Source organism: Loxodonta africana, chromosome 26 (assembly GCF_030014295.1).
Source record: "Loxodonta africana isolate mLoxAfr1 chromosome 26, mLoxAfr1.hap2, whole genome shotgun sequence".
In the NCBI taxonomy this organism is placed as follows: Eukaryota; Metazoa; Chordata; class Mammalia; order Proboscidea; family Elephantidae; genus Loxodonta; species Loxodonta africana.
Window position 1 is genome coordinate 13,598,229 of NC_087367.1, and position 288,358 is coordinate 13,886,586.

Genomic DNA, 288,358 nt, shown 5'->3' on the forward strand with positions numbered 1-288,358 from the left:
GGCCCGCACGGAAGGCAGGGCGGAGACTTTGTGGGCTAGTGCGGGTTTCGGGGTGAGAAGGGGCTGAGGAAGGCGGGAAAATGAAAAGGCCGCGCCCGTCCCGGGATGGACCTATAGGAGTGCGGCGGGGGCGTGGCGCGGCCGCTGAGTGGTCGGCTGGCGCGGGGCGGGGCGGGGCGGGGCGAGGGCGGCCCCCCGGCGGGTCTGAGCAGCCTCCTGTCCTGGGCTGCAGCGACGGCCCTGGAGAGCTAAGAGGCGACCTTTGACCCCCGTAGCCCGAGCTCCTCCGGGTTCCCCAAATCCTTAACGCGTTTTATAAACTTTACCGCATTAGTATAAACTTAAAGTATTATTGCTGTCATTTGAGCGGGATTTTAGACCAAAATTGTACTCAGTGTGTTTGTGGTGGGAAAAAAATGGATCTTGGACTCATCTGACTAAACGTGATATGTTTTGAATATTCACCAGATGCTTAGGGCTGTGCTAAATCCTTTCACAGGTATACCCATAACCCCATTACCACCCAGTCGGTGATCCTACAGGACAATAGAACTTCCCCATAGCTTTTCCAAGGCTGTAATCTTTTACTGAAGGAAACTGCCACATCTTTTCTCCCGCAGAACGACTGGTGGATTCGAAGCACCGAACTCTCAGTTAGCAGCCAGCGTTAACTAGTGTGCCACCAACCATAATCGTCACATAGGATTGCCAGATAAAACACAGGATACCAGTTAAAACTAAATTTCAGATAAACATTGAATAACTTTTTAGTATTAAAAATGCCCCGTGTGGGATACTTTTCTTGTCATTTTTTTGTTTTTGTTAAAGCTGCCAACCATATCCTCACCCTTATGAATTCCCACCTTACAAATGATAAAACTGAGATGTAGAAAAATAACTTGTCAAATATACAGTAAGCAGCACAGCTAAGACACCAAAAAGACACCAATGTGCTATTATCATTATGACATGAATAATTAAATCTCTGAATTTCTGTGTCTGCAACCTCAAAAACAGAGCTGTTGTTAGGTGCCATCAGGTCGGTTCCAACGCATAGAGCGACCCTGCGTACAATGACACACCGTCCCAGCCCTACGACATTCTCAGTCATTGCTGTTTGAGCCCATTGTTGCAGCCACCGTATCAATCCATCTCCCTGAGGGTCTTCCTCTTTTCCGATGACCCTCTGCTTTACCAAGCATGATGTCTTTCTCCATTGACTGATCCTTCCTGATAACATGTCCAAAGTACGTGAGATGAAGTCTCACCGTCCTTGCTTCTAAGGAGCATTCTGGCTATACTTCTTCCAAGACGGATTTTTTCGTTTTCCTGGCAGTTCTTGGTATATTCAATATTCTTCACCAACACCACGGTTCAAATGCATCAATTCTTGGATCTTCCTTATTCATTGTCCAGCTTTCACATGCATAGGAGGCGATTGAAAATATTATGGCTTGGGTCAGGTGTACTTTAGTCCTCAAAGTGACATCTTTGCTTTTTAACACTTTAAAGAAGTCTTTACAGCAGATTTGCCCAATGTAGTACGTTGTTTGATTTCTTGACTGCTGCTTCCATGGGTGTTGATTGTGGATCCAAACAAAATGAAATCCTTGATGACTTCAATCTTTTCTGTTTATCGTGATGTTGCTTATTGGTCCAGTTGTGAGGATTTTTGTTTTCTTTATGTTGAGGTGTAATCTGTACTGAAGGCTGTAGTCTTTAATTTTCATCAGTAAGTGCTTCAAGTCCTCTTCACTTTCAGCAAGCAAGATTCTGTCATCTGTGTATCACAGGTTGTTAATGAGTCTTCATCCAGTCCTGATGCCGTGTTCGTCTTCATATAGTCCAGCTTCTTGGGTATTTACTCACCATACAGACTGAATAAGTAGATGAAAGTATACAACCCTGACGCATACCTTTCCTGACTTTAAACCATGCAGTATCTCCTTGTTCTGTTTGAACGACTGCCTCTTGGTCTGTGTACAGGTTCCTCATGAGCACAATTAAGTGTTCTGGAATTCCCATTCTTCACAATGTTATCCATAATTTGTTATGATCCACACAGTCGAATGCCTTTGCATAGTCAATAAAACATCCTTCCTCAAGCTCTGTAATGTACTAATTAAAAGATTAACAAACTAGACTTGTATTTTTGAGCTGATATTATGGTAAAGTCATCTAAAAGAGGGATGTCAGATGTTTGGACAGGGACACAATTTCAGTGCTTGCCATGTGAGCCATTCCTATAGATATGCCGCTGGCTGTACCAGGTAAATAGAAACTGCACAGTGACACTATGTGCCCAAGGCTGGTGCAGTACTTGCCATACCCGCCATTCCCCAGTTATGCCTCTGGTTTCACCACATCTGGTGAAACCCATGTGAAATTGTTCACTACAGATTAGTAAGTAAGCACAAGTAAACCCATGCTTACCTGGCTTACTGGGTCATCTGCCCCTATCAGGGATTGCAAATTTGAAAAGAGGCTTCGATTCTGTAGGAAGGAGCTGTGAGGTTGGGAGAGAGACAGATGCCAGCAATTCCTAGAAGCAGAATCTTTGATGTGGTGTAAAAAAAAAAAAAGTGAAATTATTTACTACGGATGATCTGGTAAGCAAGGCAAGCACCATGCTTACCTTGCCTATTGAGTCATCCACCCCTGCAAATGTGTCAGCAAATATATTTTTAAAATGCCTTCGTGTTTAGGCTGAAAAGTGATAGTCACTCAAGTTTATGTGTTTACATTTAAATGCATTTATCATTGCAAAATGTCACACATATTTACAAAAGACTTGGTAATCATGAATTGATGATTCTAAAAATAACTAGTATACCAAAAAGGAATCCAGACTTCAAACCCCCTGATGTTAAGGATTGTTTCGTTTCCATCTTAATATTTGTCAGTAAAGAAATAAGACCAATTCCAACTCATAGCGACCCTGCAGGACAGAGTAGAACTGCCCCATATGGTTTCTAAGGAGCCCTGATAGATTCAAACTGCCAACCTTTTGGTTAGCAGCCGTAGCTCTTAACAACTATGGCCGCCAGGGTTTCCAGTAAAGAAGTAACTTCCCTCAAATTACATGATATAGCATTTCCTCCTAATTTTTTTTTACTGGTCTACCACTGAGCTAAAAAGTTAGAATTATGAATCAAAGTCTAATTTTTTCCACTTAAAGACCTTTTTCAATGCTTTTCTTGAGAGTAGCTACCCAGACAACACACAATACAGGGGAGGTCAGCACAACTGGACTAAACCAAAAGCTAAGAAATTTCCTGAATAAACTGAACACTTCGAAGGCCAGCGTAGCAGGGGCGAGGGTTGGGGACCATAGTTTCAGGGGACATCTATAGTTGGCATAATAAAATCTTTTAAGAAAATATTCTGCATCCCACTCTGGAGAGTGGTGTCTGGGGTCTTAAACGGCAGCAAGCCACCATCTAAGATGCATCAATTGGTCTCAGCCCACCTGGAGCAAAGGAGAATGAAGAACATCAAAGACACAAGGTAATTATAAGCCCAAGAGACAGAAACCACATAAACCAGAGACTACATCAGCCTGAGGCCAGAAGAACTAGATGGTGCCCAGCTACAACCGATGATTGCCCTGACAGGGAACACAACAGACAGCCCCTGAGGGAGCAGGAGAGCAGTGGGATGCAGACCTCAAATTCTCATAAAAAGACCAAACTTAATGGTCTGACTGAGACTAGAAGGACCGCAGAGGTTATGGTCCTCAGACCTTCTGTTAGCCCAAGACAGGAACCATTCCTAAAGCCAACTCCTCAGACAGGGATTGGACTGGACTATGGGATAGAAAATGATACCGGTGAAGAGTGAGCTTCTTGGATCAAGTAGACACAGGAGACTATGTGGGCAGCTCCTGTCTGGAGAGGAGAGAAGAGGGTAGAGGGGGTCAGAAGCTGGCCAAATGGACACGAAAATAGAGAGTGGAGGGAAGAAGTGTGCCGTCTCATTAGGGGGAGAGCAGCTGGGAGTATATAAAAAAAAAAAAAAAGAGCAAGGTGTATATAAATTTTTGTACGGGAGACTGACTTGATTTGTAAACTTTGACTTAAGGCACAATGAAAAATAATTTTAAAAAAGTAGGTGCCTATATTTAATAATATCTACACTGTCATAGGAAACACTGGTGGTGTAGTGGTTAAGTGGTACGGCTGCTAACCAAGAGGTCGGCAGCTCAAATCCACCAGGTGCTCCTTGGAAACTCTATGGTGCAGATCTACTCTGTCCTATAGGGCTGCTTTGAGTCAGAATCGAATCGATGGCAGTGAGTTTGGTTTTTTGATTTTACACTCTTGTAAGCCCAGGTATTGGTGGTAATTTGGGCCAATCCTCCTGCTGAGTATACTAGAACAGCTCAACAAGATATAAAAAATATCAGCATGACAGAATCAGAGAGCTAACAAGATAGTGAGGGATTACTAGAACATATCTGAGAAATGACGGAGGCCCTGAGAGGTAAGTCTGCCATTTTCCTATCCCGTGGAGAGTTGCTAAGAGGATAAGCAAGTCCGGGGACCGAGGTCAAAGTTTAGGGCATAACAAGGGGAAGGAGAGAGAACCCTGTTGAAGTCACCTTGCTTTAGGCTGGGAAACCAAGTGGTTCTACCTAGGTAAAGGGGCTATTGCTATTTCAAATAATCTCAACCTTGAATTTGGATTAGGCTAATGCCCTGAAGGTCTTGACAGAAGCAAACTAAAATCCTTTCTTGAGCAAGATAATATTATCTTAGGCCTCAAGTCGTTTTTACAAACAATCTTGAAAGTAAATATCTAGTATACATTAAAAAATGTCACACTAGGAAATAAAAAAAACATAGCAGAAACAATAGAGAGCAAAAACAGACCCAAAGGAATTGAGGTAGTGGAATTACCACAGATTTTAAAACAATGCTCATTATGTTTAAAGACATAAGACACAAGGTTAATACTTTTTGAAGACAACTAAGAACTTGAAAAAGAACCAAATGGAAATTTTAGAACTAAAAATTCACTAACAGTAATTAAGAACCCAGTGAATGTGTACAACAGCGTATGGTTGCTGTTGTGTGCTGTAGAGTCAATTCCAACTCATACCGACCCTATATTGAAAGAGTAGAACTGTTCCATAGGGTTTCCTAGGCTGTAATCTTACAGAGCAGATCACCAGATCTTTTCTTTCCTCCCAGTGGCTACTGGGTTCAAACTACCAGCCTTCCTGAGTATTTAACAATTGTATCAACAGCCTATTAGCCATAGATGTTCTGCATGTTTCTAAAATGATCTGAAATCCCATAAGGTATAAGGCACTATTATGCTTTCAAAATACTTATGTATAAGTACTAAAAATCTGAATTTAGAAATAGAAACATGTTTATCTTTGTGAGACTCTCTAACATTAACTCCAAGTCATTTAAAAAAAAAACAAAAAAATTTTAGAAACCTGTAAATCCTAAGAAAGTTATTGAGAAAACTTGTGAACTTAGATGTAGAAACATAGAAGCATGTGAAGTATATAAAGAATGAATGTAAACAACCTTTAAGTTCACTTTGACCAGGCATGCTGTGACACAAGGAAACATAACAGATATCTAAACAACTTCCGTTGAAGATAAAATGTATCATTTGGCTACTCTGTAACCCTGGAGAAAAGACATAACATACTAGTCTTTGACGTCACACTGCCCCTTGTTGTGTGGACCCAAAGTGACAAATAAAAAACACCTGTTGCCATCAAGTTGCTTCCAACTCATAGTGACCCCAAAGGACAGAGTAGAACTGCCCCATAGGGTTTCCAAGCAGCAGCTGGTGGATTCAAACTGTGACCCTTTTGGATAGCAGCCATAGCTCTTTAACCACTGCGCCACCAAATATAAGCCCTAAATTTCGACTCACTCACTGAGAGAGGAAACCCTGGTAGCATAGTGGTTAAGTGCTACAGCTGCTAACCAAAAGGTCGGCAGTTCAGATCCGCCAGGTGCTCCTTGGAAACTCTATGGGGCAGTTCTACTCTGTCCTATAGGTTTGCTGTAAGTGGGAAACGACTCTGTCAGAATCAACTCGATGGCAGCGGGTTTGGTTTTTTGGGGTTTCACTGAGAGAAGGCAGAGACAGAGCTGAGATTCTGTCTGCTACTGCTGATGTTGGACCTTAGTTTGAGGAAACTGCCAAATTTGAGCTATGGTTAACTCTTCTTCCCAAGACTTTTCGTTAAAGGTAAAAGCCGAAACTCTAAAGATTTGGACTCTAACTGTTCAATTAACATTGTAATTGTGATTGTTCATTCTGATTCTCTGGTTTTAAATGAAGGTTGTAACATTTTGCTTGCATGCCTTGCCATGACTTCCTGGCAATAAAATAAACAAGTTTATATATGACAAACCTGAGTATCTCTCTATTAATTTTCTAATACAAAATCCTATGTGATGAGGTAGAATTCGTGAACTAGAAGATAAGTCAGAAGAAAATATTCAGAATGAAGCACAAAGAAGAAAAAGGATGGAAATACAGAATATAGTGAAGGCATGTAAAAGATATAGTGAGAAAGTTTGACATGCATATGATTGGAATTCCAGAAGGAAAGAGGAGAATAAAGCAGAAATAATATTTGCACCAGTGAATCCCAAGCAAGATAAAAAGAAATCCACACAATTGACATCAAGACATATGGTGAAAAATTGCTAAAATCCAAAGACAAAGAGAAAATTCTTAAAGGCAACCAGAGAAGATAAGATTATTACCTTCAAAGAAACAATTAGACCGATAGCTGATTTTTTGGCAAAAATGGCTGGAACCAGAAAATGATAACTCTAGTGATTGAAATACATCTTAAGAATGAAGGTGAAATAACGAAATTTTAAGGCAAACACAACAGAGAACTTGTCACCAACAGACCCGCAGGGGCATTCTTCAGGCAAAAGGAAGATGATCTCAGAAGGAAAGTTGGAGATATAGGAAAGAATAATAGTCAATAAAAATGATAAACGTGTGGATAAATCTAAATGAACATTGACTATATAAGACAATAATAGTAATGTCTGCTGTGTTTAAAACCACAACAACAATGGTTTATAAGTCAGGAGAGGGTACATGGAATCAAGTGTTCTAAAATCCATGCATTGTCTGTGAGGATGGAAAAAGTTACAATTAATAGTAGGCTCTGGTAGGTCGAGAATGAATCTGTAATCTTTAGAATAACCACTAAGAGAATAGTAAAAAAAGTCTGGAATTTCTAATCTAAGAAGGGGTAGGAGAAGCTGAGTAATAAATAACCTAAATGCAAGATACAAGGAAAATAAGAACATATTACAGGAGGAAAAACAGAAAGTACTTGAGATGATAGATTGAAATCCAAATCTATCACTAATTACGTGAAAACAGATCTTTATTTAATGATAAAGGTTGTTTTAGTTTGCCTATTTCTTTGTAACAAACTACTCCAAAATCTCGTGGCTTGAAACTATAACCATCCTACTAACTTTCATTATTTTGTGGGTTAGGAATTTGGATAAGACACAGCAGAGATAGCTCATCTCCGCTCTGGGCCTAAAAGATCCCAGATAGCTCCTTCACTCACCTGTCTGGCACGGCAGGTCAGCTAGGATGGCTCCGATGCCTGGAGGCTAGCTGAAACAACTTGACTAGGATCATATGTAACCCTTTCAAGACCCAATTATTTCCTGCTTTGAATTTTTTTTTTTTTTTTGATACCATGTGTTTTCAATAATTGAAGCATGCTGAATCGTTGAGTTTTGTTGCATTTTCGCTAGGTAGTATGGATTTTTTTTCTTGTCCCCTCCCACAAACGTACTCTTAGAGTCCAGAGGGACATACGTTGTTCCACTAATTCTACCCTCAGTATTCCCCAAAGCCCACTGGGACATATATGTCAAAAAATTTTTTTTTCAAAATTTCTATTTTTCCTACCAAAGATGCACACACCTCATACAACACCCCGTAGAAACAGTAATTTGTGACACACGCCTGTTTTTTTTTTTTGTTGTTGTTGTTGTTTCAAAGAATCAAAAAAGCCCCTGCCTTTCGGCGGCATGCACTATCAGTGGGAAAGCAACTTCCCAATGAACCTGAGAGGCGGAAAATTAACTCAATGGCAACAGGTTTGGTTTTTGAATTTGTTAAAATCTCCTGCTAAAATTGTATTATTATTTTTTTTTTTTTTAGTTTTTTTATTCCTCCTTGTAGTTCTATATGACTTTTGCTTTATATACTTTGAGGTTGTGTTATTTGGGGAATAAAAATTTAGAATTGTTTTTAACTTCATGGAAGATTAAATCTTGCTCCTTGGAAACCCTGTGGGACAGTTTTACGCTTTTTCCATAGCACTTCCCTAAAACCAAAAAACCAAACCCATTCGATTCCAACTCATAGCAACCTTAAAGGATAGAGTAAAACTGCCCCACAGGGTTTCCAAGGAGCACCTGGTGAATTCAAACTGGTGACCTTTTGTTTAGCAGCCGTAGCTCTTAGCCACTACGCCACCAGCGTTTCCTTAACAAACTCGGTTACTGATAAAACAACAGATGAAAAATTCTGTAGAAGGTATGAACAATGGTATTAGCAAGCTCGAGTGAAAGGATGGATAGAGTACGTTTCTATAGTTCTTTCCATGCGTTTCTACAGGAACAAATTCATCAGTTCATGTTATTTCTGTTTTGGTTCATTGAAGCTGGAAGGTTCCTCAGGGCTTCCCAAGCCTTTAGGCAAGTTACAGATTTATTTACCATTTGATACCTTTGCCTCAGTCATCAAATAAACATATTAAGTTCCTACTATGTGCCAGGCCCTGTACTTAGTACAGAGATGAATGCTATAGTTAAAACTACAGACAAGCAAATCAGGAAATAATATGTATTATAAGTACAGTGATAGAGCTTTGCATAAGAAACCATGGGAACCAAATCCTAACGCATCCTGGGGTGGGAGTTATGGATGGCTTCCCAGAATTGATGATGCTTGAGCAAAGGTTGAAGAAAGAAAAGAATATGGAGTCCAACGGGAATTGAGGGAGAGTGATTCTCAAGTAAAGCCTCGTAGTGTAAGAGCATGACTCTTCCGAGTCAGAAAACTGCCAATCATTTAGAATGTCTGCAGTATAGAAGGTTGTTTGAGTTAGGGGTTATCTGGTTGCAAGAAACAGAAACACATACCAGCTGGCTAAAGTAAGGGAGGAGTGAGTATAAAAACAGGCAGGAATCACGTGGGTCGCAACTGTGGGAATCACAGGCAACATTCACGATAACTCTCCTCTCTGTCTCATCACCTGGTCTCTAGAGTTTTCTTTGTGTGTCTGCTTCATTCTCTCTGCATACTGGCCTCTCCGTTCACTTGCACGTGGCCTCTTAGGACTACCCCAAATAGCATGCTTAGCTTTCCACCTCTACCCCCTACCCTGTTTTCCCAACTTTCCTGCTTAGCTCCCCACAGTTATTACCTAACTCAGCCTCAGGGTCTCATTTCCAAATTGCAAGGAGCTGTAATTTGACTATATGCTAGATGAGTTCAGAAAATTATGACCCAAAAAAACCCAAACCCCTTTGCTTTGAGTCAATTCCGACTCAAGGAGACCCCATGTGTTAAAGAGTAGAATTGAGCTTCATAGGGAGCTCTTGGCTGTAATCTTTACGGAAGTTGATCGCCAGGTCTTTCTTTCTGGGGGTGGCTCGGTGAATTTGAACCTCCAACCTTTGGGTTAGTAGTTGAGCATCAACCATTGCACCATCCAAACCTGAAACCAAACTCATTGCTGTTAACTTGATTCCAACTCATAGTGATCCTATAGAATGGAATAGAACTGCCCCATAGGGTTTCCATGCAGACCACCACATCTTTCTCAGGCAGAGTGTGGTATGTTTGACCTTTCGGTTAGCAGCCAAGTGCTTAACCACTGCACAACTATGGCCGGAGGAACCCAATCTGCCCTCGTAAATAAAGTTTTAATGGAGCACAGCCTCACCCATTATTTACATAATGGCTACTTGGGCATCACAAGGACAAAGTTGAGTAGTTGCAACAGAGACCCTAAGGACTGCAAAGCAGGAAATATTTGCTCTCTGGCCCATTACAGAAAAAATGTGCTGACATTCGAGTGTAGAGACATGGGGCTGTATACAAAGACTTAGGGGGAGTCAGCTCTGGTAATTCAAAGCTCCAAGAATGGATAAGCCCTCCTGCTCCCTACAAAAAGAGGATAAGGCGAAGGGAAAGGCAGCTGAAAAAGTATTACGAGAAAGCAACTGTTTGAAGGCTCTAACACAGGAAAGAAAAGAATCTTTCTCAAGTATGTGCTCAAGTTTTTACACAACGGTGGAAGAGTGCAAGACAGTTACTCCTTAATCTGGAGAAGTTCATTAAAATGCTAAATTTAGGAGAGAGTGTCACCGCAACTACCTTTAAATAACTCACTTGTGGCAAGTTTCCCGGACCTTCCGTAGTTGGCTCTTGCTGAGATGAAGTAGCTGGGGTAAAAAGTTCGCTGCGTGTACACACACTTTTAAATGCAAGTCCAGGTTACAGTATTACTTACCTTTCAAGAGCAAGAGAAAAAAGGACTTGAGAGAATGACAGAGATAGATGGAAAGGCTGAGACTTTGGGCGTGATTAAATCTAGAATCTACCATTTTGTTAAACTTAAAGGTCATTGTGGGAAACCTCTTTCACAAGCAAAGGGTGAACGGAAAAAAAATATTAGGGTTTTACAAACCTTAGAGATCTTTCTAGTCCCTTGGTACTCAAAGTTTGGTCTGAGAGTCAGCAGTCTTGGCATCACCAGGGAGTTTATTAGAAATGCAGAATCTCAGGCCCCACCCCAGACAAACTGAATAGAAATCTGCATTAAAAAAAAAAAACTCTCATGATTCATATGCACATTAAAGTATGAGAAACACTGAATTATAATGGTAGTTTTCAGACTTCTTAAAACAGTGGAACAGTTGTTTTGATAAACTTTTTACATGGAACCCAAATTTATAAAGCAGATCAAAGTAGACCCGTTCTAGTTGAAGATGGGAAAATGCTTAAAGGCAGAAAAGGGTCGCAAAAGTCTAGGTGTTTTCATCCAATGCCTGGGCTACCCAGAAACACAGCCGCTGAGTTGACAGAATGAACAGAAGTGATGTCAGAATCTTCTGGTCCAGGCTCTGTCAGAATCCCAGGCCTTCCTCCACTTTCTTCTACTACAACGAATCCCTGGCAGCGATGGGGTCAGACAGTAACAGAGGATTTCCCAATGGAGACAGAATTGTGGGCACACAATTCAAACCGTAACACTCTCCTTGGCCTCTGCCTACCTCACAGTCAAGTGAAAAGACAGTGTGTGTAATTTTCAAAAGATGTGGACTAAGAAAGACCTAGGGACGGGTTACCCAATAAACAAGGTACGCACGGGCTTACTTAGGCTTACTTACTAATCTGTAATGCACAATTTCACCTGTTTTTCATCACATCAGAGATGTGGTGAAATGCATGTGAAATTGTGCCCTACAGGTTAGTAAGTAAAACCCTGGTGGCGCAGTGGTTAAGAGCTCAGCTGCTAACCAGAAGGTCAGCAGTTTGAATTCACCAGCCACTCCTTGGAAACCCTATGGGGCAGTTTTACTCTGTCCTATAGGGTCGCTACGAGTTGGCATCCACTCAATGACAACGGGTTTTCATTAGTAAGCAACCACAATTTAGCCCATGGGTACCTTGCTGACTGTAAGCCTATGTGTACCTTGATTACTGGTTAATCCGCCCCTGAGTGTGTTCTGCCCCACCGGAGTCGAGATTTTTCAAAGCTTGGGAATCACTGATCTAGATCCTTTCTCTGAGCTTAAAGATGGGGAACTAGGGCTCCGAATGTGACCTCAATGAAACTTTGCTAGAACACAGCTAGATTTGAAATTATACCAATCACTAGTAAAAGAGGCAGACCTGAAGCTTCATTCTTAGGGGAAAAAAATGCTAAAATTTCCTATCCCCTCTGTCTTGGTGACCTAGTGTTTCCGTAACAGAAATATCATAAGTGGGTGGCTTTAAAGAACAGAATTTTATTTTCTCACAGTTCAGGAGGCTAGAAGTCCAAATTCAGGGCACTGGCTCTAGAGAAAGGCTCTTCCTTATCTATTTCAGCTTCTAGAAATGGAAAATATCTGTCTCCATTGACAGAGTCTGTCTTCCCCCTGTGTGTGTCTCCGTGTCTGTTCTGGTCTTTTTATAACTCAGAAGCAATTAGGTTTAGGACCCATATCATACACTGGTATGGCCCATCCATTACATAACAAAAGAAAAGCCTTATTTCCAAAAAGGATCACATTCACAGGTACCAAAAAACAAACAAACCCATTACCATTGAGTCAATTCTGACTCATACTGACCCTATACAACAGAGTAGAACTGCCCCGTAGGGTTTCCAAGGAGCGGCTGGTAGATTTGAACTGTTGACCTTTTGGTTAGCAGCCAAGATCTTAACCACTACACCACCAGGGCTCCTCAGGTACAGGGGCCAGGAATTCGACACATTATTTTGGGGCACGCAGTTCAAACCATAACACCCTTCTTGTCCCCTGCCTACCTAACAGTGAAGTAAAAGACAGTGCGTATAGTTTTTAAAAGATATGGACTTAGAAAGACCCTGGTTTGAATCCTGGCTCCATCACTTACTTGCTGTTGTTAGGTGCCACCAAGTCGATTCTGACTCATAGCGACCCTATGTGCAAAGGAATAAAACACTGCCCAGTCCTGCACCATCCTCATAGTCATTGCTCTGTTTGAGCCCATTGTTGTAGCCACCGCGTCAATCCATCTCACTGAGGGTCTTCCTCTTTTTCAATCACCTTCTACTTTACCAAGCATGTTGTCTTTCTCCAGCAATTGGCCCTTCCTGGTGACATATCCCAAAAGTGAGACAAAGTTTCGCCACCCTTGGTTCTAAGGAACATTTTGGCTGTACTTCCTCCAAGACAGATTTGTTCGTTCTTGCTTGTGCAAATTATTTAAATTTTTTCTAGGTAAAATGGAGATAATAATAATGTCAGCCTCAGAGGAGGTGTTGTCCGGCAAATCAATGTGAGACAGCGCACAGCCTCGTGAATAATAAGTATTCAAAAAATACTAGCTGCTATTAATATTGTCTTTAAATGAACAACTACAAAGTCAACCTACTTCAATTTTTGAAATCACCTTTGGAAGGACTGCACATGTGAAGCTGTGGAAGACTGTTTGTTACCTACTGCTAGAGGGGCAAAACAGATTAAGTGTGCAGCAATAGGCTAATTGTAAATACACTTTATTTAAAATTGAATATTGCAGTTGTGAAAATGCTTTTTGATAAATGAAGTAAATATTTAGAGAAAAGCAATGAGTATTAAAGAGATTTCAAATTACATTATAGCAAATGTAACTTTTTGCTCCATAGCGGTGTTGCATTTAGAGTCGAGCATTTTTAGTAACTGTTATGAATTGAGAGCCCTGATGGTGCAATGGTTAAGAGCTTGGCTGCTAACCAAAAGGTTGGCAATTTGAATCCACCAGCTGCTCCTTGGAAACCCTATAGGGCAGTTCTACTCTGTCATGTAGGGTCGCTATGAGTTGGAATCCACTCGATGGCAATGGGTTTGGGTTTGGTGGTTATGGATTGAATTGTGTCCCCTCCCCCCCCCAACAAAATATGTATTGAAGTTCTGGCCCCTCAACTTGTAGATGTGATCCTGTTTGGAAACAGTATCTTCTTTTGTTATGTTCATGAGGTTATACCAGTGTAGGGTGGGTCCCAAACCTAATTGCTTCTGAGTTATAAAACACAAAATCTGTTACAGTGCCACTGTAACAGAAATACCACACACACACACCCCCAGTGCCGTCGATTTCGTTTCCGAGTCAAAGCGACCCAACAGGACAGAGTAGAACTGCCCCATAGAGTTTCCAAGGAGTGCCTGGTGGATTCGAACTGTGGACCCTTTGATTAGCAGCTGCAGCACTTAACCACTACGCCACCAGGGTTTCCAGAAATACCAAGTAAACAAACAAACAAAAAACCCACGGCCATTGAGTGGATTCCAACTCATAGCAACCCTATAGAACAGAGTAGAACTGCCCCATAGGGTTTCCAAGGCTGTAAATTTTTATAGAAACAGACTACCACATCTTTCTCCTGCACAGCACCCGGTGTGTTTGAACCACCAACTCAACGGCATCGACTGGACAGCAGTGGGTTTGGTTTCGTGTTTTGTAACTTTTTTATAACTCAGAAGCGATTAGGTTTGGGACCCGCCCTACACTGGTATAACCTCATGAACATAACAAAAGAAAGCACCACTTCCGAACAGGATCACTAATTGTGGAATAGATGTAGAGACACACACAGGGAAAACACCATGGAATGCTGAGGAACACCAAGGAACTCACAGGGCTATGGATAGGGAAGTTTCTCACCCTAAAGCACCACCCTGAATTCAGACTTCTGGTCTCTTGAACTATGAGAAAAAAATTCTGTTCTTTAAACACAGTCAGGGTATAGGCACCCTGGTGGCGCAGTAGTTAGAGCACTTGGCTGCTAATTAAAAGGTTGGTGGTTCAAACCCACCGGCTGCTCTGTGGGAGAAAGATGTGACAGTCTGCTTCTGTAAAGATTTACAGCCTTGGAAACCCTATGGGGCAGTTCTACTCCATCCTATAGGGTCGCTATGAGTTGGACTTGACTCTATGGCAGTGAGTTTTTTTGTTATTGTTGTTTACTTGTGATATTTCTGTTACAGTGGCACTAGGTGACTAAGGTAGTAACTATGGTGAATTGCTTCACTCCATTCTTTTAATTTGTGCAAGCCTCAAACCTTGGAGTCATCCTTGGCTCCTGCCTGTCTCTAATTCCTTCAAACTCTACCTAGAATCTGAGTCCTTTTCCCCACCTCTGCTGCTACCACCCAGGCCCATGCCTACGTCATCACTCACCAAAAACCAAAACCAAACCCATTGTCCTCGAGTCATTTCCGACTCAGAGTGACCCTATCCCAGATGACTGTAATAGCCTGCTACCTCTCTGCTTCCACTCTTACTTCCAGACAGTATTTTCGCAACACAGCAGCCATAGTGATCCTCTTAAAATCTGTCAGTTGATGCACTCCTCGATGGCTCTCTATCTCGCTCAAAATAACGCTAAAGTTCTTAAAATAGGCCACAAGTTTTACATAATCTAACCACCTCCACCGCCATTAGCGTCCCTGCTTTTTCTTGACCATACCAGGCACACTCTACCCTTTGACCCTTGCTCTCTGCTGAGGATGCGCCTCCCCAGATATCTGCTTAGCTAACTCTCTCACTTCCTTTAAGTCTTTGCTCAAATTTTACCTTCTTGAAGAGATTTGCCTTGAATTCTTTATTTAATACTGCAAACTAACCCCAGCCACATCTCAGGAACCCCCTTCCTCTTCCCCTAAGGCACTTTATCTTTCCCGTAGCAATCATCTTCTAACACATTAAATATCTTATTTATTAGGTTTTGGTTGAGTCTGCTTCCGTCCGCTAGAATGCAAGCTTTACAAGGTAGCCATCTTTGTTTGTTTTTGTTCCCTGATGTATTCCAAGCATCTATAACAGTGTTTGGCTTATGATACACACTCAGCAAATATTTTTTAAATGCTTTAATTAGTTTTGTGGTTACTCATTCTGTGTGAGGAGCCCTGGTGGTGCAATGGTTAACCACTTGGCTGCTAACCGAAAGATCAGAGGTTCGAAACCACCAGGGACTCCATGGGAGAAAAGACCTGTCGATCTGCTCCTGTAAAGATTTCAGCCTAGCAAACCCTGTGGGCCAGTTCTACTGTCATATAGGGTCATTATGAGTCAGAATCGATGTGAGGGCACACAACAATAACGGTTTTGTGCATTTTTGTTGCAGTGTCTATTTGAACTGACTATACCAAATTGACAATCATTTAACAAAGCAAATAATTGTATTTCTCAAATAATTCCTACTTCTCTTTGTTTTCAATTTTGTCTTCATTCTACCAAATGTCCTGAATCCAACTCTGCTCTAAGAGAATGCGTACGTTTCCTTCCCTAAAAACCCATGGCCCACACATTGCTGTTATATACTTGGGCTTTCTCCCACTCCCTGGAGCCCTGGTGGCACAGTGGTTAAGAGCTAGATTGTTAACCAAGAGGTTGGCAGTTCAAATCCACCAGCTGCTCCTTGGGAACCCTATGGTGCAGTTCTACTCTGTCCTATAAGGTCACTATGAGTCAGAATTGGCTTGAGGGCAATGAGTATGGTTTTGATTTTTGTGTCCTAGTTCTCAGGCATGTCCAACCTATGCACATCACAGAGCTTTTATGTCCAAATATCCATTATTTTTAGGACTGCCTGGTCTAACATATTGACCCGTAAAGATGTCACCCACTGCCATCCAGTCCATTCCAACTCATAGTGACTCCATAGGGTTTCCAAGGCTGTAAATCTCTATGAAAGCACACTGCCACATCTTTCTTCCATTGAGCTGCTGGTGGTTTCAAACCACCAACCTTCTGGGTAGCAGTCAATTGTTTTAACCAGGGCTCCTACTCCGTAAAAGTTACAACCTTGGAAGCCCTTTGGAGCAGTTCTACTCTGTCCTATAGGGTTGCTATGAATTGGAATAGACTGGATGGCAATGGGTTTGGTTTTTGTTTGGTTTGGCAGAAAGGAGCAAGGCTCTCACCTAGCCCTGATCCAGCTACTACCTGAGTCCTGGCATGGAGGTTACCATCCTCTGGACTCACCTATCTGCCATGGTTGGGGCAGTCAGTTGTGGGGGAGGCTGACTTCTGTGCCCGACCGGGGTACAGAGGGTGAACTCGGCAACCAGGGCATGGACCACTCATACACACAGAGTTGTGAAGCGGGGCCTCCCAGCACCTGTGAGGGTCTACACTCACCCTGCAAGTATACCCAGGTAAGAAGGCGTAGCATTTAATAGCCAATAAAGCACACCATGACAGGTTGGCAGAGAGGCAGCGAGAGAAAGGAAAAAGTTCTATATTTTAGTACCTTTAAAGACATTTCCCCCTTGCTTTTTGAACAAGGTACCCACATTTTCATTTTTCAGTGGGCCCCCCAAATTACAAAGCTAGTACATTCTACTTTTCTCTTCTTTCTAAGTAACCGACTATGACATCAGAAGTGGTGCTATGTCTTCTGTTAGTGAAAATAAGCCACTTTTTACCATATGAAGTATTATTAATCTTCAATTACATTTGATGGGTTTAGCAAATGGGGAAGCAATTTTGTACTGTACCCATAATACTCACTGTATCGTTAAATTCGCTTTATTATATGATTTAAAATTAATAAGCAGGAAAGGAAATTTAGTGGTTGTCCATAAAATTCCATTTAAATTGCAGTAATTTTTTTTTTTTTTCTGGAAGCTCTTGATATCCAGCAATCATGATATAAAGTGCTGCTTCTGTAGAGATATCATATTACGTCAGAGAATTTATTTTCAGCCAAGTCTTCTAGGAATAAAATAAGAATGAAAAATAATTGAATCTTTGAAAAATACATTCACTAATATGACTGCTGTTTCTTCTCGTGTTAGGGAAGTAGTATGCGTAGCTTACAAGGAAGAACCCAGGATTCTTTTTGTTGTTGTTGTTGTTCTTGATTTTCTATTTATAAAATGACTTTCCACAAACTAGAAAATTTCTACGGTTTCTTCCCACCCTCGAGTTCAATGAAATTTGAATAGCATACTTTTAAAACACACGCAATTTATTTATTTGAGTAAATACCACTACTATTTAACAACCTTTCATAACTAGGGGCCTTGGACATGTTACATGAAAGCAAAAGAAACCTGCTGAATTAGTTCAAGTAAAAAATCTTTTTTGTCCATTTGTGAAATTGTGCTATATAGAACCTGTACCCATTGCCATCAAGTAGATTCTGATTCATAGCAACCCTATAGGACAGAGTAGAGTTGCCCCATAGGGATTCCAAGGAGCAGCTGGTGGATTTGAACAGCTGACCTTTTGGTTAGCAGCCAAGCTCTTAACCACTTCGCCACCAGGACTCCACCATATAGAATAGGAGTGCTTGAAACACATAAGCACAGCTATCAGAAAAAACTACAAAGTAACCACCCGCCAGGTTAAGACATACAGCACTGCTACCTCTTAGAAGCGACTTGTCTGCCAGTCTGATAACATCTCCTTCCCTCCCCTCCAGATGTAACCGGTTTATTGCTTTTTGAGATGGTCGTTCATTTGCTATTCTTTGTGAATTTTACCATCTATGTTGTTGTTTTTGTTGTGTGCTGTGGAGTTACTTCTGACTCGTAGAGACCCTATAGGACCGAGTAGAACTGCCCCATAGGGTTTCCCAGGCTGTAATCTTTAAGGAAGTAGATTACCAGGCTGGTAAGTTCTAATCACTGACCTTTAGGTTAGTAGCCGAGCACTTAGCCATTGTGCCACCAGGGATTTCAATGTCCTTAAAAAAAAAACCCTCGTTGCTGCCGTGTTGATTCTGACTCACGGCAACCGCATAAGTTAGTAGCCAAGTATAAACTGTTTTTGTCACCCAATGACCTTAAACAATATGTTATTTTAAAGAAGTTGCATTAGACCCAGGTTCATTGAAACACTAGTCACAATAGCAAAATGTGGAAACAACCTAAATGTCATCAACAGATGAATGGGTAAACAAAACGTACATACATAAAATGGAATATTAACCATAAAGAGAAATGAAATCCTGATACATGCCACAACACGGAACCTTAAAAACATTATGCTGATGAAATAAGTCAGCAAAAGGACAACTACTGTGTGATCTCATGTTTATGAAACGGAAAAATAGAAGGAACCAAATCTTATTAGTGGTGAGGGAGGGAAAGCGAGGGGAGAGTTACTGCATAGGGGACACTGAGTTTAGGTTAATGGTGGTACAATAACTCAGAAAAGGATAGTGATAATGGTTGCACAACGAGAAGAATGGAATCAATGTCGCTTAATAATACATGTAAAAACTCTTGAATTGGCAAGTGTTCTGTTATGTATATTTTTACCACTATTTTTTAAAAAAAGGAGTTGCATTATAAGAATATCTCATGGTTACAGGAAAACAGGAAACAACTAACCCTCAGGAAGGCCAGAAATCAATACGGTTCTGCACCCTTGGTATCAAGAGCTTAGGGACCTTTCCTAAGGCCTAGGGTTCCACCGGAAACCCTGGTGGCATAGTGGTTAAGTGCTACGGCTGCTAACCAAAGGATCGAAAATTCAGATCTGCCAGGTGCTCCTTGGAAACTCTATGGGGCAGTTCTACTCTGCCCTATAGCGCTGCTATGAGTCGGAATTGACTCAGCGGCACTGGGTTTGGCTGGTTGGTAGAATTCCACCATTAATATGACTCAGCTACCAAAGTATTGAGATAGAGAACCTGTTTGGCTGAAATGGCTTATTTCTCATTGGCTGGGGAGGGGGGGATCCATCTCTGATCTAATCAGTTGTGGCTGGGGAGAAAGCAGTGCGGTAGGGCAGCCAGGACAGTAAGTTCCAGGCGGGATTTACTCAAAGATTGTAGACTGTTCAGGAAATAGCCAGTTACAACATAAATTCAGCCAATGATGATGTCACGTTGAACAAGTCTGAACTAACACTGGCTTTATTTTCTCATCAGTATTTCACATTCATATATATATATGTATATATATAGTTGTCAGGTGCCATTGAGTCATATACACACGTAAACCCGTTGCCGTTGAGTCAATTCCAACTCACAGTGTCACGGATTGAATTGTGACCTCCCAAAAATGTGTGCATCAACTTGGTTAGGCCATGATTCCCAGTATTGTGTGGTTGTCCTCCATTTTGTGATTGTAATTTTATGTTGAGAGGATTAGGGTGGAATTGTAACACCACCCTCACTGAGTTCACCTCCCTGATCCAAGGTAAAGGGAGTTTTCCTGGGGCGTGGCCTGTACCACCTTTTATCTCTCAAGAGACAAAAGGAAAGGGAAGCAAGCAGAGCGTTGGGAACTTCATACCACCAAGAAAGCAGCACCAGGAGCACCCCATGTCCTTTGGACATGGGGTCTCTGGGCCTGAGAAGGTCCTGGACTAGGGGAAGATTGAGGACATGGACCTTCCTCCAGAGAAATCCTTGCCCTGGAGTGATACCCTGAATTTGGACTTGTAATCTAGTAGACTGTGAGAAAATAAATTTCTATTTGTTAAAGTCATCCACTTGTGGTATTTCTGTTACGGCAGCACTGGATGACTAAGACACACAGCAAGCCTATAGGACAGAGTAAAACTGCTCTATGGGGTTTCCAAGGACCTGCTAGTGGATTCAAACTGCTGACCAGGCATAGCTCTTAACCACTGCATGTATGTACATATGTACACACATATACACACACACATACATATTTATAAACTTCCTGCATTTCACATCCTTTTAAAAAATACCCTCGGATCTCTAAAATAAAAATGCTAACATTGATTCAGTTAATCTGGCAAATTAAGCAATTTATTCCTTTTATTTCCTGAGCCTTTCTTGGGTGTCTGTGTTGCCACTAATAGGGAAATGTGTTGACCAGCACCCGTTGCTGCCCCGGCCTGGACTTCTGCTTCCTGGCCAGGCCATGTCTTTGTACTTTCCTAAACCAATCTACCATGTCAAATGCCACGTGTGCAGTAACAAACATGTGATAGAGTAAAATGCCTTCTTGTCTATTTATTAGTCCATAATTTTAAACATAAATTGTTAGAGATGGAGATCACTGATTCCACCCATCCCCCATTCTAAAGTATGCCGAGCCTTGTCTCCATCACTGGGGAAGCTTCCATGGCCTGTTTGTCCTATGTGACCCCACACCACTCCTGGACTCAGGTAACTAAGCCATGGGTGGACACTTGGCTGATGCAAGAAAATGTACCCCATTGCTGACCTAAGCCAATCAGATAGTCCTTTTTGAACATTGAGACAGAAGACACAGAAACCTAAGGACTGGGTAGCTGAGTCACCTTCATAGGGGAGCCCCAGGGAGTGACTGCCTTACTCATTCCCTTATCTCTGTGAGATAAGCATTCCTATTGCACAGATCAAAGGTCTAATAGACACTTGAACTGTTTTGAGTAGGTTAGCTTTCCTGGAAATCAGCCTTGCCCTACAGTAAATAGAAAAAAACTTTTAAATCTTTTTTCCTTTTTTTTCCTTCCAAATGTAATTCTTCCCTAAAGCAGTAGAGGAGCCCTGGTGGCGCAATGGTTATGAACTCAGCTACTAACCGCAAAGTTGGCAGCCCAAATCCACCAGTGGCTTCTTGGAAACCCTATGGGACAGTTCTACTCTGTCCTACAGGGTTGCTATGAGTCGGAATCCACTGGACGGCACCTAACAACAACAACAAAACAGTGGTTGTCTAACGTGCATCAGAATCAGCTGGGGAACTTGTTAGACACTGATGCTGGGCCCTACCCCCAAAGTTTCTGATTCAGTAGATCTAGATTGGAGCTGGGGCTCGAGAATTCACTTTTCTAACATGATCCCAGGTGATGCTGCTGCTGGTAGTCCAGTGACCGCTGTTGAAAAACCAATGTCCTAGAAATAATCACCTAAGGCCCGTATCTAATATGACTATTTTTTATACCAAAGTTAAGATTTTTTTTTTTCCCCAGGAGAGTGTAGTGGTTAAGAGCTCATCCTCTGGAACCAGATGGAAAAAAAACCCTGTTGCACTGAGTCAATTCCATCTCATGGGGACCTCATGTGCTACCAAGTAGAATTGCTCCATTGGGTTTGCTTGGCTGTAATCTTTACAGAAGCAGATTGCCAGGCCTTTCCTCCATGGCACTGGTGGGCAGGTTAGACCCGCCAACCTTTAGGTTAGTAGTTGAGTGCAAACTGTTTGCACCATCCAGGGACGTGGGTGCAAATCCTGGCTCTTCCAAGCCGGGTGAGCTTGAGGAAGATACTTTTAAGCTTCCTGTGCCTCTTCATCTATAATGTGGAGAGGGTAATAGACAATACCACCAGGCAGCCTAGCAATACACAGTTCCAAGGAGCCCATTCACAAAGATTGCAATGTGAATGGCATCTTCTAGAACTCTGCAAAAGGGCCATCTTGTTACCAGTACCTCCACATAGAGTGTAACACAAAGTATAATGCATATGAAGAGTTTATAATAATAGTGCCTGACACATGGTAAGGGCTCATTAGTTAGCAAACTATTATAAAATGATACATGTTTCGAGTATGAAAAGAAAATCTTGAACAGAGGGTCATGGTAACTGTATCCTTAGTTAAGAGCTAAGGGAATGCAGTACCACTTTGCAGGTGTTGTTGTTAGTTGTCAGCAAGTTGATTCTGACTCATGATGACCTCATGGTTTTCAAGGCTGTGACCTTACTTCTGAGGCACATATGGGTGGATTTGAACTGTCAACCTTTCAGTTAGTAGTTTTCTAAGAGATGCATGCTTTGGAGAATAAGGAAGATTGTAATTCTCCCAGGGTACACAACTATCTCCACCTCATGCATACACATATTTAGCATAAAATTAAGCAAATCATCACTGCTGTCCCCAAATTATATTTTAATATCCTGATACATTAATTACCAGACTATCAAGAATTTTATAGGTTGCACTCTAGCGGTTTTTAAAATTAAGTCAATTTACTTCTCCTAACATATTATGTTCTGATTTAAGATATTACTGAGGATCATAGTGGTAGACTACACAGTTTTTATTTGACGAGATATGAAAATACTTTTAACAAGTAAACACTTAAAAATCCAAAGTTGATTGGGAACTATAGGATAGTGTAAGCCAAGTAATCTTGGTGTCACACAAAAAGTCCTTTGAGAGATGTATGTGAATATTCATAGTAATATTATTCATAAAAGTGAAAAACTGGAAACAATCCAAAGTCTGTCAACCGGGGAATAAATAAAATGTAGTGTATTAGTTATCTGTTGCCACGAACAAATTACCCCAAAACGTAGTGACTGGCAATAACAAACGTTAATTATCTCACAGCTTTTTGGGGCCTGGAATCGGACCCTGCTTCCTGGGTAACTCTGGCTCAAAGCCTCTCATGAGGTTTCAGCTAAGCTGCTGGCCAGGGCTCACCTGAAGACTGGACTGTGGAGGAGGGTATCTGCTTCTACGCTCACTCATGTGACTGTTGACAGGCTTCGGAAGACGTGCTCCTAAGCTTATCCACCTGGCTGACTGTTGGCCAGCGACATCAGTTCCTTGCCTTGTGGACCTTTTCATAGAATTGCTCACAACATGGCAGCTTAAAGCAAGAGATTCAAGAAAGAGAGAGAGAATGAGAATCCCTGAAATGGAAGCCACAGCATTTTTTTTTTTTAATCGCATAAGAGACATCCCATCATTTCTGCCATATTCTAATCATTAGAAGTGAGTTACTAGGTCCAGCCCATAGTCAATGAGAGGAAATCACACAAGGGCTTGACACGGGGAGGTGGGGATCCTTGGGGGCCATCTTAGAAGCTGCCCACCACATGTGTAAACCCATAAATTGGGATACTATTCAACGAAAAAAAGGAATGAACTACAGAAACATACTGCAACATGGATACACCTCAAAAACATTAGGCTAAGTAAAAGCAAAACAAAAAACAAAATCCGTTGTGCCAAGTCGATTCTGACCCATAGTGACTCGATAGGGCAGGGTAGAACTTCCCCATAGGGTTTCCAAGAAGCAACTCGTGGTTTTGAACTGCTGACCTTTTGGTTAGCAGCCAAGCTCTTAACTACTGCACCACCAGGGCTTCCTAAGTAAAAGCAGCCATACATAAAAAGCCACATAGCGTTTGACTCCATTTATTTGACATTCTGGAAAAGGCAAAACCATAGAGACAGAAAAGAGATTAGTGGTTGCCTGCAAATGGGCACAGGGAACTTTATTGGGTGATGTTCCAAACATCGTTGGTTCTAAAACTGAATTGTAGTGATGGTTGCACAACTCTATTAATTTACTAAAAATCATTGAATTGTACACTCACCAAAAAAAAAAAAAAAAAATAGCGTGGGATACAAAGCAACTGGCCTGTATTTTTCCAAAAAAGTCAATGTTATGAAGGACAAGAACTATTCCAGATTAAAAGAAACCAAAGAGGCATGGCAACCAATGACAAATGGATGATTCGGGTTGGATTCTGGATGGGAAGGGGGAGTAGGTGCAGGAAGATACCATAGGACACATTACTGGCTAAATCGGGGAAAATTGCACGTGGGCTGTAGATTAGATAATAGTATTGTGTCAGTGTTAAATTTCCCACATAATTGTCCTGTAGTTATGTAAGAGAATATCCTTTCTTTTAGTAACTACATGCTGAAGTATTTAGGGGCATGTTTTCTGCACCTACCTCTCAACTAGCTCAGGAAAAAATATATAGAGAGAGGAGGAGCAATACAGCAAATTACTAACAATTGGTGAGTCTGGGAGAAGGGTGTATGGGAATTTTTTGTACTGTTCTTGCAACTCTTCTGTAAGTTTAAACTTATTGCAAAATAAATAAATAAATAAACCTTTGAACAAAAGTCCCCTTCTCCCTTAGCTTCCAGCCAGGATTAAACACAACTACCAACACAAATATAATTCGAGAAGCTAGACTATATGAAGAAGAATGGGGCATCAGGATCGGAGGAAGACTCGTTAACAACCTGCGTTATGCAGATGACACAACCTTGCTTGCTGAAAGTGAAGAGGACTTGAAGCACTTACTAATGAAGATCAAAGACCACAGCCTTCTTCAGTATGGATTGCACCTCAACATAAAGAAAACAAAAATCCTCACAACTGGACCAATGAGCAACATCATGATAAATGGAGAAAAGATTGACGTTGTCAAGAATTTCATTTTACTTGGATCCACAATCAACACTCATGGAAGCAGCAGCCAAGACATCAAAAGATGCATTGCATTGGGCAAATCTGCTGCAAAGGACCTCTTTAAAGAGTTGAGCAAAGATGTCACCTGGAAGACCAAGGTGTGCCTGACCCAAGCCATGGTATTTTCAATCGCATCATATGCATGTGAAAGCTGGACAAGGAATAAGGAAGACCAAAGAAGGATTGATGCCTTTGAATTGTGGTGTTGGTGAAGAATATTGGATATACCATAGACCGCCAAAAGAATGAATAAATCTGTCTTGGAAGAAGTACAAGCAGAATGCTCCTTAGAAACAGGGATGCTTTGGACATTTTTCAGGAGGGATCAGTCCCTGGAGAAGGACATCATGCTTGGTAAAGTACAGGGTCAGCAGAAAAGAGGAAGACCCTCAATGAGATGGGTTGACACAGTGGCTGCAACAATGGGCTCAAGCATAACAACGATTGTAAGGATGGTGCAGGACCAGGCCGTGTTTCGTTCTGTGGTACATGGGGTCACTAGAGTCAGAACTGACTCGATGGCACCTAACAACAACAACAACCAACATGAATAGAAAAACCAGCTGGAGAAAGAAGGAAACGAATGAATTTTGAGCCCTTACCTAGTACTTGGAAACCCTGGTGGCATAGTGGTTAAGCATTTGTTAACCAAAAGATTGGCAGTTCGAATCCACCAGGTGCTCCTTTGGAAACCCTGTGGAGCAGTTCTACTCTGCCCTATAGGGTGTCTATGAGTTGGAATCGATTTGACGGCAAAGGGTTTGGTTTTGGTTTTTGACCAACTACTTGTCAGGTGCTTTCATGTTTCTTTATTTAATTCTCACACTGCCCCTTAGAGCAGTGGCTTGGACTTAAGCTGCACATTACAGTCACCTGGGAAGCCTTAAAACTCCTATATCTTGGTTACAGACTAATGAATTCAGAAGCTTTCGGGGTGGGCCCAGTCATCAGTATCTTTAAGCTCTGCAGGGATTCCGTTGCACAGCCAGGGTGAGAGCCACTGGCTTAGACCTATAGCTTTATTACTACCTCCGTTTTACAAATGTTAAAGACGAGGCCCAGGGAAATTCAGTGACTCGTCATGGTTATGCAGTTGGTGGAAGTGGCAGCAAGCGTGGAGGTGGACACTGGCACAAAGAAGGGAGGGATCCGCATGACCCTCATTCGCTGCTTCTCCTGCATCTCCTGGCTTTCTTCAGTCTTCACTGAGCTTTCCGGAACCCGGCCTGCAGACAAGGAACTGATTTGGATGATGGAAAAATACAATCAGACCTGCTCCAGATTATAAAAGACAACAATAACAAAAACTAGGTTCCTGTTGATTCAACTCCAGTTCATGGTGACCCCATGTGAGTCAGCGTAGAACTGTGCTCCATAAGGTTTTCAATGGCTGATTTTTCAGAAGATCACCAGGCCTTTCCTCCCAGGTGCCTCTGGGTGAAGTCAAACCTCCAACCTTTTGGTTAGCAGCCAGGCACGTTAGCCAGTTGCAGCATCCAGGGATTCGCCTGAATTTTAAGGAACTTATAAAATAACATGAAGATGTAAACTCTAGTGAATATGAGAAATTCCATAAAAGGATATAGCTGCTTTATGAGAGAAACCAGCAGGTGGGAATAGTTTCTGATCGAAGTAAAGGCTCTTTTGAGTAAGTGGCTAAGAAATAGAAGTTGATGTCTCTAAATATTAAACGTCTTTCTCATGAAAACATATCTCTTCTTGACCTTTTTCTTCTGTTTTCCTCTTGGGCTCCTCCTCAGATATCCTTCAACTAGACAAAACAAGATCTCGATTTTTAAAGTTGTAAAATAAGAAATTTGAACCAACTTCACTCCGAATTTAGAATAATTAAATTTGGTCTCCTTTGAGCCACGTTTCTTGATCACTTGTAAATCACTAGGAAGAACGATGTCTTATTTTCATTTCCTTCTATTCATCTTTCATATTGTTGAACAGATAATGTTCACATAATAAACCTTAATTGTCACAGTTCCTAGGTTTCCCAAACATTTAAAGTCCTTTTCAAGTGCTATTCACGCTGAAGAAGGGGAAATTTGACCCGCAGTTTATCACTTACTACATTAGCATACTAATACGGCTTCCATTTGCATTTGACTAGGGGGTTGTTCTTTCATCCCTATAATCTCGTTGGCAGAATCTCAGTTTTTGGTTGATTTTTTTTCAAACAAATTGTCTCCCCACACGGGGGAAATAAAGTGGTGTTAATACAAGATGCTTGGAAGTGAATTAATTGCTCTGAAACAATCCATGTTGGTTAGCCCAGCTCTCGCAAATGCTAATGATCGATTCACCTTGGCATTTAAATGAAGGCAACCTAAGACATTCCTCGTGCTTCCTAATGAGTCATTCCTTTTTCCTTAGGCTCAAATTATCTAGATCTGGTAGTGATCTAGGATAGCTCTTCTTAGAGAATTAAAAGTGTGACTGAGTCTTGCCAATTGCTTTTCAGGTAACTAGTTCAGAATGAAATCAGCTCTTTTCTGGCAGCTTTACCAGTCAACCTATTTACCTTGATGTGGGTACACAGAGCAAGGAAATTAATACTAAGCCCTATTGATGGTAATGCTACTGGTAACAGAGATTTTAATTATGAAAATGTAATTAACTATTTTAAGTGATAACATGCTATTCAGGTGGGAAAATATTCTGGGCCTGTGGTAAAAAGTGGATGCACTCAATATAACCAAATTCATTGCTATTAAGTTGATTCCAACTCATAAGCGAACTCATGGGACAGAGTAGAACTGCTCCATAGGGTTTCCAAGGCTGTAAATCTTTACTGAAGCAGACTGCCACACCTTTCTCCAGCGGAGTGGCTGGTGGATTCAAACCACTGACCTTTTGGTTCACAGCCCAGTGCTTAACTACTGCACCACCAGGGCTCCTTCACTCTGTAGAGAGGCAGGATATCTCTGGTGTAATGACGTCATAAATTGTGTATAAAGATATACGTAATTGTCCAAGAGAAACATTTCTCTCTCTTTACCCATTGCTGTCCAGTGGATTTCTACTCAGGGTGAGCCCGTGTGGTTCAGAGATGAACTGCTCCATAGGGTGTTCTTGGCAGTAATCTTTATGGAAATAGATCGCCAGGCCTTTCCTCCACCTGACATGTAGTGGAGGTTTAGTGACTTGCTTGCCATCACACAGTAAAGAGATGGAGCAGAAATCCAAGCACAGTTGTATTCCCTCCAAAGCCTGCTTTCTTTTCCCTATACCATGCTGTAATCAAAATGAAAGATGGGCCAGTAAAATCTGATAAAAAAAAAAATCAATCTGAGTATGTGATAGTTTATTGAGGGAGACACAAGGTTTGGGAGTAAAAAAAAAAAAAAAAAGGCCAAAAAGAGTATATTGCTCAGGACATGGCAGGAGAAAGCTAAAACCAGACCAAACCTGTTGCTGTCGAATCGATTGCGACTCATAGCGACCCTAGAGGACAGAGTAGAACTGCCTCACGCAGTTTCCAAGGAGCAGCTGGTGGATTTGAACTGCCAGTCTTTTGGTTAGCAGCTGAAACTCCTAACCACTAAGCCACCAGGGCTCCAGAAGACTTGATAGAAAACAGGAGAATCCAGACTTCGGGACCAAGGACAAAGCATGAAACGTACTTGGGTACCTGAGGAGGCTGGAGGCTCTTGAATCGACATCATGGCAGCGGGTTTTTTTTTTTTTTTGGAGAGCCTCTTGTTAATAGATTCCTTCTGTGTTGAACAAAGCTGAACTGTGAGCCTGTATTTGCTGACCTGTATGTAACAGTGGATTTCAAAGAATAATTCCATCACTTGTAGTGGCTCCAGAAAGGTTAGCTTAAGCGTGTGTTGCTGTTGTTGAGAATTTACTAAGAGGAAGCTTGTGAGAGAAAAGGAGGAGAGATTCCTCTGGAGTGTGGGAATTTCTCTAGGGTGTTTACAGAGGGATGAAATAGTTGGGGCAAAGGCTGGGTGGAGGTACATCTTAACGGACTGTCACCAAAGTGAAAGGATAGCTGCTCCTAGGAAGTTGATCGAAGAACATGACCTGAAGTCTTTGTGGCAGGGGAAAAAAACCTGCCTTTACTTCGTCAGCAATGTGCCAGCCTTATCAAGAACCTATTATGTGTGTGGCACTTGCTAGATTCTGGGAGATGTCAAAAAATTCCCAGGATGGCTCCTGCCCTCAAGGAGCTGATTATCTAATGTGGACCCACAGCATGGACCCCGGAAACACTCAACACACAAAAGAGAAAACAGCTTCCTTATGTGTAGCGAGTGTAAGTTAGGGCTGCCTTTGGGTGCCAGGGAAAGAAGAGGTGTACAGAATCTAGTGATAAAGAAGGCTCCCTGAGGAACTTGATAGGGGCCTTGAAGCTGAGAGGAATTGGGTCAGGGCCAAGAACAGAGACAAAGGAGATCAAGGCAGGAAGATCAGGCCTGAGTCTTCTGAGCTCTGATATATACATATGTCCACACCACATATATACACAGCTCATGTATGCCCACAAGTGTGGCCATGTATATATTTCTCTGTGTTCAGAGAGTATATTACCGGTAGGAGTGCATGTTAATACAACCACTTGGAAGAGCCATTTGGTGATACCCGGGTAATCGGCACTCTGTGCCAACAATTTTATTCCTAGGCATACAACCTAGAGAAATCCCTCTTGTGCTCAAGGAGATATGAATAAAAAGTCCCTTGCGATGCTTTTATAACAAGATATTGGTAACAAGTTATATGTCCATCCATAGAAGAATGAATAAATAAATTGTGGCAGATTCATCCGCTGAATACCTACAACGTAACAGTTAAAAGCAATGAAGTGGAGCTATGTACATCAACATGAATAAACCTCAAAACAGTGCTGAGGGGTAAAAGCAATTTGTAGAAGAATACGTTCAGAATGGTATCCATATAAAGTTTGTAAAACATACAACACATGCATACTACTCATATGTAGTAAAAATATACTGCACACTATGTATTATGTTGTTAAAAATATAAAAATTCAGGATAGCAGTGACCTCTGACAGCAAGGAAGGTGAATACAATTGGGTCTTCAACAGTTTGTGTCATGTCTTGTTTTTTAAACTGAGTGATGGGCATATGAAAACCAAACCAAAACCATTGCCGTGAACTTGATTTTGACTCATAGCAGCGCTATAGGGCAGAGTAGGACTGCCCCATAGGGTTTCCAAGGCTGTAGTCTTTAAGAAAGCAGACTGCCACATCTTCCAAGGAGCCGCTGGTGGGTTCAGTTGACTTACCCTTTGGCTAGCAGTCAAGTCCTTAACCTCTGCATCACCAGGGCTCCTCATGGGCATGTGGATGTTTGTTTATTGATCTCTAATATTTGTATCCCTGAAATATTTCACCAAAAACATTAGAAAAGTTAACAAGAAGACTGAAAAAGAAACACAGTGAAATATTTAACAGTATTTTTTTGAATCACATGTGCATCAAAATTTCTTCTTTATGTTCATCTGTATTTTTCAAAATAAATGTGTCATTTTTACTACATAAAATTTTAAAGAAAAAAACAGAGTACATTACAGAGCCACGCTATGGACCAAGGGCCTAGAACAGTAATTGGCACATATTAAAATCTCAGTAACTATTTATTAAATAGATGGATGGATGTACACATGGATGGATGGATGGACAGATGGACAGATGGATGGATGGATGGACAGATGGATGGATGGATGGATGGATGGATGGATGGATGGATGGATGGATGGATGGATGGATGGATGGATGGGTGGGTGAAGGGTGGATGGATAGAAGGATGGGCGGATAGATGGATAGATCGATGGACAGAGAGATGACATACAGATAGATGGATGGATGGATGATGGACAAATGGATGTATAAATGGGTGGTTGGATGAATGAGACCTTAGCCACACAGGCTGGCAGAGAGGAAGAAGCAGTTAGGAATGGTGGAGAGGGGCTCATTTCTGAGGTACACTGTATGGTGGCCAGTATTTCTTTTTCTAAGGAGAACCAATTCAGGTATCATCAGATCCATTCTGGCAGGTGGGCTTGGGCAAAGGCAGAAATGCTAATCTGATCGCTTTTCTCCATCCTCACTCAACCTATTCCCACCTTCCTTTTCTTTCTCCCCTACTTGCGTTCCTGAGATTCCCTCATTCCTAACACCTGAGCCTGCCCCCCATCGTCTGTAGACAAGCAGGAATGTCTGTATATACATGTCATTCATGGACTAAACAGCTAGCCTAAGTAACCTGTTTAGTGCCTAAAGATGGAATGAATCAAAGTTACTTAATTTGCACCAGTGTCAAAGTCCCCCAAATCATCCCAAATTAGCCAACATTTCAGAAAGCTAGAGCTGAGAAACCATAGGCAGGTTATATAGATTTAGCAATGCATCTGCTTGCTTTAGGCGAGTCCGCATTTCTATTTGTACCAAAGTTCCTCTACTTCTAAGCAGAATTATATATCACTTGGTAAGATTTTGCTTTATTAAACTGACTAACAAGGTAATTCTTTGGACCCAGGTGATTTGAGGAAGATACATCAAGAATTCACACAGAAAATAGCAGTAATTTTCTAAATACAGCCAAGTCAATTGTATCCATTGTGCGCTAACAGAAAGACTCCTGGGTTTTAGTAGACAGCCCAGTATGTAATCACCTTGGCTGAATAGCCTCAGATACTTTGTTTTGAAGCAAGTGCAGAAATCCTGCAGGTTTAATTGCCAATAAATCAGCATGACCTCCACTCCCTGGCAAGCCTTTTTACAATGATCTTTTCAACCAGAAAATGAAGAGATGGATTTTACAGTGTATGCATACTGCCTATGGTAAGATAACAGAATTATGCCCATCATTTCCTCCATTACAGGCTATGCTAGATAATAAAGGACTCTATTAATGACACGTTCTGTTTGCTTTTAGGTTATTTTCCTTTTGTATTATAGTTATTTGTTTTCATTATTAGGGAGCGCGATCTTCCTTTAAAAAAAAAATCCTCCTATCATTTGTTAGTTCAATATTTTACCATCACTTGAGATTTTGTTAGTTAATTCACAAGAATTTGCATGAAAATACCCTGGCTCACTCAAAAAGCTACTCATTCACAAACGGATTGAACTGGATTTTTTTTAGCTCAATCTCAGATTTGTTGGGTAGTTATTTTTAATTAATATTTTCAATTTATGATTGTAACTAAAACAGGGATCGTAGCACTCATCCATACCCAAATGTAACATAAACCTGGCGTCTGTACTTTTGAACTGTTTGTATGTCTAAGTTTATTTTCATTAGAATGAATAATATTTTGATACATATTTATACATTTAGTTTTTTAATTGTATGTACACTATAAGAAAACATCACATTTTCAAGCCACTAAGCAATTTTTTTTTTTTAAGCAATAGGCTCTACCTCCTACTTAATTTCAAGGACTCCTGCTGCCTATTCTAAATTTAGGATGATGACTTTCCTCCCTGACAGCAGGGAGCTGGACCAGATGATCTCTTAAGGCTCTGCCTAAAATCTGTGATACAACCTGCCGTGTCAGGAAGTGATCTTCTTTTGGGCTCTGTGCTGGACAGTACCGTTGTGTTTTTAAGTACATGTTTTAAGACGTTTTAGGACTGATACTATTCTAGGAAGATGGTGGCAACAGCATAGTTTTAGAATTTCTCCAAATTCTCATATAACAACAGATGGAACAACTAGATAGCAAAACCAAAAACATTTACAACACAATTATATGGCAAATTATCCCCAGAAAACCCAACATACAATTGAATGAGAACAAACTACCAATGTCTATAATACCTGTGTGTTATTGCCATCAGGAGAAAGCAGAGGAAAGCAACAAGGCCTTTGACTAACCTAAGGACAGAGTAGACAAAACAGCCAACACATGTTTTCTGGAAGTGCAACGGACTAATTCAAGAAGAGCAGCTGCAACTGGGAGGTGCTTCCCCCACTTCGATAGCAGATGAGAGCAAGAGGCCCACAGTGAGGACAGGAGAGGCTGGAACAAATGGACCCTATCAAACTCCTGAAACTTATGAGCCAGGGTGCTCTTCTGGGACAGGGCCAGACTTAGACCGCTGGGAGTGGAATCAAAATTGATCAAGATAAAGACAAGGGAGACAAAGGAAAGAAAGAATTCACAGGGCCAGGAAATTATATCAAGCTAATTTTTGTTTTAACACATAGTGAAAGCAACAGGAGCTCCATGAAGTTAGCAAGGCTACTTGAATCGTTCTTCCTTCTAAAAGTTCAGAAAAACTAATTTCTCATAAAAATGAGCTGCAAGTCAGTTACAATAAGAAAAAAAGAGAAGAAGGAGCAGAATGACATCACTTCAGGCGATGAAAACACATCAGAACATGTGTCCACAGAACACTGGCCAAACATAGGACAATTTGAGTTTCAAACTTGATCAATTGCAATAGGTCAAAACCCATCAAATATATTTAAATACGTGTGTTCATAACTATACACTTGCACGTATTTTTTAAATTTTCTTTGGAGGCAAACTATATGGCTTTAAAAAAACCCAGAAATTTATTGTCTCATAGTTCTTGAGGCTAGAAGTCTGAATTTAGGGTGTTAACAGGCCATGCTCTCTCTGAAGGCTTTCGGGGAAGATTTCTTTTTTGTGGCATTAGCTTCTGGTAACTCCAGCCATTTCCTTGGTTTGTGGCCAATCTCTGCCTCTGTATTGATATGGGGTGAGTCTCTGTGTCACTTCCCCTCTTTTTATATGGACACTATTACACTGGACTAGGGCCCACCCAACTTCAGTATGATCTTACATTAACTTAACTAATTACATCTGCAAAACAAAAAACTGGGTGCCGGCTGAGTCCATTCTGACTTATAACGACCCCACAGGACACAGTAGAACTGCCCTATCAGATTTCCAAGGATTGGAAGGCTGGTAGATTCAAACTGCTGAGCTCTTAACCACTGTACCGCCAGGGCTCCATTACAACTGCAAAGATCCTTATTTCCAAATAAGGTCAATTCGTAGGTACCAGGGGTTAGGACTGCAATATTTGATTCTAGGGGATATAATCAATCCATAACAACTGGTAACGCAAAAGAATCAAGCATTTATACTTTCTTTTCTATATCGGTACCATTGGCTTACTAAATAGTAGATGAAGGGAAGCATCTCTTTAGAAAAGTATTCCAACTAATAGAGCATCATCATTTTCAACCTCCAAAGAATTAATGGACATAGACACTGAGCATCAAAGCTGCTGACATAAAACAAATAAACAACAACAACTAAAACAACCAGACATGTGCCTCCTGGTGAAAGAAAACGCTATCACTTAACCTTCCCAAGGGGATCAAACTTGAGTCTGTTCATACCTCTGGATCCAGCTACCCATATTCTGGAAATACAGAGGACAGAAGAACTAGCTGAGCCTCACCCCGTACACTTAATCATCAACATTCAGACTGTGTCAAATGTCCTGGATTGTTCAACAGAGAAAGTGAAAAAAAAAAAAAAAAAAAAGGATTGGAGGAAGAGCCTGTCCTAGTTATCTAGAGCTGCTATAACGGAAATACCACAGTGGATGGCTTTAACAAACAAACTTATTTTCTCACAGTTTAGGAGGCTAGAAGTTCAGATTCGGGGTGCCAGCTCTAGGGGAAGGCTCTGTCAGAGACAGAGAGACTCTGTCAGCCTGGAGGAAGGTCTGAGGCTCTTTGAGCTTATGCTTATGGAAGATCTTCATATGGCTTGGCATCTCTTTCCCCCCATCTCTGCTTCTCTCCCTTCCTTGTTTTAATCTCTTTTATACCTCAGATTGACTCAGGACATGCCCTACTCTAATCCTGCCTCATTAACATATCAAAGACAACCCCATTACCAAATAGGATTATGTATAACCACAGGCACAGAGGTTAGTATTTACAGCACATATTTTGGGGGGACATAATTCAATCCATAACATCCACACTTTGACCCCCCAAAATTCATGTCCTTGCCACATGCAAAACACATTCATCCCATCACCAAAAACCAAACCAGTGCTGTTGAGTTGATTCTGACTCACAGTGACCCTATAGGACAGAGTAGAACTGCCCGGTAGAGTTTCCAAGGAGCACCTGGCAGATTTGAACTGCCAACACTTTGGTTCGCAGCTGTAGCACTTAACCACTACACCACCAGGGTTTCCCACCCCATCACATCATCCCAAAAGTCTTAAATCTACTCCAAGTCCAAAATCTCATCTTCTGAAACATCTGAATCAAATATGGGTGAGACTTTAGGTGTATTCCCTCCTGGAGCAAAATTCTTCTTCATCTTTGGACCTGTAATATCTAGGCTACAAGTTATCTGTTTTCAGAGTACAGTGGTGGAACAGGCACAAGGCAGACATTTCCACTATAAATGGGAGAAATTGGAGGGAAAGAAGAGATAACAGGCACCAAGCAAGTCCAACACCCAACAGAACAATTTACATTAGCTTTTTTTTTTTTTCTCGAGCCTTGAAAATAGTCCTCCCTTCTCTGAGATCATTTAAGCAATGGCCCCGCCCTCCAAACTCTGGATGTTGCCATGCCCTCTGGATTCTAGGTGGAGACCCCTCGGCCCTGGGCTTCAGTTCTGCCTCCCAGGCCTACTGGGATGGCACCTCTGCTCCCTCAGCTTTGGGCTGCCCCATTCTCCAAGTCCATCTGAGTGATAACTCCACCCTTTCTGCCCTGGCAGGCCCTGTTCTTCTGCCCTTTGGGCATGGTAGCCCTGCCCCCTCAGCTTTGGGCAGTGGCCCTATCCCCATGGCACACCTTACTGGCAACCCCACACTCCAGAACCGAGTTGTCAAAGATCCAACTCTTTGAAACCTAGGAGGCTGTGGTCCCACCCTCTGAGATCCAGAAGAATGTGGCTCTACCCTTTGAAACCAAGGCCCTGCTTCCTGTGCTCCTTCCAACAAAAGGCCCTGCTTCCTGTGCTCCTTCCAACAGCTCTGCTGATCTCCAAGCTGCTCCAGGGATGGTCCCTTTCTTTCCTTGGAGGACAACAGATGGAGCTCCTTTGGCCTGTTTCCTGCCTGTAGGATTCCAAGAGACAGACAGCTTTCTTTCCTTTGTTGTTTTTTTTTTTTTCTCTTCCCTTCAGCCTAAACTGATGGGTTTTCTGCTATAGTAGTTGGTTAGATCCATCAGCCACAGGCTTAATCTCTTTAACAAAAGATGTGTAGCCATGCCCTTGGTGTAAACTCTAGGACACATGTCCTTAGTTTGTACAACAAAATTTTCCAAATCTTTAAGTTTTGTTTTCATTTTGCATAGTTCATTTTTAAGTCCATCTCTTTCTTCTTGCATTTTACTATAAGCAGCAATGAGAAACCACGGGGCCCATTTAAGATCTTGCTTAGAAATCTCCTCAGCCAGATATTCAAATTCTACCTTCCACCAAACATTTGAACATAATTCGAATAAGTTCTTTGCCACTGCATAAAAAGCATTGCTCTTTTCCCATTCTCCAATCGCATGTCCATTATTTTCTTTTACAGCCTCACCAGAAGCACATTTAATGTCCACATTTCTAGCAACATGCTGTTGCCAGCGCCATATGTATCCTCTAAGATGACAGAGACTTTCTCTATAGCTCTCCTCACTTCCTCCTGAGCCCTCACTGGAATTGCCTTTGATACCTGTAATTCTACCAACAGTCTCTTCAAGATAATCTAGGCTTTTATTATTAGGCACCTTAGAGCTCTTTCAGCTTCCACCCATTACCTAATTCTAAAACCACTTCCACACTGTAGGTATTTGTTAGAGCTGTTGTTGTTGTTGTTAGGTGCCATTGAGTCAGTTCCAACTCATAGCGACCCCATGCACAACAGAAGGAAACACTGCCCGGTCCTGTGCCATCCTTACAATCATTGTTATGCTTGAACTTATTGTTGATGCCACTGTGTCAATCTACCTCGTTGAGGGTCTTCCTCTTTTCCACTGACCTTGTACTTTGCCAAGCATGATATCCTTCTCCAGGGACTGATCCCTCCTGATAACATGTCAAAGTATGTAAGACGCAGTCTCGCCACTCTTGCTTCTAAGGAGCATTCTGGTTGTACTTCTTCCAAGACAGATTTATTCATTCTTCTGGCAGTCCATGGTATATTCAATATTCTTCACCAACACCACAATTCAAAGGCATCAATTCTTCTCTGGTCTTCCTTATTCATTGCCCAGCTTTCACATGCATATAATGTGATTGAAGATACCCTGGCTTTGGTCAGGCGCACCTTAGTCTTCAAGGTGACATCTTTGTTCTTCAACACTTTAAAGAGGTCCTTTGCAGTAGATTTGCCCAATGCAACGCGTCTTTTGATTTCTTGACTGCTGCTTCCATGGCTGTAAAATGAAATCCTTGACAGCTTCAATCTTTTCTCCGTTTATCATGATGTTGCTTATTGGTCCATTTGTGAGGATTTTTGTTTTCTTTATGTTGAGGTACAATCCATACTGAAGGGTGTGGTCTTTGATCTTCATTAGTAAGTGCTTCAAGTCCTCTTCACTTTCAGGAAGCAAGGTTGTGTCATCTGCGTAACGCAGGTTGTTAATGACTCTTCCTCCAATCCTGATGCCCCGTTCTTCTTCATATAGTCCAGCTTCTCGGATTATTTGCTCAGCAAACAGATTGAATAGGTATGGTGAAAGAATACAATCCTGACGCACACCTTTCCTGACTTTAAACCAATCAGTATCCTCTTGTTCTGTCCGAACAACTGCCTCTTGATCTATGTAAGGGTTCCTCATGAGCACAATGAAGTGTCCTGGAATTCCCATTCTTTGCAGTGGTATCCATAATTTGTTAAGATCCACACAGTAGAATGCCTTTGCATAGTCAATAAAACACAGGTAAATATCCTTCTGTTATTCTCTGCTTTCAGCCAGGATCCATCTGACATCAGCAATGATATCCCTGGTTTCACATCCCCTTGTGAAACCGGCCTGAATTTCTGGCAGTTCCCTGCCGATATACTGCTGCAGCCATTTTTGAATGATCTTCAGCAAAATTTTGCTTGCATGTGATATTAATGATATTGTTCTATAATTTCCACATTCGGTTGGGTCACCTTTCTTGGGGATAGGCATAAATATGGATCTCTTCCAATCAGTTGGCCAGGAAGCTGTCTTCCATATTTCTTGGCATAGACGAGTGAGCACCTCCAGTGCTGCATCTGTTTGTTGAAACATCTCAATTGATATTCCATCAATTCCTGGAGCCTTATTTTTCGCCAATGCTTTCAGAGCAGCTTGGACTTCTTCTGTCAGTACCATCAGTTCCTGATCATATGCCACCTCTTGAAATGGTTGAACATCAACTAATTCTTTTTGGTATAATGACTCTGTGTATTCCTTCCATCTTCTTTTGATGCTTCCTGTGTCGTTTAGTATTTTCCCCATGGAATCCTTCACTATTGCAACTCGAGGCTTGAATTTTTTCTTCAGTTCTTTCAGCTTGAGAAACACCAAGCATGTTCTTCCCTTTTGATTTTCCATTTCCAGCTCTTTGCACATGTCATTATAATGCTTTACTTTGTCTTCTCGAGAGGTCTTTTGAAATCTTCTGTTCAGCTCTTTTACTTCATGAATTCTTCCTTTTGCTTTAGCTGATCAACATTCGAGAGCAAGTGTCAGAGTCTTCTCAGACATCCACCTTGGTCTTTTCTTTCTTTCCTGTCTTTTCAATGACCTTCTGCGTTCTTCATGTATGATGTCCTTGATGTCATTCCACAACTCCTCTGGTCTTCAGTCACTAGTGTTCAATTTGTTAGAGCAGCACCTCCATTTCTTGGTATCAAGTTCTGTCTTAGTAATCTAGTGCTGCTATAACAGAAATACCACAGTGGTTGGCTTTAACAAACAGTCCGAATTCAGGGTGGCAGCTCTAGGGAAAGGGATTCTCTCTCTGTCACCCCGAAGGAAGGTCCTTGTCTCCTTGAACTTCTGCTCCTGGAAGATCTTCATGTGGCTTGATATTTCCCTTCCCCCATCTCTGCTTCTCTCTCTTGCTTGTTTTAATCTCTTTTATATCTCAAAAGAGATTGACTCAAGACACACCCTACTCTAACCTGCTTCATTAACATGGCAAAGACAACCCATTACCAAATGGGATTACGTATAACCATAGGCACAGAGGTAAGGATTTACAACACATACTTTTTGGGGATACAATTCAATCCATAAGAGAGCCTAAGGATTGAAAGAGATTTAAAAGAAATACATATATATAGGACAAGACGAAACAGTAGTCTAGGGATGTACACTTGGATTGTTTTATTACACTTGAGCGATAATGCTGTGAAGAAAGCAAAGGTTTCTATAATAACATAGCAGTTACTTTTGGGGAGAGAGGAGGTCATAATTGGGATGGGGCTTAAGGAGGGGGTTCTTGATGAGGGGTAACAGAGTTCTATTTATTGGCTTGGATAGTAGTTACAAGGTTTTCCGTATAACGAATTACCCAGTACCACTAGTTGCTGTTGAATTGACTCTGACGTGTGGCTACCCCCTATGTGTCAGAGTAGAACTGTGCTCCATAGGGTTTTCAATGCCAAATTTTTCAGAAGTAGATTGCCAGGTCTTTCTCCTGAGGCAATGCCTCTGGGTGGACTCCAACCTCCAACCTTTTCATTAGCAGCCAGGTGCAACAGCCATTTCCTGTCTCCAAGGGCTCAGTAGCTCGTTGGTTTCCTGTATCTGTTTTGTTTTTCAATGAAAATCTTCCCCCCCCCATCCCAAGAGCAGTATACAAAACAAAGAGACTTGTATGTTGTTCACATTTCAGGACACTTCCCTGGTGTTACAGTGGTTAAAGCGCTCGGCTGCTAACTGAAAGGTTAGTGGTTCTAACCCACCAGCTGCTCCACGGGAGAAAGATGCGGCAGTCTGGTTCCATAAAGATTTATAGCCTTGGAAACCCTATCAGGCAGTTCTACTGTTGTATGGGGTTGCTATGAGTCAGAATTGACTTGACGGCAATGGGTTTGCCACGTCTCCCCAAAATCCTAGTATACCCCATTTCTCCATAAAACTCAGCGAATCCTGTTCTTGGGGTAGCAAATGCCCGTTTCTACCTGCAACCCTAGGGAAGCAAGTGAGACACCTGCAAAGTTGAAAGGAAAAATGTTTTGCCATTCAAGCAAAATTCTCCAAAAAACAGTAATAATAATATTATAAGAGTAAGCTGAATTCCTGGGAAAGCATAGGTATAGGTATGTTGTTGTTGTTGTTAGGTGCCGTCGAGTTGATTCTGACTGATAGCTACTCTACAGAACAGAGTAGAACTGCCCCATATGGTTTCCAAGGAGTGGCTGGTGGATTTGAACTTTTGGTTAGCAGCCGAGCTCTTAACCACCGCACACCAGGGCTCCGGGTATAGGTATGGCAACATCAATAGGTGGTATCATAAAAGCTCCCTGAGAAACTAGAGAACCCCTCACTGTCTGTTCAAGCTTACAACCTCCCTTCACTTAGTTCAGACAAGTGAAACCACCTTGATCTATTCAATCCATTGTTTGTTTGTTTTTTTTTTTAACTTTAAGATGCAAAAGGATGTCTGGAAATCAGTCTGCATCTCAAATCAGTCTTCATCAGCAAGGATCTTTCTGAAAGCTAACATTTCTGAGGGGAAATTAAAGCCATGAACCTGGAGTCCACAACGTGTCTTAGTAACACATTACCTGTGATGAGTGAGGAGACAATATCAATTGGACAATTTGCAAATATTGAGCACAATTTTTTCTGTCTTGTCTCAATTTCCAATAAGAAGTCCTCTTGTAAGACCAGAGTTGGAGTTCCAAATATATGGTCACCATACTTATATGACAAAACCATCCTTTGCCTTCTCTTCCGTTCCTAGAAAGAACAATGCTCCTCTTACAGGTGGAGCTAACAGATGGATTTAACACATTCTCAACTTTTTAAATGATGAGAACCAGTCCAAGAGGTTCTGAGGCGGTGCCTTGGAGGTCACTGGGGAGTCGAATTAACAAGCAGGCAGGGGTACTTAAATCCTATTAATTCTTTAAGGTCCAGCTCAACATCATCTCTCTGCTCTCAAAATGAACAAACAAACGAACCCAAGCTAGTTGCCATAAAGTTGATTCAGACTCATGGCGACCCCATGTGTGCACAGTAGAGTTGCTCCATCGGGTTTTCAAGGCTGTGACCTTTCAGAAGCTGATCATTGGGACTTTCTTCTAAGGTACCTCTGGAAAGTTCTGACCTCCAATCTTTTGTTTAGCAGGCAAACGCTCAACCATTTGCACCACCCGGGAACTCCTCTGCTCTCCAAGCCCCTCTAACAGCGCTGTAACTGAACCACTCATAACCCAGCTTTCATTGTTGCCACTATTACTACTGTATATTGTTCTCCAACTACTTTATTATTAACTTGGTGTCCCTATCCAGTTACAAAGCTTCCTGAAGCCAGCCAGCCTGCCTTATACTTTCCTGTATTCTCTGTGCATATAGAAGACACTTCATACTCATTGACCTCATTGATTGATCCTTTAATTCATTCATTTATTCAATCAACATGTATTTATTGAGTACCTGCTATGTACCACCCTTGATGCTGGCAATACAGCTGTGAGCGAGCTGGTGCTCTCATGAAACTTCCGTTTTAGTGGCTGGATTAAGGGTAGACCCAAGGTACCCTTATTTTCCTTTCCAAATTAAGGACCCTAAAATGACTGACATTTCTGCCGCAACAGGGACTAAACCACACTTTGTGAAAAAGAATTGTCAGTCCTTTCTGTGGTTTGAAAAAAAGAAAAACAAAACTCATTGCCGTCGAGTCAATTCCGACTCATAGAGACCCTACAGAACTGAGTAGAGCTGCTCCATAGGGTTTCCAAGGAGTGGCTGATGGATTCGAACTGCTCACCTTTTTTTTTTTAAATAATTTTTATTGTGCTTTAAGTGAAAGTTTACAAATCAAGTCAGTCTCTCACACAAAAACCTATATACACCTTGCTACACACTCCCAATTACTCTCCCCCTAATGAGACAGTCTGCTCTCTCCCTCCACTCTCTCTTTTTGTGTCCTTTTCACCAGCTTCTAACCCCCTCCACCCTCTCATCTCCCCTCCAGGCAGGAGATGCCAACATAGTCTCAAGTGTCCACCTGATCCAAGAAACTCACTCCTCACCAGCATCCCTCTCCAACCCATTGTCCAGTCCAGTCCTTGTCTGAAGAGTTGGCTTCAGGAATGGTTCCTGTCCTGGGGCAACAGAAGGTCTGGGGGCCATGACCATTGGGGTCCTTCCAGTCTCAGTCAGACCATTAAGTCTGGTCTTATGAGAATTTGGGGTCTGCATCCCACTGCTCTCCTTCTCCCTCAGGGGTTCTCTGTTGTGTTCCCTGTCAGGGCACTCATTGGTTGTAGCCGGGCACTATCGAGTTCTTCTGGAGAACTGCTCACCTTTTGGTTAGCAGCCGAGCTCTTAACCAGTTTGCCACCAAGTTTCCTTCTGCTGCTTAGTGATAGGCAATGCAAAGGAAAAAAAATAACAAAGCCAAGTGGAACCTCCTGAAATCCTGAGGTGAGGGGGGTTCACAAATAGTTTTCCTTTGATTTCTACACTTCTCACCATTACTTTCATTCAAATGTAGACTATTTTATGTACTATATATATATATATGTCTGTGTACATGCATGCACGTACATGCACACACGCACACACATCTATAGGGACATTTTTATTTAAAATTTTCTAGGGATACTTTTATTTTAAGCCAGCAGTCACCCTGGTACCCTTTGCCCTACTGAGAGATTTCCTATGGACAGGGCAGCACCAGAGCTGTAAACCTTTTACTTCTGTGATTCCTTTTTTGTTGTTGGAGCGTTCTCACTACCTGCTGTTTTTGTCCAAGCAATAATGGCAGGTGGATTCCTGGGAATCTGGTGACTTCTCGACCTCTTTTATTTCATCAATTGCACTAAAGTGGCAAATTTTATGGTACTGTTACCATTGATTCTGAAAGTATGTGTTTTCCCGATTATATTTGTTTTGATAAAATCATCTGTGACAGCAGGGAAAACTAAAAAAAGTGAAATTATTTGCTCCAGGTGACTTGTCCAAGCTTTATAGTATATGTGGTATAAGATTTTAACACTCTAGTCTCTTATAAAAAAGATCCCTGGTGACACAGTGGTTAAGCATTCAGCTGTTAACCAAAAGGTTGGTGGTTTGAACCCACCAGCCTTTCTGGAGGAGAAAGATGCTGCAGTCTGCTACTGTAAAGATTACAGCCTTGGAAACTCTACGTGGCAGTTCTGCTCTATCATATAGGGTCGTTATGAGTTGGAATTGACTCTAAGGCAAACGGTAGTCTTAAAAAAGTAATTATAGTGCAAATTTGTACAATGCTACAGACAATGTTAAAAGCAATTGATTAATAGAAAGATAGATAGGTACATAGCTACAGGTACCTTCTGGATGAAGAAAAAAGTAAAAAAAAAGTCACAGGGTCTTCCCAGAATGAATTTAAAATCACCCCAGCATCCCAGCGCTAGCACCATGCCAACAATAAATACTGTGGAATGAATGAATTTAATTCATTTCTTTTATTCACCACTCCCAACTCCCTAATACTTACCTAGGGGATTATCTATAAAGACAGGAAACATGTTATGAATGTAAATAGTAATAGGATTATAATATTACGTACCATTTCAAGCCAGCATCGGTATGGTCAAAACTTAGTGGTTTCAGCCACGGCTCTTGTAAATAGTTGGTCACCCACTCTTTGAGCCTCATCTGAGTAATCCGATTACACACAGATGGGAAGGTAAAAGTTCCCAAAGAAGAAATCAGGTGTATTTTCTGTGTTGTGCTGACATTCTCAGTACTTCCAAGGTTTGCTCTAGGTGACTGATTCTTGCTACCCTAAGAATGCTGTCAAAGGTGGTGCTGTCTTTGAAGGATTATAAATTAATGGGTTTTCATGTGAGGTGATTATTTTTATTTGTCCAAAAAGAAAGGGCATGTGGGAAGCAGATGGCTGTCCTTCAGCACAGATTGGCTCCAGATGACTGTACTTTTCCCAAGTTGAGATAGCAGGAAGTACGAATCAAGTTCGCTCATGGACAGTGAAACCCGTGGACAGCTGGAGTCTTTCCTGTGCAAACTCTGACCTGAACTTCACGCTGCCACATTTTCTTATGTAGAGAGATTTGTTTACTGCACAGGCCACATGAATCAGTTCAAAGTTCTACGGGTAGAGACTAAAGGATTCTAGTCAACCAAGTGCAGCTTGCCTCTCTTTTCCATTCTAGGAATGGCAGAGAAAATACTGAAATGGCTGAGATAGGGTCTTTATCCATATAAATGGGACAACAGTAATGCAGTGGCCCATAGAGTTGGTCTTATCAAAGCCATTTCCTTAAGGGTAGATCCTTTGGAGCCCATATGTTAGACAGTAGAATATTTCTACCTCTTAAAGATATGACAGCTTACAAAAACCTTGGAGGATGTGTAAGACAATTCCATGTTACTATGTTGTTCTTAACCTATGAATTCAAGTTATAACTTCTTTATATGACATGTTTAAAATAGCCAACTTGTTTCTCCCTTGTGTCTTCACACCCACAAAGCTTGAGCACTCGTTCTCATTTGTCTAACAAGTGAGCAGACCTCAAAGTCTTGGGATAGGAAGAATTCAAAACCCGACCAAGTCTCCAGGTGGCATACATAATGCCCATTGAGTACTGAGTTCTCTGGGGGATCGTTCCTAAAAAGCGGTGTGAATCAAAACTGTATACCTTAAGAAAAATAAATCTGTGTCTACTTAAACAACAGGTGTCTCTAAATTTGCCCCCATTTCTTGAGCTATGCCGTCCAGTATTCACTCATTCATTCATTCATTTAACAAATTATTTATCAAGTATGTGCTTGACTTGGGGAACTAGCTATGTGCCAGACTTTGATCTAGACAATGTTTTATCACAGCAGATCAAAATTGTGGATTTTACACTTTATTGTATTTAAGGACAGTGCTTCAGTGTTTGAGCCACAGAATTATGTAGTTCCAAGACTGCTCAGCTGACCTTCTTATCTTACTTCAGTCTGTGTCTGACCACTCTTGGCTCTCAGTTGTTCTCCAGTTTCCCTTCCTCTGGATCACTCTAGTTTGATACACTGATTGATAAACTTTAGATCGGATTCTTCACTTTGTTCTTTGTATTCCAAAAACTGTCCTTCCCTTCTGGTGTGGTATCCCTGAGAATGGATAACCCAGCAATGAGCCTCTGAGTGCAACCCCCAGAGCCTACCACATTTCCATGTAGTTAGTCCTTGGTGGTTCACATATTCAGAAACTGTATTGGAGAGGAGTACACAGCTCCTTGGAAACCCTATGGGGCAGTTCTACTCTGTCCTATCGGGCTGCTATGAGTCGGAATCAACTGGATGGCAATGTGTTTACACAGTTTGGGGCTCCCTGGTGGCGCAATGTGTTAAGAGCTGGCTGCTAACCAAATGGTTGGCAGTTTGAATCCACCAGCCACGCCTTGGAAACCTAGTGGGGCATTTCTACTCTGTCCTATAGGGTTGCTGAGTCAGAATCAATTCGACTGCAGCAGGTTTGGTTTTTTGGTTTGCATAGCTTGGAGAAAAGGCAGTGGGGCCAAAGCATCTTCAGGAATCCTGAGGGCAAGACAAAGGTGTAACTAAGGTATGGCAGGTAGGGCATGTGCTCTGGGTGCCACTTGAGGAGGGGGAGCTAATGAATAGTTCCAATTGGCCATTGCAGTTTCCATTGCCAGCTGTGAGAGATCATTCAGCAATTTAAAACTAATTGCCTTAGGCACTATTTTTTGTAGCTAGGTCCCTGGGGCAGGAGCTCTGGCCTGCCTCTGTAGGGATGCTGGAATGAAGTGGTTGCATCCAAGTCTGTTCTGGTGGAATTCCACTCAAGACTTTAATTCCGGGGAGAGTCTGATTGGCCTAACTTGGGTTATGAGCCACCCTTTAACTGGTAAGGGCAAGGCACTTTGAAAGTCTCCCAAAAATATGCATGCCACAGGACAGCAGTTTCCCAAAGGGAAAGAAAGGGGGGAATGCATGCTGAGCATGTCAGGGAAATTCCTCCCAGAAGTTGTTCTGCTCTTGCTTCTATTGTCTTTGAGCTTGTTGATGCAGTTGACCGAGATGCTCTGTGCCTTCGGTCTACCTGGCAAACACTTCTTCTTTGACTCCTCCAAGTATCAGCTCATCTGTGTCTTTTGCATTAAGCCTTCCTCGATTTGGCCATGGCAATCCAGGTACTCCTTCTTCCAAATCTGCCCAAATGGGAGCTTAGATTAGGGTAAGGAGGGAAAACCGATTCCATCGAGTTGATTTTAATCCTAAAGGACAGAGTAGATAGAGCTGCCCCATACAGTTTCCAGGCTGTAAATCTTTAGGAGACCAGATTGCTACATCTTTCTCCTGCTGAGCAGCTTGTAGGTTTGAACTGCTGAGCGCTCAACCACTGTAGCACCAGGGCTCCTTATTAAGGAGGGAAAGGTAATTTAAAAACCTGGAGCACTTGGTGGCAGGGAGGGATATGCTGCTCTAGGAGATGTTGGGGGAACTCTAAGGCTCTCTTCCCAGTTAGACTCCTGGTGTCCAGACCGCTTTTCTCCTTCCCACAGGTTTGCGAAATGTAGCCTGCTTTCTTCTTCTTCCTTTTTTCCCTCTTTCTTTCTTTTCTTCTTCTTCTTCTTTTTTTTTTGTTGTTATCAACTACCCTATCCCTTGGTTCTTCTTTTCCTTCCAGAGTGGACATGGAGAGGAGTACACTCCCCTCTTGCTCTGCACCAGAATAAACACAAGGCTGCTTATTTTCTCTGCCATTCCTGGTATGGAAAAGAGACCTGAGCTGTACTTGTTTGATTAGAATTCTATAGTCTGTACCTTTAGTTTTAAGGGCTTTGTAGAGGGCTAATTACCACGTAAAACAGAAGAACCAAACCAAACTCTTTGCTGTGGAGTCTATTCCAACTCACAGTGACCCTGTAGGACAGAGTAGAACCACGCCAAGGGTTTCCAAGGCTGTAATCTTTACGGAAGCAGACTGACTGCCACATCTTTCTCTTGCAGAGAGGCTGGTGGGCTTGAACCGCTGATCTTTTGGTTAGCATCCAAGCATTTAATCACTGAGCCATCAGGCTCCTTGCAAAACAAAAGGGGACAACAAAAATGACAACATGAGGAAGTTATGAAGTCTCCAAAAGCCTTACATGCTGTCTAACTTTTTATCTGGTACCCAGTAGTGTAAATGGTTCATTTTCTGCCCCTAACGGTGGAGCTCTTCTAAAGTCTCCTCCTTTCTGTACCTCTTCCCTCCTTTATCTTGTTTCCACACACCTCTTCCTCCTTTCCTGCAGGCCTCTCTTTCAAGATGTGTAAGTACAGTTTGGGTGTGTACATGTAGACGGTGGGAGGCTGCCAGACTCAAGAAACCATTTGCTGTCAGAGTCACTTCAGGACAGTTGCCTTAATCCCTCTCAATGTGTCTTTCATGCTATCTCAGGACAGCTTTTCACTAGCGCTAAGAGCATAAAAGTTGGGGTTGAGGAGAAGGGATGTGGGGAAAGGCAAAGGTGTAGGCTATGAGAAAGCACCGAAGAGAAACCATACCTACCCTGCCATTTTGCTAACAGCCCTTGCTAGTCAGTGTGTTCAGATGTCCCTGGAGACCAGCTCCAGGTGAAGCATTTAATAGGCCTCCCTGGGTGAATGGTCTGTGTCGATGTAGACCTGGACACTGCGGGCACAGAAGCATGTGACCCAGAGGAATCCAACCTGGCACCACCAGGAAGCCAGTGCCTTGTGGGCAGACCAGCGACTCACCATAACTTGATAATATTGCAGACAAGGACAAATCTTGGCAGCTTGGGTTTGATAAATGGAAATAAAAAACACTAGTCACTTCGTAAAGTAGAAGAGAAGTGCGCATCAAAATTCAACCTTTAAAAATGTCTCTAACTGGTGGTATACTTACTGAATTCAACAACAAGAGGGGAACTCTACGTTAGTGAAGACAGCTGATGATACTAAGTTGTTTGGGTAAGTGAAAAAGAAAAGGAAGCTACTCAAGGATTTCGAGAAACTCCAAGTGGATTTGAACATGTTGAGGGAGGCAGCGGACAGCAGATTAGATCTGACCTGAGTATTCACAGTTTTCAAAAAGGAGCTTGAAATTCTCAGATAAGCTAAATTTGTTGAAGGAAGGAAAGACTTCAAGAATTCATAATTCTCTGTCCAGGGATTGCAGGATTATTTACAAGTATGGAATAGCCCTAGGGGTGGAAGGGGGGCCCTGTCCAAGATCACTGGACCTTCTGCTCCTATCTGGCCACATGGTGCTGTTTATGGTTCTCTGAATACAGCATGTGGTGACCCCTCCCTCATATTCCTGCCCCACTCTTATCAACCCTGTTGGGTTACATCACACTGTATACTTTTCTTTCCATGGCAATTATCACAGCTAGCAATTAGATATTTATGTGTGTGATAATTTGATTGGCTGACTTCTTTAGCATATTGCAAACTCCAGGAACTATGCCTATTTTTTTCAGAATTGTACCCCAATCCCTACCTAGTACAAGGTATCTAGTAGTACTTAATAAGTATTTTTTGAAGAAGTGAATAAATAAGCTTTTGAGCTTATTTTTTCTCTGCCTAGAATGTCATCTCTCTTCCTATTTGGCTGGCAAACACATATTTTTATATCTTAAAACTCGGCTTGTATCACTACCCGAAAACACTGCTTCGGCAGAGGAAATTACCGCCTCCTTTTACTCTATGCTTTCTAAGCATCTCAATTGCTGCACTCACAACACTGTGTTGCAATTACTTGTTTATAGGGCACCAGGTAGCCTGGAAAGCAGAGGCAAGGGAGTGAAAGTGAGAACTATTAGAAACTGGAAAATAAGACGTTATCTTCAACATTCCCACTCACTCTGTAATGTAGGTGGCTACCTTTCCCCCACCTTCATAGGCCATGAGGGTGCGGTCTCTGGAAAAGCTGAACTAGAAAGTCTTGGGAAATTAGGTACATAGGAAAGCTGGCAGTGAGGTGGTAGAGTCTGAAAACAGAGGGACGTGAGGACCTCAGTCCCCTGCCCTGGCAGGCGCTAACCACTTCCCATTCCTTTAGGAGATTGGATGATCTTTTTCTGGAAAAGCTGAACACCACTGGAGAAGAGATCTATCTATAAGAAAATTCAGGGCTACTAAATGAAAAAGTTGGCTGACCGCTGCTTAAACAACAGTAAAGGCCACCAGAACGCAAACCCGCTTACATACAAATAGCTTCCAAATGGCTTTTAAGCATCTCATTTTAAAGTAAAAATGGATTGAGAAAAGCCACTAAAGATCTGAGGAAATCTTCAACGTGAAACTTAGAAACCAGAACAAAAATAACAAGTACAAAAACTCAAGGGTGGGGGGAATAAAGCTTTCAGAGAAGGAGAAAAATTATTCCAAGGATTGGGGAAAAGAATAACATGGGACTTCTCAACAGTAACATTGAGCACTAGAAGATAGTGGAGTAACGCCATTAAAACTCTGAGTAAAAATGGCTTTCAACCTAGAATTCTATAGCCACCCACCCAAACCACCAATTATGTGTGAGAATAGAGTAGAAACATTTTCGTGCATGCAAAATCTCGAAGAGGTGCTCCTCTCTTGTATCCTTTCTCAGGAAACTTCTGGATGATAGGCTGTACCAGATAAAGAAATTAACCCAGAAAGAACACAGTGGATCCAGGAAATGGCGGATGCAACACAAGAGTAGGGTGAAGGGAATCTCCAGGATGAAGGCAAAGTCTCAGAAAAACAGCAGATAGATGAGGCACTGTGGCACGCCTAGAAAGCAACCCAAGTGAATTAAGTGGTATGGAGGACTCCAGGAAGGATATTTCCAGGGGAAATAAAATGTAACGACTAGATTATCTAACAGGTTTGGTCATGTGGAAAACTTGATTGAGAAATATTTTACAGAGCTGTTGGTACAATTGGCTCAATGCCACCTAAGCAAATGAAAAAAAACGGTGACAGCTATCAACCTCAAGAGCAATGAAAAGACATACAGAAAAGGAAATGTAATCGTAATATGCTTCTTGATTTATCAGCAAGCAGTTCTTACAATCATATTAATTAACACCGAGTATGGATCGAACCCAAGCGCTATGATACAACTGTGTTGGGAGGATAGGGGGAGGGGCAGGGAAAAAGTAAGAGAGCTAATAGCCTCACCTACAATAAGAGGAAAAAATAGATAATATTTAATGTGATGAATAAAGAGAGAATCATATACCCAGAAACTTGGAGGCGAACAGAAACAACTAAAAAAAAAAAGCTGAAAGGAGTTGGCTGATAGGATGGTGGGGGAAGGCAGAGCTTTGTGAAAATACTGCCATTGAACCCACCAGCTGCTCTGAGGGAGAAAGATTTTCACAGTCTGCTTCAGTAATGATTTACAGCCTTGGAAACCCTATGGGGCAGTTCTACTCTGTCCTATAGGGTCGCTATGAGTCGGAATAGACTTGACTGCAAATGGGTTTGGTTTTTTTGCTTCGTTTTTGATGCACTGAAGGCTAACCACCACAAGACTAGAAGAATTGTGGGATGACATCAAGGACATCATACATGAAGAAAGCAAAAGGTCATTAAAAAGACCAAAATGGATGTCTTTTTATTTTTTGAGCAATTTTTTTTTATTCTTTTTTTTTTTTTAGATTTTAATATTTTGTATTTTAGGTGAAGGTTTACATAGCAAATTAGGTTCCTATTTAAAAATTTTTATACACCTTTTTCCACAACATTGGTTACATTTTTCACAATGTGTCAAGATTCTCATTATCTCTATTATTTTTGTTCTGTTCCATTAATCTAGCTTCCCAGCCCCTCCTTAGCTTCTCATCTTTGTTTTAGGGTAAATATTGACTGCTTGGTCTCATGTAGTTGATTATTTAAGAGAGCATAGTATTCACGGTTGATTAAGCCAATCTATTATTTGAATGAAAGGTGACCACAAGGTATGAATTCAGTTCCAAGTTTAAGGGGTATTTAAGGGCAGTAGTCTTTGGGGGGTTCCTCTAGTCTCTATCAGTTCAGTAAGTCTGACCTTTTTTAGAAATATAAGGGTTTTTTTCTACATTCTTTTCTCTTTGTATCAGGGACCTTCTATTGTGTTCCTGGTGAGAAAGGTCGGTAGTGGTAGCTGGGCACCTTCTAGTTCTTAAGGTATCAGGCAAGATAAGGCTGTGGTTCATGTGGGCTATTAGCCCTGTGCACTCGTTTCTTCTTTGAGACTTTGGTTTCCTTCGTTCTCTTTTGTTCCAGACGAGTAAAGACCAATAGTTGTATCTTAGACGAAAGCTCGCAAGCTGTTAAGACCCAGATGCTACTTGTCAATCTAGGATGTAAAACATTGTCTTTATGAACTATGTTATGCCGTTTGACTGAGTTGTCCCGTAAGACTTTGGTCCCAAGCCTCCAAATCCAGTAAACCAATCCCGTGAAGTATTTGGTTATGTCTAGGAAGTATCCATAACCACATAGGGGCCCCTGTACATGCACACCTGTACATGCACACCTGTATACTCACATGTGCCTTCCTGTATACATACACGTATACATGTCTACCTATGTAACCACACACATATTTTTTGGCTGTTATTGTTGTTGCAAAATTGTATGTTGTATCATTTGTTTTTGGTTCTTTGCAAAAAAAAGCTTATTTTGTTGTCATTGTTGAGAATACACAAAGCAAAACACATACCGATTCAACAGTTTGTGCATGTACAATTTAGCGATGTTAATTATATTCTTGGAGTTGTGCAACCTTTCTCACCCTCCGTTTGTGAGGTGTTCCTCCCCATTAACATACATTCACTGCCCTCTAAGTTTCCTATCTATTATTCAAGTTGCTGTTGTAAATTTCTACTCATAGTGATTCTGTAGGACAGAGAACTGCCCCATAGGGTTTCCAAGGCTGTAAATCTTTACTGAAGCAGACTGTCACATCTTTCTCCTGCAGAGCAGCTGGCGATTTCAAACCGCTGACCTTTTGGTTAACAGCCAAGTGCTTACCCATTGCATCACTGGGGCTTCTCCTATAACCATAGAAGTCACTATGAGTTGAAATTGACTCAACAGCTAGGTTGGTTGTCAGTTTGATCCCATACAGATAGCTCTCCAAAGAGCTTAATGCTCAAGGCAGGCCTTCTTTATTAGTTAAGCTAAACTATTGTTTGGCTTTAAGAAGACTTCAGGGAATATTTTTGGCTTAAGGTTTAAAAATTATCTCAGAGCAATAGTTTCAGGGGTTCATTCAACCTTCCCGGCTCTAAGAAGTCTGGAGTCCATTAGAATTTGAATTTCTGTTTTGTGTTTCCCCTCTTCTATAGGATTCTTCTATAGGATTCTTCTATAGGATCTTTGATCAAAATGTTCAGCAATAGTAGGTGGGCACTATCCAGTTCTTCTGGTCTCTTGGCAAAGGAGGGAGCTGTTCACGGAGGCAATTAGCCACACATTTCATATCCTCCTTCTATTCCTGATGGTCCTTCTTCTTCTGTTGCTCCAGCAAATAGAGACCAATTGTTCTGCCTTGGATGACCACTTGCAAGCTTTTAAGACCCCAGACACTATGCAACAAACTAGGTGGTAAAACAGAAGCCCTGAACATGTTATTAGGCCAATTAATGGAGCTGTCCCATGAAACTACGACCCTAAACCTCCAAAGCAAGAAACCAAATTCCATGAGGTTTTGGGGGGTTTGATTTTTATGGTAGTTCTATTTTCAACTTTTTGAGTAACTGCCCCTACTTGACCTTTTAAACTATATACATATATTGCTTGGATAAGGAAAAAAATTAGCTTAAAAAAACCTGTCATATTGACAAGGAACCAAATTATTAGTCTACTGAGTTGTCTACATGTCTCATTACAACTCTGCTTTTATGTGTGGAAGATTGAAGATGTGGTCGGAGGACAGGTTATGAAGTGCCTTCTGTGCCAAGCCAAAGACTGGATTTTATTGCAAAGAGAATAGGGAACCCTTAGGGGATCTTAAACACTGGTGATGGCCCAGGATTGGACAGTGTTTCGTTTTGTTGTACTTATGGTTGCTATGAGTTGGAACCAACTTGACAGCACCTAACAACAACGATAATCTACCCCCCATCCATCTATCAGTCCATCTGATATTTTTTACACATTTGCAGGCATGAGTATATTTCATCTCTAAACTTTTCTGTATACATGTCATTTATGACAGTTTGATTTTTTATACTTTAATTTTTTAGATAAAATTTGCATGCAATAGAATTCACAAATTTTTAGTGTATGATGGATTTTGACAAATGCATATACTTGTGTACCCCACCCCCTTATCAATACATAGAACATTATCATCACATAAAGAAAACAAAAATCCTCACAGCTGGACCAATAAGCAACATCATGATAAATGGTGAAAACATTAAAGTTGTCAAGGATTTTATTTTACTTGGACCCACTATCAATCCTCATGGAAGCAGCAGTCAGGAAATCAAACAAAGTATTGCACTGAGCAAATCTGCTGCAAAAGATCTCTTTAAAGTGTTAAAAAGCAAACATGTCACTTTAAGGACTAAGGTGCCGTGCACCCAAGCCGTGATATTTTCAGTCACCTCATATGCGTGTGAAATCTGGCCAGTTAATAAGGAAGACAGAAGAAGAATTGATGCCTTTGAATTATGGTGTTGGTGAAGAATAGTGAATATACCATAAACTGCCAGAGAATGAACAAGTCTATCTTGAAAGAAGTACAGCCAGAATTCTCCTTAGAAGCAAGGATGACGAGACTTCTCACATGCTTTGGACGTGTTACCAGGAGAGACCTTTCCCTGGAGAAGTACATCATACTTGATAAAGTAGAGGGTCAATGGAAAAGAGGAAGACCCTCAACAAGATGGATTGACACAGTGGCTGCAACAATGGGCTCAAGCATAAGCAACGATTGTGAAGATGGCACAGGACTGGGCAGTGTTTCGTTCTGTTGTACATAAGGTTGCTGTGATGTGGGAACTGACTCGATGGAACCTAACAACATAGTAACAACATCATCACCCCAGAATGTTCTCTCATTATTCTTCCACTTTTAGTTCCTTTGCAAATATGAAGTCCCAACAGGAGTAGTTGATGACCTTGAAGGGTCAAGACATTGCATGAATCAGGAAAAGAGTGGCAGCAGTGTGTGTGGGTTAGAGTTATCAACAGAGCTACTCTCCTTGATGGGGGATCCAGGAAAATTAGAGAAGTTGACGGAATATGAGATGTTCATCTTGGGTAATGTCTTGTTTAAAGATATAAAGTTAAGCTCTAAAATCTACTGGCTGGCAAAGCCTACACTAGATGACCTCTAAGCCATCCCTTCTCACTCTGATGCTACATCTTTGTTTTCGGGTTTGGAAAGCAGACTGTTTTCAGTGAATTTTCCAAGCGCTTACTAAGTGTACAACTGTAACAGGGTCCTGAAAGGCTCACACTTCGTAAGCTACTGCCAATGTCATCTGTTGGTGGGCAGAATTAACCTACTTTTGCTCTGTCTCCGGGCTTTGATTATAGCTATCGGATTTTATAAGGTGGAAGTTGGCAAGCCAAAGAGCTTCTGTAATATACTATATACATATGCATATACCATATATGCATACACCATATGGTGTTGGCGAAGAATATGGACTGCCAGAAGAATGAACAAATCTGTTTTGAAAGAAGTACAACCAGAATGCTCCTTAGAAGCAAGGGTGGTGAGAGTTCAAGTCACATACTTGGGACATATTATCAGGAAGGATCAGTCCCTGGAGGAGGACATCGTGCTTGGTAAAGTGATGGGTCAGTGAAAAAGAGGAAGACCCTCAATGAGATGGATTGACATAGCTGCATAGCAACACTTGTGAGGATGGCGCAGGACCAGGCAGTGTTTCCTTCTTCATACATACGGTTGCTATGAGTCAGAACTGACTCTACAACACCTAACAACAACGTACCATGTACCTGTGGTAATAGCAGTTCTGACCCACCTTCAGTAAAATTTATGCAGTGAATAACTGCCCTGTTGTGACCAATGGTGGGCATTTGTAAGGTGGCTGGCTAGAGTTAGCATTGCAAGAACAGAAATTTGTTCTACATGAAATTAAGTGATCTCAGGACCTATCGTATTACGTCCTTATTAACCAGACAAGACTTTAATAGATATTCAGTGAAAACTCTGCTATCTGGTAGAGTTTAATCAGAACTCTCTCTGGTATTTCTATAAAACTACAGATCATTTATTTTCAGAATGGTGAAGATCCAGACATGCCTTCTCAAGGATAAGAGAAAAGGCCAGATCACTTGGGCAATGTGTTTTGAGCACCTCACTCTATCCCTGGCTAGGCACCGTGGGGGATTTAGAATAACTGTGAAAATGACTCCATCCCTCAGAGAGAGCACAGAACTCACAGCAAACACATATACCTAAGTGCTCAGCTGCGTGCCCATGTCTGTCCTGGGGCCAGGACAGGACTCCCTGCTGCGGACCCTGCTCTTTGCTCTTGAATTTACTTCTTTCGTGTTGGCCTTCCAGCCAGACTGTGAGCAAAGACAGGAGTTGCCTGGTTCACTGCTGCATTTCTGGGACCTAGTCCAGTGCCTAGCACAGAGCAGGTCCCCAGTGAATGTTCAGTAAATGAATAGAAGTTATAAAAAATGCATTTGTATGGAAGTTATATATAAAAAAAGACATTTGTATTCAATAAAACAGTTTGAAAATGCAAGTTGTGTCCCTTTAGGTTTTTCAAGGTCTGTCCTTTACCGTACAGGAATAACATTCTCTGAAAGTCTTTCTGATCCCTGGCGGTGACCTCCTCCCCGTGGAGGCTGGCCCCACTTTTGTGCCTTGACCCCATTACATATTAAGCACGTGTTATAGTGTTTATCATTCTGTACTATGTATCTTTTTCTTTCCTTGCCTGTCCTCCTACTAGGCAGAATACTCCCTGAAGGCGGGAACCCTTCATCTATGCATCCCAGAGTTAAGACATAGTGGTGGAATAAATACGTTTCCTGTTTCCGAAGTTATTAAAGCTGCAGCCATTTGTTAAGCATTTTTGTAGATAGGGTTAACGAGAAGTATTTTTTTTATATAATTTGTTTTATTTTTGTTGTTGTTGTTGAGAATATACGCAGCAGAACATACACCAATTCAACAGTTCCTACACGCACCATTTAGTGGCATTGATTACATTCTTCAGGTTGTGTAACCCTCCTTTTCTGAGTTATTCCTCCCCCTTAAACGTGAACTCTCTGCCCTCTAAGTTTTCTATCTTTCGAGTTGCTCTTGTCAATTTGATCCCTTGTAGACAGATTTTAAAAGAGCACAATACTCAAGGCAAGTGTTCTTTACTAGTTAAGCTAAACTATTGTTTGGTTTTAAGAAGACTTCAGGGGATATTTTTGGTTTAAGGTTTAAAGTTTAATGATTATCTCAGGGCAATAGTTTTGGGGGCTTATTTAGCTTTCATGGCTCTAGAAAATCTGGATTCTAAGAGAATTTTAAATTCTGTTCTGTACTTTCCCCTTTCAAAGATTCTATGAAGAATCTTTGATCAAAACGTTCAGTAACGGTCTTCATTTCCCCCCTTTCGATCAGGATTCTTCTATAGAATCTTCAATCAAGTGTTCAGTAATGGTAGCCGGGCACCATCCAGTTCTTCTGGTCTCATGGCCAGAAGGCAGTTGTTCATGGAGGCAATTAACCACACATTCCATTTCCTCCTCCTATTCCTGACTCTCCTTCTTCCTGTGTTGCTCCAGGCAAATAGACACCAATTGTGCCTTGAATGGCCATTTGAAAGCACTATGCAATGAATTATGAGGTAAAACAGAACACTAAACATGTTATTAGGCCAATTAACTGGGGTGTCCTATGAAACCATGACCCTGAATCTCCTAACCAAGGAACCAAATCCCATGAAGTGTTTGGTTTTACATAAGCAGCCTCAGCAGCTACTTTTTTATATTTTTTAATTTTTTTGTCATTGTTGTAAATTATCTAACACACTTGCCAATTCAGCTTTTTACAGACGTACAACATATTGTCAGCAATTGTATTTACTGGCTGTGCAACCCTACCCTTAATCAATTCAATTTTTCTATCGCTGTAAATGAAACTCAATAATCCATAAGCACAGAAGTATTTTTTAATACATTTTATATTTTTAAAGAATTTAAGGTTTACAAAAAAATTGTACAGAAAGTCTCAGCTCTGGGACTCACTACTCAATGTCTTTGGAAAAGTCACTTTACGTTTCATAGACCTCCATTTTCTCTCAGTGGGAATGATTAAATATTTCCTGTGCATCATTATGTACCAGGCTCTAGCATAAATACTTTATGACATTACCTGATTTAACTCTCACATCCCATATATAATAATGATAAATAGTTCTATCTTACAAGTGGGAAACAGACTTAGAGAAATTAAACAACTTGCTCAAGGTCACCAAGATCAACTACCCAACAGCTTACTCACCATTTCCATCTTACTGTCCCAGGTTGTTGTTGTTAGTTGTTGTAGAGTCACCTCCAACTCATGGTGACCTTATGTGTAACAGAATGAAACATTGCCCAGTCCTGTGCCATCTTCACCATAAAGGTTCAGTAGGTAACTCCAAACATAATATGCTGAAAACTACTTTTTTATTCCCTCACTGTCATCCTTCTTCTCAGTCTTCCACATCTTAGTAGATGGTACCACCTTTTATCTAGTTACTCAGATCAAAACTTAGGAACTATCTTTAATTCCAATCTTTCTCATTACCACAACCAAGCTATCACCTTCCCTCACCGGGGATCCTGCAATAAACCTATGCTTCTGGTAGCACCACACCTCTTCCAGCCTTCTTCCCACCATCCACAGGTGAAAAGACACAGCCCCAGAGCCTGTATGCTCCTGGCAAGACCCTCATCCCTTCCTCCTCCACCGCGTCACAGCCTCACTACCACAGTCTAATCTATCTAGGTCACCATGAGACAGGACTGCATCCTCCAGATTTGCATGTAAAGAGACTCAAACTTTGGGGAATGTACTCTCTGTATATTTTTGAATATGACCCTGTCTCCTTCCCCTCCACAACACAAGAAAACTCTTCATTGTGCCCCTGGAACTCACAGTCCGTCACCAGAAAAATTCCATTCATCCCCCTCACTTCTTGCCCTGCTGTGGATTGAATTGTGTCCCCCAAAAGATATGTTGAAATTCTCACCCCTGCAACTGTGACTACGACCTTGGGGAAACAGTATTTTTCTTTGCTGATGTTAACAGGAGTAGGGTGGGCCTCTAATCCCATATGACTGGTGTCTTCTAAAAGAAGAAGGCAGGTACAGAAAGAGGGTCCTACACAGAAGAAAGACAGATGCCCTGTGATGAAGAAGCAGATGCATCTATAAGCAGCAAAGAACACCAAGACTACCAGCAGCCACCAGAAACTAGGAGATAGGCATGGAACAGTTCTTCTCTCAAAGCTTCCAGAAAGAATCAACATCACTGATCTCCTGATTCTGAATTCTAACCTCCAGAACTGTGAGAAAACAAATTGCTGTTGTTGTAAGCCACCTACTCTGCGGTATTTTGTTATGGCAGCTCTAGGAAGCTAAGAAATATCCTAACTGAAAACTAGCTGTCCCCGTAGCACTGCTTCCTTTGCACTTCTCTCAGGTGGTGGCTGCTTTTTCTCCCACATCACATGTTCCACTGGGCCAGGAGGTGAAGTAGGTAACCTGCATCCTCTTTATTGCTACTTTAAGACCAATGTCCTTGCCTCTTCCTAAATTCTCCAAAATGTGAATATCTTTACATCAGACTGAACACCTGCCAACTCTTCTCGTTGCAGCCATCTACAGACCTTGGGTCACTCTCCCTCATTCTTTAAAGACTTAGCTCCTGGCTCACTGTCATTTTCTCCAAAGGTAATGCTGTCTTAATTCTGGGCAATTTCAATGACATGCAGATAATCTTTCTTATACTCTGGCCTCTTCTGTTCTTGACCTTCACTTTTCTTCTTCTCCAATGACCTCATATTCCACCCTACCTCAGCCATCCAGTCTATGGTCTTCAGCTTTGTCATTACCAATAATGGCAACCCCTCTATCACCTTGATGTCAAGTAATCCACTCTCTGACTCCACCTCCTAACTTTCCCATGCCCTCTCTCTAGTACCCATCAGGATTCTACCACCTTTTCACCATCTCTCATCCCGTCTGAGCCTCACTTCCCTGCTTTTCCAGCTTAGGTTGCATGATCTTGCCCTGCAATCACACTTTGCATACCTACTCAGTCTCTTACTGCCTCTCCTTTTATTATATTTGCCTGACAAAACCCCAGCCCTGATACTGCCAACTTTCCACCTCCTCTGAACCGCCATCCATGCAGGTAAAGATGATTAGAAAACAGGGTTTCACTTTAAATTCATCACCACCAGTCTCAGTTAGGCCCTCGGTGCCGCTAGGTAATCCTACTACCCTTCCTTAAAATCTCCAGTTTCCTCATCTTTTAGATTACTACTTCACATTTCTCACCTCTCCTCAAACCTCCAACATCTGTTGCCCCTCCTCACTCTCATCAGGACTCCAACATGTATTTTGGGGGAACACAATTTGATTCGTATCACTCTCCTTTCTTTCCAAATCCCCATCCCTCGTCCTGCTCCAGCCACACTGGCCTCCAAACACACCTGGCTTGCTGTCACCTCAGGAGCTTGAACTTGCCATTTCCTTCACCTCTGCTTCTTCTCACAGGTCTTCCTTCCTTCTCTGCCTTCAGTTCTCTGCTCAAATGTCACTTTTTTTATCAAGGCCTTCACCAATCACCATATAAAAATTACTGATGTCCTCTTTCTCATTCCAAACCTACCTCTCCTTTTCCCCTGCTTTGTTGTTCTCCAGAGCACTTACCAACATCTGATATGCTATGTATTTACTTGTGTTGTATTTGACTGTCTCTCCTATTACAGTGCAAGCTTCATGAGAGAAGGGGTTCATCTTGTTTACCTCCATATTTCCAGCACCTAGAACAGACCTTGGCACCTCCTGTCTAATGAACATTAGCAGGGTAAATAAATAATATATGAATTTGTAGCTTTATTACTATAAAACTTGTTATTATCAGGACTTCGAACAGGTTCAAACTGGTTCAGTTGTGGCTGACAAAGCGACACCAGCACAGACCCAAATTTTTAAAATTTGGGTGAACCAGAACTGTAATCATAATAGGAAAAATTACAGGTCGAAGCCTTGGGAGACTTGGAAGAAGCATAGTGAGCCCTTTCAGGAGCCTGATGTGTGAGACTGGATTATTGCCAGGACTGAGGAAAGTGACAGACATTCAAAGCTGTACAGTCAGCCGCCATCTTTGAGTGGGGCACCGGCTATTTCTGACTCTGCGAAAAATCTGAAGGGCAAAGATTTGGTTGCTATGCAACATGAACGCTGCCCTTGTTTTCCAACAGGGAGATTAGGTTTCTAGCAGGGCATCAACCTGTAATTTTTCCCGTTCAGGTTAGGGCTCCTGGTCTGTTTTGATGTCACTTCCTTGGCCGTGGCTGAACTGGGAAGAACTGATTTGAAGCCCTGGTTATTACTGATGTTGTTGTTATAATTCAGATTTTCCTTCTTTAGCCAGCTAACTTCTATTCACCCTTCAAAACTTTGCTTTAAAAAATCCAGTTGCTGTCCAGTTGATTATGATTTATGGCAACCCCATGTGTGTCAGAGTGGAGCACTTAGATTGCCAGGCCTTTCTTCTGAGGCACCTCTGGGTGGACTCAAACCTCTGGCCTTTTAGTTAGCCACCAAACTCATTAACTGTTTGCATCACCCAGGGACTCCAAAGATTCCCATTAGGAATCCCAAATTCCAAGAAGATTTTCCTTTATCTCCAAGGTTGTGTTAGGTGCCCCTTCTCCAAGCTCCCATAGCAACCTGAACTCACCTCTCTCAGAGCTGTGGCCGCATGAAATGTGTGTTTACCTGAGGCACCTCCCTGCTGGACCCTGAGCAGAGCGTGATATCTCTAATCTCAGCAACCCCAGGATTTCACACAGTGTGTGGCACTGGAGATGATTCAAGAGAGGGAATAAGGAAGGAAAGAAGAAATAAAGGGAAGAATGCATGGAAGATAGGATGTGATTTCCACTTTACAAGGGATAATAACTTGATAATTAAAAAAAAAAAAAATCCTCCAACACGAATTCAATTAACACACACTTCAGGAGTACTGCAGACTTCCTTTTTAAATCTAAGTACATCTGCGGATAGATTAAGTGCCCTTTGGGGATCTTTAGCCTCAGAAGCAGCCGTGCTGAGTTAAGCCTCTGGGATTTGTTCACAGATTGTGTAGATGCTTCCTCTCTGCTGGCCCCCTCTGCTCGCTCATAGCAAAGCCCTGCAACCCATTATAGAGGAGATTTTTTTCTGTGGTGTAAATTCACGCGATTCCTGGAGCCCAGCAGCTGGACAACACTAAATATACACTGCAAACGTTTATCCTCCTCACCAATAGCTGAAGCATGTTCTCTCTTCTAGCCTGGGGGAGACTGTCCAGGGGCGTGGGGGGTCCTGCCCCTCTAAGATTTAACAGTTCACAAAATACAACCAATAGAGAATCCCCACAAGGCTTACTTGCAGGAAAGCATAGAGGTAATACGCAGTCTAAGCAAGTTTTAAGATACAAAGAAAGTGAGGACAGATTCTGAAAATGTGCTATAGAGAGAACTAATATTAGTGAGCACCTGGCAGACGACCCCCGCCCCCTTCCTCAGCCAACGTACCCCAGCATACAAGCCCATCACCTCCAAAGTCCACCTTGTTCTTAGGGACAAAATGGTCCCAGGGGCCTTAGTGTGGCCTTGGATCATTACTCCATATGACAGACACTCCTAAAAATTATCCAAAAAAATCTTTATATGCAGGCTAATGGAAGGGAAGCTATGATTTAAGCATTTTAATTTCAGAATTAACGGTTACTCTGGGCAAGTCAATAAACCCCATTGTGTGGTTTTCTCAGCTATAAAATGAAGCCATTGGACAAGACGTCTTTAAGGGCTCAGCCAGCTCTGAATACTTTTAAGTCCAAAATTTTGAATAATCCAGTACGTATTTCCCTTTAGTTTTAGAAATGTTTTATATTTTTTTTCTCTCAGACGCATTCACCCCATAAAATTTTACACAGTCAAATGTTTAAATCAGTTAAGGTTTCCTAAATATAACAAGCAGAATAGGTCACTTGGGATGTGCTGGCTGAATTTCAAGGAAACAGTAATCTGCCAAGTGGATAATTCACATATGGTCAAGAATTGCAAGGCTCCAGCCAGTCTTTAACCGTCCTGAGAGTCAAAGCAATTCTGTCTTATTCTGCCCTCAATGGCGACCTCATTAATATTGAACAAATTTCTGAAAGCTTAGAGTGGAATGTTTGCTGTTTGTTCTCTGCCAGAAAATTATAAAATTGTATGTGGCTTCTTTGTCATTCGTTCCTTATTCTCCAACAAACAAACAAACAAACCCTTTAACATCAAGTTGATTCTGACTCATAGCAACCCTATATCCTTATCCTCCACCACCCCCAAATGCTCCTCTTCTAAAAACACCAACAAATATGTCACTGGATCATACATGAAATATAAAACCCATTGCCTTCGAGTCGATTCTGACTCATAGCGATCCTATAGGACTGAGTAGAAAAATACAAAGCTGGCTTAAAGTCTGATGGAAACCCTGGTGACATAGTGGTTAAGGGCTACGGCTGCTTACCAAAAGGTCAGCAGTTCATATCCACCAGTTCAAAGTCTGCAAATATTCACCTTGAGAATGGCAATCAGACAAGGATGCCTTTTATCACCACTCTTATTCAGCATTGTGCTGGAGGTCCTAGTCAGAGCAATTAGGCTAGATAAAGAAATAAAGGGCATCCAAACTGGTAAGGAAGAAGTAAAATTATCTCTATTTGCAGATGACATGATTTTATACACAGAAAACACTGAAGAATCCTCATGAAAAGTAATAAACCTAATAGAAGAGTTCAGTAGAGTATCAGGATGCAAGATAAACATACAAAAACCAGTTGGATTCCTCCACACCAACAAAGAGAATGTTGAAGGGGAAATCACCAAATCAATACCATTTACAGTAGCCCCCAAGAAGATAAAATACTTAGGAATAAATCTAACCAGAGACTTAAAAGACCTATACAAAGAAAACTACAAGACACTACTGCAAGAAACCAAAAGAGACCTACATAAGTGGAAAAATATACCTTGGTCATGGATAGGAAGACTCAACATTGCAAAAATGTCTATTCTACCCAAAGCGATCTATAGACACAATGCAATCCTGGTCCAAATATCAATGACATTTTTTAATGAGATGGAGAAACAAATTCCTAATTTCATATAGAAGGGAAAGAGGCCCCCAATAAGTAAAGCATTACTGAAAAAGAGAACAAAGTGGAATGCCTCACTCTACCTGATTATAGAGCCTATTATACCACCATAGTAGTCACAACAGCCTGGTACTGGTACAACAACAGATACATAGACTAAAGGAACAGAATTGAGAATCTAGATGTAAATTCATTCACCTATGAGCAGCTGATATTTGACAAAGGCCCAAAGTCTGTTAAATAGGGAAAAGACAGTCTCTCTAACAAATGGTGCTGGCATAACTGGATATCCATCTGCAAAACACAAAGCAAGACCCATACCTCACACCATGCACAAAAGTGAACTCAAAATAGATCAAAGACTTAAATATAAAATCTAAAACAATAAAGATCATGGAAGAAAAAATAGGGACAATGCTAGGAGCCCTAATCCATGGCATAAACAGTATACAAAACATTACTAACAATGTACAAACACCAGAAGAGAAACCAGATAACTGGGAGCTCCTAAAAATCAAACACTTATGCTCGTCTAAAGACTTCACCAAAAGAGTAAAAAGTTTACCTACAGACTGGGAAAAAGCTTTTAGCTATGACATTTCCAATCAGCACCTGATCTCTAAAACCTACATGATACTGCAAAAACAACTACAAAAAGACAAAAAACCCAATTAAAAAATGGGCAAAGGGTATGAACAGGCACTTCACCAAAGAAGACATCCAGGCGGATAACAGATGCATGAGGAAATGCTCATGATCATTAGTCATTAGAGAAAGGCAAATCAAAGCTACAATGAGATACCATCTCACCACAACAAGGCTGGTGCTAATCCAAAAAACACAAAATAATAAATGTTGAGGGGTTGTGGAGAGACTGAAACACTTATACACTGCTGGTGGGAATGTAAAATGGTACAACCATTTTGGAAATTGATTTGGCTCTTCCTTAGAAAGCTAGAAATAAAAAAAAAAAAATAGAACTACCATATTATCCAGCAACCCCACTCCTTGGCATATATCCTAGAGAAATAAGCCTTCACACGAACAGATATATGCATACCCATGTTCATTGCTGCACTGTTTACAATAGCAAAAAATGGAAGTAACCAAGGTGCCCATTAACAAATGAATAGATAAGTAAATTATGGTATATTCACATAACAGAACACTACACAACAATTAAGAACAAGGATGAATCTGTGAAACATCTCGTAACATGGAGGAATCTGGAAGGAATTATGCTGAGTGAAATTAGTCAGTTGCAAAGGACAAATACTGCATGAGACCACTGTTATAAGAACTCAAGAAAAACTTTAAACACAGAAGAAAATATTCTTTGATGGTTACGAGGGCAGGGAGGGAGGGAGAGGGATAGTCACTAATTAGATAAAGACAAGAACTATTTTAGGTGAAGGGAAAGACAACACACGATACAGGAAAAGTCAGCACAACTGGACTAAACCAAAAGCAAAGAAGTTTCCTGAATACAACTGAATGCTTCGAAGGCCAGAGTAGCAGGGACTGGGGTCTGGGGACCATGGCTTCAGGGGACATCTAGCTCAATTGGCATAACAAAATGCATTAAGAAAATGTTCTGCATCCCACTTTGGTGAGTGGCATCTAAGGTCTTCAGCGCTAGTAAGTGGCCATCTAAGATGCATCCATTGGTCTCAACCCGCCTGGAGCAAAGGAGAATGAAGAACACCAAAGACACAAGGTAAATATGAGCCCAAGAGACAGAAAGGGCCACATATACCAGAGACGACAACAGCCTGAGACCCAAAGCAGTAGTTGGTGCCTGGCTACCACCGAAGACTGCCCAGACAGTGAACACAACGGAGAATCCCTGATGGATCAAGAGAACAGTGCAACGAAGATCTCAAATTCTTGTCAAAAGACCAGACTTAATGGTCTGACTGAGACTAGAGGGACCCCAGAAGTCACGGTCCCCTGACCCTCTGTTTGCCCAAGACTGGAACCGTTCCTGAAGCCAACTCTTCAGACAGGGATTGGACTGGACTACAAGACAGAAAAGGATACTGGTGAGAAGTGAGCTTCTTGGCTCTAGTAGACACATGAGATAATGTGGGCAACTACTGTTTGGAGGGGAGATGAGAAGGCAGAGGGGGACAGGCTGGTTGAAAGGACACAGGGAATACAGGGTGGAGAGGAGGACTATGCTGTCTCAGTAGGGGGAGAGCAGCTAGGAGTACATAGCAAGGTGTATATAAGTTTTTGTTTGAGAGACTGACTTGATTTGTAAACTTTCACTCAAAGCACAATAAAAAAAAAAAAAGTCCATTAAAAAAAAAACTTCCTAAAATCAATCATATCAAGTGAGTCTCGCTGGTACTCAAAGCCTGTCATTTCCTGTGTATTGCTTCCTTCTACTCCTTCAGTACCAGGTCCCCACTGCAAACAATGTAAAACGAGATAAAATTCAGGATTGTCATCACCTTCCACAGTGCCACTGTGATTGAAATATAATGAACCCAGTATTGCTATGGAAGACAGCTTCCTGGCCAACTGATGGGAAGAGATCCATATTTATACCTATTCCTAAGAAAGGTGATCCAATCGAATGTGGAAATTATAGAACAATGTCATTAATATCACGGCAAGCAAAACTTGCTGAAGATCATTCAGAAGTGGCTGCAGCAGTATATCAACAGGGAACTGCCAGAAATTCAGGCCGGTTTCGGAGGGGACATGGAACCAGGGATATCGTTGCTGATGTCAGATGGATTCTGGCTGAAAGCAGAGAATACCAGAAGGATGTTTACCTGTGTTTTATTGATTATGCAAAGGCGATTGACTGTGTGGATCACAACAAACTATGGACAACACTGCGAAGAATGGGAATTCCAGAACACTTAATTGTGCTCATGAGGAATCTTTACATGGATCAAGAGGCAGTTGTTCGGACAGAACAAGGGTATACTGATTGGTTTAAAGTCAGGAAAGGTGTGTGTCAGGGTTGTATTCTTTCACCATACCTATTTAATCTGTATGCTGAACAAATAACATGAGAAGCTGGACTACATGAAGAAGAACGGGGCATCAGGATTGGAGGAAGACTCATTAACAGCCTGAGTTCTGCAGATGACACAACCTTGCTTGCTGAAAGTGAAGAGGACTTGAAGCACTTACTAATGAAGATCAAAGACCACAGCCTTCAGTACAGATTACACCTCAACATAAAGAAAACAAAAATTCTCACAACTGGACCAATGAGCAACATCATGATAAATGGAGAAAAGATTGAAGTTGTCAAGGATTTCATTTGACTTGGATCCACAATCAACAGCCATGGAAGCAGCAGTCAAGAATCAAAAGACGCATTGCATTGGGCAAATCTGCTGCAAAGGACCTCTTCGAAGTGTTGAAGAGCAAAGATGTCACCCTGAAGACTAAGGTGCGCCTGACCCAAGCCATGGTATTTTCAATCGCATCATATCCATGTGAAAGCTGGACAATGAATAAAGAAGACCGAAGAAGAGTTGACTCCTTTGAACTGTGGTGTTGGTGAAGAATATTGAATATACCATGGACTGCCAAAAGAATGAACAAATCTGTCTTGGAACAAGTGCGGCCAGAATGCTCCTTAGAAGCAAGGGCGGCGAGACTGTGTCTTACATGCTTTGGACATGTTGTCAGGAGGGATCAGTCCCTGGAGAAGGACATCATGCTTGGCAGAGTACAGGGTCAGCGGAAAAGAGGAAGACACTCAATGAGGTGGATTGACACAGTGACTGCAACAATGAGCTCAAGCATAACGATTGTAAGGATGGCGCAGGACCGGGCAGTGTTTGTTTTCCGTTGTGCATAGGGTCGCTATGAGTCGGAACCGACTCGACGGCACCTAACAACAATGTTGCTATGGGCCAGGAGGTATTTTCATGGCCTTCCCGGGTGTTGTCAGCCATTTCAGAATGCTGAGTCAACAAGAACGAAGCCTGGAATCACCCAGTTGTCCCTGACATCACTTTTAGTTGATGTCACCAAGCATTCCTTAGAAGGTAAGCCACTACCCTCCCACTTGTCCTGTTCATTTTCACCCACTTTTTGGCAAAAACAAAATGAAGTATTTATTTTTGAAACTAATCTCTAATACCTACTAATTCTATGTTCTGAATGAACTTGAAACACAGAGTTAAACCTGCAGGCTCTGATTCGGTGCGCATTTTCTGCCCTGTGCCAACACTTACACACAGAAGAGAATCTCATAGATAATTCTCCGTTTTTCAATCTCGTGACATTCACTTTGGTAGCACAGAGTGCATAGGGTAGATATAAATAAAGGAAATCACTTTAATGATTCTAAAATAAATGTTTTGCAGGTCCTCTATTGTAAAATGATGTATTTTCAATTGTATCGAAGTTCAATTACAAGAAACAGAACCCACCCTGCCTATTTTAAGCAGATGAGGAGTTGACACAGGGAATCAGGTGCTTACAGAATTGTAGAAAGGCTAGAGGAGAGGCATAGGCTGGGTCCTTTCTAACAACTACCAGAACATTCTTGCCACGGGAGCCCCACAGTCAGGAAGGCAGGGAACCAGGAGCCCCCCTCTAGAACTCATGAGTTCAAGAACATGCCACTGACGCTGTGACTTAGGAATCAGGAAGCTACCATCGCGCCTGCCTCATACCATCTATGACACTAAATCTGGACATTTGGACACTGTTAAGTGCTTGGCTGCTAACTGAAGGGTCGATGGTTCAAATCCACTCAGACGGAGAAAGACCTGGTGGTCTGTTCTCATAAAGATTACAGCCTGGAAAACCATACGGGACAGTTCTACCCTGCTATGACTCCAGCACCATGCCTGCCAGCAGCAACAACGTCAAGACCACACGAAGGTGGCATCTGCAACTTCTGATTTCCAAATCTGGCTTAGTGCATAGAATTGGTCCAATCCATTTCTCAGCCAGAACCCCAGCTGCGTGAGAAGTGTAAGATCTTTCTTTAACACAAATAATCATTAATCATTGTTGTGATAAGTATCACATAGGCAAAGTACAGGATATAAACCGGTTGCCTTCAAGTAGATTCTGACTCATGGCGGCTCCGTGTGTGTCATAGCAGAACTGTGCTCCGTAGGATTTTCAGTGGCTGATATTTTAGAAATAGATCACCAGGATTTTCTTCTGAAGTCCCTCTGGGTAGACTCAAACCTCCAATCTTTCTGTTAGCATAACCATTTTCGTCACCAGCAATGCCCAAACCCATCATCATCGAGTCAATTCCAACTTATAGTGACCCTATAGTAACTCTATAGGACAGAGTAGGGCCACCCCATGGGGTTTCCAAGGTTGTAATTTTTACCGAAGCAGACTACCACATCTATGTCCTGTGGAGTGGCTGGTGGAATTGAACTGCCGACCTTCAGGTTCACATTTGAGCGCTTAACTGCTGCACCACCAGGCTCCTTTACCAGCAATGTAGAGTGTTCTAAATTCTCCACATCTTCTCACTTATTTTCCTTAAAAAAAAAAACAAAAAGCCATCCTAGTAGATGTGAAATGATATCTCATTGTCATTTTGATTTGCATTACCCCAAAGTGAGTCCTCCTACTCTGTTCCTTTTCAAGATTGTTTTGACTATTGGAGGACCCTTTCAATTCCCTATAATTTGAGGGCTGACCTTTCCATTTCTGCAAAAAAGCTGTAGGAATTTTTTTTCTTTTATTTGTTTTTTATTGTAGTTTAGATGAAGGTTTACAGAACAAACTAGTTTCTCATCAAACAGTTAGTACACACATTGTTGTATGACATTGGTTAACAACCCCACTACATGTCAACACTCTCCTTTCTCAGCCCTGGGTTCCCTATTGCCAACTTTCCTGTTCCTTCCTGCTTTCCAGTCTCTGCCCCAGGGCTGGTGCGCCCCTTTAGTCTTGTTTTGTCCCATGGGCCTGTTCACTCCTTGGCCGAAGGGTGAACCTTGGAAGTGACCGCATTACTGAGCTGAAAGGGTGTCCAGGGGGCCATTATCTCAGGGCTTCTCTAGTCTCTGTCAGGCCAGGAAGTCTGGTCTTTCTTTCTTAGTCAGAATTTTGTTCTACATATTTCTCTAGCTCTGTCCAAGACCCTCTATTGTGATCCTTGTCAGAACAGTCAATGGTGGTAGCCGGGTACCACCTTGTTGTGCTGGACTCAGTCTGGTAGAGGCTGTGGTAGATGTGGTCCATTAGTCCTTTGGACTAATCTTTCCCTTGTATCTTTAGTTTTCTTCATTTTTTCTTGCTCCTGAAGGGGTGAGACCAGTGGAGTGCCCTCGATGGGAGCTCATAGGGTTTTTCTTTTTTTTTTTAATAATTTTTATTGTGCTTTAAGTGAAAGTTTACAAATCAAGTCAGTCTCTCACACAAAAACCCATATACACCTTGCTACATACTCCCAATTACTCTCCCCCTAATGAGACAGCCTGCTCTCTCCCTCCACTCTCTCTTTTTGTGTCCTTTTCACCAGCTTCTAACCCCCCCCACCCTCTCATCTCCCCTCCAGGCAGGAGATGCCAACATAGTCTCAAGTGTCCACCTGATCCAAGAAGCTCACTCCTCACCAGCATCCCACTCAAACCCATTGTCCTGTCCAATCCATGTCTGAAGAGTTGGCTTTGGGAATGGTTCCTGTCCTGGGGCAATGGAAGGTCTGGGGGCCATGACCACTGGGGTCCTTCCAGTCTCAGTCAGACCATTAAGTCTGGTCTTATGAGAATTTGGGGTCTGCATCCCACTGCTCTCCTTCTCCCTCAGGGGTTCTCTGTTGTGTTCCCTGTCAGGGCAGTCATCAGTTGTAGCAGGGCACCATCTAGTTCTTCTGGTCTCAGGATGATGTAGTCGCTGGTTCATGTGGCTCTTTCTGTCTCTTGGGCTCGTAATCACCTTGTGAAGATCACCTTGGTGTTCTTCATTCACCTCATAGGGTTTTAAGACCCCAGATGCTAGTCACCAAAGTAGAATGTAGAACATATTCTTTATACACTATATCATACCAGTTGAGCTCAATATTCCCCAAGATCATGGTCCCCACAGCTCTCAGCCCAGCAATTTGGTCCCTCAGGGAGTTTGGTTGTGTCTATGGAGCTACCATGACCTTGCTTTGCACAAGTTGTGCTGGCTTCCCTAGTATTGTGTACTATCTTACCCTTCACCAAAGTTTCCACTTATCTATTGTCTATTAAGTGTTTTTCCATTCCCACCCCTCCCCTCCCTCTTAACCATCAAAGACCATTCCTTTTTGTATGTAAACCTTTTCATGAGTATTTACAGTAGTGGTCTCATACAATATTTGTCCTTTTGTGATTGACTTATTTCACTCAGCATAATGCCCTCCAGATTCATCTATGTCATGAGATGCTTCACAGATTCATTGTTGTTCTTTATCATTGCATAATACTTCACTGTATGTATATACCACAGTTTATCCATTCATCTGTTGATGGGCATCTAGGTTGTTTCCATCTTTTTGTTATTGCGACCAATGCTGCAATGAACATAGATGTACATATATCTATTTGTGTGTTGACTCTTATTTCTATAGGATATATTCCCAGGAGTGGGAATACTGGATCGTATGATATTTCTATTTCTAGCTTTCTGAGGAAGCGCCATATCATTTTCCAAAGTGGTTGTATCATTTTGCATTCCCACCAGAAGGCTGTTGGAATTTTGATAGGGATGATGCATTTTCATTTTCATATGATGTGTTTATCTGGCTTTGGTTTCAGGGTAGTGCTGGCCTCATGAAAGTGAGTTATAAAGTGTCCTCTTCTATTTTTTGGAAGAGTTTGGTACTAATTTTTCTTCAAATGTTTGGTAATATTCTGTAGCAAAGTCATGTGGTCCTGTACTTTTCTTTACTGGAAAGTTTTTGATTAGCGATTCAATCTCTTCACTTGTTCCAGGTCTATTGAGATTTTCTGTTTCTTCTTGAGTCAGTTTGGCTGCTGAGCTGGAACAGAGGCAGGGCATGAGCCACTAACAAAAAGCTACAAAGTTTTCCTATCATTTTGACAAGCTCTTGTTTAGTTACTGTGAACCCCTGATTATTTACCAGAGTTATGACAAGTTTAGTTCTGACAGTTTCTGCTTGTTTTTTGATGTTTCTGGGTGGGAACAGGAATGTGAAGCTTTTTACTCTACCACTTGGTCTATAGGATTACTTTTAAAAGCAGGATTACTTAGTCAGTGGGCAGGTTATAATTTTTTTTAAAGAAATATATTTCATTTTATTCATCAATTCATTTTTGAAGCTAGTACAAAGATAGATAGTGAAAAGTAGATATCCTTCATACTCCCATCTACAATTCACCCAGAGATATTCTATGTATATGTAAGCATATACCAAAAACCAAAAAACCAAACCCAATGCTGTTGAGTTGATTCCAACTCCTAGCTACCTTATAGGACAAAGTAGAACTGCCCCGTAAGGTTTCCAAGGAGTGGCTTGTGGATTTGAACTGCCAACCTTTGGTTAGCAGCTGAACACTTAACCATCGCACCACCAGGGCTCTATATAGATATTACATACACATACACAAATACACTTATATACCCAGTTACAACATATGTACATATAAATAAATAGGTAGGAGAAATTCTCTTCTTTGGGTAGATTTTTATTTTTTTCTATGTTATATTTGATGGGGATCAGGATACTTCTGCCAAGACATGGGTTAAAAAGAGACCCCAGGCTTTGGTGTATCATTTATGTCAGAAACATTCTTCTTTATTATGGTATCATTCCATCTCAGTCATGCGTGGGCTTTTTCTCTGCCTGCGTAGTGGCTCTGAGGAACAATGACTGTGAAAATGGGCATGTACAGTCCTTGGTCTTAAATTTTCTAACAATACCCTCTGTGCTTCATGTATAAGAGTCATCTTGGGATCCTCTTTCTCCATAATCAGACAGAGTCCCTTTGCCTCTCTCCTTTGTTGAATCTCCTGTTTCCTGTGACCCATATATTCCTCTTTCTTGGTATACTCTCTTCATTTCGTGGAATACATTGTCTACCAGTTTTCTGAGACAGCATATGTTGAAGGTAAATGTTTTGAGATCTTGGATGTCTAAAAATGCCTTTATTCTACCTTTCAGCTTGATTCATAATGTGGATCTAGAATTCTATGTTAGCAATATTTTTCCTTCAGAGTTTTGAAGACTTTGCTCCATTGACTCCTAGCTTCTAGTGTTGTTTTTGAAAAACCTGAGGCTATTCTGATTTCTGGTACGGGACCAGTTCTTTTGTAGGATCTTCTTGTTGTCAGTAATATTTCACAATGATACACTTCTGTGTGAGTCCAATTTTCTTCCATTCTGATGGGCATCCAGTAGACCCTTTTAGTCTGGGAACCCTGTGTAAATTCTCTTGAATTTTTCATGGATGCTTTCTTCCACTCTGTGATTTAGATGTTAGACCTCCTGACTCGTCCTTCCCTATTCTTATCATTTCTCTCCTATTTTCCTTCTTTACCTCCTGGAAAATTTCTTTACCTTCCAAAATTGTTTCCGCCCCCCCCCCCCATTGCTATTATCATGTTTTCAATTCCTAAGAGCTTTTTTTTTTTTAATTTCCATGGCATTCTATATGCAGAATCGTACCTCTCTAAGGACATTAATATTGTTTAAAAAAAATACATTTTTTTTTCTCCTGAAAAGATGATTTCCTCTAAGTTGCTTTTTTTCTGTTTGATTGCTTTGGTTTTTATCTTCCATATTCGAGTCTTTTCTCAGATGTCTGGTAATCTTTGGTTGTCTGTTCATGATTAAAGCCAGGGACTGATTTTCTGGGGTGTTGGAAAAGTTCTATATCCTGATAGAGGTGTGAGTTATATAGGTGTGTGCAGTTGTCAAAACTACTCAACTTAAGTGTAAAAACTGTATACTTACTTAATATCTGTGCATTTCATTATACATAAATTATACCTCCAAAAAAAGATCTATTTTAACAAAACTAAAAATGAATGAAGAATGAAAACACTCAATGCTCTGGGTAAGTGAGTAGGCTTACCAACCTAGAATTTTACATTTAGGACATGTAGGTGGACCATCTGTTGGTATAGGACCCAGCCCTGAGTCCTGCTGGCATTCACTAATCCCAATACTCTCTTTCACCTCCATAGAGAATAAACCTCCAGGCCCGGCTAGGATAGAGCAGGGACGTTACCCAGCAGTGTAGGGTGGAGAAAGGGCTCTAAGGGTCTAACTGCTTCTCAAACATCTTTCACTTAATCCTCCTAATTTCAGCACAATACTCTCTTCATCCCAGCTCCAGTGCTACCTAGTATAGCTAGTTCCTGAGCCTTTTGAAAATCCTGCAATGTAAGTTGCTCTGCTTCCCTCCCTGCACTGTCCAGCTTCCAAAATACTGTTGTTCTTGCTTCTTTTCCCAGCCTCAGATGTATCTCTTTCTCTCTTTTTAATAAATTCCTTTATTGTAATTTTTATAGGGTTTCAGGAGGAAGCAAAGTTAGGTGTGTGTAATCAATCCACTCTATTGAATCAGAAAATGTTGTTTTTAACTTTTCCGCTTCTGAATAGAGGAAGGACCACATCAAGAGTTTGGAATACATGCTGAAAGTGATTCCCCATAGCTATCACAGTCCACCCCTTTGGCCAATCAAAGTATATATATATACCCTTCTACATAGGGTCACTATGAGTCAGAATCGACTCAATGGCACTGGGTTTGGTTTTTTTTGACTGGCACTTTAATTTCTAAACAATGATAGCAATGAGAACATGCTTTCACCTAACATAATGCAACAATCCTTTGTACAAATGAAAATATGTTCAGAATCTCCCTCAAGGGAAAAATTAAAGTACTTCTCTGGGTAGTGTTCATTCATCTTCTTGTTTAGGCACAATCTCTTCTTGATATTCTATAACCAAAGAACTAAGTTATAAAATTAACCAACAACAATACACCTTATATGAAATAGTAAGGAAAGAGAGAGGGAAAACTGGCTATTTTAGATAATTATGTGTGCATTAGGAAGAAAATATGGCTAGCTGCTGTAGTCCTTGGTCTGCAACCAGTCATGAGGCCATAGTGGTATTTAAAACTTCCTTCCTTTTTACCAGCAACTCAGCTATTTCGGTTTCATTTATCTGTTAATTCAATTAGTGGCAGCTCTAGACATTTTGAACAGCCAAGGAAAAAATTCATAAAGAGCCTCCCTTATCGTTTGTTATTTTCAAAATACATATCCCCGCTCTTCTGGAGTTGCAGGGCTAGTTTTGATGTTATCAACTCCCATAAAAAGAGAAAAGCAAACAGAGGCCGTGTTTCGCACTTTACTGTGCAGATAAGAGAGTCTCAGTTGAAAGTTAACGTTTGACAGCTGAGCACTCTTAGAAAGTTAAGCAAAAGTGGGTGTTGTATAGAGTCTTAGATTTTCTGATACTTTTTAAGGAAGTCCCTGATTGGCTTAGGAGAATAAGTAGGAGGTCACAGCTACGGTGCTCCCTTTGAAGATGCTTCAGTCTTCTGTCCTTGTCTAATAGTCATACTCATGCATAAGTGAGAAACTTTGTAATATAAGTGAATATTTGAGTGTAAATTTGTATCTTACTTTTTCCAGAAATATTAAAGTGATGTACAATAATCTACCTATATATGATAAACTTATTAGAATTCAATTAGAAAACCAAAATCATAAAAGAGAGGAGAATAAAACTAATACAGTTCATGTTATTAAATGTTAGATTTGTTTTTATCACTTTGAAGGCAAGGACAGAAAGTAAAATCTGACAAGTCACATAATTATAATGATCAGGTAGAAGATATCATTCCAATTCCTCAAGAAAGGCAAATATTTTCTGGCGATAATATTCTAATAAACTGATTTGATATTACTGTATACAAGCAACTAAGAGACTACCTGGGTTTGGCTTCCAACCCCTTTACTTACCGTTTCACTTTAGAAGCAAAATAACCCTTCTAAACTAATGGGTTCTCATACATAAAGCAGGAATAAGACTAGGATCCATTCCATAAATTATGGTGAGAATTAAAAGAGAAGATACTTTACAGCACACGCATAGTATCTGGCACACAGTAAGAGCTCTGTAAATACGGTATTACCTAATTATACTTCTGTGATAGTTAAATTTATGCATCAACTTTGCTAGTCTATGGCTCCTAGTTATATAGCCAAACACTAGTCTAGTTGACATCTTAATTAGTTAGATGGCCTTGGGGAGAGCAGATTACCTTCTATAATGTAATCTAATGTACTAATTACTAAATTGAGATCATACCCGTGTGGACGGATCCTAAATCTAATCACTTTTTCTTATAAAAAGACCAGAACAGACATGGAAACTCACACGCACAGGGGAAGACAGATGCCATGTGAGGACAGTCTATAGGCACAGAAACATCAAGGATTGCCGCAGACACCAGAAACTAGAAGAGAGGCCCACGGAAAGAATCGACAGGGCCAAAACCCTGATTGGAACTTCTAGCCTTCATAACTGTGAGAAAATAAATTTCTGTTCTTTAAAGCCACCCACTGTGGTATTTCTGTTACTGCAGCACTAGGTAACTAAGACAGCCTCAGTCAGTAGTTTTAGAACAATGTAAAAATGACCTCTATATTGCTATTCGTATCAATCCTCAGGAAAGCTGAAGGCTTATCTTTAAATCTAATTCAGTGAAGGGGATTTTGCATGAAATCAAACTAAGTAATACTGATGAGTGGTTTTCTGTTGATCTGTACACCCTCTCCTCAATTATCAACATGGTTAGGTTCCAAAGACCAGGGTGTACGCTAAATCAGTGTTTTGCAAAAATGGAAGATGACCGCATCAGATCACAAAATGGAAGATGACTACATCATTATATAACTGCCAAATTACATCATTACATAACTGCCAAACCACTGAGACTCATGGCCCAGCCAAGTTGTTACATAACCTTAATCATCATAGCCAACGTTACTCCTGTCTCACACCTTGGTGTTCATTACTACCAGACATACGTCATTAATGTGCAAAACAGTCAGATAGTACATTTTTTACTATTGTCATAAATGTGAAATGTTGGATAATGAGGTAGTCAATAAGTAAAGGGAAGCTGTATAATTTTACGTTAAAACAGAATTTAGACCGCCATTTATTGGAATTTACTCCACAAAGTCCAATATCAGGATCATAGCAGGGAGTATAGGAGGTATACTTTTTGAAAATAAAACTGCAGACTGCTGAGCACTTCCACCCAACCTAGTGGAGCAGAACTTCTGGGGCTGGAGCCCAGGATTCTACCTTTTCAACTCTCACTCCAGACGATTTTTATGCACACAAAAGGAGAGTACCAGGGCTTTAAAAAAGCTTTTAGAAATCCCATTACTCTCTCAAACAAGCTAACTCTTCTCTCCCTGGTCCAGTAATAGGAGGTGGCTGGCAGCCTGGAGTGTGGCCTTCTCTGTTACTGGTGGAAGACACATGTGCCTTGGATCCAAAGCTAGCAAGTGGTAAGTTTGCCATGGGTCATCATCATCCAAGCTGGGAAGCCTGACCCTATGTTTAAGGACTCCACCCACCTCAATCCAGAATGGACAGCAGGGGTAATTGCAAAGACATTTAGGTAGTCCTCAAAAAGCCGTTCGGATAAAATTCATTTGGGTGCTCTCCTTCCTACCTCACCAGCCTCAGCTCTCCCCTTTCTCTCCAGCCTGCATTGCCTTTGTATGGGTCATTGCTCAAATATTAACTGCTCATAATATGTCAGCTGATAAAAGATTGGTACAATCCCTTCAAGCGATATTTGCATTTCAAGAGAGGATTCATCAAAATCAAAAAGGGTTCAAAATCAAAAGAGTAGAACTTCAATGATGGAATAACAGATGATGTAGCTGATTTACCCCACCTCCACCTTATTTTGAGCAGAAGTTTCCACTAGCCTATAAAACCATTCCACTGAATCGCTCCGTAACATAGATTGCAATTAGCGATGGGGCAGGGTTATATCCACATCTTCTGACATGCAGCCCACATTCAGATGCTATTGTTATAGAGCTCAAAGATGGCTTTATTAAGTTATAGTTCCTTATTCAAGCCCAGAATATGTGGGTAGTGGTTAGTGTGGATGTTTAGAACACAGAGCTTTAGTCTGTCAACACAGGTTACACCTCAGATAACACAGCCGTCTTCCAAATTCACACCCAGTGGCTAAGAGAACTGAACACGCATGGAACAATGGTCATCCTCCCACGTCTGTTTAATCTGGCAATTTAAAAATACTTCCTGGTGTCATTTTCACTTTTTAGAAAGGGTGACTTCAGAAACCCATGTATTTTCGTTATGAAGTAGCCAGCATTAACACTTGGGATTTTCCAGGAGAGAAAAGGACAAATATTAAGTACTGCCCTAGACTCCAGAATCCCTGGTGGCATAGTGGTTAAGAGTTATGGCTGCTAACCAAAATGTTGGCGGTTCAAATCCACTAGGTGCTTCTTGGGAAATCTATGGGGCAGTTCTACCCTGTCCTATAGGGTTGCAATTAACTTGACAGCAGTGGGTTTGGTTTGGTTTTTTGGGGGTCCTAGACTCCAGGGCTCAAAGAACGGAGCGGTAAACCTGAAGAGGATTGTTGTTGTTGTTAATTGGCATTGCATCAGCTCCAACTCATGACGACCCCATGCACAACAGAATGAAACGTTGCCCGGTCCTGTGCCATCCTCATGATCACTGGTATGGATAATATTCTGATGCTACCCACAGGGTTTTCATTGGCTAATTTTTGGAAGCAGATCACCGGGCCTTTCTTCCAAGCCTGTCTTAGCCTGGAAGTTCTGCTGAAACCTGTCCACCATGGGTGACCTTGCTGGTATTTGAAATACCTGTGGCATAGCTTTCAACATCACAGCAACACGCAAGCCACCATAGTATAATAAACTGACAGATGAGTGGTGGGTAAAATGATTACTTTAGGTTTTCTTTAGGACTGGGAGATGGGGGAAGCCTTTGGTGCTTCTCAAGAAAACTAAAATGCAGACCCCTTCTCTGCCTGGAGCAAATCAAAGGATGCCTCCAACCGTTCCTTTCAGAATCCACTAATGGGGAATTTGTGCTGTTTGTGACTGTGCCTTTGTACTATTTATGAGAATAAGATTTATTGAATAGTTGCCTAAAAGGGAAAGTTTTCATAGAGAAATAATGAAACTGTTTTAGAGAATGAAATCTTTTCACATAAATAACTGATAGACTAATTGAAGGGAATGATGCTTACCTGTTAATTATAACAAGCCCAGGGGGCCTTTCCCTAGAAACGTTTTATTAGCTTTAAATCTAGTTACTCTAAGTGCTCACAATTAATTATATTACACCTCTATAGCTGAGTTAATCATTCAAACCTGCCTCCGGCTTTCAACAAGCAGTTCAAAAATCATGGTTTTACTAAGAGCTATGGAGTCTCTGGGTAGTGCAACTGGTTCGTGAGCTCAGCTACTAACCAAAAGATTGAGGTTTGAGTCTACCCAGAGATACCCCAGAAGAACGTCCTGGCAATCTACTTCCGAAAAATCAGCCGTTGCAGAGAGCCCAGTTCTACTCTGACCCACGTGGGGCTGCCGTGAGTAGGAATTGACTGACAGCAATTGTTTTGTTTTTTTGTTGGTTTTTTGGTACTGAGAGCTATTAAGTGGGGCCACGTGCACAGAGTCCAGTCTGAAGAAAACCTTGCCCAGATCCGTGCTGAGGAAGACAAATGGGAGCCCTCTGAAAGAGGCTGGTGGTAGCAATAAAAACCTTTCAGTAGGAAGGAAGCAAACAACTTAGGGAAAGTATTTGGATAGCCTATCAAATAGCAGACCAGAGGGAATTACGGGATGGGTCAGGAAGACGGTCAACTGAAAAGACCTTCAAAGTAGATGTAAACAACCTCATTGGGGTGAGTGTGCTTGTGGGCCTGGGCTGCCATGAGCTGGATGTCTGGTGAATGTGAGAAAATAGATAGTTTAAGAATGTAAAAGACCCAAGGAAAAGCACGCTCTTCAACACTTCCGGTCATTGTATACCGTTAGACCTTGCAAAACAGTTTGGCCTCCACAGAAACTGAGCACAAACACCCAGAGTGGTTTACCTGAAACTTGCAGGTACGATGAAGGCATGTTAACATTCGCCTAGCCACAGAATGGGGCCCTGGTGGTGCAGTGGTTAAGAGCTCGGCTGCTAACTGAAAGGTCGGGGCAGGCAGTTCTACTCTCCTGTAGGGTTGCTATGAGATGGAATTGACTGGACAGCGACAGGTTTGGTTTGGGTTGGTTTTTAGCCACGTAATGGCATGGCAAAACTGTTGTATTATATGACAACTCTGCCGGTAAATACTCCTATTGTTTTGGTCTCACAGAGTTTTATAGAGCAGTTAAAAAAATAATAATATTAAGTATTTGCTTCAGTTGAACTTGAAAGTGTATCTGTTAGCACCTCTAAATACAGGTTTTGTTTGAAAGAAATGGAGTAAAACCACCACCAACACTGTAATTGCTGTGTCCACTTGAGGGATGTTTTGGTCATAGAATACGTGTGTATCAATATTCAGCACGAAGCTCCATGCCAAGGAAGCCGGCAGAGAAGAGAATGAGGGAGAGCCAGGGCACTCACTTGTTAAAATGTTTACCAAAGAAAGAGGTTTCATAAATAAATAAGGGAAAGGAGATGCCGAAAAGAACTCCTGTTTTTGTTCGCTGCTCAAGTCTAGGAGTCTCTGTTCATTTTTACTGTGGAAATAACCATTGATAATACTGAAAATAAACCTAACTGTGCTAACTGTGTTTTTAAAAACAATTTAAAATTGGTGATGCTTTATTCTGGCCCTGAAAATTTGTACCAGCCTGCTTGCTCGGTTGTTCACAAACGTCTCTCCCCCTGCTAAACTGGAAGCTCCGTGGTAAATTCCATCCTTTTAACCCTCAAGAGGAGCCCTGGTGGCACAGTGGTTAAGAGCTAGACTGCTAACCAAAAGGCTGGCAGTTCAAATCCACCAGCTGCTCCTTGGAAACCCTATGGGGCAGTTCTACTCTGTCCTGTAGGGTTGCTATGAGTTGGAATCAAGTCAACGGCAACGGGTTTGGTTTTGGGTTTAACCCTGAAGATATGTTTTCCTCTTTCTCTTCCCTATAAATCAACCATAGATAACTTCCACCAGCACGTCAATGCTGTCAGTCCTGGAGGCATCGTCTTGGTATTAGAAATTGCTGGAAGCCCAAATAGGAAAAATAAGGAAGCCTCTGAAATTATCACTCAGACATTATACTAGTCACACTAGAACTCATGACTGACTTGTAGGAAATTCTAAGGAAAATGCGAAAGTAACCAAGTCTTCAGGGGAGCATGCCAAGACACATGTGAAAATAAGGCCTTCTTTGTTTATTGCCTTCCCACCATCTCTTCCGACATCCACTAACAGCTGCCACAAACCTGGAAATGGCCACCACAGCCCGTGTGTTTTGGAAGGCGCTCTGTTATAAACACCACTGGCTGTGGAACATCGAGGAAATTAATGCATTTTCAAAAACAGTCCATGAATAAATACAATAACGTACTCTTTCGATGGCTTGAATCATTTTCATTTGGAAATAGAGGCGAGGGATGCCAATAGGGAAAGTTGTACCCAGTGATCTGAAACGGGTAAATCAGATCAGGCCCAAGTCTGAAGGACTCGAATGGCCTTCAGGACCTCCAGTCGATGATCCCGGAGGAAGCCAGGGCCATCTGGAAGCTCAAAAACAATTCCATCAGGTAAATGGAACCGGCAGAGTCGTAGGGATCAGAGCACCTGACTCACAGAAGCCATTCTGAACGGTTCTTCATCTCTTTCACCAATGCTTGGTGAACCTGGTCCCATGGCTGTTTGATTAGGAATGCAATAATTTTATTTTCTTCCTCTGCTGCTAGAATTAGTGTTTAACTGCAATATTTGGAGGAGAGCTGGTGCAGTCAGGAAACCCTTTCAATAGTTTCCTTTTAATTTCCCTTGGCTGAGAAGCTCCTTGCTTCCCACTACCACCACATAATTACCTTGGCAAGAGCTGCACAACTGTCTCCAGCCTGGCTGCCTTGCTTTCCTCTGGAGCAGTGAGTCCTCTGGAAGCATTACTCTCACCATGTTACTCCCCACAACAGCAAGCGACAGACACGATTGCTGATTGTAGTGGTTTTCAAAGCGTAGTCCCTGGACCAGCAGCATCAACATCACCTGGGAATTTAGAAATGCAAATTCTCAGCCTTCACCCCCACCCCCCACCCCCCACTCAGACATATGCAATCAGAAAGTCTGGAACTGGGATCCAGCAATCTATGATTTCACCAGCCCTCTAGTTGATTCTGAGTCATACTAAGGGTTGAGAACCACTGTCTATTGGATCAAGTTGAATCTCCTTTTCTATCCTTCAACCATACCAGTTGCTGTCGAGTCAATTCCGACTCATAGCAGCCCTATAGGACTGAGTAGAACTGCCCCCCATATGGGTTCTAAGGAGCACCTGGTGGATTTGAACTGCTGCCTCTTGGTTAGCAGCAGTAGCTCTTAACCACTATGGCACCAGGGTTTCCTCTGTCCTTCAAGGCTCCTGGTTATTTACTCTGGCCAGTCAATTCTTTTCTACTGGTATTTAGTAAAGCACCTATCTTGTGTTGGGGATTTTCTGGGAGGCAGCCTTGGACTACATTTGCTCTCTGGTTAACCTGAGCTCTAATTTGTCCAACTTTGCATTTTTTCTGTTGACAATGTCGAGGAATAAGGTGATCCATATAAATTAAAATTCTGTATAAGGAAGACATACTCTTTTACATGGCGATGTTAAAAATTGGTAAAGATTTTTGCGTGAAGGATTCTTGTATTAGGTATATATTGCTGGCTGACAAATTACGCCCAGAATTAGAGGGTATTATCTTCTTTTTGTGGATCAGGAATCTGGGTGCCTCTGTCTCAAGATCTCTTAAAAACCAGTTGCCATGGAGTTGATTCCACCTCATGGCGACCCCATATGTATCAGAGAAGAGCTGAAGGTGTTAGCAGCTGAGGGAGTTAACCATTTGTACCAGTCAGGGACTCCCAAGGTCTCTTGTAAGGCTGCAATCAAGGTGTCAGCCAGGGCTGTGACTTCATCCACCTCCAAACTCACTCACAATGTTGTCAGGAGATTCAGTTCCTTGTGGGTTGTTGGGCTGAGGACCTCCCTTGGTCCCCGGCCGCATGGTTCTCCACAGCAGTTCACAACATGGCAGCTGACTCCCTGCAGAGAGGGCAAACAGAGGAGAACAAGAAAAGAGCCGCTGTCTTTTTGTTACCTAATCTTGGGAGTGAAATCTCATCATTTTTGCCGTGTATAATTATTATAAGCAAGTCTCTAGGCCCAGCCCACATTCAAGGGGAGGGAATCACACAAGGGTGTGAAACCAGGAGGTGAGGTTCATTAAGAATCATTTTAGAAGATCCTGCCATGATTCCTCAGGAGCCCTGGTGGTGCAGTGATTAAGTGCTTGGACGCTTACAGAAAGATTGGTGGTTCAAACCCACCAGCCACTCTTCAGGAGAAAGATGTGGCAGTCTGCTTCCATAAAGAGTGCAGCCTTGGGAACCCTATGGGATAGTTCTACCCTGTCCTACAGGGTCACTATGAGTTGGAATTGATGGCAGTGGGTTTGGTTTGGTTTGGCCATGATTCTTAAAACATTTACACACTTTCTTACACAGATTATTCAGAATACAATTTTAACTTCTGAATAAGGTCATTATTATTTTCAAATATAATACTGGGTTATGACACGCGGACAAACTCAGAAGTGATAGACACATGTAGGAATTTTTCCTTAAATTACCCCATTATGCCATACTTTAAATGAATATCTACTGTTTGTAGGTTCTTTTTTTTCTATTTCTTCTTTCCCTTCTGTAGTACATTACGAATATGTATAACATTTAAGAATGATAAAAATGGATTTTAAGTATTTTGGCACTTAATGGAAAGTTTGATCATTCCATTGTCTAAAGGATGTTGGAAAACTTGGACTTGATTCAAGTCCATTAATATTCAGTGCATGGAGTGTGTTGGTGGTCGATATACAGAAGCAGCCCCCTCTAAATTATGACAAATTGGAAACTGAGGCAGCAACTAGAAGCAGGGCATCCAGGGGCTGGGAAAATAGGAAATAAATGCAATCCTCTGGGGAGAAGGAGCTGGGTGTCAGAATATCAGCCCAGCAACTGAATTCAGAGCCGGTCTCTTTAACAGTGGACCTTGAGATCAAAGAGGAAACCAAGCAGAAACCAGTCACACATTCATGTTTGGGTTTAGGGACTCTGTTGATCCTCATGAGCAAAGGGCTCACATAAATATCACACTAAGGAGTAATTTCAGTTCCACTGCCTGTTGGCTTGTGTTCCAAAGTCTACTGAGAAACAACCCACTTCAGTGAAGACTGTTTAGGGTCTGAAGTTCAGATTGAAGGCTGAAGTTCTAGGGCTGGGGAGGGGCTAAGAGACAGACAGGACCAACATTACAAAATTTACTTTGGCTATTTTTCCTAGTTTCCCAAAATTCATTTTATTTCAAATATTTGAAACTGCCAGATGAGTAACTTAAGTTCTATTATCGTTGGGCTCAACAAAAGCTTCCTTGTATAGTTGCTTCCAATTTTAACTCATTCATTCAACTCCACAAGTAATTACTGAGCACCTGCCAGGTGCCAGATTCTGCCAGGTTGGGATATAGCAATGACTAAGAAAGTAACCCTGTCCCCTCAGGGGGCCCTGGTGGTGCAGTGGTTAAGAGCTTGGCTGCTAACCAAAAGGTCGGCAGTTCGAATCCCCTAGTTGCTCCTTGGAAATCCTATGGGGCACTTCTACTCTGTCCTATAGGGTCACTATGAGTCAGAATTGATTCAATGGCAACGGGTTTTTAGAAGGGAGAAACAAAGGCAGAGAGAGAAGCAGAAAGAGGATTTTTTTTTTTTTTTGGACTTTAGATGAAGGTTTACAGAACAAACTAGCTTATCACTAAACAGTTAGTGCACATATTGTTTTGTGACATTGGTTACCAACTCCATAACATGTCCACACTCTCCCCTTCTCAAACTTGGGTTCCCTGTTACCAGCTTTCCTGTCCCCTCTTGCCTCCTAGTCCTTGTCCCTGGGCTGATGTGCCCCTTTAGTCTCATTTTATTTTATGGGCCTGTCTAATCTTTGGCTGAAGGGTGAACCTCAGGAGTGACTTCATTACCGAGGTAAAAGGCTGTCTGGGGGCCATACTCTTGGGGTTTCTCTAGTCTCTGTGAGGCCAAAGAGCCAGGTCTTTTTTTGTGAGTTAGAATTTTGTTTTACGTTTTTCTCCAGCTGTATCCAGGACCCTATATTGTAATCCCTGTCAGAGCAGTCGGTGGCGGTAGCTGGGCACCATCTAGTTATGCTGGACTTGGTCTGGTGGAGGCTGTGGTAGTCGTGGTCCATTAGTCCTTTGGACTAATCTTTCCCCTGTGTCTTTAGTTTTCTTCATTTCCCTTCTCCTGAAGGGGTGAGACCATGAGTACCTTAGATGGCCCCTCAGAAGCTTTTAAGACCCCAGGCACTACTTATTAAAATAAAATGTAGAATATTTTCTTTATAAACTATGTTATGCCAAGTGAGCTATATGTAAGCAGGGAGCAGATCTTAATGAATTTTTTAAGCATGTCAAAGAATTTGGACTTTATCTCAAAGAAAACTGTAATCTTTTTTTTTTTCTAATTTTTTATTGTGCTTTAAGTAAAAGTTTACAAATCAAGTCAGTCCCTCACACAAAAACTTATATACACCTTGCTACATACTACCAATTGCTCTCCGCCTAAAGAGACAGCCCCCTCCCTCCTTCCACTCTCTCTTTTCGTGTCCATTCCACCAGTTTCTAACCCCCCTACCCTCTCATCTCCCCTCCAGACAGAAGATGCCAACATAGTCTCAAGTGCCCACCTGATCCAAGAAGCTCACTCCTCACCAGCATCCCTCTCCATCCCATTGTCCAGTCCAATCCCTGTCTGAAGAGTTGGCTTTGGGAATGGTTCCTGTCCTGGGCCAATAGAAGGTCTGGGGGCCATGACCACCAGGGTCCTTCTAGTCTCAGTCAGACCATTAAGTCTGGTCTTTTTATGAGAATTTGGGGTCTGCATCCCACTGCTCTCCTGCTCCCTCAGAGGTTCTCTGTTGTGTTCCCAGTCAGGGCAGTCATCAGTTGTAGCCGGGCACCATCTAGTTCTTCTGGTCTCAGGATGACGTAGTCTCTGGTTTATGTGGCCCTTTCTGTCTCTTGGGTTCATAATTACATTGTGTCCTTGGTGTTCTTCATTCTCCTTTGGTCCAGGTGGCCACTTGCTAGCATTTAAGACCCCAGATGCCACTCTTCAAAGTGGGATGCAGAATTTTCTTTAACAGATTTTATTATGCCAATTGACTTAGATGTTCCCTGAAACCATGGTCCCCAAACCACTGCCCCTGCTACACTGGCCTTTGAAGCATTCAGATTATTCAGGAAACTTCTCTGTTTTTAGTTTAGTCCAGTTGTGCTGACCTCGCCTGTGTTGTGTGTTGTCTTTCCCTTCACCTGAAGTAGTTCTTTTCTACTGTTTAATTAGTGAATACTCCTCTCCCACCCTCCCTCCCTCCCCGCTCTCGTAACATCAAAGAACATTTTCTTCTCTTTTTAAGCTATTTCTTGAGTTCTTATAATAGTGGTCTTATACAATATTTGTCCTTTTGCAACTGACTAATTTCACTCAGCATAATGCCTTCCAGTGGAATTGTTTTTTAAGTCAGGGAATGACATAATTAATTTGTGGTCCAGAGAATGGATTGGATGGAGGCTATGGGAATAGAAAGAAGTGGATGAATTTGAGAGATACTTAGGAAATAGAATGACGAGGACTTAGGAATTAATTGGAATGAGGGAAGGGCAGGGGAAGAATGAAACATGACTCCCAGGTTCCTGGTTTAGGCAACTGGATGGATTGTGGTGCCGTTTATTGAGAAGGGAGCTCAAGAAGAGGAGCAAGTTTTCAAGAGAAGATGACTGTTTTTGAATATGTTGAGATTGAGGTGCCAGTGGGACATATAAAATGAATTATTATTGAGTAACGACATAATAAATAAACACCAAATCTCTTGCCATCAAGTCGATTCCAACACATAGCAACCCTGTAGGACAGAGTAGAACTGCCCGTAGAGTTTCCAAGGAGTGCCTGGTGGATTCAAACTGCCAGCCTTTTGGTTAGCAGCTATAGCACTTAACCACTACGCCACCAGGGTTTCCAAGTAGAGACCTAGAGCTCTGAATATGAGAAGGGACATTTGGACCATACAGTTAAATTTGGAAATGTCGGTATATGGACAGCAATTGAAACTATAGAAATGGATGAATGATTCAGAGAGCATGTCTAGTGTAAGAAGAGAAGAGGGCCTAGGGCAGAGCCTTGAAGAGCACAGCACCAGAAGAGTCTCCAGTGGAGACGTAAAGGAAACTCCAGAGTGTTAGGGAGAGATTAAGAGGAAGCAGCATCCAAAAAAAAAAAAACCAAGTGGAGGAATTTTTAAGATGGAAGACTGAGTCTCAAATGATATTGAGAGTCAGAATAAAGACTGAAAGTCAGCTCTTAAGCTTAGTGATAGGGAGGTCATTGGCAACCTTTATGAGAGCAATTTCAATGGAGACCAAAGCCAGAGTGTAGTCAACGGTTGAGAAAAGAATTAGCGGTGAGGAGTCAGTGACAGAGACTGTACTGAGAGTGCTGGGAAAATTGGAATTGGCTCCGTTTATTTCCTGACAGATTTAATAACAATTTCAGAGAGATGGGTTTGGTCTTCCTCCTCTTTATTTGTGTCTTAATCACCTGATGCCGCTTTTGAGTAAGCTGGGTACCTGCTTACCTACCACTGATAAAAGAAGCATAAGAATTATCTTCTCATCTATGTGATATGTGTAACATAACTATGGGACATAGTTATATCATCATGTACTAAGAGTGGTCTCAATAAAGAGTTGTCAGAGATCGGCTCCTTAGAGCAAGGGTTTGCTTGGCAATAGTCCTCCAGCATGTGGTTGTTCTTTGTCCAAAAAGTCGAAACTCTAGCTCAAATCATTCTGTTACCTGCTGCAGTGATTTTTTTTTTTATTTCATTTTGTTTTAATTTTATTTATTTTGCCCCTGTTGTTGAGAATATACACAGCAAAACATATACCAGTTCAACTGTTTCTACAGGTACCATTTAGTGACATTGGTTACGTTCTTCGAGTTATGCAACCATTCTAACCCTCCTTTTCTAACTTGTTAACATAAACTCACTGCCCCCTAAGGTTCCTATCTAATCTTTTGAGTTGTTGTTGTCAATTTTGATCCCACATAGATTGTTCTTAAAAGAGCATAATGCTCAAGGCAGACAGCTTTTACTAGTTAAGCTAAACTATTGTTTGGTTGTAAGAAGACTTGAGATATTTTTGGCTTAAGGTTTAAAGATTGTCTCAGGGCAATAGTTTCAGGGGTTCATCCAAACTTCATGGCTTCAGGAAGTCTTGAGTCCATAAGAATTTGAAATTCTGTTCTACATTTTCCCTCTTTTGACCAGGATCCTTGTATAGAATCTTTGATTAAAATGTTCAGTAATGGTAGCCAGGCACCGTCTACTCCTTCTGGTCTCATGGCAAAAGAAGCAGTTGTTCATGGAGGCAATTAGCCACACATTCCATATCTTTCTTCTATTCCACAGGCTCTCTCTTCCTCTGTTTCTCCAGGTGAATAGAGACCAATTTTTTGTGCCCTGAATGGTCACTTGCAACATTATAAGACCCCAGGTACTACACATCAAACTAGGAGATAGAACAGAAACACTAAACAAGTTATTAGGCCAAATAACTGAGATGTCCCATGAAACTATGACCCTAAATCTCCAAACCAAGAAACCAAATCCCAGAAGGATTTTGTTTGTACATAAGCAGCCTCAGTAGTTATCCTTTTTTTTTTTTTGTAGTTGTAAATATGTCTATTACGCAAGTTTTGCCAGTCCAACTTTTTATAGGCAATGAATTGATGACCTTGCCAACAGCATTTCACATCCTCACCTCCTCTTCCAGCCACTGTCACAGAGACCAGCTCTGTGTTGCCCTCCACAGCTTCCTGCAGGTCTGACCTCGACAGTGCCTTCTGTCGGGCTCATGGGCCTCTACCACTCACTTCCTGCTCATGAGTGTCTCTGAACACCAGGTCAAGGGACATCCCCAGGAATCGGTCAGCTTTTACCCACCCATAACACTTTCCTTGGTGCATACCGATGGACTCATTACAGCTGATTATTTATTAGTATAGTGAATTTTAGCAAATATTTTTGCTGGGCTTTATCCAAATGTCTAGATTGTGAGAGTTCAGATGGTAAGGGGTATCTATACTTGTGTAATCCTCCCAACAAAGGTTCTAACAGGACCTCTGCATTCTTGTATGCTTATTGCTGCCCTTGGCTTTTATTTTCTTGCTGTTCCCTTTTCTTCCAACATAATTGGGTTTTTAAATTCACTTAACTACTTATTTCATCATTTGGTTTTGTTTATATGCTTTCTTTTATTTTCTAATTTATTTTATTTTTGTTGTTGTCGTTGAGAATATGCACAGCAAAATATACACAAATTCAACAATTTTTATATGTACACTACATTTTTAACTGAGGACAGCTGTAAGACTCTTGCAAATCTTCTCTGATTCTTGTTTGTGCCTCAAATCTCTGATATCTTGACCGCATAGATTTTGTACAGTCTGTACACTTGGGTTAGCGAGTTAGTGGTTTAGAAAAAGGCGAAGCATGAGCTCAGAAAAGCAGCTGCTCCGAAATGGAATGATATCACGCCATCCAAAAATAAGATTGGTCAGAGATTGCTTATTCTCTCATGAGTTGGTTGGTATTTCTTGATCAAAACTTCCTCACTTTGCAACGATTTTATTAAATCACCTCTCCACTTCTGTAAAATTAGGTAATCAGTGGTTTTAAACCTATTTGTAGAAGTCAAGCCTCTTTTTTCAAATGAACTGATGTGTGGAACATTAATATGTAAATCAGATAAGAAAAAAAAAAAACAAAACTGCTGGGTTGGAGCTAGCATCGGAGGCACGCCAGCTCAGCTTCAGCTTGAGCCTCGAAGAGAGGCTGCCAAGGCCCCTCTGCAGAATCCCTGCCTAAGATAATCTCTAAGGTCCCTTGCAACTCTAAAATTCTATGAACCAGTGACTCTGTGAGTATGTGCTGGCTGTCTTATCACCACGAAAGCCAATAGTACTCAACAAGGGGAAAATAATAGTAGCTGTCTTTCTCCGGGAACATCTGGTCTGGAAACGAGAGCATATGGGTTCTATCCCTGCTTTGCCACTGCTTAGGTCTATTACCTTGGAAGCTGTTTGCTCATCTATGAAATGAGAATAAAGCGTTTTCTACCTACTTTATTTTTCAGTACACTTGTTTAGTTAAAAATGAAATTAGAGTGCAACGTTAAACTATTGCCTTGGCGCCCTGGTGGCAGAGTGGTTAAGAACTCCGCTGCTAGCCAAAAGGTCGGCAGTTCAAATCCACCAGCCGCTCCTTGGAAACACTATGGGGCAGTTCTACTCTGTCCTATAGGGTCGCTATGACTTGGAACCGACTTGACGGCAACGTGCTTTGTGGTTTTCAGGAAGATGCCTGACAAGAGATGTGGGCATTGACTTCACTCGAAAGTTGCTGTACAGTTACCACTTCTGTTCATAATGAAAATAAAACCAAAAGCTTGGAAGCATTAGTAATGTCCAGGTATGGGGACAGGTATTCACCTTCGTTAGTGCAGAGTTACAGAAATTTCCAGAAGAAATTGGGGGAATTCCTTTGTTTTTAAAATATAACTTTTTTTCCAGAGTTTGTATATTTTATTAAACTTATAAAAATTAAACTTATATACGACCTTTATTAAAATACAGACACACAAAAAAATTTCTACCACTCAGACTCACAACAAATGACATTTTCTGAAGGTCATTCAAGACATGCTGTGTGCATTTAGGACACAGACAGAAAGATGGCTAAATAGGTAAATATAGGTAGAGTAAGAAAGACATGTAAGCAGGCAAAAATTGGATCACATTCTGCATGCTATTTTAAAGCAAAAAATAATAACTTTAATTATGATAACTAATAGAGGTAAAAGAAATTGAAGTGAAACCATAATAATCATTGAACTTGAGATAAATTTTTCTTAACCATGAAATTTATTAGTTCCTAAATTAAAAAAAAAAATTATGAAAACCACTATGAAGTTGGAATCATTATGTTAATTTTGTTTTAAGAATCCATTTCAGAGTATATCTACTCACCCTACGTGATACAAGATGAGAAAACTAGCATATTTACCTTTCCACCATCTCCCCATCCTCTTGATTTTTGTATTATTATTATCACATTCTATTCTGTAACCCTAATTCCTACAGTTGTTCAGTCTAGTTTTGTTTTTGGTGGATTGAATGTCCTTCACTAAGACTTTCACAATGACTTCCCTATTCCTACGTTCTCATGATCTTAAAAAAGCCTGTCCCTTTTCTTGTTATCTCTGTTACAGCTGCCTGATGTAACCATTTAGAATTAAGTTCGGCTGAGTATAAAGAACTTTCTTCCCAGAAAACATGTACAGATAAGAAATTATAACAAGTTTATTGCTTTCTCTCATGATAAAAACCCAGAACTGGCATGATGGCTCCGTGAAGTCATCAGGGACCTGTGCTCTTTCCAGCTTACTGCCATTTCTTAGACAAGTGTCCTTGTCCTCTTGGTCCAAGAAGGCTGCTTGAGTGCCAGCTGTCATATTTACATTTCAGGCAACAGGATAAAGGAAGGGGTCAAGAAGAGTAGGCCCCACCAACTGGATTTCTTTGAAGTGGCAAACAAAAAAATTTAATTACATGGCTTTAGGAAACAGCCTTTTAGATAATGTCGATTGCCAAGCTCAAAATCTGGGTTCTTAGTACTAAGAAAGAAAAGGAGAAAAAAACTAGCGGTCTTTGCCTACCACACCTGGATATAGTTTTGGGGTCATGCATTCCTTCTCTCAAAACTATGAAGTCTTGTGCTACTATTTTCCAGCATTTGAGTATCAATATGGAGATGGCTATGAGTCGGAATTGACTCGATGGCAATGGGTTTGTTTTTTGGTTTTTTTATGGAGACGTCTGGGAGAAAAAAAACAAAATAACCAGTAGCTATTGAGTTGATTCTAACTCATGACAACCTCATGTGTGTCAAAGTACAGCTGTGTTCCATAGGGTTTCCAATGGTTGACATTTTGGAAGTAAATCATCAGGCCTTTCTTCCGAGGAAACTCTGAGTGGACACCAGCCTCCAACCTTTTGGATGGCAGCCGAGTATATTAATTGTTTCCACCACCCAGAGACTCTATGGCAATATCTGAAGCCAACCTAAATCCTTCTTCTTGGTAAGTAATGTGCCTTTTGGCTTGGATTCTCATAGATTAATTCTTTTGCTTTGAAGGTGAGTAGTTTCTTCAGGATATATCTTGGGTTGATCTGTATCTTTTTTCCCCCTAATATTTGGTTTGACTTTTTGATTTGCCGATTAAAATCATTATTTCAGAAAACATTTCTTCTATTATATCTTTGAATATTTCTATATCTGTCTTTTTGAAGAAATTGAATCTCCTTTTTATACCTTCTCTATATTAGCATTTTTATATCTTTGTTCTCTCATTCTGTCTTTCTCTCTAGTCTGTCCTTTATGTCTTAATATACTTTTATCATACTTGCCCCCTATTTTTGGTTGTTTCTAATGTAGCTTTTCTGTCTGAGATTTTTTATTTTCTCTTTCATTTTTTTCTCTGCCAAATTGCTTTTATCTGCTTCTGTTGTATTTTCTAAACCCATGTAATATTCTTTGAGATCTACTTTCAGAGCAATCATTTTCCCTTCTGGCTGGTAGATCACTCTATCGAGACTGGAATGGAGCTGGATAAAAGGTATGTTTTAGTTTTGGGAAGACTTATCTATTTCTGATGCATTCTTAGTCTTGGGCTGTAGCCCTTTTGGAGCTCTAACTGGAGGTCTGGGTATTACCAGGGCCCTTCTCCTTGGTGGACTCTGAACTCCAGTTTTTGTCCCCCACACTTCGAGTGACTGCTGAAAGCTCTACTTGGCTCCCCAGTCACTTGGCCACCATTTTCTTCTCAGTATTTTAGCCTCTCAGTCTTGAGCTGCTTAAAGATCAGTAAATGCTTCAAGGGGGAAAGCAATACATTGGGCTCACCTCAATGAACTTCCCTTTTCTTCATGATCTTGGTCTCTGGATGCCTAGTTGCTTTGGAAGCTTTGCAGTCCATGTTTAATCTCCCCATCCCTGTGAGACTCCTGTTAAAAACTTAGCCCAGGACCCCAGTCACATACCACCACTTTATGCTCAGCTTCTTAGCCTCACAGCCCCACTCTGCTTAAGTATTGGCCAATGCCTCAAGGGAAAAAACACAGCTTAGTGTCTGGCTCACTTTAATGTCCTTCTCTTCTCTCAGGGATCCTGGCTCTCTAGTCTTATCTACCTTAGTAGCTCTCTGATATTTCAGAATTATTTTTATTTTTGACAGCTTTTCTAGTTATTGTCAGTGGAAGAGCTGGTCTGCAACAAACGACTCCATCATTGCTGGAAGCAGAAAAGTTTTGGGAGGCAATTTTTAAAAATGCACTATTATTTGCAGAAGTGTCTTTGTATGAAGCTACCCACCGGAATAAGCCTATCAGAAAGATATTTGAAAATTGAGTAGTATTTTTATTTCTTACTGGGCGAAAACACAGACGCCAGTAGTCAGCAACTCAGCCTGATGGAAGGAATTTTTTGATTAATCTCAAACAAACAAGAGGATTAGCCTCTATTGCTATTGTCTAGCTTCCCCTCTGCTCTGTCGCAAGCTGTTAGCTTAAAGAAGAGATTTGTGGTAGAGAATCTCTTGGAATACAGAAGCAAAAGCAGACCCACTTAATCGCTTGGGCTTCCCCCACCTCTTTAAATTAAAAATGTTCTTTCAGAGATGACCAATGACTCTTAGTCACCAAATCCAAAAATCTACTGTTTTTATCTGAGTTGACTTTTCAGTAGAATTTGAAAGTAAAGACCATACTCATACCCTTCTTGAATCTTTTAATTTCCTTGCCTTCCAGCTCTTTTTCTACTCCCCCTCATTGACTTCCGTTTCTTCTCTTAGTTCTTTAATCAGGGTATTTTAACTTTTCTCCTTGGTGCTCTTCTCTCTCCCTTTTGCTTTCTCTCTCTTCCCAGCATCAGACCTGTTGTCGCTATTATGACTTCCTCATTCCAATCTCTCACTCCTGAGCCCTAGGTCCAAAATTTTAACTGCCTGGAAACCCTGGTGGCATACTGGTTAAGAGTTATGGCTGCTAACTGAAAGGTCAACAGTTCAAATCCACCAGCCAGTCCTTGAAAACCCTGTGTCAGTTCTACTCTGTCCTATAGGGTCACTATGAGTAGGAATTGACTCAACAGCAAAAGGTTTGCTTTATTTTTTGGTTTGAATATAATGGTTTTCTTTTGTTACGTTAACAATGTCATACCAGAGTAGGGTAGATCCTAAACCTAATCACGTCTGAGTTATAAAAAGAGCAAAATTGATACAGAGACACACACAGGGGGGAGGACAGACACCAAAGAACACCAAGGAATGCCAAGAATTGCGTGCAGATACTGGAATCTAGGCGAGAGGCTCACAGAAGGAATCAGCATGCCTGAGACCTGAATTTGGACTTTAGCCTCCAGAACTGTGAGAATGTAAATTTCTGTTCTTTTGAAGTCACAGGCTTATGGTATTTCTGTTACAGCAGCACTAGTGTACCAAGATGGTCCTATAGGGAACTCATAGAAGATAAGGCCTGATTGGGGGTGGGGGGGGCTTTGAATGCCAGGGTGAGGAGTTTGACTTTACCTCATAGGACATGAGACAGTCTTAAAAATTTTTGGAGACAGGCTTTGAAATAATAAACATTACTTTTAAAGATGACTGGCCAGTAGGGACACAAATTAAGACAATGTGGCAGAAAAACCTTAACATCCCAGAAATAAAGGAGCCTTGAGGAGACTTTTGAATGTATCAAACGTTTAGGAAACTCTGAATTCTTTTTTTTTTTTTTTTGATTCTGACTGCTGACTTGTGTGGGAAGGAAGGGAGAGAAAAGAGCAGGCGGAATTTTATCCAAAGCAGAAGACTGTTATTTTGCTAGCGTTTACTCACATTGCTGACATTTTGGGGACAACTGTGGCAGGGGCCACTTCCTCAGGAAAAGTGGAACACAGTTCTCAATATACAGATCGAATGTGGGAACATAGGGGACCTTCAAAACTGGGAACCAATGAAGCACAATGTGATCTTTCTTCCTCTTTTAAAATAAGTTTCTGCTTCATAAAAAAAAAAAAAAAAAACTTTAGTTGTTTATATTAACATGACAGGGCATTTCATGTACAGGGAGCCAATTTCCTCTAAGCTAGGAGTTTTTGTAGGTGCACCAAGATGGCCTTTGGAAATGAAACACCTCGCAGACAGGAGCCTCAACTGATAAGGACAAATGACTGTTCCCTCTCAAAGACCAAAGTGTTGCCAAGATTTCTGATGGTGCTGACTCCTCAGTAATGTTGAGAAACGCTTGGCTCTCAAACAGACCTAAAGGAGACAACCATCTTCTCTGAGCCACCAGAGTCAGGTGGGACAAGTTGCTGGAACCAGGGACGCTGAACTGAAAGTAAGAAGGCCCCATTGGGCCTGGTCTGAGGATAAGATGGAAGTTGCTGGAACAAGGGGCCTAGAGAGGACTTAGGACCAGTACTCAGGTCTACTAGCTCTTAGTCCAGTGCTCTGTATACTACACCAAGCTGTGGATATACCTATTATAAGGTTTACAACTTCCTGCCGCTCTCGTAGCCCCTCCTCAGCCTCTTATGATCTCTTATCTGGGGGAGAAGTTTTACACACACTCATACCTAACCCTGTCGTGGCCAAGAGTGGGCTGGGCAGACCTTACCTCAGAGTCAGATTTTTCTATCACAGGACTCTGAGCACTTGCCCTGACACATCCTTGATCTGTCTTAACCCCTGAGTGCTGCTTATCCATTAACCTACCTGGCCTCCTATTTTTCTGGCATCTGATAACTGACGGTCTGTCCTTGTACCAGCCTGATACTATCTCTATTTGTTTCCTAGGGTTGCTGGCCACAAAGTGGGTGACTTCAAAGAACAGAAATTTATTGTCTTATGGCTCTGGAGGCTAGGAGTCTAAATTCAGAGTGCCGGCAGGGTCGTGCTTTCTGGGGAGGCTTTAGAGGAAGATCCTTTCTTGACTCAGAACCAGGGGTCTGAGCTTCTGGTAGCCCTAGACATTCCTTGGTGTGTAGATGCATCTTCATATGGCAGTCTTTCCTCTCTGTCTGCCTTTCTATGTCTCTTCACTTTATAAGGACACCATTCTGTAGGGATCAGGCTCTGCCCTGCTCTGGTATGACCTTCTGTTAGCCTAATTAATAATATCTTCCTATTTCCAAACAAGATCACATTCACAGATACCAGAGGTTAGGACTTCAACATATCTTTTTTTGGTGGGGGGGACACAATCCAATCCATGTTGTTGTTGTTGTTGTTGTTAGGTGCCATCGAGTTGGTTCTGACTCATGGCGACTCATGCCCTGTCCTGAGCCATCCTTACAATTGTTGTTATGCTTGAGCTCATTGTTGCAGCCACTGTGTCAATCCACCTCCTTGAGGGTCTTTCTCTTTTCCGCTGACCCTGTACTCTGCCAAGCATGATGTCCTTCTCCAGGGACTGATCCCTCCTGAAAACTTGTCCAAAGTATGTAAGACGCAGTCTCGCCGTCCTTGCCTCTAAGGAGCATTCTAGCCACACTTTTTCCAAGACAGGTTTGTTCTTTTGACAGTCCATGGTATATTCAATATTCTTCACTGCCACAATTCAAAGGTGTCAACTCTTCTTCAGTCTTCCTTATTCATTGTCCAGCTTTCACATGGATATGATGCAATTGAAAATACCATGGCTTGGGTCAGGCGCACCTTAGTCTTCAAGGTGACATCTTTGCTCTTCAGCACTTCGAAGAGGTCCTTTGCAGCAGATTTGCCAAACACAATATGTCTTTTGATTTCTTGACTGTTGCTTCCATGGCTGTTGACTGTGGATCCAAGTAAAATGAAATCCTTGACAACTTCAAATTCAATCCATAACCCCTCCCCCCCAAAAAACCAAACCCACAGCCATGGAGTCGATTCTGACTCATAGAGACCCTATAGGACAGGGTAGAACTGCCCCATAGAGTTTCCAAGGAGCACCTGGCAGATTCGAACTGCCGACCTCTTGGTTAGCAGCTATAGCACTTAACCACTACACCACCTGCGTTTCTATTCAATCCATAAGACTGCCCAAACCTTTGCTCCATTGGTGTTCATCACCCTAAATCAAATCTGTAACCATATCATATTCACTTTTCATGTGTTTACAGGTAGCTGTGTTCACAGACCAAGTCACTCTAGGCAGAAGCTGCCATGTAGCTTGAGATGTGGATTTCAGCCAACGATCAGTTTACGAGGCCCATGGGCCTTGGTTCCTTTCAAAATAACAGTACTGACCTTTGGAGCTGAGATCTAGGAATCAGATCAGAACAATGAGGGGAAAAGGTCACTGGAGAACAAATGGAGCTTCAGATTCTAGGAGCAAGTCTAGTCCTGCAAGGTATCCCAAGAATATGACCACAGAGTGCTGGTGATCAGAGGTACAGGCACCCACTTGGTGATTAGTGGGAACAGGAACATTTAGAGATTTGAGTGGGTGGGCAGACAGCTCAGAGAAGTCTGGGGTTGGGTAGCAGTGGCCAGCCACATGATTCTGTTCAGGAGTAGGTGTTGGTGACGCTGGTGCTTGGGAAGAGAAAGGCAGAGTCCCAGTTCTGGAAGAACCAGGGTTCTGAGCTTGTTCCCTACTTTTTCTCAGCCAGAGGCTCGGTTACTAGCTCTCTGTAAAAGGTTCCTTCAGTTCTATCATTGCAGGGGACAACTCCAGTCCCTCCTCCTGCTAACCTGTTTATCATCTCTGCCCTCTGCTGTCAGACCAAGCCTTAAAAAAAAGCCTTAGGGCTCTGGTTTTGCTCTCTGCTTACCAAGCATTGGGTTTTCCCTCTCTTCCCAGAATATTCATATCAAGGGTAAGGGAGGAAGCCATTGGCCAGCTTTGTGCACTCTTAGGTCCACCTCGGTTCCAATCACCCTGGCCCAGGTCAATGCCCCGAGACCCTTACAGACCTGGAAGAAGAGGTTGAATATGATGGAGCTAAGCAGCTTACTGGAAACCCTGGTGGCATAGTGGTTAAGTGCTACAGCTGCTAACCAAGAGGTCGGCAGTTCAAATCCGCCAGGCGCTCTTTGGAAACTCTATGGGGCAGTTCTACTCCATCCTATAGGATTGCTATGAGTCCGAATCGACTCGACAGCAGTGGGTTTTTTTTTTTTTTTTTTAAGCAGTTTACTGAGACAGAGGTGAGGAAATGGGGATAGAAACCTAGCTACTAGAATGAACATACTAGCAGATGTACTGGGTTTAAGAAAAAGAGCAAATTCTACTTGTGGAAACTCTGGCAACAAGTTTCAAAATGCTCCTCAAATTTTTCCTCCCAAAGGCCGGTAGTTATCAAACTTCAGGAAGCTCAGAATTGGTGCCTACACAGATTCTGCCTCAGTAGGTCTGGGATAAGAATCTCAGTCCAGGAAGCTGCACTTTTTCTTGAATACCCTTCCAGAAATATTTTATGTATATTAAGTAAAAGATTTATATGTATTTTCTTCCTTTTCATTTACGCGGTTGCATTCCATACACACTGATCAGAGCCTTATTTATTTTTTTTCACTTAGCAATGTTTCTTTGAGATTGTGCCATACCAGTATATAAAGTTTCCTTATTCTTTTTGATGACTGCGTAGTATTCCACTGTGGGACTATACCATAAGTCATTTAACCATCCCCTGCTGTTGGACATGTAGGTTGTCTCTGAGCTTTCACAACTGTGAACAATTCAGCAATGAATAACCACATACATGGGTCATTTCACACTCATGGATATGTCTCGATAAATTCTCAGAAGTGGAATTACTGGGTCAAACAGCAAGTGATTTTGTAATTTTGAGAGATACTGTGAAACTATCCTTCAAAGAAGTTAAATCACTTTATACTCTGACCAGCGTGAGCACCATTTTTCACAAACTTTAGCCAACGAAGTGTGTTATCTAACTTTTTAGCTTTGACGATGTGATAGGTCAAAAAGTGTATCTCACTGACATTTACATTTCTTTTACTACAAGGAGGATGAGTATATTTCAATGTTTAGGTCTTTTGTGTTTTCTTTTTGTGAAGTCTATTTTCTTTGACCATTTTTCTACTGAATCTTTTGGTCTTTATTTCATTGGTTTGTAGGAACTCTCCCCCCTCCACATTTTATTTATTTTGTTGTTGTTGTGAATATGCACAGCAAAGCATACACCAATTCAACAGTTTCTACCTGTACCATTTAGCAACATTGATCACATTCTTCCAGTTGTGCAACCATTCTCACCCTCTTTTTCTGAGTTGTTCCTCCCTCATTAACATAAACTCACCTACCTAATCTTTTGAGTTGCTGTTGTCAATTAGATAGTTTTTAAAAGAGCCTCATGCTCAAGGCAGACTTTTCACTAGGTAAGCTAAGCAATTGTTTGGTTTTAAGACCTTATGTTAGCCTTGTGTTAGGTTTAAAGATTATCTCAGGGCAATAGTTTCAGGGTTTCATCCACCCTGCCATGGCTCCAGAAAGTCTAGAGTCCTGGCAGTTTGAAATTCTGTTCTGTGTTTTCCCCATTTTGATCAGGATTCTTCTATGGAATCTTTGATCAAATGTTCAGTAATGGTAGCCAGGCATCAACCAGGTCTTCTCATTTCATGGCAAAGGAGGCAGTTGTTCATGGAGGCAGTTAGCCACACATTCCATATCCTCCTCCTATTCCTGATTCCCCTTCCTCTGTTTCTCCAGGCAAATAGAGATCAATTACCGTGCCTTGGAAGGCCACTTGCAAGCTTTTAAGACCCCGGGGCACTACGCAGCAAACTAGGAGGTAAAACAGAAGCACTAAACACATTGTTAGGCCAATTAACTGGAATGTCCCATGAAACCATGACCCTAAATCTCCAAGTTAAGGAACCAAATCATATGAGGTGTTTAGCTGTACATAAGCAGCCTTAGCAACTACTCCTTTTTTATTTTTTAAATATATCTATTACGCAACTTTCACCAATTCAACTTTTTATAGGTGTACAACTTATTGAGAGCAATTATAATCACCGACAGCCCCCTGCTTTGCAGGAACTCTTAATGTACTTGGGAAATTAAGTCTTTGGCTGGGATAAGAGTTGTAAATATTTGTCCCAGTTTGTCCTTTATCTTTGGACTTCCCTTTTGGTGACTTCTGCAAGGTAACGTTTTATAAAGAGTTTACTTGTTATTGAATTCTAATTAATATTTTAATTACTTCTGGATTTTATTTTATACTTAGCAAGGTCTTCCCCACCCTGAGATTATGAAAAATTATCCCGTAGATACTTCTAGTACCTTGCATATTCTCTTTTTAAATATTTAAATCTTCAATCCATTTAAAATTTATCCTGGTATAAGAGGTAAAGTTTAGTTCCAACTTTTTTTTTCTAGATCACTACTTTATTTTTCCTGTATCATTTATTGAATAATCTATTGCTCACTCCCATCCTCGCCTAGGGTGTGAATTGCCACTTTTTTCATGTTCTCAATTTCCATATCGATTTGTTTTTAACTCTGAACTTCCTCTTCTGTGACTACTATATCTATCTCTTCATGCACCGATACCACACTGTTTTAATTATAGTAACTTTATAAGCTGGTTCTGATGCAGGTGATCCATGCAGTACACTTTGAGAAACACTGTCCTAGGGGCTAGTGCAGCATCAACCCTGTGCAGAGTGGGACTATGAAATGATTTTGACGGGGAGGAAAGGAAGGCTACAAGGGATGGCATTTGGAAAAAAATGAAGATTTTCATGACTCAAACCGAACCTGCCTGTTTCACAAATTGCAGGCAATTCCTACATCTTATAGAAGCTAGAGATATTATAGGTAATGAATCACGTCATTCTTTGCTCTACTTTCTAAGTTATTTATTGACTACTTATTATACAGACCAGAATCTGTAGTTGAGGATTTGAGGGTGGATGTAGGCTGTCACAGTGGCTATAATGCAGTACGGGCATGACTGACAAATCCTGACAATTTCAGGGAAAGCACGGTGTGGATGACAGACCCTCTTTTTTGTGAATCGACATGTTTTACTCTGAACAAATTAACTCCATTTTGACATTTTTGGTTGGAATTTTCGTCAATTAAGTTAGTTTTGTTTATTTTTATGATTCTTAAGTTAATGTAAGAAGTACATTTATGTGATCCCGCCCCCCCAAAAAAAACCCGGTGTCATGGAGTCAATTCCGACTTGTAGCGACCCTATAGGACGGAGAAGAACTGCCCCATAGAGTTTCCAAGGAGTGCCTGGCAGATTTGAACTGCCAACCCTTAGATTAGCAGCCGTGGCACTTAACCACTGCACCACCAGGGTTTCCCGTTTATGTGATAGACATTATTTATTCAGTCCACATGCTTGGGCTTATAGATTCATAAGGACTTGGCAGTAGTAAAGAACTGAAATAGATCAGAAAGTATATCAACATACTTCTGGATAAACAGATTGTGCACATACAGAACCAAGTCAGTCATTCATTAGGCAGCAAAAATACCTGTCAATCAGAAGCATGATTTAAAGTTACTTTTTAAAACATGATTTAAAAATAGTTTCCTAATTATTTAATTCAATCAAATATGCCTGGAGACAATGGGAGTAAGAGATGATGGAGTCATCAAATTTACTTGGCTGACCATTGACTCAGACCATCTCACTGTACACAGAAGCCACATTAACTGAGTTGGTAGTTTGGGTTGTCAGGAGTACTAGGAGAATATTGGGCTCCCGGGGGAAAGAGAGACTCTTTCCCACCCAGGGACACTGGCATGGTGCCAATAAGAAACTTCTCCACGATTTTGTGGAGGGTCTGCCTGGCTAAGACAGACTTCCCCTAGTCTACAGAGACACCAACCTGGGCTGCTTTGTTCCTTGGGAGAGGGGGTAAAAACTGAAACCCACCTTCCCTGACTGCCCTGCTCTACGGCAACTGCAGAAAAACAAGCCACTCAGTTTCTCCCCCTTCCCTGCCCTTAGCACCTTGGCCTCAGTCAGCCTTCCCTAGGGTGAGATCTGTTTCAAGATTCTCAAAACATATTTTTATGTCTTTGGTTTCCTAACAGGCTGTCCCTTTTCCAGAGCCAATATTTTCACACGGATGGCAGTGACTATGGTTAGGATTCCATTTGATTACATCTATTTTTTTTTTTTAATACCAATATGGGAGCCCTCGTGGTGTAGTAAAGAGCCCGGCTGCTAACCAAAAGGCTGGCAGTTCGAATCCACAAGCCACTCCTTGGAAACCCTATGGGGCAGTTCTACTCTGTCCTACAGGGTTGCTATAGGGTCACTATGAGTCAAAAGCAACTCAATGGCAATGGGTTTTTTTTTTTTTAATACCAATGTACCACCACTTTTCTGTCAGTTTGTGAAACTGTGGTGGCTTTCTAGAAGCTATGCCATGGGTATTTCAAATTACAGCAGGGTAGCCCAATGCAGACAGGTTTCAGCAGAGCTTCCAGACTAAGACAGACAAGGAAGAAGGACCTGGAGGTCTACTTTTGAAAAAATCATCCAGTGAAAACATTGTGACTAGCAGCAGAACATTGTCTGATATAGTGCCAGAAGATGAGCCCCTCAGGTTGGAAGGCACTCAAAATACAACAGAGGAAGAGCTGCTTCCTCAAAATAGAGCTGACCTTACTGATGTGGATGGAGTAAAGCTTTTGGAAACTTCATTTGCTGATGTGGCACGACTCAAAATGAGAAGAAACAGCTGCAAACATCCATTAATAATTGGGATGTGGAATGTACAAAGTATGAATCCAGGAAAATCGAGGATGTCAAAAATGAAATGGAGCACATAAAATTGACATCCTAGGCATTAATGGGCTGAAATGGACTGGTATTGGCCATTCTGAATGGGACAATCATATACTCTGTTATGTTGGGAATGGCAAATTGAAGAGGGATGGCATTGCATTCATTGTCAGAAAGAACATTTCAAGATCTATCCTGAAGTACAATGCTGTTAGTGATAGGAAAATATCCATACACCTACAAGAAAAATCAGTTAATATGACATTATTCAGATTTATGCACCAACCACTAAGGCCAAAGATGAAGAAATTGAGGATTTTTACCAACTTTTATAGTCTGAAATTGATCATACATGCAATCAAGATGCATCGATAATTACTGGGGATTGGAATTCAAAAGTTGGAAACAAAGAAGAAGAGTCAGTAGGTGGAAAATATGGCCTTGGTGATAGAAACGATGCCAGAGGTTGCATGATAGAATTTTGCAAAACAAAAGGCTTATTCGATGTAAATACCTTTTTTTCAATAACATAATTAGCAACTGTATACTCGGACTTCATCAGATGGAATGCACAGGAGTCAAATAAACTACATCTGTGGAAAGAGATGATGGACAAGCTCAATATCGTCAGTCAGAAAGAGGCCAGGGGCTGACTGTGAAACAGACCATCAGTTGATCATAAGCAAGCTCAAGCCGAAGCTGAAGAAAATTAAAACAAGTCCACAAGAGCCAAAGCATGACCTTGAGTATATCTCACCTAAATTTAGAGACCAGCTCAAAAATAGATTTGACTTATTGAACACTAATGACAGAAGACCAGACGAGTCGCGGCATGACAACAAGGACATTGTACATGAAGAAACCAAAAGGGCATTAGAAAGATAGGAATGAAAGAAAAGATCAAAATGGATGTCAGAAGGGACTCTGAAACTTGCTCTTGAATGTAGAGTTGGCTAAAGACAGTGGAAGAAATGATGAAGTAAAAGAGCTGAACAGAAGATTTCAAGGGGCAGCTCAAGAAGACAAAGTGTTATAATAAAATGTGCAAAGATTTGAAGTTAGAAAACCAAAAGGGAAGAACACACTTGGCATTTCTTAAGCTGAGAGAACTGAAGAAAAAATTCAAGCCTCAAGTTGCAATATTGAAGGATTCTACGGGAAAAATGTTGAGTGATGCAGGGAGCATCAAAAGAAGATGGAAGGGATACACATAGTCGCTGTACCAAAAAGAACTGGTGGACATTCAACCATTTCAGGAGGTAGGATATGACCAGGAACTGATGGTATTGAAGAAAGAAGTCCAAGTTGCTCTGAAGGCAGTGGTGAAAAACAAGGCTCCAGGAATTGACGGAATACCAATTGAGATGTTGCAACAAACGGTTAGAAACATCTATGCCAAGACATTTGGAAAACAGCTACCTGGCCACCCAACTGGAAGAGATCCATATTTGTGCCCATTCCAAAGAAAGGTGATCCAACAGAATGTGGAAATTATCAAATAATATCATTAATATTGCACCCAAGTAAAATTTTGCTGAAGGTAATTCAGAAGCAGTTGTAGCAGTACATCCACAGGGAACTGCCCGAGATTCAGGGCTAGATTCAGAAGAGGATGTGGAATGAGGGATATCATTGCTGATATTTGATGAATCTTGGTTGAAAGCAGAGAATACCAGAAAGATGTTTATTTGACTACACCAAGGCATTTGACTGTGTGGATCATAACAAGTTATGGATAACATTGCAAAGAACGGGAATTCTAGAACACTTAATCGTCCTCGTGAGGAACCTGTACATAGACCAAGAGGCAGTTGTTAGAAAAGAACAAGGGGATACTGAGTGGTTTAAAGTCAAGAAATGTGTGTGTCAAGGTTGTATCCTCTCTCCATACTTATTCAATCTGTATCCTGAGCAAATAATCTGAAAAACAGGACTATATGAAGAAGACCATGGCATCAGGATTGGAGGAAGACTTATTAACAACCTGTGTTATGCAGATGACATAGCCTTGCTTACTGAAAGTGAAGAGGACTTAAAGCACTTACTGATGAAGATCATAGGCCACAGCTTTCAGTACGGATTACACCTCAGCATAAAGAAAATAAAAACCCTCACAACTGGACTTATAAGCAATAACATGATAAATGGAGAAAACACTGAAGTAGTCGAGGATTTCATTTAATTAGATCCACAATCAACATCCGTAGAAGCAGCAGTCAAGAAATCAAACAGATTCTATTGGACAAATCTGCTACAAAAGACCTCTTCAAAGTGTTAAAAAGCAAAGATGTCACATTGAGGACTAGGGTGCGCCTGACCCAAGCCATGATATTTTCGATCACCTCATATGTGTACGAAAGCTGGACAATGAATAAGGAAGACCAAAGAAGAATTGATGCCTTTGAATCGTGGGTGAGTGAAGAATATTGAATATACCATGGACTGCCAAAAGGATGAAGAAATCTGCTTTGGAAGAAGTACGGCCAGAATGCTCCTTAGAAGCCAGGATGGTAAGACTTTGTCTCACATATTTTGGACATGTTATCAGGAGGGACCATTCCCTGGAGAAGGACGTCATGCTTGGTAAAGTAGAGGGTCATCGAAAAAGAGAAAGACCCTCAAAGAGATGGATATGGCACAGTGACTGCCACAGTTGGTTCAAACATAGCAACGATTGTGAGGATGGTGCAGAACTGGGTAGTGTTTCCTTCTGTTGTACATGAGGTCGCTATGAGTCAGAATCAATTCCATGGCACCTAACAACAACAATAAAAAAAAAAAAAAAAAACTACCCATATAAAAAAAGAAAAGTAACAGATTCCGAACCAAGAGTTCTTGGGAGAGCCCATATTTTCATACTGGTGACATGAAGAGCTATAACGTAAGTTCTATCTGGTAGTAGATTAAAAAAAAAAATTAGTTGCTACCTAGTCCTCAGCTAGCCAGTGTGCCTTTAGCCGCACACAGCCTGTTTCTTCCCTAACCCCTACTGAGAGTCTCAAGGTCCCCTTTTCACTCCCTCCTCCAGCTTGAGAAAGCCCATTCTCAGAAAAGCATTTGATCATCTCACTCAGACAGGGTTAATGGCAGATAGATGGTAAAAGAAATTGTGGCGTGGCTACGCTTGAGAAGGAGCCAGAAGGCCCGGCTCCCTTGCATTTTACCACATCCAAGCGAAAGGCTTTCAAGCTTTTAGAAGCAGGCTTCCCTAGGTTTGAATCTTGGCCCCATCTTATATTAGCTGTGTGACCAAAGACACATTAGTTAATCTTGGTGCTCCTAAACTTCCTTTTCTTAAAGTAGATATTATAATGCTTACTTTAGTAGGTTATTTTGAGGTTTATTTATCAAGTAGCACAGAACCTGATATATAGAGAAATAGTAGCCAGGTAGGATGGCATGGGATTAAATACTAAAATAAATATAATCAGACAAAGGAAATTAGTGCCGGTTGGACCAATAAAAGGAGAACTTCTAGGCTCAGAAGGATGAAATGGGTTTGCAAGATGTAGGATTCACTTATCTAAAAAGACAAGAAAAGGCAAATGCATGGAAACCAGAGTTTGTTGGTGATTGCCGGGGGCTGGTGGGAGGGTAGGGCTGTGCAGCCTATTGCTGCAGTCACTGTCAATAAGTTGTACACCTTTAAAAAGCTGAACTTTCCCCACTGGGCTACGTCATAGGTGCTGTCCAGCCCACGTATTTGGCTGCCTTTAACCTAAATATCTTCCTGGTGTCCAAACAGCCGTGGCCAAAGGGGTCACAAACCATCTGGGGCTCTTAGTCTCAGAGTCCGGCTGGGAGGAAGAAGTGAGGACCAAGCAAGGACTGGCCAGAAGAATCTGGCCCAGCTGTAGTAAGGCCCCCAAGCCAAGGGGCGTGACAAATTCAGGCTAGATTCTGGATGCGTAGCAGAAGTCCTCCAGCCCTTTGAATGGAGGCTTAGAAGCAGGACGTACAGGCAATAGGAGACACACAAAGCTGGGAAGGGTGAGCCACTGTGGTCCTAAGAAGGCAGGCACAGCTAGATCCTGGCCAAGTTATTGCCGTGTTTTAAGTGGAGAGGACTGAATTCAGTTCAAGTCAGTTCATCAAACTCTTATTAAGTGCCTACTCTCTGCCAGTGGAACCCTGATGGTGCAGTGGTTAAGAGCTCAGCTGCCAACCAAAAGGTTGGCAGTTGGAATCCACCAGCCACTCCTTGGAAACCCTATAGGGCGGTTCTACTCTGTCCTGTAGGGTCACTATGAGTCAGAACCAAGTCGATGGCAATGAGTGGTAGTATGCCAGTAGCTTGTACATGTGGCCACTGGTAGCATGTATGAGCTAGTGGGGAATGACAGAATGGGTCACGGTCCTAACATCAAGAATCTAAGGAGTGGGGGTGAGGAGGGGGAGGAGACACACACACACACACACACACGCAAGATTATAAAGCATAGTATCAAAAACCCAAACCAGCTGCTCTTGGGTCTACTCCAACTGCTGGCAACCCCACGTGTGTCAGGGTAAGACCTTGCTCCACAGGATTTTCAACAACTGAGGTTTTTGTAGATTGCTGGACCTTTCTTCCGAGGTGCCTCTGGGTGGACTTGAACTGCCAACCTTTCCGTTAGCAGCTGAGTGTGTTGACTGCACCACCCGGGGACTCCATACAGCATACAATAATAAAGACATATATGTAAATAATAAAGACAATAATACAATAATGAAGGCACATGCAAGATGTGGAAGCGATGAGAGCATCGCCGAGTTCGGGCGAACAGAGGAAGGATGCCAGGGGAGGATCACTGGGGAGCAGATACGCGTACAGCATTTCAAAGGCTGGATTAGCTAAATAGGGGCTTTCCCAGGAGGATGGAGTGGGTAGGTGTGCAGCTCAGTCCGGAGTTTAGGGCACGGAGGTAGGAAGGGCGTGGCAAGAATTAAGCAGGTGACAGATCTCCGGTTAAGCAGGCTGGGTTCTGGGCCAGATCCTGAGCGCAGCAGAGAACTGAGCTACTAAAGAGGAAACTGAAGCGGAACCCAGACGTACGACAGGGCGGAGCAGGGGTGAGGAATGACCAGGTCTCCGTGGGCATGTCAGTGCCATGGCTCATCCCTGGTGCGCGGGGTGACTGGCCTCTGCTCATGTGATGAATTCAAGACCTTCCCAGGTGGAGAAGTTGATGGGGAAAGCATCTGCCACCTGCTCAGCATGGGCTCAGGGACAAGAGGACCGAACATCCTGGAAGGAACAACCCTCGGTGGCTTCTGCTGAGCGGGGCGGGGTCAGTGTGTTCTGCATCACCTCGGTGGTGCTCAGGCTCTTGGCTCTCTCCTGGGTTGTTAAAATAGCCCCCTTTTGGTTTTTTTGTTTGTTTGTTTTGCCATCTTTCATAAGCTTCTCTGATCCATCTTCCAGACAGCCCCCCAGGTGCTTTTTCTAAATGGCAAATATGATGGTGTCACTTTCCTGGTTGAGATCCCTCAGTAGGTCCCGCATTGTCTGCCAGGAGGCTCCCTGCTCTTCAGCAAGGTCCCTCACGGTGTGGCCTGCCAAGGGCAGATGTACTAGGAAGAGACTAAAGCTGAAATGTCAGGGCTCCCCAACTTCAGGTCCTGGAAGGGACCCTAACGATGTGTATACACGGCTACTTTGTATTCTCTTTTGTGAAGCGAGTCCCCCAGATTGTAAAAACCCAGGTCTCACAAAACCTGGATCTGCTCGTGGGCCATACTTATCTCTCCAACCTCATCATATGGCAGTGCACTGTCTCTGTCTCTCACTCCCATTGGCCTGTGGTTCTCTGAACACCCAGCCTGGAATGTCCCCACCATGCTGTTCTCAGGGCCAAAGTCTGTTCATCACCCTGCCAAGGCATCTCTCCTGAGGAAAGGCTCTTCTCATTCTCCGTTTCCCCTAATAGTTCACGACCTCCTCCTCCATGCTTCCCTGTATCGGGGGCATATTGCTGAATCCCTGCTTGTGTCCCACCACCTGGCCACTATCTGTTTAAATGTCTGCCCTGCTGAACTTAGACCTGCCCTCACCTAGGTGTTCCCAACACAAAAGCAGTGCCTGAGACATAGAAAAACAAACAAAAAATCAACAAACCAATTGCCACTGAGTCAATTCTAACTCATGTTGACCCTGTGTGTGTCAGAGTAGAAGTAGATGCCAGGCCTTTCTTCTGAGGCATTCCCGTGTGGGCTCGAACCCAAATCTCCAACCTTTTGGTTAGCAGCGCGTGCTTAGCTACCATTTGTGCCACTCAGGGACCCCTGGGACAGAGAGGATGGTCTCTAATAAGGCTTGTTAAACTGACCTGAGATGAAATGATTCTGCCACTTCTTATCGTTCATGTTAGTTAGCACATATTGAGGGCATGCTGAGTGCCAGGGAATAAGTAAAGCATTTAAAGTGTATTATCTGTGACCCTTACAATAATAACCTGAAGGTCTACCACTGAGGAGAGTTTATGTCGTACCACATAAAATTGTCAGATTTGGCAGGACTTCGCACCAGAATCACCCGGGGACCAGACTTAGTCGGAATCTACATTTTAACAAGATCCCCAGGTGATTCTTACATAGAATAAATTTTGAGAACCGCTGCTCTACTAGTGGTTCTCAGGATTGGTCCCCACTCCTTGAGTGGCTGAGGTCCAGAGGAGGCCAGAGGGTGGGAAGGGTGAAGGCAGGTGAGATCTGGGCAGGCCTGCAGGTAATGCATCCATCAGGGACACTTACGTGATGGGGGCGGAAGTGTTTAGAGCCACCTCTGCAGCTCGAAGCAGGTAAATCCTGACACCTACCATTCATCATGTGGGGAAAAGAAGGGCATGTGAGAATTCTTTTGATTTCTATATTTTTCTGTAGGCCATATTTTAACAACCACAGTAAAAACAGTCAAAATATTTGTTTCTCCTCTGCTGTTAAAAACACCCCAATGGGAAGGACACAATTCTTTTTTTTTTTTTTTTAGATGAAGGAGAAAGAAAACTGTAAAACAGAATCGGCTAGCACAGTTTTCTGTGTAAAGACTTTTAATAACAGCTCTGCACTGGCCTCAGTAATATGAAAGCTCCCCTTTATTTTATTTTTTTACAAGATCGTATTTTACATAGCAGCAGCTTTTACACAGCACTCCTCACAGGATGATTTTGAAAAGAGGAAATTGTATTTCTGTTTTGGGATAGCACTTAATTGCCAGGGATGTCAGTAAAGAACCTGAGGCAGCATTGCTACTGAAGCTTGAAAGAAAAGCAGCAGCTTTCAGTCCCTATGACGGCAGTGCAAGGCAGTCATAATTAATGTAATTTATAAACAGGCTATTAGCAGAGGGGGTATGTCACCAAGACCCATCAGCCCAAATCGTTGGTCTAATTTAGCTAATAACTGTTTTGCTATAATCGCTCCCATTCACATGCAGAAAAAAAATGGATCAATTCACCCCGGGCCACACTACAGAGCCTTAACTCCGCGAAGGCATTTTGCATATTGCCTGAGGAAGGATTTCGAATGGATTGTCCAGGGCAGGACGGGAGAGAACAAGAACCTAAAATGGAAATCTGCAATTACAGCTCAAAAAATCTTTAGGGAAACGGAACCATTCCAAAGCAGGGGTCCGCAGCGCAGGATGACGAATGGGAACGGTGAAAAGCTTCTGACCGCCTGCACCCCTTACGATGCACAGAATAACTTTCATTTTTCTCTGGTTCCTTTTTTATCTCCGTTCAGCCTCTAATGGTCACCCAAATTTGGCATCATTCATTTAATTTTTAGATACTTATATCCAGTAGGAGCCCTGTTAGCGCAGTAGTAAAGAACTTAGCTGCTAACCAAAAGGTCGGCAGTTTGAATCCATCAGCCGCTCCTTGGAAATCCTGTTGGGCAGTTCTACCCTGTCCTGTAGGGTTCCTATGAGTTGGAATCCACCTGACAGTACTGGGTTTGGTTTGGTTATTGGTATATCCAGTAGAAGCCCTGGTGGCCCAGTGGTTAAGAGCTCAGCTGCTAACCAAAAGGTCAGAAGTTCGAATCCACCAGCCACTCCTTGGAAACCCTCTGGGGCAGTTCTACCCTGTCCTGTAGGGTTGCTACAAGTCAGAATTGACGGGATGGAAACGGCTTTGTTTCAGGTTATATTCAGTAAACCTTCCATAAATAGAATTGCATGGTCTGTCTCCCTCCTGGTTATAGGAATTTCCACCTATGATTATCAACCCCAAGACATATTTAAAGGCAGCTCTAGGCAAGACGAAATGAAGTAGCTGCCACCCCTGCCTTCACACGCATCTGGAGCTGAGAGACCACAGGTTTGGTCCTAGGAAGAAAGGCCTCCTCCTTCTCCTTTGCTGTCAGTCTAACTCCATCTTTCCTTCTTCCCTGTATTCTTTTAAAGACTCCCAGTCCCCAGCAAAGTTCCATCTACAGCAGAAGAGAAAAATCTCTGTTTACAAACATAAATCTAAATTCTGAAGACCCAAAGTGGTGGAAACAAAGTGTTGGCTAGTGGCAGCGGCAGCTAATGGGGGACCTATAATGAGGATGTACCCTCCCAAGACACAGGCTGAATGGTGAGACAGTGTGGTACGGGTGGCAGGGTCCTGAGTTGGGCATTAGAAGACTTGGGTTCTAATCCCCTCTCTGCCACTAAGTAGTTGAGTAGTCTTTGACAAGTCATTTTGTTTCTCTGAACTTCCATTTTCTTATCAAGAAAGATTGGCGGTTCCAACCCACCAGATGAGCCACAGGAGAAAGACGTGGCAGTCTGCTTCTGTAAAGATTCCGTCTTGGAAACACTATGGAGCAGTTTTACTCTGTCCTATAGGGTGACTGTGAGTTGGAATTGACTCGATGGCAGTGGGTTTAGTTTGGAGGATGCCTGAATTGGGCTAGGTCAATAGTTCTCAACCTTTCTTCCCCCAGTGACCCATGACACATTCCTGCTACAACCCCATAATCATACCCAGAATTTGAAGTTACTCCTCATGGAATGGGCCGTTTCTCAGTTTTTTGTTCTTTTGTTTGTTTGAATGCACGCCTTCTTTTGAAAACCATAACACCATAAAGAAAGATGTTTTGGGACCTACCCATCTTTATCATTCTCTGATTCTACACGGGAGAGAGATTTTGTGTGTGTGTTTCTGTATCAGGATGTGTCTCAAACTTGCCTCCTAGAAAGAATTCAAATATTTGTTGAACTCCGTTGAATTGGTAGCTTAAATGTCACTCTCTTTTTTGGGCCAGGGGGCAACCCACTCGTTTCTCTCTCCTCTCCTCCCATCTCCTTTCTCTTTTCACCCCTGCCATAGCTCAAGAGAAGCAGGGGCAGTACAGCAGGCGAAGTTTGACATAGAGCCTTTTCTCATAACTTGAATCCCTGGCCCCTCGAACCTCATCCAACCCCACGGGGATCTGAGCTTTCCTTCCTGAAAGAACCAAATATCAATTTTTTTTTCCTCTTTTCAGCAAGCAGCAAGCAAGAATGTCCTGTAGAGGGCCCAAGCCAGAGAGTTTACACGGAGCACATTGGAGCCCTTTAGTGACTGTCCTCCCTATATTTGGGAAGCTCCAGGGGGAATGTGGCCTGAATTTAAACACTCGGGGCTACAACCATTAACAGTGAGCACTTTTGTAGATTCATGGCCCTCTCCTGCCTTTCCTCTCCCATGGCCTTGAATGATCTGTTGTTTGTGGACAATTCGCTTGTTGTACTCCAGAGAGCGGACTGATCCTGGCTCACCCATTGTCTCTTATTCGGGCACACAAAAGCTGTCTTCTTAGGCCAGAGCACCAAGCTGATAAAGGACCGATTAAAGCCTCTTTTGTGGTGAAATTTAATAGGTCTGGGTTGGGCATTAATTTGATTAACCCCAACCAGTCATTACATGGCATTATGTATACAGTACAGCTATGCCCAACAGGCTTTCAGCAGGGTGGAGCTTGGCTTTGAACTCTTGGATGGTGCGAAGACACCGTAGGCAGAGCTGGTCATCAGCAAAACTGAAGTCAATAAATATCCTTATCTCTGGAACCTCCAATTTTCCCTTTCAGTGCCCTTCCTTCTCCACCCATCCTTTATGTTCACTCTTTCCCAGGAGCCCAGTGATTTCAAATTGTTACGTTCAGGCAGGAAGACATCCGATAAACTCATTCATATGGAGTGATATAAGGAGTTACTCTTTCCAAGAGAGCTGCAGTTCAAAAGAGGAGCTTGAATAGGGAATCATGAAACTAGAAGGGATGAAGCTTTTGTGGTGGTTCCCCAGAGTCTCCATTGTCCCCCGAGTTGGGCCAGGGAGCTTCTCCCTGAAAGCTCTCTAGGACCAACCCTGGCTTCAGTTTGTAGAAATTGAAAAAACTCTGGTGTGCCCCTCAGGTGACCCTCAAGGTTTTTTTGCTGCCTGTCCTGCTCTGACCAGTGCCCCATATTGGTAACCAGCCTCTTCCTTGTGTTTCAACTCTAATACCTGGTCCGCCCAGTCTTCCAGGCCTTCTAAAAATGGGTCCATACTTCAGTGTTGCCAGTTCTGCCTCTGATCACTCTCAACTCACACCTTCTCACCACTGATCAGAGCCAGGAGCTTCCTAGCCATCTCCCTGATTCTCCATCCCAGAGTCTCCCTTCTTCCCAGAGTCGCGCCAAGAGGCTTCTCCTTGCAGGCTCCCTAGGAGCTTTCCCTGCTCCTTCCTCCTCCATCCTTTATCTCTCGCTGGTCCTCCCTGAGGCTGATCTGAGCCTTGTCTATTACTTGTCTCCCATCCAACTGGATTTCCTTCAGCTGCCCGCACCCAGTGGGAGTGATGCTTCTAAGTCCTAGACCTATCTCACTCTCCCATAGTTAACGCTTTTCTTTCCCTTGGAGTCACAGAGTGCCATAGCTGTGTAGCAAGAATGAATTTAGTAGGAGGCCAGCCCTGACTGTCAGGGAAATTTATCCCATAGGTAAATTGAATAAATAACCTTCAAAGTTTCACTGAAACATCTTCCTCTCTCTCAGAGTATTCTCAAGGCATCGTATGTATTCCTTTATTATGGTACTGACTGTACGGTGCTTTCATTGTTGAAGTATTTACTTATCTCTGTCTCCCACGAGATTGTAAACTTGAGAGCAAGGATCATGCTTTGTTAGCTTAGCACATAGCCTTAAAAAAAAAAAAAAAGAATTAAATGAATGATTTGAAAAGTGAGAACTATACCCTAAGTTACGGAATCTCCACTGTTCACCACAGGAGGCTCTTCTTGACACACCTCTTAGTTACAAGAACATCTTTAGAGGTAACGAATCCTTCTGGCCGACACCAATCTAACTGCACCAGCTTTTCTGGGTAAATGTCTGGTTCAACTTTTTCTGTCATTTTACTTTCAACCTTTTGGTGTCTTTATGCTTTTTAAGATGTATCTCTGTTGTAAAAAAATATACAGCTGGATTTACTTTTATTATTGTCTGACAATCTCTGTCTTCTAACTGGTGAATTTAGGACATTTACTTCACTTGTAAAGAATAATGTTTTTGGAGTTATGTTACCCTCTTAATTTGTGCTGGTTGTCCTGTTTTTTCTACGTTCTTTTTTTCTGCCTTCTTTAAGAATACTTGATTTTTTTAATTCATTTTTTTCCTTTACCTACTTTTCAACTGAACTCACATCCTCTTTTAGATGAAAAATTCACCTATTTTATAACGAAGATATTTTCAGACTTATTATTACATACGGAAACCCTGGTGGTGTAGTGGTTAAGTGCTACACTGCTAACCAAAAGGCCAGCAGTTTGAATCCACCAGGTGCTCTTTGGAAACTCTATGGGGCAGTTCTACTCTGTCCTATAGGGTTGCTATGAGTCGGAATCAACTCGATGGCAATGGGTTTGGTTTATTATTATATACGTTAGTCCAAAGGATTAGGCTTTCCTCAGGAACGTATAGCTGAATGTTAGATAGTTTAGCACATGAGTCAATCACTTATTCTTTTTTCTACCAAAAATATCAGCTGGTAATAAAAATAACAGCCTGACTATCAATTCTTTAATTTTGAACATTTATAAAAACAAAAGAAAATGAACAACATACTTGGGACAATCTCATATTTTACTTAAGAAACTTAAAATCTTATCAGTCATGTCAGTTGAGTCTCTTTGAATTTGCAAGTGACAGAAAATCAAACCCAAACTGACTTAAGCAAAAAAAAGGAAAGCTTTGGCTAACGTGACGGAGAGTTTGGTGACAATGCCAGCTTTGAAGGTGGCTCTGCACAGGGCCTCACTATGTCACCAGGACTCAGTTTCCACTTACCTGTATCTCTTGAGTCAGCTGTGCTCCAGGTTGCCATAAATTTCAAGCATATGCTCCTCTTATTGTCGAAACAGCAGTGAAGCAGCTCCACACAGTGAATTCTTTCAGGTTCAAGTCCTACCTGAGAGAGCCAGATTTTATCTCCAAAACATCCCAGAGAAAGCTTTACTTTATCACATGAGCTCTGATTGGCTCAGGTAACCACACCTCAGCTAAAATCAGTGGTTTTCTTTTCTTTTCTTTTTTTTTAACTTTTGAACCCTTCGTGCTAATGAACTCTTACTTGGAACCCCAGTAAATAAATGACTAAGAAATTACTGATACATAAATGTTTCCAGACTCTCCTCCCTCATTCTCCTAGCCTGATTAAAAGGATATATTTTGCTGCTTGTCTTGTCCAAATCAACTCTGAAGAGTTTCTTTCCACCGGAACAGGTTCTAGACTTCTGTAATTCAGGACCAGGACTAGGATGAAGCAGTAAAGTATTCACTGCTGATGCAAAATTTAAAGGGGCATTAAAAAACCTCAGTAACCAAGAAAAAAAGGTTTTTTATGCCATTTTTTTAAAAAATAAAAATTAATGCAAAAAATTCTTGATGAACAAAATACCCAAATTTTAAATAAAGAGGATTCAACTGTGTTGTGCCAAGTCATATTGGAACCTAAGACAAAAAGAAAAATGTGCACCCCTACATACATGTTTTTATGTATTTATTTTAGTGGTTTATTTTTTTTTTCCCAGAACACTAAAGTAGTTGGTAAAATATTGAGAAATTTAAAAGGTGTGTTAAAACTCACACTATTTTAATTTAAATATTTTATTTATACCCAATCCAGAATTTATTATAATTTCGTTTTCTTTGTTTTAGTGGAAGAAAATTCATCAAGGATATTTTCATTAAAACCATTAGCCATTAAAAAATATATGCAAACATGTATATTGGGGTGTACATTTTTACTTAGTAAAGTTATTAATAAGTGAAGCAAGTTTTTCTACATTGGCTTCTTAATACCCCAGACCTAAGTGTTATTTTCCCTGTAGCCCTTTTATTTTAATAGGTTTTTTTGAATTAAAAGATTATTAGAGTAAAACTTTTCAAAAAATTGGAAAATGGGTTAAAAAAATTACTCAGAAACCCATAGTCTTACAATTATTTTTATGGGGGTGTTTCTAGCCCTCCCCCGTTTTTTTTTTTAATCTTTCTTTTATGTAGTTGAAACCCCTGGTGGCATAGTGGTTAAGTGCTGCAGCTGCTAACCAAAAGGTTGGCAGTTCAAATCCACCAGACACTCCTTGGAAACTCTATGCGGCAGTTCTACTCCGTACTTTAGGGTCGCTATGAGTCGGAATTGACTCCATGGCAACGGGTACGGTACGGTATTTATGTAGTTGTAATCACCGTATCGCAAATAGTTTGAGGTCTGCTTTTGTTCACTAAACCACTTACCTAAATGGTCTTCATACTTAACCATTTAAAATGACTGCAACACATACCACTGAGTAAATTTCAGAAGTTATCTATTACCATATTACTGAACATTTGTGTGGCTCCCAATTTTGCACTGCTCTAAATAGTACTGGAAGCCCTGGTGGCACAGTAGTTAAGAGTTCAGTTTGAATTCACCAGTCACTCCTTGGAAACCCTATAGGGCAGTTCTACTCCGTCTTGTTGGGTCACCATGAGTCGGGATTGACTCAATGGCAGTGGGTTTGGTCGCAGGTTCATCAGCTAGCTACAATCTACAGAGTTGTAAAATAGCTCAAAGACAATGAACCTGCCTGGAATATGTTATTATAACCAATGAATAGATTTCCATTGAAACACAGGCTATAAATGGAAACAAAATGGTGGTAAGGAGAATAAAGTTCCCCAAAGATGTTCACATCCTAATCCCCAGAACCTGTGAATATATTATGTTATTGCAGGGGTGGGGGGGGAAGTTAAGGATGTGGGTGGAATTAAGGTTATGGATTGCTTATCAATTGACCTTGAAATGAGATTACCCCGGATTATCTGGGTGGGCCAATGTAATCACAAGGATCCTTATAAGTGAAAATGGGGAGGCAGGAAAGCCAGTGTCCGAGTGATGCAGGGTAAGAAAGACTTGGCCCGCCACAGCTGACTTTGAAGATGGAAAGGGACCATGAGCCAAGGAATGAGCCTCTAGAAGCTAGAAAGATCAAGAAAACGGATTCTCCCCTACAGCCTCCAAAAGGAACGCAGCCCTGCTTTCAGCTGAGTGAGACGTGTTTTGAACTTCTGACCTCTAGAACTGCAAGGTAATAAATCTGTGCTGTTTTAAGTCACCAGGTTTGTAATAATTTCTTACAGCAGCAATAGGAAGCTAATACAAGGATCAACCATGAGAAATAGGAACTCCTAATTTGTGTCGTACGCATGATGTAAATTCCCAGCTGAGAATATACTGAAAAGGTCTGGAGCCAATGAACTCAATAGGACCGTGTATTACTTAGGAATGCTTCCAGCTGCCAGCAATAAAAAACCTTACTAACAGTGACTTTTAAAAAATAGATGTCCATTATTCTCACAGAACAAGAAGTTCAGAGGTAGAGACTAGCTAGTTTTGGTTCAGTGGCTCACTGATGTCAGGGCTCTGGGTTGGCATTTCTGAAATTCTCTTGGCCTTTCCCTCATGGTCACAAGATGGTCACAACAGCTCCAGACAGCACACCCCAGTCAAAGTGAGGAAGAGGGAAGGGGCATTGCCATTGGCATTTCCCCCTTTTCTCAGAGAAACAAAGCCTTCCAGAAACATCCCCTCGCTAGTCACAACTGGGTCACATGACAATAACAATATTTATCTGCTCATGCCTGTTTTCCAAGGCTTTCCAGCCCCCCTCAAATTCCTCTCCAAACAATATTAGGAGGCCACAGAGAGTTCTACAAGTAGCTGCAAGGCCATTTCTGGGCAGTTGTGTGACCATTTTCCTCCTATTTGATTCCCTGCAGCTCATGGTGGTAACAAGGATGGAGATCAGTTTGAAGCTACAGCAGAGCTACACCCATTCCCAAAGAGTGTTGGTTCCTTCTTCTCTCAGGGCAGCGCTGCCATTTCCCTGCAACATGGTCCCAATTGCCCCTTAAAAATAACTCCGCAGACACACCAAAGCCAGTCTTCTGCAAAGCCCTGTCTTCTCATCAATGTGTGGCAAACCCTTCTCCCTGCATTAAACCATTCTCCCTGTTATGTAACTTCCAAGCACCGCTACTTTCTGTTCCCAGTATCTCACAGGGATTTTTCTGAAACAGCCCTTATGAGCTTTTGTTCTTCTATTGCCACCCTTCATGAGGCATTTGTCCAAGGGACTGAGATAGTGACACAATCTGGTTGCAGTATGACCATGAGCCTTCCTCTTGCATCAAACATGTGTGCCTTAACTCCCCATGTCCTTTCTCAAGAGGCTTCTCATCTCTCAAGCTAAATGACTTAAGTCCCTCCAGACATGCCTGAATCCTAGAGCGAATGTAAGCTGCCCAGCTGGGACCCTTACTGCACACACTTCCTCCATTTGTAATGGGCATCTATGGTGCCTGCCTGCCAGTATCCATTCCCCTTTCTGCTGTACCTAGCACTCTGATTTGTCCTGCAGAGCTCATTCTGGGACTTTTATTGACAAAAAGAGACATTAGTAGGACGTGAGCCTATTCAAGTTGGGGGCGCGCTCTGTTAAGAGAGCTTGTCTGAAAAGTGATGGCATCACAGAGGGATGTAGGGGTGAGAGATACAAAGAGAGGCTAAGTTCTGATAACATGATTGGAGGCACTGGACCTAGCATGCTCGACGGGTGTTCTACCCCTACACTTTTCTGATACAGCCAACCCTCACTATTCTCTGATTCCATATTTGTAAATTTGTCCACTTGTTAAAATTCATTTGTAACCCCAAAATCAATATTTGTGGCATTTTTGTGGTGATCCATGGACATGTGCAGAGTTGTGAAAAATTTGAGTCATCTGACCCACATGTCCCCAGCTAAGGTTGAACAGGGCACTGCCCTGCCTTCTTGCTTCAGCTCTCATACCATAAATGTCCTCTTTGTAGTCTATTTAGTGCTGTGTTGTTTTGATTTTTGCAATGTTGTGCTTTTTCTCGATGATTTTGCTGTTTAAAATAGTCTACATGCACAATGTTGAAGTGCTATCTACTGTTCCTAAGTGTAAGAAGGCTGTGACATGCCCTACGGAGAAAATATGTATGTTAGATAAGCTTCACTCAAGTATGAGTTATAGAAATAGTGGCCATCAGTTCAATGTTAATGAACCAACAGTATGTATTCAATGAGATATCTTGAAACAGAGACACGTGTAAAACAAGGTTGTGTATTGATCAGTTGACAAAAATGTTGTGACCAGAGGCTTGCAGAAACCTAACCATGTATTTCCCCTAGGCTCAATGGTTAAGTATTTGCTAATTCAATGTACACAGTGACTTTATAGAACATAACAATTGCAAATAATGAGAATCAGCAGTATGTGGGCCAGCAAATTCCCTTTTCTTAGCTTTCTATCACTATTAACTAAAAGATCCTAGCTAATATTTAACAAGAATAAAGGTCAATTTGTTGCCCCTAAAAGGAAAGGAAAAATAAGAGAAAAAAATCCAAAAATTTAAAGAATAACTCATGTCCCAATTGACATAGCAACTGCAATCCTTTTGTCATAGAGAAGTGGCTTGTTTGGGCAGTTTAGTGAAGGTTTATTGTTTGTGGTTTCGAAGGTGTTAATATCATAACAAAATATAAGTCAATGGATTGAAGCTATTACAATTGTAGGACAGACATCTTGGCGGGGGAAATGGGTCAAGGTAGGAAGTAAGGACCTAGAGATAACAGGCGTTAAGGGAGGCGTTTAGGAAGAAAAAAATCATAGCTAGGAAGTTGAACCAAAACCTTTTATTTAAGAGCAGAAAGCGTAGTTCAATTGAGAGGGCACCAACAAAGCTCACTAGGAAGCATAGCCTTAGACTAATTGGCATCTTTGGGTAACTAAAGGTCAGATATAAAGTATATGGGTTTGGGAAGGAGAACAATCAGCTTCGTTGCGTGTGATTTAGGAAGTGAGTAGGTTCAATTTCAACTCAGGTTTTACCTGAGATGAGCCGGGAAGAATCTTACTTTCATCAAAAAACAGGGACGAAAGGAGACAGAAAAACCGACTGGTTTTGGTGTGAAGCAACATGAAAACGAAGAAGAAAGCCTGACTTAATTTTTAAGCTAGGCAGAGCTGAATTCCATGACTAAGCTCTGTATCTGTAATTTTTTTTCTTTTCACCCATTTGTAGCTTCACTACCCGTCAAGATCCACTGTGGAGCTCTTTAAACACCCAGTCTCTACTTGTAGAGAAATTGGCCTAGGATGGGGCTTTGGGATTTGCATTTTTTTTTAAAAACCTCCTCAAATGTTTTGATATGCAGTCAAGGTTGCAAAAACCTTTGTTTATATACCGAAATTCCTCAACAGAATGAGGGAAATGATAAAACATTTTGAAATATTTTTGGTGTAATGTCCTGTTCTCTCATGATCGAGGAGAGGTACCCAAGTCAAGCATGGCTCTGGCTGCTTCAGGGTCAGGGTCTGTAGGGGAGAAACCTCACCTCCAGTGTGTGAAGCAGTGTCATGTTTGACTGTTGTTGAATACACACAGAGAATTTAGGTTTGACAGCTTGGTCAGTATTCAGTTTAGCTCCCCACCCTCCAAATACAAACAACTTGATGATGTTCTGTGAGGCTCTTCAAGTAGCTTACAGATCTGGAACTAGAAAAAACCAGATAAAATAAATTTTTGGCAATAATAAAGACCAATACTAATAGAGCCTTGAGATAGAATGTATGTTAGATTTGTAAGAAACAAAAATTTGCTTTGCTTGGGAAGAATCTTAGCATACAAATAATTAAGTAACTCTGCAAGGATTTTTTTAATGAAAATAAAATACATACAGAAAATATAAAGTCACTTAGATTACTTTCTTTTATATCAAGAAATAACCAAAAAGAAATAAAAAGAGAAAGAGAGATCCTAAATGAATGGAATTTACCCAGTGGAACCTTTTTACCATCTTCAGTGAGGACAGCCCAGGAAGAAATGGTATTTATCAGGCCCAGGACTGAGAAGGACACACAGACTAGAACAGACCCAAGACTAAACCTAGATGACCACAAGAATGGGGGAAATAAATACCACGGAGTACTGACTATATTCCCTGGTCTCAGTGACTGAGAGGTAAGAAACAGGAAGAGTGGTGGTACTCTAGAAGTAGTCTAGGGTACTGAGGAGTACAGTACAAAGGCATAGGCTCCCAGAAGCCAAGCTGAACACAACTGGGGGAGTCCAGGGGTTGCTGGTAGGCAAGGTGGGTGTCACCTCTGAACCTGTCCCCTGGTAGCAGGACCCTGGTCTTGGGTTAGGGTCTGAAAAGAACAAGGAAGTTTCCCAGATGAGGAAGATCGGAGTATTGGTTGGATAACAAAGACAGGAATCCATCTCGGGAACAAAATGGAAGTCCAGTTGTCAGATATAGAATACATATTTTTAAAAGATTTTCACTTTTTAATCTCTAGCTATAAAAGTGTGTACTATAATGCACCTGAAGTCACCCTGCCACTTAAAGCTGGATGAGATTGACTCATTCCTCAGTTTGTTTCGATTTCAGTGACTAGGGCAAGTGCCTAGTTAATTTTGGTTCTCATCTCCTGCCTCTGCGGAATTACTTGCTTGATGATCATTTTGCTACTCCATAGATACTGCCTCTATTACTCGTTACATAGACCCAGACTTGGAATCAGTCCCGTTCCTTGATTCCTACCACCTCCAACCCCTTCCACTACCACCGTGTGAGTCATACAAGGCCATGGAGTGTACAGCAGACTTCGTTGAAGGTATGGGGAGGCAAGGCGAGAAAAGGTTCTATTGCAGAAATACACACAACTTATGGGAAAAAAAAAAAAAAGTCACCCTCCTTGTTAAGAGTTCTTCAGTGCCCTGGCACACTGCTCAGGCACACTGTTTCTCCGCTACCTTCTGATATCCAAGGTCTTACTAATTTCACAAACCCTCAGGTCTTATCTTCTACCCCAAGAAGCTTACCCAGGTACTGTATTGCTCTCAGACCCACATAAGAATGGCTCAGCTCTGTAGCCTGTGCCTTAGAGCCCCTGGCTATAAGTTGAGGCATCCAGGGAGCCCATGGCAATGTCCACTTTGAGTCTGCTCCCTGCCCCACCCTGCCCCTACCCCTTCTAGACCAGATAGTAAATATTTTAGGCTTTGTGAATCACATGGTCTCTACTGCAACCACTTAATTCTGCCATTGTAGCATGGATGCAGCAGTAGACAACATATGAATGAATGGTATGACTGTCTTCTAATAAAACTTTATTTACAAAACCAGGCTGTGGGCCAGATTAGGCCCATGAACCGTAGTTTGCTTGCCACTGTTCTACGACGCACTCCAGGTACCAGGTATGCTGAATTCCTGCCAAAATAGGGCCTACTTCCAGGATCTGTTCAGCACTCTTCTCCAGATTCACCTTCCCAGAGTAGACCTCACTGACTCTGTTCGCACCCCTAGGCCTGAGAGGTGGCCAAGGGTCATCTGTGGGCAGGAGTGTGTCTGGAGCTTGGCTGTGAGGGCCGAGGTGTCTTTACAAGCATGCAAGAAGCCCCTCTTGGTGTGGGATCGATTTGGAAATAAGAAGAAAGACGGAGGGGTGTTCATGGGCCAGGAGCCAAGGCTAAGGACCAGCTCTCTCCAGGACACTATGCTCTGAATTAGAATTCTGAGGAGTCTGAGAAATCCAAACTCGAAGCTGGCCTTCCAGGTCGTTAAGAAAGAACATCAACTTGGGAAGATTGGACAAATTTTACTTAACAGTTAGCTTGATTAACTTTATTAACATCTTGTTAACTTTAAATCTTTGTTGTTGTTGTGTTCCATCGAGTCGATTCTGACTCACAGTGACCCTACAGGACACAGTAGAACTGCCCCATAGGGTTTCCAAGGAGCAGTTGGTGGATTTGAACTGCTGACCTTTTGATTAGCAGCCTGAGCTCTTAACCTGTACTCCACCAGGGCTCCATCTTTAAACATACTATTATCTGTGCCTCCTTTGTCATTTTACCCAGGTTCCTCAAATGTCAAGGGATTTTCCTAACCAAAAACTTTGTTTTCACCTTTAAGAGGAATCCAGAAGGAAAAAAAAAAAATTTCTTTTTCACTCTGCTACAATAATTTGTTTCTTTTTCAGCTCTAAATACTTAGTTGACACCACGCGAGTATCAAGTATGCTTTGATGTTAAATCCTGAGCATGGGGTTAAAGCTTCTTAGAGCCTGCTCAGGTTTAGGGTTTGTTCAAGAGACAAGCCATACCCATTAACCCATTGCTGTGGAGTTGATTCCGACTCATAGTGACCCTACAGGACAGAACAGAGCTGCTCCATAGAGTTTCCAAGAAGCGCCTGGTAGATTCAAACTACTGACCTTTTGGTTAGCAGGTGTAGCACTTAACCACTGTACCATCAGGGCTTCCAGAGCAGGGAGAGTTAAATCCACTACTGGGGACCTGAAGTTTACCTGTGGGGATGGAGGTTTGCCAAGGCCAGGAATCAGGCAGAGTCTAAGGGTCCCAAACTACCACAAGCATCATCTGGTTTAGAAACCAAATTTATCAATAGCCAGGCCTGCTAAAAAACAGAATTATCAGGGCTTGTGCTTGCCCTGAGAATTAACACCCTGTGAGAAAGACACAATGGAGATAATGAGCTTCGTGTCAGCTCAGGAGCTCTGAGGCTAGAGGCTGGAAAAAGGACAGTACAGCTGGTCGGGAGGGCTTTTCCCTCGTGTTGCTCTCAGCCATCTGTTCCCAACCGAGCCATCAGCTCCCCTTGGAAAGGTCAGGACGGGTGTGCGGGTAAAGCCTAAATTGGCTCCACATGGCTTGTGGCTTGGTCACGCCTGGGTTTGCACCCAGGACCCTCAAAAGCTCTGTGCATTATGGTAATTAACCATCTGCTGCAGCCTCTCTAGGACCGGCTGATGACAAAAGGAAGCCAGGAAGCTCTCAGACAACAGCAGAACCGAGGTGTGAGGAGGCACCTCAGGCCCCCGGCCCCCTCCCCTCAGTCCTCTCCCGGACACTAAGCAGGCTTGAAGGTAACTAGCCCAGCACTCAGCACCAACTCTCCTCTCTGGGGACCCCAGGGAAATCGAGCAAGGGCTCTCCCACCGCCACACACAGCTGTCGTGCACTCAGAGAGAGGAGTGGAACAGGGGAAGGATGTGAATCTGCTGAGACCATGAACGCATCTTCTGTTCCCCTGGGGAACCGGAAACGCCATTTGTTCGAGAAGGGACTTCTCTTTTTGGGACTGGGTGGCTAGAGGTATGATTGGCAATTTTTAGATGATCAGTTATTACTGAAACTCTGCAATTGTACCCATATATCTAGATATATTAGTCCCTGATTAGTAGTAGTTACTGAGATCCTAAAATTGTTTATGGCAGTTATAAAAAACCAAAAACCAAGCCAGTTGCCATGGAGTCGATTCCAACTCATAGTGACCCAATAGAACACAGTAGAACTGCCCGATAGGGTTTCCAAGGAGCAGCTGGTGGATTAGAACTGCCAAGCTTTTGGTTAGCAGGCATAGCTCTTAACCACTGCACCACCAGGGCTCCTACGGCATATATAAAACCAAACTTGCTGCCATGGAGTCGATTACAGCTTGTAGGGACCCTATAGGACAGAGTAGAACTGTCCTATAGAGTTGCCAAGGAGTGCCTGGTGGATTCAAACTGCTGACCTTTTGGTTAGCAGCCATAGCTCTTAACCACTAAACCACCAGGGTTTCCATGGCATATATAGATAGCAATAAATATATAGCTACATGTTTGTGCAATCATATCGAGAGCTATAAATATCTTTTGGCAGAAATGTTGTGTTATAGAAACATGGCCTTCCAAGGATGGAGCTTTCATTTTATATATGTGGGTATGTTCATATACAATAAAACCTGTGAGAGTCGGAACTAGACAGGACTGCCTTGTTTCTCTGGGTCTCAAAAGTTTTCCACCTTTGACAGGGTGTAGCCTTACCACTTTTCTGTCATTCTCTATTAGTGGAAAATATTTGAGTTTTCCTTCTCTGACAGGTTTCTGCCTTGCACAGGTTTTGGCTTTCGCAGGTTTTACTGTATAAGGTATAGAATAGTTCTTGGACATGTAAATACATATTTATACTTTTTTTATGATATCTATTTTTCACTGGCTAGATCATTTCAGAAGTAGACTTCCAGGTCCTTCTTGCTAGTCTGTCTTAGTCTGAAAGCTCGGCTGAAACCTGTCTGCCGTGTGTGACCCTGCTGGTATTTGAATACTGGTGGCATAGCTTCCAGCATCACAGCAACATGCAAGCCCCCACAGTATGACAAACTGACAGACACGTGGAGGAAGAACACGCTGTGCATTTCTGAAGCTGAAAGAACTGAAGAAAAAACTCAAGGCTTGAGTTGCAATATTGAAGAATTCTGTGGGGAGAATATTAAACAACTCAGGAAGCATCAAAAGAAGATGGAAGGAATACACAGAGTCACTAAACCAAAAAGAATTGGTTGGCATTCAACCATTTCAGGAGGTTCCATGTGAGTAGGAATCAATGGTACTGAAAGAAGAAGTCCAAGCTGCACTGAAGGCATGGGTGAAAAACAAAGCTCCAGGGATTGACAGAATACCAACTGAGATGTTTCAAAAAAATGTATGCAGCGCTGGAAGTACTCACTTGTCTATGCCAAGACATTTGGAAGACAGCTATCTGACCAACCAACGAGAAGAGATCTATATTTATGCCAATTTCCAAGAAAGGTGATCCCACCGAATGTGGAAATTATCAACCAATATCATTAATATCACATGAAAGCAGAATTTTGTTGAAGATCATTCAAAAGTGTCTGCAGCAGTGTATCAACGGGGAACTGCCAGAAATTCAAGATGGGTTCAGAAGGGGACATGGAACCAGAGTTATCATTGCTGATGTCAGATGGAGCCTGGCTGATAGCAAAGAATACCAGAAGGATGTTTACTTGTGTTTTATTGACTATACAAAGGCATTCGACTGTGTGGATCATAACAAATTATGGATACCACTGCGAACAAAGAATGGAAATGCCAGACACATAATTGCGCCCATGAGGAACCTGTATATATACCAAGAGGCAGTCGTTCAAACAGAACAAGGGGATACTGATTAGTTTAAAGTCAGGAAAGGTGTGTGTCAGGGTTGTATCTTTCCGCCATACCTATTTAATCTGTATGCTGAGCAAATAATCTGAGAAGCTGGACTATATGAAGAAGAACAGGGCATCAGGATTGGAGGAAGACTCGTTAACAACCTGCAGCATGCAGATGACAAAACTTTGCTTGCTGAAAGTGAAGAGGACCTGAAGCACTTGCTGATAAAGATCAAAGGCCACAGCCTTCAGTATGGATTACACCCCAACGTAAAGAAAACAAAAATCCTCACAACTGGACCAATAAGCAACACCATGATAAACAAGGAAAAGATGGAAGTTGTCAAGGATTTCATTTTACTTGGATCTACAATCAATACCCACGGAAGCAGCAGTCAAGAAATCAAAAGACACGTTGCATTGGGCAAATCTGCTGCAAAAGACCTCCTCAAAGTGTTAAAAAGCGAAGATGTCACCTTGAAGACTAAGGTTTACCTGACCCAAGCCATGGCGTTTTCAATTACCTCTGATGCATTTGAAAGATGGACGGTGAATAAAGAAGACCAAGGAAGAATTAACGCCTTTGAATTGTGGTGTTGGCAAAGAATATTGAATATACCACGGACTGCCAAAAGAACAAACAAATCTGTCTTGGAACAAGTACAGCCAGAATGCTCCTTAGAAGCAAGGATGGTGAAACTTTGTCTCACATACTTTGGACATGTTGTTAGGAGAGATCAGTCCCTAGAAAAGGATATCATGCTTGGTAAAGTATAAGGTCAGCGGAAAAGAGATGGACTGACACAGTGGCTGCAAGGACGGGCTTAAGCATAACGATGATTGTGACAATGGAGCAGGACCGGGCAATGTTTCATTCTGTTGTACATAGGGTCGTTATGAGTTAGAACCAACTCAGTGGCACCCAACAACAACGACATGCTATATATGGAAACCCTAGTGAAGAGTTCAGGATGCTAATCAAAATGTTGGCAGTTCGAATCCACCAGCTGCTGCTTGGAAACCCTATAGGGAAGTTCTACTCTGTCCTACAGGGTTGCTATGAGTCGGAATCGATTCCAGGGCAATGGGTTTGGGAACCTCATTTCCGGGCCCTGGTGGTGCAGTGCTTAAAGCATTTGGCTGCTAACCCCCAAAAGGTTGGAGGTTCAAACCCACCTGCTGCTCCGAGGGAGAAAGATGTGGCAGTCTGCTTCCGTAGAGATTACAGCCTTGGAAACCCTATGGGGCAGTTCTGCCCAGTCCTGTAGGGTCGCTATGGGTTGAAGTTGACTCGACGGCAATAGGTTTGCTTTGGTTTTGGTGGCACAGTGGCTAAGTGCTCAGCTGCCAACTGAGAGGTCAGTGGTCCGAACCCACCAGGTTCTCCACTAGAGAAAGGTGTGGCAGCCTGCTTCCATAAAGATTACAGCCTTAGAAACCCTATGCAGCAGTTCTGCTCTGTCTTATAGGGCTGTTACGAGTCAAAATCGACTGGACGACAGTGAGTTTGGTTTGGCAACCGCATTTCATTCCTTGTTGCTGAAATCTCACTGGCCACACCCTCCACACTGCAGATCCCCCTTGTTCTTCTCTAGCTTCTTAATTTAAACATTTATTGTGGATTGATTGTTTTCCCTGTGAAAACGCAAGCCCCACAGGGGAGGAGCCCTTGTCTGTTTTATTCACCGGTGTATCCCCAGCACTAGAACAATACCCAGCACGTGATAAGCTCTTGATAATATTTGTTGAATGAATAATATTACAGTGAATCCACTTACAACAGGGACCAAATCTGGATCGATGGCTTATCTGTAAAGAGAGAAACAAAAATTATAAGCATACTTGGACATATATTTCACAGGATATAGTGTAGTTTATTTTCTGCAGTCAAGTCAATTCCAGCTCATAGTCTATCCTATAGGACAGAGTAGAACTGCTACACAGGGTTTCCAAGGAGCAGCTGGTGGATTCGAACTGCCGACCTTTTGGTTAGCAGCCGAGCTCTTAACCACTATGCCACCAGGGCTCACCAGTGTAGTTCATAATAGGAAATCCTGGTGGTGTCATAGTTAAGTGCTACAGCTGCTAACCAAAAGGTCAGCAGTTTGAATCCACCAGGTGCTCCTTGGAAACCCAATGGGGCAGTTCTACTCTGTCCTATAGAGTCGCTATGAGTCAGAATTGACTTGACGGCAATGGGTTTTTTAGTTTATAATTACAAGTATTATATTTCTTAGAGCAAAGAATGAACCAAGTGTTGGTTGTCTGAGACGGTGCATAGTTTTTCTGGCCACACTGCATGAGGGCATGATAGAACTTAAAACATTCCTATTTGACATTTGCAGTATGACTATGAGGGATTATTTTTTGCAAAAATGTTTGAGGCTTTTATCAATTTTCCCAAAGACTTTTCTCTCTCTGAGTATGCATGATAATTTTTTTTGTGGCATGATTTATTTACAGTGAAATGGTCAGATTTTAAGTGCGTTGTTCAATCCACTTCAATAAATTCACATCAAGACAGTCCACTTCCATCACCCCAGAAATCTCCTTCTAGTACACCTTCCCATTCAGTGTCTCCCCCCAAGCAGTTGTTGATCTGATTTCTATCACCATAGGTTAGTTTGGCCTGTTCCAGAATTGCAAACAAATGGATTCGTGCAGTATATGGGTTTTTTGTGCCAGGCTTCTTTCTCTGAACACAATGTATTTCCGGTCAATCCGTGTTGCTGCATATATCGGTAAATTCTTTTTTTTTTTTTTTTTTTACTACTGAGTAGAGTTCAAGGACTTCTCTTATCTTCTGAAAGACTCACTCTGTTCTCCTCTTTGTGGATTTTATCAACTGCTAATTGCTCTGATGATGGTTTTGCCTGTGGTCCAAGTAGTTCTCTTTCACTTTCCTTCATTTTATGAAGTTTGGTATCTTCTGGAAGACTTAGCACTTCACTTTGTGATTGATTCCCATATTTGCAATGTACTGTCATATGTATTTTTGGTTTGGTCATATGTTTTTTGGTTTGGTCACATGTATACCTAACAATGCATGAGAAACTGACCAAAAAAGTTTGACAAGATCTATGTGGTTTGACACTACTAGTAGAGAAGGAAGGACGTTTGGAGTAGGAACTAATTTTAGAACTGGTCAGTATATTAATGAATATTTTTTTATGTTTTAATCACTTTTGTCTTACAAAGCACCCTTGAAAATACAGGGACCAGGATAATGAACACTCTTACACTGAGGACGCCACGACCCTCCCTTGAGTACACACGTGTGTGTTTGCTTGTGTGTGTGTGTGTGTGTGTATACACAATACATATAAGCCCACTGTGGTTTTTATCCTGCAAGTTGTGGCTACCCATTAGTGAATAATAAAATCAATTTAATCTATTGGGATGAGCATTTTTTTAAAGTAAAATTGACTAGAAAAGAAAACATTAGAGGGCATCTCACATTCTAAAAGTAGGTATTTGTTTTGTGAGACTTTTGTTTAGTAATGTGTACATAAATCACCTCAGCTGGGACATTGATTTGGTTGCTTTAGCTGAGACCAAACAGCAGCAGCTCGAACGAGATAGGCTGATTTCACTTTCCTGCAAGCCTGAGCCGGTAGGCTGTCCAGAGCCCTAGGCAGCTCTGCTCCAGGCAGCCATGCAGACACCCAGCTCCCTCCTAGCTGACTGTTCTCCCACTTCCTGGGTGTTGTCCTCATTCACTTGATGGAAACTGGCTCCTGGCCACCACATCTTCATGCCAGCCTGTGTAAAGGGAGAAAAAGCAAAGCTTCCTTTTAAACACATCACGGGGCAAATGTTACTTCTACTTAAAATCCAGTGACCTCAGCTTTGTTGTATGGCTATAGCAAGATGCAAAGGGTGTTGGGAATAGTCTTTGACTGGGCAATATGTGAGCAAAGACAAATGCAGATAGCCCTGGAGGCTGACTCCCTCCCCATTTTGGTAACTAAGGAGAGGACAGCTGGCTCAGCAGGTCTGAAGGAACTCAGTGGAAAACAGGATGCTATCAGTGGCTGAGCTCTAGAAGATTCCTTTTCTGACAAGGCCACTTCTCCACCAGGGAACTTCCATTGTTGCAAGCTCACATAAGTGTCCTATGCCCCTGTCTCTATAAATATGCAGGATACTGGGGGGAGAATTCTTGCCAGGGAAACCCACCCTGGCAAGTGTGGTGCAGCTATACTGACCTAAGCAAGGCCTCTCTGTGAGTTGATGAGGGTCTGGGGGTTATAGCATTCAGCTACTTCCCTCAATGTAAGTTTGCCCCAAAAAGACCTATTTTATACCTGACCACACACCATTACATAGATAAGTAATTAATATTGGAGTTATGGTTTTTAAAAAAAGAAAACCTTTAGATAATGAGTCCAGCTGATTCCTAGTGTTCAAGTGATCAAATTATGAATGTTTCATCCAAACATTTCTGCCTGGCTTACCTTGCTAAAGGTTGGTATTTTAAAGAAAATAATGGCTGATCCAATAAAAATTAGTCCTTGTCTTCTAGAACAGCTCTACAAATGGCATAAACTGAGCAACTGTTAACATTTTGCCACAGTTGCTTCATCACTCTGTATCTATGTAATGTGTGTTTCTAGGTGTATCTATAGAATGTACATCTATATAATGTGTATAACTATGTAATAGGTATAATGTACCTTATTTTTGTCCTGAATCATTTGAGAGTTTCAAACTGTTCTGAATTGAATCGTGTGCCCACCAAAGATATGTTGAAGTCCTAAGCCCTGGACCTGTGAATGTGACCTTGTTCGGGGAAATAGGGTCTTTCTTTGAAGATATTATCAGTCAAGTCCTACTAGAGTCCGGTGGGCCCTGATCCTAATGCCTTCTGGATGGTGTTTTATAAACACCAAAGGAACACCAAAGATTGTCACAGCCACCAAAAACTAGGAGAGAGACATTGGAATGGTTTCTCTCTCAAAGCCCTCAGAAGTAAGTGACATAGCCAAGACCCTGATTTAAGCGTCTAGCCTCCAGAACTGTGAGAAAATAAATTTCTGTTCTTTAAAGCCACCCATTTTGTGTTTTTTCTATTATGGCAACCCCGGGAAACTAAAGCACAGACATAAAGCCCCTTTCCCCTAAATGTTTCAGTATGTATTTCCTAAGAACAAGGACATTCCCTTACATAACCACAGTAAAATGATCAAATTAAAGAAATTGAACACTGATACAATGCTGCTACCTAATAGCCCGTGTTCAAATTTTGCCAAGTACCCTGATATTTTTTATGACAACCCTCCACCCCCGACTCCACCCAGGATCACACATTGCATTTAATTGTCATGTTTAGCAATTTTTTCAATGAACATTTCAGCTTCTCACTGTAGCCTCCAATGGAGTCTTCACTGTAGACTCCATTCTTTCCTGCTGATGTCCTTGCAACACCACCCTTTGGCCTCATGATTTCTTCTCATGGAGGTGGTCCGTAGAATGACTTTAGAAGCTGTAGCCAGAATCAGACCAAGTCTTGAGATAGAGTTAGAATTTAATCAGATACTGTTTTAATATCTGTATAAAGTGTGCCTCTATTAGGTAGGAAGAACATGAAAAGAGTTCCATTAAGTCCAAAGGACTTTAGACTTGCCGGGAAGACATTTAAATATCTGAAGAAATGCAAAACCCAGACAAAGCTGTCTCAGTCTGGGTTGTCATATGCTGTCCCAAGTAGACGGGAGAATCACTTCCCCCAAGATCCCACAAAAAACAACACTGCCATCAAGTAGAGTCTGACTCATAGTGACCCTATAGGACAGGGTAGAACTGCCTCAGAGGGTTTCCAAGGCTATAAATCTTTACAGAAGCAGACTACCACGTCTTTCTCCTGCAGTGTGGCTGGTGGGTTCATACTGTCAACCTTTAGGTTAGCAGCCGAGCTCTTAACCACTATGCCACCAGAGCTTCTCTGATTGGAGAATTAAGTTTTACATAACTTGACTGCACCCTTCTTTACCTTCTGGAGTCTGAGACACGATTATGCAAAGAGACTCACCTGGCAGTTGGGGCCATGAGAATAGTGTTCTGAAGGTCTGCAGTTCCAGCCCTCAAACCTCAGCCAATATTCCTGATCCATGAACAACACCAGACAAAATTTGCTGGCAATGAATCCCAAAATTTTTTATTTAGGATGACATATTTGTTAACCCTTAATGGTTTAACAATAAAAAAAATTATAGTAGTTTGTAGAGATAAAATAAATTAAATTAAAATATTACAAATAATTTGTATTTTTTATATTTTAAGAGAATTTAAGACCTTAGAGTATGTCTTTGTTATCTAGAGCTGTTATAACAAAAATACTGCAAATGGATGGTTCTAACAAAGAGAAATGTATTCTCTCACAGTTTAAGAGACTAGAAGTCCGAATTCAGGGTGCCAGCTGCAGGGGCAGGCTTTCTCTCTCTATCAGCTCAGGGGAATTGTCCTTGACATCAATCTACCCCTGGTCTAGGAGCTTCTCAGTGCAGGGACCCCAAGTCCAAAGGACGCACTCTGCTCCTGGCTCTGCTTTCTTGGTGGTAGGAGATCCCCCTCCCCCTGTCTCTCTGCTCGTTTCTCTCTTTTATATCTCAAAAGAGATCAACTCAAGGTACACCCTAATCTTAAAGATTGAGTCCTGCCTCATTAATATAACTATCTCTAATCCTGTCTCATTAACACCATAGAAGTACGATTAACAACAGGGAGGAAAATTGCATTAGATGACAAAAAGGTGGACAATCACACAATACTGAGAATCATGCCCTAGGCAATTTAACACACATTTTGGGGGCACACAATTCAATCCATAACACAGATTAAACACATAGTATCACACAGATTAACTTTATAGGTCTAATATAAAATATTATACAATCAAAAAATGAATTCAGGCATGATTTGAAGTTGAAATTTTACTGAGTTTGTTAACAGCCTTGGAACAGTCAGAAGAGCCTAAGAATTCACCATAGTTATGTCATTTATTACTAAATTTATAAGACTTGATGCTTTGGGAAAATCTATTAGTCAGAGAAGTATAGCTCTTCAAAGAAAATAGAATGCATTAAATGTATAAATGCATTTGAAATATTTAAAGAGGTTTAATTTACTAAGTTTGTAAATAACATAAAGCATTATAATTAAAGGCCCCCCATTTTTTTTCAAAGTGATTATTAAAATCTGCTAGATTAATACATAGAATTGTAAGATCTGTAACTTGAACTTAAAAGCTTAATAACTAGGTTTTTGATTTTGTAACTTTAATAACTCGAATATTAATTTTTTAAAAATAAATGAACCTTTTTGTATTCCTTTCAGTGTTCAGAAGCCATCGTCAAAGGCACTGAAATCCCACCTTAAAAACAACATGGCGGGGGCATCTGACCTCTAACTTCACAAGGGTGGAAGGAGACTCAAGATCATAAGCCCAAGGTTGACTCCTATGAGGCAGCGGTCAGATATGCCTGCACCCTCCAACCTTTTTACCAATTCTGACACCAACGGTTCCTCCCACGACACTCTCTTCTCTTCTGGGCTCGATCATTTGTTGCAATGGCCACCAGAACTCAGAGACAATACTCACAAGTATGGGGTTTATTAGGGGAGTAACAGGGTACAACTCAGGATCAGAATGAGCTTGGAAGTAACAGTAACAACAACTTAGGATGCAGTTTCTTGATCAAAATGGCTTCTTTTTGCCCTCTGCCACCGGACCCTGCTGGGGCCTTCAGCTGCCAGACCCTGCTACACCTCTTAGTTTTGTGGGTCAACAAGCCCCTCCCAGCTGTCTCACGCCAGTCTCCTGCTTCCTGCCAACACGTTCTGCCTTCTTTCGCCGTCTTCCATATTACAGCTCCCTCTCTGTCGCCTGGACCTAGGAGGTTCTCAGGGCAGGGGTTCGGGTCCAAAGGATGTGCTCCACTCCTGGCTCTTCTTTCTTGGTGGTAATGAGATCCTCCCTTCCTGACTCTGGAATGGCTCATTTTAAGCCTAGTGGGATGGCAAAACTGACCAATCCCCTTGTTAGGGTACCATATGCCTTATTTGCATTGTCCCACCCCCAAAAGGGTGTCATGCACCTTATTTACATTATTAGCAAGCTATCCAATCCCCTTAGTGGGCCACAATTACCTCATTCGCATAGTCCTACCAGTCGTTTGATGAGACTTACAGACCATGGCTAGAAGGGCCATATTAAGTAGTTCACTGTACTGTGCCAACATTTACAGAGGTCGTCTTCTGGCTAATAAGTTCAGGCTGCTGCCAGCAGGAAGCTTCAAGCAGTGGCTTGTATCCCACCTGGAATCCATTTTGCTGGCAGAGGCAGAAACTGCTCTGTCCTCGCTCATAAAAGAGCCAAATAAGAAAAGCCCATAGGCTTCCTGATCAGGGTCAAGGCCAACTAGAACCTTCATTATTCAGGAGACATCAACCTTTGCAAATATTTTTACCTCCACCCTTCCTTCAGTGCTTTCTGGCTTGCCACATAGAACATGTTTATTATGATTTTAAATATTTCCGATTGAGATAAAGCTAAATCAGACCTTGCCTGGTCCTCTGTAGTGTTTTTCTTTCAAATGCAACTGTATTACAAAGAGCTACTGGATTTTACTGTTTTATCTTTTCCTCTATCAGATGATGCATATTATCTCTGCCCTACCTCAGGAAAATTCTCAACTGGTTCTGTTCATTCCCACCTTGGTGGTAGGCGAGGTCTTCTCTTGATACAGTCATTTCCAGACAAGGTGTCCACTGCCTCACCCTGGGTCTAGGACTGTTGGATGCAGGTGACATAGCCACAGGTGATGGGTTGTATCAAAATAGTTAAAGCACAAAAACAATTAAAGCATATAGTGTTTAATAGAACGGTTAATCTGTATGCATACAGGGGGACCTCTCGGTTCAAAAGAAACAAGAAGGCTCATCTTAGGCTAGTTACAATGAATTTTTAAGGAGTAAATGAGGAACAAAGAGTAGAAAAGTAGCCACTGGCTAACCTTCAGACATGAGGAACTAAGAGTAGAAAAGTAGCCATTGGCTAACCTTCAGACATGAGGAACTAAGAGTAGAAAAGTAGCCATTGGCTAACCTTCAGTCAGTTGACCGAATCAAGCTCCTCTCCCTCCCCTGGGGTCAGCTGATATCAGGCTACCAGGTGGCCTTGCAGCCTTCCCCTTACTTGCACAAATCCTCAGGTGTTGTTAGAGGTTTGAAATAATAAAGACACCTCGGTGACTCAGGAAATTCCAAGCTGTTAGTTATCTCTCAGGAAATAAGGTGGGAAAAAATTACTTTGGGAAAGTTAAATTCTTTGTACAAGGTAAATTTGGTGGCACAGTTAAGCATTTGCCTACTAACTGGAAAAGTTGGCAGTTCAAACTCACCCAGAGGCACCTCAAAAGTAAGGTCTGGAGATCTGCTTCCAAAAGGTCACAGCCTGGAAAACCCCGTGGACTACACTTCTCCTCTGATACACATGGGGTCGCCATGCGTCGGAATCGACTGACAGCAACTGGTTTGATTTGGTGCAGTTTATGGTTAACAGATGTTACAAAGGGGGGAATTTGCCTGATTTTATGGTCACCGTGTCCCTGGTGGTACAATGGTTAAGAGCTCTGCTGCAAACTAAAAGGTTGGCAATTAGAATCCACTCTTGGAAACCCTATGGGGTAAATCTACTCTGCTCTATAGGGTAGCTATGAGTCAGAATCAACTCAATGGCAACAGCTTTTGGGGTTTTTTGGTGTCTTCTATATTTCTATTAATCTGTTCTTTGATATAGTCCACAATGGTCAGTGGTTTTGTGAATTTTTCTACGCGCTCAGAGGAATTTGTCAACCTGGTCGGTCCTCAGTTTCTTTAACAGGTGGGAGCTTCCAAGAGAAATCTTTACTAAGACTTGTCCATGTGCTGGTTCTTGGGGTGCCCCTCCACATCTTCCACGTCGCTCCTACACTTCTCTTCCCCCATTCCTCGGCACTCCTGCTTCACCTCCATCTACATGAGCAGAACGCCCCCCACCCCACTATCACACAGCTTCCAAATCTTTATTTCTCCACTTTGACCAATAGCTTCTTTGAGTCTTTTTTTCTGCTTCTGTGTGACTTGAGGAGGGAAAATTGGCCCTTGGTTACCAGGGAGAGAGCAAAGCAGAGAAGAAAATACCCTGAGAAATATACAGGCATGATCCTGTCACATGAGAATGGCTCCTTTTATCTTGCCTTATCTTTGACTTTTCAATGGGGACAGGGATATGAGCTCAAGGTGAATAGGTAGGAAGACAGTTCTTGCCCCAAACTGGAGATACTGGGTCCAAGGTGTGGGCTGTGGGTTTGAATCCTGCTTCACTGCTGTGTAACCACTGGCAAGCTGCCAACATTTCCAAGCCTCACTTTCCTCATCAGTGAAACGGGATCTTTATAGTACTTACTTACCTCATAGGCTTGTTGTGAGAACTAAATGAGAAAAAATGCACACAGCGCTGAGAACTGTGCCTGGCACAGAGTGTGGTGCAGTGGTTAAGCATTTGGCTGCTAACCAAAAGATTGGCAGTTCAAATCCACCAGCCTTCCTTGGAAACCCTATGGGGCAGTTCTATTCTGTCCTATAGGGTTGCTATGAGTCAGAATCGACTCAACAGCAATGGAGGGTTTTTTTTTATTTGATTTATCACCATCTCTCTGCTAGCCCCTTTGGCCAGGAAAAACTTGTGTTGCTATGTTAAAACTTCATCCAGAAAGTTCAAGACGCCTGCAAACCACTCCCCAGATACTACCCGGGGGACTTTCAAGAGTTGTGTTCATATATCAATTCCTAAGGACACAGTCTGACATACACTTTGTATTGCCTCTCCAGTTTTCACAACAAACTCACAAAGTGAAGTTAGAAAGGCATCAGCCTTTATATAATTTGTGAATGTCTGAAAAATTAAAAAATACTTTAAAAACTCTAACTTGTTACTGAAGGCCTCATATATCTGCTTCAATTTCTGAGATCATTAGGCTCAATGACCTTATTTTACAGAAACTTCCCCGTTACTTCAAAATTCAATGATAATCCTTTTGCAATTTGAAGAATTCCATTTCTGGTCTTCATTATCATCTTTTCCTCAAAAGAAAACTAAGCGTTCCTCATCCAATAAATAGTTAACTCCAGATGAACCGTGTGCTGAGTATCCACATCCCTCAGGAGAATGAAATTGAGTTGCCAAGGTTTGCCCTTTCCACCTTTTCCCATGTGAGAGCCCTAAGTCATGTCTTTAGCTTTACAGGTAGCTTTATTTTTTTTTTATTTCTTTCTGTAGAAAGACAATTTCCTTACAAAAACCCACCCCTAAAACACACGACAACAACAGATGGTGTAGCCTGAAAAACTTTAAATGCCTCTATCTCTCTTCCTATTTCCCTAAAACTATTTTTTATTAGATTAGCATATGAATTTGTTTAATTTATTTGAGACGATGCAGCCCAAGGCCGCTCTGAGTTAAAAAAAGAAGAAAGCAGTTTCTTACATACTACATACTACATACTACAGACGTCCGAACTGCTGCCTCCGAAGCGCTGGTGCTTACCATGCAGGCTTCCCTCAGATCCAGGGCCTGGAGCTGACAATGTAAATCCTTGCCAGTACAAATCTTCCCTGCAAAGGGATTAGTCCAGCAAAGGCTGTTTGTGCTGGAGAAGCATGAGTTTGCTAAGATAAAAATCATTTGAGTTAGTCAGTGTCTTGAAAAAGGCAACATAAAATAGTAACTGTCATGGTCAACAAGGGGGAGTCCACTTCTGTTTTCTTGTGAGTTAGGAGTTAGCAAAAACCAAACCAAACCAAACCCATTGCTGTCGATTCTGACTCATAGTGACCCCATAGGACAGAGTAGAACTGCCCCATAGAGTTTCCAAGGAGCTCCTGGTGCATTCAAACTGCTGAACTCTTGGTTAGCGGCCATAGCGCTTAACCACTACGCCACCAGGGTTTCGGGGTTAGGAGTAGAGGGAGTAAAAGCCTGGATGAAAGTGAAGCCCCACTATCTTCTCATGCCCATCCTAGTACAGAGGCACTTTGCCAATGGACTGGACATTACAACAAGTTCCTCGAAAGTTCTAGGTACACTAAATCATCTTCCTTTGGCACGAATCTGTGAAAGCAAATTTTTATTGAGCGCCTACTAGGTTCAGGGTTAATAAATTATACTTTCTGAGATGTATTTTCCTCATTCCCAATGAGTGTTCAATGGAAGGTCTGTCTTCACACTTTAATCTACTTTCCGCATGTTGTTGTTGTCAGTTGCTATTGTCTCTGCTCCAACTCATGGCAGCCTTATGTACAACAGAACAAAACATCGTCCGGTCCTGCACCATCTTCGTGATCTTTTATATGTTTGAGCCCATTGCTGCAGCTGTTCTGTCAAACCTCTCATTCAGAGTTTCTCTCGCTTTTACTGACCCTCTACTTTCCAAAATATGAGGCCTTTTCCAGAGATGTGTCTTTCCTGATGACGTGTCTATATTTCCATGACTTAGTACATCTAGACTGCCCTTGACTTTGGTGTCCCTGGGTGGCCCAAATGGTTAAGAGCTTAGCTGCTACTAACCAGAAAGTTGATGGTTTGAAAGATCACAGCCGTTGAAAACCAAGCCTGTGTAGTGCAATTCTGCTCTGAAGCATACGGGGTTACCCTGAGTCAAAATGGACTTGAAGGCAACCAGTTTCTATTTTTTACTTTGGAACATTCAACTTTTGTCCAACCTACCCTTTGATACTTTCCATGCTGATACCCCTAAACCACCTATAAAAAAACACCTATATTGAACGTTAAATACAAACCTTCCTTCATTAGCGGATGAACGAGCATTTAAATTTTTGCATGCACTGCTAGCCTATCAACGGCTCAATTCTGACAGGCTCTCCATCTTTGCTTGTCTGGCACTGTTTTGCAATTATATTAATACTAGATTTGCACTTTGCTCTTATTTTAAGAGAATAGGTGCTAAGTGAAGGAAAAAAAGCGAGAATGACAAGAAACACAGGTCTTGAAATCAATATAACTGAGAAAAGACGAACTATGGTATGGTGGATCACTTTTGTGTGGCCTTTCTTGCCACGGTCTTGTAATCCCCACCCAAATGTTTGGGCAGGACTGTCCAAACGAGCTCATTGTGGCCCACTGAAGGGATTGGTCAGTTTTGCCATCCCGCTAGGCTTAAAATGAGCTATTCCAGAGGCAGGGAAGGAAAGATCTCACCACTACCAAGGAAGGAGGGCCAAGAGCAGAGCATGTCTTTTTGACCCAGAATCCCTGTGCTGAGAAGCTCCTGGAACCAGGAAATAGAGAGAGAGCTGTAACACTGTAGATAGCAAGACTCGGTGGCAGAGAAATGGTGGCAGGAGAGACTGGCAGGAGACAGCGTGGTGGGTTTCCTGGCCCACAGAGCAAGAAAGCTGAGTGTCTTCGGGCAGGAGGCATGCTAGAGGAGTAGGGTGCCTCTGGGCAATTGGTGGAACTAGGTTTGCCTACCCACAGAGCTAGAGCTGAGTCCCTTAGGGCAAGGCTTACTGGAGGAGTGGGATGCTTCGGGGTACTTATCTGCCGAGCTAAAAGAATTTTTTAACACTTGCCCACGCAGGGCAGAGGCCAAGGGGCCAGAAGGAGGTGTCAGAATTGGTAAAGATGAGGGAAAGAGGAGGCATGTCTGACCTCCGCCTCATAGGAATCAGCCTCGGGCTGTTGATCTTGATTCTCCTTCCCCCTTGTGAAGGTAGAGGAGGTCAGATGCCGCCCTCACATCGTTCTTACAGGACAATATCAGGAATGCTAAAAGCAACACATTTTTAGTTTCAGTTTACTGTTCACTGAACTTAAGCCAGTATAGTGTGTTTGAATGGGCTGAACAAAGAACATTAAAGAACATTCATGAAAGTTGGAAATAATTTGAAGATTCTACCTAAATGAAAAGATATAATTAAGCATTTTATCATTTTTCTGGCTTTCTGCAAACAGCCCTTCCATTGTAATATATAAGATGATTCAACTTTGTAACATTCAACTTCTGTACATACACTTTAGGCTTTCCTTATGTATATGTAGGAGGCTACCTGCAAAGGATCTGGCCTGTAAATCTTTTGCAGAGCAGAAAAGTCATTTTAACAATCGAAAAGTTTTGATGGTGGAATAAGTACCAGTTCTGCCTCTTGTCTCTCCGGAAACCTCACTGAAGTCAAATGTGTTATCACAAAAAGAAATAGATTCATACAACTATAGAGAATAGAAGGGACGGGTCACCCACAGATGAGATGTTCCAGAGATTTCTGAAAGAGGAGAAGAGAACTGGCAAAAGAAGCTTGGAGAAAGCAGAGTGGAAAGCAGGAGCTGCTCCAAGACAAAAGTCCTTCCTGTCTTTTGTAAAATTCTAAATGAAGAGACTTTGCAAAGTGTCTTTAATGACAATAAGATAAGGAGGTGGGGAGGTGGGGGAGGAATTTCTTCCAGAATAAGGTGAGGTCAAAGGTTAGTTGTTTTGAGGATGGGAGAGCAGAGACCCAGGCAGTGTTGCTGGCAGACCTCAAGGAGGGAGCAAAAAGGGAGGGATTATTACATGGTGCCCCTAGGGAGGCTGGGTTAGAAGCAGAAAGCCATTGTACCTCGTAAAAACCAAACCCATTGCTGTGGAGTTGATTCCAACTCAGAATAGCCCTATAGAACACAGCAGAACTGCCCTATAGGGTTTCCAAGGCTGTAAATCTTTACAGAAGCAGACTGCCACATCTTTCTTCCGTGGAGCGCCTGGAGGGTTCAAACTATTGACCTTTGGCTTAGCAGTGGAGCACTTCAACCACTGGGCCATGAGGGCTACCTATGAAACTCATAAAAGGATCATGTTTTGCAGACAGGGCAGAAATCCTCAATACTGCGCAATGGCAATGCATGCCCACTGTGAGGTGTGTCCACAATGTCTTAATTGCATTAAAAGAAAGTAAATAGAGGCATTTCTTTAACACATGAATCTTTTGTTAAGATTCACAGCTTCTACATTAAGAATAGTAGGAGGAGTTATAGTGGTACCTTGATAATAGTAAATTTGATTATCCTGGCAAACCCATGAGATAGAGGTTTTTGGTCAAAGGGACATTTTGACACCTAAAATTAAGAACTCGGCTTGCCCCATGGTATTTTCACTTGCATCATATGCATGCGAATGCTGGCCAATGAATAAAGGAGACCAAAGAACTGACACCTTTGAGTTGTGGTGTTGGAGAATATTGAATATATCATGGCCTGCCAAAAGAACGAGCAAATCTGTCTTGGAAAAAGTACAAGAATGCTCCTTAGAAGCAAGGATGGTGAGACTGAGTCTTACACAATTTGGACATGTTATCAGGGAGGATCGTTACCTGGAGAAGGACATTATGCTTGGTAGAGTACAGGGTTAGTGGAAAAAAGGAAGACCCTCAACAAGATGGGTTAACATAGTGGCTGCAACAATGGGCTCGAGCACAACAACAATTGTGAGTGTGGCGCAGGACTGGGCAGTGTTTCATTCTGTGGTATGTAGGGCACACCTAACAACAACAACAACCCTAGGCCTGTAGTTATAATCCCATTTGGAAATGAGTTGCCCTTGATATGTTAATGAGAAAAGATTAGTGCAGGGTGTGTCTTAAACCAATACCTTTTGAGATATAAAAGAGATTAAACAAGCAAGCGAGGGAGAAGCAGAGAGAGGGAAAGAGAGATGCCAAGCCACATGAAGATCACCCAAGAGTGGAAGCTCAAAGAGATGAGGACCTTCCTCCAGAGCCGACAGAGAGAGAAAGCCAGTGGCTTGTACCTGGGTACAGCCATGGAGGTGGTGATAAGTGACTGGATTATGGATATATCTTGAAGGTACAGTTGACCGAATTTCATGACCAATTGGAAGTGAAGTGTGAGAGAAAGGTGAGTCAAGGTTGACTCCAAGGGTTTGATCCTGAGCCACAGGATTAATTGATTTTTTTTTTTTTTTTTTTTAGGATGCAAAAAACTTATTAGGGAGCACTCTCAGGGTCAACATCTATGAAGGAAGGGAAGTAAGGAGGATTGGTCTGAGAACTGCAATTCAGTCTAAAGTCTATAGCCCACTCCTTAGGAAACTCTGAAGCGGGGGTAATCCTTCAGCGCTGTCTCCAGTTGGTGTGAGAGGACTGGGCCTTTACATCGCGCATCAACCAGTCACCAGTGCAGGCAGCTACTAGGAAGGGATGTGACCTTGGATGTGGCTACTCTCTACCTAAGGGAAATTCCTGGACAGGGCTGACAGTAGGCGGTGTCAACCCACAGTACTCCCACCAGCTGGGGGAATAAATTCGTCAGTGCTGGAAAATTGGGGACAGTATATTACAGTGTCCACTGCAATTCCCTAGTGTCATAGGTTCCAAGATGTTGTGGTAGCAGTGGTATTTAGACCAGTTTTGTGGTGTGAGACCACTTCTCTCAGTTCCTAATTGTATAGCATCCAGGCCTATTTCTCTGACCATTTTGGAGATTCTGTAAGCTATCTAAAATCTTTTAATAAATTCCTCTCTATTTAAACTAGCTAAAATAAATTCTGTTGCCTGCAACTTAGAATTCTCACCAATAAAATAAGTGACTTTTTAAATCACAGAAATGTTATGTAAGGTAGAATAGTGTCCCTTTTAATGTCTGTGGCTTGAAGATTCAGCAAGGCCTTCTTCCAAAAGAGCCTGGGGTTCCTCCTCTGAGTCACTGTAACTCAGCTGGTATTTTAAAGGTCTTGCTATTATCACCTTGATAAGGGAAGTTAAGTTTAGTTTGCATAAATATTTTTGTTAACTTTCTTTGTGGTTACTTGAAATTTACCCCTATCTTCCTAAGTTTAAACCAGCCTTTTACTACTTCACATCTCCTTGACTTCCTCTCCATTTGAAAGTTCTATACCTACACCATTTATTCCCTCTTTTATTGTTCTGATGTTGTTGTCAGACTGACCTCTCCGGTTCTCTGTTGTAAATTTTTTACCTTTGTTTTATCCCTAAGAGTTCATTATCTAGGTTGGTATCTGGCTGATGCTGCCTTGTGTCCTAGATTCAGGTTGTTGTCTGATGTTGGTTCTCTAACTGAAGAACTCCCTTTAATAATTCTTGTAAGTTTAGTTTTGTTTTTACATATTCCCTTAATTTTTATTTATCTGGAAGTGTCTTAATTTTGCCATCATATTTGAGTAAGAGTTTTGCAGGATATATTATTCTTGGTTGGCAGGTTTTTTTTTTTTTTTTCTTTCTTTCAAGGTTTTATATATGTCATTCCATTGCCTTCTTGCCTGCGTGGTTTCTGTAGAGTAATCAGAGTTTAGTCTTATTGTTTCCCCTTTGTGTGTGACTTTTCATTTTTCTTGAGCTGCTCTCAGGATTTTTTCTTTGTCTTTGGTTTTAGCAAGTGTGATCATGATATGTCTTGGAGATTTACTTTTGAAGTCTATTCTATATGGGGTTCATTGAGCTTCTTGGATGGCTGGTTTTTCATCTTTCAAGATATTAGGGAAGTTTTCTGTCGGCAATTCTTCAATGATCCTTTCCGTGTTTTCTGTTTTCTCCCCTTGTTCTGGAACTCCAATGACTCTCAGACTTTTGCCTTTGATTGTATCCCATATCGTTCTCAGGGTTTCTTCATTTTGTTTCTTTCTTTTCCCTGATTTTTTCTCAAAGTGGTAGCCAAGAATTTGTCTTCAGTTTCACTGATCCTGTCTTCCATTGTTTCAAATTTTCTCCTAAAATCTTCTATTGCACTGTCCGTTTCTGAAATCTTACTGTTTATCTTTTGGATTTCTAATTGTTGTTTTTGTATGATTTCTAGTTGTTCATTTATTTTGATGCTTTGTTCCTGTACTATTTTTCCTGAGTCCTTCTATTGCTTTGTCTATGTTTTCCTTACTTTGTCTGTATTTTTCTTCATCTGTTGGAAAGCCTTGAATAGAGTTTTAAATTCCCTATGAGATAGTTCCAGTGCCTTTTCTTCTACCAGAAGGTCATCTGATGTTTTATTTTGGTCACTCTCTGGAGCCATCCTCTTCTGTTTTTTTTTGTTTTTAATAAGTTTTGATATTGTCTGCTGTCTCCAGGACATTCAGGAGTTATTTTCTTTGTTTACTAACTGTAGGTTTGATTGTTTCTTCCTGCTTTTTTGTTTTATTTGGTTATGTCTGGGAGGGTGGGCTGGGCATGTTTTGTTGCTTGCTCACCTGTGGGCTTCTCACCACCTTGTGCAGGTGGGCAAGGCTGGTCACTCAGTTATGGTGCAGCAGGGCTGGTCCGGAGGGGGTGGAGGCATGGGGATGAATAGATTGCAGCACAAACTGAGGCTGATGGAGTGGGGCAGGGGCAGTGCAGGGCAGGGTCTGGGGGACCACATCAGTGCCACTTGGGGACATGGTGCTCGGTGCATGGTGCAGATAGGCAGGAGGGAAAGGAGAGGATGTGATGTGCAGAGCTAAGTGGGTGAGTGAAAGAAGAGAGAAAAATAAAAGCAAAAAAAGAAAAAAGTAAATAAAATAGCATTATGGTAGAATTTTTTTACGATAGAATTTGGCAGGTGGGGACAGGGCAGACCTGGCAAGGCCATGGGCCAGTGGCTCTCTAGTTGAGCAGTGTGGCTCAGCCTGTTGAGAAGTGGCATGGTGGCACACGGGGCGAGGTGAGTAGGAGAAAGAAAAGGAAAGAGGGGAAAGAGAGAGAAGAAACCAACCAACCAACCAGCATAAATAAATAAATAAATAAAAATACAGTGCTGGGGAGCCAGCCATTGGGAGGCAGGGTGGAATTGGGGTGGCAGCGAGCTGATGTCTCTCTCCCCATGTGGCATGGCACAGCCCATCAGGAAAGGATGGAGGCAGTCTAAGGCCTGGGTGGGAGGGAGAAGGAAAATGGAGAAGGGGAAAGATAAGGAAAAATTTAAAATATGGCACTGAGGAAGCCCCCTTTGGGGGCAGCACAAACCCAGGGAGGCTGTGTACCAGTGGCTGTCCAGCCAAGCCATACAGCACAGCCCACCAAGAAGAGGGGGGCACAGCCCATGGGGCTAGGTGAGTGGGAGAAAGGAAAGGAAGGAAGGGAGAGAAAGAGAAGAAACAAAAACAAGAACAAACAGTAAATAAAATGACACTGAAGTACCCAGTCAGTGACAGCAGGCACAAACACTAGGAAGCCGTGTGCAGTGACTCTCCAGCCAAGAGGTGCAGCATGGCCCCTTCAGAAGGAGCAGGGATGGTGCCCAGGGCTGGGTGGGTGGGAGGAAAGAAAGGAGAGAGAGAGAAGAAACAGAAAAAGAAGCCCGTCAAGAAGGGGAGGGGATGATACATGGGGCTAGCCAGGCAGGAGAAAGAAGGAAGGAAGGAAGAGAGAGAGAAGCAACAAAAAAAGCCAAAATAAGATAAAAATACCAAAAAAAAACCCCAAACAAACAAAAACATGGCACTGAAGGGGCTGGCCAGTGGGGGTGGGGCACACCCTCATGGTAATGAGCTGATGCCTCTCCAGCAAATTGCCTGTGGCCCATTGGAAAGTGGTGGAGGCCTCGTACAGAGAAGAAGGGTGGGGGGTGGGAAAGCGTGTGTCCCTGGTTACCAGGTGTTCTATCTCTTGTTGGGAGTTCTGTGAAATTGCCTTTCCATACTCCCTGTCCATGCTCCTTGGTGGCTGTAGCCTAAGCCGGTGAATCAGTGCAGCTTTGGCTGTCAGGGAACCTCCACTCTCTAGCTCTCCTCATTCTCTGTTCTCTGTCAGTTTCTTGTTCATTGGGTGGTTGATCAAGTCATTTATTCCTTTATTTGGCACTTAGGGTTCCAGGATGACATTTGTATCTGTTTTACTTAGCTTTTCAGGTCTTTGCTGCAGAGGGACGGCGTGGTGCTTCTATCTATAGCACCATGTTGGCTCCGCCTCCTAGGATTAATTGATTTTAATAGATTCTAAAAATTAATTCTAAAAGTTGAAAACTAATAAACAGCATAAATTTATTATGGCTGGGTAATCACTGTTCCCAGCAAAGTTATGATATGATCCCTTGGGCCACTCAAAAGAGAAGGTTCCTATTGATAAGTTAATAGGAATTCTTCTTTCTAAAACCATATCGCTTTTTGTTTGTTTCATTTTTTTTTAATAAATGATGTATTTATATCGTTCAAAACCCAAAATTATATAAAGGTTGTAGAGTGAAAAGTCTTTCACTCACATCCATCCCATCTGCATCATATTTAGACCATGCTTATTTTTGTACAGTTTTTTGTTTTGTTTGTCTCCTGGAGTTTCTGAACTGCCTTTCTTTTTGTGGAAAGAAGAAACACATTTTATCTTTATCACATATTGAACACTTTCCAGCTTCTTACTCCTTTTATCTTTCGCTTAGAATATATTCCATTCTCCTTGAGACCTGCTGCCTTCTTGTTTTAATTTGGATTAATTTCTTCATGTTTGAACTGTGACTTTCTTGTACAATGGTTTTGTGTGTGTATGTGTGTGTGTGTGGCATTTTTAATTCCCTTACCCCCTCCCATTCTTGCATTATTTGCTTTGATAACATCTTCAAGTTTTTCCAAGTGCTTAGCCACACAGTCTATATTATGGAGTTCTTTTCTTCCCTACAGCAGCAGTAAACCAACTTTTTTTTTGTAAGGGGCCACATAGTAAATATTTTAGGCTTTGTGGACCATACAGTTTCTGTCATAACTACTCATCACTGCCATTGTATGAAGGCAAAGACAATAGGTAAACAAATAACTGTGGCTGTGTACCAATAAAACTATTTATAAACACCAAAATTTGAATTTCATATAATTTTCATGTCTCATGAAATATTATTATCTTTTTTATTTTTTCAAACATTTCAAAATGTAAAAACCATTCTGAGCTTATGAGTCATACAGAACCAGGCAGTAAGCTAAGTTTAACCCACAGGCTATAGCTTGCCAACCTATACTCTAGAACTTTCCCGCCTGAAGCCTTCAGTTGAATGTTCTTGCTCACTAGGTCAGCTTCATAGCTGTCATCCTGAGAATTCTTTTCATGCTCTCCTAGGGTGGAACCACTGCTTCCTGGATTCCATGTTTCCTCACTCTTGCATTAATTCCTTATTTTCTGGGAAATATCCTCAAGTAACTTACTAGGAAGGAAGGTCAACTTTCTGAGTTTTTAACATTCCAGAGAATATCTTTATACTTCTTTCACAGTTTATTACTAGTTTGGCTACATCTAGAACTCAAGGTTCAAAATATTTTACCTTAGAACATTCAGTCATTCTTTATTGCCAATGAGAAATTAGATGCCAGTGTGATTCTCGTTCATTTTGTAGGTAACTTATCCCGCACAAGCACCCCTCCAACTCTGAACACTTTTAGAGTATTCTCTTTATCTTCGACTTTCTAAAATTTCATAATTGTTTGAGCATGGCTTTTTAATTTTTTTTCCTCATGTATTATGTGAGCAAAATTTCTTCCACTTTTTCAAGCTGATTTCCACTCCTCAATTTTATATGTTGCCTCTTTCTGGAACTTCTGTTAGTAAGATGTTGAACCTCCTAGACTGATCCTTCATACATGTGTCTGATCTTTAATATTTTACATCTCTCATTTTGTTTCTTTTTATTCTAATGTCTACAAGAACTCCATATCTTTATCTTCCCAATTCCCTACTGATTTTTTTATTTCAACAATGCTATTTCTAATTTTTAAGAGACTTCTTGTTTCTGGTTCATTTTTAATAATATTCTGGATGTATGTATATTCTACCTTCTCAGTCTCTCTAAAGAACCTGACCCAGTTACTATTACTACATAACAACCTATCCCCATACAACCATATTCTATTGCTCACAGATTCCGAGTCAGGGATTTAGACAGTGCAACAGCAGGGGTGGCCCACCTCTGGTCTAGCGGATATGGGATTTCAGCTGGGAAGACTCAAAGGCTGGGCATGACCCGATAGCAGGGCCTGGAATCATCTGAAGGCATCCTTACTCGTATGTTTGTTGCCCAGGCTGGGGCCTTCTACAGGAGCACCTGCACGTGCTCTCTCCATGTGGCCTGGGCCTCCTCAACACATAGCGGTATCAGAGCAGTTGGATTTCTTACATGGTGGCTCAGGGCCCCAAAGGCAAGTATCTCAAGAGGACCAGATGGAAGCTATATGTTCATTTCTGATCTAGCTGCTCAAGTCAAGCAGTGCCACCTTTGCTCCCTTGGTTACAGATGAGTCACTAAGTGTGGCCCAGATTTAAAAGGAGGGGACATAGACCTCACCTGTCAATGGAAGGAATGTCAAATAATCTCTGGCATGTTTTAAAACAGTCACAAAGACCATAGGTTTTTGTTTTTTAAGTCCGTTGTTCTTCAGGTTACATCTGGTTGTGTACTTTTCATGTTGCTCGTTTACATGAAGTGTACTGTGATTCTCTTGTCCAGTCTTGTGTAAGAACAAGGCAATAGAAAAGCATGAGTGCTGTATATGTGGGGAACACTTGCCATGTGGCAGTGTTTGCTTCGGAATAAATGCAGTTGAGATGCAGGCATTTGCTGGGGACATGAAATGACAGAAGGAAGATGACTTTGCTGTGTGAAATCAATGCACACTCAAGTTTTCTTGATCCCTTCTTCACTTTCTTTAGAGGAAAACCCTTTGATATGATATTTTTGCCTGGAATTTTGCCCCCTGCCATATGCTGTTTAGCTTGCAGAGGATAGGAAGTGGAACAGAGGAAACCTACTATCTGGCATGTTGTTGTTAGGTGCCATCCAGTCACTTCCGACTCATAATGACCCTATATGTACAACAGAATGAAACACTGCCCAGTCTGGGGCCGTCCTTGTGGTCATTGTTATGCTTGACCCTATTGTTGCATCCACTGTACCAATCCATCTCCTTGAGCGTCTTCCTCTTGTTGGCTGACCCTCTATATTACCAAGTATGATGTCCCTCTCCAGGGGTTGGTCCCTCCTGATAACATGTCCAAAGTACGTGAGGGTGAAGTCTTGCCAGCCCTGCTTCTAAGGAGCATTCTGGCTGTACTTATTCCAAGACAGATTTGTTCATTCTTCTGGCGGTCCTTTGGTATGTTCAACATTCTTTGTCAACACCATAATTCAAAGGCACCAATGCTTCCCCGGTCTTCTTTATCCATTGTCCAGCTTTTGCATGCATACGAGGGACTTGAAAATTCCATGGTTTGGGTCAGGTGCACCTTAGTCCTTAGAGTGATATCTTTGCTTTTTAACACTTTAAAGAGATGTTGCCATACTGACTTGGCATACTGACTTTCAATTAATCCCCACCTTTCAGTGATTTCCATGAGGCAGACTAGCACTCACTGTAGCTGTAGTTGCCTGTGTTCATACTCACGGCTACGGCAGCCGCTGCTTGGCATCAACAGGAAGTACCCTTGAACTCACTTTCCACTGTAAGAAACTTGCTGACCAACGTCATCTGTTGTTGGCCAGCTCCCATTCTCTTTGTAGTGAGATTGTCTTTCCTTTCTCCTCTTCCTCCCCTCCTTTTCCTTTTCTTTGGTAAACTCATTTTAACGGTTTGTCAGGAGGGAAGGAGATGAAAGTCTGTGCTCAGAACTCCGTTTTGAAACAGAAGTCAATGGGAGTTTTCTGAATGAATTTTGTATTGAGTCATTGGAGCATTCATCTCAAGTGAGAGAACTGTGGTGACTACGTACAGGTTTATGGTCTATGCTTCTCCTTCCCTCCCTCCCTCCCCCCCCACCCCTTCTTCCCTCCCTCCTTTTCTTTCTTTCTTCCTTTGATATTTGCTGGCATTTAATAGTTTTTTTTTTTTAATAAGCTAAACATTGAACTTGCACCGTATCACTAAATCTTCGCAATAATTTTTACTAACTTTATTATGCTTACTATTATTTTCCAGATTCTACCAGAGGTGAAACCGTGGTTCAAAGAGGTTGTCACTTGCTCAATGTCACATAGTAATGGGCCAAACTATTACAACCAGGGTCTAACTCCATGATCAAAGCCCTTGTCTGCTCTGCTCTAAACCAAAAAACCAAACCAAACCTGTTGCCGTTGAGTTGATTCTGACTCAAGCAACCCTGTAGGACAGAGAAGAACTGCCTAACAGGGTTTCCAAAGAAGGCTGGTGGATTTGAACTGCCAGTCCTTTGGTTCGCAGCCAAGCTCTTAACCACTACTTAATATTAGTGGTCATTTTATTAAATGAATTTTTAAGGAAGATCCTGGGCTTGAATGTGTCCGCATAGAGCTGTTGATGGCAGTAAACCTCAACAACTCATCAAGAACACCCAATTTCCAATGGTGACACATAAGGCCCCCGTTCTAACACTCCCCCCAACAAAGAAACAAACAACAACAGCAACAACAAAACCCACCATCACAGGATTGGAAATACTGCCCCTTATTTCTCTTTCCTTCTTCTGTTGCTGCTAAAGAAGAAAAAAAATAGCTCATCAAGGCAGGCAGGCAGAAATGCCCTTCCTTCCCAGCAGCTGAGAAGAAAGGGCTCCCCCCCGCTGGGAAGGGAGCTATAACTGCTGAAAACAGACTTGTTGTTTTTGAATTATCGTACTTAGTTTTTTGTATAAGCGATGTGTGCAATGACCACAAAAGATATACAGTGGAAAGAAAGTTCTCTGTCCAGCCTCATCTTCCAGCCATACATTTCCACCTCCCGTCCAAACAACCACCAATACTATTTCCTTGTGAAACTTCCCACAGAATTTTTATAGACTATGTACACACAGGAAACCCTGGCAGCATAGTGGTTAAGAGCTAGGCCTGCTAACCAAAAGGTCGGCAGTTCAAAATTCACCAGGTGCTCCTTGGAAACCATATGGGGCAGTTCTACTCTGTCCTATAGGGTCGCTATGAGTAGGAATTGCCTGGATGTAGGAATTGCCTGGATGGCAACATGTTATATACACACACACAAACATATACAAAGATACACATGTATAATTTTTTAAAATGTCGAAGAGTAACCTACCATGCACACATTGCTTTTTTCATTTAACAGCACATCTTGGACACAGTATTAGCATTATATTCCCTTACATGGTCATACTAACACATTCAATCGGTCCTTTAAGAGATGGACAGTTGGTTTCCAGTCTTTTTCTGTAATGAACAATGTCGCATGGAAGACCTCTGTACATGCCGCATTTCACACGTGTTAGTATGTTTGTAGGATACTTTTCCAAAATGTAGTAGTATTTGAGAGTGCTATTACCCATGCTCTAGTCAGGAACATTGCTTTGCCAATTTTTTTCTTTGTCAGTCTGATAATAAAATAAGGCATCTGGTTGCAGTTTTAATTTGCATTTCTATTATTGTTAGTTACCAAGAATTAAAAAAAAAAAAACTACTCTCCAGGCTGATTTCAAAGGGCAATTTAGGATTTACGCATCTTTTGCCCTGGGATATGCTCCTGGTTTTGGGTGCAGAAACTGCCACAGCCTTAGCCTTGCACCGTCAGGGGCCACCACACACTACACAAGCCTAGAAAGGCAGGGAGGGGGCAAGGGGAGGAGGGGGACCCCATTCTGAAAAGGAGAAGAACAGAAAGAGGCAATGGAAACGATGTTAGGGCAGGAACCTCACAATGAAAAGGCTGCAAGTGGCCAGCTGGAGAGGGCAGAGCCAATTCAAGACTGGGACTACCAAGAGAAATGCCTAATGGCGTGGGGAAACAGCATTGCACCTGGGGATGGTGTCCTGATTTGGGACCCTCTGCCCAGCTGGGAGTGCACAGAAGCACCCTTTCCAAAGCGGCCTTTCTGATCAAAGGAGCCTTGGGCTATCCAGGAGAGATGGAAAGGGAAATGGTTAGGCAAAGTGGTAAAGGAAGGATAGCTGAAGCCCTTAAAAAATGTTTAGAGCAGTGAATCTCATTTTTTTTTTTTTTTTTACTTTTACAGAGCAGTAAAATTTCAAAAGAAAATTTCTAAACTGGGAGAATGAAAATGATACACAATTTCTAATTTTACCAAGTAAGACCCAAATGAAGCAATTAGCATCTATGCCCAATGTTATTTCTTAAAAGTAAAGGCATTTTACTTCCTGAAAGATAAGAAGGAAATAATTCTCAAACAAAAGGCAAGAGCTTTAAATGATAGACAAATCCAAACCAAACCTATTGCCACTGAGTTGGTTCTAACTCATAAGGACCCGGTAGGACAGAGTAGAACTGCCCCATGGGGTTTCCAAGGAGCAGCTGGTGGATTTGAACTGCCAACCTTTAGATTAGCAGCTGAGCTTTTAACTACTGTGCCACCAGGGCTCCAATATACAAATAGCTGTATGGGAAAAGTTATTCTTTTGCCATCAGCTTACTTCCACTTGGTGAAAACTTTGTCCAGTACTGGCCCTGATATGAGGACTGATGTTTAGGAAATAATATTTAATAGAGTTTCAGGTTGGCATTAAAAATGTTTTGCATATAATATTAATAATTGTTAACATTTATTGAGCACTTACTGTGATTCAGATCCTATTTTAGAGAGGGCTATAGAGATACGCAGACACTTGTCCAAGGTGACCCAGCAAGTTAGTAGAGAAGGGAGGACCCAGGCTGGCACGAGGCAGTCTGGCTCCAAAGTCTTGACTCTTGACCACTACATTTTGCAAGAGAGAGAGAAAGTGTCCTTTAAACAATATCCTGTACAAAATAATAATATTTTCCAGTAATTTCCTTTTCTTTTTTTGCTATTTTAAACATTTTTAAGTGCACGATTCAATGACATAACTACATTCACCAAGTTGTCCAACCACTATTTATTTACAAAAGTTTTTCATCACACCAAACAGAAATGGAGAAAAGACAGAAGTTGTCAAGGATCCCATTTTACTTGGACTCACAATCGGTGCTCATGGAGACAGCAGTCAAGAAATCAAACAATGCATTGCATTGGGCAAATCTGCTGCAAAGGACCTCCTTAAAGTGTTATAAGCAACGGTGTCACTCTGAGCACTAAGGTGCACCTGACCCGAGCCGTAATTTTTTCAACTGCTTCATATGCATGCAAAAGCTGGACAATGAACAAGGAAGATGAAGAAGAACTGATACCTTTGAATTATGGTGTTGACGAAGAATATCGAACACACCATGGACTGCCAGAAGCATGAACAAATCTGCTTCGGAAGAAGTACAGCCAGAATGCTCCTTATAAGCATGGATGGTGAGACTTCGTTTCAAATACTTTGGGCATATTATCAGGAGGGACCAGTCCCATGCTTGGTAAAGTAGAGGAGCAGTGAAAAAGAGGAAGACCCTGGATGAAATGGATTGACACAGTGGCTACAACAATGGGCTCAACCATTATACCAATTGTGAGGATGGCACAGGACCGGGTAGTGTTTCGTTCTGTTGTACATAGGATGACTAAGAGTCAGAACTGACTTGATGGCACCCAACTATCCCTTAAGCAATAACTCCCTGTTCCTCCTTCCCCCAACTCCTGGTGACCACTAATAAACTTTCGTATCTATATGTTTGCTTGTTCTAGATAGTTTGAAAAAGTGGAATCATACAATATTTGTCATTTTTGCCTAATTTATTTCACTTAGCATAAAGTTTTCAAAGTTCGCCCAAGTCGAAGCATGTTTCAGAACTTTACTCATCTTTATGGGCAAATAATATTCCATTGTATGTATATACCACGTTGTCTTTATCTGTTGATGAACACTCGTGTTGTTTCCACTTTTTGGCTATTGTGAATAATGGTGCAATGAACACTGGTGTACAAGTGTCTGTTTTTGAGTTCCTGCTTTCACGTTTTTGGGGTATATAACCGGGAGTGGAATTGCTGGATCATATGGTAACTCCCTTTAACTTTTTGAGGAACTGCCAAACGGTTTTCTACTGCACCTACACCATTTTATATTCCCACCAGCAATGGATGAGTTTTCCAATTTCCCCATATTCTCATCAACACTTGCTATTTTTCTGTTTTTGTATATAATAATCGTCCTAGTGGATGTGATGTAGTATCTCATTGTAATTTTGATTTGTATTTCCCTAGTGGCTGATGTTGTTCAGTGTCTTTTCATGTGTTTGTTGGCCATTGGTATATCTTCTTTGGAAAAATTTCTATTTGAGACTTTTGCTTTTTTTTTGGTTGAGTTGTCTTTTTGTTGTTGAGTTGTAGGACTTCTTTATATGTTTACTGTATTAAACTCTTTTATTAGATATGTGATTTCCAAATATTTTCTCTCAGTCTATAAGTTGTCTTTTCACTTTTGGATAATTCCTTTTAATGCACAAACATTTCTTTTGTTTGTTTTAATGAAGTCTAATCTATCTATTTTTTTTTCTTTTGTTCCTTGTGCTTTTAGTGTTGTATCTAAAACTCCATTGCCAATTACAAAGTCATGAAGATTTACCCACATGTTTTCTTTCAAAGGTTTTAGTTCTTATATTTGGCCATTGATCCATTTTGAGTTAATTTTCATTTATGGTGTGAGGTATGGGTCCAGCTTCATTCTTTTGCATATGAAAATCCAGTTGTCACATCACCATTTATCGAAGAGACTATTCCTTCCCTATTGAATGGACTTGGCACCTTTATCTAAAATCCACTAGCCATAGATGTATGAGCTTATTTCTGTACTCTCAATTCTATTCCATTGGTCTATATGTCTATCCTTATACCAATACCACATTGTTTTGATTACTGTAGCTTTATAGTATGCTTCGAAATTGGGAAGTGTGAATCCTCCTACTTTGTTCTTCTTCTTTTTTTTTTTTTTAGTATTGTTTTGGCTATTTGGGATCTCTTCTAATCCCACATGAAGTTGAGAATCAGCTTTTCTATTTCTACAAAAACAACTATTGGAATTTTGATAGGAATTGCCTCAAATCTGTATACTGCTTTGGGTAATAATAGTAAGTCTTCCAATCCATGAACACAGACTGTTTTTTCATTTATTGATGTCTTCTTTAATTTCTTTCAGCAATGTTTTATAGTTTTTGGTGTACAAGCCTTTGATCTCCCTGGTTAAATATATTCCTAAGGAATTTATTCTTTTAGACACTATTGAAAATAGAATTAAAAAAAAATTTCCTTTTCATATTGTTCATTGCTGGTGTATAGAAACACAACAGATTTTTGTGTGTTGATCTTGTGCCCTGCCACTTTACTGAATGCATTAGCTCTAGTAGCTTTCTTGTGGATTCTTTGAGATTTTCTATATATGGAATCACGTCATCTATGAATAGATAGGGTTTTACATCTTTCCTTCTGATTTAATGTTGTTAATTTCTTTTTCTTGCTTTGTTGCTCTGGCTAGAACTTTCAGTGCAATGTTGAATGGCAATGGTGAAAGCAGGCATCTTGGTCTTATTCCTGATCTTAGGGGGAAAGTTTTCAGTCTTTCAGTATTATGTATGATGTTTGCTGTGGATTTTTCATAAACACCCTTTCTCATGTTGAGAAAGTTCTGTACTATTCCTAGTTTGCTGAGTGCTTTTTTTTTTTTATTATTAACTTTTATTGAGCTTCAAGTGAACGTTTACAAATCAAGTCAGTCTGTCACACATAAGTTAATATACACCTTACTCCATACTCCCACTTAAAAAACTCCTCCTAATGAGTCAGCCTGCTCCCTCCTTCCAGTCTCTCCTTTCGTGCCGGTTTTGTCAGTTTCTAACCCTCTCTACCCTCTCATCTCCCCTCCAGACAGGAGATGCCAACACAGTCTCAAGTGTCCACCTGATATAATTAGCTCACTCTTCATCAGCATCTCTCTCCCACCCACTGTTCAGTCCCTTTCATGTCTGATGAATTGTCTTCGGGGATGTTTCCCGTCCTGTGCCAACAGAAGGTTTGGGGACCATGACCGCCGGGATTCTGCTGAGTGCTTTTTTCAGTTGTAAAATGGTGTTGGATTTTATAATGCCTTTCCTGCATCAGTTGAGATAATTATGTGGTTCTTTTCCTTTGCTCTATTAACGTGGTGTATTACATGAATTGATTTTCTCATGTTGAACCACTTTGCATTCTTAGGATAAATTCCATTTGATCATGGTGTAATATCCTGTTAATATTCTGTTGGATTCAGTTTGCTAGCATTTTATTGAGGATTTTTACGTATATATTCATATGAGATCTTGGTCTGTAGTTTCTTTTTCTGCGGTGTCTTTGTCTCATTTGGGTATCAGAGTAATGCTAACCACATAGAATGAGTTAGGAAGTGTTGCCTCCTCTTCTATTTTTCTTAAAGAGTTTGAGAAGGAATAGTATTAAATCTTCTGTAAGTGTTTGGTAGAATTCTCCAGTGAAGGCATGTGATTGCAGGCTTTTCCTATTTAGGTTTTTGATTCTGATTCAATCTCCCTTTTTTTGTTACAGGTCTCTTGAGATTTTCTATTTCTTCTTGAAATAGAAGTTAGTTTAGGTGGTATGTGTGTTTTGTCTATGTTGTCATAGATTGAATTCAGTCCTCAAAAAATATGTGTATCAGTTTGGTTAAGCCATGAGTCCCAGTATTGTGAATGTTCACCATTTTGTCATCTGATGGAATTTTCCTATGTGTTGTAAATCCTATCTCTATGATGTTAATGAGATGTGATTAGTGGCAGTTGTGTTAATGAGGCAGGACTCAGCCTACAAGATTAGATTGTGTCTTAAGCCAATCTCTTTTGAGATATAAAAGAGAGAAGCAAGGAGAGAGACATGGGAGCCTCATACCACTAAGAAAGCAGTGACCAGGAGCAGAGCGCATTGTTTCGACCTGGGGTTCCTGCACAGAGAAGGTCCTAGACCAGGGGAAGATTGATGACTAGGACCTTCCTCCAGAGCTGACAGAGAGAAAATCTTCCTCTGGACCTAACATCCTGAATTCAGACTTTTAGCCTACTAGGCCGTGACAGAATAAATTTCTCTTTGTTAAAGCCATCCACTTGTGGTATTTCTGTTGTAGCAGCACTGGGTAAATAAGACATACATTATCTAATATGTTGGTGTACCACTGTTCATAGTATTATAAGCCTTTTTATATCTGTAGTGTCAGTAGTAATGTCTCCACTTTCATTTCGGAGAGTTATTTGTATCTTCTCTCTTTTTTTCCTTGTCAGTCTAGTTAAGGTCTTGTCAATTCAGTTGATTTTTTTCTAGTTTTCCAAGGTGTAAATTTAGGTTATAGATTTGAGATGTTTCTTCTTTTTTAATGTAAGCGTTTACAACTATAATTTGCTCAGGAGGACTACCGCACACCACCCCTCCCTTGTGTCCCTTCTCAATCACATCCTCTTCTCCACATAGAGGTAGTTATTATCCTGATTTTTATGGTAAGTATTTCCTTACTTTAAAGAAAAAAAAAGAAACTTTTGCCACCCCTCACTAATTTCTACGTAAGTTACGGCTTTGGGGTTGAATAATAATTATGATAAAATTGCAGCTAATAGTTATCCAATATCTACTTAGGTACATTATTTCATTCAGTCCTTAAAACAACTCCCTGAAGTATGAATTACTACCCTTGTTTTACAGATAAGAATAGCCTCAAATGTGCCAGAGCCACCAAATGGTCTCCCACGCTTTCAGACTGCTAGCTGCTTCAGTCAGGTAGCACTAGTAAGCAGAGGAAAGAGGGCTAGATGAGCAATTAGGAGATTATGACCTTGGGCGAGTCACTTAACTTCTGTAGATCAGAGCTTTTCCATGGTGTTCTGAAAGCCCCATAGGTTTCACAGAGATTCCCCAAGAGCTGTCTAGGCCTGGGGAGAGAGAGGCCAGATGGACAGGGCTCAAAGCCTGCCATTGCTCCCCTTCGAACCAGAGAAGTTTGCATTTATCTGTTATATATTTCCGACTTTCACCCTGAAGAAAGTTCTGCAGCTAGAAAGAAATTTTACAAATCATAGGATTACATCCTCTACAGCCTCTATGAGCTCACACTTTATACCTCGAATGAGTCTCCCTTTGCATTGCATCCTTGGGACTTGTGGGTGAATAGCGTTAGCTACAGAATTTGCAAGACCCTGTGTGAAATGAAAATGCGGGGTCTTTGTTCCAAAAGCAGGGGGAAAATATCATTTTGTTTTTCTTTTAACTTGAGGGTTTTTTTTGTTTGTTTTTCATCCAACAAGAAGCTGTAACTTTATTAATGATAGAAACAGTACAAATTTCAAACCAAACTGCAGTTGCTCTCTTGAAACACCAAAAAAAAAAAAAAGAGCTCTCGTTTTTAGATGGCCACATTTTTAATTCCATAATAACATTTACAATATCATTACTGTTGTTCAGGGCTCAGGCTGCCTTTCTCTGGACATGTTTGCTTGTGACATGACCAATTCTATGGCCTTAATTCAAACACTGGTTTCATCAACTCCTTCCTCTTCACTCTCCTCTTGTACAGTTAGAGTTTATATGCTTTTTTTGAATGTTCAAGACAGTTTCACCTTGAGCTCTGAATTTCTCAGCAGCTGCTAGCTGCGCTTGCTGAGATAAGTCCTCGATCTTGGCTTCACCCAAAATTACATAGGTATCTGAAGCTGGGCTCTTGTAGACATCTGGCTTTGCGATGACAAAGGGGATATTCTTAGATTTCTAGATAGTGGCTTTAGTAACCCCTGTGACTTGTCGATCCAGTTTGGATATAGCTTTCCATGCCTTCTTTGCACTCCCACTGTTTTGCCTTACTAGCTGGTTCTTCAACAGTTTCAGTTGCTGCTGCCAGCTGGGGTGATGTGTGGTTGCCGGGGTGGAAAGCCACTCCTCCAGGCCTGGTACAGATTCATCACCGTTGTCAGGTTGCGTTCCAGACCCTGTCTCAGCCTGGGGCTGCGGTAACTCCTGCTCTGTGGCAGGGACGCTTCCTGTGGCTTCACCGGGCATTTCGTGCACAGAACATGGAACCCAGATGGTGGCAGGAAAAAACTGACGTGGTGTTTTTATTTACTATTTAATGTCATTCAAATAAAGAAAAATTAAAATTTTAAATTATTAGTGCAAAATTTGCTGTTCATCTTTATGTCGTCCAATGCCGGTTTCAAATCCACATATAAGAGCATTTAGCTCATATGCAGAGTCATCAAATTTACACAATTTGTATTTTGTACCTTGTACGTGCATATAGATTTTGTTCTTGCCAGAAGAGTGGAAAACTGCACAAAACTAGCTCAATTGTTTATTTCTCATCTTGCTATGCACATGTTCTACCAACCCTCTCTACCTCTGGCTCACTGATAAGAAGAAAAGGACTGAGGGGGAGAGGAGCTACCGGTTGCTCAATTTTTCCTTTCTTTCTATGTCATCATTTTCAGCATAAGTGGTTGGCTAATACAGAAAAGTAAAACAAGTAAGAAAGGATATGATAGAGTTCCTTGGCTGTTGGTGTTTCTTAGACCACCTTTGCCTTCTTTCTGTGTTCAAAGCAAGTTCTAGTAGCAACTCAGGACTCTCAATGCCCTTGCTTACTCATTCATTGACATAACATGCTTACTTTGTAGTTTCCTTGAATCTCACTGATTCCCACACATTGTGGGTCCACTGGAATTCTATGCTTATGAGGCACTGTGGAAGCTATATGCAACTGGAGCAGCAAGGAATGGTGATTGACACGTGTGTTGCGCGTACCTCCTCTGCTCCGACACATGCTCCACTGCCCCCATCAGACTTCACTTACAGAATACAAGTTCAAAGATAAAACTGTTAAGAGTTCCAACATGGGGATAGCAGAGCATTAAACCTAGTATAGGGCCCTTCTGAGCACGGGACCTTTTATGACTGCACAGGTCACATACTCATGAAGTTGGACCTGTGGGTCAGGAATGGAGCGTGAACACTCTGATAAGCAATTACTTTGTTCTTCGGATGTGTCAATGCTTCAAAAAGTGAAAAGGCCTGCAAAAAAATGGAAATAGTTACAGTAGGCATTACTACTGTTTATCCATATCCAGCTCTCTTCTACTTCTAGGCTCAGCCCCTCTTGAAGAATGTCCACATGACTTTGATTAATAAAATGTGATTAAAGTGATATATGTCTCTTCCAAGCAGAAGCTTCTAAGAGTTGTGTATAATTATTATTTATCTCCCTTTCCTCCACCATAGTGACCACCAATGTCCAGATGGCGGTGTCTCTGTCAACCTGGGCCCCTGAGTAAGAACAATGTGAAGCAGGGCCCCTGTTGTACCTCTGACCCAGAGTAGACATGTAACAAGAGCAAGAAATAAACCTTTGTTGTAAAGATTTGAGGGTTGTTTGTCTAAACTATTGCTTGGTGATAGTGAAGAGGACTTGAAGCACTTACTGATGAAGATCAAAGACTACAGACTTCAGTACATATTGCACCTCAACATAAAGAAAACAAAAATCCTCACAACTGGACCAGTAAGCAACATCATGATAAACGGAGAAAATATTGATGTTATCAAGAGTTCCATTTTACTTGGATCCATAATCAACGCCCATGGAAGCAACAGTCAAGAAATCAAACAACACACTGCATTGGGAAAATCTGCTTCAAAAAACCTTTAAAGTGTTGACAAAGAAAGGTGTCAGTTTGAGAACTAAATTGCACCTCATCCAACCCATGGTGTTTTCAATCGCCTCGTGTGCATGCGAAGGCTGGACAATGAATAAGGAAAACCAAAGAACTGATGCCTTTGAATAATGATGTTAGCAAAGAATATTGAATATGCCATGGACTGCCAGAAGAACAAACAAACCTGTCTTGGAAGAAGTACAGCCAAAATGCTGCTTAGAAGCGAGGATGGTGAGACTTCATCTTTCATACTTTGGATGTTATCAAGAGGACCAGTCCCTGGAGAAGGACATCATGCTAGGTAAGGTAGAGGGTCGGCAAAAAAGAGGAAGACCCTCAGCAAGATGGATTGACACAGTGGCTGCAACAATGGACTCAAACATTTTGAGGATCGCAAAAGACCAGGCAGTGTTTTGTTGTACATAAGGTAGCTATGAGTTGGAGCCAACTCAACAGCATCTAACAAAATAAAACGAACTAATACAGTGTTGTTACTGCTTTTGTTTTCTGGAATATAGCATTTATAACTACGTGGCCATTGTTAGCTGCCATTGAGTCACCTCTGACTCATGGTAAATTCATGAACAATTGAACAAAATGCTGCTCTGTCCTGCACCCTCCCCGTGATTGGTTGCAGATGAGATCATTGCAATCCATAGGGTTTTCGTTGGCTGATTTTCAGAAATAGATTGCCAGGCCTTTCTTCCTAGTCCATCTTAGTCTGGAAGGTCCACTAAAACCGGTCCAGCATCACAGCAATAGGCAATCCATCACTGACAAACGGTGGTGGCTGCACGAGAGACATTAACCAGGAATCGATCCCAGGTCTCCCGCGTGGAAGGCGAGAGTTCTACCGCTGAGACACCACTGCTTAAAATGGTCTTTGAAATAACTGTAAAATGTATATTTGAAAAACAACAACGACAAAAGCAGTATATATTTTTTCTAAGGTGGCTTTGTCTTGAAATAGTAGAAGCACCTTTGGTCAATTTTGTGGGTGTTTGTTGCATACTGAATCATCAGTTGATTTTCATACCTGTGTTGTTTGAAAAGTAAAACACAAGGACAAAGTTCTACAGGCTGAGCCCAACTTTCCTTTGTATCCAGGGATCACCACTGATATCCAGGGTCGCTATAATGTCCTAGAGCCTATAATTCATGTTATTAGGCAAGGCCTTTTCCTTTTAGGAAGCTTTGATGAAGACAGAGCATTATAACCTTGCTGAATCTCTTCTCTTGCCTTGCCTTTGGTGGTGGAGTGATCAGAAAAGGATCTGTTTCAACGAAGATATGAAGAAAAACAAGACCTGGATAACCAGAGTCTAAATTACTCTACACCTGAAATTCTCCAAAGATATCACATTTGTGCTGATTTTACAATTTGTGTCAAATTCCTCCTCCTCCTTTTCTGGTCCTGGAAGCAGATTCCATCAAAGGGAAGAGCTATTTATAAGAAGAAAAGAACATGGAAAACTTACTTTAAAAGCAACTATAAAATCTGGCATCAAGGATATTCGATGGATTCTTTCATAGCCAGAACTAACACTCCAAGGAGAGGGAAAGCTGACGAATGCAAAGGTATGAGCAGTAAATTAACAATTCTTCTGCTTGGCCTTGATATTTGATATCAGATAACTTATGATGAATGAAGTCTCTGATTTTTTTTTTCTCACAGCAAGTACAAAATCTGCTCTCTGTAGACTTTAAGAGTTGGAAAAGAAATATACTGAACTATGTAAAATGCTAACTCTGAGGTCCAGTTATTCAAAGGTTCATAGAATTCCAAGTAAACTCCATATGTTTGGAAATACGTGGCCCCTCAGGTGTGCAGGCTTAATGTTTTCTAGGTTGACATCTTTGGGTGATTCTGAATTTTCACTGATAGGACTAATAGAACTTTGCAATTTACGAGAGCACACATTTGGATAAAATGCCACAAGTTTGGGGTTTTCGAGTTACTATACTAATCCAGGAAGTGTGCCTAGCCTACTGCCCAGCAGCCCCATCTCAATGAAGCCTGACTGCTCCGTCAGCTGCATGTGCAGTAAAAACCTCAAGAGGTGTAGAAATCCTCCTTGTCTTGTGAAAAGGACCCTGCAAAGAAAGACAACCTCTAGTCCTAATGTTGCTGAAGAAAGATGAAAAACCTAAGAAAATGATTGTTCTTAGCCAAAAAATAAATTTGGGCTCCTAAGAGTCCATTGTCAACTCCTGCTTTATCTCAGATGGATGATACGATAAGTCTCCCATATCCTGTCTAAAGAAACAAGGAAAAGGGATTGGGGAAATTGTTTTAGGAACTTCTTGGGCCAACGCACACTGCTTCTCAAGTGAGAAATAAAACTTCAGTGACAACTGCCAAGTCTTTAACTAGTAGTTGAGGAAATACACTGGAAATACTTTGACAGAAACAGGGCTCAGGAGAAGGCCCGTACAGATACATGTATGAAGCCATAGGTGATGTAGCTTCTCCTGCTGCAATTGAACCACCACGAGTAAAAGTTGCCTCAATCACCTGCAGAATGTGAGGCTAACAGGGAGGTGGCTTCAGCTGACCTTCCTCTCAAGCTGAAGAAACAAATACGGGAAATGCACCCTAACACAGAAAAAGTGCTCAAAGCACAGGGAGTTTGCCTATATTCAAAGACAATTACTTTGAGAAATACATCTGGTGTTATCTTTCTGCCAGGAAATGGATAAAGTTGCAAAGGGGACAAAAAGACAGCTGTCATTCCTGATGTTCTTTAGGAAAGCACTGACAACATTGAGCGGTCTTCTTCTGAGACCAGCTCTTTGCCTTCTGCTTTAACATTGCATATTTCTTTACAATCCCCTTCCCACACTTCTTCCACCTCTGACTCCTGACCCAAAAGGTCAGCAAGACCCTGCTGACCTCCTGTGGCTTGTCATCCTCCTCTATTTAGGACACATACCTTACGGCAAAAGTTATAGTGTCTCATCACTACAGGCTGGGTTTTGAAGTTTCAGACCAAGTTCATAGTTAATGTTACTTCAGTAATTATGTAAGATAGGGTAAAATTACTTTAACGGCAGAATTTATTTTAATAACTTTATATATAAAATACTGTAGTCCTGTATTTAACAGAAAACCCTGGTGGCATAGTGGTTAAGAGCTACAGCTGTACCCAAGATGTCGGCAGTTCAAATCCTTGGAAACTCTACGGGACAGTTCTACTCTGTCCTATAGGGTCACTATGAGTTGAAATCGACTCAGCAGCAATGGGTACGGGTTGTATTTAGAAACACTTTAAATGCTTGAAGAATCACTTTAAAATTTCAGTGATAGGACCACATCTACCAGGCCTCCTCCAGACTGAGTACAGTGCAACTAGATGGTGCCCGGCTACCACCACTGACTGCTCTGACAGGGATCACAATAGAGGGTACCGGACAGAGCTGGAGAAAAATGTGCAACAAAATTCTAACTCAAAAAGAAAGACCCGACTTGCTGGCCTGACAAGAGACTGGAGAAATCCTGAGGGTATGGTCCCCGGACGCTCTCTCAGCTCAGTAATGAGGTCACTCCTAAGGTTCACCCTTCAGCCAAAGATTGAACAGACCCATGGAACAAAACAAGACTAAAGGGGCGCACCAGGCCTGGGGCAGGGACTGCAAGGCAGGAGGGAACAGCGAGGCTGTAATAGGAAATCCAAGGTTGCGAAGGGAGAATGTTGACATGTCATGGGGTTGTTAACCACTGTCATAGAACCATGTGTGTACTGTTTGATGAGAAACCAGTTTGTTCTGTAAACCTTCATCTAAAGTACAATAAAAATAAAATAATAAAGTAAAATTTCAGTAATAATTTCCTGCAATTCACGGGGGAAATTATATCTTGTGGTGGTGGTATTTATAAATTTGGTTATTCATGACGAATTCATGAATTTAGGATCCCTTACCAAGGTCAAGGGCCTGTGTTTTCTATTTATGCAGTTAACCATTCACACATAGTTCCATTCTACATATTTTAAAAGCAACAGTTTCTCAGTTTAAATAAGGTATAATGTTTAAGCCCAAAAAAGATTCACAAAGACATTAAAGAGAGAACAGAGTCAATATAAATTAGCTGTAACTCAGCTCTGCTGCTGTGTGCCCCTAAGCCTTACAGTCAGAACAGAAGGGAACTTGGAAATCAAGTCACTCTTTGATAGTTAATCTTATAAAGGAAACACATATTAGGTTGGAGTTCTGAAGAAGTTGGCTTAAAAGATAGACAGTCTCCCAAGTCACAATCAGGAAATACCTGGAAATCTAGTAAAGATTTGCCCCAAAATGAAAAAAAGTTGTAGCCTAATCACTAAATAACATATCTACAGAAAGAGTGTCCATTCCCAGTAGTGTAGCGAGGTAGGTAACCTGATCAGCTCTTCAGAGGAAAACAATTAAAACACTGAGCAAATTTAAAACTATCTTTTTAAATGTGTCAGTTATCTGGTAAGAAAAGAAGGGCTACTCAGGCAAAAAAAGTAAGTGAAAGGGGATAAAGGAACCAAGAGACGTAAGTTGAGCAATAAAATTGATTTTACCTTGAGGACACTGGCTGAGCTGGGTGAAGTTGAAACTTTCTTTTTTATGGCTTCATAAAGTGCTGGGGATAAGATAAAAATAAAAATAAAAAATCTGGGGATCCTAAGGAAGGGGACATCTGTTAGGAAACCTAATGAACCCACGACATTAAAAGGCTACACACTCAGTGTAAGAGTGAACTAGTAATAAACCTACTCTCTCTTCCCTCTTCCCCAAGGGACTGCATAAAACTCTCTTAGTATCTTTTTAATATCTGGAACCTGGAGCTATATACCCTTTATCATTTACAGTGTTGATTACTTTCTTTTTTTTTTTTTAGTGTTGATTACTTTTTATTTTAAGAACTAACTTACGGCTTTATTGATTCTCCCTTGGATATTTGTTCAGTTTGTTTAACATCTGTTATGTATTTATTATTTCCTTTTTTAAAAACATTATTTGCTTTTATTCCGCTATTCTTTTTGTGACTTCTTAAGTTGCATGCTTTACTCACTAATTTTTAATCTTTCTTCTTTAATTTATGTGCTCCAAGGCTGTACATTTCCCTCTAATTACTGCTTTAGCTTCTGTGATATAATGTAATCATCTCCATGATGGGATCTGCTGTGAGTAGCCAATCAGTTGAAAGAGAGTTTCCTTGGGAGTGTGGCCTGTACCCAATATAGGACTTTCTGGCAAAGTTCATGGGCATTTGCTTGCTCTGGTTCCTGCAGCCGTCTCCTGCTCCTCTGACCTCTGATTCTTGAGATTTGAGCTAGCAGCTTATCTGCCATCTTGCCTGCTCATCTTGGAATTTGTCAGTCCCTGCAGCCTATAAGCCAGGAGAACCCTCCAGTGTGACGCACGGACTTGGGACTTTCTAGCCTCTACAACCTAGTGAGCCATTTCCTTGACATAAACCTCTCTGTATATGTATTTATATGCTTTACTGTTTTCTTTTTCTCTTGAGAACCCAGCCTAAGACAGCTACCCTCCACAGATCTTAATATGGAGAACTTTCGTTATTGTTCAGTTCAAAATACTTTTTTCTGTCTGTTGTTATTAGGTGTCATTGAGTCAGTTGTGACTCAGCAACCCTCATCCCCTGCCATCCTCACAATTGTTACATTTGAGCCCTTTGTTGCACCCACTGTGTCAATCCATCTGGTCAAGGCTCTTTTTCACTGACCCTGTACTTACCAAGCATAATGTCCTTCTCCAGGGACTGGTCCTTCCTGATAACATGTCCAAAGTACACGAGATGAAGTCTCATCATCCTTGCATCTAAGAAGCACTCTGGCTGTACTTCTTCAAAGACAGCCTTGTTCATTCTTCCCATAGTCCATGGTATATTCAATATTCATCACCAACACCATAATTCAAAGGTATCAATTCTTCTTTGGTCTTCTTTATTCATCACCCAACTTTCACATGCATATAAGGTAATTGAAAATGTCATGGTTAAAATGTCTATTCTACCAAAAGCGATCTATACATTTAATGCAATTCCAATCCAAATCCTAATGACATTCTTTAATGAGATGGAGAAACAAATCACCAACTTCATATGGAAGGGCAAGAGGCCCCGGATAAATAAGGCATTACTGAAAAAGAAGAACAAAGTGGGAGGCCTTACTTTACCTGACTTTAGAACCTATTATACCGCCACAGTAGTCAAAACAGCCTGGTACTGGTACAACAACAGATACATGGACCAATGGAACAGAATTGAGAATCGAGACATAAATCCATCCACATATGAGCAGTTGATATTTCACAAAGGCCCCAAAACTATGATATGGGGAAAAGACAGTCTTTTTAACAAATGGTGCTGGCATAACTGGATATCCATCTGCAAAAAAAATGAAACAAGACCCAGACCTCACTCCATGCACAAAAACTAACTCAAAATGGATCAAAGACCTAAATATAAAATCTAAAACAATAAAGATCATGGAAGAAAAAACAGGGACAACGTTAGGAGCCCTACTACATGGCATAAGCGGTATACTAAACATTATTAAGAACGTAGAAGAAAAACTAGATAACTGGGAGTTCCTAAAAATCAAACATCTATGCTCATCCAAAGACTTCACCAAAAGAGTAGAAAGACTACCTACAGACTGGGAAAAAGTTTTTAGCTATGACACTTCTGATCAGCGCCTGATCTCTAAAATCTACATGATGCTGCAAAAACTCAACTACAAAAAGACAAATAACCCAATTAAAAAAATGGGCAGAAGATATGAATAGACACTTCACTAAAGAAGACATTCAGGTAGCTAACAGATATATGAGGAAATGTTCACGATCATTAGCCATTAGAGGAATGCAGATCAAAACTACAATGAGATTTCATCTCAGTCCAACAAGGCTGGCATTAATCCGAAAAACACAAAATAATAAATGTTGGAGAGGCTGTGGAGAGATTGGGACACTTATACACTGCTGGTGGGAATGTCAAATTGTACAACCACTTTGGAAATTGATTTGGCCCTTCATGAAAAAGCTAGAAATAGAACTACCATACGATCCAGCAATCCCACTCCTTGGAATATATCCTAGAGAAATAAGAGCCCTTACATGAACAGATATATGCACACCCATGTTTATTGCAGCACTGTTTACAATAGCAAAAAGATGGAAGCAACCAAGGTGCCCATCAACGGATGAATGGATAAATAAATTATGGTATATTCACACAACGGAAGCCTACGCATCGATAAAGAACAGTGACGAATCTGTGAAACATTTCATAACATGAAGGAACCTGGAAGGCATTATGCTGAGTGAAATAAGTCAGTTGCAAAAGGACAAATATTGTATAAAACCACTATTATAAGAACTTGAGAAAGAGTTTAAACTGAGAAGAAAACATTCTTTTGTGGTTACGAGAGGGAGGAGGGAGGGAGGGTGGGAGAGGGGCATTCACTAATTAGATAGTAGATAAGAACTACTTTAGGTGAAGGGAAAGACAGCACACAATACAGGGGAGGTCAGCACAATTGGACTAAACCAAAAGCAAAGAAGTGTCCTGAGTAAACTGAATGCTTCGAAGGCCAGTGTAGCAGGGGCAGGGGTCTGGGGACCATGGTTTCGGGGACATCTAAGTCAATTGGCGTAATAAAATCTATTAAGAAAACGTTCTGCATCCCACTTTGAAGAGTGGCGTCTGGGGACTTAAACGCTGGCAAGCGGCCGTCTAGGATGCATCAATTGGTCTCAACCCACCTGGATCAAAGGAGAATGAAGAACACCAAGGACATACGGCGATTACAAGCCCAGGAGACAGAAAGGGCCACGTGAACCAGAGACTACATCATCCTGAGACCAGAAAAACTAGATGGTGCCCGGCTACAACCGATGACTGCCCTGAAAGGGAACACAACAGAGAACCCCTGAGAGAGCAGGAGAGCAGTGGGATGCAGACCCCAAATTCTCACAAGACCAGACTTGATGGTCTGACTGAGACTAGAGGGGCCCCGGTGGTCATGGACCCCACACCTTCTGTTGGCCCAGGACAGGAACCATTCCCAAAGCCAACTCTTCAGACAGGGATTGGACTGGACAATGGTTTGGAGAGGGATGCTGGTGAGGAGTGAGCTTCTTGGATCAGGTGGACACTTGAGACTATGTTGGCATCTCCTGCCTGGAGGGGAGATGAGAGGGTGGAGGGGGTTAGATGCTGGCGAAATGGACATAAAAAGAGAGAGCGGAGAGAGACAGTGGGCTGTCTCATTAGGGGGAGAGTAATTGGGAGTGTGTAGCAAGGTGTATATGGGTTTTTGTGTGAGAGACTGACTTGATTTGTAAACTTTCACTTAAAGCACAATAAAAATTATTAAAAAAAAGAAAATGTCATGGCTTGAGTCAGGTGCATCTTAGTCCTCAAGGTGACATCTTTGCTTTTCAACACTTTAAAGAGCTCTTTTGCAGCAAAATCTTCCAACGCAATATTTCATTTGGTTTCTTGACTGCTGCTTCAACGGGTGTTGATTGTGAATCCAAGTAAAATGAAACCCTTGACAACTTCAATATTTTCTCTGTTTATCATGATACTGCTTATTGGTCTATTTGGGAGGATTTTTGTTTTCTTTATTTTGAAGTGTAATCCATACTGCAGGCTATGGTCTTTGATTTTCATCCATAAGTGCTTCAAGTCTTCTTCATTTTCAGCAAGCAAGATTTTGTCATCTGCATACTGCAGGTTGTTAATGAGTCTTCCTCCAATCCTGATGCCCCATTCTTCTTCATATAGTCCAGCTTCTTGCCATATTTAATCAGCATACAGATTGAATATATATGGTGAAGGGATACAATCCTGAAGCACACCTTTCCTGATTTTAAGCCATGCAGTATCCCCTCTTTCTGTTTGAACAATCGCCTCTTGGTCTATATACACATTCCTCATGAGCACAATTAAGTGTTCTGGAATTTCCGTTCTTCACAATGTGATCCTTAATTTCTTATGATCCACACAGCCAGATGCCTTTGCATAGTCAATAAAACACAGGTAAACATCTTTCTGGTATTCTCTGCTTTCAGCCAAGATCCATCTGACATAAGCAATGATATCCCCGGGTCCGCATCCTCTTCTGAATCTGGCCTGACTTTCTGGCAGTTCCCTATTGATGTCTGCTGCAACCATTTTTGAATTATCTTCAGCAAGATTTTACTTGCGTGTGATACTAATAATACCGTTCAATAATTTCCACATTCTGTTGGATCACCTTTCCTTGGAATGGGCACAAATATGGATCTCTTCCAGTCAGTTAGCCAGGTAGCTGCCTTCCAAAATTCTTGGCATAGATGAGTGAGCACCTCCAGCGCTGCATCTGTCTGTTGAAACATCTTAATTGGCATTCCATCAGTTCCTGGAGCCTTGTTTTTTGCCAGTACCTTTAGTGTAGCTTGGACTTCTTCCTCCAATATCATTGGTTCCTGATCATATGTTACCTCTGGAAATGGTTGAATGTTGAGCAATTCTTTTTGGTACAGTGACTCTGTGTGTTCCTTTCTATCCTCTTTTGATGTTTTCTGCATTGTTCAATGTTTTACCCACACAATCCTTCAATATTGCAACTCGAGGCTTGAATTTTTTCTTTAGTTCTTTCAGCTTAAGAAAAGCTAATAAGTGTGTTCTTCCTTTTTGATTTTCTAACTCCACGTTTTTGCACATTTCATTATAATGCTTACTTTAGCTTCTTGAGCTGCCCTCTAAAATCTTCTGTTCAGCTCTTTTACTTCATCATTTCTTCTGTTTGCTTTAGCTACTCTATGTTCAAGAGCAAGTTTCAGAGTCTTTTCTGACATCCATTTTGGTCTTTTCTTTCTTGTCTTTTTAATGACCTTTTGCGTTCTTCATGTATGATGTCCCTGATGTCATCCCACAACTCATCTGGTCTTTGGTCATTAGTGTTAAATGAGTCAAATGAGTTAAATGACTCCAAATCTGGGTGGGATGTACTCAAGGCCGTGGTTTGGCTCTGGTGGGCTTATTTTAGTTTTCTTTAGCTTCCACTTCAACTTGCATATGAGCAATTGATGGTCTGTTCCACAGTCAGCCCCTGGCCTTGTTCTGACTGATGACATTGTGTTTTGCATCGTCTCTTTCCAATCTAATAAATGGATGTTGTTTTAGGCCACTAAATTTGTGGTAATTTCTTATGCAGATAACTAATGCATCTGTCTACTCAGATTTTAATGTAAATCGTCACATTTTGCAGCTTTAGAAATTCTGTCTAGTTCTTTTAAATTCCAATTAATCATTTTTTTTAATTTTCTGATCTTTGCAGATGTTTTCAAGCTTGTATTTTATTTCTTTAAGCATATTAATGATGGTCATTTTATAATCTGTATTTGATAACTCTAATATCTAAAGTCTTTCTCTTGTTTCTTGCTCAAGATGCATGTTTCCCTGTGTACTTGGTTATTTTTGACATTTTGGTGCCCCTTTTTATTGGAAAATGATTTGTGAGCATTATTTCAGGCCTAGAATGAACATGAGTTCTTTTCGTGTTGGGGTCCCCATAACTACCCTCAGTTTCAGTGATTCATTAGAAGGATTCACAGAATGCTAAAAAGCTGTTATACTCAGCGAGTGTTTATTATAGGGAAAGAATGCCATTTAAAACCAGAGAAGGGAAACAGTGCATAGGGCAGAGTCCAGGAGAGACAATGTGCAAGTTTCTAGTTGTCTTCTTAAAGCAGAGTCATATGGATGGCACTTAATTCTTCCACAGCGATATGTGACAAGTACAAAGTATTGTCAACCAGGGAACTCACTCAAGCCTAGGCCCGTGGTGTTTACGGGAATCAGTCACATAAGCATGGAGCAACCACCTGACTGATCTTAGTTACTTAGTCTCTAACCCCTCCAGAGGCCAAACGGATACAGTGTGGCCAATGGCCCCCACCTTAAATCACATCATTTGCATAAACTCTTTCGTGTGGCCAGGGCCCCAGGTATACAAAGCTTTTCTCATCAGGCAGGATATTCCCAGGGTTTAGAGGTTATCTGCCAGGAGCCTGTCAGGGGTCATTCCTTTCTTTGGAATGTGCAGGACTTCAACACCTGAAGCCTGCAGAGTTAACCCTTTATAGCACATTTTTGAGAGAATTTGTTTTGACCAGGCTCCCAAGTCATTACCAGTCTAGAACTCATGGTTTGAGGCTTTGGAGGTCACCCAGGTCATATGAATTTGAGTTTAAGTCTACTTAGGGGTAGGCTTTTGGTTATAAATTGTCAGAGATGTTTCCCTTTCTGTTCTGCTCAGTGACGGTGCAACATTCCTGAAATCCTCAGTGTGTGTGTGTTGAGGTAGTCTATTCATTTTTGGTTCTACCTGCAGTGCGGGCATAGTCCTCCAGTGAGGAATCCCAAATGTATATGAGGGCGATTCTTCTATTACATTTACCACTGTTAGAGGCCACTGGACTTTATCTTCAGTCCCCCTAGCTTCAACAAGCTGTGAAAAACCACAGAAGCTTAAGTTTGCCAAGTTAGGCAAATGTCCTTGGGGCAAATGTGCCTTCAACAATCTTTGAGTTCCTTCTTTCACTTAAATATTTGGTCTGGTAATTCCTTGTTATGTATGGTCCTGTTGAATGCTTTTAAGAATAAGTTTTAAAACTATGTTTTATTCAACATTTTAGTTCTTTCTTTCTTTATTTTTCCAGGAGGATTTAGGGAGCCAGAAAATACCTAGGCATGCTTACTACTTGAAATAGACCAGTTTGCTTGTTTTCATTCTTTCTTTTATAAAACAATAAAGGCATTTAAGGCTATGAATTTTCCATTGAATGCAATTTTAGCCATTTCCCATGGGTTTTGTTATAAATTGCTCTCCATTTGTTAATGTCTAAGTAAATTATGATCTCAGGTTTGATTTCCTCTTTGATTCAGGAATATATTGAAAAGCATTCTTTAATTTTAAAGTGGTTAAGAGTTTTTGCTTTTGTTATATTTCTGTATTTTTCTGTTTATATATATCTAGATAATTGGATTACGGGCGGAAAATACAGTCTATAAAATCTTTCTGTTCTGGAATTTATTAAGCTTTTCTTTGGGCCAAGTAAATGGTCAGTTTTTATGGCTGTTCCATAAACAATAGAAAAGAATGTGTTTTCTTTGTTTATAGAAACCCTATGCAAATGAGATAACATTTATGGTTTAAATGCTCTAAGTGAGTGTGCTTTTTTCTTTTACCTTAACGTATGTGTGTTTTTCTTTCATTCCTCAGAGTAATCCGTTACCTTAGGGTAGAAGTTTGGACATTCACAGGAAAAATATAAAGTGACAGTCTATATTCAACTTCCACCACCGAAATGGAATTTTTTGAGTCTATTCTTTAGAAACCAGGTTTTGATCACAGAGAAAAGGATTTTCTAAATTCTGTAAGCTTCATCAGCATAGCCGACACCAGGCTTGGAACGTTTGCTCGTTAAATTTAAAATAAGCCATGGACGGACAGAACTCAGTTCCTTAAGTCATTGTTAGGAAATCACCTTTTTTGTCTTGGGGAAGGGTGGAAACGGGAAAATGTGTATTCTGACAAACGTTCTCCAGGTTGAAATCTAGGACTGAGTTGTTTGGGGGGTGGTAATGTTGGGGGAGTTATACTCTGTCCTATAGGGTCACTATGAGTCGGAATTGGCTCGATGGCACTGGGGTTTGGGGGAATGTTAGGGGAAGGAGCCCTGGTGGCACAGTGGTTAAGCTCTCGGCTGCTAACCAAAAGGTTGGTGATTCGAACCTACCAGCCACACCACAGGAGAAATATCTACAGCCTTGGAAACCCTACAGAGCGGTTCTACTCTGTCCTACAGGGTAGCTATGAGTCAGAATCAACTCGACGGCAATGGGCTTGGTTTAGGTTTTAAATGTTAGTGGTAGTGGGGCATGGTGGTTGCAAGTAAAAGGATATCAGGAAACCTGAACTTGAGGTGACCTTGTGCCTGTGCCTGTGCCTCTATTTAAAACTGTTGTCTTCCACAAAGAGTGGGCCCATCTCTGTCATGCGAGGGAGTGGGGTGCCGCAGCAGTGGAAGCACCGTCCCCTGGTTTAGTTAGGCAGAGAAAGAGCTTGGCCCCTTTGCCTCCTTCAGCTTGTGTGTGGTATGGAAGGAAGTCAGAAGTTGTCATGTGCCCCAAGGTGACTAGCTTCCAGGGTGAGGATTGAGCTGACCCCACCATAGAGGCTGCAGGTGGACAGTCTAAGCTAGGGGTCAGATGTTGGTTTTGGTGAGACTTGGAGAAGTATGCAGTCAGTAAGTAATTGCTCAATCCCAAGTAGGGCCACTAGGGCCTGCCTGCGTTAAGAGTTGGAACAAGGAAGCCACCAGCTGCAGACTTAAGCAGTAGATGCCATCCGAAAAGGAAGACCAATGACATCATTACAGAAACCAGATGTCTCTGAAGACAACCAGATCCTGGTCACACAGATCCATAACAGATATCCTCTTGGGAGAAGCAGGGACTGGGAGAAGAAACCTGAAATGCTGAGTATGTACCCAAAGACAATGAAAGATCCAAGAGAGACAGACACTATCAATTAGCAAACCTAAGTACTCCTTCTTGTTGCATCCTATCAGGAAGCGCTCATGAGGAAGATTAGGTAATTATAAGAAATTAAGAGTCTGACTGAGACTGGAGGAACCCCAGAAGACATGGCCCCCAGACTCTCTGTAAACCCAGAACTAAAACCATTCCAGAAGCCAAGTCTTCAGGCAAAGATTTGATCCGACTATAAGACAAAAAATGATGCTCGTGAAGAATGTTCAAGTAGGTACATGAGACTAAATGGGCAGCTCCTGTCTGGAGGTGAGATGAGAGGGCAGGAAAGGACAGGAGCTGGTTGAATGGACATGGGAAATCTGGGGTGGAAAGGAGGCGTGTTCTCACATATTATAGGGAGAGCAACTGGAGTCACATAACAATGTGTGCATAAATTTTTGTATGAGAAACTAACTTGAGCTGTAAACTTTCACTTAACTCACAACTAAAAAAAAAAAAGTTACCTGGTTCAAAATATGTATATTAAAAAAAAAAGAAATTAAGAACCATGGAGCTGTGGGTATAAATGTGAAACTTCACAAGCAAACTGTCTCACATCAAGTTTGTTGTTTGTCTTACCCAAGTCCTTTTTATTCCTTATCTACTTTTTGTCAGTTGTTCTTGTATTGTTGTGTGCCCTGTAGAGTTTTCTTGACTGCAGTCTTTATGGAAGCAGACCACCAGGTGGATTCACTACCGACCTTTCAGCTGGTTAGCAACAAAACTCTTAACCGTCAAGCCAGGAGGGCTCTTTTTTTCTGCCAAATTCTGACAGCTGTATTACTTCCTCCCCATTTGATGGTTGTATCAAGTTTTGTTTCTGAGCATTTTTACATAAATGTTTTGCTATGTTGATGTTTAATGTAATAAAATATTTTCTTTGACAGGTTGTCTTATTTCTCCCTATGAAATGTTCTTTTCTGTCACATGTAATGTTTTTAGCTTTGAAACCTACATTATCAGATAATAACTTCGGCACTCCTGCTTACTTTGCTTGAGTTTGCACGCTCTATTTGGCTCTTTCCTTTATTTTCAACCTTTGTCATTTTGTTCCTGGTACATTTCTTTTAAACAGAAAATACTTGAGAGTATTTTTATAGGGATTCGAATTGAATTCATTTATATGAGTTTTAATGCTTTCATTTTATTTTAAAAGCCCATTGCCATCACGTTGATTCTGTCTCCATATGTGTCAGAATAGAACAATGCTCCAAAGGGTTTTTAATACCAGTTTTTCGGTAGTAGATCACCAAGTCTTTCTTCTGAGGTGCCTCTAAGTGGACTTAAAACTCCAACCATTTGTTTAGCAGCCAAGCGTGTTAACCATTCGCACCACCCAGGGACCACCTGATCTTATTTTACCTCTACTAATTATACTTAATGGAGCCCTGATGGAGCAGTGGTTAAGCACTTGGCTGCTAACTAAAAGGTCAGTGATTTGAACCCACCAGCTGTTCCACGGGAGGAAGATGTGGTGGTCTGCTTCAGTAAAGACTACAGCCTTGGAAACCCTAGGGGACACTTCTACTCTGTCCTGTGGGGTCATCATGAGTCGGAATCGAGGTGATGGCGATGGGTTTAGCTTTTAGATAATGTATTTTACTGTTGTTTCTCTTTTTTCCTTTCCTTAATCAACTCACAACTATGTTCCCCACCACTAAGATTAAACCATTTGAACAGTTTTCATTTATTACTTCTTCCATTCCAACCCCCCAACCACCCATGTCTTTCTTTTTTTTTTACTTAAAGTAATACAGGATTTTAGTTTCAGGTTATTATTACATCTTTCCTTGTAGAATGCCTGTCCTGTTCCAAGACACCTTTCTCAACCCTTACACAGCAGCTTACAATCACATTAGCGTTATCCATATAGATTTAACTATGAGTTGTATTTTAAAATGGCTTACCCCTGTTTTGTATGTATATCCACTGCCGTCAAGTCGATTCTGACTCATAGTGATCCTATAGGACAGAGTAGAACTACCCCATAGGGTTTCCAAGGAATAGTGATTTTTTTTGTTTGTTTTACCCTATTTTGAGATCTTTGTTCTGAACTTAATTTTTATTTGGTTGGAGTACTTCCCAAGCAATTCCTTCAGACTGACCATATGTCTATATATTTTTGTGCCATTGAATGTCTGAGAAAACATCTGTCTTTCACCTTCATATGTGATGATAGCTTGGCTCAGAATAGGCATTTGGATTGTCTTTTCTTTCAAATGTCTGCAAATGTTGCTTCACTATATCCATGGTAGAGTGTTACAGATGAGAAGGTGAGAAATCTGAACCTGGCCTGATTATGTTTTCATCTAGGCAACCACATACATACCTTTCTGAAAGCTTATGAGGTTTTGTCTTTATCTTTGGGGCTTAGAAATTTCTCTAGGATATGAGTCGGAATCGACTCGACGGCACTGGGTTTTTTGGGTTTATGATCAGGTTTGTTCCTTCTTCCCGAATTCTGCATGGCACTTAGGGAATTTTTTCAAACTGAACGTTGGTTAGCTCAGGAAAGTTCTTCCTCTACTTCTTTTATATTTGCATCTTCTTCATCCGTTCCTTTTTTCCATCTGGAACTTGTATGATCTCATTTTAAGACTTTCAGATATGGCTTCTGTGGCTCACCTTTTCCTTCATTTCTCTTTGTAATTTTGCTTGGAGATAATATAGTGTCTCCAATTATATGTTCAGATCACTAATTGTGTTTGCAGCGTTGTGCATTTTCTTTTTCACTTCCCTTGAATTTTGGAGTAACATTTTATTTTGATATAATTTTTAAGTACAGAGAAGTTTCAGGAACAGTACAAGATATTTCTTTACCCATTTGCACCACGTCTTTACATTTTGCCCCATTTTCTGTGAAACTCTTAAGTGGGAATCACGTATTGTAATTTCAGTTTATTCAGTTTATAGCATTTGTGACTATCATGAATGGCATTTATTTTCATAACATTTTCTAATTGTCATGTTTAGCATATGTAAAAGTTAGTGGGAGGGTAGCTATCTAGTTATCTGACTTCTTATTAAAAGCTCTTATTCATTCTATGTTTTCCAGTTGGTTCTTCTGTGTTTCCTCAATAGATGATTAAGAAGTTTCTCTTTTTGATAAAACACATACTCCAGTAGCTTCCTGGGAAAGGGCATTTGGAAAAGAAAAATTTTGAGTCTTTGTATGTCTGGAAACATCTGTATTGGGCCCTCACACTTGATTTGCCGGGGCACAATATTCTAAAAACCAAACTCACTGCCGTCGAGTTGATTCCGACTCATAGCAATCCTATAGGACAGAGTAGAGCTGCCTCATAGGGTTTCCAAAGAGCGGCCGCTAGATCAAACTGCTGACCTTTTGGTTAGCAGCCATAGCTCTTAACCACTGTGCCATCAGAGCTCCATAATATTCTAAGCGGAAGTTGATTTTGTCGGCATCGTTCTTTTTTTTCTGACTTCCAATGATACCATTGAGAAATCACCATCATTCTTTTCTCCTTCCTAATGCTTTGTGTGGATTGTTTCTCTTTCTGAAAACTTTTAGGATCTTTTTGTTGTCTCTGGTAAGAATAAGTAGTCTTGTGAGTAATTACTTTGCGCCCAGAAAATGTTCTTGGCACTTTATATGTTATTAAGCCATTTGATTTTCAAACAACCCTGCGAAGTTGTTGACACTATAATTATTCCCACATTACAGAAGTAGCAACCAAGGCACAGAGAAATTAAGCTATTTTCCTGAGGTCGCACAGCTAAGTAGTTGAGGAGCTCAGGATTTCTATCCAGTTAGTCTGACTCTATAGACCATCCTTTTAACCACTATTCTTAGCTTCCTGAACAGGGCAAAAGTAACCAAAGAAATTTCCCATTAATGCAGTTTCAAGTACTAGGTAAGAGTTAACACCATACAGAGTTTGGGTTCTTGACCTATGCACAGACCAAGATTATTCAAGAAGCAGTTTCTCTCTGTACTTCTTAAGAGAAACCAGCCATCAGCTCTTCTTCCGGCCAGTAGGCAGGTAGCGTCCAAAGGCAGAAGAGGTATAATTTTCAGCATGGTCTTGAGCCCCTTGTGGCCAAAGAGGAGACTTGCAGAGGGTAAGTCATTATCTGCAAGGCTGACCCAGCTCCACTCTTGGCAGCAGCGAGCACTCCTCTTTGTGACGTGTTGGGGTATCTTGTACCCAGGTCCTGCCAGACGTTCGTGCCCCGTCTTCTGTACTTATTACAAAGGTAATTTTCCTCTTCTTGCCTCCTAGACCGCTTGCTGTAGATGCCAACCATTGGCACGTGATCAGTCTCTGCATGTGACATTCCTTCTATATTTTGTTAAATTTTACACGCATACGTCTTCCCAGCTAGAAGGTGAGAAAGAGTATCTTACGTATCTTCTAATCTTTCATATTTACAAAGAATGACATGCAGATGTGTGCGTGTGTGTGTGTGTGTGTGTGTGTGTACATGGTGTTTAAAAGCTTTTTATCATAAAGGTAATGTGTCTTCAGGTTAAAAAAGAGAGTTACAGTATAGAAGGATGGAAAATGAGAGCCAAAATTTCCCAATTTTTCTGAATCTCCCAATCCTCTCCTTTCATCTCCTGCTTTCTCACTGTCTATTCCCACTCCACAGAAGCAACAGTGGTTGCTTATGTGGATCTTTCCAGGAATTTTTATGCATATAATAACATATATATGTGTCATATCTTTTAACATCAATGGGGTTATGGTACGCATACAGTTCTGAAACTTAATAATTTCACTTGTTAGATTCTTAGCATCCTTATGTAGTTGTACATTCTTTCCTTTTTAATAACTGTGTAGTATTCCATTGTATGAATGGATTAATTTTATTTGCCAGCCATCTATTGGTGGGCATTTAAGTTCTTTCTAGTCCTTGGAAACCCTGATGGCATAGTGGTTAAGTGCTATGGCTCCTAACCAAAAGGCTGGCAGTTCAAATCCACCAGGCACTCCTTGGAAACTCTATGGGGCAGTTCTACTCTGTCCTATAGGGTTGCTATGAGTTGGAATCGACTCAATGGCAGTGGGTTTTTTTTTTTTTTAGTTCTTTTTTGCTATTATAATCAATGTTGTAATGAATATCCTTGTAAAATAATCTTTAATCACTTATGCAAATATATTCATAAATAAATTAATTGATATGGAACTGCTGGGTCAAAGGGTATATGCATTTAAAATATTGGTAAGTACGGCCACATTTACTTTCATGAAAGTTATGCCAAATTATACTACCATAAACAGTGTCTGAGAAGGCCTGTTTCTGCCCTTCCCCCCTCTCCACCCCAATGGCCATATTCAACTCTGGGTTCTATCAAATAGCTTTTTAAAGTTTCCTCATTTAACATGAAGAAAAAATTTTTTTCAATAATTTATTTTTATTGTCTTTGAGGATATGCAAAGAGAACATACACCAATTCAAGTTTCCACGTGTACAATTCAGTGACAGTGACCGCATTCTTTGAGTTGTGCAAACACTCTCACCCTCCTTTTCTGAGCTGTTCCTCCCCCATTAACATAAACTCACTGGCCCCTAAGTTTTCCATCTAAACTTTCAAGTTGATGTTGCCAGTTTTATCCCATACAGATTTTTTTTCATTGTACTTTAAGTGAAAGTTCACAAATCAAGTCAGTCTCTCATACAAAAAGTTATACGCACCTTGCTATGTACTCCTAGCTGCTTTCCTGCTAAGAAGACAGCACACTCCTCCTCTCCATCCTGTATTCCCCGTGTCCATTCAACCAGCTCCTGTCCCCCTCTGCCTTCTCATCTCCTCTCCAGACAGGCGCTGCCCACGTAGTCTCATGTGTCTACTTGAGTCAAGTAGCTCACTCCTCACTAGTATCATTTTCTGTCTTACAGCCGAGTCCAATCCCGGCCTGAAGAGTTGGCTTTAGGCATGGTTCCAGTCTTGGGCTAATGAAGGGTCCAGGGACCATGAACTCAAGGGTCCCTCTAGTGTCAGTCAGACCATTAAGTCTGGTCTTTATACGAGAATTTGAGATCTGCAGCCCACTGCTCCCCTGCTCCATCAGGGATTCTTTGAAGTGTTCCCTGCCAGGGCAGTCATCGGTGGTAGCTGGGCACCATCTAGTTCTTCCAGTCTCAGGCTGATGTGATCTCTGGTTTATGTGGCCCTTTCTGTCTCTTGTGCTCATCTTTACCATTTGTCTTTGGTGTTCTAACACAAAGAAAAATTTGTATCTCGTTGCTATTTTAACTAATCATGCTTGAAATTGAGCATATTGTCAGATATTTTGTTGGCCACTGGTCTCTCTCTTTGCAATGAACTGACTTTTCATATCCTCTAGTGGGTTGTCTACTGGTTAGTTGGTTGATTTTGGGTTTTTTGTTTGATTGGTAAGAGTTGTTTGTTTTGTTTTATTTTTAGCATGTTAATGAAATTAGCCCTTTGCCTGTTGCATGAGTTGCCAATATTTTCCCTGGTTTGTCATCTATCTTTTAACCTGTGGGTTTTTGATTTTTGTTTTTCTTGTCTTTTAAATTCATTGCTTGTTTTGGAGGGGGGAAGTAGGAGTGTATATAAATGAGAGCAGCTAAAGAGAGTAGAGGGATTGTCTACAGCCCCTAAACACATAGCTGTGGAGAGAAGGACGGAGCAGAAAAAGAAACCAGGGAATTTTCCCAGCCCTGTTGCTCAAGTGCGTTTCTCCTTCCACAAGGGTCACGAGCCTTACAGAGCAGCCAGAAAGGAACTGATATCTAAACCTGAGAATCCTGTTCACATAGTTTTTTAGAAAAAAAAAAAAAAGACAATGAAAATATTTTTTAAAAGATGCATTGTTAGATCAAAGGGAGCTTTGCCCTTTAAAAAAAAGTCAGGATTGAGTGACAAATTAATAGGCAACTTGTCCAGGCCAACCCTTCCAGCCAGTGGAATTCTCATCAGCCACTATAATTTATTAACAGTGAGGTGAGAAAAGACATGAATCAGCTTAATGTGATATAAGTAGGGCGTTGCCATAGCAACAAGATGCAGTCTGTTTTCTACTATTTATGTATGGTTTATTTTCTCCAGAGTCTCCGAGTTATTGCTTGAAACAAACGGAATGAGAAATATCTTGTTCTGAACGCCCCCTCCATACCCCTCAGTGTGTATGTGTATATAAAGACACATTTTTTTTTCACAAGAGAGAAAACAAAAGCACTCAAAATGTATTTTTTTAATATGTTTACAGCAAAAAGGCTGACTACCTTGTTTCCAATCCACTGTGATTTTGCAGAACTCAAATATTTTTTATTTTCACCTCTGAGACACACAATTTCTCGCCGAAACCTCTGGGAAAAAATCCAAAACACATGCTGCAAGCAAACCTAAGGCTAATATTGGCTTCTCAAAGGAAACATTCATGTTCTCCTCTACCCAGACTTCATGACTGGCTGGAACCACTCGCCTCTTACAAAAGAGTGAGCCAGCTCAGCCTGGTGAGAATTTTTTTGTTTTACTCATTCTCAAATATTCAGAAAAAAAATACAGTCCATAGAGGAAACCAGGACCTGAGTTTGTGACTCTCTGTCTGCTCAAGGAAGATACACAGACGTTTAAGTGATCTTTAAAAAAAAAAAAAAAGTTGCCGTGGGGTTGATTCTAACCCCGTGGCGACTCCAGGAGTTGTCAAGAGTAGAACCATACTCCATATGGGTTATCGACAGTGAATTTTCTGAAAGTAGATCCCCAGGCCTTTCTTTCAAGCCACCTCTGTTGTTGTTAGGTGCCGTCAAGTCGGTTCCAACTCATAGCGACCCTGTGCACAACAGAACGAAACACTGCCCAGTCCTGTGCCATCCACACAATTGTTGCTATGCTTGAGCCCATTGTTGCAGCCACTGTGTCAATCTATCTCGTTGATGTTCTTCCTCTTTTTCGATGACCCTCTACTTTACCAAGCCTGATGTCCTTCTCCAGGGACTGATCCCTCCTGACAACATGTCCAAAGTATGTGAGACACAATCTCGCCACCCTTGCTTCCAAGGGGCATTCTGGTTGCACCCCTTCCAAGACAGGTTTGTTCATTCTTTTGGCAGTCCATGGTATATTCGATATTCTTTGTGAACACCACAATTCAAAGGCATCAATTCTTCTTCGGTCTTCCTTATTTATTGTTCAGCTTTTACATGCATATGAGACAATTGAAAACACCATGGCTTGTGTCAGGCGTACTTTAGTCCTCAAGGTGATATCTTTGCTTTTTAACACTTTAAAGAGATTTCTTGCAGCCCGTTTGCCCAATGCAATGTGTCTTTTGATTTCTTGACTGCTGTTTCCACGGGTGTTGATTGTGGTTATTCAAACCTCCAACCTTTCAGTTATCAGTAGGTGTGTTAATAGTTTGCACCAACAGTTCCCCTTCCTTGCCTGAAATACCCTGCATGGAATAGATGTATTTCATGAAGGATCCTTATAACTTTCCTCTGAGGGTGTAGAATTTAGTTTTTAGATGGAAGATGGGCTTGGTCATCTCCTGGTCATAGAAAACATCTGGGTTTATGTTGTGTGGAAAAGGAAATGATACAGAGTCCCTCTGTTACCTTCTGCCCTCAGGCCCTCTTTCGGCTTCCAGTTTCCATCATAATCACCTCCAGCATTATTGAGACAGAAGGAAACATTAAACAAAGGGGAGATTTAACTCTCAGTATCTTCACTCTGCATTAAATATTAATTGATGCTTGTTTATTTGGCTATCTTATTTGAATCTTTAAATCACTTCATATGTTTAGCAAATCTTCCTGATCAGATCTTCATGGCCCTCGTCAGCCTTCTAGCACATGGCTGGGGCTTGAGTTGAAGAAGCTCAGAAATGACCAGCATCACTCACCTCTCATGAAAATGGCGCCCAGAGCTCAAATTCTATCATGCTCACCTTCAGGATCCCAAAAGCCCACCCTACTCTGACACTCCCCCACCCCTCTGGTCTGGGAAGAAGGGAAACGGAGGGAGAGTATTATAATGACTTCCAAGTCACCATTTGGTGACCAGCAATTCCACACCCTACTCCCATCATCTGCTGGAGAGAAGGGGTAGGATGCAAGATGCCACATGGCAAGTGAGTTGGAGCAGTTATATATCACCCAGCCTCAGAAATCCATAGGAACTGATATTTCTACCATAGGAACTGACGTCCTATGTTGCTTCCATCATCAATGGCCACTGACATTTATCAATAAACAGAGCATCTAATTCATCTCACATTGGATTCTTCCTTTGAGTCATTTGCCTTCAAGGGTTGCAGCACTTCCAACTGCACTGAAATAGTGGAGTACTCTCTTTTATTTTGTTTATTTTTTAGGTGTAACATACAGTAAAGTGCAGAAAGCTTTAGTGTTCAGCTTGAAGTGTTGTTACTCACGTGTACACCTATATGTAGAGAACATTTCCAAACACTTCTGAAGACTCCCTCGTGCTCCCTTCTAGTCTATACCCCTCCAGACATATACACTATCTGATTTCTATCATCCTCAATTAATTTTGCTTGTTCTTGAACTTCGTATAAATGGAATCATACAGCATGAGCTTTTTTAATATCTGGCTTCTTTATCTCAGCATGGTGTCTGTGAGTATCATCCATGAATGATATCATATGAGCAGCCCATTTATTTTTAGCTGCATATTACTCTATAAATAGTCCATGGCATATTTATCCATTCCAATTGATGAACTTTTAAAAGTTTCCAGTTTGGGGCCAAGCATTGTGAAGAAAGCTGCTATGACCATTGTTACACATCACTTTTGATGAACCCGTGCAACTATATGGAGTTCAGTTGCTGAGTCATAGCATATATTTAGGTTTAGTTGTTATTTGTTGTTGAGTCGATTCTGACTTATGGCGACCCCATGTGTGCAAAGTAGAACTTCTCCACAGGGCTTTCAAAGCTGTGACCTTTCCAAAGCAGATCACCAGGCCTGTCTCCCGAGGTGCCTCTGGGTGGGTATGAACTACCAACCTTTTGGTTAGTAGTGGAGCACTTAACTGTTTCTACCACCGAGGGACTCTTGGGTTTAGTAGTTACAGCCAAAGTTCTCTAAACTGATTGAACCCATTTACACTCCAAACACTTGGTATGGTTAGTCTTTTTCATTTTAGTCATTCTGGTGAGAGAGAAGTAGTATCTCATTGTGGCTTTAAATTACGTTTCCCTGACTACTGATAATGTTGAGAACTTTTTCAGGTGCAGGGCCCCAAGCGCCTTCGAGGGTCTGCATTTAACCCACAAGTATCCCATGCCCACAGGAGTGAGACATTAAATAGCACATTAAAAATACCATCGCAGACTGACAGAGACAAGAAAAAGGAAAAAAAAAAAAAGTATTTTTCCTGCTTCTGAAACAAGGGACTCTGCATTTTCATTTTGCACCAGGCCCTACAAATTGCATAACCATCCTGCACGGATGCCCTCCTCGGCTGCTGAGCCCAAATCTTTATGTTCATCAAAATGCCCACGTGATCGTTATGCTCATTTTACAGACTCTTAAATATGTTCGATTCTTACAGGTCTTAAACACACACACACACACACACACACACAAGCAAACCAACAAACAAAACCCTCAACACCATCTCTCTCCAATGGCCTTTACTGTGGGACTTCTTGAAAGAATCGTCTTATCCTACGTAACCCCATGAGCCAAGGAATGATGCCTGCAGAAGACGAGCTCCAAGCGTGCTAAGCGTTTAATCTCTTGCCTTCAGTTCTTTCTGCCCTTGGGTCCATGAAACACTGCTGTATCCTTCTAGTCTATACGTTCCTTTTTCTTAAATCAACTCAAATGGGTTTTTGTTATGGGCAACTCAAGAGTCCTAATAAATACCGTTTTTCTCGACTTCTTGGAAATGCTGGCTCTTGCCTATTACTCCTTCCTCCTTGATTACTTTCTTCTCTTTAGTCGGGTGACTCTACCCTCCAGGGCTTCCTACTGTTCCAGTCATGTCTTCATGGTCTCCTATGCTGGATCCTCTCCCTCTGCTTCTCCTCTAAATGCGCTGTTCCTAAGCTTCTGCTCTGCTTCCTTGCCTTTCTAATTTTATCATCTTCTGTATTCATTTCCTAGGGCTCCTGTAACCAAGTGCCAGAAATTGGATGGCTTGTAAGAACAGAAGTTTGTTATCTCACAGTCCTGGAGACTAGGAGTCTGAAATCAGGGCCATGCTCCCTCCAACGGCTCCGGGGGAAGATCCGTTTGTATCTCTCGCAGCTTCTGGTAACCCCAGACACTCCTTGGTGTGCAGCTGCAGTGTAGCAACATCCCTGCCTCCGTCTTCCCGTGGCCGTCTCCCCCGTGTGCCTCTTCTCCTTGTCTCATCTGGACGCCACTCACTTGGGATTAGGACCTACCCAACTCCAGTAGACCTCATGTTAACTGATAAACATCTTCAAAGAGCCTTCTTCCAAGCAATGTCACCTTCACAGGTATCAGGGGTTAGGACTTCAAAATTATCTTTTGGGTGGATACAATTCAATCCATAGAACTCCTCAATCTCGATTGTTCAGCTATCATCTTCACGTTGGGGTACCCAGCCGTCATCAGTCTCCTGAGTTCCAGGCCCACTTATCTCCCTGACTAGTAGGTGCATGTCTCCCAGGTGCCTTGGACTCACCAAGCCCAACACCAGAGTCCTTATCTTCTCCCTCTCTGTAGACCTCCTCCTGCTCCTGTGTTCTCTATCTCAACTGTTCAAACAAGAATCTTGGCCACTACCCAAACTCTTCCTCTCCCTGCCTCATGGCCATATCCGTTAGTCAATAAAGTGCCCAATTCTATCCATTCTACCTCCCAAGTAGCTCTTGAAGCCAGCCTCCTTCCTTCATCTCCACTGTCTCTAAGCTAGTTCAGGTCACATTCTTTCTCTCCAGCTGATCTCCTAAATGGTTGTCTGCTTCCAGCATTGTTCCTAGTTAGTCTCTAATTCATTTAACAAATATTTATTAAATGCTTAATATTTGTCAAATGAATCAAACAATATTGAGGCATTTCAAGTTCTTTAATATGGAAAACAGGTGTAGGGATGGATGGGGAAGGGGAAATGAGAGTGGACAATAACCATGACCCAGAGATGGAGAATATCATATTTCAGGTAAGCATTTGATTTTTGTTTCTGTCAGTGAAGGGGAGCCATTGACAAATTTAACTCCCCAAGTCCCACTCACTCAAGCTGGTCGGTCGCTGTACCTCCCTGTTCTCATCACGCTGTACTTTGGCTCATGTTGATCTCCCTGCCTACAATCCATTCCCTGTCTCTCAATCCCATCCCACCTGCTCTTAGAAGCCTTCCCTGACTCATCCAGACCCCGCTTTCTCCTTAGGATGGTACAACATGCCTCAGTGACTCCACAGCCTGTTACTTGATTGCATTCTCTGTTTTACCGTGTGCTGTCATTCACTGTGGGGCATGTCATCCTTTATACATCAGCATGTGGGGAAGAGTGGCTATGAGGAAATAACAGACGGTTTGGTTAAAAACCTTGCAGAGTGCGTCCAAAAGAAGTGCCTCCAAATAGTTCCCATTCAAAACAATTTTGGGACTCTTTTTTTTTTTTTCTTTGAGAATAACCTTCTGACCTAGTTTATGAATTGCACAAGAAATAGATTTGTTCTTCATTGTGATTCTGAATTTTGGGCCCCATACAGTATTTACTCAGCTTGTTCGGCTACTTTATTTTTCAGACTTGAGTCCAAATGACTCTTGTATGGAATTATAACAGCAGAGTTCAGAAAAACAGAACTCCTATGCATGATGTAAACTAAAAACAAAAACAAAACAACAGTTGCTTTTGGGTGGATTGCTACTCGTGGCAACCCCGTGTGTGTCACAGTAGAATTGTTCACTCTTCTCCATAGAGTTGTCAGTGGCTGATTTCTCAGAAGTAGATTGCCAGGCCCTTCTTCCAAGGTGCCCTGGGTGGGCTCCAACCTCCAACCTTTGGGTTAGCAGTAGAAGGCCTTAACCATTTGCAGGGACTTCAAGAGTGACAGAGAATGAGAGATTTATTTATGGATTAGCTTTATATAATTGTGGGAGCTGGTGAAGATACCTACACCAGACTGTCGCCTCTGCTTCTGGTGTGGATCTAAAGTCTCTTTAGGCCAGCGGGCTCAGGAAGAAAAGCTGACATGAAGGAGAGGAGAGTGAAGACAAACTGAAATGCACCTTGGTCTCTCCCTGCCTTCATCCCTGATGATGCATGTGGCCTGCGGAAGAAGCTGGGCTGCACCTGCCTTTAGAGTCTGGCCAGGGGTCAGAGAAGCAGAAGCAGGAGACCCAGCGCCAGCCAAAGGAGCTGCGAGCCCACTGCTGCCCCGGGCCAACAAGGAGAGTCCCCAGATTAGCGACAATGTGTGCAAGTTCAGCGTCACCGGGCACCCTATATCAACCCTCAGAGCCTAATGCTGCTAATTCAATTCCACCTTCCAAATCTTGTGCAAATTTCTCTCAGGACCCACCTAACCTGGCCCTAAAAAAATTCTGGGAACCGTAGTTTGGCTTAGTAAATTGGCCCAGCACCCTACTACCGTAGTTACTAAAACTCAAGCTGACAATTTGCTACTCTTGAAAATATTCAAAAGCAAATATCACAGCCTTTCAGGGCACTTCCAGAAGAGGAGTTTCCAAAAACGTTTTGCTCCTAAGAAAGCTCAGATTGACTTCTTTAAAAAGGGCAACATTCGTTTGGTTATGTAACATTCTCTTCTTTTTGGAGGGGGGGGAAGGACCCGAGCCATATTATTTTATAACCACTCCTTGTATTTTCTTTTTTCCCTCTAGTTCTCAAGCTGACAGTTTTTTTGTGTGTGTGTGTGACTGTTGTTGGTTGTATTTTAGCTCAACTGAGTGTTATAGCTCACTAATAAAAAAAAAAAAAAAATAAGCTGTTCAAAAATCAGACAGAGGAATGGGTAAGTCCTGGGAGGTGTCCTACAGCGGAAGCATTCCTTCCCCATCTCCAGAGCGGGTGCTCTAGTTACTTTCTCTGATCATGGCTATACTTCCTAACTACCAATTTTAGAGCCCAGTTTTTTTTTTTTTTTTTTTTTTCCGGGGTCTCTGGCTCTTGGTCCTTTCACCACAGCTGGCGCATTCTTTCTCATTATATGGCATATGTCAGCTTCTTTATTTTAGCCCTAAGGGGGCTTTGTCCTTTAATCTTTATAATTTAATTTGGATGATCCTATTTTTGTCACTCTAGGCAAATCCAGAGGCTGGCAAAAATGGTCTGTGGGCTTAAAAGACCTTAATAATAAATGATATGGTTAATGAGTTACATTTTAGTCAGGCTAATCTGTTTCTTTTTTTTTCATTTCTTGAACAAAACCTAGAGGCTTTTGATCCCTAATAGTATTGGCCACCTTGGCCATTGCTGCCTGATTTCTTCTTAATTTGCTTTCTGAAAGGACAGAAAGGCTTTAAGATAATTCTCTATTAAGTCGATGTGACCACTTTCGAGTTGGACCTAAGCTGTGATATTGACAACATAGAAAAAAAAAAAAAAGTAGGAAAAAAAATCAAAGCAAGTAACCTACCTGCTTTGGTTCTGCTTCTTTAGGCATCTTTCCCAGTATGAGATTGTAGCCCTTTCTCTTTTTTCATTAGTGCTTCTTCCGTCAAAGACTTGCAAATGTCTACTGAGTGGAGTTATCGGCCTTCTGTACCTCAAGAGGAGCTCTGGTGGCGCAGTGGTTAAGAGCTTGGGTGCTAACCAAAAGGCCAGCAGTTCAAATCCACCAGCCGCTCCTTGGGAACTCTGTGGGGCAGTTCTGCTCTGTCTGATAGGGTCGACTGTGAGTCGGAATCACTTGACCACAATGGGTTTGTTTGTTTTTTATACCTCAGGAAGAGTCAGGCACAGTTAAACTTTCCACTTTCACTAAAATTGACAATAGCACCCTCCTACTTAGAGCAAATAGAAAGAAAATCCAAATTCTTCGGCCTGGAATTCAAAGCCCTCTGTGCACTGGCATTACCATTCTTTTCCTATTATATTTCTATTGACTTCTCAATCTAAGCATTTTATGCTATAGTGATACCCAGCTAAGCTGTCCCTAAATGGAACCTCACATTCCCATCTTACTCGGGAGCATGAGTTTCTTTTTTTTTTTTTTACCATAATAGAGGAGCCCTGGTTGACACCATGGGCAAGTGTTCTGCTGTTAACCAAAAGGCTGGTAGTTTGAATCCACCAGCCACTCGTTAGAAACCCTATGGGGCAGTTCTACAGGGTCACTAGGAGTCAGAATCGACTCAACACTAGTGAGTTTATTTTTGATTTTTACCATAATAGAGTACCACAAACTGGGTCACTCAAAACAACAGAAATTCATCTCTCACAGTCCCCAACTAGAAGTCCAGATTCAGGGTGTCTTGCAGGGCCAGGCTTCCTCTGAAGCTCTGGGTAGAATCCTTCCTTGCCTCCTCCTAGCTTTTGGTGGTTGCCAGCACTCCTTGGTTTCTCCACTGATCACTGCCATCTCTACCTCTGTCTTCACGTGGCCATCTTCCCTCTGTGACTGTCTTTCTGTGTCTCTTCTCCTATTTTTATAAGGACACCACTTATTTTGGATTAGGGCCCTCCCTGCTCCAGTATGATCTCGTGTTAACTAATCACATCTGCAAAGACGCTATTTCCAAATAATGTTACATTCACAGGTACCGCGGGTTAGGACTTAAACATATCTTTTTGGGGAGCACAAATCATCTCATAATATCAGGCTTGTCCCGAGCCTCTCTTCACTCCTCTGTAGGTACCTACCCCTAGGTGTACCTATCTTTCATAAAACTTTACTGAACTCCTCTAATGCAAATAGAGTTCTCTGTTTTTCTCTCCATTATTAAGGCATTCATAGTTTATCTCCTTGTGGACTCTATCATGGAATTTCAAAGCTGGAAGAACCCTTAGAAATCATCCAGTCTACCTTCTCATTTTATAGACAAAAACAAAGACAGAGACTGAAAAGGGGAGTAATTTGTCAAAAATCAGACACTATGGTCACCAGCCTCCAAGTTGGCCCCCAGTGAGCCTCATCTTCTAGATTTCACACTTTTATGCAGTAGTCTCCTCCCATAGTAAATCCTGGCTGGCTTAGGTGGCCAGTGGAATGCTGAGGAAGTGACAGCGTGTGACTTTGGATCTAGAGCATAAAAGACAGTGCCGCTTCAGCCTTTTCCTCTTAGATTTCTTGCTCTGGGGAACACTGGCCGCCATGTTGTAAAGACACTCAAGCCAGCACCATATGCCGACAGCTGTGTGAGTCAACCCCCTTACAAGTGGGTCCTACAGCTCCAGTCAAACCTTCAGATGACTGCAGTCCTGGCTGACATTTGACTTCAATCCCAAGCCAGAACCACCCAGCCGAGCTGCCCCTGAATGCCTGACACATATAAACTAAGTTTTGAGGGGAATTTGTTAGCAGCAATAAATAACTAATAAGTATACCATGCCAGAGCTAGGTCTCCTGGCCTCCACACCAGTATTGTCCCCATTAAACCACCTGCCAGTCAGCTTAGCATTTGGTTTTAGACTATTTTGTGTTATTCTCTATTTGTTTCTTATATGTTCACCTCATCTCCCCACCTAGATATAACTCCCCCAGAGCAAAAGTGCTGTCTTCTCCTGCTTCTTTTATTTCCCAAATCTCCTATAACAGTGTCAAACACAAGTAGAAACTCAATTCACACTTGTTGGATGAAGACTAAAAAACCAAACCAAACCCTTTGCCATCAAGTTGATTCTGACTCATAGCAACCCTCTGGGACAGAGTAGAACTGCCCTGTAGAGTTTCCAAGGAGCACCTTGGTGGATCCAAACTCCCAACCTTTTTAGTTAGCAACCATAGCACTTAACCACTACACCACTAGGGTTTCCAAATGACTGAGTAAATGAATAAGATGATCGAAATCATAAGGTCCGGACCTCTCCTTCCTCTCCTTCTCAATCCTTTGCCTCACCCCTTACTTCTACTAATTCCCTTTGTTAGCCAAAATCATGGACCCTGCTTTCTAGTTCAGAATCTTTTCTTAGGAAAGAAAATTAAATGTTAATCAGTTCTTTGTGGTAAATGAAGCGGGGGTGCGCGGGGAATGCTGGATTTGAATCCCAGCAAGTCACTAAACTGCAAAAGTAATAAAATAATAATATAAAACTTATACTATTCATTATGGGTTGAACTGTGACCCCAAAAAAGACATTAAACTCCTAACCCTGGCATCTGTGAATGCAACCCTGTTCGGGGAATAGAATTTTCCTTTTGTTGTGTTAATGAGGTCATACCAGCGTAGGGTGGGTACTAAACTAATCTCTTCTGAGTAAAAAAAAGACTGAGTAGTCTCTTATAAAAGGGAAAACAGAGAGACATACATACAGGAAGACAAACACCAGGTGAAGGTAGATCTACAAACAGCCAAGGAAAATCAAGACACATCTGGAGCCAAAGAAGCTGAAAGAGACAAGGATCTCCCCTCAGAGCTCACAGAGCAAGAGAGCTTACCGTTGCCAACGACCTGAATTTAGGCTCCTAGCCTCCAAAGCTGTGAGCTCCCTACTCGTGAATGACAAAGGAGCTTCCTCAACATGAGAAAGGGCATGTATGAAAAACCCACAACATCATACTCAATGGCAAAAGATCAAGGTCAAAACAAGGATGCCTGCTTTAACCACTGCTATTCAAAATTTTTTTTTTTTAACATTGTTCTGGAAGTTTTAGCCAGTGCAATTAGGCAAGAAAAAGAAATAAAAGGCATCCAAATAGAAGGAAGAAGTAAAACTGTCCCTACTTGGAGATGACAAGATTCTGTATTCAGAAATTTTTAAATATTCAACAAAAAAGCCACTAGAGCTAATAAATGAATTTAGCAAAGTGGCAGGGTACAAGAATAACACACAAAAATCAGTTGTTTCTATACGTCAGCAATGAACAATCCAAAAAGGAAATTAAGAAAACAATTCCATTTACAATAGCATCTAAAAGAATAAAATACCTAGGAATAAATTTAACAGGGAAAGTGAAAGACTTGTGCACTGGAAACTATGAAACAAAGAAAGAAATTAAAGAAGAACTAAGTAAACAGAAAGTCATCCTATGTTAAATGATTAGAAGACTTAATATTATTAAGATGTCCATACTACCCAAAGCAATCCCTATCAAAATTCCAACAGCTTTTTTGCAAAAGTAGAAAAGCCAAACTTCAAATTCATATGGAATTACAAAGTCTCAAGTAGCCAAAAAAAAAAAAAACTTGAATAAGTGGAGCAAAGTAGGAGGACTTACACTTTCTAGTTCCAAAACTTACTACGAAGCTCTAGTAATTAAAACAGTGTGATACTGGTATAAGGATAGACATACAGAGCAACGGAATTGAATCGAGAATTGGGAAGTAAATTCATATGTCTGTGGAAAACAGGTTTCTGCAAGGCTATGAAGTCCATTGAATGAGGGAAAAACAGATTCTTCTACAAATGGTGCTGGGACAACTGGATCTCTACATGCAAGTTGTAGACCCATAACTCACACCATGTACAAAAATTAACTCAAAATGGATCAATGACCTAAACATAAAAGCTAAACCATAAAACTTGTAGAAGAAAACATAACGGTAAATCTTCAGGACTTTGTTTTTGGCAATAAATTCTTAGATATGATGCCAAAAGCATGAGCAACAAAAGAAAAATAGATAAATTATCTAAATAAAAAACTTTTGTGCATCAATGGACTTTATCATCAAAGAGACAATTTATAGAATGGGAGGAAGTATTTGGAAACCATGAATCAATGAGGGTTTAATATCCAGAATATATAAAGAGCTCCTACACCTCAATTAAAAAGACAAACAATTCAATTTAAAAATGGGCAAAGGACTTAAACAGACATTTCTTCAAGGAAGATATGCAGCTGGTCAATATGTACATGAAAAGATTGTCAACATCATCAGTCATTAGGGAAATGCCAATCAAAATCACAATAAGATACTACTACTTATCCGCTAGGAGGGGTATTATTTAAAAAAAAAACAGCAAATAACAAGTGTTGGTGAGAACATAGAGAAATTGGAGCTCTAGCGCATTGCTGATGGGAATGTACCACGGCATAGCAACAGTAGGAAACAGTTTGGTGGTTCCTCAAAAGCTAAAAATAGAATTACCATATAATCCAGCAATTCTACTTCTAGTATATACCTAAAAGAATTGAAAGCAAGGACTCAGACAGGTACTTGTACACTAATGTTCATTGCAACATTGTTTACAATAGCCAAAAAGTGGAAACAACCCAACTGCCCATCACCAGACGAGAGAATAAACAATGTGTGATACAGACATGCAATGGGACATTATTCAGCCATAAAACGAAATGAAGTTCTGGTACATACTACCACATGACTAAACCTTGAAAATATTTTGCTGAGTGAAATAAGTCAGTCACAAAAGGACAGATATGTACCATACAAATATTGTATGATCCCACTTATATGGCGTATCTAGGATAACGGATAGAAACAGAAATTTACCGATGTTACCAGGGGCTGGGGAGAGGAGGGAATAGGAGTTATTGCTGAAGGGGTACTGAGTTTCTGTTTGTGAGGATGTAAACTTTTTGGAAATGGATAGTGGTGATAGTAGCACAGCATGGTGAATGTATTTAATGGCACTGAATTGTACACTTAAAAATAGTTAAAATGGCAAACTTTTTGTTATGCATGTTTTACCACAATACTTTTTTTTTTTAAGTTTATCGAAGTCTTTATTACAAATATTAAAAATAATACAAATTTTCTCCTTTGAGGAAATAGACCCTGAGCTTAGCAGGGGATAGGCAGATAGATAGATAGATAGATAGATAGATAGATAGATAGATAGATAGATAGATAGATAGATAGATAGATGATTGATAGATAGATAGATAGATAGACAGACAGACAGACAGACAGACAGACAGACAGATAGATAGATAGATAGATAGATAGATAGAGGATAGATGATAGATGATTGATAGATGATAGGTAGGTAAATAGATAGATGATAGATAGATGATTGATAGATAGATGATAGATAGATGATTGATAGATAGATGATAGATAGACAGACAGACAGACAGATAGACAGATAGATAGATAGACTGATAGACTGATAGGTAGGTAGGTAGATAGGTCAGTCGGTTGGTCGGTCGGTTGGTCGATAGACAGACGATAGAGAGATAGACACAGACAGACAGACAGCTGCTGTTGACTCCAACTTATAACGACCTCATGTACAACAGAAGGAAACACTGCCCAGTCCTGTGTCATCCTTATGGTCGCCAGCCTGTTTGAGTCCATTGTTGCAGTTATTGTGCCAATTCATCTCACCGAGGGTCTCCCTTGCCCCCACGGGCCTTCTACTTCACGGAACGTGTTCTCCTCCGGCAGTTGATCCTTTCTGATGCCACATGCAAAGCAGGCAAGCCAGACAGTGTTCTGTCGTCGTAAGGCCTTCATTGGCTGATTTTGGGGGGTAGATCACCAGGCGTTTCTTCCTCCGCTGTCTTAACATGAAAGCTCCTCTGAAGTCTGTCCACCATGGGTGACTCTGCTGGGATTTGAAACACCGATGGCACAGCTTCCAGCTTCAGAGCAACACGCAAGCCACCGCAGGTGGGCAAAATGGCATTCAGGTGGTGGCAGCGGGGGATAGAAGTCAGGGAATGTAGACTAGGGTGAGGGACACTGCCAAGTCACCAGTTTAACATTGGCTGAGAGCTGCCTGGCTCCTGACCCTCCAACACCGACAGCTCAATAATCTCGTCTTTAGTCCCTGACTGTTGCGCTCCTTGTCTTCCCTCCCTCTCACCCCGCCCCGCACCCTCCTGGGATCCCCCAGACTAAGCATGGGCTGCAACTCCTTTTGTTTCCTGTTCAAGTTCCTCTATGATCAACACTTGTTCTGCCTGGGTCTCAGCTTTCTTCTCTGTGAAGTGGGACAGGAAGATGAGGGATAATCCAAAAAAGGCCAACTTGGATTTTTGGTCACTGTGATTCCTGCCCCTATGGGGCAGTCCTACTCTGTCCTATAGGGTCGCCATTAGTCAGAATGGACTCAATGGCAACAGGTTTTGGTTTGATGATTCACATACTAGTGTCCTGGCTTCCGGGCACCCAGTACACAGGCTGGCAAACCTCATCTCTGACCAGGAGCACCCAGACTTGTAGCCAGATGAAAGGAAAGGCAATTGCCATCAAGTCAATTCTGACTCACGGAGACCCTGTGTGTGCAGAGGAGAACTGCTATATAAGGTACAGCAGCAGCCTGGTATAGAGAGAGAGAGGGAAGGAAAGGGAGAGAGACAGAGGCCTGGACTGAGAATTAGGAGACCTGTTGTGCTCTTTACTTTCCTTCAGATCTGGGGCATTCATTTCAACTACTATGGGCCTTGGTTACCTCATTTGTTAAACAGTTATCCACCACATGGGGCTGGCTATTGAAGATCAAATGGGAGAATGGAAGAGAAAGCGCACTGTGCTTGCTAAAGTACTTATATTCTATTGGGGCCCAGCAACCCATTCCACTTTCAGCATATTGTAACTGAGCAGGGACTCCATGGTTCTTGTATCCCCATCCTATTCAAAATAAGGTCATCAAGCCGCACAGGACATAGCCAAACAAATCAGAGTGCATTTGTTCTCAGAAAGAATAGCATGTCAGAAGACCAGTTGGAAACCCAATCCAGATTGGCTCCAAGAAACATAAATCTCCTTCTATACTTTGTATCCACGACTCCCCTACCCCTCATACATATTCCACCTTCCACTCTTTCTCTAGCTCATAGTCCCCAAATCCAAAGCAAAATGTCCTTGCTGGTCCCTGACCAGCAAAAAAGAAGAGGGCAGATTCCCAGTGACTTAGAAGGAACCAGTTGCCCAGTAACACTGGCACATTCCAAAGGAATCTCACTGTATATGAGCTACTAGTCTGTAAGCAGTTGGATGGGTAGGGGGCTCTTGGCCAAACCAGGATAATTGAGAAACTCTCTTCCCTTTATGGAATATAGAATTTCCCAAGTGCCCTTGTAAGAAAACACAAAGGGGCTGAGGCCTGATGGAATAGCCAAAATCTGAGGTCAGGATGAAGAATCTTCAGTGTTGAGGGGTTTTTTTTTTTTTTTTTGGTCTTGTTTTATTTTTTTTAATCAGAGGGGCATGTCTTGGATCTCCAACTCCAGGTATGGGGGCCAGCAAAAGACAAAAGACTGGATAGCACCAGTCCAGAGGCCAGGTCACAGACCAGCATAGAACCAGACGATGCCATGTGGATCTGAGGCCTCTTTCCCCTTGATACTATGAGATAATTTAAGCTCTCACACGCCTGAGATGTCATCTTTGAAAGAATCAGAAAAATGAAATGAAGAGGACTAAGCATTTATGCAAACTCCAGGTCATTCGAAAGGGATTATTTAAATGGCAAAAATGGAGATACTGCTAATTTGAAGGTTAAAATTTATTTTTCTTCTTTTCTCACTATTCAGTTGGTTGAGAACTTGAGGGGAAAATTAGACCAGTTATGGGGGGTGGGGTGGGGAAGAAGTTTCCTTTCCTTTGTACAATGGAGTAGTGAAATGTGTAAAATTTCAATCCTGCCCCGTGTATGTGGCGTTGCTTGAATGACAGAAATAGTCTGCCCCCATGAGTTTGTGTGTTTTCTTGGTTTGCACAATTTTGAGCCCCAGCATCCTTGAAAACAAAGCATTCTCACATGCACATTGTGACATCATAATCCAGTAACTGACATGACCACTTCCCATATTCTGAGTCATCAGACTCCACCTCTGGCCTGAGGTCACCATAGGTTCTGAAAGCCTCTTTAGGAGCAGTCATTAAAATACATCACCTACTATTATCCCAACTTTATATTTTTCCAGCAGAAATTTTCAGAAACAGTTATTGCCCATAATTTTTAAATGCAGTTTTGGGGGATGTTTTATTGTTACTGTCTCATCTCATCCCAAGAATCCTGTGAGTTAGATGAAATGATAGTATTTCCATTTTATAGCCAAAAAAATAGATTCTCAAAGAGCTTAAGTGTTATCAGGCAGGGTCCAGTCATGAAAACAAAACTCAAACTAGGTACTTCAACAGAGAAAATTTAACATAGGAGATTGATTGCAGGCAGCTGTGTTCTGGAATTTTTCATACTGGCTCATGAAGTAGAGTGATGGTTCGTTGATAGCTTAAAATTATCAGTGGTGGGTTTATTTACGCTACAGAAATTGGCAAACAGAGCAAATCAGGACTTTTTGTTTGTTTTTTTCCTGGAGAGCCAGTTGTTGAGCATTTAGCAACACACCTCTGATTACAGGTATCAGAGGATGGGAGAAAAAAGGAACATGGAGTTAAGAAAGATAAAAACAAATAGTCACTGGAAAAGCAGCTAACGCCTCAGGGCTAGGGAAACAGAGGGAAGAAGCTGACTTCATGAAAGTTTAGGAGCTCCGAGGATAGACCCCCAGTGCTGGGGCTCAGACTGCAGAGGAGGGTCACTGGTGCTGACATACTTGAGAAGCATGACAATACTGGATTGGGAGTGCCAAAGCAAACTAGAGGCCAGGACCTATATTGGTGATGCTGTGGTGAAGTTGACAAGGCTAGCAAACCACAGAAAGGAGTGTGTCCTTGTTCCTCCTTCTGTCTCAGTCTCCCTCTTCCTCTGAGAGCTAAACAGGAAGCAGCAGGCAAAGGAGAAATGTGGCTTGCAGAGTCGTAGCCCCAGCATCTCCAAGCCATATACAAAAGGTGGATTGGGTGAGAGACAATAGCATAATAATTAGCACATTAAGTGACTCCCCCAAGGTCACATAGCTAGCAGGTAAGATCTGTTTTCTTAACCAAAAAGTCGGGAGTTCGAATCCACCAACCGCTCCTTGTAAACCCTATGAGGCAGTTCTACTCTGTTCTATAGGGTTGCTACGAGTCAGAATGGACTCTATGTCAATGGGTTTGGTTTGATTTTGGCATTTCCCAGTGTCTAGAAAAGTTCCTGGTATGTAATCTGCACTCAGTAAACATTTGTTGAAAGAAGGAAGGCAAAACAAGTTCAAAATATCTTTGGTTGCCCACTCCAGTATTTAAGCATGCTCACAGAAACCCTAGTGGCATAGTGGTTAAGTGATATGGCTGCTAACCAAGAGGTCAGCAGTTCGAAGCTGCCAGGTGCTCTCAGAAACTCCGTGGGGCAGTTCTACTCTGTCCTATAGGGTCACTGTGAGTCGGAATCGACTTGACGGCAGTGGGTTTGTTTTTGTTTTTTTTTTTTTGGTTTTGGTTTTACAGCACCAAATAGTTCCTTATACTTGGCCCAGGTACTTGCAGCACGGCTGCAGATGTTATCAACGGAGGTAATATAGCCTTGTGCTTTGGTGAACACAGATCTTGATTCAAATCTCTGCTCCACCATTTTAAAGAGCTGTATGGCCTTAAGCAAATTGCTCAACATCTCTAAACCATGGTGTCCTCATCTGTAAAATGGAGATAAAAATGGTATGTGAGGCTTAAATACACATCCCTGGGTGGTACAAACCGTGCTCTACTACTCACCAGTTCGAACCCACCTAGCAGTGCCAAGGAAGAAAAGCCTGGCAATCTGCTTCCGTAAAGATTACAGTCAGTCCTACGAAGCGGTTCTACTCTGTAACGCACGGCGTCTCCGTGAGTCCAAATGGACCGCACAGCAATGGGTTTGGTGTTTTGGTGACGAGGAGGCTTGAACAGTTTAATCGTATCTGTCAATTCCCAGTCAATCAGTATTCATGGTTACTATCGCTCCCACCTAAACCCCAGCAGGGTGGGTGAGATCGGTGGCAGGGTGAGGCCAGGATGGGCCACTGACCCCTGGGCTTCCCTTCCAGGTTCCTTCGTGCTGGCCACGGCCCCAGCTGGGGGAACAGGGATCTTCCCAGCTGCTGCCTCAGCCAAGCCAAGCGCTGGGAAACGGAGGTTACACCAGCTGGGGTCAGACTCTGCAGCCCAGGACAGGCCCATAAATGGCACTTGGAACTTTATTCTCTGCGAGGTGGAGATAGGAATCTGTGTTTCCTAATAGCTCTTTGTTTCAAAGCAAGTTTACTCCAGCTTGAAAAAACGCGGGCGTGGTGGTTCCTTACATTCAAAACAAAACAAAACAAAAAAGAGAACCCCCACCTCCACCCTCCACCCCCAACCCTCAAGCAACGGAACGGCGCCGGGACCTTTTCCCAGGCAACATGTACTGCAGGAGAGGAGCGCGCGGGTTTGCGGCTGCTACCCCGACTCCGAGCCTCGCAGCGCGGCCCTCTCCGCTGTCAGGTCCGGGGTCCTGAACCCCGAAGGCGCCGAGGTCTGAGCCGGGAAGGGCGCCCCGCTGGGCTGGATCTGCCCGCCGCCCCGGGCAGCACCCGCTCCCGCTGCCGGAATCCCGGGAATGTCGCCGGTCCAGGAAGCATCTGTCCGGCCTTTGGGCAGAGGAGGGGTCAGACCTGGAATTCCTCGGGTGCTTTTGGCGCAGAAGTCCCCTAGAATTTTTAGCCCCGTGAAGCCGAACCCTATGGGGGTGAGAGGGAAGGTAACCACTTCTTCTCTGGGCAGTTTTAGTCACGGCACCTCCTGGCTGGGAAGATCCCGGCTCGGAGATTGAAAGGCCTCCATCTGTCCTCGGCTCGGAAGATCCCTTCTTTGTGTCTAAGACAGGACCCTCTTCCCGGGCTGGAAACTGGCAGGGGCTCCGGGCTGGCGTTTCCAGCTGGATTGTCGCCACCTCGTGGCAGGATTGAGTGGTCGCACAGGCGCACCGACGGACCGGCGTTCCTAAAACTTTCCTGGGTCCCAGACATTGCTTCCCTTCTTTCCCCAACCTGCTGGGAACTGTCATTTGAAAAGCGTGTATTCTGGACATAGAAGTTGAGCTGTGATGCCTCATTCTTCCTCTTCTAACGGCATGAGCGCATCTTCCTAAAGGCAACCAGGTGTTCGCTGGAGAGAAGCCTCACTGAGGGGCTTTGCCTCCTCTAGGACACCATCTTCACCCTGAATGAGGCGCCAATTCCCCACCAATTTCCCATGATACAAAGTAAGGATTAAGAAGACAGACACACTGTGTCTTGTTCTTACCAGTTAGCAACGTTATTATATTTGATGGGTATTATTAAAGGTTTCCTATTATTATTACGTATTTATAATGTATTCTGTCCTTTCAAAGCACTCAAAGACCATTACCTCCATGGGTTTTCCAAACACTCCAGAGAAGCAGGCAGGTGACAACTTCATTTTCTAAAATAGGGAAACTGAGGCATTGTAATTAGGGCAGAGTTCGTGGCTCTAGGAGTCGGCAGGAGTCATTTTTCCTGGAAGCATCATAGATTCCAGTAGATGGTAAATACACACTCTAACTTGGAAAACTAGTTTCGCTCACTGACTTTTACAACCAACTGCAATCCACACACAGACACAGAAGTTTGAAAACTTATGAGTCGCGCAGTCTTACGTTCAACGTGTGGGTGATGTTAATTGTACTTTGCTTTATTTTTTCAAGTCAAGTGAAACACAGTCCATTCAAGAGGAGTTGGAATGCTACAATCGGTAAACCACATATATCTTGATTTGGAGAATAAATTCGTTTTCAAGGCAAGTAGCCCATGTATTAGCCATAACATGCACAAATAAAGGACCAGAAAAACCCAACCACAATATTTTAAAATCCATCATCCTCTCAAGGTCCCTGGATGGCACAATTTGCATTCAACTGTTAACCTAAAGATAGTGGTTCAAACTTACTCAGTAGTAGCATAGAAGAAAAGGCCTGGCGATCTGCTTATATTAAGATTACAGCCAAGAAAACCCTCTGGGGCAGTTCTACTCTAATATGTGGGGTCGCCATGAGGTAGATTGACTCAATGACAACTAACAACAACATTACCCTCTTGGACAGGTCCCTGGGGGACACAAATGGTTTGCGCTCATCTACTAACTGAAAAGTTTGAACCCACCCAGTGGCACCACGGAGGAATAGCCTGGAGATCTGCTTCTGTAAAGATTCATGGCAACCCTATAGGACTGAGTGGAACTGCCCCGTAGGGTTTCCAGGGAGCACCTAGTGGATTCACACAGCCGACCTTTTGGTTAGCCGCTGAATTCTTAACCACAGCACCAGCAGGGTTTCCCCATGAAGACTACCCCCAAGGAAAGCCCTACGGAGCTCAGTTCTACTCTTGTAGCATATGGAGTTGCCGTAAGCTGGAATTAAGTCAAGGGGAACTGGGCTTTTTGTGTTTGTTTTTATCCTCTCAGACACGAGAAAAGCTATTTTCTGCTTTCAGACTTTGATGTTTCTTCTTTCCAGAAGAGTTTTCAGCCTTATCAGTCAAACCAAAAGCCAAACCTGTTGCCGTGGAGTCAATTCCGACTCCTAGCGACCCTATAGGACAGAATAAGACCTGCCCCACAGGGTTTCCAAGGAGCAGCTGGTGGATCCAAACCAGGGCTCCAGTCTTATCAGTAGGCGTACTCATAGTACAACTGTACCTTAACTTCCTTTGGTAACTTGAACCCAAAACTCAAATCTGTTGCCCTTGAGTCAATCCAACTCAAGGTGACCCTATAGGACAGAAAACTGCCCCATAATGTTTCCAAGGGCTGGTGGATTCTAACTGCCGACCTTTTCATTAGAATCCGAGCTCTTTACCACTGAAAAGCAACTTCAATAAGTAACCTTGCTCTTTTCATAGAAAGCAGTCACATTTTGCAAAAAAAAACAAAAAACAAAAAAAAAAACCCAGTCATTCAGGAGATCTTCAGTGAAAAACCTTGAGCTTGAATTCAGACCTGGATCAGAATTGAGCCAAAGGAAGATTTGAGGGGCTTGTCTTACCACCATCTGCTAAGATTAGCCTAGCTCCTGACAGTGCTATGAAGTTGAACTTTTTCCTTAGGATCCTCTCTTTTTATTCAGTTATTACCCAAAATAATACATTTCTAAATGTCTACTTTTAAGGATGTTGTTTTTGGCTTTGGGGTCATCAATTTAGCCTTCCCGAACTTCCCTTAAATTCATTCAACACATTCATTCAGTCAGAAGGAAGGTATTTAGAAATCGCTACTCTTTATGGACCTATAATAAGCACTTTAAATTCATGATCCCTAGGTAGTGGTCCTCTGAAGTCGATTCTGGTTATCCTAACATTACAGGTGAGAAAACTAAAGTTCAAAACAGTTCGAGTAACCTGCCCGTGGCTACACAGCTAGAGGGAGAGCGGGGGTAGGTGCGTGCACAGACATATGAAGCCACTTTCACCTTTCTGGAATCTTTCGGGTAGGAAAACAAGACTCATGACTAGAAAGGTAAAAAAGGAAACAAGGAGTTCAACAATACAGTGAGGAAACATTCCCAATCAGTAGGGAACGAGTCCTATGTGTACACCCAACACTTATTGTGTCCACAGAGAGGATTCTAACAGCGCCAGCCCTCCTCAGTTTGCCAGCCAGCCCCTGAGCCGCTAGGAACATGGGATAGGGTCATGACCCAGTGGAGAGGCTCATGACTCTCCAAGTTCTTTCAGACTCCTCAGCTTCCAGCCAATGGGGAGGGTGGTCTCCTGGAAGGCCCCAACTGTAGACAGATACAAAGAAAGCCCAAAGCCCAAGACAGTTTTAGCTGGATAACAGAAACAGAGAAGCTTCTTAGCATGGTAAACAGGAATTTTTCAAACATATGGGCTCCTATCCCTGCAGGTGGTCCTGCGTAAATTACCAAACCTCGGTAAGCTTCAGTGTCCTCATTTGTAACACCACCCAGCAGGGTTGTCGTAAAGATTGAGACAATATACTTGAAAATACTCAACATAGTGTTGGTCACATAGTACGGGCTCAATAAATTCCCATTTTCACTTTTACTTAATTTAGCATTTCCGGACACGTTTTGGTGTGTTTACTGGTGGGAAACGAAGAGTAACAATGCAAATATTCATAACCTATAAATATATTACCTTTAAACTCTTTTCATTCAAAAGAGAACCTGGCCACTTGTAGCTATGCCATGAGCATTCAGCCACAAAATGGTAGCTAGGCAGGGCTGTTCCCTAAAAGAACCGTGATGCACGCCAGTGGCACGTCTCCTTTCCTGGGCAATGCTTGGATCAGATTCACCTTGCCTTCCTCTTCAGGCTGCCTGAAGGCAGGCTTTTCTGGAGGGCTGAGTGGTGAGAAAAGGGACACGAGATGACTCACTGAAAAGCCACAGTGCCCACAGTTGCTCAGCTTCTTTCCTTTTTCCCAGAAGCCCAGGTCAGAACCACCACAGAGGGGCTGAGGAAGGAGAAACCCAGGCAGAAGCAGCCCAGTTCCTTTGGGGCCACTATTAAATGCAACACCCGTTGCCTGCATCCTAGCTCTTCAAAGTGTGGTCTGCAGACCAGCAGCATAGCCCTCCCCCATGAGCTTGCCTCAGGTCCCACCCCAGACCTACTGAATCAGAATCTGCCTTGTAACAAGACTGCCAGGAGATTGCGATGCACGTGGAAGTTTGAGAAGTGTGACTAGACCATGTGAAGCCCACTGTAGCTGCTAGGTCCAAAGGGATGCTGGGATGGGGCTTCTACTTTAAATTCTTATACCTTCTCTTCATTTCCTCTTTCCTTGAATCCACAGTGTGCCTTCTAAATGGAAAAGGCTGTGGCCTGGTATGGCCTGGGTGCTGGCTTAAATTGATGAGAACTCTCAAGGGATCCAGAAGCGGATGATGGCCCAGGTGACAACTGAAGTCTCACATCCTATGGCAGGTGGGGTGCAGTCAGGCAGTATCTCTGGACTACCTCCTGTGTGCCAGGTACCAACTGTATGACAAAAAGAACAGCACCTTTTGCCATCCAATAGATTCCAACTCATAGCAACCCTACTGGACAGAACAGAACTGCCCCATAGGGCTCCCAAGGAGCAGCTGGTGGATTCAAACTGCTGACCTTTTGGTTAGCAGCCAAATGCTTAACCACTGTGCCACCAGGGCTTCTACTGTGCCATCAAGAAAAACCAAACTCAGTGCCATTGAGTCGATTCTGACTCATAGTGACCCTATAGGACAGAGTAGAACTTCCCGTAGAGTTTCCACGGAGCTCCTGGCGGATTCGAACTCCCAACCCCTTGGGTCGCAGCCGTAGCACTTAACCACTACGCCACCAGGGTTTCACCAGGGCTCCTTAAAAGAATAGCACGGTGCCATGGAAAGGATTGGACTGGGAGTCTTCGGGAGATCTGGGGCCTGCTTCAAACCTCACCTCTAAGTACCTGGGCAAGTCTCCTCGCCCCTCGGCATCTGCAGTTCTCCATCTGAAAAGACAAGGAGCAGATGAGAGGACCCTAAATTTTCATCCAACTTTTAAAAGATACACTTCTAACTGCCCTAGTCTCAAGAGCTTTTGCCCAGTTGGGCAGATGAAATTATTTTAAACGATTACACATGGTAGAGGGCAACCCAGGACAGGATGTGATTAAGGCTGAGCTGTGTGGAACTGGCAGCGCGCGGCGCGCCGCGGGAGCAACGACTCTGGAAGCCGCGCCTAAAAGGAAAGGAAGTGCCTGGAACCTCACAACGCTCCTCCTCCCCTCGCTCCCAGGCCCGGTTCGGATGGGGGCGGGCTGAACTTCTACACCTCGCCACTAGGTGTCGCCGTCATGATGTGAAATCCTTGGTTGTCAGGGAAGCTTGGAGGGAGAAACCTTTGCAGCCCTCTGGGTAGAGGGGCAACCCTATACTTCCAGACCTGGAAGACAGGAAAGACCAGCAAGAAGGTCAGCAGAGAGCACAGAAAGAGTCCACCCACTTACACACGCGCATACGCACTTGGGACATCAGGTGTTGGGAACCTCCCGTCTCACACTTGGTCTCGTTCCTCTCCTTCTGGATTCTGCAGCTCGGCCCCTCACTTGCCCTACGAAGAGTCAGCAAGGGATTGGGGCCTCAGGCAGAAGACCCGCCCCCCAACAGAGCTTTGGCCTAGTGGTGGAGAGCGCGGTCTGGCCGCTCAGCCCTGGGGTGAATGGTGTCGCTGCAGACCCACCGGTGCCCCTCAGCTTGCTCACTCATGTCATTACCCCCGGAAAGGGCCACGCGTGTGAGCATTTATTGAAGCTCCGCCACGTACCAGGCTCTGGGTTGATTCTTTTTAGTGCACGAGCCCACGTCCTCTGCAGCGGCTTCCACTCTCCACTCTGACTCTGCCCCTGAACAACACAAACAGAAAACCTGTGAACCTCCCGGGAAAATGACCAGCAATGACTGCGAGGTGTGGGACAGAATGCACAAAACTAGGAGCCCAGCCCCTTGGTCGGTCTCGGTTATGTGTTCGTGAGAAAAGGTGCATCATGTCAACTTTCTGAGCCTCAGTTTCCACATCTGTAAAATGAGAGTATTAAATGCCTACCTACCTGGCAAAGCTGTTTGAGCATACTTCCTAACTTGTAAGGTGCCAATATATTTATTTTAACTTTTCTTTTATTGTTTTAACTTTTAATATATAATACATACTGAAAAGTGCATGTATCGTAAGTGTACAGCCTATTGACTTTTCAGACTAAACATATTTTCCTAACCAGCACCCAAACCGAGAAGTCTGGGTATCCTAGAAGCCCCTGGACCTTCTTCCAGTCAGTAGTCGTCCCTCTCCGCCACCATGTACATTATCCTGATTTGTAAGGGTATAAATTAGCTTTTGCCTTAATATAAATGCAATCAGGCAGTATGTACTCTTTTGTCTCTGGCTTCTTTGATTAAACACCCATGTTTTTTTACAGGTAACAACAACTTGTTCATTTTAGCTGCTGTATAGTATTCCATTGTGTGAATATAGCAACAATTTATCCATTCTACAGTTGATGGACATTCGAGTAGTTACCTGTTGGAAGCTATAACAAATAGTGCTTTTCTGAACATTCTAGTGTATACCTTTTGGTGATGTTTTATACTCACTTCTGTTAGCCACAAAACTCTGATTTCTAGTATTTCTTTTTGTTTGTGTGCCCCTTGAAGTGAACTTGAACTTGCACATCTTAAAGCATACATATTTTGGTGTGGCAAGCATGCCTCCTTCCTGGTAGGCTGGCAGTAAAGGGGTCAGAGAAGGTTGGGGGCCAGCAGGGCTTTGCTAGTTCCTGAATGCTTCCTTTAACAGCAGTATAGTTGTATTTCAGTTCTGCTGGCCTTCGCAGCCCCTTGTTTCATGGGTACCAGTCTTGCTGTCAAATTTGTCTTTAAACCATTGCACAAAAAGAGTCAAATCTTTTCCCTCTTCCATATGTCCCCCGCAGAGCTGACCAGAGGTGAGGAGGGTGGATGTTCAATGGATTGTTTTAGCGTTGAATCCATGGGGTTGGACCACGTTAGGCTGGACTAAACCAACCAGTGGAGGAAGAATTGCCACCAAGGGAGCTCCAGACCATGTAGCTTCTCCGACTCTAATCCGGAGGGAAAGGACAAAAGTCTCTTTCCCAACAGTCTCAGCAAAAGACTCACTGTGCTTCCGTGGCTCTGCCTGGCTCTGAAAAAAAGTGTCACTCCAGCCAGAGTCCTGCAATGCTCATTGGCCTGATTTTTTTAAAACTATGTGCATGTACCTAAGGAGCTCTGGTGGCCCAGGGATTAAAGTAATCAACTGCTCATCAAAAGGTCGGTGGTTCAAAACCACCAGCCACTCTGAGGGAGAAAGATGTGGCAGTCTGCTTCCGTAGAGATTGACAGCCTTGGAAACCCTATGGGGTCGCTATGAGTCAGAATCGATGTGACGGCAGGGGGTGGTTTTTTGTTTGTTTGTTTTAATGTGCATGTACAGTTCTTATTAACTTTTAAAATCATGAAATAAAGAAAAGCATATAAGCTACATAGTACAGTATAGACAATGAACAATTAGGTAATCGCTATGCAGATCAAGGAAGAACACGTCGTTGGTGTCCCAAAAGCCCTTACCTCTGTGTCTCTTCCTGATCACATCCACCTTTCTCCTTCCTTCTAGACAAAACTTCTCGTAGTTTAGTTTTGCTTGTTTTGAACTTTATGTAACACGTATATTCTCTTGTATCTTGTCTTTCACTCAACATCATTTTTTAAGATCGATCTATGCTTTTTTTTCTATGCTGTTATATAGCTAGAGTTCATTTATTTTCATTGCTGTATAGTATTTCCAAGGAGCCCTGATGGCATGGTGTTTAAAGCACTCCGCTGCTAACCAAAAGGTTGGCTGTTGGAACCCACCAACCGCTCCAAGGGAGAAATACATGACAATCTGCTTCTGTAAGATTACAGCCTTGGAAACCCTACAAGGCAGTTCTACTCTGTCCTACAGGGTCACTATTAGTCGGAATCAACTTGACGACAATGGGTGGGGTTGGGTTTATAGTACATCAGTGTATAAATATGCCACAGTTTATCTATTCATCATATTGTTGGTGAATATTTTGGTTACTTTCATTTGAAACAATTATGAATAATGTTGACACTGTGGTCATTTTTAAACATATTTCTTGATACCCATGTGTGTATATTTCTCTAGGTTATACATTTGACAGTGAAATTACTGGCTCATAGTATACGCATATCTTCAACTTTACTAAAACCAAACCAAACCCAGTGCCGTCGAGTCGATTCCGACTCATAGCGACCCTATAGGACAGAGTGGAACTGCCCCATAGAGTTTCCAAGGAGGGCCTGGCAGATTTGAACTGCCAACCCTTTGGTTAGCAGCCGTAGCACTTAACCACTACACCACCAGGGTTTCCTCAACTTTACTAGATTCTACCAAATTGTTTTCCAAGTTGTACCAATTTATACTCCTGTAAGCAGTGTACAGAAGTTCTCATGACTTCATGTCCTTGTGAAAACTTTGTATTGTCAAATTTCTTAATTTTTGCCAAACAGATGCATCTATAGTTGGATTTTCACTGTGGCTTTAATTTGCATCTCTCTGTCTACTCAAGCAATGATTACCTTTTTGCATGCTTATTAAGCATTTATACTTCCACTTTTGAAAGATGTCAAAAGTCTTTCCCCATTTCGCTGTTTTTTTTCTCATTGAGTTTTGAATAGATTCCTTATATACTCTGGATCCAAGTCCTATGTCAGTTAAATGTGTTGGGAATATTTTCTTCTATTCTGTGGCTTGTTTTCACGCCCTTTTTTTGGTACCTTTTGGTAAACAGAAGTTCCTTGTTTTAATGTAATCCAATGTGTTTCAACCTTTGCCTTTATGATTAGTGCTTTTGTGACTTAAGAGACCTTGTTTAAGGTATTTCCAAGGCCGTGAAGATATTCTATATTAACTTCCACATAATTTGCCTACAATTCACCTGGCATTTGCTTTTGTGTGTGGCTTTTGTATATGGTATGAGTTCTCCCATTATGAATTGAATTATGTCCCCCAAAAATATGTGTTGTAAATCATAACCTCCATGGCTATGGTTATAATCCCATTTGAGAATGGGTTGTCTTTGTTATGTTAATGAGGCAGGATTAGTGTAGGGTGTATCTTGAATCAATCAAGAGGTTAAACAAGTGAGCAGAGGAGAGATGGGGTAAGATAGATGCCAAGACACAAGGAGGTCTGCAAGGAAGCGGAAGTCGAATTGACAAGGACCTTCCTCCAGAGCCAACAGAGAGCGAAAGCCTTCCCCTAGAGCTGGTACTCTGAATTCGGACTTGTAGCCTCCTAAACTATGAGAAAATAAACTACTGTTTGCTAAAGCCATCCACTTGTGGTATTTCTGTGATAGCAGCACTTGATAACTAAGAAACCTCCTAATAGTAACATTTTTCAAAACTATAGTATATATCACAGCCAGGATATTGACACTGATATCATTAAAAAAAAAAAAAAAATTTTTTTTTTTTTTTGGTACACAATATTTTTATCACCACGAGGACCCTTCATTTTGCCTTTTTATACCTACACCCATTTCCTTCTCACCCCAATCCTCTTGTTAACTAATCTGTTCTCAAACTTCATTTTTGAAAGATATTTTTCACTGGGTATAGAATTCTTGGTTGACTGCTTTTGTCTTTCAGTGTTTTAAAGATAGTGCTCCGTTGTTTTCTCACTTGCATTGTTTCAGATGAGAAGTCTATTGTCATTCTTATATTTGTTCCTCTGTGCCTAATGTTTCTGTTTTTCTGTGGTTGCCTTCAAGATTTTTTCTTAATGTTTGCTTTTCAACAGTTATACTATAATGTGTGGGTGTTTTTGTTTTTGTTTTGTTTGTTTGTTTTTTCCCTTTGTTACTTGTTTGAGTTTCTCTGACCTTTTATTTGTAATTTGCTGTCTTTCACTTGGAAATTCTTTGCCGTTATCTCTAAATTTCTATTTTCTTTTTCCTACATATAGATGGAGCCCTGATGGTGCAGTGGTTAAGAGCTCAGGCTGCTAACCAAAAGATTGGCAGTTCGAATCCACCAGCTGCTCCTTGGAAACCCTATGGGGCAGTTCTACTCTGTCCTGTAGAGTAGCTATGAGTCGGAATCAACTTGATGGCAATGGGTTTGGTTTTTCTTTTCAGATATATGTATATGTGTATATATATATATACTATTGGATGCTATATTCTCTTTTGTTTTCTCCATTTTTTTCTCTTTGTATTTCACTTTATATAATTTCTATTAATCTATCTTCAAGTTTACTAACTCCTTTGTTGTGTCAAGTCTGCTGATAAGACTGTTGAAGGAATTCATTTACCATAGTGCATTTTTTTAATCTAGTAATTTCATTTGACTCCTTTTGTAGTCTTCATCTCTCTGCTGAAATTCTCTATCTGCTAATGCATGTTGTCTCTCTATTCTACTAGATTCTTTAACATATTAATAGCAGTTATTCTAAAGACATTGCCTGATAGTTTCAACATTTGGGTCATCTCTGGGCCTGGTTCTGTTGATTGCTTTGTCTTTTGACAATAGGCTGTGGTGTTTTTGTTTTTTTGTGTGTGTCTCTCATAATTTTTTTTTTCAACTGAATGCTGGACACTATAGTAAAACAGTAAGATACTATTGCAAATAATATTTGCACCTGGAAATGGAAGCATTTCTTCACCATCAAGCCACTTGTGTGAAATGTTCAGTCAATCTATTCAGTAGTTGAACTGGGTTTGGGTTTGTTGTTGCTATAGTTCTTTTTGGTACATCAAAACATTTAAATTACTCTAGTGATCAGTTACTGTTATTTTGTACTTACTGTGGGGTCCAGGGCGCTGAAGGGTTTTAAGAGTTTTTCTTGTGTTTTCGCACCACTCTCGGCTCTCTTCAGGCCTTGCATGCTTGTACCACACTGGCGGGGGGGGGGGTGCCTCTTTCGATGCTCCCCCCCTTCCCCCAGTGGTAGGCTACCATGACTTGTCAATCAGTGCAAGGCTCTTGATGGGGAAAGGAGGGGATTCGTAGTTATGCTAATCCAACCTCAGTCTTAGGTAGGCTCTGAGTGCCTGGGCCTTGGGAAAGGAGCTTACTCTGCATTCCTGTGCCTCCAACTATCCATGGAAGCCTATTTCTGTCTTATAACTGTGTGGATTCCTGGGAAGGAGAGATTTGCTTGGCCTACCTCCAGAGAGAGCAGATATTTGCTTTGTATCATTGCAGGATACTGGGCCTGAGCAGGTTTCCTGCTCTTCTCCGGGGGTAGATGGCTTTTGTTTCTACCTCTCCCTCAGGGGTACATGAACTTTGGAGTGGGAAGGGCTTGAGCGTTTGACATGGTGTTCCTGAGCTGACCAGGGGCAAAGTACACCAATGTGAACGTCCTTGGTTATTTAGCTAGTGTCCTTCATCAGGGAGATGACTGTTTTAAAAAAACATCAATATTCCTTGAGCTACTTCACCTCCTTTTATCCTGACCTTCTGTGTTATCAAAGAATTTCCTGAAATGAATTTCATATCTCATGTTTCTTCCTTCTAGAAGAAGCCTGTTGTTGTTGTTGTTAGTGGCTATTGAGTTGGACCAGGACTTAGCATCTTTCACTTCTCAGCTTTTCAACATTATGGTCTTTGAGCCAACTAAGGCTTTACTAAAACTGAAAGAAATAAAAAAAAGGGTTTGATAAAAACCATTGGAAAAGTCCAAAGGAATGAAACACTGAATGGTCCTGCACCATCCCATGATGCAGGTTATAGATCAGACCTTCATGGTCCATGGGGTTTTCATTGGCTGATTGTCAGAAGCAGATCACCAGGCCTTTCTTTCTTGTCCATACTAGTCTGAAAAATCTATTGAAACTTGTTCGACATCACAGCAATGTGCAAGCCTCCACTGACAGATGGGTGTTGGCTGTGCGTGACCAGCTACCAAACCCGAGTCTCCTGCATAGAAGGCATGAATTCTACCACTGAACCACCAATGCCCTCTTGGCAACGGTTGTAGAAAAATAACCGAGAAGCCTAGTGACTGGGAACCCTGGAACTTGATGAGCTGACGACCACATCCTAGGTCCCTGATGGCCCCAGCAAAGTTCTGACACTCTGTGAAAATGTGGCTAACCAGCAGACACTTCTTTCCAGCTTTCTTCGCCATATTGACTACAATACTATATACTGAAATATAGTATTCACCATATTTGTATTACTACACAGAATATCAGCAAAAGATAGGCAGCATGGTTACAAGTCAAGGAATAACCTGAGAAAATCTTATTAGATTAGACTGATGGCTCTTCTTTGGTGTGAAAATCAATAGGGCCAATAAGATGGAAAAAAATGTACATACAACATTTATCTGCATATACACGCATACACATACGGAATTCGTATTTATATTCATATCTCCTACCTGCTCTATCATAACACACTCCTAAAAACTAAGACTCCTTTGGCTATGCTGGTTGCCACGGTGATTCTTGCTGGAATAAACACAGCTTTTCCGGGTAGACCTGGACTCAGACAAAGAGAGCTTCATTTAGGACAACTTAGGTCCTCTGATGAGGAACCCTCTCTTTTCCTGAGGTCCCTCTTCTTGCCCACGCCCTCCCTAGCACCAGGGAGAAATACACACTGCTAGCTACAGGACTGGCTCATGGTCCAAGGAGCTCTGTGTGGGAATCCTCAGTTAACGCATGGTGCCCAAAAAGAAACAGGAAAAAAAAACTCAACGCTCAGCTGAATTCCAGAAGTCAACTCATTCCAATACTAACAAATGAGTGAGAGAACAGGAAAGGAATTGTCATGATCCCACCCCTCCCCATTTTCCCTGGCTCCCTCTTCCCATCATTCCAGACTCATCCTCTCCCCACAGTCCCTGGATCTGAGCAGCATTAATACTTAAGTCTGAAGACCTAGCATCTTCCACTTCTCAACTTTTCAACATTATGGTCTTTGGGCCAATTAAGGCTTTACTGAAACTGAAAGAAATAAAAATGCATGTGATAAAGAGCATTGGAAAAGTTCAGCACTCCTTCCTGGGGACACAGTTTCTTAAACCAGCTTAAGCACAGCCTGCAGAGCCGGGCCTTCCTTTCAGTCCTTTTGGCCTGGCCCAGGTAGCCAGAACCGGGGAGCAGGCCAATGGGACCAGTTCACTCATACACTATCTCTGAGCACAATTTTTGCATGTTTAAACTCCAAATTTTATATTTTTATTTGTTCTTTTGATATTTTCTCTGTCTCACTCCCTAACTTGAGATAGAGGCACTTACATTGTGAGGTCCGGTTTGGACTTTGAATATGCTGTACGTGTCTCCCAGATTACCCTAGAACCAAAACGGAGTCCCTCTACTAGTTTCTCCAAGAAAACACTCACGTTAAATTTTGGTGAGTTTAGTAGAATTTACTTAAGCTTTGGTGGGGTTAAAAGAAGAGAATCCTACCACAGAGTTAGGAGCCATCTCCCAGCCCTTCCTCTGCCTACCACCACTTCCAAATTTTTTTCTACCTACTAGGCATGGTAGTTTCTCTCTGTTTCTGAAAACTCAGTGTTAGCTGACATCCAGAATCTGGATGAAGGTGGGGAGTGGTTGAGAGGAGGCAAGAAGAAAATAGGGCTTAGATTCTACTCAAGTTTGCACAAACCTACCCATCAAAATGCTAAGAAAAACAAAAGACTCTTCATTAATATAATTCACTCTTTTTAGGGTATAGTCATTGTGACACATAGCAAAACTTCCTCCTTAACATCAGGAAATGTGTATGTATATATGTATATATATATAAACCCTGGTGGTTAAGAATTACGGCTGCTCACCAAAAGGTCAGCAGTTCAAATCCACCAGGTGCTCCTTGGAAACCCTGGAGGGCAGTTCTTTGTCTGTACTGTAGGGTCACTATGAGTCGGAATCAACAGCAATGGGTTTGGTTTTTTTTTTTTTGATATATATATATGTATGTATGTATATACACACATACCCAGGTATCAGAATGTGTGACTAACAATAGGAATCATGCTCGGTTCTGGGCCTAAACAAACGGAACTACTGGAAACCTCTGTTTCCCTGGCTGAGTTTCTTGGGGGCTCTCTTGTTCTCCTGGGAGGATATTGCTCTTCCGTCAGAGCTGCTGATCTCCCTCCACTCAGCTGCTTGGAAACTGGAGCTGCTTCCACTCCCTCATTCTGCTGCCCAGGAGCTGCTCTGCTCCCTTGGCCCTGCCCAGTGGTAGAACATGCAGCCCCCAGTGATATTTTCCCAAGGTGGGAGAGGTCTCTGTCTCTCATTCAGGCTTATGATTTATACAACTCTGCTTTTCAAGCTTGAAGCAGAGAGCTCAATTCATGTACATTACATGCTATCTTTTTTCTTAATAGTTCTTCCCTTTGAAGGATATCCCTCAGTGTTGCACACAAAAATATCCCTTAATACTAATTTTATTCACTGTCCTAGGGCCAAGTTCCACTGCTTTGATTCTCCCCGACTTCAGTGCATCTCCCAGTCCTCTTCCTTAAAGCCCTTCCTGTTTCTCCCAGGGTGTCTGTGTCTATTGGCTATTTGTACAAACAAGATTCTTTAAAGCCCATCCTGATATTCAAGAGCAGTGCTTTCCAATAGAAATGCAATGCAGGCCCATGTGTAATTTAAAATTTTCTAGAAACCGTAGTTTCAAAAAAGTAAAAAGAAAAAAAAAAGAAAGTTAAATTTATTTTAATAACATTTTAAATTTAACCCAAAATATCAAAAATATTATCATTTCCACACGTGATCAACGTAAACAGTTTTAATGAGATAACCCCTCCACACACTTTTTTTAGTACTAAATCCTCAAAATCTAGTATGTGTTTTACATTTACAAAAAAACAAAAAACCTGCTGCCGTCGAGTCGGTTCCTACTCGTAGCGGCCCTATGCAGTATATCTCAATTCAGACCGCTCACATTCCAAGTACTCCATAGCCACATGTGGTTGTTGTTTTTGTTAGGTGCCATTGAGTCGGTTCCAACTCCTAACGACCCGATAGGACAGAGCAGAACTGCCCCACAGGATTTCCAAGGAGTGGCTCGTGGATTTGAACTGCCAACCTTTTGGTTAACAGCCAAGCTCTTAACCACCATGCCACCAGGGCTCCCACATGTGGTTAGTCACTGTCATATTGGACAGGGTGTTTCTAGAGCTTCAAGAATAGATATGTACCCTCCTCTGGAACTCTGGCTTACATGTATACAAAATATGCATAGATGTGCCAAGTACAAACTTCCCAGCTAAGCTTTTAACGTTCTCTGCAATCTGCCCACGAATCCCTGATGGCACAGTGGTTAAAGCACCCAGCTGCTAACTGAGAGGTTGGCAGTTCAAATCCACCAGCCACTCCAAAAGAGAAATATGTGACAGTCTTCTTCCATAAAGATTACAGCCTTGGAAGCCCTATGGAGCAATTCTACCCTGTTCTGTAGGGTCTCTGTGAGTCAGAATTGACTCAATGGCAAAGGGTTTTTTGTAATCTGCCCCACCTTTCCAGCCAGGCTGGACCAATGATCCTCTCCCTTTTTCCTTTGCTGTTCTAACTCGTAGATCCAGCTAAAATTCCATCTCCTAGACTACAGCAGGGAACCCTGGTGGCGTAGTGGTTAAGTGCTACAGCTGTTAACCAAGAGGTTGGCAGTTCAAACCCACCAGGCGCTCCTTGGAAACTCTACGGGGCAGTTCTACTCTGTCCTATAGGGTCGCTATGAGTCGGAATTGACTCAACGGCAGTGGGTTTGGGTTGTTTGGTTTAGACTACAGCAGCACCTACTGCTCTTTTTTCAGAGCTTCTTTTAGTAACCCCTTAGAGGCTGTACCATAAAATTAAGTTACTTTGATTATATTGTATTATTTGCTGTTGTAGAGAAGTTTTTGTTTTTGTTTCTCTCTTCAGGAAAACTGTGAGCTCTTTCAGAATAATATTTGTGGTATATACTTTATTCCTCAATAACCAATGTGATCTACTGTAGTGCAGAGCACAGGTACATACTAACAACGCTTTTTAGCAACTTAATTTTACATGTAGTTTTCTTGCCATTTCATTTGAACCTTGTCCTTTCAGTTAGATTGAAAACTCTTCTCAAACTAGATTTTGGTTCTATTTATTTATTTATTTATATCCCAAGCCACTTAGCACTAATTCTACTAGGATTTAAACACCTCCACTTAGCCAAAACTGCAAAGCACTGGACAGATAAGTGCTTTTGCATATATAATCCCATTTGAGTCTCCACCCTTTGAGGTGAGACTTACTGATATATTCATCACTTTATAAATGGTCAACATGAGGCTCAGAGAAGGTGATTGATTCACTTGAGGTCACATAGCAGGAAAACACTAGAAAATCCAGATGGTCTTACCCAGGGCTTTAAACCCCTTCTGTCTGATGGTTCTTCAGTCATGGCCAACAAATGGAAACCTGAACGAACCGGAATTTTTAAAACGAGGGTAAAGTGGAAAGATAAGGAGAACAGTAAAAATTACAGGTTGGAGCCCTGCTAGAAACTTTATCTCCCTCTTAGAAAATGAGGGCAGTGTGTGTGTTGCATAGCAACCAAATCTCCAGACTGGCAGAGTCGGAAACAGCAGTGCCCTGCTCAAAGATGGTGGCCAACCACACCATTTTTTTTTTAATTTATTTATTATGCTTTAGGTGAAAGTTTACAAATCAAGTCAGTCTCTCACACAAAAAGCTATACACATCCCGCCGTGCAGTCCTTGCTGCTCTCCCCTTAATGAGACAGCACATTCCTCCTCTCTACCCTGTATCGCCCATGTCCGTTCAACCAGTTCCTGTCCACCTCTTCCTTGTTATCTTGCTATCAGACAGGAGTTGCCCACATAGTCTCATGTGTCTACTTGACCCACGAAGTTCACTTCTTACCAGCATCATTGTCTATTTTATAGTCCAGGCCAATCCCTGTCTGTAGAGTTGGTTTCAGGAATGGTTCCAATCTTGGGCTATCAAAGGCGCTGGGGACCATGACCATCAGGGTCCCTTCATTCTCAGTCAGACCATTAAGCCTGGTCTTTTTATGAGAATTTAAGATCTGCATCCCACTGTTCTCCAGCTGCATCAGGGATTCTCTGTTGTGTTCCCTGTTAGGGCAGTGATCTGTGGTAGCTGGGCACCGTCTAGTTCTTCGGGTCTCAGGCTGATGGAGGCTCTGGTTTATGTGGCCCTTTCTGTCTCTTGGGCTCATATTTACCTTATGTCTTTGGTGTTCTTCATTCTCCTTTGCTCCAGGTGGGTTGAGACCAATTTATGCATCTTAGATGGCCACTTGCTAGCATCGAAGACCCCAGATACTTCTCACCAAAGTGGGATGCAGAACGTTTTCTTAATGCATTTTGTTATGCCAATTGACTTAGATGTCCCCTGAAACCATGGTCCCTGCTATTCTGGCTTTCAAAGCATTTGGTTGTATTCAGGAAACTTCTTTGCTTTTTGGTTTAGTCCAGTTGTACTGACTATCCCTGTGTTATGCAACCACACCACTTTGAATGTGTGTCACTCTCCACAGTCCTGGTAATAATCCAATCTCCCTCATCAGGCTCTGGAAAGGGCTCACTATGCCTCTTCTGAGTCTCCCATTTCAGGTCTTTGGCCTGTAATTTTTCCTGTTCCTCTCATTGTTCCGCTTCACTCAAATTTTAAAAATTTGCTCACTAAACTGTGTATAAAATTTTAAATGAGAAATTAGTTTGAGCTGTAAACTTTCACCTAAAGCACAATAAAATTAATTTTTTTTTTTTTTTAATTTCTGATCCATTCTGATTTCACTTCATTGGCCATGACTGAACTGGTTTGAACCAGTTCAAAGCCTTGTTCTCACTGCAAATGGGAAAGCCTTGCTTTCCAAATCAGTGGTTACCACCCGTGCCCCTGCCGCACCCCAACTCTGGCCCCTCCAAATCAGATTCAGTAGATTCAGGGTGAAGCTAGGAATTCTGTCTTGCTTTACTTTGTAATTGATGGTCCCAAGGAGATTTTTAGCCATCCCACCTGCCATGTCCAAGAACAAGCCTTAGGGAACCGCTCCTCAGATAATGCCACGGGGAAAGAACAGCTGCCTTCTCTGACCCCATGGAGAGAGTTTCCAGGACAAGACATCCTTATGAGAGACCCGCCCACCTATTTTTCTTCCCTGGCTAAGCCTTAGTCCTCCTTCACCGTGGCTGAAAAGAGAAAGGAGTATAAAAATTGTCAAATACATGTGAATGAACTTTGGTAAGAGTTCTGTTTCAATATAAGCTCTCGTGATCATTTACTCCAAAAATCCATAGATAATAGCTCAGAACTTTGAGCCACATATCCCCTCTCCACCCAGAATGCCCCACCTCCATTAAAAGCAGCGTTATTAAAAACAGCAGCTACTGGGCGTGCTTAGAAACAACTCTTCTGGAGTAAATAACTTGGAATGTTTTTATTTTAGAATATCAAAGGGAGTCTGGACCACATTATGGCTAATTGACTACATATTTCCATGAGCAGAAATGAAGCTATATTTTAGTTACAAGCGTACAGACCACAATGCCTTTAAGGTTGGTGAGCAGCTTTTCAAAAGAGGAGAGAGAGAGAAGCAAAAAGTGAATTGCACACTAAACTCCAGCCTGACTTAAACCTTAGCTCGAGTTCTAGAACAAGGAGAGAATGAGGAAGGCAGTACTTACATTCTGGCCTAATTATAGTGATCCTAATCACGCTGCCAGGGCCCTACCTTTGTGTAGATCTATTGTGATAAAGAAATGTTCTTGGGGACAAAGTTCTCTGTCTGTCTCTCTCTCTCTCAGGTTAAAGCAGCCTAACTCAAGAGGGAGCAATGAATTCTGAAAGCTGGGCATACATGAACAAGGAACCATTTCTGAAGTCAAGAAACATAGCAAAGTTGATCTGACTCTTTTAATGACTTGCATAATTGTTTGGGGCTACATAGTAATTAGGCTTAATAAGCATATTTATTCTACAGTCTAACCCTGGGCTCTGCTAGGGGAGGGGAGTCAGAAGAGAGGGGTGAAGAATGCACAGTATGGAGGCCCTCGCGGTGCCCAACTTATCTCAGTGAGAAGACCCTCCCGAAGCCTCCAGGACTCTGTCTCCTCCCTGTTGACTCTGCTGGTAAGTAAATGACTCAGCTGGGGACTTGTAAAACCTCTAGGCTGTGGGTGGCCTTGATTAAATGCTCTAGAAAGAAAAAATTGTGATTAATCCCAACCCTCTGATACTGAGGCTTTCTGGGTGGTGGAAATTTCCCCGATAACTGAGCATTTCCTTCTTTAAACCCCAGACTTTTTGTTTTCATTATTTCCTATCAAATGTATCATCCTCTTCCTTGGGTTCTTAAACAATGGCCATAATTTAGACTTTTCTTGATGGAGTCATAAAAATTATCATGCATTACATTGACCTGTCGTAGCAAGATGACTCCAGAGGTTACTGAAGCATGTAAGGTTGTTTATTCCTGTATGAAATGACCCATATACATGTAAGTCCTTGCAATTTGTTTTAAAATACATTTATTTTTTAATTGTGGTAAGTATATAGGTAAGAAAACATTCGCCATGTCAACAGTTTTCACGTGTACTGTTCAGTGACATTAAGCGTGTCCATCATGCTCAGTGGTTTGTCATTTTTCCTTCCCAGTGCACCTGCCACTAGCAGTTTCTTCTCCTTCTTTTAAACCGCTCCGTGCATGGAAATTAGAATAACTAGGGTGTCTCTGAAGCCCTGGTGGTACAATGGTTAAGCATTTGACTGTTAACCAAAAGGTCGGCAGTTCGAATCCACCAGCCACTCCTTGGAAACCCTATGGGGCAGTTCCAGTATGTCCTGTAGGGTTGAAATCGACTCGATGGCCAATTTTAAAATATTCAAATCATATAGACAAATGCAATGTGAAAAAGAAAGTCCCTCACCCCGCCCCCAATAGCTACTTGTAAAAAGTGCATCAATCTTTTTTCTATCTACATAATAGCATGTCATGATGACTTTTTCAAAAACATAAATTTGGGATTGTATACTACCTAAGCCATTCAACTTACCAATTTATCTTGATTCTCTTGTGAGTTAGTACATTTTGAGCTTCTTCACTGCTTTGAAACACAATTTAATGTTCCGTTAAAGAAGTACCATGATTTATTCCAATAGTTCTCTACTGATGGATATTTGGATAATATCCAGTTTTGCAACATTATAATATGTAACACATAATTGCATAAGTGAGTGAGTATTTGGGTAAAATAAATTCTTAGATGTGGAATTTGCCCTTCGAAAGGTAAGAGGCTTCACAATTTTCTTCAAAAAATATTATGCCAATTTACAGTCTCACCAACAATAAGTGAGAGTGCCTCACCCACACTGGGTTTATCAATATTTTAGTATTTACTAATTTGATGGGTAAACATTTGTAATTCATTGTCATTTTCTTTTCATTTCCTTAATTATTAGCAAAATAGAATAAATTTTCAGTTGTTTTATTGATTACTTGTATTTCTTTTGATTACCTTTAATATCGTTTGCCTATTTTTTCCAGTGTTTATCTTTTCCTTGCTGATTTATAAGTGCTTTTTGTTTAGTACAGGAATCAGTAAACTCCCTTGTACTTTTCCCCTAATTTGTCTTTACTGTGTCTTAGCCACACAGAAGCTTATTATTTTATGTAGTTAACATTCCCTTTGTAGAACCTAGGAACTGCCATGCTGGAAAGGCCTTATCCACCCAAAGACTGTAAGAATATGTACCCAGATTTACTTCTAACACGTTTATAGCTTTATCTACACATTTACATTTTTTATCCTTTGACACGTATTTTAGTGTAAGGAGGGGAGAGAGAGCCAAGATTACTATTTTGCCAAATGATCGTTGGTCATCACAATACCATTTATTGATGAGTTTTCCCCACAGATTGGGAATACTACCTGTATGAGTCAGAACTGACTCAATGGCACCTGACAACAACAACAACAGCACCAGACACTGCGTTATGTGTAAATTGGCACATGTTTGAGGACCGATTTCTGGACAACCCTATTCTGTTTCATTGTCTGCAGTCTCTTGCTGGGTTGGAACCACACTGTTATAGTTACTATAACTTTACAACATCCTATTACTTGGTAAGGAGTTCCTGGGTGGTGCAAACACTTAGTGCACTCAACTGCTAACTGAAAGGTCATGGATTCAAGTCCACCCAGACACACCACGGAAGAGAGGCCTGGTGATCTACTCCAAAAAGTCAGCCACTGAAAACTCCGTGGAGCGCAGCTCTGCTCTGACACACACGGGGTTGCCGCGAGTCAGAATCAACCCGCAGCGACCGGGGGTAATATCCTGTAGAGCTTGTTCACCTCCTTCGTTCGCATAATTTCCTGACTATTCTCACAAGTTTATTTCTCTAGATTAAATTTAACGTCATTTTATCAAGTTCTCTAAAAAAAAAAAAAATCCTGTTAGTATTTTGATGAAATGGCATTGAGTTTAGAATAAAGGGAGAATTGGCATTTACATTTTTTGTATGTTTTTCTACTCAAAAATGGGATGTCTTTCCATTAATTCAAATCTTTTATGTCTTTCCATGATGTCTCATTTTCTTCATATAGCACACGTTATATGGAGGAGCCCTGGTGGCATGGTGGTTAAGAGCTATGGCTGCTAACCGAATGATCGACAGTTCGACTCCACCGGGCTGTCCTTGGAAACGCTATGGGGCGGTTCTGCTCTGTCCTATAGGGTCGCTATAAGTCGGAATCGACTCGATGGCAAAGGGTTTGTTTTTTTCTTTTTTTGGTTTTGGTGGCACAGTGGTTAAGAGTTTGGCTGCTAATCAAAAGATCTGCAGTTCATATCCACCAGCTCCTCCTTGGAAGCCTTTATGGGGCAGTTCTACTATAGGGTCTACAGGGTTGCTATGGGTCGGAATCAACTTGGTGGCAATGTTTTGTGCGTGTGTGTGGGAGGAGGGTTTTAGATTATATGCAATTTTGTTAATTTATTCATAACTATTTGATTTTTTCATTGCTATTGCAAATAAGACCTTTTTTTTCCCCATTAAATTTCTGACCTGATTGTTGCTTATATGGAGAAAGGTATTGATTTTTTTTTTTAATATTAAATATGTGACTGTCCACCTCCCTGAATTCTCATACTGTGGCTTTTCAGTTGGTCCTCTTAGGGCTCCAGGTATATTGTAATATCATCTGTGGTAATTGTAATTTTGCTCCCTCTCTTACTGTATTTTATACCTTTCCTTGGCTCTCTTGTCTACCTTGCATTAGCTGGCTCTTCCAGAAAAAAAAAAAAAAAGTTAATAACAATAAGTCGTGGGCATGTTTGCCTTATTCTGATTTTCTTGTAAACATTTCCATTGTTTTCCTGTTAATAGTGGTACTGAGTTAGGATTTGGGGTGTATAAAACTCAAACCCCGTGCCGTCGAGTGGATTCGAACTCATAGCGACCCTATAAGACAGAGTAGAGCTGCCCCACAGAGTTTCCAAGGAGCACCTGGCAGATTCGAACTGCCGACCCTTTAGTTAGCAGCCGTAGTGCTTAACCACTATGCCACCAAGATTTCCATTGGGGTATATATGTTTACTATATTATGGAAGTATCTTTCTCTTCCTAATTTGAGATAGTGGTTAAGAACATGCCACTTAGTAGCTATATGTCACCCACTTCCTAGTTATGTGACTTGTGGCAAGATCCTTAAACTTGCTAAGCCTTAGCTTCCTCATCTCTAAAATGAGAGTGACAGATAGTTCTTACTTCATTGGCTGATGACGAGGATTAAATGAGAAAACGTGTGCCAAGCCCAGTATATAAGTGTTAGCTTTTATTATTGTTATTGTCTGAAAATATTGTTTCGATTTTATTATATTCTTTTTCTATATCTTTAAAGGTAATTGTAACTTTTCTTCTTTGATTAGTAATAGGATGAATCATATCAATAAATGGTCTAAAATTGAGTCACCCTTAAATGAACTCTGCTTGGTCACAGCATATTTTTTAAATGAATGACTGGATTCTGTTTGCTGATATTTTGATCAGGATTTTCACATCATGTTTTAAAAGTGAGATTCCCCTGGGGTATATGTGTGTGTGTGTTATGGGTTTGAGTGTATGGCGTGGGTATGTACAGTGAGGACTGTGTGTGTGGTATATTTGTATTTGTTCAGAGTGTGTGTGTTCGTGGTGTGGGTCTGGTATCAGGGTACGTGTGTACGAGGCATGCTTGTCTGTGTAGTGTGTGTGGCATGTGTGGTGTGTGAGTGTGTGGGGTATATGTGTGTGGCATATTTATATTTGTGTAGCGTGTGGTATACTTGATGTCTAGGTACATGGTATATGCAGTGTGTGTGTGTATGTGTGGTGTATTTGCATTCTTGCTGTGTGTGCATATGGTCTGGATGTGTGTGGTCTGCTTGTTATGTGCAGTACGTAGTGGTGCGTGGGGTGTTTGCGTTGAGTGTGTGTGAGATGTGGTCTGTGATCTCTATGAGATTTTGGTACCAATTCTATGCTGACCTCAAAATATAATAGGAGACGTATTCGTTATGGTCTGGATGAGTTAAAAAGCTTCAGAATCATCTCTTCTTCAGAGGTTTGGAATAATTAACTTGTTAAATTATGTGGACCTGGGTAGTTTTTTGGCAGCTTTGTCAATTTCTTCCATGGTTTGGGTTTTTAAAAAAATCTCTTTCTGAGTTAATTTTGATAGAATTTCTTTGAAAATGATTCATTTCATTCTTATTTATGAAAGACTATAAAAACAGCTGTTTTTGATACAATGCTAGGTAATAGTGTAAAATAATCAAAAAGCTTTCCTAACACTTAGTATGAAGAGAAAGAGTAGGAAGAATTGAGAGGCAATTTTGACCCTAAGAGCACTACAAGGATGACAGGCATGGTCCTGGGATCACATCCGGGGTTCAAATCCTGCTCTTCCATTTTGAATTAATTACACCAAGCATCCTTGGCTTTCTAGACATAGCAACTTGAACTGGGTGGTCAAGCTGAGAAGAAATGGTCTCTGCATGTGAGACCAGATCATTTTTTTTTTAAGTTATTTATTGTGCTTTAGGTGGAAGTTTACAAATCAAGTCAGTCTCCCATACAAAAAGCCATATACACCCCGCCTTGCACTCCCAGCTACTCTACCCTTAATGAGACAGCACATACCTCCTCTCCACCCTATATTCCCCGTGTTCATTCAACCAGCTCCTGTATCCCTCTTCCTTCTCATCTCGCCACCAGACAGGAGTCACCCACGTAGTCTCATGTGTCTACTTGAGCCACAAAGTTCAACCCTCACCAGTGTCAATGTCTATCTTATAGTCCAGGCCAATCCCTGTCTGTAGAGTTGGTTTCAGGAATGGTTCCAATCTTGGGCTATCAAAGGCGCTGGGGGCCATAACTGTCAGGGCCCCTCCAGTCTCAGTCAGACCATTCAGCCTGGTCTTTTTACAAGAACTTAAGATCTGCATCCCACTATTCTCCTGCTCCCTCAGGGATGCTCTGTTGTGTTCCCAGTCAGAGCAGTGATCAGTGGTAGCTGGGCACCACCTAGTTCTTTGGGTCTCAGGCTGATGGAGGCTCTGGTTTATGTGGCCCTTTCTGTCTCTTGGGCTCATATTTACCTTATGTCTTTGGTGTTCTTCATTCTCCTTTGCTCCAGGTGGGTTGAGACCAATTTATGCATCTTAGATGGCCGCTTGCTGGCATTGAAGACCCCAGGCGTCTCTCACCAAAGTGGAATGCAGACCATTTTCTTAATACATTTTGTTATGCCAATTGACCTAGATGTTCCCTAAAACCATGGAGACTGGGTCATCTTGGTTAAGTAAATAAATACCTCCACCAGCTGTCTGCCTGTTGTGCTGTGGTAGCCTGTGTGTTGCCCTGATGCTGGAAGCTATACCACTGGTATTTCAAATACCAGCAGGGCACTTTTATGGATTGAATTTGGTACCAGGAGAGTGGGGCCCTGCTATAACAGAAACCTAAAACGTGGAAGCAGTTTTGGAATTGAGTAATGGGTAGAGGCTGGAAGAGTTTTAAGGTGCCTAATAGTAAAAGCCTGCTGACCTTTTGGTTAACAGCCATATCACTTAATCACTGTACCACCAGAGCTCCAATGGTAAAAGCCCAGGTTGCCTTGAAGAGACTGTTGGTAGAATTATGGACATCAAAGGCAATTCCGCTGAGGGCTCAGAAGGAACTGAGGAGAGCTATCGAGAAAGTCTCTACTGTCTTAGAGAATACACATGACAACAACAACAGAGTGTTGCCAGAAATGTGGACATTAACGGTGCTTCTGGTGAGGCTTTAAAAGAAAATGATAAACACATGATTGGACAATGGAGGAAGGGCAATGCTTTTTATGCAGTGGCAAAAAATTTGTCTGAGTTATGTTCAAATATCTGGTGGAAGGTAGAACTTGTAAGTGATGAACTTGGATATCTAGCTGGAGAAATTTCTAAGCAATATCTTAAAGAGGCCATGTGGTTCCTCCTCGCCACTTACAGTAAAATATGAGAGGGAAGAGATGGACTTAAAAATGAACTGTACAAAATGAAAACAGAACTTAAAAGTCTGGAAAATTCTGTTGTACAAACTGAGGACATGTATCCTAGAATGTTCATCAAGGACATGGCTACACCATCTTTTCTTAAAGAGATTAAGCTTGTGACTGGTGGATCTAATCAACCACCACAGCAGAAAACCCATCAGCTTAGACTGAAGGGGATAGAGGAAGAACACTGAACACTGCCTCTCGGAACCCTACAGGCAGGAAACAGGCCCAAGTTGCTACATCTGTTGTCCTACAAGAAAAGAAGAGGACCATCCCTAGAGCAGCTTGGAGATCAGCAGAATTGTTGGAAGGAGCACAAGAAGCAGGGCCTTCTCTGTTTCAAAAGGTGGGGCTACAGTATCCTGGATCTCAAAGGGTGGGGCCACAGCATCCTATGTTTCAGAGAGTCGTATCTTCACAAGCTCTGGAGTGTGGGATTTCCATTAAGGTGTATATGATCATTTAGGGTGTGTGTCAACTTGGCTGTGCTTCTCAGTGGTTTGGCAGTTATGATGTAGTTTGGAAGTTATATAATGTTGTGATCAACTCCATGATGAGATCTGATATAACGTGAGCACCTCCATGGTGGGATCTGCTGTGAGTAGCCAATCAGTTGAAAGAGAGTTTCCTTGGGGATGTGGCCTGCATTCAATATAAGTAGATCTTCTGGTAAGGCTCATGGACTTTTGCTTATACTGTATCCTGTAGCTGGCTCCTGCTCATCTGAACTCTGGCTCTTGGGCCTTCAGGTAGCAGCTTACCTGCATTGTGCCTGCTGATCTTGGGATTTGTTGGTCTTCGCAGCCTGTGAGCCAGAGCTCTGCTGTCTAACCTGCTGATCTTGGGTTCACCAGTCCTTGCAGCTACATGAGTCAGGAGAAGCTGCCAGCCTGATCCATGCTCCAGCCTCTACAACTGCATGAGTCATTTCCTTAATATAAATCTCTCTTTATATATATATTTGTATGCTTTACTTGTTTTGTTTTTCTAGAGAACCCAGACTAAGACAGTGTGCCAGGGGAATGGGGCAGTTGCCCAAGGCTGAGGATGCGGGACTGCAATGCCCAAGGGGCAGAAGAACGGGGACTGCCGGGGCCACTGGGGTGGGGTCACCACTCAGATGGACTAGGAGAATTGGGCCACCTAAAGCAGAGTTGCCATCCCAGAGGGCCTGGAAAGTGGAGCTGAAGCCCAGGGCCAAGGGACTTCCGCCCAGAATCCAGAGAGTGTGGTCAACACCCAGAGTCTGGAGGGCAAAGCCACTGCCCAGATGGTCTCAGAGAAGAGAGGATTATTTTTAAGACTTGGGAAAACCAAAAACCAAGTCCATTGCCGTTGAGTCAATTCTGACTCAGAGTGACCTCTAGTGACCCTATAGGACAAAGTAGAACTGCCCCATAGGGTTTCCAAGGAGCACTGGTGGATTCAAATTGCCGACCTTTTGGTTAGCAGCCATAGCACTTAACCACTATGCCTCCAGGGTTTCTCAAGCCTTGGGAGCTAATGTAATTTGTTCTACTGGGCTTGGGACTTGCTTGTTGCCTGTTATCCCTTCTTTCTCTCCAATTTCTCTCATTTGTAATGGCGATGTCTACCTTGTGCTTGTTCTACCATTGTACTTTGGAAACAGGTAACTTGTATTCTAGATTTTACAGGTTCACAGATGAAGAGAAATTTGGCCCAGGGTGGAATATGCCTAATGTCTCCCCCATATTTGATTTAAATGATTCAGAAGATAAAATTTGGACTTAAGTGCATAAGACTTTTGGGATGATGTGATGAGGTGAATACGTTTTGCATGTGGCAAGGATATGAATGGGGGGGGCAAAGAGTGGAATGCTATGGATTGAATTGTGTTCTCCAAAAATATGTGTTGTAAATCCTAACCTCTATGTCCGTGGTTATAATCCCATTTGAGAATGGGTTATTTTTGTTATGTTAACGAGGCAGGATTAGTGTAGGGTGTGTTTTGAGTCAATCTTTTACAAGATATAAAAAGAGCAGATTAGGACAAGCAAGCAAGCAAGCAGAGATGGGGGAAGAGAGATGCCAAGTCACATGAAGATTGCCCAGAAGCTGAAGCTCAGAAGAGACAAGGACCTTCCTCCAGAGCTGACAGAGAGAGAAAAACTTCCCTTAGAGCCAGCATCCTTAATTTAGACTTCTATCCTCCTAAACTGTGAGAAAATAAAATCCTGCTTGTCAAAGGCACTCACCTGTGGTATTTCTGTTAAGCAGCACTAGATAACTAAGATAGTCACCTATGGTTGACAAGTTTCAGCAGAGCTTCCAGACTAAGATGGACTTGGAAGAAAGGCCTGGCAATCTACTTCTGGAAATTAGCCAGTGAAAACCTTAGGGATCACAACAAAACATAGTCCAATATAGTGTTAGAAGATGAGTCCCCTAGGTTGGAAGGCCCTCAAAATACACAGCGGCTGCAACAATGGACTCATGCCAACAATCGTGAAGCTGACATAGGGCTGAACCCTGGGCATCATTTAGTTCTGTTATACATGGGGTCTCCATGAGTTGGAGCTGGCTCAGTAGCAACTAACAACAACAACAACAACAAATAAATACCTATAAAGTAAATGTAAATGTCATCAGTAGACTAAATCCTTCCACATGCGGTGACCCTTAAGGAAAATATACCGAAAGGATTCTTTAGGGGCAGAAATGCCAGAAAGCAATGTAAATCAGACTGGAGTTCAGAAGAGCTTTCTGCTTTAGCTGGAGGAATGGGGAGGACTTCCCAGGGAGGGGAACTGAAACTGAGCCGACAAAGAAGAGAAGGTTTGGAAAGGTCAAGGGCATTTCAGTACGAAGTGCAGGAATGGGATCAAAACACTGGGTACAGGGACGTACCTGCTGAGATAAAGGAAATTTCGAGGACTAGGACCAGTGAGGCACAGGGTTACCTGGAGGGATGGGTGTGGAATGCCAAGCTGTGGAGAGCTGGCATGGTCTATGCGTCTGTCAGTCTTTACTTGAGGGCTTTTTCATATTTGTACCAACTTCCCCTCACCCTTGAACTTGAGGAAAGTGTGCTAATTCTCCCAGGTGGATGGCCTACTCGGGTGTTCATGAGCTGTGGGTGTGGGCAGGCATTCTCTCCTCCAGCCCCTGACACTTGCTGACTTCTCTTCGGTTTCCAGGTGCCGCATCCCTGGCTGAGTTTTCCCAGAACACAGAAAGCTCCGCTTGTGGGCTCCACATTCCCAGAAGAGCCTCTCCCTGTCCAAATCAGCTGCCTCTCCCATCCCCATACAGAACCCAGAGGAACGCTGGGTATAGAGGGGAGATGAGGACAAATCAGTAACTCTCTCAAGGGATAGTTGAGAGAGGAGAGGAACTTCCCACTCTCCCCAACTACGTTCTAGTGACTTTTTTCATTCTGAGAGACCATTTCTGTCCTTGGTCCTCAAGGAAAGGTTAAAATTAAATAGGTTTAATTTGATTGGCTTTGGGTTCAATTTGGAGCAGTTAGAACTGCTGAAGAACCTGGAGCCTCCAGAGGTTGTGCAGACGGCGCTTTGCACATAGCTGGAGCTTAGTATGTGCCTGCGGACTTTGGATAAGTGGCCTTCAGTTAGTCTGGTAGGTGGTTAGTGGCAGAACTCAGCTGTAGGCTCATCTTTCTGGCCTCCTTCCACCACTCCTGCCCCAATTCAGTCCTGCAGAGGTGAGGCTGAACTAGGAATGATGAGGATGGAGGCGGTGGCCCTGTGGGGGCCACTGCAGAAGCTGGGTCAAACACATAGGAGCACACCAGGGATTCAGCCAGGCCCAGTGAGTGTTGGGAATTGGAGCTTCTACACAGAGCACTGCGTCAGAGCAGAGGAGCCCCAGTAACAGCCACGAGCCAGAGACAAGGTGAAGCTTGCATGGCCCGTCTTTCCTCCTGCCACTGCAGGTTCAATGACTGTCCCAGGAACAACTTTTCCAGAGTCTGGAGGACCTAACGACAGGTCCAACTGATGCCATATCAGATCTGCTGCTTCTCCCGCATGTTCCTGACAGGGCTCCACAATATCTTTGACTTTAAGGCTTGAACTTGAAGCAGCTGGTCTAAGAACCATCCATAGAGTAGACACGAAATGTCTCGTGGATCATCATCTCTGGGAGTGTGACCAGGAGTCTATACACTTAATAACAGCCCAGAGGATTCTTCTTTATGCACGCTGACACGTGAGCTCTATTGCGTAATATCAAAACACACACAATTCCCTGGAAATGGCTAAAAGGTGATGGTGAATCTGGTCCATAGCCATTCCTTTATTCATTTGATAAATATTTAAAGATCTTCTGTTCAAGGCATTATGTTAGGTGCTGTGAAAAATTAAACTTCACTATTGTTGTTGTTAGCTGCTATCAAGTCAGCCCCTGACTCATGACACAACAGAACAAAATGCTGCCCGGTCCTGCGCTGTCCCCATGATTGTGAATCGGACCATTTGTGACCCATAGGGTTTTTAGTTGGCTTATTTTTGGAAGTAGATCACCAGGCCTTTCTTACTAAGTCCCTCTTAGCCTGAAAGTTCTGCAGAAACGTGTTTAGTATCACAGCAACACACCAGCCTCCACTGACGGACATATGGTGGCTACACACGAGGTGCATTGGCAGGGAATGGAACCCAGGTCTCCAGCATGGAAGGTGAGAATTCTACCACTGAACCATCACTGCCCTACTAAATTTAACTAGATGGTAGTTACTGCAATTCAATTCAGCAAACAACTAATGGATATTCTCTCTGCCCTGGATGAGGTTGGATCTGCAGCAACATGCACCTCAATGAGTGGGCTGGTGTGATCAGTCTACCAGTTCCTGCCAAGAGGAAAGTGGCTGATAATGAAGCTAGAAACACAGGCAGGTGCTTGACTGGGAGGAACCTTGAATGTCATTCTGGAACGTGGACTTGGTCCTATGAGCCAGTGTTTCCAGACCCAGCTGTGCAGATTCTTGAGCCATGTCCAACTACCCACCAGTATGTACTCATTCAGTCAGGGGTGGAGCCTGGGAGTCTGTGTATTCACAAAGCTCTGCAAGCTAAGCCGGTACATAGTCAGGGTTGGGATCCCTACAAGGAAGACACCTAGAAGGGTTTTCTGTAGAGTCATTATCACAGTTGGACTCTGGGTAGCCCTGGGACTAGGGTGAAGCAGGTGTCACTAAGAGCACAAAATTTAAGGATGCCTTTCTCTCAGCACCTGCATATTCCTCAGAGTAGTGCCTCCTGAAATTTTGTGCCCTTGGTTTCTCGTTCATCTTACTGTAGTCCCAGCCCTGACTCTGGGGACAGTGCAGAGGCGTGGAGGGAGAGGTAATACATTGGAGCAGGCCATAAGAAGGTCATTGCAACAGTCCAGGTGAGAGACAAAGTAGGCATCAGGGATGGAGAGAAGATCAGGGTGGCCCTTTAAAAGTAACACCAGCAAGATTTGGTGTGATCCTGGTTAGTAGTCCAGGACACTGAGGTGTTATGACTTGGAGACAGGGCATGGATGTCATTACTGACAGAGCAAAAGTGAAGTAGGTTTAGGGAGCAGATGAGGGGTCAGTTTGGGATACATCCAATCTGAAGTTCTTGTAAGATTTTCTAGGCAGAACTATAGTACCACTTTTTCCTAATGGTATATTCAGGTAGATTCTTTGCAAGAGTCTCAAGAAATTCAACACCTATTTATTAAGCACGTACTTATGTATAAATTCCTGTGTTAGATTGCTATGAGGGGGTGCAAGAAAAATGAAATAAGACACTACCCTAGGTCCCCAAGACTTCGTATATACAAATGAGTAATTCCAGCACACATTAGTCTACGTTGGAGTCAACGATGAAAGAATAGAAAGAATGCTGTGGGTGCATAGAAGAAGGGGAGGATTCATAAGGCTGATTCTGGCTGTGAGGACTGAAGAAGGCTTATGGAGATCTGAGCTGGCTCCTAAATGAAGATACAGGAGAGAAGAGCAAGAAAGCAGAGGAAGGTGATCAAAGGCACAAAAATAGGAAGTGCACATCTACCCCCAAAGAAGCATTAAACATCTTATAGGTGCTTGATACAAGTTGAGTACACTGCCACAAGAATGCCCCTCACAGCCTTCCAACTATGGAAAGATCAATTGACCAAGAGAGCAACTGCTGCACTGTGCAATCCATCATCGGTCTGGTTAAAGCCACACTTTCCACTGGCTGCTCCCAACCAATGACTGACAAGAACAGGGATTGTAAGGCAGACCCAGTCCCAGAAGATACAGGACTCTTCCGATGGTCAATTTTGGTGCCAGGACTCCCGGATGGCCTTGCCAAGCCTTCCTTAGACTTCACAACAGCCTAGGATGCTTCCACCCAACCTCCCTTCACTCACGGTCAGACTTGAATTGTGGTCTGACAACTCTCCCAGCCCTACTGGCTCCCTCCCCATTTTCTTTCACCCAAGCATTTTCTCCAATAAAATGCTTGCACATTTTAATGTCCTCATGGCATCTGCTTCTCTGAGGACCCAGGCTAACCCGCTTAGGTATTGTGAGGGAAAAAATACCAAGGAGATTCATTTGCACAGCTCTTTGCATATTGAATCATCCCTTAAATGCCCTAGTAGGGCTCTGTGTTTAAAGGGATTTAGCAGAGAGATATTTTATAAAAAGAAGAACATTTCTAAAATGTGACAAATCACTCCACACAGTTTTGCTTGAATGTATCTCAAGATTTCTCAAAGAAGGGTGTGGCTGGAATCAAAACAAGTTTGTAGACCAGCAATAGCCTCAGTGGGAGATAGGACTGAGTACGGCACTGAGCTGGGCATTCTCTTGTGGGCTACTCATTCCAGCCCCATAGGCATCATCCTTTCTCACGCAGTACACTAGGGATGCTTACTAAGGTTCTTTCACTTTTCATGGGGCAATGGAAAGAGGCTTTGGAGCCAATCAGACCTTGGTTCAAATTGCAAATGTGATGCTTTCTATGTAACCTTGAACTAGTTCCTTAAACTTTCTGGGCTTCAGCTGCTGTTTCCTCACCTGTAAAATGGGTCTAGAGTATGAAATTTGCAGTTTTGGGGAGGTTAATGGGACAGTCTGGTGGTGTAATGGTTAAGAGCTATGGCTGCTAACCAAAAGGTCAGCAGTTTGAATCCACCAGGCATTCCTTGGGAACCCTATGGGGCAGTTCTACTCCATCCTATATGGTCACTATGAGTTGGAATCAACTCGATGGCAACAGGTTTGGCTTTGTTTGTTTGTTTGTTTGTTTGGGAGACTAATGTACAGATGGCTAGGCAATCTATAAATGGGAGTTCTTATGTCTATTAGTTTTACCAAAAATTTGGGTTGAGATTAGCAGTATAGAGCAAAATGAAGGAGTCAAGGTTATGCTGAAGAATATTTCAGGCTACGGATCCAATATTCCTGTCTGACACAGCCAACAGAACGAAACAGCTCAGAGATCAAAATGGAAATCCTCCAACACCCTAATAATAGGGACTACGCTTTAAAAATTCTTCACTTCAGCTACTAGAGCCAGAAACTTCTGCAGAGTTTAGTATCTGATGGCACACAAGCCTCGGCTCCATTCCATCAGTGTAGCCACAGACGTAGTTCACAAATTCAGTGGACCCAGATGTTTCCATTGGAGCAATGAACCGTAGACCCTCCTCTCAGTTCCCAGCAGAGGGCAATCCCAGTTTTGTGGGCACCAGCATGTAAGCCTCTGTGGCTACACATTCTCTGACATTCCTCCTGAGAGATGTGGCTTCCGTTTCCCCTATTTTTGATTCTTGGTAGAATACAGTGCGGTCCCTGGTGGTGCAATAGTTAAGCCCTTGGCTGCTAAACTAAAGGTTGGTGGTTCAAACCCACCCAAAGGTTCAGAGGCAGAAAGACCTGATGATCTGCTCCTGTATAGATTACAGCCTAGAAAACACCGTGGGGCAGTTCTACTCTGACACACGGTCACTGTGAGTTGGTGTCGACTTGATGGCACCAAACAACAACACGAGTACAATGGAAGTGGAGCTTTGCTAGTCCTGGGACCAACCTTTAAGAGAACAGGCATCTTCTTCCTTGCTGTTTTGGAGCCCCATGCGGCCAACGTAAAAATCTGACTGCTGTGCTAGAAAGATCACATGGAGAGGCCTTGAGACCACCTGGAGAGGAGAGGCACCTGCCCCTGCTGAGCCCAGCCTTGCAGCTGGACCCTTTCCTGCTAAGGAGCCAGGCACACGACAAAAGCCATTGAGGACCCCGCAGACCAGACCAGAGCAGCAGCAGCTGAATATCATTGAGTGATCACAGGCAATGCCACGTGGAGCTTTAGAATCACTGGGTGGGAACTGGAGAGTTCTTTTGGATCCCCAAAGTAGCAAAATATAATAAAATAGTTGTTGTTTCAAGTCACTAAATTTTGGGTGCATTTGTTACATAGCAGTAGACCAAAAAATTCAACTCTTAACCACTGAGCCACCAGGGCTCCTATAGCAATAGGTAACCCCAATAAAAAGTCTGCATCTGTATGGGGTCCACACAACCTTAAGAACTTCAAATGACTTGGCACCCTGAACCCTTTATTAGACTGAGATTTCAAGGGTCTTGGAATTTGTTGTCTGCTCACCATCTCAGGGCTCCAGATGTGTGTGTAGGGGGGTGTTATAGATTCAACTGTGTTCTTAAAAACATGTATTGAAATCCTGGCCTCTATACTTGTAAATATGATCCTGTTTGGAAATAGGATTTTCTTTGTTATGTTAATAACAGAACTTAGGTCATACCCAAGTAGGATGGGTTCTAAATCTAATCACTTCTGAGTTATAAAAAGAACAGAACGGACACAGACACACATGTGGGGAAAAACAGGTGCCATGTGAGGATCATCAACAAGCCAAGGAACCAAGGATCCCCAGGATGACCGACAAGGAAGAAATCGACACAGCTGAGACCCTAATTTGGACTTTTAGCCTCCCTCTGAGAGTGCGGGGAAGGAGAAAATACATTTCTAGTCTTTAAAGTGTTTGTGTGACAGCAGCACTAGGTAACCAAGACAGGGGGATGTGCCCAGGAGTGTGCCAGGGTCAATCTAGAAATTGATTAGTCTCCCTCAACCCTAATCTTTTTTCCCCTTTTAAGTTTGGAAGAATTAAGATTATAGAAAGGAGAACAAGAAAGGATGGAGCATGGAAAAAGGAAGAAAATGGAAAGAAAAAGAAGGGTAAGTTTCATATTGGTCGGTATCTGCTCAGAAATAAATAAAACCAAAACCTCCAAAAGAAGAAATGGGCCAGTTCTCATCCCCGCCCCCACCCTTTTAAGCCCCATCCATTGTTCAACACCAGCCCCACCTTAGAGAAAGGATCAAGACAAATGGCTAATGACCAACAGAACTCCTTTATTTCTAGTTTCTATTTGACATTAGTTTCATTCATTCAGTACACAGCATTTATTGAATAATTGTTACCTGTGGGAGAAACTTAAAATATTGTATAATTGAAGTTGAGTCTTAACCTTTGAGGCTCATGATAAGATCATATCTCTTTTCATAATCAAATCAATAAAATTCTGCCTGCTATGGCAAGTTTTTTTTTTTTTCTTTTTTTTATGGCAAGAGCAGGAAATCCATTCTCCTTTCCTGAGGTTTCCCGCCTGTGATACATTCAAGAAGCTCAGGGTGTTTACCCAGATGGCTTCAAAGAAAACCCAGTCTGCCTGCCAGAAGAAACCGTTCAACACCATTGTTGTTGCAGCTATGACTTCACAGCAGAGGTGCTGTAAACAGGCAGTTCAACAGGCTATGCAGCCGAAAGAAGTACTACGGTGGCTGAGGTCCGTGGCAGGCGTAGTTGAGGGTAGTGAGGCCGCCACGCCACCAAAACAGTCGGGCAATGCTGGCCCTGCTGATTGCAGAAGTTACCATCGAGTACATGGTTCATTGCCAGTTTGGCAGTGGTTTCTCAGAGTGCAGGGAAGGAGAAAACACCCCTCTCTTCCAATGCCTCATCAACTTTGGGTGCTTCACCCGGAGGTTTAAGACACCAGATTTCTCATGAAACATCCACATACCACAATCCTCTCTGCCTGACTGTCATGGAAAATGGGTGACCATGTCAGTAGAGGTTCCGCCCGAAAACAAAAAACCCATCGCTACTGAGTCAATTCCAACAAACGATGACCCAACTGGACAAAGTAGAACAGCCCAATAGCGTTCCCAAGGCTGTAGAGGCAGTCCGTGGGTTAGGAACATGCAGCTGAAGTACAACCTGTGGTTACGAACCAACCCCCTCCCCATAAAGCCTATTATATTAAAAATTCTAGGTGCATACAGTGGTTGATAATAACAAACAGGCACTACTTTTCGATGCACGTCAAAACAATATTATTACTGTATTATTATGTTAAAGATGTTTTCTAAAGAAGTGGTTCTTTAAATTTTTTTGTGCATAGAAAAGCACACTCCAAACCAAACCAAATCCAGTGCCATCGAGTCAATTCCGACTCATAGTGACCCTATAGGACAGAGTAAAACTGCCCCATAGTTTCCAAGGAGTGCCTAGCGGATTCGAACTGTTGACCATTTGGTTAGCACTTAACCACTACGTCACCAGGGTTTCCAAAAAGCACACTATATGCTATATACTAAGATAAACATTTGACTAACTGACATTAGATCTGAACCGCACTTAACTGTTCCAACTTAGTACAAATTCAGCTTAGAGACAGACTTAGGAACTGAACTCATTTGTAATCTGGGGACTGCCTATAATCTTTACAGAAGCTGACTGCCACGTCTTTCTCCCAGAGTGGCTGGTGGGTTCTAACTGGTTAGCAGATGACTACTTAACCACTGCACCACCAGGGCTTCTAGGAAGGGTCATAATAACCACTAAGACCAATCGCCATCGAGTTGACTCTGACTTACGGCAAGCCCATGTGTGTCAGAGTAGAATTGTGCTCAGTAGGGTTTTTTCAATGGCTGATTTTTTGGAAAGTAGATCTCGAGGCCTTTCTTCTGAGGTCCCCCTAGGTGGACTTGACTCTCCAACTTTTCAGTGAGTACACTAATCATTTGCATATCCCAGAGACTCCACAGTAGCCACTGGGGAAACCCCAAACCAGACCTCCTCCATGAGCAATCAGATTAGGTTCCCAGTGATGGGGGGAGTACCTCCCTCTCTGGCCCAAGACCTGCTTCATTTCCTGCCCCAATATTAACCACTCATCATCCCCCATCACCTCAACTGAAAGTCACAAATTGTCTAACAAAGTATTCCCCTTGTCCATGGACACTTCGTTACAATAGAATAGTCTCCCTCCCCTGGAAAGGGCATTGTTGTTGTTGTTCTTAGGTGCCATCAAGTCGGCGCCAACTCATAGCGACCCTATGCACAACAGAACGAAACACTGCCCGATCCTGCGCCGTCCTTACAATCGCTGTTATGCTTGAGCTCATTGTTGCAGCCACTGTGTTAATCCACCTCATTGAGGGTCTTCCTCTTTTCCACTGACCCTGTACTCTGCCAAGCACGATGTCCTTCTCCAGGGACTGATCCCTCCTGACAACATGTCCAAAGTATGTAAGACTCAGTTTCACCATCCTTGCCTCTCAGGAGCATTCTGGCTGCACTTCCTCCAAGACAGATTTGTTCGTTCTTTTGGCAGTCCATGGTATATTCAATATTCTTCGCCAACACCACAATTCAAAGGCATCAACTCTTCTGTGGTCTTCCTTATTCATTGTCCAGCTTTCACATGCATATAATGTGATTGAAAATACCATGGCTTGGGTCAGGTGCACCTTAGTCTTCAGGGTGACATCTTTGCTCTTCAACACTTTGAAGAGGTCCTTTGCAGCAGATTTGCCCAATGCAATGTGCCTTTTGATTTCTTGACTGCTCCTTCCATGGCTGTTGATTGTGGATCCAAGTAAAATGAAATCCTTGACAACTTCAATCTTTTCTCCGTTTATCATGATGTTGCTCATTGGTCCAGTCATGAGGATTTTTGTTTTCTTTATGTTGAGGTACAATCCATACTGAACGCTGTGGTCTTTGATCTTCATTAGTAAGTGCTTCAGGTCCTCTTCGCTTTCAGTAAGCAAGGTTGTGTCATCTGCATAACGCAGGTTGTTAATGAGTCTTCCTCCAATCCTGATGTCCCATTCTTCTTCATATAGTCCACCTTCTCGGATTATTTGTTCAGCATACGGATTAAATAGGTATGGTGAAAGAATACAACCCTGATGCACACCTTTCCTGACTTTAAACCAATCATTATCCTCTTGTTCTGTCCAAACAACTACCCCTTGATCTATGTAAAGTTTCCTCAAGAGCAAAATTAAGTGTTCTGGAATTCCCATTCTTTGCAGTGTTATCCATAGTTTGTTATGATCCACACAGTCGAATGCCTTTGCATAGTCAATAAAACACAGGTAAACATCCTTCTGGCATTCTCTGCTTTCAGCCAGGATCCATCTGACATCAGCAATGATATCCCTGGTTCCACATCCTCTTCTGAAACCGGCCTGAATTACTGGCAGTTGCCTGTCGATATACGGCTGCAGCCACTTTTGAATGATCTTCAGCAAAATTTTGCTTGCATGTGATGTTAATGATATTGTTCTATAATTTCCACATTTGGTTAGATCACCTTTCTTTGGAGTAGGCATAAATATGGATCTCTTCCAGTCAGTTGGCCAGGAAGCTGTCTTCCACATTTCTTGGCAAAGACAAGTGAGCACCTCCAGCGCTGCATCTGTTTGTTGAAACATCTCAACTGATTTTCCATCAATTCCTGGAGGCTTGTTTTTCGCCAATGCCTTCAGAGCAGCTTGGACTTCTTCCTTCAGTACCATCGGTTTCTGATCATATGCCACCTCTTGAAATGGTTGAATATCGACTAATTATTTTTGGTATAATGACTCCGTGTATTCCTTCCATCTTTTGATGCTTCCCGCATTGTTTAATATTTTCCCCATGGAATCCTTCACTATTGCAACTTGAGGCTTGAGTTTTTTCTTCAGTTCTTTCAGCTTGAGAAACGCCGAGCGTGTTCTTCCCTTTTGGTTTTCCATCTCCAGCTCTTTGCACATGTCAAAGGCATATGCACACCAAAAATTAGGTAAAAACCGAAGAGTAGACCAAATCATAGAACATTAGAACTAGAACAGACTCCCAAGGCCATACAGTCCAATCTCCCCATTATACAGACAAGGAAACCGAGGCCCAGAAAGTTTAACCAGTTTGTGCAAAGCCATGCAGAGCATTTGGTAGTTAGCCCAAGCCCTCCACCCAAGTTCTTTCCTCCAGATTTTCACATATGTAAATACCTCTCTCAGGCTCTAAACTAAATTGAAAGATACTTAAACAATGTAGGGGCGCTACTTTTTTCTTTGCCTAAGAAAAACAGAAACATTCCTTGCTAATAAGCCAAGGCAGGGCCTGACAGAGCTTGGCAGCTGGAAGTGTCTTTCTAAATCTGGAAACACCACATCTCCTTTGAAAAGTGGGAGCAACAATTTGTGCTTCTTAAATGTGAAGAAACATATTTTTTTTTTGGTGAGAAAAAAATAACTGCAGTGAAATTGCTGAAGACAAACACTGGGCAAGGCAGCCAAGAAAGCAAGAGATACTGAGTTTGTCAGAACAATCAGTTTATTTATGTGCCAAGAGGGGAGTAAAAAAAATACAGGCAAATTATTTTCCATTTGCAAATATGTTCTGTGAATTTTCCCAGGAGATGAATATACAGGAACTCATGAGTTACAAGAACCAAATGCTCAAGTATTTAATAAACAGGAGAGGCTGAAATAGGGCTAAGGCGGGGGGTGGGGGGAGAATACAACGCTTCACTTTACAGCAAAATCTTCCCACCCTCACCATCACCATCTAGGATCATTGAAGGGCTGACTCAGATACGTAAGATCACTATTTTGGGTGATTTCAGTTTAAAACACACACTCCATTTATTCAAATATATGAATGGCAGGAAGATAATGATGTCGTTTCTGAAGAAACTCCAATAGGTCTTCGTTCATTCACTTTCATTTATTAAGTGCTACTGTATGTCAGGAGCCCTGGTGGCACAGCGGTTAAGAGCTTGGCTGCTAACCAAAAGGTCAGCAGTTCGAATCCACCAGATGCTCCTTGGGAACCCTAAGGGGCAGTTCTACCCTGTCGTACAGGGTTGCTATGAGTTGGAATCAACTCGGCAGCAACAGGTTTTGTTTTGTTTTGTTATACTGTATGTCGAGATTATAACAGATAAGATGTCGGACTGCTCTCGGTGCTGTCACAGTCCAAGACACTAAGACAGGCTAATAGACAAATGACAGCCACAAACTGAGCACAACAGGTGCTCTGATGGGAGGATGCATGAATAGCAGGGCACCACGGCCACACAGGAGATAGTCCGCAATACTCCTGGGCTAAGAGTGATGGGAAGAGGCATTGGGGGCTCAGTGGTAGAACTCTCACCTTCCCTGTATGGGGAACCCAGGTTTGTTTGAGTCCCAGCCAACGTACCTCATTCGCAGCTACCACCCGTCTATAAGTGGAGGTTTGCATGTTGCTACAACGTTGAAAAGTTTCAGTGGAACTTTCAGACTAAGACAGACTTAGAAGAAAGTCCCAGAGATCTACTTTTGAAAATCAGCCAGTGGATCACAATGGTCTGATTTCATTCCGTTCTGCATAGAGTCACCATGAGTCGGTGGTAACTCCAGACTCCACCACAGCTAACAGCAACAAAGGTGATGGGGGGGGGGGAACGGGGACCGAGGATTTAAATGAAGCGATGCATAGGCTGAAATTTAAAGAGATTAGGACCAGAAAATAACAAATGTTGGAGAGGCTGCAGGGAGATTGGAACCCTTATGCACTGCTGACGGGAATGTAAAATGGTACAACCGTTTTGGAAAACGATATGGCGCTGCCTTAGAAACTAGAAACAGAAATACCATATGATCCAGCAATCCCACTCCTAGGAATGTATTCTGGAGAAATAAGAGCCTTCACAAGAATAGACATACGCACATTCATGTTCATTGCCCTATTACGCACAATTGCAAAAAGATAGAAACAGCCTAAATGCCCATCAACAGATGAATGGATAAACAAACTACGCTAAGTACTCACAAAGGAATACTATGCAACGATAAAGAACAATGATAAATCTGCAAAGTGTCTCACAACATGGATGAACCTGGAGGACATTATGCTGAGTGAAATAAGCCAATCACAAAGGGACAAATACTGTATGAGACCACTACTATGAAAGCTCATGAAAAGATTTACACACAAAAAGAAACAATCTCTGACGGTTATGAAGGAGGGGAGGGGTGGGGATGGACAAACACTGAACAGACAATAGATAAGTGGTAACTTTGGTGAAGGGTAAGACAGTACACAATACTGCGGAATCCAGAACAACTTGACAAAGGCAAGGTCATGGAAGCTCCATAGACACATCCAAACTCTCTGAGGGATCGAATTACTGGGCTGAGAACTGTGGGGACCATGGTCTTGGGGAACATCTAGCTCAACTGGCATAACATAGTTTATAAAGAGAATGTTCTACACTCTATTTTGGTGAGTAGCGTCTGGGGTCTTAAAAGCTAGTGAGTGGCCATCTAAGATACTCCACTGGTGCCAACCTGCCTGGAGCAAGGGAGGATGAAGAAAACCAAAATCACAAGGGAAAAGATTGGTCCAATGGAATAACGGACCACAACTACCACAGCCTCCACCAGACTGAGTCCAGCACAACTACATGGTGCCCAGCTACCACCACTGACTGTTCCAACAGGGATCGCAATAGGAATCTGTCCTGGACAGAGCTGGAGGAAAATTTAGAACACAATTCTAACCCAAAAAAAAAAAAAAAAAAAAAGACCAGACTAACTGGTCTGACAGAGACTGCAGAAACCCTGAGAGTATGGCCCCGGACACCCTTTTAGTTCAGTACTGAAGTCACTCCTGAGGTTCACCCTTCAGCCAAAGATCAGACAGGCCCATAAAACAAAACGAGACTAAAGGTGCACACCAGCCCAGGGGCAAGGACTAGAAGGCAGGAGGGGACAGGAAAGCTGGTAATGGAAAATTTTTGGCTGAGAAGGGGGAGAGTGCTGACATGTCATAGGGTTGGCAACCAATGTCACAAAACAACATGTGTATTAATTGTTTAATGAGAAGCTAGTTTACTCTGTAAACCTTCATCTAAAGTATAATAAAAAAAATTAAGAGTTTAGGACTAAACTAAGTCTGGGATGGAGAGAAGGAGACAAATACGAGGGATGAAAAAGACAGGTGAATAAATGACTTGATGACCAGTTGGGTATGGGGCTGAGGAAGAAGGAGATAATAGGATGATTCCTGGTGACATGCCCTCATGGGTGTTTTGCCTGCTGCCTGCAGTGCAGGTCTGTCAAGGGGCGATATGTAACACCGCCCACGGCATCTGGAGCACGCACGGAAGCAAGTAAGCACCATCACCCCAAGGAGGTGTTTTACGCACACAGCTGAATCTACCTCTGGTCAGCCCTACCTGACAAGCCCAGTTACTGCTGGCCAATCAGCAACAATTAGAGACTCTGCATTCATGATACAGGACAGTCCGTAACCTGTTGAGACTTCCTTTCCCTGAGCCTAGGCTCCAAGCCAGATTAGGCCACCCTGCTTGGCAGTAATGCCTTCTACCCTGTCCTCAATCTCTGGACTCCGCATCTCCATTTTTTACATTTGACACCAGATTTCTGGTCTGTATGGCTGGATGGTATAGTTAACCAAGTGAAGAAAGTTGGAGAAAGGCTAATGAATTCCGATTTTGACTTTGTGCTTCAAGCATCTGTGGGAACAAACAAAAATTCCTTCATCTAACTTCTGAAATTATTTATTTTACATGTTTGGATTGTAGTGAACAGCTTTGCCAGACACTTCGTTTTTGTTCTTTAGCTTGAACACCTCAACTTTCTAACTGTTCTCCCATTCTTTTCTGCTACCTCGCTGTTGCACTATGAGACACAATGCGTGAATAGGTGATTAACTCCTCTGCTATAATAAACAGGGCTGGCCTCACAGAACACCCATTGTACTCTCATTTGGAATTAGTTCAGTCATGGTCTGTGCCCAGTAGCACACCATTGCCCACTTGTATGCACATTATCTTGAATTTGTTTTTCTCTCTTTTCTTACTCCCTTTCTCCTGACTTAGCTCAAGAAACAACTGTACTCTTTTGATTAACTGAAATGGAATAGGACTGCCTGTTAAGGCAGAAAATTCTAGAATTAGGTCTGTTCACTAGAATTGGGGGCAGGAGGACAGGTGTATCTACTAGCAGTCTATACCCAACAACAGATGTCAGAAGTTCAGCCAGTAGGCACAGCAGACAACCAGAGGTGAGACGCTGACATTGGCCATAGGATAAAACTTGTGGTACAGTGGTTAAGCACTTGGATGAGAACCGAAAGGTTGGTGGTTCAAACCCGTCAGCCACTCTACAGGAGAAAGATGTGGCAGTCTGCTCCCATAGGGATTACAGCTCTGGAAACCCTGCGGGGCAGTTCTACTCTGCCCTATAGGGTCGCTACGAGTGGGAATCGGGCAACGGGTAGTTGTGCACGGTGTTGGGGTGCTGGTGGTTCAGTGGTAGAATTCTCCCCTTCCATGGGGAAGATCCTGGTTTGATTCCCAGCTAACATACCTCATGCACAGTCACATCCATGTCAGTGGAGGCTTGCGTGTTGCTATGATACAGCAAGCTTACAGACTAAGGAAGACTAGGAAGAAAGATCTGGCTATTTACTTCCAAAAATCAGCCAGTGAAAACCATTGTAATTGGGGTCACCAAGACCTGGGGACTGTCTAGACGGCAGCTAACAACTCTGGGGAGGAGGCAGGGCAGTGGAAGGGAGATTCATAACTGAGCTGTACGGGGAGATGATGGTATTGCTCTTGATGAGGAAAAATCAGAGTCTTGCCCTACAGATAAAAGCCCTGGTTGCACAGTGGTTAAAGCACTCAGCTACTAACTACAAGGCAGAGTCTAAGGCTGGCAGTACTGAGGCTCAGAGAAGACAGAGGCAGCATCTGGTTACCAGAACTGGGCCCAGGCAAGAAGCAGACCAGCAGGCCGGCTGAGGCCTGAGGTCCCCTAGAGCTTCTTCAGCAGCTCTGCCTCCAGTCCAGGAGCCACAGTGGGGTGGGCAGTAGGGAGAGAGGCATGTAGGAGGGAACTACGGCACTGGGGTAGGGGCATCCCTTAAGCTTGACATCTCCTGTTGCCCTGAAGGACAAGAGCACTTCTGCTTCTCCAGCTTCCAATCCAGGTGCACAAAATCAAAACCAAAACCTGTTGCCATAGAATCGATTCCAACTCACAGCGATCCCTGTGTTATAGAGTAGGATTACTCCAGAGGGTTTTCTTGGCTGTAATCTTTCTACGGACGTAGATTGCCAGACCTTTCTTCCTCATCTCCACTAGGTGGGTTCAAACTGCCAACCTTTATAGATTACTGAAAAACACCCATTGCCATCGAGTAGATTCCAACTCGCAGTGACCGTATAGGAAGGGGTAGAGCTGCTCCATAGGGTTTCCAAGGCTGTAATCTTTATACAAGCAGACTGCCACACCTTTCTCCTTTGGATAGGTTGGTGGGTTTGAACAGCCAACCTTTTGGTTAGTAGCCAAGCTCTTAACCACTGCGCCACCAGGGATCCTACCAAAAAAAAAAAAAAACCTATTGCCATCAAGTAGATTCTGACTCATAGTGACCCTATAGGACAGAGTAGAGCTGCTCCATAGGGTTTCCAAGGAGTGGCTGGTGAATTTGAACTGCCACCCTTTTGGTTAGTAGCCAAGTTCTTAACCACTGCACCACCAGGGCTTCAGGGCTCCTTAAAAACCAAAAGACCCAAGCCCATTGCCATCGAGTTGGTCCCAACCCTTAGCGACCCTATAAAAAAAACCAAACCCATCACCGTCGAGTCGATTCCGACTCACAGCAACCCTATAGGACTGGGCAGAACTGCCCCATAGAGTCTCCAAGGAGCACCTGGCAGATTCAAACTGCTGACCGTTTGGTTAGCAGCCATAGCACTTAACCACTACACCCCCAGAGTTTCCAGTGCAAATGCAGTTGGATTAAGTTAAAGGGACACCATCACTTAATTACTCCATATAGTAAAAGCCTGATTGTGTAGGTGAGTGACTGACAGTAGCTGACGGAAATATCCTAATAGACCCTGACGAAGGACAGCTGGCCAGACATGGATGGATCCTCAGCAGCCTTCCCACCTTTAAAGGGGCTTCCTTTGTCCTCAGTGCCCGAGAGTGGCCCTGTTGCCCGTGCCGTGATACCACCAGCTTGGGGCGGCGGTCTGTCAGGGTCTTCAGAAGCTCCCCTTCTCACGGATTGGAGAACCCTCGGGTCTGTTCTGGAGACTCTACCTCAGAGCCTACCTGCCCACCAGGCATAAGTAACCAGTAACAACCTGGACACATTCCTGAGTGCTTACTGAATAGGTGAGTGGGAGGTCATTTTCCAGGGCTAGTCACCCAGGGGCGTCATTCCTAAAGGCCCCAGCTTCGGTGACACCTGCACCGGTAATGACGCAGTTAATCTGTAACCCATGGGTCCACAACACACCATCAGTACCCTAAAAGAGGGGTGGGGATCTGTTGTGTCTAGGCCCTAAACGTTAGGTCACCTACAGCTCCCAGAGAAGACCTTCCCATGGAGAACCCACAGGAGACAGAGATACATAGTTTCCACCAAGATGGAGGCCGGCACCAGGCACCCCAGATGGTCACAGTGTACTTCTTCACAAAAGTTGTCTTTTATTCCTAAAGATAAACGGATCCTGCCTGAAGCAAAATTGTGAACCTGAGAAGTCAGTGCAATCGGCCTTAGGTATCTGCAGCTGCTCCATTTTCCCCCTTCGTGACAAAGCCTTGCCCTTCCCTGCCTGCTTCTTCCTGGTTCTGGGCGCCTTCCTGAAGTCTTAAAAAAAAAGGACCAAGAAACAACCAGGCTCTGATAACATAATTATACCTGTCTCCCTCACATTACTGTGGTAACTGCCCTAGGTACTTGCATTTTAAAACCTTTCGTTATGGAATGAAATGGTTTTGTCGGTCTCCCCTCAAAGCAATTTTTAGAGAGTATTAAGCAAGTAAAGATTTTTTTTTTAAAACAGGGGAGTTTTTCCTGGTTTCCAAAATTATACCGCACTCCTCTATCAAAGGCGAGCCTGCCCCGAATGTCAATAAATGATGGTAAGTTTGCTTTAGATGTGATAAATGCTAGGAAGCTACTTCAGAAGGGGCATCATATGACAGCCCTCCTCTCCCCTACCCCAATTCTTCCCTCAAACACTCCAATTCCTCTGCTAAAGAGAATACCCCACATTTACAAGCCTCTGAATTACTAAAATCATTTTTATGTCATTCTCACTTAACCCTCACAAGAGCCCTATGAGATAAAGATTACAATTACCCTAATTAAAACAGTAATTCCATTCACTGTTGCTTCCTTCTAGAAACACCGTTTTCTTGGCTCAGGGACACTATAGCCAAACAAAAAACTAGACCTATTGCTGTCAAGTACAACTCCCATAGGACAGAGTAGAACTTCCCCATAGGGTTTCCAAGGAGCAGCTGGTGAATTCACACTGCTGACCTTTTGGTTAGCAGCCAATCTCTTAACCGCTTTGCCACCAGGGCTCCCAGTGACACAATACGCTATAGGTTTTCCTCTTCCCTCCCTCACAGCTTCTTCTCTGGGACCTTTGCAGACTCCTTTTCTACTTGCCCCTTAAATGTAGGGGTTTCTTAGAAAGTGCCCTGGGCTTTTATTCCTTTGTGGCTACACCCTCACCCTAGGCCATCCCATTCATCCAAACCAAACCTGTTGCCATTTAGTCAATTTGGACTCATAGCAACCTTACAGAACAGGAATTGAATAAAGTTCTTGCCTCTCACTGGTCATGAATGAGCAGGTAAGGCACGAGCAGTTTTCCACACAAGAAAAGCTTTACCGAAGAGGCTTGCAAGAGGAGATGAGGAGGGACTAAGCAACACATACCCCCATCTCACAGAACAAAAGACTTGCCTGGGTTTTTTAAAGTCCTTGGGCAGGAAAAGATTCATGTTTATTCATAGGCATAGGCGGGGATATGTTAACTACGGTGCTGGCACAGCAGCTTTCTAAGATGGCTCCTGTCCCGGAAGCCTCCGGGATTCGTAGCAGGACTTATCATGGGGTGTCATGCCTGCGCAGTTTCTAGCTCCCCTAGTTTGATTCCCTGGCTGCTGCTGCAGCCCTTCACTGCCCCTGGTGGAAGGTCGCACAGCAGTCACAGGTAGATGTTCCACGCACGTCCCTGGGACTGGTTTTATCCAGCTGCTTCTGAAAGACAACTTTAAAGAAGTTTGTGGGCTGTTTTCTGATACCCTGCCCCACTGGTCTGCAGAATGGCTTTGTTTCTGCACCCTGGCCCATTTCCTGTTACTCTGTTTGCAGATTTGGGGGCCCCTCTGTTTTTTTTTTTTTTTTTTTTCTGTTCCCTGTCTTAGAACTGCCCCATAGTTTCCAAGGAGAAGCTGGTGGATTCAAACTGCCAGCCTTTCAGTTAGCAGCTGTAGCTCTTAAACACTACGCCACCAGGGTTTCCTCTCATTCATCCGGGAACTTTAATTACCCTGTAATTACCATCAGAGACCAACTCTCTCTCTTAGCTCCATGCCTTTTCAACATTTCTGTTTGGATATCACAACAGCCCCTAAAACTCCTTATGTTTAAAGCAGAACTCATAATCGAACCCAACTCATCCACGAGCCACCATTACTGCTGAAAACTCTGCTCCCTGGAGCATGTTCTTGGATTCCTCTGTTTCCAGTGCATAATCACTGACCAAGTCCTACCCATCACCCTCCCAATGGTCTTCCCACCTCCCACCTGGACTCCTGTAATGCTCCCCCAGGCTGCCTTACATCCACTTTGTCCCTCTCTAATTCATGCTCCAGAGTGAAAACCAGAAGAATTTTTGTAAAATACTAGTCTCATCAAGCCATCCAAAAAAAACCAAACCAAACCCAGTGCTGTTGAGTCGATTCCAACTCATAGCGACCCTATAGGACCATAAAAAAAAAAAAAAAAAAAAAAAATTTTACCATCCATCTGCTTAAAATAGTTAGTAGTTAGCCGTGGCTCCACATCCTTGAAGTGGCCTCTGAGACTTGGGGCAGTATGGCCCTGCACAGCTTCTCTAGCCTCATCTCACTGTCCCCATCACCATCAACAACCCTGCATCTCTGGCTTTCTTTCATATCTTTGGAAGTTCAAGTGTCTTGGTAGCTCGGGACCTCTGCATCATCTTTTCCCTTCACCTAGCTAACTCTTAGTCATCCTCAAATCTCAATTTAAACGGTGCTTCCTCAACGAGGTCTTTCCTGATTCCTTAGATTTGGCTAAATCTCTTTGAGATGGGCTCTGTTAGCACATAATCCTCATCACAACTGACGTGACTTCTCTTTTTTTTATATATAATTTTTCTCGTTTTGTTGCTCTTGTTGAGAATATACACAGCAAATCAGACACCGATTCAGCAGTTCCTACATGTACCATTTAGTGGCATTGATTACATTCTTCGAGTCGTGCAACCATTCTCACCCTCCTTTTCTGAGTTGTCCCTCCCCATTAACATAAATTCACTGCCCCGTAAGGTTCCTATCTAATCTTTTGAGGTGCTGTTGTCAGTTTGATTCCATATAGATAGTTCTTAAAAGAACATAAAGCTCAAAGCAGATTTTTTTTTACCAGTTAAGCTAAACTATTGTTTGGTTTTAAAAATACTTCAGGGGACATTTTTCGTTTAAGGTTTAAAGATTATCTCAGGGCAATAGTTTCAGGGGTTTATCCAGCCTTCACAGCTCCAGGAAGTCTGGAATCCATGAGAACTTGAAATTTTGTTCTGCCTTTTTCTGCTTTTGATCAGATTCTTCTATGGAATTTTTCATCAAAATGATTAGTAATGGTAGCTGGGCACCATCCAGTTCTTCTGGTCTCATGGTAAAAGAGGTAGTTGTTCATGGAGGCAATTAGCCACACATTCCATATCCTCCTATTCCTGACTCTCCTTCTTCCTCTGTTGTTCCAGACTGATAGAGACCAATTGTTGTGCCTTGGGTGGCCACTTGCAAGCTTTTAAGACCTCAGGTACTACACATCAAACTAGGAGGTGGAACAGAGGCACTGAACATGTCACTAGGCCAATTAACTGAAATGTCCCATAAAACCATGATCTTAAACCACCAAACAGAGAAACCAAATCCCATGAGGTGTTTGATGGTATGTAATCAGCCTCCACAGCTACTTTTTTGTTGTTGTTGTAAATATGACTTCTTACTGGCTGTCTGCTTACCTAGACTGTAAGCAACACAAAAGCAAAAAAAAAAAAAAAAAATAGCAACCTATCCTCAGTATCCAGCGCAGTGCCTAACACACACTCAATACTCAAAAAATATTTCTTATATTGAACTAAGTGATTTTCCAAGTTGAACGCGAGTGTGAAGACTTGAACCCAACATATCTAACTCCAGAGCCCATTTCCCTGTACCTTCTTCATTCACTGTGTATCCCAGGCTTCTCTTCCCACCAGTTATTAGATGTCCTGGAAAGGCAGTCATGTGATCATCCCTTGAGGGTAAACCCAAGCCTCTAGGCTCAGAATCTGCTGCCTCAATCCTGTAAGCGTCCCCATGCAGACATGAGGAGCAGGGAGCAGGTGATCATGGACCCTGCTAGTGTGGTGGGGTATGTGGTGGATTTAAATTATGTCCACAGATTTTTTGCTACTACTCCCTTCAAGAAGTGAAACGTAATTCCTTTACCCTTGAGTGCAAACTGAATTTAGTCACATACTTCTAAAGAATAAATTTTAGCAAAAGTAACAGTCTGTAACTTCTGTAACTAGATTATTAAAGACATTGTAGCTTTCGCCCTCTCTTTCTAGGATCACTTATCCTGGGGAAAACCAACTGCCACGTCATGAGGATACTCAAGTAGTCCTATGGAGAGGCTCATGTGGTAAGAAACTGAGGACCCCTGCCAACAGCCGGCAAGGAACTGAGACCTTCTGCCAACTGAGCCATGTTGGTGAGCCACCACCGGACTGGATCCTCTAGGCCAGACACTGAGAACCACCCAGCTAAGCTTCTTCAAAATTCCCAACCCACAGAAACTGAGAGGTAATGTTTATTGTTTGAAGCTGCTAAATTCTGGGGTAATTTGTTACACAGCAATAAACAACTGATACAGAGTGAAAAAAAAAAGAGAGAGAGAGAAATGGCAGAATCAGAGCAAATAAGCAGATCGTTGGGATGGTTCTTAGAAATGAGGGGAAAGGACAGCTATTATGTAGAAACTCATTGTCTTTGTATGGATATGGTTATATTGTTCATGACAATGCAGATGTTGGAGGTAGAACACCAGGGCAGGAGGGAGCCTGAGAATCCTTCTGGGAAGTGAAATAGAAGTGGATGTTCAAATATGGGCTCTAGACAACCTGAGGGCCGTAACAGAAGCATTGAATCAGGAGCTAGGAGAAATAGATTGGTGGCAAATATACCATCCACAACCAGGGACTGAGCAACAGAGGCTGTCTAGAAGTGGGAGCCAGGGAACCAAACTGCTAAAAAATCAGAGGTATGCCTGAGGTCACAAAAAAGGTGATGGAAACACAGGATGCCACCCCAGCTAGACCCTCAGCCAACAGCCAGCATCTAGTGCCAGACATGTAAGGAGAGAAGACTTCCAGTTATTCCAACCCTCAGCCTTGGTGCCTTCCAGCTGTGGCTGGAACGGAAGTAAACCTTCCCCATTCTGCCCTGTGTGAATTTTTAACCCACCAAACCCATAAGAAATAATAATTACTATCTTTTAAGCCACTTAATTTTTGGGTAATTTGATATGCAACAATAGATAACTAATACACAATCTTATAAGTATGATGTCATCAATAGAACCAACTAGAATGCTGTCCTATGGAATATGAGACGGTCAAGATCCCACGTACTAAATACGATATAGTAAAGCGGTACTGCTGTCCTTACCAAGTGAAAGACACCTGTCTCAGGTGTTTATTTTTCTTGGGCTGTCTTGTTGCTGTTAAGTGCCATCAAGTCAGTTCCAACTCATAGAAGCCCTATGTACAACAGAACGAAACACTGCCCAGCCCTGCGCCATCCTCACAATCATTGTTATGCTTAAGCCCATTGTTGCAGCCACTGTGACAGTCCATCTCATCGAAGGTCTTTCTCTTTTTCACTGACCCTCTACTTTATCAAGCATAATGCCCTTCTCCAGGGATTGATTCCTCCTGACAACATGACCAAAGTATGTGAGACATAGTCTCGCAATTCTTGCTTCTAAGGAGCATTCTGGTTGTACTTCTTCCAAGACAGATTTGTTCATTCTTTTGTCAGTCCATGGTATATTCAATATTCTTCTCCAACACCATAATTCAAAGGCATCAATTCTTCAGTCTTCCTTACTCATCATCCAGCTTGCACACGCATAGGAGGTGACTGAAACGACCTTGGCTTGGGTCAAGTGCACTTTAGTGCTCAAGGTGACATCTTTGCTTTTTAACACTTTAAAGAGGTCTTCCGCAGCAGATTTGACCAATGCGATGCATCTTTTGATTTCTTGACTGCTGCTTCCATGACCATTGATTGTGGATCCAAGTAAAATGAAATCCTCGACAACTTCAACCTTTCCCCTGTTTATCACGATGTTGCTTATTGGTCCAGTTGTGAAGATTTTTGTTTTCTTTATGTTAGGTATAATCTGTACTGAAGGATGTGGTCTTTGATCTTCATCAGTAAGTGCTTCAAGTCCTCTTCAATTTCAGCAATCAAGGTGGTGTCATCTGCATAATGCAGGTTGTTAATGAGTCTTCCTCCAATCCAGGTGTCCCATTCTTCTTCATATAGTCTAGCTTCTTGGGTTATTTGCTCAGCATACAGACCGAATAGGTATGGTGAAAGGATACAACCCTGACACACACCTTTCCTGACTTTAAATCACACAGTATCCCCTTGTTCTGATCAAATGGCTGCCTCTTGATCTATGTACAGGTTCCTCATGAGCCCAATTAAGTGTTCTGGAATTCTCACAATGTTACCCATAATTCGCATGGTCAAGTAAACACCTTTCTGGTCTCTGCTTTCTGTCAGGATCCTCTGACATCAGCAATGACATCCCTCGTTCCACGTCATCTTCTGAATCTGTCTTGAATTTCTGGCAGTTCCCTGTAGATATACTGTTGCAGCCACTTTTGAATGATCCTCAGCAAAATTTACTTGCCTGTGATATTAATGATATTGTTCAATAATTTCCACATTTGGTGGGATCACCTTTCTTGGGAATAGACATAAATATAGCTCTCTTCCAGTCAGTTGGCCAGGTAACTGTCTTCCAAATTTCTTGGCATAGATGATGAGTGTCAGTACTTCCAGCACTGCATCTGTTTGTTGAAACATTTCAATTAGTATTCCGTCAATTCCTGGACCCTTCAGTGCAGCTTGGACTTCTTCCTTCAGTATCATTGGTTCCTGCTCATATGGTACCTCCAGAAATGGTTGAACATCAACCAGTTCTTTTTGGTATAGTGATTCTGTGTATTCCTTCCATCTTCTTTGGATGCTTCCTGTGTCGTTTAATATTTTCACCATAGAATCCTTCAATACTGCAACTTGAGGCTTGAATTTTTTCTTCAGTTCTTACAGCTTGAGAAATGCAGAGCATGTTCTTCCCTTTTGGTTTTCCATCTCTAGGTCTTTGTACGTGTCATTATAATGCTTTACTTTGTCTTCTTGAGCCACCCATTGAATCTTCTGTTCAACTCTTTTACTTCAACATTTCTTGTTTTCACTTTAGTTACTTGACATTCAAGAGTAAGTTTCAGAGTCTCTTCTGGCATCCATTTTGGTCTTTTCTTTCGTTTCTGTCTTTTTAATGACCTCTTACTTTCTTCATATATGATCCCCTTGATGTCATTCCACAACTCGTCTGGTCTTCAGTCATTAGTGCTCAACAAGTCAAATCTATATATATATGGCCTCTAAAATTCAGGTGGGGTATACTCAAGGTCGTAGTTTGGCTCTTGGTCGACTTGTTCTAATTTTGTTCAGTTTCAGCTTGAACTTGCATATAAGCAATTGATGGCCTGTTCCACAGTTGGCCCCTGGCCTTGTTCTGACTCATAATATTGAGTTTTTCCATTATTTTTTCCCACAAATATAGTTGATTTGATTACTGCGTGTTCCATATGGCGAGGTCCACGTGTATAGTTGCCATTTATGTTGGTGAAAAAAGGTATTTGCAATGAAGAAGCCCTTGGTCATGCAAAAGTCTATCATGCAATCTCCGGCATCATTTCTATCACCAAGGTCAAATTTTCCAACTACGGCATTCTAATCTCCAGTACGTATCGATGCATTCTGATTGCATGTTCAATCAATTTCAGACTGCAGAAGTTGGTAAAAATCTTCAATTTCTTCATCTTTGGCGTTAGTGGTTGGTGCATAAATTTGAATAATAGTTGTATTAACTGGTCTTCCTTGTAGGCGTATGAATATTATTCTATCACTGACACTGTCGTACTTCAGGATAGATCTTGAAATGTTCTTTTTGACAATGAATGCAGGGCCATTCCTCTTCAAGTTGTCATTCCCAGAAGAGTAGACCACAGGCTTGCCTGATTCAAAATGGCCTAATGCCAATCCATTTCAGCTCCTAATACCTAAGATATCAATGTTTATGTATTTCATTTCACCTTTGACAACTTCCAATTTTCCTAGATTCATACTTCATACATTCCACATTCTGATTATTAATGGACGTATGCAGCTGTTTCTTCTCATTTTGGGTCGTGCCACATCAGCAAATGAAGGTCTCAAAAGTTTGACTCCATCCACATCAATAAAGTCAGCTCGGAGGAGGCAGCTCTTCCCCAGTCGTCTTTTGAGTGCCTTCCAACCTGAGGGGCTCATCTTCCGTCACTATATCAAACAATGTTCTGCTACTATTCATAAGGTTTTTACAGGCTAAATCTTTTCAGAAGTAGACTGCCAGATCCTTCTTCCTAGTCTGTCTTAGTCTGGAATACCAGATGAAACCTGTCCCCCATAGGTGACCCTGCTGGTATTTGAATACCGGTGGCATAGCTTCCAGCATCACAGCAAGCCCCCACAGGATGACAAACTGACAAACATGTGGGGGTAGTTGGGCTGAGGAGGTAAAAAGGCATTTGCCATATTAGTACCTGCGCTTCAGGTGTTGTTGGCTATATTGATTTATTCCAGTAAGAACACCTGTAGAACAAAAGTTGCAGTAGGAAGTACTAACCAACTAAATTTATGATAATCCACTTTCACATTCTAAAACATTCATTTTTTTATTCACTGACTAAATGGAAAATTAAAGAAGAGTGTAGTAGGAATTAGCACATTTGCATCTTTTAAAGCTTTGATGAAGTCAGTTATTTCTGAAATTTGCCTCAGAAATTTATTCATTTATTCATTCACTAAATCTTTACTAAGTCTGAACTTTGGGCCAGTCATTATTCTAGGCATTGGAGATAAGGCAATGAATAGGATAGACAAGATATGTGCCCTCAAGGAGATTACATTCTAGGCGGGGGGAAACAGATCATATAAAAACAAATAATTCTACAATATATTGTCAACTAGTTTTTTTTTTTTTTTTTTTTAGTAGTAGGTGCCAGGTGATACTGTTTTTCTGGAATTTTTTTTTTTTTTTTGCTAAGGAAGAAGAGTGCTATCATGGATTGAATATGCCCCCCCAAAAATGTGTGTATCAGTTTGGCTGGGCATGATTCCAGGTATTGTGTAATTTTCCTATATGTTGTAAATCCTGACTGTGTGATGTTAATGAGGAAGGATGGGCAGCAGTTGTATGAGTGAGGCAGGACTCAGTCTTTAAGATTAGATTGTGCCTTGAGGCAACCTCTTGAGATATAAAAGAAAGACTGAGCAGAAAGACGGGGAAACCTAATATCATCAAGAAAGCACCATCAGAAGCAGAATGCCTCCTTTGGACCCAGGGTCCCTGCGGCAGAGAAGCTCCTCCACCAGAGGAAGATTGAGGACAAGGATTTTCATCCAGAGCCAACAGAGAGAGAAAGCCTTCCCCTGGAGCCAGCGCCCTGAATTTGGACTTTTAGCCTACTTTACTATGAAGAAATAAATTTCTCTTTGTTAAAGCCGTACACTTGTAGTATTTCTGTTGCAGCAGCATTAGATCACTAAGACAAGTGCCAAGGCTTGCACTCGGCCCTTGCTGTTATAAAACCCATGCTCCATGAGTCAAGGAATCAATGTGAATATTCTATCTATATCCTTGCACAATGAGGAAATAACCAGGGGATGAGTCTGGGTCCCAAAGGACCTGAGTCAAAATTCCATTCAATGCCTACTCCTCAAAAGTCTCAACGCTAATGTGGTTCTGGTTTTAAATCTATTGGGGGAAGAAGAGGAGCAAGATTCACAGTATGTTCTTATGATGTTGACATAAGGTCCTTCCTCGGGCATCATTGACCACTCCTTCAGTCACGGAATGCTATATTGTGAATTCATCAGGTCTGGTGATGGAGGGAGTATAAGTCAAGCTCTTATTCACCAGGCCTGTCCTTTTAAAAATTGCAGATCAAGTAGGGCTTTAGCAGGCTGCCCGTGTCTTTCAGTCTCATGGACCCCATGAAAAATTAACCCTCTGTAGATCAGGTCATTCTAATTATCAGGCTGGCCTGTGGCTATTCAGGAGCCAAGCTAACTTCATCTCTGCCATCCCCTGGATCATTTTACCTCCATCCTTTGTTGACTGGATCCTCAACTATTATCTTATATAGTACTAACGGTGGTCAACCTGACCAAGGACAGATGCTGGAATGTACTAAAGTCCTTGCAAAGGATTGCATAATATTGTTATGAAAATCTTTTCCCCAGTTCCTCATTAAATGGCCACCTCCCCACAAAGAACACCACATCACTCTTACAATTTTTAAGGGAGAGATTTCTTAGACTTATACCAAGTTCTTCAAATAAATTTCTAAAGAGCTATCTTGAACATGTTGTAATAATCAATTGTCATGTTCTAGGTCTAAAGGGTTTTAGGTCTAAAGTTTAAGGATCTTTCAAATTCTTGCAAACACCAGTCTCATTTTATTACGTGAGTGAATGTGCCTGGAGCTATCTCTACTAGTAAAAGATCCCCCAGCTACACCTTCAAAGCAACCTGTTTCCTTCTCTTAACAAGTCTCCATTTTTCAGAAAGATACTCATCATTCCTGCCTCATCTTTAGAATATGCCCATTATTGGTCTTTCCTGAGAAAACATCTTATTCAGCATTTATTGCTTCTTTCTGTTTCAGCGGTGGAGAGATGGACTAGCTGTATGAAAGGAGAGATCAATAATTTCTGGCACTTAATGTATAGTATACTTGGGAGGGAACTCAAGATTTAGAGGACTGAGCCAACTTGGGGTTAATAACTGTGGAGTCAAAAATTATTTCTTCAGATGCTATTTGAATTTCTAATTCCACTTCCTTCTTTTTTTTTCCCCTGGTTTCTCCATTCCTCGAATGGCAAGGCTGGAAGAATCCTTAGTGTACTCCGTCTTCTCAGACCTGCCTGCACTGGAAGAAATGCCGCTCAACCCCCCATCATGATTCTATCCGTTTGGAAAAGGAAACAGTTCAGCAAGTAGCTTCAGTGTGGGCCTCAGCCCTTCTCCAACATTCCCAAACATATGTCTGTTTCTTTTATGGCTTACTTTCTGTTGTGTCTCTTTTTTCTCAGTTCCTGCTTAGGGTTATTCCTTACCCTAATTCACTGCCTCCCACTGGTTGATTCATTGAGAGGTGCTCTGGGAAGCTACGAGTTCAAGTGGCAAGAGAATGGGTTTAAGTTCAAGTACTAGTTCTGCAGTTGCCGGCTGTGTGATTTTGGCCCCATCACTTAGCCTCTGTGAGCGCCAGGTTCCTCATCTGGAAATGCACTGAACCAATCCTACTCCAGAGAGTTATTACCAGAATTATAGAAAATACGCATAAAGTACCTACTCAGATGTTTGGCACATGAAAAGTGGTATATTAATAAATAGACTACACTATTGATAGTAATTAGGTCTCTGAATTACTCTTTCTACTCTTTACAATAAAAATATTAGGTAAAATGTTTTAAGCCTTTACTATATAAGCACCCTTCTAAACTCTTTACAAGTATTAGTCGATTTAACAGTCTCAAAAACTCTATAATGTTATGTATTATGATTGCTGTCCCAGCGTTACACATGAGGAAACTGAGGCACAAAAAAGGTTAACTAACTTGCCTAAGGTCACATGATCGAAGTGGTAGAGCTGGAATTTGAATAGAGATCATTTGGTTCAAAGCTGACGTCACTTGTCATACAGGAATGCTGACTCTAACAGTATATTTGGAGGATCTATTTTAAATATATATATATATCATGGTTTTCCCGCTTCTTTGTATTGTACTTTATATTTACTGGAGAGAGAAATGTTTAATGTTGATAAAATGTGCCAGAAAGACCAACAGAGTCACTCCCTCCAGAAGCAAACTGAATGTATTCTCAGCCATGAAGCTCATTCTTTTTTTTTGTCCCCGCTGTAGAATGCTTTCAGCTACAAGTAATTGAAAATACCCTCCAGATGGTCCCTGAAGGACACATTGGCTCACCTAACAAACAAGTCCAAAAGTAAGGTAAGTTCTAGATTTAGTTGCTTTAGCAACTCAAAGAGATCCTAAAAGACTCTGACTCTTACTGCTTCTCTGGCTTGCTGTCCTCTGTCAGCTTCATCCTGAACCTGGTTCGCCTCGAGTCCAGTAATAATTGGAATTGCATGCTTCTACAGTTCCAAGGAGGTTCCCATTGCTTTCTCAGAGGAGTGAAGACAGTCTTTCCCAGGGCACCACACCCCCTACACTTTGCATCTCTTCACATCTCATTGGCCCATTCCCAGTTATTGTCAAGGAGATGGAACTACTCTTAAGCCAACCAGTCCTATCCCTAGAACACAGGGTGAAATCATCTTACCCAGGGCGCATGGATGGGAGGGGTGGGAGAACACCTAAACAAAATTGTGGCCTCCTTAGGAAGGAGAAAGAAGGGACTGAAACTGGATACAGCCCCAGCAATATCCAGCACACCCCCCAAGTTTATATTATCTTTCTTCCCTGTATTTTCCTATTTCTCTTTGTCCTTATGTCATCACCCCTATGCCCGAGATGGAGCCCTGGTGGTGCGGTGATTAAGTATTCAGCTGCTAATCAAAAGGTCGACAGTTTGAATCTAACAGCCACTCCTTGGAAACCCTATGGGACTTTTCTACTCTGTCCTATGGGGTCACTATGAGTCAGAATCAACTCAACAGCAATCGGTTTGGTTTTTCAGTTTATATCAGGGATAATACTAATACCCGCTTCTCATGGAATGAGTTGACATGAGAGTATGTATATGGAAAGATTTGTGACACTGTACAAATACGAATTTTAGTTATTGTTGCTGCTGCTGATGTTGTAAACCCGTTGCCTTCGAGTTGTTTCTGACTCATAGCTACTGTTGTAGTTGGGATTTATTCTCAGAATGGGTTGTACTCTTAGTAACAGGGCTACAGCAGCAGAGGCTGTCTGTCTTTGGTGCATGTCAATCCCCATTTCATCCATTCCCACCTCCTGGGACCCACTTCTCCCCAACCCCAGGCACTCAGCACCCTGTACTATGTTTCAGGTACCAAAGCAACTTCTTCCTGACACCTCATTCAGGCTTATTCTGACATCCAGCTCCTTGTATTCCCAAATTATGTGTCCATTGCAACCACCCCACAATCAAATCTCATTTTTTCAGCATAGCCACTGTAAGCTGGGCTCCAGTCCCACTTTGCCTCTTACTCGTGTGATTTGGGGCAAATCAACATCATCTCTCTGTACTCCGCGTCTCTCAGTGAAATGAAGTGATGGAATAACTAATCCTTAAGGTGCTTTCAGGAAACCCTGGTGGCATAGTGGTTAAGTGCTACGGCTGCTAACCAAAGGGATGGCAGTTCAAATTCTCCAGGCGCTTCTTGGAAACGCTATGGGGCAGTTCTACTCTGTCCTATAAGGTCACTATGAGTTGGAATCGACTCGATGGCACTTGGTTGGTTTTTTTTTTTTTTTGGTTTTGGTTTTAAGGAGCTTTCAAGCTTTAACCTTCTGTGAGTCTATGAATCTCGGACAGGGAGCAAAGAGAAGTAGAGTTTCAGGCAGATGGAGAAAAGGATTTTGGCATTAAGGGCTTTTAATCATAAGGTTATAGATAGAATTTTGTCCTCCAAAAATGTATGTCAACTTGGTTAGGCCATGATTCCCAGTATGGTATGATTGTCCACAATTTTGTCATCTGATGTGATTATCCTATGATGTTAATGGGAAACCCTGGTGGTGTAGTGGTTAAGAGCTATGGCTGTTAACCAAAAGTTCAGCAGTTCGAATTCACCAGGCTCTCCTTGGAAATCCTACGGGGCAGTTCTACTCTGTCCTATAGGGTTGCTATGAGTTGGAATCTAGTTGATGGCAATGGGTTTGGTTTTGGTTTTTTCATGATGTTATTGAGGGAGGATTAGAGTTATGTTAATGAGGCAGGACTCAGTCTACAGGATTAGGTTGTTTCTTGCATCAATCTCTTTTGAGATATAAAATAGAGAAAAGAACAGAGAAGGGGGGACCTCCTACCACCAAGAATGAAGAGTGAAGCAGAGAACCTCCTTTTGACCCGAAGTTTCTGGTCTAATAAGTTCCTAGACTCAGGGGAAGATTGATGACAGGGGTCTTCCCCCGGAGCCAACGGAGAGAGAAAGCCTTCCCCTGGAGATGGCACCCTGAATTTGGACTTCTAGCCTCCTAGACTGTGAGAGAATAGATTTCTGTTTGTTGAAGCCATTCACTTGTGTATTTCTTTTATAGCTGCACTAGATAACTAAGACACATAGCAAATGTCCAATTAGCAAGGCTGCCCTGATTTGTGAGTTCCAAAGATACACACACACACACGCACACACACACAGAGTGCATGTTAGGAAACAATAATGCACATCACAACGGGAGAGAGAACATCTAATAAAATAGAGACAGGCCCAACAGCAGGGCAGACCTGAGGGGTGCAGGAGTGGGGTGTGAGCCAGTGAAACCAAAACCTTAAATACATTTAAATTTGGCAGAGCTGAGAATTCCACTGGGGATGGATAATTAGCAATGTCCTGGGCATTGCTCATATAGGCCTCCACGGTTTGCAACTGACTACTAACTGAAAGGTTGGAGGCTGGAATCAACCAGTGGCGCCACAGAAAAGAAGGTCTGTTGATCTACTCCCATAAGATTACAGCCATTGAAAATCCTATGGAGCTGCAGTTCTATTCTGAACTATGTGGGATCACCATGTATCAGAATCACCTCAACAGCAGTGGGTTTGGTTTTGGTTTTAGAGAGACAAAATCCAAGGAGATCACCAAAGAGATCCTCCCGACCTTCCAACCTCAGGAGCACATCTCTGCTTGGTCTGGCTTTACTTTTCCCCTTCCTAGTTTTTTGTTTCACTTAGGCCTCAAAAGCAGAAAGGCCAAGATCCAGCAAGAAAATCTGTTTCTGTTGTGTTCTCTTGGCTGCCTTAGAGACCTCCCTTGCCAGATTTTCTGATGATTTGTCCAAGCCTGAGGCCTTTCTTCCCTGGAGTTTCCATCACCTTGTTTAGTGGAGAAGAAATCTAAACAACACTATGCAGTGCCTGAGAGGCAGCTGCTCTTTTTCTTCACCTAGAGCCCTTCATCCTCTATTTCCCTCTTTGTCCCCAAAGAAGCCAGATGACCTGCACACAGTGAGACACAGAATAACAATAACAATAAGAACAGGAGCTACCGTTTACTTGAGAGCTTACTATCACTCTGTCCCCAAGCTGAGCACTTTATATGTTATCTCAACTATTAACTAGGAGGAATGGCAAATACTAATACGATATAGGAACACTAAAGGAGAAAAATGGGTATTTCGTACTGATGGAAGGTACAATCCATGAAGAAGCTATACCAGTAGTAAACATTTATGCACCTAACAATACAGTTTCAAAAATGTATAAAAGAAAGAAATGCTAGAAATACAAAGAGAAATTGGCAGAACCACAATCCTATCAGAATATGTTAACACGCTTCTCTCTGAAATAGACCAAACATACAAAATTAAGTAATTATATAGAGAATTTAAACAGCATAGTAACAAGTTATATGTAACTTTGAATTCAATAGAGATTACACATTGTTCTGAAATATATATGGAAATATTTACATTAATTGACTATATGTTAGGGCATTAAAAAAACTCCACAGACTCTAAAAAGCAATATTCATACAAGCATAGTCTCTGACCAAATGAAATAAAAATTAGAAATTAACAATAAAAGAATAGCAAAAAAAAAAAAAAAAACTCTACCTAGAAAAATTCAAATACTTTTCTAAATGATTATTGATTGTATCCAAGATTCAACCAGAAAAACAGATTTACTAGGAGAATATATGTATACTCTGCTCTGATTTGTGGGTTCCAAAGATAAACACTCACACATACACACACTCACACACACACTGAATGCATATTAGCAAACAACAGTGCGCATCACACCAGAAGTGAGAACATCTAATAAAACAGAAATGGGCCCAACAGTAGGGCAGACCTGAGGATGCAGAAGAGGGAAGTAACTTTGTTTTACATATGTGTGTGTGTGTATATGTGTATGTATGTGTACATATGTTTGTTTGTATGTATGTGTGTATATGTATGTATATATGGGATTTGTTGCAGAGATCCGATCTTATACAGTTGTGGGAGCTGGTTAAACAGTCTCTGTAAGGCCCTTGTCTTAGCATCAGATGCTGAAGCTTGAAGTCTGCAGGGCAGACACTCAAGATGCACAGTGGGGAAGAGCAAGAGCAAGCTGGAACACACAAGCACGGGCTGGAACCTGTGTCAGTTCTTGTTGCCTCTGACCTTCTGACCTTGGGGTTGTGGGGTTGGGAGTATCCTTTGTCAGGGAGAGAAATACACACCTTGGCCCAGGATAAGCTGAAAGCTGATCCAGGGAAAGGTGGATCTGCTGCAGTCTCAGCCACTGACCCACACCAAAAAAGTGAGTCGGTAGACAATACATGTGAGCTACAAAATAGCTATTGCTTCACTTACACTCTCCAGATCACCCAGGAGAACCTCTCTTATGGTTCAGCCTAACTGGAAACTACAGGAAAGGGACTTCTAGGACATGTAGTTCAGCCAAGGCAATACATTACAAAGCCACCACAGTCTATCCCGTATCAACTTGGCCCCATATATAGCTCCCTACCTAATCTCCAAATAAAGGTAATAACAAAGCCATGCTTCTGTCTAACACAATACAACTATACCCATATGACAAAAAATATGCTAGCCCAAGAATCAGAAAACTTCTTCTTAAAGGGGCAAGATAGAAAATATTTTAGGTTTTGTAGGTCGCGTGGTTTCTGTCACAACCGTTCAACCCTAACATTACAGTATGAAAGCAGCCATGTTGTTGGTGGTGTTAGCCGCCATCAGGTTGGCCCCTGACTCATGGCAACGCCATGTATAACACGAACAAGCCATTGTGATCCATAGGTTTTTCACTGGCTGATTTTTGGAAGTAGATCACTAGGCATTTCTTCCTAGTCTGTCTCAGTCTGGAAGTTCCCTCGAAACCTGTTCAGCATCACAGCAATACTTAAGACTCCACTGACAGATGAGTGTGGCTACACTTAAGGTGCATTGGCCAGGAATTGAATCCAGTCTCCAGTCTCCCACATGGAAGGTGAGGATTCTACCACTGAACCACCACCGCCCTTGAAAGCAGCCATAAACAATATATAATCAAATGAATGTGTTTATGTTTCAATGAAACATTATTTACAAAAACAGATGTCTAGCCCTCACACCATAGCTTGCCAGTCCTTGTGCTTATCTGTCCACCAAAGGAGGATACAAAGTTCCTTTTTCAATTTGGGTGCTCTTCACCTTCTCCTAGCTGATTCACACTCCATCCTTCTATATCCTGTAACTTAAATATTGAGATATAAAATTATTTGCACTTAGCATGTCTTATATTAGATGATAAGGGGATGAGTAAGAAGGAAATAAACAAAAAAAATTTGTTTAATATACTGTATATATAAACATATCAAAGTGAGGAAGAAATAATTCTAACGATTACAGTCTGTATTTCTGCAACTGGTCATGTGGTGGTAGCTGGTCTTCAGAACCTTCTTCCACTATCCATTCATATTCCCTCATCAAGCACCTTAGCTGGTCACAGTTCTTTTTTTTTTTCCTGGTGAGGTGACACAAATCTTCATTCCTGAAGGATCTGGACCATTATCAGTCCTACCTGAATTGAAGGCTGTTGTACTTTTTCATTTACCTGATAATCATAAGATACGGGTAAACTAAAAAGTACCCTAGAGGATCTCCTGCATTCTAAACATACTTGTTCTTTCATCATTGTGTAGGAGCAACTCAACCCCCCCTCCCTTCATAGACAGGATCAATCACCACAGCCAGTAAAGTAACCTTCTTCTTTGTTAATTGATTCAGTATCATGAGGAGCCCAAAGCGGCCAGGTGATAGTTCAATGGACTCATTATTTTGTTCCTTCCAACGCCATGACCTTCTAGCCAAATCATTTGCCACAGCCCAAGAATTGACATAGACCTCTATGTCTGGCCATCTCTCCTTCCAGGCAAAATGAACAACCGTGTACCGTATTCAAAGACCTACACACCTGAGGCTTTCTCTTCACCAATATCTCTTTCAGGGCTGTCTCAGAGTAGGGTTGTAGTGCTGCAGGTATCCACTTTCAGGTAGTGCCTGCATATCATACAGGACCATTTTTAAATTACCCTCATGTGTTTTCTGAGTCAACTGATCATAGGGAACTTTCCATGAGGCCATAGGTGCTATTGCAGAAGTAGGGGGCAATGAGCACCTAGACCACTTCCTCATGCAACTTACTTTTGCCTTTAGGACCTGCTTGAGCCTAATCTTGTATAGACGAATTCCATCTGATAATGGAGTACTGCTGTATACACTCAACTTTATGGTTTGGTGGGTCAGATAATACCCAGTTCATGATGGACAGCTCAGGCCACATGGAAACTTGGTGGCTCTTGGTCAAGCATTCAGTCTCTTCTAGGACCCAGTTGCAAGACAAAAGCTGTTTCTCAAAAAGAGAGTAGTTATTTGCAAAAGATGGCATGGCTTTGCTAAAAAATCTTAATGGCCTGTGCTGTGATTTATCTATAGGTGCCTGCCAAAGGCTCCATACAGCAACCCTGTGAGCCACTAACACTTCAAATATTGTCATGACTTCTGTGTCACATGGCCTAATTGGCATAACAGCTTGCATGGCAGCTTGACCTGTTGTAGAGCCTACTCTTGATCTTGGACCCACACAAAACCGACAAATTTTTAAGCAACTCAGTAAATGGGTCGGAGTAGCATGTCAAATGAGGCATATATTGTCTGCGAAATTCAAAGCAACCCAGTAGATATTGCACCTTCCTTAGTACTAGGAGAAGCCAGATGCAGCAACTTGTCTTTCACCTTGGAAGGAATATCTGGACATATTCCATTGGACCATTAGAAATTTCACCACAGTGGCAGGCCCTTGAATTTCTGTACTATTTATTTCCTATCCTCTACATACAATGTATTATCAATGGGTATAGAGTAGTTGCTACTGCTCACCATGCCCAATAAACATAATATCATCAGCATAACAGGCCAGTGTGATCAAGGTCCCTGAAGGCTAGATTATGACATAGGGCTGGACAGTTGATATATTTCTGAGGTAGGATAGTAAGAGTGTATTGCTGGCCTCTCCAGATGGACACCAGCTGCTTCTGATAGTTTCTAGTAACAGAAAATAAAAGTATTCACCAGGCTAATAGCTGCTTCCCAGGAAAGTTTTGATTTGCTCCAGCAACAAAACTACATTTGGAAGCACAACTGCAATTAGAGTCACCACCTCATTAAGTTTACAAATCCATTGTCATTCTGATTGCAACCACAACCCCTGGGTCTTTCAAGTCCTTGAAGATGGCACTTACCTCTACAATTCCTCCAAGAATGCAGTACTGCTTTTGAGTTACTATTTTAGTACGTAGAGACAGTTCTAGTGGCTTCCACTTGGTTTTCCTACCACAACAGTCCTCACTCCACAGGTTAGGGAAGAACTGTGGGGATTCTGCCAGTTGGTAAGTATGTCTATTCCAATTATACCTTCTGGAAATGGGGAAACCAGAAGTTGGGTTTGAGGACATGCTGGACCCATGAAGATGGATCTGAACCATGTATTAGTTATATATCACTGCAAAACAAATTAATCCCAAAATTTAGCAGCTGAAAACAAACACTTATTATCTCACAGTTTCTGTGAACCAGGAATCTGGGAGCAGCTTAGCTGGGTGCCTTTGATTCAAGATCTCTCATGATGTTGCAATCAAGCTGCCGCCTGGGGCTACAGTCATCTCAAGACTCAACTGGAGATAAGGACCGACCTCTGTGCTCACTCACCTGGTTGTTGGCAGGCTGTTTTCTCTGGGCTATTGATCTTAGCACCCCCATTCTTCATCAGACCATATGATTCTCTCCATAGAGTTGCTCACAACATGGTGGTGTGCTTCCTTCAGTACAGGTGATCTGAAAGAGAGAGAAAGAATCAAAGACAGAAGCCACAGTCATTCTATAACCTAATATTGGAAGTGTTATCCTATTATTTCTGCCATACTGTATTCATTGGAGCCCTGGTGGCACAGTGGTTAAGAACTTGGCTGCCAACCAAAAAATTGGCAGTTCAAATCCACCAGCTGCTCCTTGGAAATCCCAGAGCAGTTCTACTCTGTCCTATAGGGTCACTGAGTCAGAATCAGCTCAATAGCAACAAATTTAGTTACTTTTTATATTCATTAGACACTCAACTCATACTCTGGGTGAAGGGATTACATAAGGGCATGAGTACCAAGGAATGAGAACAATTTGGGACAAACAGAGGCTGCCTGTCACATTAGATTATTGAAATAAAATTATGAGCAATTTAGAAATAAACATTAAAAGTCAAGTTAATGAAACTCATGAGGCCTTCACACATGACATCCCATTTTACAGGTTGGAAACTCAAGGCACGAAACAGTTGAAAATTGTTTGTCCCAGGTCCTGTAGTGACTTAGTGGCAAATCCAGTACTCGAATCTCACTCTGATTCTAAAGCCTCAATTCTGACTCTCACATCCGCCTACAAAACGTCCTTTAACAAGGTATTTTTGCCAGATAGCTTCTGTGCCCTTCATTTTCTTCTCTTTCTTCCTACTTCTCTCTCCGCTTCTCTTCCATCAAAATCCAAACACACTGCCAGCAACGACTCATAGCAACACTACAGGACAGAGTAGAACTGCCCCATGGGGTTTCCAAGGCTATAAATTTTTATGGCAGCAAAGTGCTGCATCTTCCTCCCGTGGAGTAGCTGGTGGGTTTGAACTGCCGACCTTTTTGGTTAGCAGCTGAGGATTTTAACCACTGTGCTACTAGGGCTCTTTTCTTCCACCAAAGGAGAAAACTATTCATGGACTGGCACATTTACCTTATTGGACCAATTATAAGTCACCTTCAAATGTAAAGCCGTATTTTTTCAAAGAAGAAAGCATCTTACCTTATAACTATGGCCTTTCCCACTAAATTATTCCATCCCCTCTAATGATTTTACATCTTTCCTTTACTTTTTTCCATTTGAGTAGGAGCTGGTGACGTTGACACCATAATTTAAAACAGTTTTTCCTTAGCAACAACAGCTGAGCTGTCTATGCAGGTACCTCAAATTTCAGAGCTCCTCGGAACATCCCTTCTAGAAAAGCCAGCATCATTTTCAGAACAAAAAATCGAAAGCCTAAAACATAACTTAAGAGGTTTAATCACACACCTCCGTCTCCACCTACCACTTCCTTTTCCCTTTCCCTCCTTCCTTGAGGCCTGATCAGTGAGATTTCAGCAATAATTTTTGCAGTCTGGGAAAATGCAGAGATTACGCTTGGGAGAACTTGGCTGCCCAGAAGACAGCTTCAGTTCCTGCTGCCCACCTACAAATAAGAAGCAATTTGCATGCTTAGAATGTTCGTTGTATTTATGTAGCTGAAGTAAATCTCAGATCGCAAATTAAGAGTTGGAAGAAATAAATCTTGTTTTTTAATAACCAAACATCATTTATTTTATGAGCCTCATTCCTTACCTTACCCATTGCTGTCGAGTTGATTCCAACTCATAGCAACCCTATAGGACAGAGTAGAACTGCGCCATAGGGTTTTCAAGGAGCACCTTGGTTAGCAGCTATAGCACTTAACCACTTCACCAGCCTCATTCTACACAGGAGTAAAAACCTAATGAGCCAATTCGGAGACCCATCAATTGGGTTGGTTTAAGGTGTGGGTAGAGGGAAGGAGTGAATGGGGACTTGAGCCTTTGGTTGTGATCTGTCTAAACCTACAACTGTCAAGATGTACATTATCCAGTTGGTCTTCAGTCTCGAATCATTCTTAGCCTTTGCTCCTGACCCTAGGCCTCTCCAGGCTGACTCTGTCTGAGGTAATTCTGTGCTCCTCTCAGAAGTATAGGAAACACGCAACTGTGCTTCTACTCCATTTGGAAAAAACAATTATGCAAGTTTTCCCTATAAGTACCAGGTCTTCCCTATCTCCCAGGAACTGGAGCTGGGAGCAAAGCACAGAACTTACGCTCAGGAAGCAACAATATCTAACTTTCCCTCAGATGCTCCTCTTCTTCCCACTACCCCAGTTCTATACACTTTATCTAATCTCAGGTGGAGAAGAGGAAGAACTGGCTTTGTTTAATCAAGTATTCTTTTAAATCTTTTTTGTCTTATTCTTAAACATAAGCTTTTGAAATATTCAGAAGACAAAATTTCACTCTTTTGTTCTCTGATTTTGCCTTAACAACCTTCCCAAAGGCCCTTGATATCTCAAGAATGTGAGAAGAGCCATGGGGTAAAAAAAAAATTATGAAAGAATACGTATCAATTAATATCAAGATATTATCCCACAACAATTAAATAAATTACTGTCCTACATAAAATTGATATCATTTCTTTGTAAATCACAATCCTTAACTTTCTTTCACATCCACCCAAATCAGGAAATTTTGCTGAATGCCCTAAGCTAAGTTTCCTTGGGGTGAAAAAAACATAGCGGCTTTCCTTAAGGATAGCCTAGTAAAAGATTCAAAAACTTGGACATAAGAAAGCAGTTGTAGAATAATGCCGTGTTAAACTATATGAGGCATGGAGAAGAACTGCAAAAAGAGTCCAGAGATTACCAGAACCATCCTGTCTGATTCCCCTCCCCATATTCCTGTCTAGTCCTCGAGGGTGACTGGGTTGCTTTGTTCATAGCTCTGACACAAAATAGTTTATATCTCCTTAACATTTTGGACCTCGTGCTCCATGATCTCACACTACAGAAATCCTCTGATAAAGGTCAGTCTTGACAAAGGAAGTGACTCTTTTTTCGGACATAAATTGCCAAAACTCCTATGATAAACAGGATAAACCCTCACTCCAAGGAAAGTTATGCATGTTATGACAGTTAGCCCCAGAGTGGGGCCAACCACATGGTCTTGTGCTTCTCCCAACCACAGCTTCAACCAACAAAGAGAACCCATCCTCTTGCTATACCTCTTATATAAGGCCCATTTTGAATCTTTGTTTATTTTCCTGAAAATTTGCTGATTGGGTTATAACAGTAGATCCTACACAGCCTGTCTGATCTCAGTTATGTTGAGGCCTCTTCTACTATTGGAAGCTGTTTGACATGGGCCACTGAATAAGTTCTGTCTCTTGGGCCTTCAATGTCCACCAAAGACAAAACCAATATATTCTCTTCTCCATGCTTTCAGGGTTGGCCATTAGATATTTTCTGTTTTCAGAGAAGGAAGCAAGAAATTTGGGGAAGGAAGTTAGGCTCAAAGAGCAGACTGGTGAGAGCAGGATAAGAAGCCAAATTATAAGTTTAAAGAAGGTTAAAGGAAATGTAAATTGACTGGGTTTGGTAGTCAGGAATCAGCCTTCATACCTCATTTTCCCTCATCTCCGACACCCAAATTATGAGCAGATCTTATGCATTCTACCTTCAAAATACATCTCAAATCTATTCTTTTTCTTTTGTTTTTTGCATTTCAATGACTATTACTTCTTTAGGTTAGGCAACCTTCATCTCTCCCCTGAACTACTGCTAAAATCTCCTAATTTGTCTCTTCTTTTTTCCCATGTAATTCATTTTTACTCTCATATAATTTATTGCCACAAAGCAACCACAGTAATCTTCTTAAATAATGAATAAAATTACTTATCTCCCCTGATTAAATTCTTTCAGCTTTTCCTTTCAGCCAAGATAGAGTAAGGAGGACCATATCTACCCTCCTTCCCTAAGCAACTGGAAAAATGGGCAAAAAAGTATAAAGCAACTATTTCCAGATAGACAGGACAGGACTATGATCCCCGAGAGAAGGTGAACAAATAAGATGAGCCTTACAATGGCACAAGCTTACTGCCTGGAGGCAGATTCCAGTTCACAGTGCTGGGATGGGTAAACCAAACAGTTATCTATGAGTTGAAGAGAGAGAGATCTAGATAGGATGATCAACGTGGCTAGAATTTATGAACAAGTTACCGGGAAAAAAGTAAACAGCACAGACAGAGAGACCACCAAAGATCTGCAGAGGGGTTCCATCAAATTTCTGGGTGACTACTCATCTGTGCATATACGAGAAGAACTGACCCTAAGCCAGGGGAAGAACTACCTGAAAGAAATAGGCAGAACAATTCACAGATCTGGGAATAGTTCACATTCTTACCAGCCTGAGTAGAAAGGTCTCTTAATCATGAGGCATTGGGTGGAATCCTCAAAATGGTATCACCTTAGTAACCAAAACCAAACCGTTTGCTGTTGAGCCGATTCCAACTCAATTCTGACTCACAGCAACCGTATAGGACAGAGTAGAACTACCCCATAGAGTTTCCAAGGAGCGCCTGGCAGATTCTAACTGCCGACCCTTTGGTTAGCAGCCGTAGCACTTAACCACTATGCCACCAGGGTTTTCATTACCTTAGTAAACCAAAAAACCAAACCAAACCCACTGCCATCGAGTCGATTCTGACTCATAGCGACCCTATAGAATAGAGTAGAACTGCCCCGTGGAGTTCCCAAGGAGCACCTGATGGATTCAAACTGTTGACCTCTTGGTTAGCAGCCATAGCACTTAACCACTACGCCACCAGGGTTTCCATTACCTTAGTAATAGAGCTAAATTAGTCTTAGATTAAAGCCTGCTCTGGAACCTTCTCTAGTATAACTTAAAAGCAAACCTCAAAATAAGCCAAATGGTTCCAAGTAACTCAACTGCACACCAGAACAAAATCCAACATTAGTTAAAGTAATAGAACAAAATCCAGCAGTCAAAACTGTAAAACTCACAATGGTTTCCAATAAAAAATTACCATGCATGCAAGCAGAATTCTGGTTGTGGCAAAATGAAGAATTAGGTGAATTCTGTCTTCATAAAACAAGTATAAATTGGACAGAATTGTCAAAATTAGCTGTTGCAGGACCCTGGGTAATGACCAAAGGAAAACAAGAATTCGAGAAGCATATATTGATTAAAAAAAAAAAAAATCTACTAGAACATCACATAAAAACAGCAATCTGTGTTTGTGATAAATGTAACTGTTGTCAGTGAACAATTTGTGTGGAAATTGTCAAATGGGAACCTAACTTGCTATGTAAACTTTGACTAAAAACTCAATAAAATATTGTTTAAAAACAAAAACACCAATCTATGCCCTTATTGCCTGGGCCCACTCCCAACCTCCTACCTCCAGCTTTATTTCTGAGAATGGTAGTTTTAAATGGCAGAGATTGGCTGTAAAAACCAGCAGCTTTGCTGCCAGAGGTGGCAGGTTAGACTTGGGACAGGAGGCAAAAAGCCATGGCAACATTGTCAGTAAAAAAATAAAATTTGGAAGGAAGTGAATATGTAAAACCCACAACTCTCCTTGCTAGCCTAAGGTTGTGATCCCAGGTGGATCAAGTGCCCAGATGAGGCATAAATTTAATGAGGAGATTGGGGAAATGACAGAGTCATAGAGGGCTAGATTAGCCCTCCACCCACTCCTAGCTGGCTAGGAAACTAGGCACAGGGAAAACTTGAGAGCCCAGTGGAAAAGTAAAAGCCTAGGCACACTTGAGAACTAGCTGAACTTTGAATGCATTCCCCAATCTACACATAGATAGGCCGGCAGAGAGGTGGGTGAAAGCTTCACGGATTCAAGGTGTTTGAGCACAATCTCTGCCCAAATCATTGGTAGACCACTCAGCTATGTTGACTCAGGGATGACCTCTGGGAAGTCAGGCTAAAAAATAAGAATAAGAATAAAGAACCTGGAAAGAAACATCAGCACTGGACTAAAGCACATTAGGGAGAGTCTACCATTTAAATCTAGACAAATTACTAAAAAAAAAAAAAAAAAAAATCCTGAAGTGGATAAAAATCAAAATCCAGAGTTGCTACAATGCACTATTGAAAATGTCCATTTGTCAACAAAATATATGAGACATGCAAAGAAAGTGTGACCCACACTCAGGAAAAAAGCAGTCAGTACAATAACAACTAACTTTGAGTGGACCCAGATGTGGGATTCAGCAGGCAAAAATTTCAAAGAAGGTATTATAAATATATTCAAACGATTAAAAAAATATGAAACTGTCTAAACTCAGGGAATTTCAATAAAGACATAAAAACTATGTACAAGAACCAAATAGAAATTCCAGAGTTGAAAAATATAATAACTAAAATGAAAATTCCACTAAATAGTTCTGATAGGAGATTTGAGTTGCCAGAAAAGCAAATTGGTGAACTTGAAGATAGATTAGAATTTTTTCAATCCAAAGAATAGAGAGAAAACAGATTGAAGAAAAAAATTAACAGAGCCTCAGGGACCTATGGGACAGCATCAAGCATACTCAAACCCAAAAACCAAACCCAGTGCCGTCGAGTCGATTCTGACTCATAGCAACCCTATAGGACAGAGTAAAACTGCCCCGCAGAGTTTCCAAGGAGCATCTGGTAGATTTGAACTGCTGACCCTTTGGTTAGCAGCCGTAGCACTTAACCACTAAGCCACCAGGGTTTCCCAAGTGTACTCAGGTACCTATAATAGGAGTCCCAGAAGGTGAGGTGAGAGAGAAAAGAGGATCAGCAAAAACATCTGAAAAAATAATAGTTAAAAACTTCCCAAACTGATGACAAACATTAATCCTCAAATTCAAGAAGTTCAGCAAACCCATATATGATAAACTCAAAGAGATCCACCCTGGACACATCATAGCCAAAAAGCTGAAAATGAGAGGGATGGGGAGGGGGCAGTGCAGGGAAGAAAACCTTAAAACCAGCAAAAGAAAACAACTCATGTACAGGGGCACAAAAATATTTCTTATCAGAAATAATGGAGGCCAGAAGGCAGTGGAGTAACGTATTCAAAATGCTGAAAGAAAAGCCTGTCAACCAAGAATCCTATCTTCATCAAAACTAAAAATAAGCAGATTTCCAGATAATCAAAAACTAGAGAATGTGTTGCTAGCAGTCCTATCCTACAAGAAATATTAAAGGAAGTTCTTCAGGCTGAAAGGAAATGATACCAGATGGTAAATCAAATCCATGGGAAGAAAAAAGGAGTACCAGAAATGGTAACTATATGAGTAAATAGAAAGGTAAATATAATACACAATAAACACATATACAACATATATTATTTACGACTAAATATATTTTCTCTTTTCTTGTCTTAATTTATTAGAAAACATAAAATTGTATAAGGCAATAAATTATAACTATATTACAGAGGGTTTATAACATAAATTAAAATATCTGACAATAATAGTCCAAAGGAGGGATAGGAATAGAGCTATACTGGAGCAAAACTGCTATATTTCCCTTAAATTAAGTTAGTATTAACTTGAGATAGTTTGTGACAATTAATATGTATACTATAATCTGTACAGCAACAACTAAAAAAAGTACTAAAAAACAAAAGAGAAATTAAAATGGTATACTCAAATATTTGATACAAAACAATATAGTAAAGAAGAAATAGAGAAAAAAGATATGAAACATATTAAAAACAGATAGCAAAGTGGCATATTTAAATCCAACTATATCAAATATTACATTAAATGTGAATAGACTAAACAATCAAAAAGCAGAGAAGGTCAAACTGGGTGAAAAAGTAAGACGTTACTATACGCTGTCTACAAGATACGCACTTTACATTCAAAGACACAAATAGTTTAAAGGTACAAAGATGGAAAAAAAATATCATTCACACATTAACCATAAGAAAATGGGGTTGTCATGTTAATGTCAGACAAAATAAACATTCAGTTAAGAAATATTACCAGAAGACGGAAATGTTATGAGGCTAAAAGGATTAATATATTAGTAAGAATATGTAACAGTTATAGTATATGCACTTAACAACAGAGCCCCAAAATACATGAAGTGAAAGATGACAGAATTAAAAGAAGAAATGGATAATTCAAAAATTATAGCTGAACCCCCTCTTTCTCAGTAATGGATAGAATTAGACTGTAAACAAGTAAGACTATATAAGATCTGAATAACACCATTGTCATGGATTGAATTGTGTCCCCCCAAAAATATGTGTTGACTTGGTTAGGCCATGATTCTCAATATTGTGTGGTTGTCCTCCATTTTGTGATTGTAATTTTATGCTAAAAAGAATTAGGATGGGATTGTAACACCGCCCTTACTCAGGTCACCTCCCTGATCCGATGTAAAGGGAGTGAGAGAATAAATTTCTCTTTGTTAAAGCCATCCATTTGTGGTATTTCTGTTATAGCGGCACTAGATAACTAAGACAACTATCAACCAGCTTAACCTGATATTTATAGAACACTACACCCAAAAATGTCCCACTGCTACATAGATCAAGAGGGAGTTGTTCGGACAGAACAAGGGGATACTGATGGGTTTAAAGTCAGGAAAGGTGTGTGTCAGGGTAGTATTCTTTCACCATACCTATTCGATCTGTATGCCGAGCAAATAATCCGAGAAGGTGGACTATATGAAGAAGAATGGGGCATCAGGATTGGAGGAAGACTCATTAACAACCTGCATTATGCAGATGACACAACCTTGCTTGCTGAAAGTGAAGAGGACTTGAAGCACTTACTAATGAAGATCAAAGACCACAGCCTTCAGTATGGATTGCACCTCAACATAAAGAAAACAAAAATCCTCACAACTGGACCAATGAGCAACACCATGATAAACAGCGAAAAGATTGAAGTTGTCAAGGATTTCATTTTACTTGGATCCACAATCATCACCCATGGAAGCTGCAGTCAAGAAATCAAAAGATGCATTGCATTGGGCAAATCTGCTGCAAAAGACCTCTTCAAAGTGTTGAAGAGCAACGATGTCACCCTGAAGACTAAGGTGCGCCTGACCCGAGCCATGGTATTTTCAATCGCCTCATATGCATGTGAAAGCTGGACAATGAATAAGGAAGACTGAAGAAGAATTGACACCTTTGAATTGTGATGCTGGCGAAGAATATTGAATATTCCCGTGGACTGCCAAAAGAACGAACAAATCTGTCTTGGAAGAAGTACAACCAGAATGCTGCTCAGAAGCAAGGATGGTGAGACTACACCTTACATACTTTGGACATGATTTCAGGAGGGATCAGTCCCTGGAGAAGGACATCATGCTTGGCAGAGTACAGGGTCAGCGGAAAAGAGGAAGACCCTCAACGAGGTGGATTGACACAGTGGCTGCAACAATGAGCTCAAGCATAACAACGATTGGAAGGATGGCTCAGGGCCAGGCAGTGTTTCGTTCTGTTATGCATAGGGTTGCTACGAGTCAGAACCAACTCAACGGCACCTAACAATAATACAACAACAACAACAGCCAACAACTGCAGAGTACACATCCTCTTCAAGCATCAGTGGAATATTCTCTAGGGTAGGCCAAATTCTAGGACATAAAACAAATTTCAATAAATTTGAAAGGCTTACATTATTTAAAGTATGTTCACTGATTGCAACACAATTTTATTAGAAATCAACGACAGAAAACATTTTGAGAGATCCCCAGATATTTGGAAAATAAATAACATACTTCTAAATAAATATGGGATAAAAGAAGACATCACAAGAAAACATGGAAAATATCTTAAACTGAATGAAAATGAAACACCGTATAGCAAAATTTATGACATACAAATAAAGCAAATATACAAATACAAAATTTATGACATACAAAGTGTTTAGAAGAAAACTCTAAGCCTTAATTGCTTGTTTTCAAAGACAAAGATCTAAAATCTAGCATTTAAGAAATCACTTTAAGAAGCAGGATATAATAAAGAAAACCAGACCAAGGCACATAATAATCAAATTGCTGAAAATGAGACAGATAGGGTTAACTGTGCTGGCAGAACAAAAGAGCTGTTAAAAGATTACTGTCTAGAAGTTGGGTAAACAGAAACCACTCCCTGTCAACATGAGATAAGGTTGTAACAACCCGTGAATTACTATCTCTTTCTTAGTGTTTTTCTAGTTCCTTCTCCCTTTAAAGACTCCTGCATGCACATAAGAACAAAGTGTGGCTGCTGTTTAACCTTCCTTAGCCCTCCAAAGATGGCAACGTAGCGCCAAAGATAACTGTGCTTGAGCTATATCCCATAATAAGTGATGTCAAGGGCTGTCAAGAAGACTCCATCTTGAATAACAGTGGGTTCCATCTTGGATTCCAGATGCGTGCAACCTAATTAGCATGCCTCACCATTCTGAGAAGTGCCCACCCCTTGAAAGAAGCCCACTAAATATCCATTACTCTACTGTCTCCACCAAACCCGTATAAGCCCTAGCCTCTCTTCCGTTTTTGAGTCAGCATTTTGGTGCGGCTTAGTCTCCCGCTGACTCCTTTTGCTTGACTCAAGCAAAATAAAGCTTGCTGAAGATAGTTTGTCTTTCGGGTGTATTCTTACTCGCGAAAAGACAAGGACCCTTTGTGTCAGATTGGTGATTGGTAACAAAAAGAGAATAATTGTAAAAGAATTCAGAGAAAAAGACATGATACATACAGAGAAACCAACTAAAGAATATTAACAGACTTGTCAGAAATTGTGTAATTCAGAAGACAATGAACAAGTGTTTTAGGTTGCATTCTCTAGAATAACGAAACCAGCAAAGCATAAATAGATAAAGAGAGATTTAGCTCTAGGAAATGGCTCATGCAGCCATAGAGGTTGACAAGTCCCAAGTCCATTGATCAGGCATCAGGCTGGAGGCTTCTCCTCACTCAGCTAGCTGCAGGGATTATACAAGCCCAAGATCAGCAGGTCAGATGATGGGTTTCTGTTTTATATAATAGAAAAACCAAGCAGTACTTATGGAGTGTAGCATACCTCCTCATGGGTCTCCCTTTGTACTTCACCCCTGGGACTTGCTGGAGCTTAAGTCTACTTATAGGTCCAGAAGGAAAAATGGGTGGTAGGGGTTGGTCCTGGGGACATTCAGCAATGTTTGGTAAGGCATCTGCCTCAGGAGACACCCCCAGCAATGGCCCAGATGCTGCCCCAGGCAACATCTCAGACAAAAGCTCTTCAGACATAGGTGAGTTAATCTCATCAGATGGGAATGGAAGGGATAATGGTTTTACTGGGAAGGTGGCTTAGTCGACAAAGGTGGAGAAGTCTCCTCAGATGGAAGTAAGAAGGCTAGTTTTTTTTTTTTTTTAATTGTACTTTAGATGAAGATTTACAGAACAAACTAGCTTCTCATTACACATTTAGTACACATTTTGTTCTATGACATTGGTTAACAACCTCCCAACATGTCCACACTCTCCCTTCTCAACTTTGAGTTCCCCATTACCAGCTTTCCTGTCCCCTCTAGTCCTTGCGCCTGGGATGCTGTGCCCCTTTAGTCTTGTTTTGTTTTATGGGGCTATCTAATCTTTGGATGAAGGGTGAACCTCAGGAGTGACTTCATTACTGAGCTAAAAGGGTACCCGGGGGTCATACTCTCAGGGTTTCCCAAGTCGCTGTCAGGCCAGTAAGTCTGGTCTTTTTTTGTGAGTTAGAATTTTGTTCTACATTTTTCTCCAGCTCTCTCTGGGACCCTCTGTTATGATCCCTGTCAGAGCAGTCAGTGGTGGTAATTGCGCACCATCTAGTTGTGCTGGACTCGGTCTGGTGGAGGCTGTGGTCATTGTGTCCATTAGTCCTTTGGGCTAATCTTTCCCTGGTATCTTTAGTTTTCTTCATTCTCCCTTGCTCCCGAAGGGGTAGACCAGTGGAGTATCTTAGATGGGCACTCATAGGCTTTTAAAGACCTCAGATGCTGCTCACCAAAGTAGAATGTGGAACATATTCTCTATAAACTATGTTAAGCCAGTTGAGCTAGATGTTTCCCAAGATCATGGCCCCTACAGCCAAGAGGGCTAGCTCTGTTGGCAGGAGTGATTCAATGGGATTTAGAGGCTCAATGTCTTCGGCTTCCTGATTATCTTCTATATGCCCCCATCCCAAGTTTTAGGATCCCATCTCTATCCAATCAGTGTCCTCAATTTAACTTCAGACACTTTTTAAGGTTGGGAATTCAATTGCTATTGTAATTCAACCATTCTTATGATAAGACTCTGGATTTGGTTTTTGGAAATATCCACTCCTTTACTACAAGAAATGAGGTTTCTTCCAGAGCACAAGTGGCAACTTTCAGGTCTTTTGTGTGGAGCTTGAGCTGTGACTCTGAAGCGCTGAGCTCATCTCTTTCACCACTTTGTCTAGTGAAAGCAGGACCAACCACCAGCTTTCTTATACTTCTCATTCTGACAAAATTGTAGAAAAATATCAAATATACACTCACCCAGAGTCTTGTCTCTCACAAATATTTGATATTGGTGGTGATATTTTGTGTATTTCTATTACTACCTCACACTATGGATTAGCAGCTCCCTCTATACCACTGAAGGCACTGTCGTTAGTGCCCTACAGCTAGTCAAACCTGAGAACCAGTTCAGAAAATTCGTCCTTACTATTTTGTTCCTCTAGAACCACTCTTGGTACCAAATGTCTTAGGCTGGCTTTTTGAGAGGAGCAAAATCAGTGAAGCATATATATGTATACAAATATAGAGAGAGAGATTTATCTCAAGCAAAAAGCTTATGCAGCTGTGGAGGCTGGCAAGTCCAAATCTTGGGTTAGGTGTCAGAGTTGAGGCTTCTCCTGATTCACATGGTTTCAGGGGCTGACAAACCCCAAACAGGCAAGTCAAGCAAAAGGTTGCTGGCTCACAGGGTTGCAGGAACTAGCAAATTGCAAGATCTACAAGTCATGCGGCAGGCTGCTGTCTCACGTCCCAAGAGCTGGAGGTCGAAGAATGATGAGTTGGATGCAGGACCCAGAAAAAGCTTTGTCAGAACATCCATATATATATATTGGATGCAGGCCACACCCCCAAGGAAATTGATTGGCTTTCAACTGATTGGCCTTTCAACTGATTGGCTGCTCACATCAGGCTACAGAATGGAGGATGACTACATATCTGTCAAACTACTGAGAGTCATGGCTAACCAAAGTTGACACATAACCATCACACAGCTCTTTTTGTTCCCTCCTAATATGCCTTGTCTGAAGTCTACTTTGTCTGATTAATATAGTTAATTTGAAATTATTTTGGTTACTATTTGAATGGTATATTGTTTTCCATTCTTTTACTTTACCCTGTATTTAAAGCTTATTTATATTTATATCTATACCTGTATCTAATTTCTTATAGACAGTATCTCATCTGAAAAATTTTGCCTTTTAATTAGAGTCTTTAGGTCATGTACTTTTCAATGTATTGTGGTAAAATATGTATAACATTTCTCATTTTAACCATTTTAAAATATACAATTCAGTAACATTAATTTAATTCACAATGTGATGCAATCATTGCTACTATCTACTTTGAAAACTCTTTCATCACCCTGAACAGAATCTCTGTATCCACTAAGCAAAAACTACTCATTCTCTCTTCTTTCCAGCACCTGGTATCCACTAATCTATTTTTGTCTCTATGCATTTTCCTATTCTAGATATTTTATATAAGTGGAGTGTTACAATATTTGTCCTTTTGAGTCTGAGTTACTTCACTTAGCATCATGTTTTCAAAGTTTATTCATGTAGTAGCATATATCAGGACTTCATTTCTGTGTATGGTTGAGTAATATTCTCAGTGTTATATATATGCCACATTTTATTTATCCATTCCTCTTTTCATAGACACTGGCATGATTCCACCTTTTGGATATGGTCAGTATTGCTGTGATTATAGGTGACCACGTCTCTGCGTTCAAGTATTTTAAGTATATACTTAGGAGTAGAACCGCTATATCATACGGTAATTCTACGTTTAACTTTTTGAGGAACCGCCAAACTATTTTCCACCATGGCTGGACCATTTTAAATACTCACCAACAACATACAAGCATTCTGTTTTCCTCATAACAACCCAATACTTGTTCATTGCTGGTGTGTAGGGAAAAAAAAAAAAAAAACTGATTTTATTGTATTGCTCGTGTACCCTGCAACTTTTCTGAATTTATTTTTTAGCTTTATTAACTTTCTTGTGGATTTCCTATATGTAGAATCACGTAATCTGAGAATTAAGATAGGTTTATGTCTTCCTTTCCAATTTGGATGCCTTTTGTTTATTTTTCTTGCCTAATTACTCTGGCTAGCCCTTCCAATAGAAGTTGAATAGCAGAGGTGAAAGCAGACATCCTTCTCTTGTTCATGATCTTAAGGGGAAAACTTTCTTTCACTATTGAGTATGATGTTTGCTATGGGTTTTTCACAAATGCCCTTTGTTGTGCTGAAACATTTCTCTTCTGTTCCTAGCATGCTAAGTGTTGGACTTTGTCAAATGTCTTCTCTGCATCAAGTGAGATAATTATGTGGTTCTTTCCCTTTGTTTTATTAATGTAGTGTATTACATTGATTTTCTAACATTGAACCTCACTTGTATTCCTGGAATAAATCACACATGATCATGGTGTATAATCCTTTTTTATACTCTTGGATTTTGTTTGTTAGTATTTTGTTGTGAATTTTTGCAATAAGAGATATTGGTCTCTAGTTTTTTTGTTTGTTTGTTTTTTCTTCATATGGCTTCAAGTTACTCTCTACTGTCCTTTCATTTCAATCTGAAAGACTCCCTTTGGTATTTTTAACAGGGCAAGTTTGGTGGTAACAAATTCCCTCAGTTCTTGCTTATATGGGATGTCTTAATATTTGAAGGAATGGTTGTCTGATAAAGAATTCTAGGTTAACAATTTTTTTCTAGCATTTAAACATGTCATCCCGCTGCTTACTGGTCTCCATGATTTCTGAGGAAAAACAAAATGTTAATTTTATAGAGGATCACTTGCATCTGATGATTTGCTTCTCTCATGCCGCTTTCAAGATATTTAAATATTCATTTGCTCCTCTTCCTCCCTTTTCTCCTTATGGGACTCCCATAATGGGTACATTGGTCCACTTGGTGTCTCACAAGTTACTTAGGCTCTGTTCACTATCCTTCGTTCTTTTTTCTTTCTACTCCTCAAGCTGGATCTTTTCAATTGCCCATTTTTCAAACTCACTGATTCTTTCTTCTGCCTGCTCAAATCTGTTGTTAAGTCCCTCCAGTGAATTTTTCGTTTCATTTATTGTACTTTTCTGACCCAAAATTTCTGTTAGATTCCTTTTTATAATTATAAAATCAATTTCTTTTATGATATTCTTTTTTTTAATACATAATTTTCCTGGTTTCCTTTAGTTCTTTGTCCATGTTTTGCATTAGCTCTTTGAGTATATTTAATACCATTGTTTTAAAATCTTTGTCTACTAAGTCTATTTCTGGGCTTCCTCAGGGATGGTTTCTGTTGTTTTTTTGTTCCTTTGAATGGGCTATCCTTTTCTATTTCTTTGCATACCTTCTTATTTTTTGCTGAAAACTGGACATTTGAATATTATAATGTGATAAGTCTGGAAATCAAATTTTTCACCTCTTCAGAATTCTCTGTTGTTGTTATAGTTTGGTTTTTGTTTGTTATGTTTTGGGTTTTTGTTGTTGCTTGTTTTGACTACTGTAGTAGTCTGTTTGTTTAGTGACTTTCTCTATTTTTGCAAAGAGTGCCCTTGCAAGAAATGTGTGGTCTCTGAAGTCTCTGTACCTTAGCTTGTGTTGAGTTAGTGTTTTGACAAAGAACAAAACAAACAAACAAACAAAAATTACCCATCTCTCTCAGTCTTTGTAGATTGTGCTGGGACACCACTTCAACCCTTAGCCAGACTTGCACTGAGCTTAGGAATCAGCCCAAGATGAAAGCATAGGGCTCAGAGACTGCAGTGAAAGTATCCAGTCTTTTCAGATATTTTCTTGCATGTGTCCTGCCCTGGGCATGTGTGCAACTTTCCAAATTGCCCCTTTTTAGTTATCTAGTGCTGCTGTATCAGAAATACCACAAGCGGGTGGCTTTAACAAACAGACATGTATTTTCTCACAGCTTTTAGGAAGCTACAAGTCTGAATTCAGGATGCTGGCTCTAGACGAAGGCTTTCTCTCTCTGTTTCAGCTCTGGAGGAAAATCTTTGTCTCTTCTGAGCTTCTGTTCCTGGACAATCTTCGTGTGGCTTGGCACCTCTCTTCCTCCCATCTCTGCTTGCTCTTTCGCTTGTGTAATCTCTTTTATATCTCAAAAGAGATTGACCGAAGACACACCTTACACTAATCCTTTCTCTTTAACACAACAAAGATAATCCATTTCCAAATAGGATTATAACCACAGGTATCAAGCCCGTTGCCATCAAGTTGATGCCAACTCATAGCAACCCTGCAGGACAGAGTAGAACTGCCCCATAGGGCTTCCAAAGAGCAGCTAGTGGATTTGAACTGCTGACATTTTGGTCACTGCACCACCAGACCTCCAACCACAGGCATAGGGTTTAGGATTTACAGCACGTATTTTGGGGAGACACAATTCAATCCATAACATACCCCCTACACAAGTGTTTTGAATCCCTAATTTTCCAAAGAATCTCTCTCCCTAGATTCTCCCCCTAGTCCTTAGGCATCTATTGTACGTCTCCATAACATTCTTTAGCTCCAGTTGGTTACAGGCAGTTGCCTGCTTCTTTTTCACCATGCGTGAAATCTGAGATAGATGTAAGAAAGATAAGCATCTGCGTCAGTCTTTCGGTAGCTCCCAGGCAGTTTAGAATAGACACACACAATAATCCATGAATATAGTCTGCTCTGCTCTGCTTCCTTCCAGAGCTGTAGGCTAGGGTCCCACTCTAAGAATGCAGGCTGCCACAGCTTTAAGACTGCCATCAAGTTGGGGGGAGAGGGGAAAGGGTGAGACACAGGCAAGTAGAAAACTACACAAAGTTTTCCTCCCACTTTGAAGTCACAATTTTCTTGGTTTAACATTAACTTGGTTGTTGTAAACCTTTGACTGGCTTCCAGAGTTTCAGCAAAATTGGTTCTTCCAGGTTCGGTTTGTTTCTTGGGGTTTCTGTTGGGAAACCAGAGCATGGTCCTGCTTATGCCACCATCTTGCCAGTGCCTCACTCTAGACCATTTACTTTTAATGTAACTATTTATATGTTGAGTTTAACTATACTAATTTTCCATTTGTATTTTATTTTCCTTTTTTTTTTTTTTGCCTTCTTTGGAATTAATTGAATTTTTTTTTAGTTTGTGTATTTTATCTCAACTTACTTTTTTTTTTTAACATCTTATTAAATGTACCTCTTTGTCTAATTTTATTTAATAGTTGCTCCAGGGTTTACAGTATACCTCTTTAATTTATCACAGTCTACACTGAAATAATATTAGATGCATATATAGAATAGGAATCTTACAATGGATCCTTCTATTTCTTCTTTCTGATCCTTTTTGCTATTATTTACTTGAATTTTATTCTGTATGTGTTGTAAACCCCACAATACCTTATGATTATTTTTATTTTAACCAAGCAAGTATATTTTCAAGGAATCTTAAAATGAGAAACAAAAATCCTGTGTATTTACTCATATGTTTACCATTTCTGGCACTCTTTCCTTTGTGAAGATTTAAATCTCCATCTGTTATCATTTTTCTTCTTTCCAAAGAACTCACTTTTCCTGTTTCATGTAATGTAGGCTGACAGCAAGGAATATTCTCAGCTTTTCTTTGCCCAAAATTGTCTTTATTTTGCCTTAATTTTTGAAAGATATTTTCACTGAAAGATAGAATTCTAGGTTGATATTTTTTCTAGTAATTTAAAGATATCGTTCCCTTATCTTCTTGATTTCATAGTTTCAAATAAGAAGTCTGCTGAAATTCTTGACTCCTCTACATATCGTGTCTTTTTTTTTCTTCTAGCTGCTTTTCAGATTTTCTGTTTAGCACTAGTTATCAGCAATTTGATTACGATATGCCTTGGAATGATTTTCTTTAGATTTATTTCATTTTGAATTTGTTCAGATTCTTGGATCTGTGAGTAAAGAGTTTTCATCAAATTTGGGAAAGTTGCAATCATTTTTTCTTCAAATGTTTTTCTCTGTCTTTCCCTCTCTCTCCTCTCCTTCTGGGACTCCAGTTCCACATATGTTAGATTTATATTGTTCCATCCATTGTGGATTTTTTTTCCCATTTACTTATTACTCAAAAAAAAAAAAAAAAAGGTCTTTTTGTCTTTGCATTTCATCATTTTGGAAATTTCTATTGCTATGTCTTTAAGTTTGCTGAAAATTTCTTCTGCGTTGTCTAATCTGCTATTAAGTATGTTTTACTTCAGAGTTTGTATTTTCATCTCCAGGTGTTTCATTTGAGCTTATATATACATATGTATGTATACACACACACACACATATATGTGTATATATATATTCCTCTTTTTTTCCTTATAATGTATCTACTTTATCTTATTGAACAGGAGAATCATATCTGAAGTAGTTGTTTTAATATTCTGTCTGCTAATTATATCATCTCTTTTATTTCTGGGTCTGTTTCTGTGGGTTATTTTTCTCCTGCTTATGGATCCCATTTTCTTGCTTTTTTGCATGATTTTTTTTTTTTGGATGCCATAAACCAAAAACCAAACTCACTGCCATCGAATCAATTTTGACTCATAGCGACCCTATAAGACAGAGTAGAACTGCCCCATAGTGTTTCCAAGGAGCAGCTGGTGGATTTGAACTGCCAAACTTTTGGTTAATAGCTGAACTCTTAACCACTACACCACCAGGTTTTCCGTACTTAGTGATTTTTACATTGTTGAATGCTGGATTTTGTTGTACTCTTTTAAAGATCTTTGGACTTTGTCTAACACATTTATATCACTTGAGATAAGTTTGATTCATTTGAGGCTTTCTTTTAATTTGTATTAGTATTGGTCCAGAGAAGCTTAACACAACTTAAAATTATCTAGACCTAATTTTCCCTCTCTGGTTGGGGCCCAAGACGGTGGAGTAGTCAGGCTCTTCCAGTGATCTCTCTTACAACAAAGACCTGAAAAAACAAGTGAAATGACTATATACATAACAAGCTAAAGGAGCCCTGAACATCAAATGCAAAGATAGGAAATCAGACTGAGCAGCAGGGGGAGGGAGAGACAGTTGAGAAGCTGCGAGGAGTTGCTGGGTCTGACTGGGCAGGAACTGTCATCCCTCAGGCACAATCTCCTAGAGCGATCGTGCTGGGGCTGGTGGTAGCATTCAGGATGCCGTTTCCTCAGGGAGAAACAGAGAGCCACACAGTCTACTCACACCTCCAGAACCAGAGAAGAACAGCGCTCTTGGCAAAAGCTAAGTACTTGCATTTATTTTACTGAGCCCCATGCCCCCAAGCCGACTTCAGTGGTTGTTAATTTCCCTGGGCCTGAGATAGGTACTGCTGCATGCCCTGAGCCATTCTCCCAGCCTTGGAGAAGGAATAAATTAACAGTTGAGGGAAAAGATAGTCTGCCAGCTCCACTGAGCTAAGGAGCTCAGGACAGAGGCTGCTGTCCAGGCACAAACGGCCCACAGACTTTGAATACCTTTCATCCCTGCACGGACCTGTGTGGGCCCATTTCAGGAGATTAGGCCCTTGTTGGCAGACTGCAATGGTATATGTGCTTGAGATCTGACTTCAACTGTTTCAGCTATGCAGTGAATAGGTGGGTTTTTGATGTTTGACATCACTTTGCCTATTAAACATGGTCCTCACCTACCTGCATCAGGATCCTGAGGACTGGTGACTCCACCCATGTTACCTAGCCACCTGCAACAGGGGTCCAAGAATAAGTGGTGTCTCCCAGTCCTTACAACCAAAAGCAGAGTGCCCATGGTCTGGCTGCAGAACCTACCCATCTGTGCAATCTAGGGAACAGGGACGTGCTTTCCCCACAGACACTCAGGAGAGAGTTACCAGGCCTCTGCCTTGTTTACAACGTGGCCCTCTGCCACAACCAGGTACCTGTGCCTACACCAATCACTCCTGCCCCTCTAAGACTATAGGACAGAGCCTGTACCACACACTTGATGACCAACTATCTGGACACCTGAGCTGAATCCATACAAGAAAAGTGAATGGACCCCTAAGCTCACATACCTGGTACAGCTCTAGCCATCTGGTAACAGGACATTAGAGTTTCAAAGGTGCAAATAATCACCTAGCTCACTCAAGCAGTCTATTTGGGCATATCAAAGCAAAACAAAGCAAGAAGCTAGGATACAGTAAGGAAACATAAAATAAATTAACGCAATAACTTATAGATGGCTCGGAGACAACGGTCAATATCAAGTCATGTAAAGAAGCAGACCACGGTTGCTTCAACAAGCTCTCAAAACAAAAAATCAAGGAATCTTCCGGGTGAAGTTGTATTCCTGGAATTACCACATGTAGAATACAAAAGATTAATATACAGAACTCTTCAAGAGATCAGGAAGGAGATCAGGCAAAATGCAGAGTGAGCCAAGGAACACACAGATAAAATAATTGAAGAAATTAAAAAGGTTATTCAAGAACATAATGAAAAATTTGATAGGCTGCAAGAATCCATAGAGAGACAGCAAATCAGAAATTCAGAAAACTAAGTTTCTCTCACTACTAAAAAAAATACCCTGCTAAGGACTCTACCCAATGTTCTTTGTGTTGTAAGGATGGTAAGAACTCAAACTATTTACAGACATTGAACATCTCCAGAAATTATTTGGCCTATTCTTCTATGCATCGTTAAAAGTCAAGAAAGATGTGTGTCAGGTTTGTATCTTTTCACCATACTTGTTCAATCTGTATGCTGAGCAAATAATCTGAGAAAATAGACTATATGAAGAAGAACGTGGCATCGGATTGGAGGAAGACCCATTAACAACCTGCATTATGCAAATGACACAACCTTACTTGCTCAAAGTGAAGAGGACTTGAAGTACTTACTAATGAAGATCAAAGACCACAGCCTTCAGCATGGATTATACTTCAACATAAAGAAAACAAAAATCCTCACAACTGGACCAGTAAGCAACATCATGATAAACAGAGAAAAGATTCAAGTTGTCAAGAATTTCATTTTACTTGGATCCACAATCAACACCCATGGAAGCAGCAGTCAAGAAATCAAATGATGCATTGCACTGGGCAAATCTGCTGCAAGAGACCTCTTTAATGTGTTAAAAAAAAAAAAAAAAAAGATGTTGCCTTGAAAACTAAGGGGCGCGACCCAAGCCATACTGTCTCTGATTGCCTCATATGCATGTGAAAGCTGGACAATGAATAAGAAGACTGAAGAAGAATTGATACCTTTGAATTATGGTGTTGACAAAGAATATTGAATATACCATGGACTGCCAGAAGAATGAACGAATCTGTCCTGGAAGAAGTACAGCTGGAAAGCTCCTTAGAGGCAAGGATGGCAAGACTTCATCTCACATACTTTGTGCATGTTATAGGGAGGGGTCAATCCCCGGAGAAGGACATCATGCTTAGTAAAGTAGATGGTCAGCGAAAAAAAGGAAGACTGTCAAATAAGATGGGCTGACACAGAGGCTACAATGATGGGCTCAAGCATTACAACAATTGTGAGGGTGGCGCAGGACCAGATGGTGTTTCCTTCTGTTGTACATAGGGTTGCTATGAGTCGGAACTGACTTGACGGCACCTAACGACAACAACATTCTTCTCTAGTTGTCCTTTCCCAGACTCTTGGAGTTTCACTCCATACAATATAGATTAGTATTTAGAGAAAGATTCAAGGGGATCTCTGTAAATATCTCTTAAGTTCTATGCCTGTGCAACCCTCTCCTTTTCAATAGCTTAGCCAAAAAATTCTGGCTACCTCAGCCTCCTTAAACTCTAATCCCTTTCCCCTCAATTCATCAGGGCTGCTGGGCTACTTTTGGGTTTCCCCCTTCCTGTGCCTTAAATGGAAACTGCCTCCAGGCAGTAAACTGGGGTAAACACAGCATTCACCTCATTTGTTTTACTTTTCTCATATATCACTGTCACAGGCTGCCTGTTCTCCAATGTCCGAAAATTACTGTTTGATACATTTTGTCTGACTTCCTAGCTTTAACAGTGGAAGGACAATACCTGTAACAGTTAAGCCTGCATAGGCAGAAGCAGAAGTCCTTATCGACCATTTTCCACCTAAAAAAAAAGGCAGTAATTTCATGTGACTTAACCCAATAGATAATCTGTCTTTCTATCTTGAAGTTTTAAGGTTTTCTCTTTCATCTTGACATTCTATATTTCTGCTACATTGTATCCAGGCTTGGATTTGTTTTTATTTATTTTCTTAGTTCAGTGTGCAGTTTCTACCTGATGACTCATGTCTTTCTTCAATTCTGGAAAGTTTTCAATGATTATCTCTTCAAATATTTTTTTTCTTTCTCTGTTTTCTTTCTGTACATCCTCTCCTAGATATGTGGTATAACCTCTTATTTCAACCTCCATGTCTCTTCATTTTCTTTTCAATTTTTCTCTCTCTGTTCTGCAGTCTGTGTGATTATCTTAGATATTTCTCTTCAACTAAAGTACTATTCAATCCATTCATTAAGTTTTTCAATATTTTAACTTCTAGAATTTCCATATGTTCCAGTTCTTTGTTGCTACATTTCAAATTATCTCAGAACTCAGTAGTTTAAAAAAACCATTTTCTTTTGCTCATAATTCTGTGGTTCGAGAATTCAGAAGAGCTCAGCTAGAGATTTTAACATATAGTCTCTTATGCAGTTGTACAGTCAGTTAGGCAGTTCTCCAGTCATACCGTGGCTAGAGCTGGAATAGCATAGGGCTGGAGAAGTTGGAGGGTGGCCAGATAGCTCTCTTTTTCATGTAGTTACAGGACCTCTACATGTGGTATTTCTTTTTTTTTTTTTTTTTTTCGCATGGGCTAATTTGGGCTTCCTCATGCATGACAGCCCCAGGCACGAACTTCTTACATGGCAGCTCAGGGATCCAACACAAGTGCTCCAGTAAACGAGGCAAAAGTTGCCTCACATTTCTGATCTAGTCTCAGAAGTCACACAGCATCACTTACAGCACGTGCTACAAGTGAGTCACAAACTGTCCCTCGGGGGAGGGGACCTAGGCCCCACCTCTTGATAGAAGGAGTATCAAGGACACATTGTAATCAAAACATGTAGGATGGTATATATTGTTGTGGCTGTCTGAATGAGGTAGCTTTTAAAGATATAATCTGCCATACTACAGGATCCTTTTTCGAATTACCCCCCTTTTTAAACAATGTTCTGTTCTTATCTTAAAAGTTCTATCTCTTCCTCTCTTTCTTTGAACATCTTTTAACATACTTAAATACTTAAAGTCTGTTTTGCATTACGCTCTAGGTTGTGGAGGTGACCCAGTGGCTGCCTTTGCGGGATGTTTAAGGGGCTTCACTGATTCCAAACAAATGCTTGTATTACATTCTTGGTTCTAAGTTTCTACAACACCAGGGTGTTATGAGAATTTGAGCCTGCATAGGCAGCACAAGATAAAAAAT

At 41.7% G+C, this 288,358-nt stretch overlaps 1 pseudogene; it reads right to left on the reverse strand.

Moving 5' to 3' along the window:
• Positions 1-25,968: 25,968 nt before the first annotated feature.
• Positions 25,969-159,001, reverse strand: LOC100676538 (nascent polypeptide-associated complex subunit alpha-like; annotated as a pseudogene).
• Between the last annotated feature and the right edge of the window lie 129,357 nt (positions 159,002-288,358).